Source organism: Streptopelia decaocto (assembly GCF_964273445.1).
Source record: "Streptopelia decaocto genome assembly, chromosome: 3".
In the NCBI taxonomy this organism is placed as follows: Eukaryota; Metazoa; Chordata; class Aves; order Columbiformes; family Columbidae; genus Streptopelia; species Streptopelia decaocto.
In genome coordinates, this window is record NC_138656.1 from 19,646,272 (window position 1) to 19,933,277 (window position 287,006).

At 41.4% G+C, this 287,006-nt stretch overlaps 8 protein-coding genes across 15 annotated transcripts; 4 read left to right on the plus strand and 4 right to left on the minus strand.

The window, feature by feature from the left end:
• The first annotated feature begins 15,101 nt into the window (after nucleotides 1–15,101).
• WDR26 (WD repeat domain 26) lies at nucleotides 15,102–48,656 on the plus strand. 2 transcript variants are annotated; one of them, XM_082047255.1, is made up of 15 exons: nucleotides 15,102–15,965; nucleotides 17,522–17,621; nucleotides 17,750–17,806; nucleotides 24,440–24,576; nucleotides 25,161–25,258; nucleotides 26,060–26,216; nucleotides 27,845–27,901; nucleotides 30,938–31,076; nucleotides 35,400–35,540; nucleotides 36,887–37,006; nucleotides 37,772–37,917; nucleotides 38,436–38,514; nucleotides 39,073–39,202; nucleotides 41,940–42,125; nucleotides 43,669–48,656. In XM_082047255.1, the coding sequence occupies exons 1-15, from the start codon at nucleotides 15,610–15,612 to the stop codon at nucleotides 43,692–43,694; spliced, it is 1,929 nt and encodes a 642-aa protein (XP_081903381.1). In that variant the 5' UTR covers nucleotides 15,102–15,609; the 3' UTR covers nucleotides 43,695–48,656. The 2 variants fall into 2 exon arrangements, with proteins under 2 accessions (XP_081903381.1, XP_081903382.1); XM_082047256.1 differs by lacking the exon at nucleotides 27,845–27,901 and having other exon boundaries at nucleotides 15,104–15,965.
• Nucleotides 48,657–53,292: 4,636 nt separating this feature from the next.
• CNIH4 (cornichon family member 4) lies at nucleotides 53,293–62,266 on the minus strand. Its single transcript, XM_082047947.1, has 5 exons — nucleotides 62,112–62,266; nucleotides 60,619–60,687; nucleotides 59,538–59,650; nucleotides 54,084–54,224; nucleotides 53,293–53,492 (listed from the first exon to the last, which is right to left on the minus strand). The coding sequence occupies exons 1-5, from the start codon at nucleotides 62,178–62,180 to the stop codon at nucleotides 53,465–53,467; spliced, it is 420 nt and encodes a 139-aa protein (XP_081904073.1). The 5' UTR covers nucleotides 62,181–62,266; the 3' UTR covers nucleotides 53,293–53,464.
• Nucleotides 62,267–62,373: 107 nt separating this feature from the next.
• On the plus strand, nucleotides 62,374–108,582 carry NVL (nuclear VCP like). The gene is made up of 23 exons (XM_082047940.1): nucleotides 62,374–62,690; nucleotides 64,270–64,343; nucleotides 65,460–65,512; nucleotides 65,602–65,698; nucleotides 66,613–66,667; nucleotides 67,166–67,432; nucleotides 68,509–68,635; nucleotides 68,930–69,006; nucleotides 69,294–69,428; nucleotides 70,918–71,019; nucleotides 72,816–72,933; nucleotides 73,401–73,545; nucleotides 76,381–76,651; nucleotides 79,166–79,384; nucleotides 79,996–80,100; nucleotides 80,906–80,968; nucleotides 82,415–82,534; nucleotides 84,332–84,431; nucleotides 96,274–96,380; nucleotides 100,448–100,524; nucleotides 101,885–101,973; nucleotides 106,469–106,539; nucleotides 108,327–108,582. Exons 1-23 carry the CDS (start codon nucleotides 62,634–62,636, stop codon nucleotides 108,369–108,371), a joined length of 2,574 nt encoding a protein of 857 aa, XP_081904066.1. The 5' UTR covers nucleotides 62,374–62,633; the 3' UTR covers nucleotides 108,372–108,582.
• A 2,156-nt stretch (nucleotides 108,583–110,738) lies between these two features.
• On the minus strand, nucleotides 110,739–120,095 carry DEGS1 (delta 4-desaturase, sphingolipid 1). Its single transcript, XM_082047946.1, has 3 exons — nucleotides 119,923–120,095; nucleotides 118,235–118,977; nucleotides 110,739–116,016 (listed from the first exon to the last, which is right to left on the minus strand). Exons 1-3 carry the CDS (start codon nucleotides 120,002–120,004, stop codon nucleotides 115,870–115,872), a joined length of 972 nt encoding a protein of 323 aa, XP_081904072.1. The 5' UTR covers nucleotides 120,005–120,095; the 3' UTR covers nucleotides 110,739–115,869.
• A 4,885-nt stretch (nucleotides 120,096–124,980) lies between these two features.
• FBXO28 (F-box protein 28) lies at nucleotides 124,981–138,807 on the minus strand. 3 transcript variants are annotated; one of them, XM_082049455.1, is made up of 6 exons: nucleotides 138,579–138,807; nucleotides 132,356–132,465; nucleotides 131,190–131,328; nucleotides 128,470–128,665; nucleotides 127,187–127,243; nucleotides 124,981–126,712 (listed from the first exon to the last, which is right to left on the minus strand). In XM_082049455.1, the coding sequence occupies exons 1-6, from the start codon at nucleotides 138,789–138,791 to the stop codon at nucleotides 126,318–126,320; spliced, it is 1,110 nt and encodes a 369-aa protein (XP_081905581.1). In that variant the 5' UTR covers nucleotides 138,792–138,807; the 3' UTR covers nucleotides 124,981–126,317. The 3 variants fall into 3 exon arrangements, with proteins under 3 accessions (XP_081905581.1, XP_081905582.1, XP_081905583.1); XM_082049457.1 differs by lacking the exon at nucleotides 124,981–126,712 and adding an exon at nucleotides 126,722–126,989; XM_082049456.1 differs by lacking the exon at nucleotides 127,187–127,243.
• TP53BP2 (tumor protein p53 binding protein 2) lies at nucleotides 126,740–199,238 on the plus strand. 5 transcript variants are annotated; one of them, XM_082049453.1, is made up of 18 exons: nucleotides 126,740–126,757; nucleotides 171,689–171,836; nucleotides 176,212–176,325; nucleotides 178,122–178,201; nucleotides 179,168–179,269; nucleotides 181,981–182,155; nucleotides 183,573–183,754; nucleotides 184,140–184,304; nucleotides 184,772–185,009; nucleotides 186,746–186,874; nucleotides 187,254–187,393; nucleotides 188,191–188,680; nucleotides 189,037–189,818; nucleotides 191,659–191,796; nucleotides 192,372–192,505; nucleotides 193,587–193,753; nucleotides 195,245–195,444; nucleotides 198,194–199,238. In XM_082049453.1, exons 2-18 carry the CDS (start codon nucleotides 171,689–171,691, stop codon nucleotides 198,233–198,235), a joined length of 3,426 nt encoding a protein of 1,141 aa, XP_081905579.1. In that variant the 5' UTR covers nucleotides 126,740–126,757; the 3' UTR covers nucleotides 198,236–199,238. The 5 variants fall into 5 exon arrangements, with proteins under 5 accessions (XP_081905579.1, XP_081905580.1, XP_081905576.1 ...); XM_082049454.1 differs by lacking the exon at nucleotides 126,740–126,757 and adding an exon at nucleotides 149,787–149,804; XM_082049450.1 differs by lacking the exon at nucleotides 126,740–126,757 and adding an exon at nucleotides 151,065–151,290.
• Nucleotides 199,239–199,761: 523 nt separating this feature from the next.
• Nucleotides 199,762–231,017, minus strand: CAPN2 (calpain 2). Its single transcript, XM_082048126.1, has 20 exons — nucleotides 230,658–231,017; nucleotides 229,686–229,755; nucleotides 220,209–220,327; nucleotides 219,692–219,825; nucleotides 218,597–218,765; nucleotides 216,252–216,335; nucleotides 214,642–214,727; nucleotides 213,626–213,700; nucleotides 213,245–213,405; nucleotides 212,741–212,922; nucleotides 209,856–210,067; nucleotides 207,766–207,802; nucleotides 206,922–206,987; nucleotides 205,888–205,945; nucleotides 204,422–204,486; nucleotides 203,368–203,436; nucleotides 202,692–202,770; nucleotides 201,685–201,801; nucleotides 201,137–201,195; nucleotides 199,762–200,471 (listed from the first exon to the last, which is right to left on the minus strand). Exons 1-20 carry the CDS (start codon nucleotides 230,892–230,894, stop codon nucleotides 200,448–200,450), a joined length of 2,103 nt encoding a protein of 700 aa, XP_081904252.1. The 5' UTR covers nucleotides 230,895–231,017; the 3' UTR covers nucleotides 199,762–200,447.
• A 6,388-nt stretch (nucleotides 231,018–237,405) lies between these two features.
• LOC309437477 (calpain-8-like) lies at nucleotides 237,406–268,547 on the plus strand (the record flags this gene model as incomplete). Its single annotated transcript, XM_082047930.1, has 21 exons — nucleotides 237,406–237,642; nucleotides 240,185–240,254; nucleotides 249,300–249,418; nucleotides 250,522–250,655; nucleotides 250,957–251,125; nucleotides 252,010–252,093; nucleotides 252,899–252,984; nucleotides 254,322–254,396; nucleotides 255,398–255,558; nucleotides 256,229–256,404; nucleotides 258,446–258,457; nucleotides 260,186–260,397; nucleotides 261,009–261,045; nucleotides 261,525–261,590; nucleotides 262,525–262,582; nucleotides 263,166–263,230; nucleotides 264,423–264,491; nucleotides 265,791–265,869; nucleotides 266,828–266,944; nucleotides 267,563–267,621; nucleotides 268,524–268,547. 21 exons carry the CDS (start codon nucleotides 237,406–237,408, stop codon nucleotides 268,545–268,547), a joined length of 2,109 nt encoding a protein of 702 aa, XP_081904056.1.
• Between the last annotated feature and the right edge of the window lie 18,459 nt (nucleotides 268,548–287,006).

Here is a 287,006-nt window from a genome sequence, read left to right on the forward strand (position 1 = left end):
GAATTAAAAGCTATTTCATACCTCATAGCGATAAAGTCACTTTCAGCCAGACATCCAGTGTGTTTTATCAGCGTTGTAACCTCAGCTTCATATTTAAAAGCTTTGTACAAGTAAATACAAATATATATATATATTTTTTTAAACATGGTAAAACAGAAACTAAATGGGTTAAAGTCTTACAGCTCCTAAAATAGCTTATTCTTACTGTCTGTACACATTAGCGAGGAAAACAATGCTACTCTTAATAGCACACATTTATCGTCTAAACCCCAGTATTTTGTGTAGCCTTTAGGTTCACTGCAGTCATTCTGTACCACATTTTTATGGTTCTTTAAGTGACCACTGGGTGTCACAGTTACCAACAGTAAACTCTGTGCTTGGAGGACTTTTCCAGCTCTTTTTCAAAAAAGATTCATATAATCAGAGATAATAGGTATATTCTTATACCCATGATATTAATAACTAGCCCCATTCCAAGACAAGTAAATAGTTTTCTGAATGAAAAGAGAAATCAGTCAGAGTTAATACATATTGTGTTCTTCTAGAAACTATAGCAAAATGGATATTTGTCTTTCAAACATAGTCTACAGGTAAGATTCTGTCATACTGCACATCTGTGAAGTATTTCACTGCTGGGGTGTAATGAGGCAATTCTAGACTTCATGGACTTGAGGAATAACTTCTATAGGCTTTCTCTTTCAAAAATTAAGTGGCAAGAGCATAAATTCTTTCCTCTCCATTTTTAATAAATCCATTAACTCAAAAAAAGTCTAAACATTTTGGCAGTACACATAACACTACAGCCTTACACTGCAGGTCCCAGCTCTTGGAACCATGCAACCAGCAAAAGAATGTGACTTTTTATGCTTTTTAATTTAAAAGTAAGTTTGTGGTTTTCATCATAGAAAAGAAAATGTGACCCCAGTACAATTCGTGCCTATTCAAGTTCACAGACAACAGCTTTAAAATATGTGAACTGCTTTGTGTTGTTGCTCAGTTGTCAGCTCCAAACGGACAGAATCACAGAATCACAGAATGGTTGGGGTCGGAAGGCACCTCTGGAGATCATCCAGTCCAACCCACCTGATAAAGCAGGTTCACCCAGAGCAGATCGCACAGGAATGTGTCCAGGAGGGTTTTGAATGTCTCCAGAGAAAGAGACTCCACAACCTCTCTGGGCAGCCTGTTCCAGGGCTCTGGCACCCTCAAAGTAAAGAAGTTTCTCCTCATATTCAGATGGAACCTCCTGTGCTTCAGTCTGTGCCTGTTGCCCTTCCTCCTGCTGCTGTGCACCACTGAAGAGTCCGGTCCCATCCTCTTGACATCCACGAGTGTGAAGCCAGTGTTAACCCTACAGAGGACCTCACAAGATGAGCAGTGTATTTGGTCAGCTGGCTTCACTCACCCACCTGTGTACCTTACACCCGGAGAACTCAGCTGCTCCATGCATCCAAAGTGTAGGCAGCACCAAGCAAATTATTTGCAATTATACAGGCTACCATGCCATATAATTTAAACCACGTAACTATTAATCTTTGGTTTAGAGTCCATACACTGTGAACAAATATTGTCAGGAAGAGCTGGCACGGCTGTGGACACTTGGGAGAGGACAGCCAAAGCGTGTCAGGACAAGCAGGCTGGTGCTCCTAAGTGCCTGGGGCCACCACACTGTCTGCAGGATGCTCAGGAAGCATCTGTGGTTTATGTGAGTTAGGATACCGGTCTGGAACAGGTGCTGAGATCAGTCAAGTACTCACGTTCATGATCATCCTGGACAACAGAGTTTTTGGGATCTTTGCCAGGACCTGTAAGATGTGAAGAAGGAAGAACGACGGTATTTCCTGGCATACACTGGAGTTGGACATTTGAGGGCTGAATGAAGGAGTATGGTTCTAATTCTAACTCTGTCCCCACCAGCTAGGTAACTTTTAGGTGCTGCTACATTTCAAGTTTTCTCATTCCCTACTTTCTCTTACCCCTCTTTGACTTTAGAAAGAGAACTAAAAATGGAAGCACAGAACTAACTTAATCCCGGAAAATCAGGCTCGACAGAAGCACCTACAGTTCCTGGCCAGAGTTCAGGTGACGGGTGAGCGATACAGGCTGAGACATGGGCAGGTGAGACAGAAATGCCAAACAGGCACTGTCATAAGATATGTGCAACACATGGCAGGCACCAGCATCTCTCTTCTGCGCTATGTTTAGAGCCTCAGATCGCCTTAAGCAAACCACTCTGCCCTGCCCAGAGTTTTCCAGCTCCTCCATCTCAGACACTTGCGGCCTGATTGGCTAAAATGACTTTCTCTGGTAGAATTCTATTATTTTTTCCTTTAACCTATGTTCATCCAAATCCAGATATACACAAAAAGGCACACTCAGAAGAATGTAAGCATTATCTAATACATAAAAGATTGATGCAGAGAGGAAGAGAATTAAGCTGTTCTTCATGCCCAGCATGGCACGATAAGAATTAATGGGTGTAAACTGCAGGCGGGAGGTTTAGATTAGACATTAGAAAAGGAATCATATTAGTATACATGTTTGCAGACTGGAGCAAAGAATGGATTATTCAAAGTCCCTTCCAGTCCTATATTCCTGTGATTTTACGATTCAAGGATATCTATTGGCCTATCTTCTGACAGTGAACATCCTAAATCTCACAATCTTAGAACATTGCTGGCAAAAAAAAAAATAGGAAAGATTTTTTTTCTTAATTAATATTATTCTGATTCCCTCTCTCCTTGCTCAAAAAGCCCTCCCACTCTTCAACACATTCAACTGCTAAGCTGAATACAGCCAGTAAAATACTAAAAGCTTTGTACCAGTAGGACTGATAACACTGTGGCAATAATACAGCAAGTGGTTTGAAATCTATATTTCTTTTGACCAATTTCTCACCCCTTAGCCCCTCTCTCCTCCTCCCCACCCCAACACAATACCTAATTTTCTAAATTACTGGCACTATTATGCACACTTTCATTAACATAGCAGGTGCAGTTATTTAGACCATTAATGCCCTAGCAGTAGTGTAAGTTGGGAGTGACCCCACTGCAAATTAACAGTTCAGACACAAGAGGTGAATGGTGCTTTAAAATACAGCTGGAAATCTTCCACTGTACCCAAACAGGACTTGGTCCAGGGTCCTTGTCTGAAAGCTGCTCCCTTAACACAAGTCACTTGAGTTGGAAGACAAAAGCATTACAGATTAATTCTGGTTTGTGGCGAAAAGAGGCTCTTTTCTTCCAGCTGAAGTTAAAAGCTGCCAGCAAGCATCAGCAACCTATTCGAAAATTTTGGACTGACTCCTCATGTGATTTGACCACAGATTTTTTCTCCCCTTGCTATTGTATTATGTCTATGAAGTCAGTTACTGAAAGCTTCTCTGATTGAAATTTATTCTTTCTGCCCTTTCCCTTCATACTACTGAGTCACTATTTATCCTCCCTTTCCCCTTCTCGTTGCTTCTCAATAATAACTGCCTTTCCAATAGTTTGAAAGACTGATGCCAACATTAAGAAAAAAACCTACAGTGGAAGCCTCCATATTCACACTGTTCTGTTCATGTTGCCTTCCCATTTTGTCTCCTCTTTCTAAACTGTAAGCTTACTGGGGCATGGACAGACATTCATTTTATGCTTGTACTAAATACCTACAAAAATGGGGTTCACTTTGCCTGGGCCTATAGGAATTACCGGTATGTGGATGTTAAAAATACTGTGCTTATGTACTGTATGTAATGCAATGTTGGATTGTGGTTACTACCACACACCTTACTAAGACAACAGAAAAAAATAAACTCCAGGAATTCTTCCTGGAATATTACAAAAAAACTATGAAAAAGAGGAGATGCAAAAAGAACAGTATGATACATCATCTAGAGAATGCTCCTGTGGTGCTCACAACCCCACCAATACACAGTACCGACCATGGAGTAGAGACCCACACTCTTTGTTTGGTATTTGCATCACCTGTGCTACATATTCTGAATAACTTTGGTTTAGCTACCTGGCTTATTACTCATATAACCCTATAGTTAAATGTAGGATATGCTCCACAGCTTAGTGCAGCGCTCCTACCAAACTAACTCCAAAACAAGATGCTGTATAGGTGTGTCATCAAGGTGCTCCACCCCGGCTAATTAGTGCAGCAAGCCATTAGGAAGGCAAGCAAAGGCAGGAGACTTGGGGCTTCCACAGCCCAGTGTCCCTGCAGGAACTGGAATGAGGACTAGGCCAAATGTTAGGCCCATCTCACTTCAAAGACTTCAAGAAGTAGCCTTTTGATGTCTACATAGAACGTACGGATGTAAAGATAAGATCTGCTCCTCTTTTAACTGAGAGACCTCTTTAAGTGAGATTCCGGTCCAGCTAGACACAGTGGTCCTTCTTGTTCACAAGTGCCTAAATTGCTCTTCTTCTGCAGAGCTACAAAGGAGGGCAATGTGATCAGAATTTACAAGTTGGATCTTATGTTGTTGTTGATTAATTACCTCATTCAATAAATGACAGTTTGCTTCAATGGACCCTACTCTGAGTTCACACCAATGAGAATTGCAAAAAAACTCCAAGAAGCATTACGAAAAACAATGAAGCCAGTAGAATTACACAAGTGTAAGCCAGTTTTACACAGGAACTCAGAGTTAAACTTATGTAAATCTCATTTAAGTAAACAAATAACAGGCCAAATATACCATCTATCTGAACTTACTAAACCAGAAATCTATACCAAATATTATTGAGGGTAATCACCACGGGTCATAGCCAGTGAACCTCATTCTGATTTTATTTATTCTTCCTCATAGAAAACTTCTGTAGTGTAAAGAAAGCAGGATTAAGCCAAACAATTCCATGAAATCATTAGCTTCCCGCCACAAACACAAATCAGACACACGTAAGAATAAAAAGCCAGTTTGGCAAGATACCATAATGCCAAGTCAGGTCAGTCAGGTTATAATAATATCTAATTAACACTCTTTCAAGCTTCAGTGTTATTTATTTGCATGTCAGTGTCACTCAGAACAATACAATATTATTTCCTGCCTATGAATACCTCTGAAAAAAAAAAAAAAAAAGAAAAACTTGCAGCCTGATCTGTACAAACCGAAACCCAATGTAATGACAAATAAAAATGATGGTTGAACTTGAAAACCCCTGATGAAAACAACTTTACAAATGAGAAGATTGATATTTGTCCACTGATCAAGAAAAAAAAAAAAGCATAAATCAACAGAGGCTGCATACCACTGAAAACATGACTTCTACATCTTATTTTGATTATGTTTATCCAAGCAGCAAAACTTCCTCCATCTCAGAGGATTCACATTGGCCTGCCTGTGAAACTGGTGCCTTTTGAAACATCGAGTAGCACTGTTCCCTAAGGATTACAAAGGCCTAATGTAAAATTTGGCAGGTTGAGCCTGCTAGGAGGCTTCATTAAAAAAATTAAGTATTTTAATTATGTTTGGAAATTGCCTGATAGTGCAACAACTATGCAATATTATTCAATAAGTCTTGTTTCAAAAGAAAAGTCACAGAAACAGTTCTGTTGACAATCTGAATCTACCTCAACTTACTGTATTTAGAATATCTGTAGCTGAAAACATTCAGAACAAATATCCATAGGGTTTGTTAGAGACATTAAATTATTTACAATTTAAATTCATGTTTATAGGTATACATGTTATGTAGGTAAAATGATAATACCCATTAAAAATTCTCATTCATATGACAAACTTTAGAACATAGCCTTGTCTTATTTTTTACAGAATAGTGGGTATTTCTTTTGTTAACATTATTAATTAATATTTTAAAACAATACTGAGAAAAAAATAATAAATTATAAAAGTAAATGGTACAGTAATATATTAGTTCTGTGTAGAAGACAGATTAAAGATGTTTTCACATCAAATATCTCATCAGACTCCAGTGAAGTCATAATGTGTTGATGCAAGACATTTGAAGCTACCTGCATGGTCAAGCTTTTTTAACAATGAAGCAGATGATCCTAAGTCTTCTGAATTCACTGAAGAAGGCATTGCAAGTATCCATTATGGGGCAACCTGAAAAAAAAAATAAAATTAATATGAAAAATAATGGGTTTAAAGAACAAAAGGGCATATTTTAGAGTTTTATTGGAAAAGCTTTATTTCCAAGATGGGATAGCTGACACCTGTAATTTTTCTTGTTTCTACCAAGGAAAAGAGATTGTGGGAATAATGAGAAACTTCTGGCTGTTAAGTATATTCAGAATGCTTACTGCATTTAATCAGTAGAGGTTATTAAGCTGTCATCTTGCATTTTGCTCCTGTGCAGGTATCACAATATTTCTGTAAGAAGTTTAATAATTTGCATATTTTTAAAGCAATAAAACTAATCGAGCAGCTGTGACCACCCTTTACTATCCAATGAACTGCAGAAATGAGACCCCAGCTAGAGTCAAGAGCCACAAGACACATACCCTGAAGAACAAAGAGGATGGCAAGCTCTGGGAGTAGCTTCCAGGTAGAAGGTAGTAGGTCTAGATCGTCAGAGATCCCTAAAGGTCATCCTAGGATCTTTCCTGAGCATCTCCTTAGAGACCTGCTGCTAATTCAGGTGATCTGTCAATATTGGCCTCAGCATCCCTTCCTGGCTAGTATTCTCCCATAGCTGAGTATTAGGAACTATTACGACGCTGAAGACAGATGACAGATCATGAAGAAGTGATGTGACAGTATAGCTCCCACTTCGCTTCTGAGCTTCATGCAGTTCATGTGGCTGGTCTTCCAGTAACCTGGGAGTAGGTGTTCAACTGTCATAACCTACTGTGACAATGGCATATTGGCATATTTCACCCACAATGACACTCTTCACATTTTCCAATCTATCACTACAGTGGTAGAATTTAGGCCAGAATTTACCTCTTTTAACTGTACTCATCTACAAGTTAGTGATGTAGTCTAATGGAGTTGGGCTAGGCTCACCCTAATGTCAATGGAGAAAAACACCAGAAAGTGATTCATCCCATCCTAAAATTAGTATCTGGAATGAATCACCTTTGTAGATGCCTCCGTCTCTCCAGAGGAAGACTAGAAAAAAATAGCTTGGGTTAGGTGCTTAACTTATAGAGGTATAAAGTCAGCCTAGATTAATATCATGAGCAATCTTCTTAAAAACACAGTTCTGTCAAGGTTTTCCTGCTAATGCCATTGCTAGAACAATAACAGCAAAGCAGATTTATCAAGCTACCTACTTTGCATTTGTGTCAGCGCTCCTGGCAAAATGGAATTTGTTCTGTTCTGCTGTGTTTTTGGCAGTATGAATCTTTGGCAGTGGAATTCTAACAACACATGGAGATCCTTTTACCTTCAGGGGCAGGAGCCTTTGTTTTTAGGAGAGAAAGCCTGAGCTCATTTCAGAATGCACTGTGAGGTTTTGAGTGGCCATGGTGATAGAGTTAGCTACTTCAAGGTGACAGATCTTGTTATAATTCATAATATCACATTCCAACTGTGAAAATGTGGCAAATAGTACTATCCATGGAAGTATCTCTACATGTGCACTGAAATATTTAAAAGACCTAGCCTTTGATCCTGATTTTTAAAAACTTGCCTCTCCTTGTTCCAGCTGGAACTGCTTCCCACCATGTCTCCCAGCTCTGTGTGTATCCAGCAGGACACGCTCTTCTCTCAAATGTGGTGTTCTGAAGAAAGACTACTAAATAGGAGATGCTTACAAAGATGTTACTATTTATAGAAAACTAGGAGTTAATTCAAAAATTCTACAGATGTAATTGAATATATTGTTTCATCTTGTGCTGATGAATAAAAATAGGAACGACAATATATAGGGTGTCCCTCCCATTAGTGAAACTCGCAATGAGTAATACTGCAAAATGAATGGCAGTAAAGCCTGCCTACCACACCATGCTTCAGAAACCCTCTCAGCACTCTTTTTTAAGAGAGAAGCCACAAAAGCATAAAGTTTTAATCTGCACGTATTTGAAATTACTATATTATTTGTGAGGCAAATATTCAAATAAGGTATATTAGCTACCCCAAACAAGTGTCAGTAAAAACTATCTCTGTCTATATTCCACAGATTGTACCCCCTTCAAAAAATAAGTATTTTAGAAAATTTGGGGAACATTAAGTTTTCTACTTGAGAAATCACATTGGTTTAATACCAAAGACCCAAATATATTAGTTAAAGATTTAAAAAATAACCTGTAAGATACCAGGAGCCTTTAGAAAAGGATCTGAATAAACTCCTCTAGAAATAATAATGTGACACTTAAAGGCCATCAGATCACATGGGTTTAACACCTTACTGCTTGCTGTTAGCTATAGAAGGAACTTCTGTCTTGCATGGGTGTCCCTCTGAGAGCTCAAGTGCTCAGACTTCAATGCTGTGCAATACTGTTGTTTTCGCCCTCTTGCATCTCAGGCCAGTATGCTTCTGGAACAACACTCTTTTTCAAGCATGCAGAAGTAGTATTTTTGTGCAGAGTTATTGGTGGTGTCTGGCTGTGTCTTGTATTCTTCATTACAGTAGCTATTTGAAACTCTATGAGGTCCTAACTATGAGTAATGCCAGAGCTGATATACTGGAAACCGGTTACAAATTAGATGAAGTGGTGAAGATTTTTCACTCTGTAAGTGTAAAGAGTCACATGAAAGAATCTTTTCTCTAATTTTGTGGCTCTTTATTTCTGATGTAAATACTATGCACCAAGGATGGAGAAGATTGTGCAAAGTTGCATTTTAAGCAAAGATACAGTTGCAACAAAAACTAGTGACTTTGCTTAAAATAAGAGGCACTTAAATAGTAGTGCAGTGACATTCTTGTGACACTAACCTTTGACCTCTTCTCCAAAGCAATTAAGGAGGGTTTGGTGGTTTGCTTGCTTTTTAAAAAAATGGATTCCTGATTAAGAAGGAAAAAACCTACTAGGTAATCCCAGGGGTCCAAGGAGCTACTCAAGAGTCTAACATGAAGATATAATCTGCTGGTGATTACATAGTCATTTCCCCTCTCTGCCCCTTCCAGAGTGGATATGAGGTACTACAGTCTACATGTCTGCTCTTGAACTTCTAGTTCCAGGTGTAAGAGTTTATCGCAATATAACCCTCTAGAGAAAACAGAAAAAGCAGAGAGAGAAGACCAGTGTACATGTCATTCTGGGAGAAGCAGGGCCTAATTCAACAGCTAGGCAATAGCAAGTGGTGTGTTATGCCACTTGGGTTTAGGCTCTAGGAGCAGTGTGGGAGTTGGCAGACACAATTAACAAGCCCAAAACAACAACTGCCTTGAAGACAGCAAGAAGTAAAAGGGAGGGGAGCAGCCTTCCAGTAGGAAAAGTAAAATAACTGCAACAATAGAGGGATAAATCTAATCTCGCACAAAACACCAATAACCCGTCTGAGCCCTGGACATGAACTCGACAAACTAATATTAATGAACACAGACCGAAGGAGACACTAAACGACAGGCTTGGAAAGACCCATAGGACAAAATCAGTGCTAGGCTTTTCAATGGAATACCTGCCAGCTCCTGCTGCACACAATGGTCAGAAGGGATTTAGTGAGTGTTAGAGTGAATATTTATACCTATCAAGATGTGGAGGGGAAAAAAAAAAACCAAACACAAACTCCAAGCATGCTGTTATTCTGTCAGTTCAAGTGTGGAAACAGCTCTTTGAAGCACAGACATGGTGGCCTACCATCTTTGCAAATCCTGGCTACAGGTAATTTCCTAAAATATCTCAAAATGACTGATATACCAGGGTATACACAGACAGATTTTGCAGGCTGATATCTAGGATAGTCCCAGACAGCTAAATCATGCATGTAAAGCAAGTCTGACATGTCAGATTCATAGCATATACAATATTGTCTTGCTGCACACGCTCAGAGAAGTTGCATCATACAAGTCTGGCATCAGACTTCTTGCACTTATGTTTTTTCTACCCATACAGAGAAGTCTGACTTCTCCCCATCCTGCATATCCAGAAAGACACCTATGGCAACAGCAACACAGGGAATGCCATGCCATGTATGCTCTTCCTATGAGAAATTGTATTGACCTCACAACAATACAACATACCCTGTATTAAACAGGACATTCCATACTACATGGGACCCTCAGCACTTTTTGACACTAATTTTTGTTACCATGCCATGCTGTGATTGCCCAGGAGAGTGCAGAGGTCAGCATCAGTGTATGTGTATAACTTTGGTGGAAAAAAGACACAGTGTGATTCCCTAATATTTAATTAAGTTACAACAATAGCACTAATGCCCTTAACTTTGCCATATGAGCTCATTTGCAAGGCAACATGATGTCCCTGCTGAAGCTTTGGGACCTGACAATTATTGAGTCACCAATATTGTTACCCCCATACCAAAGTGATTATTCTAGGAAGTGTGCTTATAATCAAAGTAAAATTAAAGTCAGGTGAGATCCTTTGCAGGATCAAAAGAAGCGTGGTCAGCAGGTCAATGGAAGTGATTCTGTCCTTCTACGCTGCTCTGGTGAGACCCCAGCTGGAGTCCTGCATCCAGCTCTGGAGCCCTCAGCACAGGAGAGACATGGACCTGTTGGCGTGGGGCCAGAGAAGGCCACAATAATGATCAGTGGGCTGGAACAGCTCTGCTGTGAGGACAGGCTGAGAGAGTTGGGGTTGTTCAGCCTGCAGAAGAGAAGGCTCTGGAAAGACCTTATTGCAGCCTTTCAATACTTAAAGGGAGCCTATAAGAAGAATAGGGACAGACTTTTTAAAAGGGCATGTTGTGACAGGGCAAAGGGTGATGGTTTTAAACTAAAGGAGGGGAGATTCAGGCTAGATATGAAGAAGAAATTTTTACAATGAGGGTGGTGAAACACTGGCCCAGGTTGCCCAAAGAGGTGGTAAATGCCTCAGACATTCAAGGCCAGGCTGGATGGGGCTTTGAGCAACCTGATCTCATTGCAGCGGGAGTGGACTAGATGACTTTTAAAGGTCCCTGCCATCCCAAACTATTCTATAATTCTATAATGCATCCCTGGAGGTGTTGAACTCTCATGATGAACTTCTTTTGTCCATCAGGATGGTCAGGCCCTTTTCTGCTGGGCTACTCCCAAGCCAGTTGGCTCTCAACCTTAACATTGTATGAGGATGGCCTGTCCCTCGTGCAGGACTTTGCACTCATCTCTGTTGACCAAAACAAGGTTCTCACTGACATTCCTGCAACTTACCAAGGCTACTCTGAATGTTAGCTGTGGCCTCCAATATGTCAGCTGATCTTCCCAGTTTGGCATGGAGATCAGCTGAAATCTTGCTGAAGGTGCATTCTGTTCCACCCTGTCACTGATGAACATATCAAATAGGACTTGTTCAGGTATCCATCCCTGATCCCACCTAACTGGGCATCAGTCAGACTTCAGACCAGTGAGGCCCTACCCTTCAAACCTGGTGGTACAGCCAGTTTTTCACAAAAATAGTCTGCTCACCCCATCCACATCTCCCCAGTTATAAGGTTACTGAGGGAAACCCTATAAAACCCTGATAAAGTCAAGCTTAAGAAGTCAGTGAGGTTGGGTCAGGCATAACTGAACTTAAAGACACAACATTTACCTTTTTTCCAGTCATTGGCAGTCTTGTCCTAAACACTACAGCCTTTCAAATGTCCTAGGGAGTGAACATGCAGCAACACTGGCCGGGTCCCTCCATGTTCAAATGCACACCAGCCAGTCAGGTGGACTTGAATATGCCCAGTCTGATTCAGTGGACTAACTTGGTCTGCTGTGAGTAGTCTTCCTCTGCCCCCAAAGTCTGCTACTAGCCGTGGAAGCTTGGGAGATGTGGGTTTTTTCCCAATAAAGGCCAAGGTGAAGGAAGCCTTGAGTATTTCAGATTTTCCTTGACCTTTATCACAAGGTTGATTACCCAATTCTGCAGCAGGCCCACATTTTCCCTTGTCTTCCTTTTGCTGCTGATGTGCCCGTAGAAGCCCTTTTTGTTGCCCTTCACATTCTCTTTTCAGCTGCAACTCCAGCCAAACTTTGGCTTTCCAGATTCCACTCCTTTACTAAAATACCGACCGTGCTCTGCATGAAGTGATGGAACTGTAGCCCAGTGTAGTTTGCTTACAAATTCTTTCTCTCTTGAATGCTTTCTAGAAATGCTATTTAAGGAAAGCGGTTGTTTTTCATCCATATCTCATCTTTTGAAAGTTGCAAACATATGCAGGTGCCTGTTCAAGCATTTATTTAGCTGGTACTGCAGAAAATGCCATTGTTCTAAATTATTCTTTCTTCCTTTGTTGTTAGTTGGTTTGTTTCCAGTAACCTCAAACTCAGTGCAGAAGAAAAGTATACACATATATACCTCATAGGAGGGAATAAAATGATTCATTACCTTTATCATGCAAATTTGACTGCTAATCCATCTCTCTAGGATTTTCTCTAATATTTTGTAATATTTCAGTTCTGCCTAAGCAACTTCACATGATTATCACACAAAAAAACCAGCCCCTTAATGAGCTACTTCCTATTATTCAGATCTGGACTTCCTGCCCCACCCTCCTCTAAAGCAAAATTAATTAAAAAAAAAATAAAAAGGAGAAAAATTAGCCAAAGTTTTATTACTTGTAGTCAGCCCATAAATGATAAATTTGAGGGTGTTTACTTTTTTTTTTTTCTGTTTTAACATTCCAAATCTAGAAAAGAGAGGTGGTTCTTGATTTTCAACCATTTGTATTTAGTCCAGAGTGCCCCAAGACAGTTTTCTTACACATAAAGATACCACTTCTTTGACATATTCTACACTTGGTCATTTCATTGATTGTTTTTGATATGGAGAGATCGGTCTCTTCAGTCTTCCAATCTTTTGCAATAACTAACGAGTGTTTCTGAACCATTTTCTATTAAAGATATGGGTCTACACAATAGGAAGCTGTCTGAATAACAGTATAGTCAGAATTGTACATATTCTGCAAAGTCATGTATTCTCTCTGTACTTCAGTAACATGGTTGATATGATGACAGCTGTATTTAAAGTTGCCAAAATTTGTCTTTAAAATTCCTCATCTGGGTGTTTATAAGTTTGTCAATTTTTGTTGCTGAACTGTTGCACTTATTCTTTACTTTTGGGAAACTTTGAAGATGTCCAAATATGACTAATACATACTTCTGTAATTATAATAAAGTCCTCTGTTACAAGTGAGACATGTTTTGTGTTTAACAGTTGATTCATCCATTTGGATCATTAAATCTGCTCTCTCTCATAATGGTGTGGAACAGAATTAGGATCCAAATCAGGGCTCAGGCAATGAAAGACTGCCTAAGCACAGTGCCCCTGCGCCTTTCCTGATTCTCTTTTTCCTTGCTGCAGCACAAGGAAGAAGGTCTGCTGGCCACAGGCCTGGCTCTCAAGGCCCCTCCTCATGACTAGGAAAAGGAAAAGCCTATGACTGAGAAAACTATAGGTGACAAAGGAGGAAAGGAGCAGGAACTGCTTCAGGAACTTTCCATGTCTGGGCTAAGATCTGGCTGAAGCATGCTGTTCACACCTGGGACTCTGAAACATTCCCCTTCTACACCTTCAGGTCAGCTGGGATCCTGAGAAGTTTTCAGGTGGTGTGTCCCAGCTCTCCCTGGCACAGCAGCTGGTGTCTGTACCATCCCAGCAATACCGAGCTTCTTCCTCCAGCTCTTCATGTTTCTGCTGTGGTATTTCCTCCCCCAAGAAGGGAAACGAGGTAGGGGTAGGTAGAACTTTCACTGTGATTAATGCAGCAAGATGTACCTCTTAGAGGTGATCTTTTAGGTTCTTTTCAGCTCCAAACACTACTCTTACTTCAAGAATAATTCATTGAAATGAAAGGGGCATACGGTGACTCTGTGAGACCATTTTCTGTCATGGATGGATATATAGAGCCACTTACCCACATAATATCATCCAGATACGGGACTCCATGTGGTCTCATCTACTTCTCTGGTTTCGGTCTTTTAATAAATTTTTTGTCTCTTCATAGACTTCTCCACTGCTCTTGGGCCCATGGTTTCCCTCAGTCGGACTTCTTAAAGCTGCACTTGAAAGTAAGTGCTACCGTCCAAACTTATAATTTTCATGTAAATCAGTAACATTCAGTGCTCCTAAAACCTCAGCTTCTTAAGGTGAAGATGATGAGATGTTAATCTCAGCTTTCATTAAGAACAAAAAAGTTCTGTTATTTCCCTTTGGGTTTTGGAGAAAAGCTTGATAATATAAAAAAAATGAAAACTCCAGGCTCTAAACCAAGGAACACACAACATATTATTTCAAGACACTATTTTTAAAGACTAAGATTTCACTTGTCTCATGACTTTTGACCAGAGACTTGGCTGAGGATTTGAGTTTCCCCTCCATTGTGCAGGAGAGAACAAGAGGGAGACACCTCAGAGCAGATACTGGGACCCCAAAATGCTCAGTGTCTCCTGACAGCCTGTTGTAACAAATGTCCCCCAAAAATCGAAAACCTATGGCAAAAACACCAGTTTCCCTGACTTCCATGCCAATGCATGTGGCGACTACAAACGACGACACCAGCAGCAAGGTGTGAACCCTTCCACTAACCAACCTGGGCAACAACGGGTGTGACTTCATTGAGCATTTGTGTTTTTTTAAACAAACAAACAAACAAACAAACAAACAAACAGCTTCAGGAAACTACCATAACCTCCCAGTGCCCAGTAACCTCTGCCATCATATGGGGACGGCCAGTCCCAGGGAGACATGTCTGGGCGGTGGGCGCTTGCCACATGTCACACGTGCCGTTGCATGTGTCTGACACCAAGCTCTGGCCCCAGGACTGACAGGTGCAGTACACACCCCGCACCCTCGGGACCCCCGGGACACCCCCGGGCGGGCTGCCTATGGCCCCCATAGGCGTCGGCCGACCCCTGCCCCGAAGGCGAGAGGGCCCGGTGCGGGACGACCGCCGGCAGCCCGGCAGGCCCCGGCGGGGTGTCAGCGGCGACCCCAGCGGCGACGCCAGCGCCGGCCCCGTCGCGCCCCCCCCCGGCACCTATAGGGCCCATACCCCACCCCCAGCCCCGGGCGGCGGAAGTGTGTGTAGGGGGCAGTATAGGAATTTCCTGTGACGTCCCGGCCCGGACTCCATTAGGCTGCAGCTGGGCTGAGAGGAGACAAACCCAGCGGGCAGCGAGCGGAGCGGGCCGGGCGCCTGGGGCTGCCGGGCGGGGGCTCAGGGCAGCGGCGGCCGCCATCGCCAGAGGGAGCCCCGAGCGGGCGGCGGCGCTGCCTCCGGGACCCCCGGGGGGCACAGGGCCCCGCTCCGCCTCCCTTCACCCCCGCCGCCCCCCGCCTCCCCCTTCCTCGCCCCTCCGGCTTCCCACCACGGCCGCTCTCGGCGAGGAAACTCTGGCCTCCGCTTCCTCCTCCTCCGACTCGGACACCGGCGGAGCCTCCCCGCCCCCGCGGAAGAAAGCCCGGGCCTCCCCGGCGGCGGCGGTGGAGGGAGCAGGAGAGCCCGGGGCTTCCGCGGGCAGAGCAGGCCTCACCTCGTCCCACTCCCCCTCGCTCCCCGCCGGGCTCGCCCCCGCCGCCGCCCCGCTCAGAGGCAGCAGCAGCAGCGGCGTCGGCAGCGCCATGCAGGCCAACGGGGCAGGAGGGGGCCAGCAGCAGCAGCAGCCGTCGCAGGGGCCGGCGGGCCCGGAGCTGGGCTGCCTGAGCGCCCAGAACGGCGAGGCCTCGGCGAGCACGGCCGCCGGCGACCAGCTGGCCCACGCCAATGGGCTGCTGCCCTCGGCCAACAGCGGCGGCGGCAGCCCCGGCGGCCTCAGCGTCAACAACGGGGTGCCCGCCGCCGGGGGTCCCGGCCCGGCCGCGGCGGAGCTGGGGGGCGGCGGCGGTGGCAGCGCCCTGAAGAAGAAGAAGCGGCTCTCGCAGTCCGACGAGGACGTGATCCGGCTGATCGGGCAGCACCTCCACGGCCTGGGCCTCAAGTAAGTGGCCGCGGCCGTGGAGGCGGGGGAGGCCGCGGTGGGCGAGGGGGAGAGCGGCCGGGGGGGGCTCCCTCCCGGTGCCGGCCGGGGCGCCCTGACCCAAGGCCCTCGGTAGGGGCCCCGCACACACGTCCCGCTGTCCTTCTCTCCGTTGGCGGGGAGGGGGCGGCAGGGTCCAGCGCGGGGTCGCAGGAGGCCGGTGATCGACGGGGAGGATGAGGAACTGGGGTGGGGGGGAGAGGAAGGGACCTGCGGAGCGGGGTGGGTTGGGGGTTGGTGGCAAAACATGCCCTGTCGCGGCCTGGTAGTCCCCAGCGAGGAGAGGCCAGTGCCTGGGTGCAAACAGCAGTGAGGCAGGCCCGCTCCCAAAAAAATGGAGCCAGGGATGTGTTTTCTAAGCCTGCGCTCGGTGTCTGCGGACGGAGAGGCCGGGAGCTTGCTCTGCCAGGGATGGCAATATGGAAGTCGAGTTGCACACCGATAAGGGCAGATCAATACAAATGTGTTAGTGGGGGAGAAGTTATCTGGTAAACATAATGGAGCCCGCAGCTGGGCGTGGGGGGGGGCGGCTCTTTGCAGATGAGCTCCAAGATTTGGCTTGTCAGCTCGGAGGAAGTGAGCACGAACTAAACTGCCACTTAAATTAGGCTGTTTGGTTTCACTTGGAAAAACCTTAATCTCTGTAAATGATGAAGGTCTCTGCAGATTTCTGCTGGACACGTTTTTGATAATAACCTTATCTGTCGACTAGAATCAAATCTGTTGGCTCTTTCTTAGAACTGGAATAAGAAAAATAATTTCCCAGTGGAGTAGAAGTCTAAAAATTTAATCACAACACTGAGTTTGTGAGTAAAGCTAATGCCAACATGTCATGAATTTGGAAGGAGGTTAGAGAAATCCTGCAAAGTCTTCATGTAGCTACCACAAAAGAAGTCTTCAAAACACCGTGGAATGGGTCAATTAGAAATAACTTGGTACATAAAATGCCTGTGACACAAGAGGCAAGTTTACAGCAGCAGACAACTCGTGACTGTTCATAGACGACACCACAGTAAATAAGCTATTTTTAGTGTAAAGGGGGGAGGGCCACAGGTTCATGAGTTTGTTTATTTTATTTTAAGGAGCCAGGCTTTTAATATGTGATGAAGAAGAAAAAGTTAGGCCTGTTCAAGATGTAGTAGCTCTCCATGTTGTTTTGGGGGGAAGGGAGGGGATAGAGGATCATAGCCAGTACCTAACAGCTTTCTAGTCTATGTCTTCCTTCATGAAGTCTATCTTCTGTGCAGGGATGGCTGTTTGTGGTGGCTGGTAAGTCCCATACTTTATGGTACTTCAGCGAAGCTTTCAGGCTCATTCACAACTTGCTTTAGCTGCAGGTAGCTGTTTATGTACCCCAGGCAACTGAGACAGTATTTTTGGACAGGCATCTGAATATTGTCCTAGTGTTTTTACTTTATCAAGGTTACTTTTAAATATGGTTAACTGTTATCATAGCAGGCGGTATATTTATGAGGGTAAAACTGGTCGGGTTTTTTTACACTGTATCTCTCCTGCAGCCAGACTGTTGATCTTCTCATGCAAGAGTCAGGATGTCGTTTAGAACATCCTTCTGCTACCAAATTCCGCAATCATGTCATGGAAGGAGAATGGGATAAGGTAACGTAGGGCTTATAGGACTGTATTAACCACTGTTTAAATTTATAGTATCTGTGAGAGAATTCAAAATCCACTCTCCTTATATACTTTTTTGTTTGTTTGTTTTTTTCTTATGCTGATTTCTGCAGGCTGAGAACGACCTGAATGAACTTAAGGCCTTAGTGCATTCTCCGCATGCAATTGTGGTAAGAGGCACACTTGAACTCTTTCAGAGCTGTATAGTTGGACTAATTGTAGTGGTGTAATCTTTCTCTATGGAGTTGGTTGTCCATAGTTCTTGTTTTCTTTTTTGTTTACTTTAAGCTGCTTGCATGTTATCTCAAACGTCATACTAATCTGAACTTTTTTATTCTTTTTTAGAATGTGAGATAGGAGGTTCCAAAGTATGGAGGTTAATATTTTGGTATACTGAATGTTCAAAGTTTGTTAAACATACTTAACTGATAAAATATAAATCCTGTAACGGTCTTAAAATAGGTCAGTTTCTGTAGAAACTCTGTATGTTTAATACTAATTTCAAACTTGAAATACTTCTCACAATCTCTGTGTTTATGGGAGTTAAGTCGTCTTGAGGGAAAAGAAGTTTAGAAACAAAATACAGTAATACCGTTGCGGAGTTGGCATTGTAATAGCACATTACAAGAATATGGAGACTGCTATAGACCATGAACAATACTGTTGCTTTTCCAGATGGCTTCTAAAAAGCAAATGTATTTGTATTGCTGTTTGGGATTTTATTTGGAGCTTTTTCTCTTTGGCTGGCTTTTTTTTTAAAGATGAACCTAGAAATAGAGGTTTGTAGGTCCTGTGACTTGGCAATTACAATATATGTTGTTATAATTTCAGTAACTTTGAGGAAAGTGTTTCTTGATTTGATTTTTCTATGTGGAGATAGAAAAACATTAATTAGCTCTTCAAATGGCTTCTTCTGTTTTGTTTAAATGTTGATTTTAATGAAATGAAGTTAGTACTACTATGGTCACTTAAGAAGAAAACACTAGCAAGGCTTTTTGAAGTCTGACTGTAAACAATGAAGAATCAGCTGATGGCTGCTTAGCTCCACTTCTAGCTGATTCATTTGTTGTCAAGACAGTTTCCTGTCTGGTGGGGGAGGGAGGGAAAGAGAGAACAGGAAGTGAAGTAGGAAAAACAGATGTTTAACAAAACATCAGAGGGTACTTGAGAGAAGTTTACATTCTGTTCTATTAATTTGGTCAAAGCTTAGCACCTCTTAATTAGACTAGTAGTTCACTTTCTCTTAAAGACTTGATGTACATAAGATTTACTGTTCAAATAGTTGAGAATGTTGCATGCAGCTTCCAATAGTTTATGGAGACTGAAAGTATGAAACCACTGTATGTGAATATGAATGGTCGTTTGAATCAGATTTTCCCATGTTTTGAACTTCTGGAGTTGTCAAGTTTCTCTGTAGTATTAATATTTTACATGTCCGAGAGTCAAGAGGTTTAACTGAGTATCATCAGTGTACTTTGTGGAGAACTTTATTTGAGGAAAAAGAGGACATTTTCCTTTTGTTTTGGAGGGCTCTGAAAGCATGCTTTTCTTCAATGTTGATCTCTAACTGCTTTAATAAAACCTGGTGCGATAAAAATACTTGGTTTAGACTAAACTTTACCTGAACCAAATATTAACGATTTTATTTTTAAAGTTGTTCTCCTTTATGTAAACTTCATATAATGGAAAACAGAAAGCAGTATTAAATGTCTTGCGTGTGTGCGTTAGTAAGAAAATACTGATTTGCAAGGATAAGTTGAGCTTGTGCGTGCTCCATCGTGTGTACGCTGTCTTCACCTCCCTCCCCACTGGGCTTTTTTGTACACAGTTGAGATTATGTGTGGTTATTAGTGTAGTTGGCACACGGAAAACTAGTGATAGATCATTACAGGTAAGGAGGGATGCTTTGTGCTCTGTAGGTAATCCCAACTGCAACAAAGCCAGAGCTAATGAAGATTATAAATGTCTTGATTAGGGAAAGTCCAAACAAGATGCTGCTGCAGGTAACTCTTTAAAAAGAGAATATTAGATATTGGGTTTCCTGACTTGTGACTCATACTGTATGACTAGGTGTTTCAAAATGTGTACATACAAGAAGACTGGGTACCTAAAAGTTTGGATGACACAGAGTGTTTAACAAAATAGGGTGTGTGTGTTTGGTTTGGTTTTGGTTTGCGTGTTGTGTTGTTTTCATGTGTGGTATGTGTTTGTTTGTTTGCCTTTTTTTTTTTTTTTCCTTATGGTTAATATGACCTGGACAAAATAACGAGGATATATAGCTGCTTTTGAAATGTGTGGTCAGTGAGTAGGATAGGTATTTTGAAAATTGTACTCCTGTTTTATTTCCCTTATTTCTGCAAAGTGCTTTAAGTTCTACAGGTGAAAATACTAAACATGAAATGGCTGATCTCAATTTGTAAATCTTTTATATGTTGGTAGGGGACACGACAGTCTGCTATTTCTATTTGTGTCAACACAACTGAGTGCTGTATAGTGTGTGATTAGTTGTGTTTACTTTTCCAGCATATAAGATACAGCTGTCTTGAGACAAAATGTAGGAAACTTTATGGTTGATTCAAGCATGTTATTCCTCTTTGAGTAACACTTGGAAAAATATCAGCTTCAAGCCAGCCCGAGGTTTTGATTACTTTAGGGCTACTCAGGCATATTATGGCATCTATCTTGGGTAACCTAGGAAGAAATCTGAAGATTATTTCTCTGTAGTCCTCTAGAATATACTTTCAAGTTGTTGTCTTTACTTTTTATTTCCATTTACTTAAATAGGGCTTTCCACCAGTTCTTGAGGTAGGCAGCCTGCAGCAGGCAGCACAACAAAGAGGAGATTTGTCTTGTACTTTGAGCAAAGTGCTCCACCTGCCTGTGTGGTGTCCCTCTTGCTACCAGCATTAAGAGCAGTTCCCTATTGGAATAAATTACTATTTTAAGTGACAAGATTTGGTGTGGTTGAAGCCTTATTAAATTCTATAGGCCAGAATATTTTCTGCCTCTTGCATACCAATCTTGCATTTAAGTTTTGGATGGTTAAGTGCTTTTGTTAGTGATTTACAAGACTATGAAAGTAAAGGCTACAGAGTAATGAAAATTGGAATCTTGGTTCTGCAGGCTCTAAGCAGGTAGCTACTGTGTTGAGTTTGTCCTAAAACATCAGCTGATAATTTCAGGATGTCTTTTAGTTACCTGCTTCATTTCAAAGAAGAGTTGTTTCAGTAGTGTTTACTGTGCTAAGAGTTCAAAATAACAAGCTCCACAACAGTTTTATTACTTATTTAAGATATGCAGGTCAAAAGTAACACCAAAATCTAATCCTAAAATCAGGTTGTTATGCATTTTAGTCTTTAAACTCCTGAAGATTTGCTACTGTAACCAGTTAGTGATCAAAATGGCCCAATTTCTTGACTCTGGTAGGATACTTGTCCTATTATTTTCACAGTTGTGTTGCTGAGGCTTTCACCTTGGGTTACTTAGTACTGGTGGAGCATGGTGCGTGCAGAAATTCCTACAATTTATGATTCTATAAGGGGCTTTCCTACTAACAATTAGGACAATGAAGGACTGAAGTACTAAACATTAATGTTAGTAATCAAAGGCTGTAGTTTGAAGGAAGCAAAATGCTAATATTACATGAAAACAAAAAACCCCTGTAAATGTAGTAACTCTTAGTTTTGGCCCAGGGTGATCAGAGGTTCAACTTACACTTCAATAATAGCTTCTAGAAACAACAAAGTAACACACTTTATCCTCATCCTCTCTACAGAGTTGAAAGACAGGCAGAGGTAGTAATAACTGAACAAAACCAGCCAGGCAGCAGTGCTGAAGTTGTTGTGGGGGGCTCTTCCATGCGTCCTACAGGGTGAAGAATCTTTGCTGTAAGCTGAACGATGGTAGTGTCTGGATTTAAATTGTTCAATGGTAAAGAGCGTAATGATGTCGAATTTCCATTGCAAACACTGAGATGATAACAAGAAATCCCAGGCACTTGTTTTATGTTGTACATGTTATAATTTGGGTTATGATAATCTTTATTTCCCTTCTTTGGAAGGCAGCTAAAGAATATGGAGAATGAGTAAGCAGTTCTTGTGCATTGCATCAGATTAGTTCTATACTCATTTTATTCTATTTAAACGGTGGGGTTTGTGCTTTTACTTTACAGTTGCCAGTGTTATAAACAGTTCTCTTTCCTTCTGGAAGAGGTTGCTTAGGCTGTAGAGGAGATGATGTACTCAAAATGGTCTTGTCTACCATAAGAAGGTGGTATTGAAAGTAGTTAGCAGTACTATTAGTAGAGCATATAAGTAGTTGAGAGAAAATGAAGTAAAAATTCAGTTGTTCAGTGAAATTGGTTTGTCAGCAAAGTCAATAGCTGCACAAAAATAAGTGGCAAGAGGCTGTGAGTGTCCTTTTATAAAAAATGTCTTGAAATATGTCACTGGAGTGTGACTTTTGCCTCAAGGAGGCTGTACTCATGCCATTGTTTGAGTATGCTGTAGGGCAAGTTTTTGAGCAATTATCAGAATAGCTAAGAAAATCAATTTAATTTCCCTATCAACACTTTGCTCTAGTTCTTGCCTTTTGCTATAGATAAGTTACAATTTAAAACTGTTTTTTTTAGTCTAATTCTCCATTATGTTAACAGTAGACTCCTGCATGAAGTATACAGTGCTGTGTTGTTCTGGAAGCTTTTATCTTCCTGATATGCCAGAGTTGCACATGGCACTGATGCCTTTTTTAGGAAATTCTACTTTCTAACCCAAAACTGAAATTATAAGTCTTTGGATAAATTGGCAAGTTATCCACTTGGTAGTGTTCCTTTAATGCTTCCATGTAATTGTTAGAACTGGCATTAGAAAAACTGCTTTTTAGGGTTTTCTGCTCTTTTAACTTATTCCCCTGAAGAAATGGAATGAACATGCCAAGTCCTAAAAGCAGGGAGAGAGAAAGAATGACTAGATCAAGATGGTTATCACATTTAAGGGAAATATGATATAAATGGAATAGATATTATAGGCAATAATTGGAGAAGGAAGAGTTGGAGGTATTAGAGTTTTTATTACAGACTGGAAATATTAGACTATTTTTTAATTTATGGTGATCATCAGTGCAAGGTTACCAAGAGTAGTGAAATATGGTATGTGACTGCTACCTGAGCACCTCCATGCATCCTTGTGAGCACCGGCTGGGAGAGGGAGCTCTTATCCCTCCTGCTGCTCGTGAATAAGCAAACAGCATGAGGTCTGCCGGCCTGCTGTGTGGAAACAACCATGGAGGCTGTAAATCCTTGGCATGTCTTTCTTTTGGTTGTCTGCGTGTCAGAACACCAACAAATGTCTCACCTGGAAGAACTGTACAGTGATGCTCTAACAATTCCAAATCCAAATAAACTAAACAACGGGATAGGGAGTGTGCTATGGGTTTGCCTGTCACCTGCAGGGCAATAGAGCACTACAGACATGTTTGAACATAAATCACTTTTACTATGTAATGTTTTGTGCTTTGTAAAGCTGTGCGGTAAGTTAATAGCACTGTATGTGGAAACTTGATTCTTTTGAAGAACTGAACATCTTTGGAATATAAATTTGCTTTATGGTTTAACTTTGGATTTTACATACAGTAAGCCTTAAACTTTCATGTAAGCTTTAATAGGACAGGAGCATCTTAAACTTCCCAATTATCCCTCTACTTACGGAGGCTAGCAGCATGTTTGAAACTAAGTAAACATTGACCAAATATGAGCATGAAAATAGTGAGGTGCCTGAGGTCTGACAAAGCAAAGGAAGCCAGTGATTGAACTGGTGGTGTGTTTGTTAGAAAAGCATATGTAATTTGCTGCACTTAATCTTCATTCTGTTTCTCACTGATATGTCTAAGAATGTACATTTTCCTTTTTAACCTGGTGAGTCCTGTGGACCAGAAATGTCTTTTCCACCTGATAACTGCTAGCAGTAAAGATGTGCAAACACACAATAGTTGGTTTTATCCAGAAACAACAAAACTGTGTTTCTGATAAATTGGTATTAGAAATTTCTAAGACTTTGGGTTTTGGAGTATAGTAAATGAATACCTAATATTTCTCTTTTTGTGTTGTTTTTTTGGTTTTGTTTTTTTTTTTTTTAATCCACAGACATTTGTTGTTAGAATAGCAGGCTTGATTTTCTTTTTTTATTTTTAAAGAAAACAACCAAAACCTGTACAAGATGAAAGGAACACTGTGAAATAGCAGTGATTACTTCGGAGAAGTGATTCCTAAATATAGGAAAGTATTTTTCTTGTAATCCTGAAAAATGATGCAACATCCAAGGAAAACAACTTAATGTGGAACTACAAAACAAAACCTCAGACAGTTTCAGTTTGTTATTGCTATATGTTATGCAGCTATGCAGACAATCCATATTGGCTCCCATATAAGCAGTATGAGAACTTGTTGAGTTGGCCTGTTGTGTTCTGTGCTGTCTTGCAGTCCTAAATCTGTGATTAGCTGCTTTTGGTCACTTCTCTTGATTTAATGTAAGATTGGGAAGAGAGATGAGACAAGTTGAAGTGAGGATCTGAGAAATGAGGTAGGAAGGTACCTGGAGCCCCATAAGGTGGGAAGGAAATTCATGGATAACTTAATTTCTGCAATGTTGTTGAAAACCCAGCAAAAAGAAATTGAGTAATGAACATTACATATAGCTGTATTTCTGAAGGGCATAGTAGAATGGTTTCTACTGTTCTGTTTAGGCTCAAACGTTTTCTGAAACTTCAGTCAACCTTTTTCCCCTGACTGCTGCTTTCTGTCATGTCAGAGGATGAAGTTTTTGCTGCTGCAGCAGAAGTACCTGGAATACCTGGAGGATGGCAAGGTCCTGGAGGCGCTTCAAGTTCTACGCTGTGAACTGACACCTCTGAAATATAATACAGAACGCATTCATATCCTCAGTGGGTAAGCGTTTGGACGTTGAAAGCTCTTTTGGTGGAATTTTTGAAGGAATTCCATAGCTTTTGATTGCTGACATTGTGAAAACTCAAACTGTATTAAAGCCATTATCCTGTTGATTAATAAACTGTAGTGAGATATGCTAAAATGGTGACTAAAGAAGACTATTCAGTAGAAAATGCCTGGTTTCAGATGCTTGAAGATAACCTCATTGTGATTTAATCTTATAGTACTAGAATCCAAATTAATACATACACTTCTATGGTCATCTGATATTGAATTATTAGCCTGTTATCTCATAGCTGAATAAGTAGATTAATATAGTCTTGTTTGTGCTTGGATGAAAATAAGACATTTCTACTTTCCCAAAATCTGTGTTTTGTTTACTTTTTTCTATTGCAAATTCACAGACCTTTTTTTCTGAAGGAAATGTGTGTTTGTGTGGAATAGCTAACTGCCATTTTTCCTATCAGTCTCAAGTCGCCTATTTCCAGTTCATTGAGAATGTTGTTATATATGTATCATGTTTAAAAGTGGAAAGAATGATTCCAGAAAGATTTAGTCTGGTGTGTGTGCACTTTTTTAAACAGGTATCTGATGTGTAGCCATGCAGAAGATTTGCGTGCAAAAGCAGAGTGGGAAGGGAAAGGAACAGCTTCCAGATCTAAACTTTTGGACAAACTCCAGAGTAAGATGTTCTAGTGTTTAGAATTTATTCCCACCTCTGTAAATCCAGTGTATCTTATATAATGACATGTCCCAGGGAAATGGCTTTAACTGCATTTGCTGGTTGATGTTTTTGTATTTCTTGGTTAATGGGAATGCCTTTACCCTTTGGTCTCCTGTATCTAACCTTTTGCAATGGAAGCTCTTACTTCTTAGCTCTGCTGCATGCAGTGATAGCATAACGTGGTGATTAAATGTGTGGTTTGGAGGGAGAAGGGAGTGTTTTGTAAATGGCAGCTACACTGAGCTACACCTGAAGTGTGGCCTATAACCACTATTGATACCAGGATGGGTTGGTAGTGGTCTCAGACTCTGATGTGAATTATGATTTCTTCTGTTTCTTGTGACTGGTGTGATACTATGTATCAGAGTTGGAAAACCCATGGTATATCTTTATTTTGATTATGTTAATAGAGAATTCTTTAAGTGAACACAACTGATACTGTTGTTTTTTGAGTTAGTTTGTATACATGGTGCTTGTTGGCCAGGACAACATATATTATAACTACAATATATATTACTAGTACATATATAATATGTATACTATAACTACAAATACCTTGCATACAGCTCTGCTTTCCAGAAGTTCATGCTTCAAATTCCAGATGTATAGTTGTAGATTTGGCAAACTGTGTGCGCTATTTTCCTGTAGCTTTTGAGCTTTATTTATTAATATCTCTTCTAAGAATACTCAAAATACCTTCTTACTTGTGACTAGGTTTTGATATATCTTGTTGTGCTTTTTTTCTTAACTCTTTTAAAGCGTACCTACCCCCATCAGTGATGCTTCCTCCAAGGCGTTTACAGAACCTGCTACGTCAGGCTGTGGAACTTCAACGGGACCGGTGCCTATATCATAATACCAAACTAGATAGTAATCTAGATTCTGTGTCGCTGCTAATAGATCATGTTTGTAGTAGGTAAGAAACCTTTGCTACTTTTAATATGGGAAGCAATATAATTTGTCCTTTTAAAATAATCTAATTGTACCTACTCTGAAAAGGAATATGAAGACTATTTTGAGTTTGTTTAACAGGAGTTGACTGGGAAAAGAGTTCTCATTAAATGAGTAGTGGCAGGGAGTAGAAGGTGTGTATAAGAGACTTTGGTAGCTGGATAGTCAAGTGATGGGGTCATATTGAAGATTTATCATTTTGATCAGATAGGTATGAATAAAATATATTACTATGCTAATCCTCCCCACTTGTTTCTTGTAATTTTGGGCAGCCACTTTGTTTATTCATCAACACATGATTGCTGTGCTTTTTTCTCTGGAGAATTGCTATTATGTTTCTTATCTAGGCTCCTGTCTTCAAGGTTACTGGAATGCAGAAAGTCTACTGATGCATACTTCATGAAGTCAGCTTTCAGCTTTTAGTAGTAGACAGTGAGGTGCTTTTAGACACAAATGTTAAAGTAGAGCAGAAATGTGCAGTAGACATTTCTGGTTTACATAATATATAATATGAATGGTATAAAGAACTATTTTCTCAGATTTGTAACGTAGTAAGAATTGAATGTCTCTTATACCTACGTATTAACTCTTAAAACTATTTGCCATACTCTACCAGGCAAGAAGCAGGAAGATGTTTGTTAGTAACAAATGGCTGACTTGAGTTGTTTTTCTCTCATCCAGCAGAACTCTGCCAAGGACCCAAAACTCAGTGTAACTTTTTGGGAAAACTGCTGTGCATGGTGTAATGAGGGCTAGGACACCTAGAAAACAAAGGCTGTGTATGATACTCTTATGTTTGCTCATGTAACAGGCCAACAACGCTTGGGCTTACATGGGAATTTTTTCCTGTTAAGGTTAGCTCATCTGAGGAAGTTAAATATTGATAACTTACTTATAGAAACTTTCTGAACTTGGCTGGTTTGACTTACATTCTTGAGTTACTCGGAGTCTATTTTGAAAGATGCAGACTTCCATAGTACTTCACTCTACCCATCTGAAGGTTTTAATTTAATATCCTTGGAACTTCTTGTATTCAAGTAATATTTTTAGGCTTTGTCTAGCTTGCAATTTTGCTACATCACATTGTTGCCACAGTTTTGTGTGTATATGTGCATGGACATTTGCCCATTTTAAGATGTATTGGAAAAGGTCAGATGCTGGAATTGTGGCTTCCCTGCTTAAGAAGTGAATCTTAAAATCAGACTAACAGATTTAATTTGTCTTTCTACATGTCATAAATAACATTGGGTGTTTTTTAGGGGTTTGTGCTTAATCAAACCCCTAGGAGCGTTCAAGCCAACTGTAAAGAGCATGGTTAACTAAAGTTGGACTAGCTAGAGCCAGATATAAAATACTATATGCATTAAATCTGAATTTGAATTTCACCCATCTGAATCTGTTTGCTGACGTAAGTTTGGCCATAGGTTTTGGGGGTTATTTTCACCTAATGTACTTCTTAAGCTTGTATATTTGGTATGTATGCATACATGCAAACATACATACTCATGACTACTTTAATTCAAAAAAAACCCAATTCAAAATAAAGGCTTCCATTCTGTCCTCAACTCAACCTATTGTACCTACCTGTTGCAGGGGTCTGAGATCAGTTTGTGGTGCGATGTACATGCTGCCATGCTTGGGCATAATGAGGTGAGTTAAAGACAGTGGAAGCCAAATTTTGATTAAACTGACAGAAGTAACAGTAATCTAATAGCTTAGACAATCTAAGTTCTGTACTACTTAAATGATAGAATACTGACAACTTTCCATTTTTTAGTTGGAACTAATCTGTTGTGGACTTCAGGCAATATTTTGATGAAGCATGCTTGAATTGTACTAATAGGTACAATGCTTAACTAAACTTATTCACTTCATGAGAGTGGGAGAAAGAGGAAGAATCTGCTGGGAGTAGAGCTCTGGTTATTTCACCTTAATGTGTCTGAGATTCTGGTAACAGAGAATTGATGCACTTGGGAGTGGTCACTTTTGGTTTTGAGAGCCTTCAGCCTATTGGGTGTTTTGTTTGGTTGTGTTTGTCGTTTGTTTGTTGCGGTTTTTTGTGTGTGTGTTGTTGTGTTTTTGTTTTGGTTTGGTTTTTTTTTCCTGAATTCTTTTGTCTTGCTTTCATGTAAATAAACTTTAGACTAAAGTTTACAAACCGTGGAGCCCAAATGAGAGGTGAATGCTGCTGCTTTCTAGGTACTAGTTTAATATAGCATTTTTGAAAAAGAACCATTGTGGAAGTTGAGAAATATATCTTCTGTTGTATGTACAGGAAATAAAACAAACAGCAATTTTATTTTTTTTTAATTTAGAATTTTGTACTTTTGTAAATACAAAACCAGATAACTTTATTTTACTACTTTATTTCAGTATGTGAACAACGTGAGTAATGTGTGTCATGCTGAACAGAACAATTTGTAAGGAAAAAGAAAAACCTTTGAGCTACAGTAATATCTAGTTAAGAAACCCAGAAACTGTTATGCAACCAGCTTTAGTTTCTTGTTTGGAGACTGCTGCTATTTCCTTCTGCAGAAGAGTTGTTTAATGTGTGCTTTGCTATCTGTGAAGTCCAGCTTGCTGGGCTGTATGTTTCATTAATTAAGTGAACTTTTTGTGAAGGCACACTGATCTGGATTGTGAATAGCATAACTTGCTATTGGGATGTGTCTGCAGCAGCTGGATTTACTGTGCCTGTTACGCTTTTTAGGAACCTAAAGACCACCTTACTATGAAAATAGTGTACTCCAGCATTATACTGCTTGCTTTTCGTGTCTACAAAACTTTGGCTGCTTTTCTCAAGCTTTAAAATACAAGCGCTATTGTTCTATAGAGTATTTTTTAAAAATGAAATATGCTGAAAAGGCTTTCCTGGGACACCGTGTGCCCCTTGTACTTTGTGTGAGTTACAGATAAAGACTCTCTCACCTTCTAGAGCAAACTGCTGCTCTGAGGAAAAACATTAACTCATTACAATATGGCTAAATAATAAGGAAATGCTCTTTCTGTAGGTGCACATATCTGTGTAAGGGCTTGTCTGCCTTCTAGACTTCAAGGAAAAAAAGTCGTCTTTGATGGGTGGGGCTTTTACCTTGGGCTCAGTGTTGTTCCAGTGGCAACTATGCAAACTAGACAGCTCCTGGTCAGCTCAAAGCAGGAGCAGAACAGACTTGTGTTTTTCAGTAGAGGAATAAGTAGACATACCAAAGGAGGCCAACTACAGATACGTATATGTACATTTTGTGTCTCCTCCTCTACTGTAAGTCAGGAAATGAGGGCTGTAGGGTTGTTCAGTGGTGCTTGATAGCCTTTAAGCATGGATTAGGAGGCATCTTCTGGTAAAAGAAAATGGATTGAGAGGATATAGACACTGTGTTAAGCAGAACTTTTTCTAGATTCTGGTAAGAAGTAATTTTTCAGGTGTCTTGTCAGCCTGGCTACCACCAAATTGTATTTTAAAATACAAATTTAAAGGAAGTAGGTGGTAGTTGTTTGTTTTTTTTTGTTGTTGTTGGGTGGGTGTTTATTTGCTGTTTGCTTCGTGGTGGGGTTTTGTGTGTGTTTTTTGTTTTTTAGGCCAGTTTATCTCCAGTGATAAGTACAACTGTGTGTGTTCATGGAGACCGTAATTGTTACATTAGTACCATTGTGTCCCATGAGAGTTGTTGTCCTGTTGCACAGAGCCCTGTGAAAACTCAACATAAAACTAAACCACCTCAGGATCCCTGCAGTTCAAGAAAGCGTCCATGGTTAGAGACTGCTTTTTAGTGCATCTGAACAATGAGCTTTAAATTACTGCAGGTTTACATGTAGAAGCTGTCATCTGATGTAAAAGCCTACATTTATTTTAGCTTAGCCATCAAATTCTTATACAGTGGGCAAGCTGTAAATAAAATAAAACTTATGTGCAGTTCTACCTAGCTTAATATTTTGACTGTTAGCTTTTCCTCAGTGTGTAACTGGAAGATTAAATAGTGGTTCTACAGAAATGTTTGACTCTTCTCCTTTGGTAGTTTATCATATAATTTTTTTTTTTATAAACACTTAATGTTTTACAAAATGTAGTTTTTGTGAGGGAAAACTGTTCACGTTGAAGGCTTATAATGGTATTGTGTTATGCTTAGCTATTGTATGTGGTACTCTGCAAAGAAAGTGAAAAATGGCACAAAAGGAAGGCAAAGAAATACCCTATTGCAAGATCACATTCAAGAAAGAAACAAGACAATTATTTTACTCAGCTTTTATGTAAGAATCACTTCGAAAGATTTTGGCAAGATATAACTGAGTTAAGTACTTACAAAATCTTCACATGTACATGAAACATTGCATGTAGGATTCAAACAGGTTTGGACTGCAGTATTTTCTATACATCGTAGAAGCATGTGCTAATAAATTGTTATGCTCATAAAGAGGTCAGTTTTATTCCAAATTATATGAAAGCATAACAAATTATGTGAATGGAATAATAGTTCTAAGTTCTTACAATTAATTACAGTCACTTGGTGGTGCGAGCTTTTTACCAGAAAAGACACTTCATTCTGTACTTATTTGAAACAGTTGTTAATAGATGAATTTTCAAAGTTGTCCGGTCTTGCATTTAAAAAAGTTTTAGTTTTTATGATCTTGCTTTAAAAAAAAAAAATCTTACTGCTGTTGTAGTAATCTGAAAATACATTCTTTTCCCAGGAAACAGTTCCCATGCTATACACAGCAGATACTAACGGAGCACTGTAATGAAGTGTGGTTCTGTAAATTCTCCAATGACGGCACTAAACTGGCAACGGGATCTAAAGACACAACTGTTATTATATGGCAGGTTGATCCAGTAAGTGTGCAACATGTGTTAAAATGTGTATGACTTGTCTTTCCCTTCCCTCTCTACTTTATCTTGCTAGGATGATTTGATTTTTTTGTAGGACAGGCTAACGTACTGTAGCCCACTGACAAGGGTGTTTCTCTGGGACACAGAAGGACTGAAGATCGTGGTCAGTCTAAGTTAGTGAAGGAGGATGCTTGGAAACCTGGTGCCTGAGCATAAGGCTTGAACTGTTGACTGCTTTGGGGCAGGAACTTTGTGCCTAACCAGTACCATGGGGTAGAGCCTGCTGGTGCCCTTCAAGGGAACTTCTTGGCTTGAAGGCCTTGAGAAGCGTTGGGTGAGAGTGGAAGGAGTGTGACAATGAGGAACCTTTCTTCTAAATCACTCCTACTAAGAGGGCTTCTGATCTGATGCATGTGACTAACCCCTTTCTGTTAGTTGGTTACTTGGACTTTAAATATCCATTTCACCATTTATTACTTTATTTCTGAGCAATAAAATGGTATGTGTTAAACTGAAATTGTATCAGTACACTACTTCATGCTGGTTGCTGTTGTAAGATTTGTCTTGTCTTGAGATGAAGATTTAAACACTTGTCAGAATCCACTGACAAATGGAAGTGTACCCATCCATTTTCTTACAGACTGTGGTTTTAGGTTTTGATACCCATCTGTGCCACTGTTTCTCTTACATGAAATATCCTACAGCTACAAGACTTACCTTTCCTACCCATAGCTATACTTATGTAAATAAAAAGATTGAGTGGTGAATCTAAGACTGTTTTAATTGACTTGTAGAAGTGATATGGAAGTATATATCCATACATTTTATAACAATTGTGAATAAACTTGAAAGTATGCACACAATATTTGTAGGTTTCAATGCCTGTAAAACACTATCAAAAAGAAGATTCCTAGATTTTTTTTTTTTTAACCACACAGCTGCAAACTGGTATGCTAAGTGGAAGATAAAAGGTTTTTGCGGTTCTGTACTGGCTTTTAGTGGGATTTGGGAGCTGAACTTAAACCTTTTCTTCAACTACAGGTTAGAAAGCTGTATAATTCTGAGCAACCTGATCTAGTTGAAGATGTCCCTGCTCATTGTAGGGGGGTTGGACTAGCTGACCTTCGGAGGTCCCTTGCAACCCAAACTATTCTACGATAATTTGAGTTGTGTTTTATATTAAGAAGATGGGAGAACTTAACAATTATGCACGTAGAACAGGGTTTTATGTAGCCCCTGAACTAACAGCAAGTGCTATGGATTTTTCAGGCATAGAACTGGTGTGGTTTGTTTGCAGCTGGAGCTGGTGTGCTCTGGGCCAAGAGATGCATAGCAGCATAAGATGACTTATTTATTTAGGAAATGATCTGTTGGCTTTGTTTTGTTTTAACAAACGAGTAATTTGAAGTAAATTAAGGATCAAATGTTTTTTGCTGTTGAGTTCTCACTTGATTGTAGAGGCACATCTTCCTCTTATGTTGATGGGTTTTAATACTCAACATCTTGATTAGCACATTTTGTAGTGAATTGTTAGCTAATATCTGGTTAATCAAACCAAGTAAATGTTTTTTGGTGTCTTAGACTACCAACCCTTTTGGTCAAGGGATTTCTAAAGGAACAAAATCTCTAATAAACAGTTAGTGGGAAAGTAGTTTTGAACAGTTTTATCTTTGGTATTTGAGTACCAAAAAACCCCCCCAAACTAACAACCTCCCCACCACCAAAAAAAATCCCAAAACCCCCATCTGGGAAAAAACAAACAAACAAAAAAACCAACCAAAACCAAAACAAAACAAAACCCACAAACAGAAAAAAACAAAACCCAACAAAACAACCTGACTTTGAAACCGTCTCAAGGAGGTGGATGCCTGAATAATATTAGGCCACATAACTCAAATGGTTCATTTTCATATTTGGCAAGCTTGCTTCTCACATTTCCTGTAGGAGTTGATAATGTATTTTGCATCAGTTGTTTTTTTTTAATCAGGTTTTCAAGGCTGTAGGTATTTAGAGTTATTCTACCCAGGTATATAAACTACAAGGAAACATCTGTCCAACTCTGCCTGGGAAAGTGATGGGAGATCACTGTTTATTTTAAACAGTATTCTTTTTCCACATGCACTTCATGTGTCTGAGAACCCTTCATTTCTCCCTTTATCTCCCTTCTTGGTGTGTAATGACACTGCTTCTGTAACTTTTTCTTTGTTTCATGCCATGAGTTTCTTATTTTTTTTCTAAGACCCAGCTACATCTCCAAACTGTCTTAACCCATGCTTCTGTTTTCATTGTCATTTGTTCATTTCAAAATTCTTGTGCAGACTCAGCAGCATTAAATAATGTCTTGAGTGAACTAGGTTTGTGTGTGGAATGTATTATTTGACCGTTACTAAGCGTGGCAGAATCTCTAGAACACAAAGGTAAGCATAGTACGTGCATCACCTGGTCTGGCACGCATCTTCTTTGATAGAGCTTTCCCTTCACTTGTTCCTTACAGAAATGTTGTGTTGTTTCCGCCCCCCCCCCCCCCCCCACCCCGTACTTTCTGAAAACTGTTGACAGGTTTTTGGCTTTTCAGCCAAGGAGCTCAACTACATCAGACTTAAGTTGATACCGAAGTAGTTGTTTCTTCTACATAACAAAAATCTGTGAAGCTGTATGTAAGGGATGGAAGTGCTGAGATTGCTTCTGGTGGTGAGTGGGAAGGTGATGAACTAAATTTGGGGATGTTTTCCTGAAATACCATTGACTGCTGTTTTAGAGCAAAACATAGTATAGCTATTTTGCTGTATTTGAAGTATGAAAGCAGTGTGAGAGAGAACAGCCACAGAGACCTGTCATTAGAAGAGGAAGTTCCTATCCATCTTGTTCCTCAGGAGTCATATGTGATGGAGAAGTGACAAGCTGCTTTAATGCTGATGTAAAAAGAAATACATCAGTTGCAGGCAAGCTCCAGAATGTGAGATGATGTCAAACATGAGTTGGTTTCCTTCCAGATCAGCATAGCTACAGACACAGCAGTGTCTAATGCAGACCAGGATCAATTATTAGAATCGAAGAGGGGCCTTGAGGAGGTCCATTTGTTTGCCTGTCTATTTCTGTGCGTTGAAGATTATTCTTTGCCCACTTCCTTTTGAGGAAGTTAGTTTTTCTAGCCAGCAGAACCTTCAAAGCTGCATGCTGGCTGAGAGTCACCAAATCCCTTGCAGCTGATCCCAGGAAACAGTCCTTTGTGTCACTCTGTTCCTCTGTTGACCATGTTCTTTCTCTTTAGAATCAAGAGGTCCTCTGCTGATTAATACTAAAACAAAAGAAAGAGAAGGGACAATTTGAGAAATGAAGCTAGATTTTCAAATTACTCACTCATTTTGAAGAGAAGTAGGAGGTATAAACATCCCCTGTGCAGAAAAAGAAAAAGGGGAGGGTGGGGGGCAGTGAGGGAGGAAAATCTACTTGCCCCTTTCCAAGAGACTTTGCAAAAATTATTGTCAACAGTTGAAAAAGCTCAGTTCTACTTTCTGTATATGCATGTTGTTAAGAGTTGGTGCTGATATTGTATTGAAGCATGCTTCTGTATTTAGGACGCCAGTGTATGGTTTTACCATTATCTATCTGTCCTGTGTATTCTGATAAGCTGCTTGGAAGTTGATTTCCTCTGACAAGGCAGCAGTAGAACAATTGTAGTATAAAGGTGATACAAAATACCCTTAGTGAGCAAAGTATGTTTCACTCAGGGAATCTGGCAGAAAAGGTGCAACAGCTTGCTGTAGGGAACACTTTGGAAGTTAGAACACCTCTCAAGGAAGCTTTTAAAAATACCTTGCTTAAACTTTTTTTCTTGACCAGCATACACAAGATACATTAATGTTTATAAAAACATTGGCACTTGAAGGTTTTGTTTCTCTGTTTAACCATGATAGGCTTCCAGCATGTCTTTACTTTTAAGAAAGTGACTTAATAATGTAAAACATGGATAACAGAACTTTTGTATTCCAGTAGATGTAGAGAGACTTGACACTACAGAAATCTTATATACTAAGCAAGTGTATCTCTGTACACAATGATATCTTGAGAGTTCCACATTCAGAATCACAGAAGATTAAAACAAAAATACCTACAAGTGTTCTTGTTTTGCACATTGAAATTTGGACACTTTTAATGGTCCTACTCTGCAAACTAGCAACTGCTTTTCCACCTATTCATGCATCTTGTAAAATGCAGGTGCCACGTTGCATAAAGCAAACTTGACATGCTGTACTTGGATACACTGCGTGTGTGAAATCTAGTAGGAGTTCATTTGCGTTGCCTCAACAGAATCTCTCGTTTCAGGATACTCACCAGCTAAAACTACTTAAGACGTTAGAAGGTCATGCATATGGCGTCTCTTATATTGCGTGGAGTCCAGATGACAACTATCTTGTTGCCTGTGGCCCAGATGATTGTTCTGAGCTTTGGCTCTGGAATGTACAAGTAAGTGGTGACTAAGAGTCAAAAAAAACCCAAAAAACTTTGTGGTCAGCTGCCTACCTTTGTTTTAATACCTAAATATGTTAAGCATGAAAGAAGTAATTTCTACAGACTTGTGCAAAGATGGGAGTGTAAAGAAGAGACGCTGATCTCTGCGCCTCCCTTCAGTTTTGAGAAAATTACTATGGCAGCCTACAAATTCTGTACTTGGTTTGTGCAGAACTGAAATGAGAGTTCAAGTCTAAGTGTCTGGGACAGTGAAGCAATTCTGGTGTTATCTGGTTACTGATAATTTCTGAGAAGGGATGGCATAAATCCATAAGACCTTAGAGAGCTAGTGAAGAGAAGAACAGTAAATTAATCAAGAGAAAGAGGGCAGAATTATCATCTAAGGGGAACAATTGCTTATTCAAGATTTTTAACAAGTATCAAAAGTAAAAGATGAAAGTTATTTTGACTTTGTGTAACCCTCTTGGTGATTTCAGAACTTCATCTTTCAGTCAGACGCTAGGGCATTCTGCTATTTTCTCCGTTAATTTGAAAATCCTTTTCTACTGTTGATTTTTATGGGCACTTGCGTTGATATAAAAGCTTCTTCCCCTGCTTCAGTTGCAGGCTGTATAGTCTTTATTGCTGCCTTGGACTCTTAAGTAATTTAGTTTCCTAAAACAAAAAGTTTCTTTTTTTCACCCATGAAATACTTTTCTCCTCTTTAATTGACTAAATTGGCTTGGTGAAGAGCATTAGAGCTGGCGCAAGGGAGAAGCCCTTACTATTTTGACAATGGTAAGCCACTCATTGGCAGTCTGTCCTGTGAAACAGAAGTGGTATAAGCCAGGGAGGAAAGCTAAATTTTTGGCGTGGAGAACTCCCAGCTCAGGGAGGAAAATGTTCTAAATACTCTGATACTCTCAACTTTTTAGTGAAATGTATTTTGTCCTTTCTGTTTTGTTGTTGTTGTGTGTGTCTTTTTTGTTTTTAGTCTCCTCCTGTCTCCTTGCATTTCCATGTTTGGGTTTTTTTTGTTTTGTATGGCTTCTCTCTCAAGTACTCTTCCAACTTGTTTGAATTCCTCTCTTTACTCATAATCTTCCAGTTGTCTGACACACTGAGTAGTCCATCTGTCCTGATTTGATGGACAAAATAAATTGTCTTAAATCAAGTCCAGGGTCACTGGAGATGTTGAAGCAGTTCTGCCTTTTTATTGCATTATTCATAGGTTTGTGTTGTTTTTTGATAAATGTGTTGAAATATGCACTTCCAAACATGATGTGTGTCATTAAAGTTATGGATACCTTTTTGTGAAAGGGTTCTGCTATGAGACCTTGTTGCCTTTGTTTATTTTCAAGACTGGGGAGCTGAGGACAAAGATGAGCCAGTCTCATGAAGACAGTTTAACAAGCGTGGCCTGGAATCCCGATGGGAAGCGTTTTGTAACGGGAGGTCAGCGTGGACAGTTCTATCAGTGTGTAAGTTCGCTGCATCCATCCCATTGAAAACCAAGAAAGGAAAGTTTTGTCATAGTCAAACCTGAGGTTTTTGTGATTTTTTTTTTTCGTGTGTGTACACACTACATCTTCAAATCCTTTGTAATTCAAAGAAGCAACACGTTAATGCTAGTATTTTAGCAACACTTTTGTATGTGGCAGTTTGAAGGGTTCAGGCATCTTTTATCTGCCTAAAGGAGGATTTGTGGGCTGAGAATTTTTTTCTTACCTGCTCTATAAAATACACTGTTCAAAAGTAGTGCCTTTGTCCACAAATGTTGTTTATTCCACAGAATTTGGACTTGACTATATCTGTCTTAGTTTTTGCATGCTGTCTTTGCTTTGCGTAAACAGAAATTTGAAACCCTCGTTACTTGACTAGTGTTTATTTTGGGTGGTGGTCCACAGTTTCACCGTACCCTTGATTATTTGTCATGTGAATTGGTGCCCAGAATAATAGTGCAGTATGCAAATCTCAGTCACTGCAAAGGTGACATGACATAAATTGCATGTGTCATGCACAAGGAAATAAGTAATGAGAGGGATTCTCAGCTTTACAGGACAGATACCTGCAAAAGCCTCAGTTAAGACAACCAAGTCCTAATTCGTTAAGTCATCTCTTTCACAGGGTAAGATTGCTTTCTGTAGCAGTTGTCTGAACAGAAGGTTAAAAAGATATTTATCACAACTCCTCAGAAGTCTGAGACTAATGATTCTTTTTTTTTTTTTTTTCTTTTTCCTGGTCAGGATTTAGATGGTAATCTTCTTGACTCCTGGGAAGGGGTGAGAGTACAATGCCTTTGGTGCTTGAGTGATGGGAAAACTGTTCTAGCATCGGACACACACCAGCGAATTCGGGGTTATAACTTTGAGGATCTTACAGACAGGAACATGTAACTACCTCTTTCTTTGGTTTTGAATTCCTGGTTCTTAGAGTCAGAAGAAGATTGAGGAAGGGTTTGTGGGGCATGGTGGAAAACAAGTTATTAAAATGCTTTCAGTATTAAACATGGGAACAACATGGGAAAAGAATGAGTGAGTTCCAGTTGCAGCAAGAATTATTAGGTCAGGTATTAGAAATAACTTCTTAAGCACTGGACTGGGTTTCTTGTGGATGTTTTGACATTTCTGTCATCAAGAGGTGTTGTCTTCTCAATTCCTGGCATATTTTACTAGATTTTTTTTAGGAGCTGCATTTTGAGATCTGAAGTCCCTTTTGGCCTTGGGATTTGTCATAACTATAAGCAAACTATTGCAGACCTGGCCTGTACTGACATAGAGACATACCTAAATTCAAGTTCAGAGCTGTCTTTCCCTGATAATTACAGAGACAGGACATACCTTTTGTTTTGGTGTTGCATCATTGTTTGGTTAAGTGTACTCTTAACACTGATGTGTCTTATCTTTTCAGAGTACAAGAAGATCACCCTATTATGTCGTTTACTATTTCAAAAAATGGCCGTTTAGCTTTGTTAAATGTAGCAACTCAGGTGAGTTGGTGATGATAAATGGAAATACAAATAAATCTGCTTGCAACTGCTACCTGTTTTTAATATTTTGATTTGGAATGTTTATTAACCAGTTGTATATCATGTAATATTAATGCCTTAATATTCATAAATATAGCATGGCATTCTCTGACAAGAAGGCAGTATTTTCCTTGAGACTTTTCTTTTGACTGATCTACTGTCAAGAGTTTCATACTATGAAATATGTACTATTGCATATTAATATCTGGCTATTGCGTTGAGAAGCCAGGTATACCAAGAATTGTGGAAGGTTGACATGTTTGGGCTTGTGAGAATTAGATTTTATTTTAGTTATACTTCTAGAACCTTGAGTAAGAGCTTTCAGAATGGAAAGGACCATAGACTGGAAGAAGTTTAATCTAACAATTTAGTATATCTTTACTCTCTTGATCTAGTAACAGTACTGAAGTTGACAGAAGTTATATACTTTCATAATACTTAGATTTATTTTTTAGTGTGTCAAAAGAATGCGATGAATAATGTTAATGATAAAATAACATTCTTTACACTTATTCCCAGGGAGTTCACTTATGGGATTTACAAGACAGAGTTTTAGTGAGAAAGTATCAAGGTGTTACACAAGGATTTTACACAATTCACTCGTGTTTTGGAGGTCATAATGAAGACTTCATTGCGAGTGGCAGCGAAGGTAACATCATTCCCTTTTGTGCAGAAAGCTGGAACACTGTATCCTTCCTTTACCTTATTTTTATAATGTTGTTGTTAGCATTTGTCATCTATAAAAGCAAGCAACTGGTTCATTAAGTTTAAGGAGCACTGAGATCTTAGCATACTTGGAGAAATAACTGTGTGCTAGCCGAAATAATATTTGGAGAGGATGGTAGTAGTAGAATGCATTAATGAATCTTTTGGGTTGCTCCTCTAAAGCAAAAGCATCTTCATATGTTTACTTAGAAGTGGATGGGGTGTTTTTGAGGCTTTTTTGTTTTGAGGTATGATACTTGGGCTTACGGTTTGAATTAAAAATACTCCTGGGGAGTATCAGCTTCATTTGTGTGTTGAAGAGATAGGTGTGGTAAGGTTATTTTAATTTCAATAGAGTCATCAGCTTAATCATGGAAGGAGTAGTCTCAAATTAAGCAGTTGTTGACATAGTCTGGTAGGGTTTCTTGGTGTTCAAAGGCTTTGTGGTATATTTTTACTCAACTGTTTGTGGCAAGAATAGAAACTAGTTAATGGTTTACATGTTGAATTGGTTCTGTTCTGTCACTGACTTTGTACCATTGCCTCCCAGGGAGGTCACTTAAGATTCAAGCCTGTGCAGGGCTAAGAATTACGCTTGAAATATGTCACTGTTAGCACTATGTAACTTAGAGCTGTTAGAAAATAAGGTTGGCCAGGACATTACTACTATCCTTTTCTGGCAAACACCAAATACGTGTAAAGAGAAGCCAGATTTCACCCTCTGACAATACTCAGTGGAATATAACGACTGAAGGGCAGCACCTCCAATGCAGTCTGATCCTCTTCATTGTTGAGTGAAGTTCTTGGTTTGGGACATGAGTACCCAGAAGTTCAGGATTTGTGTTGAGCCATACTGACGTGCATGGGTAGGTGTAGATACTACACTGAACTGTTTTTTTTTTTTTCCCCTGTTAGTCTTTATTATCCCCATTGTCTAAAAACTACAGAGTAGTACTTGAAACTGAGGTTGTCCTGTTTAGATTTGGACTGTCTGAAATTGTTGCCTCTTTGCACTGAATTGTTGCAGATCTAGCTACTGTGGAAGTCTATGTATCTTAATAAAACAAGCAAAAAAACCCCAAAATAACAGATCACATAGTCATAGTCCTTTAAAAAAAAAAAAAAAAAAAGAAGTGACAGGTTGATTACATTGTCATAAGCTCTTAGACTTAAGGTATGTTGCCAGTGAGGTAGGCTTTTTTTCTAACACTTGAATCAATAGGAAGGAAACTGTTTCTGAGAAGGAAATTGAATGCTGCCTTAATCTAGCGAACTTCTTTTTTTCCAAAATAAAATGCAGGAATTTTCACAAGCACCAAAACACGGGTTTTTTAGGCTTTGATTCTCCTGGACAGCAGAGGCTTGTGTGTCCAGTGTTTAAGCAGAGAGTGAATCATGTTGTTTGATGAATAGCATGGATATGTAGTCTCTTGAAATTGTAAGTGTAATGTAAACACAACCAGAACATTTGCAGCAATACAAGCATGTGTAAAGGTGTTGTACTCAAATGAGTTGATTCAGCAGAAGACAATTGAGTTACCCTGTGGTTCTGTGAAGCTATTCTAGCAGGTAGGTCAGAGAGCAAATTTGTTTTGTAAGGGGTTGGGAGGAGGAATAGAGGAAAATTGGTTTGTTTGCCAAGCCTTCAGAATGACATCCAAGTTAAAACCTTTCAAATAGATGGAAATACTTTCATTTGATATGTTAGACCTAAATACTAGGCTTCTCTGTAATACTAGTAATACATACTTGTTTGGTTTGTATAGCTCTGTTTGGAATATTGCAAAGACATTCCTATTGATGTCAGCCCACAGACGTGTTAAAGGCTGCTAGTATGCAGTTGAGAGAAAAAGCTAAACCTTTAGTCATTTATTCTTAAATATAGTTGGTTATAAAGCAGTAACACATCTTTAAAAATGGCACTGGAGTGTCTGACCAGTTCACTAGTCTATTTCTAGCACATTGCTAGAAGTAATTAGTTTCCTATCACAAAATAAGATCTGTTCATTGTATCTACTTTAATATGTACAGATCTGTGTCTTTACCACACAGGAATTAATTGTTGTCAAAGACAAGAATAGCTCACAATTTTAGACATAAAGCTTTGTTGCTCTCCTCATTTGCTCTGTTTGCACTTTCACTGGAATGTTTTAGGTCTTTAGTATCAAGATGTATTTCATGAACTATAGAATTGTGATCTTACCTAGTACTCATCAACAGGTGATCATTGTAAATATTCTGCCTTAGCAATTCTGACTTTATAATGCCTGTACTAATCTGTAAATACGATTGTTTAAAGAAAAACATAATCTGCAAGACTTTCTTTTGAATAAGATTACAATTCCATAGCTTTAATTTGGCTTTTGTCTTTAGCCATTTATATTTGCATTGTAGTAAAATGTTTTTCTTCAAATGCTAGGGGTAATAGGCTTGCAAGTCTTAAATGGGAATGTGCCTCTCAGTGGAAGAACTTTACCTGTATTCTTTTGATCACTTTTAGAATAAAAATTTTGTTAGTGCTGTTGCACATTGAACAGGTGTGGATTTTAGACATGAGTTTTACAACATAATGGGTTTTTAGTTGCTGAGAGCTTGTATGGAAGTGGTATTTGAGATGACAAATTGGCCTGTGCAGAACAATGTTTCTGATTATGTTTTTTTCAAATGCATATTTTATTTAGATCACAAAGTATATATTTGGCACAAGCGTAGCGAGCTGCCAATTGCGGAGCTGACAGGGCACACACGTACTGTTAACTGTGTGAGCTGGAACCCGCAGATTCCATCCATGATGGCCAGCGCCTCTGATGATGGCACTGTTAGAATATGGGGACCAGCGCCTTTCGTAGACAACCAGGATATTGAAGGTAAAAACCTCTTGTGTTGTATGTGTGTTCTCTAATCACTAAAAGCTGACATCAAAGGCAGCTGCTTCAGTTGATTTTCCTTACCATAAATAAGATAGAATAATGCTTTTAACTCTTGGGTTAGAATCATTACTTTTACTAAAAAAAGTATTGTTATGATTTTTTTGTTTGATTGTTTTGTTTTGTTTTGTTTGTTTTTTAATGTATGGCTGTTGATTTTTATCTGAGTTATTTGTGGAATAAAAAGGAAACAACTGGTATTTCCAGAACAATATTCAAGTTTCTGACGTGGCCCTGTGGAAAACTATGGTGTCAGTAAGACCTCCAGGATTATTTTCATTTATTTATGTAGACATCTTAAAAATCCTGCATCCAGTGATTGAGGTTTAATAACATACAGTGTTATTAAAATTTAAATTATGCATTCTGATGACACTGCAAGTTGAATAATGGTATTACAATGCTTACAAAAGGAATCTCCGGCATCTGGAGAAAGTGGAGTTTCCAACTGTGAAATCTGTACAAAACTTTTTTCCCTAACCATCAGCAACTATCTGTGTCCAGGAGAGCCACTTGTTTCATGATGCAACTTTTTTCACTGCTAAAAAGCCCGCTTGTTACCAGCCCTTCTTACCTCCCCCCCAAATTGGTAATGAGATGAACACTGGTGGGTTATTCTGCAGTTTATAGGCTTCTGTCATTAATTTACAGTAAACATGAAAATGAATTGCAGTATATCACATTGCCACAGGACCTCGTGGGTACCAGGCATGAACATGAGTTCAAAGGGAACCTGGACAAAGTAATCAGAGAAATCCATTGGGTGCTACTGGATAAGTAAATGCCTCTAGTTCAGAATGGCCCTTAGGTGAAAATGGCTGGAAGTTGGAAGGACATTAAGAGGAAGAATGACCTCCTCTCCCTGCTCCTGGGCTTTCTGACACATCTGCTGCTGGTATTGGACTAGGTGGACCAGCCTGGTCAGTCTCCTGTTTTTGTAACACCTTGAACACACCCATAAGGACTCAGAGCCTGTCCTCCAGTTGGTGTTACTCGCCATTGTGTTTTTCTCCCATTAGCTGCTTGCTCACTCTTTCTTAGTTCCTCCAGAAAATAAGCTAGTAAATGCCATCATCAAAACAATAGGAAATTGATTTCTGACAGCGGTACTTCCACACGAGCTGTAGGCGCACAGAATAATATCTAGCAGTTTAAGAATCTTCAATGGATGACAAACAGCTTTGTAATTAGCACACTCGCCTGAAACTTGAATGCAAATGTATGTTACTTCTTTTTGGAAGTTCGTGTATCGGCACCCAACATGCTAAATCAATCTCTAAATTAATAGGAATAATAACATCTAAAATAAGTAATTCTTCATATGGGATTTAGTTACACAATAAAAATAAGATCCATTAACAAATGCATGTTCAGTGAAACTTCTGTAAATACACTGTATTCATGACCTTATGATAGAAATATGAAGTATTGATAAGATCTTCAAGGTGTGATTTCTCTCTCTTATGTTTTTGTTTTTGCTCAGAGGAATGCAGTAGCATGGATAGTTGATGGCGAATTTGGAGCAGACGACTTCAGTTTAACTTAATTAGTCGTATTTTAAATGGCTTGGGATTTGGTGCAAACAAACATGATTGATAGCTGGACAGACATGCTCGTCATGAAAAAGAACCATTTCTGAAGCCCGGTTGGGGCCAAACATTTACCACCTTGCTTCATAGTAACCAGTCGAGATGAAGCACGTCGTTAGAACGTTGTTGGACACCGTGTTGAAATTACCCCCCCCATCGGTTGTGAAGAACTGTGCTACATTCAGGCTAACCATTGAACTCAGTATATATATTTTTCCCCCCCTGCCTTTTTGTCCGGCAGGCTACTGTTCTTGTTGCTCTTCTGTGTAATGAAGTTTAAATGCTTGTTTGGAACACTTTATTTAACAGTTTAGAAGGCTTGATAGAAAGAGTGCTTTAGTCTGAAGAGTATACATTGGATAGGAAAGTATTTCCTTCTCTTGTTTCTCAAGTCTCTCTCCGCCTTACTTAGCTTGAGATCTTTGCAGCTTGGTTCATGGATTCTAGCCTTGCCCGTTGCGCAGTATATATAAATTGAGATGATAAACCAATGAACTATGTCAAAAGCACTCTCAGTATCACATTTGACAAAAAGTTTTGTACTTTTCACATAGCTCGTTGCCCTGCAAAGGGGTTAACAGCACAATTTTTTAAAAATAAATTATTTATAGGATTAAAATGACTTCATTTGTATACATTTGGAATTAAAACGAATCAAGAAGTGTCGTGAAACACAGTATCACTGACGTTTTTCTGGAGTGTCTTGAGACTCAATCAAAAGCAGTGGCTGGAAGGAGCTTTACGTAGGCAGTGAAGCTTGTTTTACAAGGAGAAACTCGCTGTCCATCTTTACAGGTATTTAAAAAAAAAGCATTCAGAGTGCACCACCAGACTAAGAGTTTCAACATGACAAGGCCTTTTTAGTTTTTAATTGCATAAATATATGCAACAATGCTGGTAAAAGGTAGACTACCCCTCGAGGAAAGAACATGTTGAATCCTTTCTTTACAAATTACAATTACTTTGTAAAAGTAATTGACATATGGATCATAATTAAACACTTGCATTACAATGAAAATTTTTCTTTGTTTGTTAAACAAAGGTGTATAGATTTTCTTCTTGAGAATATACTTTTATCTTTGCAGATTTAAATGCCTCTCCCAGACTTTGTTGCAAGCTGGTGCTGTGAACATCGTGACACATCTAGGAATAGTTCCACTAACATCCCAAGTTAAGAAAAGGGAAAGACTTAAAATATTTTTTCTTTTTGACATAAATAGATGGCCTGGCATCTCTGCGCTTCTGTACCACACACAAATACATTATGGGATGGCATTGGATTCCCTTTTGCCACCTTGGGTAGAAAGGTAGTGTTGGTACTGCTGTGAAGTAAAGAGGGAGCAGGGAAAGACGTGCTGCTGAGAATGAGGTGAACAGAAGAGTGGACTTCATCCTTTAATGTGATAATAATCTAGTGTCCTTATTAGTCATGTGTGGAAGAAGGATGGGGGAAGGTTTGCTGGAGTTCCTGGGAAGAAACGTGGAGCCACTTTGATGAATGGGAATGTGGTGCTTAACATCAACAGTACCTTTTTTCTTCCCCAGAAAAACAAAGTGAAGCTTAGTAGGTTAGGTGGGGGCGGGGTTGTTTTGTGGTTTGTTTTTTTTTTAAGGTTTCAGCCATCAGGTGGTAGGCTTTTTTTTTTCCTTGTGTGTAAATTTAAAAATTATTCAAGATTCTGATTCTTTGAGACCAGCCCTGAATTTGACATACTCCTCTCTTAGTACCTCCAAAATGAAATAGGAACTTAATGTTCTTATTTTCAGTCAAGTACATTTGTCTTAAATTAAGGTGAATTTGAGAGCAATTTGTGTTCTGCAGTACTGGGAATACGTGTGTAAACTTCAGACTACTTGGTTCCTTCTTCCATTAGCAAGTTCTGGAGGAAGCTGTTTGTTTCTCTTCCTAGTTCAGACAGTGTAAGTTTTGTCAGTCTTGTTCCTGCAGCATCATTGTTTCAGGGAAACAGACACCTTCCTGAGGGCAACTTTAAGTAAGCTTAAACCTTTGAGTTTTAAATAAAGTTGAATACCTAAATTGTAAACAGTGTTTTATATGTCCAAAACATGGTATAATTCATAACCAATGCTAGCATATGAATCTTTAGAACTTACCCTAGTTAGTATCATCTTACTCTGGAACTTATGTTTTCAAACAAAACGCTGTTTAGGGAGAGTAAAAAGAATAATCCTGGGTTCGATATCTCTTAACAAGGTATTGTACCGTGGTCTGGCACTACTTGCTTACCTCATACTCCCAGGACTAAAGTGGGATTTTTAGGCAGGGGGTGAAGTCTGAATCAAACCTCGAGTTTAGATTTCAAGTCTCATATACACTTCAACAGACTCCTCGCCTGGTACAAGCTGTGTGTGGGTATGTGTGGGCTGATGCCTACTGTCCACTGCAATGCATTATTGCTAGAAAGTTAAACTTGGTACCTTTGCCAAAATACTGCCCCTCTATTCTGGGGTTTCTCCTCTGGACTTGGTTTGTTCCTCTAGAACACACTTTAGGTATTTAGAAGCAGAGCGAGGGGAGAACTAGAGGTTCTGATACCTCCATATGAGTTTCCTGGTATAACTATGCAATGTACAGGAAGGCTCAATGTAGACGGCGCCGCTTCCAGAGCAGCTCAGGAGCAGCGTGTTTTGAAGCTGGCTGCTTCTCATGGGAGATGAAAGGTCAGAGTCATCTGTATTTCGCCACACTACTTGGCCCCACAGTAAACCATTCTAGATGTAGCGGTAATGACTGCCATTCCAACCTGTAGATTAAAGAGGAACCTTAAACTATTTCTAACATGTCGCATATTTATGATACGTGAATTGAAAAGTACCAATACTTTTTGTACACAGACTATAAAATGAGACCATGGGGGGAAAAAAACAAATAAGTTTATTTGCAACACGTTGGTTTCCATGTGCTTAAAAATGTTCATAGGCTGGAGTCTAAGGCTGGAACAAGTACACACCTGCAATAAATTACTGTATTTCTAATCAACAGACCTATGGGCTTATAAAGGAAAATATTGTGTGTACTCCTTTTGTAACTTCCTCTGGTCAGCTGTTGGCTTAAAATATTCACAGGAGCCCCAGTTTATTGTCAAGGCATATACTTAAATTATGCTGAAGCATTTTATTATCTGAATGCTTTTTAGCTGTTCAGGTAAGTAATATTCAAGGCACAATGGAGCACAAAAGGGAAAATGCCAGATCTGTCCTTGTTGTGGAGGGGAGGGGAGCGGGGGGAAAGGACACCTTTGTTTTAAATTCCCTCTGTCTTTTCTGAAGTTCTCCAACTTTGAAGTTAACTTCTTTTTATGATTAGAGCAAAGATCCAAGCTAGAAATCTATCCCGATCTTGCCAGTTACTTCTCAACTTGGCTTCAAACAGGTAATGTGTAATAAAACTCGATACGTTGTTGGGAGTTTGTGTCTAGGTGTATGTGTGCACGCTGCTCAGTGATAACTCCCACCAAAAATCAGTTCTGGAGGCTTCTGTAGCAGGAAACAAGAACTCCTACAGTGAGCCACAGTTTGAGGGGAGACGTTGTAGACTCAAATGGGCAGGGAGGTAGAGAAAGAGGAATGATCACAAAAAGCAGGATTTACTGACCAACAGACGAACTACTGTAACTCAAGGGGGAGGAGGAAAAAAATGCACTTTCAAGAGTTTGTCCATTTTTGTAGCTACAAAATACACTTGTATCTAATTTTTTTTTTTGAGACAACTATTAAGAACACCCAATCCCATAAATGGCTAATGTTCCTTTTGACCTCCTCCTGTCTCTTCCACATTGGCTTAAGTCCATTTTCAGCTGCCATACTTAATTTTTTTTTGAAAACTGCTACTTTTAACTATGTTTAGAAAGAAAAGAAAAATCATTAACTCTGACACTTTTTTTAAACAGGGTGGACTTAATTGAAGTGTGCAGTGTTGAACTACTGCTGCAGTAGCTGCCTCTAGTTGTTGAAATAAACTGTAGACAAGTTTTTTGTGTATTAATCCAGATAATCTGGATTCAATAAAACGTCTGTGAGAGTGTTTCCTCCCACCTGGTGTGAATGTGTGTGTGCGTGTGGCCATGAACAGACAGAGAACCAAATGTTCTAGGTACTTGTCATGTTTTATTGCATACTTAAGTCGTGTGTATGTGAAGTGTCCTTTGACCAGAAGGTTTTGGTTAATATCAGTATATTTTTATAAATTTGAAATTCGTTGTGCCCCATCATTTTTCTTAAAACATTTTTCATTGTTAGGGTATATGTGCTAGATTTGAATCTTTAACATTTTTAGGCACAGATGGAAAAAGTTATTGGCTCCTTGAAAACTTACGGGACAAAATGGATCCTCAAAGCATGTATGTACTTACAAACCAAGCTGTAGAGATCAAGAAAAAGAACTTTATTGTTGATCTCAAGATTTCTAAATTGTCAAGATTTATATGGAGTTGTGGTGGAACTAGTTAACACTTAGAGCTTTTGGTATGTAATGACTATTTGCTATGGACTGATATTAAATGTTTCAAAGGATTGCGTTCTTAAACTTTCTGGATTTTTGTTACTCTCCTCGGATTATATCAAGTAGTTAAAAATTTCTTTGCTATGTTACATTAAAAACATAAGAACTTTGGGTCTCGTATTTATTTTCACTTGTTTTACTAATTATTTACAGAACACCGTTTTAACTTTTTTATTTTATAAATGTGTAGTATTTTAAACATATCTTTAAAAACTGTTCAATTGGAACTACATTAACTTCTGATTTGTTTTTATTAGGATTTTTAAAAAAGAAAATACACTTTTTCCATGTTGGTGCACAGCACTTAACAGAAATGTTTGTATTCCCTTTCAATTCAATAAACAGAATAAATAACTGGAATGAATAGTTCTTAGTTTCCCTAACTTCACTTACATGACTGACTTGGATATTAATTTCTTAAGCGTTAGTTATAGATTTCTTCCATCTTTGTAGGATTCGATTTCCTTGGCTAGGAAAACCCATTTGTGGCAGTTCAGCTGAATTCACTGAATTCACTCTGTGTTGTGCGCAGGCTTTCCAGTTCTGGATGGTTGGCTCTAATCTACCTTGTGCTTGTGTTTTCACTGCACCTGCAGCCGTTCCTGCCTCTGTCCCGTTCTGCGCTTATCTAACTTGTCGAATGTCTGGCTCCTTTGAGGCTCCATGAATGCCTTGATTCTTCAATGTTGGAGTGAGCTTAAATACCAGACATGGGTTGCTTTAGGTGATGGGTGGGTTTTGTGGGGTTTTTTTGGTATTTCATATTAAGAAGGTGCTCCTAAAGTACTTGCATCTCTTGCTTAGACTCCACTTAAACTGGAGATCAGGAACCTCCAGACTTCTATGTGAAGCTGACCTAAGCAGTTTCCATGGCTGACAGCTCTCAAAGACACTTCTCAACTGTTGCCTGTGTTCCCTCCAATTAACTGTGTGTTCTTCTCTGTCTTCCCCGTGCCTTAAAACAGAACCTCATCTTCATCCTGCATTTTAGTCATTTTTATTCGGCTCTAGCTAACGTTCTGTTAAATAAAAAGCTGTGCCTAAATTTGCCCTCCCCTTCCTGTAGCTTCTCCAAATTCAAACCTTTTGCTGAAGTGCATTCAATTTTTTAAATTCTTTGACCTTCTGTATTGATTAGAAAAGGTCTTTGTTCCCTCTAGTACCACCTTCGTATTAACCCTCCCTTACAGTTTAAGCAGAGTATAGATAATCATGGCTTAAATGTGGTTGCTATCAGAATGGGCAAGCCTTAGGCCTTCCTTTGTGCCCCTTCCTTGGGTACTGCTATTTGCAGGAGGGTTGTTAGCAGACCCACTTCAGCCTCAAACCATCCACACAACAGATGAAGGAAGTTTTTTGGCTCTTTTATTACTGTGCTTCAACTTCTGTCCTGTGTCTGCCTTTGAGTGGTGAGAAGAACGCAAGACAAAAAGGTATATGATTTCTACAGAGCGATGAAATGTCAGCATATGTAAGGTTTAAAACTAATTGTAATTTATTTTTAAAAAACCCTTCAGATCATTTAAGAGAAATGACATAAGGAACCTGATAGTAGATGAACATTTCATAATTAGCTGATATCTAAACTCTGCCCTGAGGTAGATTCCTTCTCCAGAGGGACAGTTCCTGTTTTGCTCTGTCACTTTACACCTTGCCCTATGCCTTCTATGCTGCCTGATGTATCCTGTGTGTTGCACATGTGTAGGCTGCCTACTCACTGCAGAAAGGTGGCGCTCCCAGTTGTCTCCTCACTTTAAAAGACCCATAACGCCCTGAAGAGTAACCACTGAAGTTTGTGTGCCTCCATGGTTTCTGCCAAAGGTCATTAATATACTGATAACTACCTGGTAGTCTATATAACCCACATTTTCCTGTTGCTACCTCTAATCTCATCATTACTATATGCTTAGAGGCAAAAAATGGTCTTTTCTGAGCATTTGTACAAAATCCTAGAGAGCTTCTTGTGAGAAAAAGAATTTGAATAAAGCTATGCCAATGCTGAACAGAAAGATTTGCCTTTATGGGTTTCTTCAGGGTTTCAAGTTGACTGTTAACTTGCATGTCTAACTGTTCTTAGGACTACTGGCCATACTATTAATCCCACAGATTTACTATGTTCTGTAATACACAACTATTTTAGAAAAAAAACAGTAATTTACTAGGATGAGGAGATAAGTATATTCTTTAGTAAAACAGGATTAATAACCATCAGTCTGTAACTAATGATTAATTAGGGAAAAACATGCTATCATACTGATTTTAGCTAATCCCCCCGCCTCCCAGGTGCAGTACGATAACAGCTGTCTAACCACTCTGCAAACTGTTGAATGACTAAAGCTGACCAGGCTCCAGACTGTGGGTGAGGAGAAGAGCTTAGTAACCTTGGTTAAAAGTTAGACTCCCTGAGGCTTATTTTTGTGGATTAAGAGCTTTCTATAAATCACTGCTAATCATTTGAAGGCTGAGATAATGTTCCCCTCATGAAGTTATACTTGGGTACCTGAGTTCCAAAGGGATATATAGTCTGGTGTGTGAAGAGGGAATCGGGGTTTTGGTCTCATAATGATTCATAGTGATAAGGTGAATTTTTATTTAAAAATCAATCTAAGGTTTGTAATTTTCTTGAATTCTGTATAGTAAGATTGGATTTAAATTACCCTGTTCTCCCTCAATGGAGATCCAGAATGTAAGGAGTTTTTTGTTTTCACTACTGTCAAACTGTGTATCATCTCCCATGAGACAGATGACTGTAGGATCCCTATTTCCAGCTAATGAGCTACATTTTTAGCAATTACAGATACGTTATTCCTGTTGCTGACACTGAGAAGATCTCTGTGAAGGCAGGAGATGATAACCTTGTATAGTAAGGAAGGCTTCAAAAGTACTGGTGTAATTACTCAGAAGAATTGTGGCCTCTCGAGGCTGCTGCTGTGGTTTTTACAACTATGATAACGAGTTGTTAGTTATAAATGAACAGATAATTTATATAAAAAAGTGAAGTGGGAAGTTTACATTCATATGAAAGAATAGCTTATTTACTATTTGACAACCACCACTTAGAAAACATATTTGTATTTTTTGTTGGTCTGTCATGGTTATTAATTCATTCTTGAGCAAGGGAAGTGAGGAGGAATCCACAAGGACATCCCTTTATGTCAGGGATATAAATTAAGACATGCTGCCCCCTTCTCCCCCCCTTTTTTTTCAGATACGTTGTTCTTTTCCCTTATCCTTCCCTGTTCTGCTTCCATCTCTGAAGAAACACTTCCCTCAGTAGAGGAGAAAAGAAAAGCAGCTTTTCATAGTGATAAACATTACCAATTCCATTAGGGAATGTTCTACCCTATCTAATGTCACCACTGTAATTCTGAGGTGCTAGTAGTTAAAAATCAATGAAGACTATCTTACAAACATTTTCATGAATAATAAAGCTCTTATATCAAAATCATATTTTTAGAAAAAGATATATAAACTGCGAGTTTAAGTGGTGGATTTACAGACTAATGATCATGTTTCTCAGTGTGAAACATCATTAATGAAATTTATCTACTGTTATCACTACAGCAAGGATTTAAGCAGCTTACTAACACTACCCTTTCTTCACATGGATAAACCCCAAAATATATGTAGTATGTTTTAACTTATGTTAACTTATGTTAACTTATGTGCCTACCACATAAGCTGCTACAAAAGTTACTGACTTTCCACTCTCTTAAAGTTTTATTTGCTTTTCTATTTTCCAGACCTATATCCTGTCTGGATTTCAGTTTTATAAGGCAGGACTTTCTGTAGATTGATTTTTGTGGTGTCAAGTAATCAGTGGCATGCAGCTGTGGTAGCTGTTTCCTTAGTTATTTTTAATGAGCGTAATTTTCAGCAGTTTTTCATCCTTGCAACAGCTGGACTCCATCCGTCATAAATTTAAAGCCAAACTTTTCCTAGAACAAATATTGAACACAAGGTATCTAGAGAAATCAAGCTTCAGTGTTGTCTTTTCACTGCTGGCCATGAAAACAATCTGCTATCTACAGCTATACAGCAGAGAACAAGTACTTAAGAAGGAAAGTCTCATACATTTTAGGACTTAATTACAGAGCTGTATTTTTGAAGTGTTTCACTTGACATGTTGGTTTCAAAAAAACCTGTTTCTATGCACATATAAAAAGTTTTAAGACAGTTATTGGACAGTGAGGGTATGAAGTTGGGTTTATATACTCATATAAATGCAAGAGCTGCACAAAAAGAATTCACTTTGCTGGTGTCTTTGAAGAAGAGTCACATCAGAAATGGGACAACTGGCTTATGGGTTACCAGCCCCCCCCCCGCCCCCCCAAAAGCTATACAGACTCTTGATTCACCTCACTGGATACGGACACAGCAGGTTCATGGAACAGTGACCCCAATAGTCTTTTGCTCTGTAACCAACTCCAACCATGGTGCAATGTTGTGTTTACTTTGTATAGAGGTCTATGATGTATTTCAACAACAAAATGGGAATTGAAGGGTAAAAGTATTAATCATGTTTCTTATTTATCTGGTTTTTACTCTTACACACAAGTGTCACTTTCACTAAAGGGACCTTCATCCATTCAACACAAGACTTCATAGAGGCTGTTGGAGGGAGGGGTAGAAATGGAGAAAAGCATAACTTTTATTACATTGCTTTTTAGCTGGAAAAAACACTGATAGAAAGATGCAAGCTGTGCTACTCTTGCACTTTGAAATCTGTGTTCCAAGTGCTGCTTCAAACCAGGCTCTAGTAGGCCGGCTTGACAGCCAGAGGCATATCCTCACACCTTTCAGTAGGAAGGACACGTCAGAGCTGCACTTAAATTTGTTTGGAACTACTGCTATTACCAGCCCATGCTGCTGCAATGAGTTTCTCTTCTCACCATTTAATTCCTGTGAGATCAGTTCTGTAAGCAAGGATTTCATCTTACAGAAGCAGCAGCGTGGGTTGTGAAGGAACAAAAACAACTGCTACACAAATCCAATGTCTTTTGAAAATATTTTATGTTAAAAATACAGAAAAATACTTCTTGTTCAAAGAGGAAAAATATACTGCACGATGACACTGATCTAGGTACGTTCGCAAGGTGTCTGCCGCTCCACAACCAGTCACAGGAGTGATGACCCAATTTGGCAGCTAATAGTTCTTTTTCAACTTCTCAATCATTTATCAAAGCCAGAATCATACTGTGACAAAACAGAAAACATGAGACCAGTGGATTACTGAGGCATGTGCAAGCAGGAACAGCTATTGCTTTCATGAGATAACCGCACTTGATTCTGAAATAGAATGTCAAAGCAACTGCTGTTTGCTTTGCTTCTCAAGACAAGGACTGCAGACGTAACCCTGCAGCAAAAGTACAACAGTTCTTCCATCTCGCAGTAAGTGGCCCCATCACAGAAATCATCCATTTGTAACTTAGCCACATCAACTTTATTTTCTAAAGCAGAACTTTGTAAAATAAACTTGCTCCCTAAGATGATTTCCATTCTAAATAGGCCACTTATTTTAGGTGCTGAAATAATGTAACTCTTTATATTGTACTTAGGGTGGTTTTGAGATTAAGGAGTAGTCTGAGTTTCCGAACTATGTTTGATCAGAAAGAATAAAGTCATATAATGAGCCTGGAGATAGATGTCAAAATATATTAGAGGCTTAGCAGGATGCAAAAAGATAAGACACTTATGAATACCAGCAATTACTTTAGCACAATAGAGGAGATTAAAATAGCTGGCAGACAATTCCTTTGTTCCTTGGGAGCAATTTTTGAAACTAACCTGTAAAGGTACATGAAGAAACAGAGCAGATGAAAGCCGAGTTTGATCATGGCTTCCTTCATGTGCGATTTCAGTTGTCCTCGGTTATGGATCTCTGTGGGATCGAATACCCCCATGTTTCCACTTGGCACCATAATGTACCTGAAAGTTTAAGAGAAAAAAAAAAACAACAAACCACAGAAGTATGGTCATCAAAACATTAGGGAGTGGAAGTGGACAGTTTGCACGGTTTTGTTTGCTTGGGATTTTTTTTTGTGTTTTTGTGTGTTGTTTTTGTAGTGTTTGTTTGTTTTGCGACTCTTCCCTCTAGAGGGTTGCATCACAATTTAGCATCAGGGAGCTCCTTTTTAACTCTATTTCAGTTTCACGATATTGCATATAGGGATTCCAACCTATAGAAAAAGAATAAGAGGACAAGAAGTTCTAAAAGCATCAGCCCAGCTTCTCATGTATAAATGGGAGAGTTTCCAAGTAACAGCTGATTCCAATTCATTTTAGTTGCTGTTCGTGGTTACTTGATGTTATGAAGGAGACGTCCACCCGCAGTGGAAAGATGCATTAGATGAAAGGGACTGGAAAAGAATTAATTTAGCTAAGAATTAGTGGTTAAAAAAAACCCAACACATAATCACTAACTCCAGCAGTCAAAAGGAGATAGCGTAAGACAAGACAAAGGATCTGTGTGTCATTCCCTGTTACAACCATCCCGTGTTACCTCAGCAGAGACACTGAGGTGACGGGATGAGAGACTGGGCAGAACTGAAGAAGTTAAGTACTGCTGTCCAAACCCACATAAGAACAAAAATTGAGTGAAACAAAGTGAAATGTAAGCAAAAAGAAAAATAAAACGAGCAAACCAAATGTTTATGTCCTGTGAAAATTGAACAAGCAGCATGTTCTTTTGTCATAAGCATTTCTCAAGAGAGCAAATGCAAGCACATGAAGTTCTCACTCCAGATGAGCTCAGTGTAAAACACTATTACAATTTCACTTAAATGTCATACAGGTTCTACCTTCCTGACATAATACTCTTTCTACACAGGAATTTAACTTCTGGTTTTGCATCTGAAGCAAAAGCAAAGTCTCAGAACTGAACTCTTTTTTATTTCCTTTATATACTCAAAAGAATGGCACCACTTGTACTCCAAAAGGCATTCCCCCACTTCTTAGAACATTCGCTTCCATAACTGGGCAGGAAGGGAATAAGAAACAAGGATGTTTGCTAGCAGCAGCAAGAAACCAAAAAAAAACAAAAGTATTTGTGTTTATTTCACAGAGGCATTAAAAAGCACTGCAACATATTTGATTAATAACAAAGACAATTACGTCCCATTAAATATAGTTTATGTGACATAATTACAGTTTGAAAGTCTCTCATAAATTGAAGTTAAGCTATTGTTGTATTTTTAGTATTATAACATAAATTATTGTTCAATTACTGGAAATGTAATGCATTTTATTGGAATAAAAGAAAGAACAAGTTTCCTGAACCAATTTATACTAAAAATAAAGCACATCGTTTTCTTATATCTTTAGGATACAAGTGCCATATAGATAATATGTATTAGTTTTGCTTTTTAAGAAGAATGATAACATTTACATGATGCAACTTAATTAAAGCATGTGGAAGTTGAAAGGTAGTTTTGCCAAGAGATCCACAAGCTAGTACAGTTGGTATTATACCTCTAAGGAACTGTAGTCATGGACACAGCATTGCTAGATGCTGACAAACACAATCTAAGCCAGCTGTCATACCCTAAACGGCAAAAAACACCTGCAGCAAACCCACGCAGAATAAGAAAACTATCAGCTTTAGTGAATATACACATTAGAGCCTCTGGTATCTCCATTTGGTGGAAGGAGCTACCACAGCAACAGGGTATTTCCCTCTAGATTATGCAATTTTGTAAGGGATCACAGAATCACAGAATGTCAGGGATTGGAAGGGACCTCGAAAGATCATCCAGTCCAATCCCCCCACTGGAGCAGGAACACCCAGATGAGGTTACACGGGAATGTGTCCAGGTGGGTTTTGAATGTCTCCAGAGAAGGAGACTCCACAACCTCCCTGGGCAGCCTGTTCCAGTGCTCTGCCACCCTCACCGTGAAGAAGTTTCTTCTCAAATTTAAGTGGAACCTTTTGTGTTCCAATTTGAACCCATTACCCCTTGTCCTATCATTGGTTGTCACCGAGAAGAGCCTGGCCCCCTCCTTGTGACACTCACCCTTTATATATCTGTAAACATTAATGAGGTCACCCCTCAGTCTCCTCCAAGCTAAAGAGCCCCAGCTCCCTCAGCCTTTCCTTGTAAGGGAGATGCTCCACTCCCTTCATCATCTTTGTTGCCCTGCGCTGGACTCTCTCCAGCAGTTCCCTGTCCTTCTTGAACCGAGGGGCCCAGAACTGGACACAATGTTCCAGATGTGGTCCTACCAGGGCAGAGTAGAGGGGGAGGAGAACCTCTCTGGACCTACTAACCACTCCAGGATGCCATTGGTCTTCCTGGCCACAAGGTCACTGTGCTGGCTCATGGTCATCCTGCTGTCCACCAGGACCCCCAGGTCCCTTTCTCCTACACTGCTCTCTAATAGGTCATTCCCCAACTTATACTGGAACCTGGGGTTGTTCCTACCCAGATGCAAGACTCTATATTAGTCCTGGTCAGAATTTCCACTGTATTTTAAAGATTTTTTTTAAACTCCTTCAGTTTTAAGAGGGGTATAATCTATTTGAAAACACAACAAGAATCACATTATTTTGACCTATTGTCTCAAGCATGTCTATAAAAGAAGAAAGGGAAGTGTTCAACAAGTTTTTAAAGAGTTGCTTTCTTTTGCCTAGCCACATTCAACATTTTCTTTGAAATTCTTGCTTCTTTTACATAGTAGCAGGTCTAAGAAATATTTAAAAATGAAAAAAAAGTCTATTTTGAAATATGGTTAGATTCCAAATAAGCTGCTTTGATATCTAGTTTTAAAACAAGGAGAATGTAAGACAAAACTATGTCTCACTGGCGACTGTATGAGCCACTACAAAATTCAGCAAAAAATAAACCAAACTAAATGAGCATCTGACTATGTCGAACAAGGCCAGTATGATGTTACAATAAACATGCCATGACTTTAAAAGTCTACCTTGATGCTGGTTTTGTCTGATTTATCTTCCCTGGGATTTGTTTCTTAAGCCAGTACTGCCTGTAACTGCACCATTAACTCACCAAGATTAAGCAGGTTTTGAAGGAAAGAGAATAAAGGGAAGGAATTATTATTCCATCTTTCTCACTGTCATCACTTAGATATACTACAAAGCACAGAGTTCTTCAATCTCAACACTACTATTTTGATTTCTGTACTCATCTTGGAGTGGAATGATAACCTTAAACCTTTCTGAAGCAACGTAGTACAGCAACACTCCAGAAATTGCTTCTTGAAATACTACAGAGTGTTTCAAAAAGATAGACCCAATTTGAAACCCCTATATCTCTGCAACCACGAACTGCCCACAAATGAAACTCTTCCCACTTGAAGGGGTGGGGCATAGAGTTTCAAATTACTACAGCTTGACAACTCATTAAACCACTTGTAAATTTTTATGTAACATGTTGCCATCGTGAAATATACTGCTTTGAAATTGGATCCATCTTTTTGAAACACCCTGTATAAAATATGAAGAAGATGCAAACACATTCAGCTGATGCTGTAAATTTGCAGCTCATGTAGATTCTATCCTAAATAATAAAATTTCCTTTATAATGCTAAACAATACACTTGCTTTTGCAGACCTTTAACTCCTTCCCTATAGATGGGATAGTCCAGGCTATTAATGTGGGTAAAACTCCTCAATCCTCAGAAAGAAGGCAGGATTAGCAACACAGGTTTAATGTTTTGACTCTTTGCTGCGAGACAGGCAAAGTATGATACTGTTATACTAATTTATTGCCTACACTGCACACCTAAAATAGAGGAAACAATACTGGATTTTAGGATATTCAAATGCCTAGCCCTTGTATGACAAATACAAAATGAGAACTGTCAACTGAAAACAGCAGTCGAAGTTTACTGCTTGAATTGTGGAAAGAGAAATAATTGTATCTTTTAAAATTCTCTCTGACCAGGTTTAGAAGGGAAAACAAGTGGCTACTTCAAACATTAACAGAAGTAAGCAGCAAAGGGGTGTAGCAGCAAAGTACAAGTAATCTTCAAAGCTTCGAAGAAACTTCTCTCTCTAGTGTCTCTGTAGAAATAGGCCAGCCTAAATGAAATATCCAACTCCATACTTGCCAGCAGATATCAAGAACAACACTGGTCATTTTGTGTAACAGTGTGTAATCGGGTTGTACATATGAGCAGCCAAACAAAACTATCCCTATGTGTGTGCATTTAGGCAACAGTTTGCTTATTAAGCATACAAGTTACGACTGTCTCATGTTACTCTAGCTTAGAAACATGTTAAGGCTTTGCTAGCAGCTTTGTAGAAAACAAGGGTGATCAATGCATCATTATTTTGCCCAAGAACAACAAGGTTATCAGTAAAGGGCTCCTCAACTTTTTTTAATGAGTGCTATGAAACCTCTTGTTTAATTTTATCAAAAACTCGAGCCAACCATGCAAATAGTTAGCCTTAGCAGGTTCAGGCAAACAAGAATTACAGCCAACTTGTCATACCTCTATCTTAAACTTGTGGCCTTTTGAACTTCCTGTAGTACAGTGATTAGAGATAACTTGTGACAAATCCACACCCAGTTTTCATTAGCATAACACCTGTAAAGTTTCAACTCTCTGCACATCAAATGATACAAAATAAAAAGAACATTTTTGAACCAACAGTAGCAATGTTGCCACACGGAAACCCCTTCCTATAAGTAAACCATTCCAAAGCGGTGGACGGCCCAGCGTACAAAGACCAGTAACACTGACAGTTGTCATAAAACGAAAAGTCTGTAAACCTTCCCAAATACTAAGAGGCAAGATGGGGGACCAAAACCGATGCATATGAGGGAAAGAGACAAGACAGTGATAAAAGAGGGTGCAAGGATAAAACCACAGCCCAATGACTTCAGAGCCACCAGCCATGCTGACCTAACTACTTTTATGCTGATAGCTCTATCAGGCATGTAGGCACAAACATTAAAAACTATGTTGGAAGCACTACATCATATTCCCAATTAACATGCTATTACTTCCTGTGAACTTGGGAATGACTGAAAAAGCATGATTCCTGAGCGCTAGTGACAACACATGGCAAGGCCAAAGGCTTCATCTCCTTTACTCTGTTGGGTTTCTCATAGTTTTAATTGCAAGGAGAGGAGCTTTTATGTTAGTCAGATCCATGAAGACTGTTAGCAGCTCAAGAACACAACCATCTCATAACGATACATCACTTATCTTCATACTACACTTAAAGTAGAAACAGTAGGGGGGAAAAAAAAAGCATACAAACTCCTTTGCACTTACCTATATATATTCCATGTTGCTACGGGCAAATTAAGGAGAAAGATGAACCAGTGCAATGAAATAAGCATTAATACAGTCACAACAGCATGGCCGATCACCTCAGGGACCACCCACTGTAAAAAGGGAAGCAAAGAAAAAAGTTAAATGCACAAATGTAAATTCATTTCTGAAAAAAAAAAAAAAAAACACTACATAGATTTGTCATCTGATTCTATTCAAACTCAGACAGAAAATTCATGGAAGAAGAAAGTTCATGTGATTTCAGCACCATGTGGGGAAACTAAAACCTTCAGACAGATTCCATGTGAATAAGCCAGAAATCAGGCCCTAAGATATTATAAAATACATTCTTCACCTAAGTATTACAAAAAATTCTAGAGAGAAGTTGTGTTTGAACACAACTGTATTACACAAGCATTTAAGAAAATGTGTTCATTTGAAATCACTGTAGAGAACATTGGATTTAGGAATGAGAGAAGCAGATAATTAAAATCTGCACAGACACAGGACATGCAAACACCCTCAGGCATGGAACAGATCAATATGAAAACTGACATAGTTAAACTGGGTCAGCCCCTGGCAATAACACATTTTTGACTTGATATTATCCTATAGCATCCTCTCTTACATTAAGAAACAAAATACCTTTAAATCAAAGTGAACACCCATGCTGGAAGGTCACATTGATTTAATGAAATCATTTTTAAGCAGATTTGGCTAAAATGGTACTTTTCCCTATCATTTTAAACTCTCTGCTGTTCAAGAGAGGTTAGAAACTATACAAAAGCATTGGAGAAAGTTGCTATAAAGATCCCAGAGTTCAGCCACGAGTAGACAGCCTTGGTGTGGCACACCAACAATAATGAAAGCACAGGAAGCACTGAGGGTCAGAAGAACAGGCTTTCATGACTGAATTTGCTGAAAGACAGGCATCCAAAAAAGACAAGCAGATGGAAGTGAAAGATACATGCAAAATCTTGCCAATCAAGTCTCTTTAGATACACATTATACCTCTGTTATTTGTAATGCTAAGATGGACTCTTTTCTTAAACCACATTAAATGCAAAGAAGAACAATTTACTTTATTAAGTTTTGAGCAGCACGATCTAGCGTTAATGTAGTCGCATTCCAAATCTGACAGTGTAATTATCTGAAGTTCAAGATAAGGAAAAATTGTATGGTAACTCAGAATACAGAAAGCTTTATTTTTATCCAATAAATTGGGGGAACACTCCACCCTCAGCATAGACTGTCTTGTTCAATAGCTGACCTGTCAAAGGCACTCAATTAGTTACAACTCTCTCCTACTTTAGGTAGAATGTTAGACCATATTTTATCATCAGGCCAAGTAATTTTATGATGTTTTTCCAATGGCAACTGTTGCACAAGTGCTAAAGTTCAGTTCAACCCTTAAAAAAGACCAGGGAGGCAAAGTCAATATTTTTAGTATCTGAATTATTACTACAACACTTGAAACCAGAACTTACAAGGAAGGAAAAGTTAATGCATCTTTTAAACTCACAATAAAGTCAAACACTATAGTTTTAAGAAGTGGATGTACTTTTTTACATTTACAGAAACACTGGATTAATTCATAGTTTGCTAGGAAATAAACAGGCAACATCATTATCAGATAACTTTCAGCAATCAAAATAAGAAGATTTCAGACAGAAAGGTCCTCTCAAAAAAGGCTTAGCATGCACGTGTGCACATCATCATGCTACATCCTGTAAAGCTCATGCTCTTTTCCTCAAAAAGAAAAAAAGAAAAAACAAAACAAAAGCAAACAAACAAAGCATGAGATTCTTTCTGTTTCCCCCCAAATAGGTAAAGTATTACTATTTTCATTTTCCAACAAATAACCTATCCTTCTAAGATTAATTTATTTCAAGTGCTTCTGCACATTTTTCTGTTGGAAGAGGGTAGATTCTGAAATAGCACCAAGATTTAAAAGAGTAGGAGAGCAAATTCTCTTTTATTCAGGGTAAAAAAAAAAAAGAAGCCAAATCAGTGCCTCGACACTCTAACAATACCAGACAGCAAGAACCGCAGGCAAGTTTGTAACAAACGTGGAAACACTGTCGAGGAACTCAGTTTCCCACCTATAAGCTCACATCTGAAGTAGAGTCGGGTACCCTCACAATTAAGGGACTATCGTCCGGCTGTATTTTCTCAGGCCTGTGTAGTTTCTGGGGGTGTGAAGCTGCTTCGACACCCCTTTCTCCACACCAACGCCGAGCACACAGCACTTGAGCCGCGGCACGGTGTCTGTACCGGGGCAGCCTGCGGCCGCCCGAGCCCCAGCCCGGGAGGGAGGGAACATATTTGGGGCACTGAATCATCCGCCGCTCCCCCACCACCCGCCCGTCGGCTCCCGGGGGTTGCCGCCCCCCGCTAACGGCCGTTACCCAGCACGGGCCCCCAGGCCCCGCCACCCCCAACCCACCGCCCGCCCGGCGGCTGCGGCCCCGCTCGCCCGCCCGCCCTCAGCGGCGCCTCAACGGGCCCAGCCCTCCTCGGTCCCCTCAACCCTGCCCACCCCGGGCGCCCCGCAGCCCCGGAGGAGAAGGATACAAAGTAGACGGAGAGGAAGATGAGGGCGCAGTTGTCAATGAGCGAGAAGATGAAGACCACCGACTCCATCCCGCCGCGGCCGCCGCCCTCCCGGCCGCCGTACGCCGCTCCCCGCGCCGGGCAGCGCCGAGCCCCGCCCCGCCACGCTGCTTGCTGGGAAATGGAGTCCCCGCGGCAGCCCCCGCCTCCTCAGGGGTGGCGGCCGAGTCCCTGCTTTTCGTGAGGGTGCTGCGGTAGCAGTGCCAGGGATCTCACGCGGTCTTTTGAAACCGAATTAGCGGGTCGGAGGCAGGAGCACCCAGAGCAGCGCCCGCCGGCGCCGGGTCGGTTTGCCGGTACAGGCGTGCAGTTGGAAGGGGGCCTACGCCGGCGTGGCTGAGGCGCCTGGGCCCTGCCTGCGCACAATTCCCACCTGGCCGCCGGCTGCGCACAGTTCCCGCCCGGCCGCCCCGCGCAGGCGAAGCTCTCGGCCAGTCCCTGGTCCCGCGGGGAGGCCCTCGGCCCGGGTGGCGGCGGGCGGCGATGCGGAGCCGGCCGGGGCACTTCGTGGACCTGCGGCTGAAGCAGCGTGTGAAGCAGGTACCGCCGGGCGCGCGGCGGCGGTTGCCCGTGGGGGTTCCCGCGTGGCGGCACCGGCACGGGGTGGGGGGGACTCCTCGCGGTTCCCCGTCTCGCTGAGAGCGGCCTTGAGCGGCGGCCAAGGCCCGGCCTTGTCTCTCAGGGCTTTAAACAGGCTCCGAGAAGACCTTTAAAAAGGTCTTTTTTCTTTTTTCTTTCTTCTTTTTTTTTTTTTTTTCTGTTCTGTTTGTGTGTTTTGTTGTTTTCCTCCATCCTTTTCAGCACTTCTGGTCCCGAAGCTGACTGCTCTTCCCAGTGTGAAATGGATAGTGCAAAAAACTACACCCTTGGTAGATATAGGCAAATTTGAAGTGTTTACGTTTGGAAGCGTTTACATTTGGAAATGTATATCTATTATATTAAAGGAGTGAAAAAAGGGAAAAAGTGTGGTTACTTCCGTAATATAAATCCGAAGGGTGGGGGGAGAACAGCGATTCCCTCAGGTGGCACAGTGCTGTGTTACATTTTGTGAATATTTGTGGTGACTTTACAAGATAAACACCATTTTTTTGGTGTGTAAGTGTACTCCACTTCTAATTCCTTAAAACGTGAGTGGCTGCTTGAGGGAGCTTGTCTGTTTTCCTTTACAAGATCACAGTGACTGTGGCTTGGCTATTCTGAAATGGAAGAGCCAGCTGAATTTATGGTAGGCTGGATATTTTGTTCAGGCCAGTGGCTGCCCATAGGTGAAGTGTGAAGTGTAACATCATTTAAAAAATCATTCTGTATTAAATTTTATGCAATTTTAATGTTTTAAATAGATTGATTAATTTCAATGAGATTTTGAAATTTTCCTTGCTGTGACATTTGTGATACCTTATCTTTTAGAGACATTCTTTATCTCCATTTAATTTTTTTAAGAAGGAGTCCACCATTACAGTATTGGAACTCCTTCTTACTCCTAATTTGGAGAGTGGGGGAAGAAAGCAAATGGAGCACAGTTGTACCTGAAATTTAGCACACTTTCTCACACTTCATAATTGTGATTTGCAAAGGGGTTGGATCAGCTGCTGTCAGAAAAAAAAAAAAAAGGCATGATAGAATTAACTTTCATGTATATACTTTTCTACAGTATTCTTTGAAATATCTTGTAAAGGTTAAAGTTCTTCTTGTGACAGTGTCCATACTCATTGATGTAGATTGTTTCATTTTTAGGGTGGGAGATCTAAACCAAAAGGAGATTAATGGAGAGAAACCAAGAACTTTTAAAGGATTGACAATAGGATGGTGTGTGGGTTACAAAGTCATTTTTCTTACTAAATAAAAAATATGGAGTTGCACCAGCAGTCACCCAAGCACCAAAATACAGTATACACCTTTTCCCTGGGAAACGTATCTGGTTAGTTATTTGTGCCTTAATAAGCATTTTCCGTTTCATCGGGCAATCCTCTCTAGTGTGTTCCAAGGCAGTTCGAAGCTGGTTTTGGTTTCCATTTTGACTTCTAAGAAGAGTGGAGTTTAAATAGGCATATTTGATCTAGGTGTTCTGCTGAAGTGATTGACAAAGATCTTATTCGCTGCTTAAAATTCTTCATTTCAGTATCTTGCAAGTAGTAAATGTGGCGAGTATGTCGACATTGGAATTCTAGCATCTGATTTGCAGAAGACCTACAGGTGAGCAAATATTTGTATTCTTACATTCTACATTCAAAATATAGAATATATTTTGTCATTTTCCATTTGCGTCTTTTTAATCAAATGTTTAGTTGTCTTTATGTTAACTTCAGTACCAGTTGTTGAAGGTGATTGAAACAGTAAGATAATTTCCACTCCAGTATTTTCCTCTGCCAATATATCTGGTAACTTATATTTTATTAATGCATTGGCATAGTACGATCTAGTTGTGGTTTGTGGGTTTTTTGTTTGTTTTTAAATTTAACAGCTACAGATCCATTACGGCGTGTTGGTCCTTACCGCAGTGGACTTAAAATATGAGGGAAAATAACACTTCAGTGCAGGCAGATAGGGGAGATGTGGGATTCAGTAAGACACTGAGTCTTGCTCAGTTGCTCAGCAAGACAGTAAGTCGAATTATTTTTAGGCTGTTGTGCTTCTCTGGGTGAGGAGCAAGATTATATTTCAGTAGGTCATTGGTGGGTGTATGGAGAAGTATATTAATTTATGTTTGCAGAGTCTATTTATTTGTGCCTTGTTAGAGAAAGGGAGCCAAAGCCCTTGCTCAGGATGCTTACAGATCTTGGGGTTTTGTTTTGTTTGTTCTCTGTCAGCTGTTGTATAAAAGCAAATAAGTATAACCACAGTAAGTGAAGGCAGAAGGTTGATGACTTTTGTTTGCATTGAAGGATGTTAATTGAATCAGATTTTCTCATATTGACTTTAATATTAATCATCACAGTTATTCTTTGCTGAACTGTCCTTTCTAGACTGTAGTCCTGTGTCCGTATGGTCTTGTCGGAACTGAAATTAAAGAATTGGTAGTGTTGTGAAATAGAATCCAGTGTGCTCATGTGTACATTGCTGCTTCTCTGTATCTACAGTTAGAGGACCTTGATGATTTTTACAAAACATACCTTTGGAGACCAGTGTAGTTTAGTGGGTTTGTTTCATCACAGTGATTGAACTATTCCAGGCTTAAGAAAACAACATTTGTGTTTTCGCCTGGCTGGTTTTTAATAAGAACTTATGTAGAAGCATGAGTATCAACTTACACTGTATTTATTTTGAGGGGGGAGAGCAATTGATATAACCTGTTTATTTTGCTTTTTTCAGTGCAGATTATGGACGAAGAAAAAGAAATGCTTTTAGAATACAAGTTGAAAAAGGTAGTTCTGTTAGTATTATGTCCAAGACGTCAAATTCTTTTATTATGCTTTGGCTATTTTTTTAACATGTTTTAAAATTTTTCTTTCAGTGTTCGGAATAATCAGTAATGAAAAAGAACGTGAAGATTTAGCAGTTTTAGAAGCTGAACATGTGGCAAAAAGAGCAAGACAACATGAGAAAAATGAGTAAGAACAATTTTTACCATTAGATTACTTTACTAATGCCATTAGTATTTAGCATTTATTTGAAGCTTTCCGTATTCATATTATTACATTTTGGTAGTTTCAAGGTTGCAGACAAATCCTTGATTTCCTATTGGCTTCTCTTCATCAGAAACTGCCTGTAGTTAATGGAAGCACTTTTTTCACTGAAGATGAACAGATACTGGAGCCCATTGTGGTTTCTCTGTTATTGGGAACATACAGCCCTGAATTAGTGGATATCTTTGGGGACTTCCTTGATAGTTTTCCACGTAAAGCCCCGTCCTCATGTGATTCACTTCCTTTGTTTTGTTTTGTTCTGTTCTTAATCTTTCTTGAGTGTGAGAGATATTAGCTAAATCTGAGAGACAAGACTACAAGACAGGCTATGCAGAGTAAATCACCACTGGGTAGGAGACTGGAGTTAAGATTTCCTAACTCCTAATCCTATGCATAGTCTCATGGACCGTTGTGGTTTCTCTAACCTGTGATAGATATTAAGGGTCTCATGGGAGATGAGGATGTTGTAGTCAGAAGGACTAGTCTGGTTCAGCAGTGATTTGCTTTAATGCCACTTCCCTTGTGCCAGCATTGGTGACTGTGTCATCTCTAGGTGAACTGAGTCAGATTGGTCCTACCTCAGGTTTTTTTAGGACTGTCTTTCATCAAGGTTGCGAAGTTGATCCAACTCATCATGGACTTAGAAAGGATGATTGTTTTTTTAACTCTTCATAGTAGTAAATTTAGAGCATGCTAGTCAGGAGTCTGTCTCCATTTGGCTACATATCATGGTTGGGGGGAACAACACTGTGAAAATTGCATTTGTTTTGTTTTGTGGGTGTCTCGTTTGCAGTTCTGCTCTGAAACATTAATAGTTTTTGTCTTCCTTCCATGTAAAGGACCGCAGAAAGTGCTACAGATGACTCTGATTATGATGATTATCCAGAAGATCTAGTAAGTTGTATTTTATTATGATTGTTTATATTTGCATAATACACAATTCTGTGTTGTGAGATTGCAATGCACTTGGAGAGTTTGAAAGTGAACGTGAGGATGAGACATAGTCAGAGTTGGCAATTCCAGCTGGGAATCTATAGAGCTAAAAGGGGCCTGTTTTCTGAAGAAAAAGGAGTAACCTGTGTCGAGGAATCACTTTTCAAGAAAGCACAGTGAGGGCCCGAAAGACTTGGCTCTGAAATTGTTGAAGGGACTGATATATCTGGCTATTACTAAAAGAAGTAACTGTCAATTAACGGGGCTCATTTCAGGGTAAATTGTAGTTTTGTGTGCAGTTATTTGATTTTCAGAGGAGCGGGTTGGAAGGTGCGTGACTACTTTTTCCAGCAGGGATAATGCTAAATGGTGTTTATGAAACAGTTTTTATTGGCCTCTTAATATATATAATCCAACTTATAACATGTATATTTTCTTTTAAAATATACGAATCTGCAGTCTGCAAATCATATGAACAGTTCCCTGCTGAGCTTATACAAGAAAGGAAATCTTGATTCTGTTCCAACCACTCCAAAAATTGAGCTGGTGGAAACTCCCCCTCCTGTGAGAACAGCACCTCAAACAAGCACCGTTGCACCAGGAACACGAGTTGAAACGCGCATCTCTGAAGGTGGCTGGTTCATTGATAAAACTCCGTGTGGAAAAGACTTTTTCATTGACCTTTCTGAGGACGGAGAAGGAGATGGAAAGAAACCGATTTCTGAGGTATCGTGTTTTACAAACCCAGTGTGATTTAAGTAGCAATTCTAAATGTAATTTCTGGTGTAATTTGACAGGCCTTTGAAGGGTCATACTGAGACCAAAAGGACTGTTTGTTTTTCTGGATTTGTAGAACGTATTATTTTTATTACAAACATGCATTCTGTGTTTAAAGATAGTGAACATGTTAAACAGAAAGGGAAGACGGGCTTAAGCTCCATAGAGTACTTGTTTTTTAGCTTGGTTTCCAAAGAAGAAAGGGCTTAGCCCATTGCTCTACTGTGCCAGAAGCAATTTTTGAACCTTCTGGCCCATTTCAAGTATGTTTATATGAGAGGCAAGTAGTCACAAAATTATGTATTTCTTCCATATTTTTTGAGGAAAGTGTAGTGCTTGGTATTAGGGAGACCCAGATTAGTGCCCATACTGAGAGAAAGATAAATGGAACTTAGCTGTTATTTATTCTGTTTGCCAGTGAGCAGCCTAACTAGTCAGGAAGCACGTGGCTTGCTGTAGCCATACTGTATTCTAAAAAAAAACCAAACCAAAACAAAAAACATGAACAAAAACAGCTTTAATCATTGAACCTCTTTATTTCTTTTCTCCTGTATTAGTACTTTTCTTACGTGCAGTTAACTTGTCTCAGCACTGAATATCTTCTTACAGCCACTCATGACTTAATAAGAATTGTTTCTGTTGGAGTGCATACGTTGATGCTGTTTCGTTCATACCCAAAGTAGATTGCTTTTTGGTATGCAAATAACTGGTCTCTGATTTTTAGTTAGTGGTTTTGTGATTTTTTTTTTTGGGGGGGGGAGGGGAGTGTTAGGGGTTTTTTTAAGTACATACCCTTAGCAAAAAAGTGGCTAATGTAATCAACCCTTAAAAAAAAAGGCAAATCATATGTGAAAAAAAATGGATTTTTCTACAAAAAGGAGGAGTTAAATTCCTGCCTTGCTGGTCTTTATTCATATAATGTGTATAAGTTAACCACCATAGACACTTACACTTTTTGTTAACTATTTGCAGAAATTCACTGACTTGGAAGATTTTGTATATATAATTCTGGTTTTATGCCCTAGAAATCAACAGATTTTTCTGTCTTGGAGAGTGAAAGGAAGAAGACAAAGGGTAAGAGAACAAAAAGAAAAAAAGAAGAATTTCCAGATGTAGATGGAGAAATTGAGGCTGTCTTACTTAAAGAGAAAGGTGAGAAGTTATTTTTGGCCTGCTGCTCCAAACAAGTGTGTGGTTTTTGACTGTGGAATCCCATTACCAGGAAAGTGTTTTACACTGAGGTGCAGAGAAGTGGCCTTGAGCATTTTGTTAAGAAATTTAGTCTTAATGTTGTACTAATCAATATTCCAGTCCTGTGTCTACTACCAAAAAATAGTACTGCTCCATGTACTTAGATAATTGCTTAGGCTGAGTTCTTTCTTGTTTGGTGTTAGCAACTTACTATCATGCCATGTCTAAATTTGCATGACTTTTCCTCCTTTACAGTTAGAAGTAAGGGACAAGAGCTTTACCAGCCTTCAGTGACATTTGAGGACATAGGAGGCAATGATGAAACTTTACAGGTTAGTGAAATTTTTTATGGTGAGACACAGAATGCTCTGAATAAAATGTCACATGAAACGTGACAAACAAAATCACTCAGAATTAATCTGCATGGCACTGAGAATAGCTGCTTATACCAACAGCAACAAAGTTTTGGGTTTTTTTTCTTTGGCAAATCTATTGGAAAGCGGTCACTGATATTATATTAATAAACAGAACTTACCTTTATTTTGGCCTGTCTATAATAGTAGCAATCTATAATGCTAATTTCTTCAATTTAAATGGAGGTCTCTATTGTCCTTAATAGGAAATATGCAAGATGCTCATTCATGTCCGTCATCCTGAAGTTTATAACCACTTAGGTGTGGTTCCACCTCGCGGTTTTCTTTTACATGGACCTCCAGGATGTGGCAAGACGCTGCTTGCACAGGCAATTGCTGGGGTGAGATAGCTTTACATTTACACTTCCGTTTGTCAGTTCTACTTAGGAAGAAATGAAATAATCCATCTTCATGATAGACTAGATCTTTTTCTCTCTCTTTTTTTTAATCTCTTTCCTTCCTATCTTAGTCTAAAATATATTAATTTTCACTTCCTTTGTTTAAATGCCATCTGAATCTGTATTTGATAGAACCTCATATGAAGATGGGACACAGTGACAGGGTTTTATGTTAGACTTAATTGTTTGGGGCATACCCAGGACAGCAGTATAGGCACGGGTATTGAGAAGGCTATAAATGGGAGATACTTTTGGTTAAATTTACCGTAGTCTTTTAAGTCTGGACTTAACCATGCCTTATTTTATGAGACATTATGTTGATTCTGTTGGGTGGCATCCATTAAACAGTGATTTCTAGATTCTAAAATCGGATGTTGCCTTGCCTATGCCAAACATTATTGACAGCGTGGTGTGTGGTGGGGCTTTTGTGCTGCTCTGTGTCTTTTGGATATAAATCTGGGGGCTACTTAGGGCTGTTCAGTGATAACCATGGACAGTTGTTTGTCTTTAATACAGTTGTTCCTTAAGTGTCACACTATAACCTTAAATTTAGTTATATGTAAATGATGAATTTTTGTAGTACAGCTTTTATCATTTAAAGAAAATACTGATATTGATTACTTAAATGTTGGTTAGACCCTTCTGACACTATATGTCAAATGTTTTAATTCAAAATATATTACTATTTTCTTTTTAATGCCTTACCGTAAAAAGGTACCCGTTGAATGAATCTGTGATTATTAAATACTTTAGTGGGTGTTCATATCCTGGAAGGTTACTAAATGTAGGGGAAGAAATACGACACAAGTGAAAAATGTTCAGAGATTAGATAAATTTAATGACTACTTCTTAAGCTATTTTCTTAAATAAGATATTTTTAATAGTTATTGAAGGTTATTCTCCTCCAAGCCCCAGGTAGAGCCTGTGGTGGCTGTGATTTGTATCAATTAGGATTTTTAAAAATATGTCATTAAAAGAACTTGAAATAGGCTGCAGCTACCTGTAGCACTACTGTGCTACAGTCTATTAAAGTTAAAATTTTATGTATTTTTTTAATAACAGAAGACCTTGAGTGTGAGTTTTACAAGTATCTTATTGTACAATCCTGCTCAGACATTTCTAGAGCAAGACTAAGGGAACCAAACCTGGTGGGGATCTCTTCCACACTACTAAGTAATGGTTTGTTTCAGAAGGAAAGGGATGATTTTCTCAAGAAGGGGGCCCAGGCATGACCTGAAATGTATGTATTTTGAAGGATTGAGTTGGGGACCAAGGTGCAAGGAGACCCATTTTAAATTAGAGGATGCTACTTGTATTTTTTAAGAGCTCTTTAAGATTTAGTCTTGGTTACATCTTTGGGTGTAAAAGATGTCTAGGAGAGCAACGTTTCTAACCTCTTGATGCATCATAAAACATTCTTTGTCTCTTTCAGGAGCTTGAGCTCCCAATGCTGAAAGTGGCAGCAACAGAGATCGTGTCTGGAGTGTCAGGGGAATCCGAGCAGAAACTGAGAGAATTGTTTGAGCAGGCTGTGGTGAGACACCCATGGGAAATAACACTCTGCATTGTTTGTCCTGTTCTTTGTAAAGATTCATACTTCATTGCTGTGATTTGAATTTGAGTGAATATTAGTGAGTGAATCTTTATACTGCTGCACACAAGTCATAGTGTCTCCCCCTCTGTGACCAGAATTCCATTGTACTGTGTCATGCTGTCATAGAGCACAAAGATTACTATTCTGAAATCTGGACAAAAGAGAGATGATCATATCAACGTAAAGGGAGCAACATAAACTATTTACCTACTTGGAGATGCTTAGCTTGATAAATACAATGAAAAAAATATGTAAGAGCAGTTTTTCTGCTGTTTGTTTTTTTTATGGCATGAAATTTGAGTCGATATGAGAGACTTAAGACTTTGGGGTCTTAGGTATAAAGAAATTTGGGACAAATATCATAAGAGCGGGAGTCAAGTTACAGTCGAAGTCTTGCTTTGGTGTGACTTCCAGATTCATGAGGACAATGTTCTGTTCCTGACCTCTGAGAATGTTCCATGTTTCTACTGTTCCCCACAACAGTATATGGATCTTTTGAGTATGTGCCTGTAAAAAAAGAATGCTAAACAGGACAAAAAGATTGATTGTGGAGCTGTTAGATTATTAGTATGTTTCCAGTTCACACTGCATTTTAATTTTCAGAAATCCTTGCTAAGCTGTTGTTTAGAATAAAATTAACTAAGTGATTGCATAGAGTTTTTAGAAGTTACATATCTTATGTATGTATAGTGATTGAGGTGAGGTTGCTATAAAATTTATTTTTGAAGAAATTAAATGTGTGCATAAAATATATTTAAATATAAATATAAATTTAAATATATTGCCTTATAGTCCCTCACATTTACTTATATAGCTTTTCCACTTAGTTTGTGTACTAATTTTTGTGCATGGAAAAAAGACATGGTTCCGCTATAGTTATGGGTGCACTATGGAATCTTTGTAACTTAGTTGCATTTTTTCCTCTCTGACGTAACGGAAAAGTGAATGACAACTAGATGGCGCAGTTGCTACCTGAAAACTCAGACTGCATGGGGTTCAAAAGACTGTTTCTTTAAATGTGCTTCTAGTATTTGTTTGAAGATGGGTCTAGTGTTTTCCTTGAGTATTCCTTTGCACTACTAGTGCTTTTTGAGACTTTTAATAATCATATGTCAATTAAACACTATTCTATTGGTTATAGTAGTTATTTTTTGTATAATAATGTTGGCTTTTTGTAAAGTACATGGAATTTTAAAACACTTGTAGGACTTGCATGTTGCTCTTTTTTACTCTTTGAACACGGTCAGGCTCTGGAGTCATGGTGAAGTTGGCAGATCATTTTTCATGACCACCCACTGCTTCTTTTGTTTCATTATGTGTGTCCTTAGCAGTAGCTCTTGACATTCCACAGCTCTAATGTCACTAACAAAACAAACAAAAAAAACCCAAATCAGACAGGCTTTGTCTGATTTTCTTTTCTGGACTTAAGCAAGTAAGCAGTCAGAATGGAATACTGTGGAAAACATCAACATAGAAGTACGTTTAAATTTTAAACAATATAGAGAGAAATTTTGATCTCATGCCTTAATTATTTCTTAGGCTCAGCTCAGCACAGTTTCATAGTCTGGTGGCTGTCCAGGTATTCAGTAAGATCAACAGAATTGTTCCAGGACATGTCAATTGTGCAGCAGACTTTGAATTTTTCCAGATTTTCTGGTCAATAATTATTACTCTTTCTCTACTGTAATACACTGTGTCAGTGTGGTTTTGTAATTATTGATATTTCTTGCTCCCAGTCTAGTGCACCATGCGTCCTTTTCATCGATGAGATTGATGCAATCACCCCAAAAAGAGAAGTTGCGTCAAAGGACATGGAGCGGAGAATTGTTGCTCAGTTCCTGACTTGTATGGATGGTCAGTTTCAGGAATATCTGTACTAAGATAAACTTTCTGATTATCAGGCTCACTGTCTGCTTTCCTTCAGTAGTGACTTGTCGCTACTTTAGTAGAGATAGTGGTAATAATTTTTCATATTTTGGCACATTTTGCCTGGAGGTGGTGGGAAAATTCTAATAAACTTGAGGGAATGTTTCTACATTATTTTCACTGTGGTCTGTACAGCATTATATAAGCCTGTCTGTTCTATGAACAGAAATAATGGGAAAATGTGTCAAATGTTATTTGAATTGCTTTTTGCTTGATTGTGCAAAAAATACTTTCTAGGTAGTAGAAATAAGGATGAAGAGCAGTTTAGTATGAGTGTTGGCAAGTTTATCTCTGCTGTTCTGAGTGTTATTGTGTGTTGCAGAAACAGTGTCACACAGATACAGGAACAAAGTTGAGAGGGGGAGTATGAATACTAATTTCCTTCCTTCTTTTAGACTTGAATAACGTGGGTGCCACTACTCAGGTCCTTGTTATTGGAGCAACCAACAGACCTGACTCACTGGACCCTGCACTGAGGCGAGCTGGGAGGTTTGATCGAGAAATTTGTTTGGGAATCCCAGATGAAGCAGCAAGAGAAAAGTACGTGTTATCAAGTTTAAGCTTCTTTTTGATTAATTAATAAAGAAATGTGTAAGTTAACATGTAAATTAAGGAAAAGTATCTTGTTTAGTCCTGTTTGTGCCTGTACATGCCTATGGGTCAGCTGAAAAGTTCAGAAGACATTAAGTGCATATCTACTCTTTGTCTTGGTTGCTGTGTCTACATTTGGGGTGGCTTCCTTTCCTGTGTGCACATCTGCTTTTAGCATTATGTTAATGGATTTTCAAGTGCCTTAACAGTATAGACTACAGAATAAAATATATCTCTTCTGTTGTTCAGGAAGTTAATATTCTGTCTTTGGTGCTCCCTATGTAACTATTAAATTAGGAACATAAATTAAGCATAGCCGGTTTGTTACTCCTCTCAAGCACATACCTTAAGCAGCAGGCCTAGATTCTTCCATTCCATTCCTCATGGAAATACACCAGTCACGGCATTAAGCTGAGCTGCAGTCATCCTGTTTTGTATAACTGACTCTTTTTACTCCAAAGATCTGTGACTGTCAGACTAGATTAAAAAAATTAAAAAGGAACTGCTACTCATTTCCACAACAGCAGAAAACACAGGAAGGGAAGTGTGAAAACAGCTGTGGCTTATCTTGTTACAGGAAGGAAAGAAAGGTTAAAAGGATAAGTTCCTTCTAGCTCAACTAATCTAATTTCTAGGCTGAAAAAAGCAAATTATTCTGCCTGTAGCATTGCTCACTTCGTGTTGTTAGCACTACTGGGCATCATTCCAACCTTTTTTCTTTTTTTTTCCCTTTCCTGGCCATGCCTCCACTTTTTTTTTGTTTGTTTCTTCTTCTTCCAGATCCGCAGACCTGTAGTAATTATGTTGCTCTTGGTCGCAGGAAAACATGCGAGTGGTTAGAGGTAGAACTAAAGAGTTGAGCGATGATAGTTCTGATTCTACAATATTTCATAGGTTCATGTTAAAAGTTATTATATTCCTGGAACTAGCACTGTTTTAAAGGAGTTGTGAATGGGAAAGCCATCATAGTGTGTAGAGATTGTTCATGAGTTAGAGCAGGGGTGTCAAACTCATTTTCACCAGGGCCACATCAGTCTCACAGTTGCTTTCAAAGGGCCGAATGTAATTTTAGGACTGTATAAATGTAGGAGTATTTACCCCTGAGTTAGAGTGTAGTCGCATTTGTCCATGTTATTGTTCTGTACAGTTGTTTGTATGTGTTCCTGTGGGTGTAGGTTTACAGCAATTGTCGATTTTATTTTCTCTTTAAATTGGCTTTTTGTTTTGGTTTTTGCATGTTTTTTGTTGGGAGGGTGTTTGTTTTTTTTTTTTTTTATTTTTAATGAAAGGGTCATATAGAGACAGAAGTCCTTATAGTGTGTTGATTTACCACATCATAATTCAGTCTTGTGGAAGGCATGATTTGAACTACTTAGCCGTGGTTCTGCAGCCTTAGGGGCATGGAATAGGATGAGGAGGTACCTGGAGATCTTGCTTTATTTGCAGTGTTTTCTTGTGCATGCATGAAGCAATTGAAGGAAAATAATATATGTAGGACACCAATTTGGAATGAACCATTTACAGTTCTTATCTTTTTACATTTGAGTCACTTGATTAGCTACAGCTCTTGTCAGGATGAAAAACTATTAAGAACCAAGCTAATATCACTAATAAAGATTTAAATGAGAGACAATGGAACTTGTTAGTGGGGGAGGCAAACAGGCGAAATGTATTATAATTTCAGAGATTTGAGTAGTTTAATAACTCGTTCTTTTCATAACTTTTCTGTGGTTACGTTAGTTCATCTGGAAATAATTTAAACTACTTTTCATTGGAACTAGAAAGTATTTTAATGATTTTCACTTCTTTGGTTTGTGCTGCATTTTTAAAATATTTTCCCAGTGAAGTGATGTTTTGCTGTTTTTAAACAAGTTGATTTGATCCCTCTGCTTCAGCACCAGTATTTGTGCAGTGACATTGGCTTTTGCTTTTTTTTTTTTGACTATTCATGTAGTTTTCAGTTGTCCTTGGCTTAGAATAGCTGAAAGTCTTGATGGACCTTGAAGGAGGTTTTTAAAGCTTCAGCCTTGATACAGAGTAAAAAAAATCCCATTTAAAAAAAAAGTGCAGAGCATAGCACTTCACTGTCAGTTACATAGAGCTGGTTTGTATTAGTGATGGAACTGAATATGTAGCTGTATCTTTAGGTTTTGAATGAGGCTGAGGTAGCACACGAGGTGTACACATATGTTCTATATTGCCTATTGGAAATTCTGCTGGGGACACAGGAAATATTTGCAGTTACATTCCACTGAAGATGGCAGAGAAAAGATACTGATGGTTAAAAGACAGAACTCCTCCCACAGTCTGATTCTGAAACTATGCTTAGTTTGTTGTGGATGTTCTTCAATAAATAAATAGAAGTGTGACAGAAAAGACAATGCAGTCTAAGGTTGTTAGGAATACAACTCTAAATATCTCAATAGATAACTTGTGTGTGTGTCTGCAGTGCACTCTGAGATATAGTTTGTCAATTTTTAATCATAAACTAAGGTTTAAAGTATAATATTTAGATGCACCAAAACTAAATTTTACCCTCTGACTGACATTGCTTCGTTGATGCTGTTGGTTTTCGTTTAAGAACTGAAAGGAAATATGTAGTATCATTTTGTGGTTTTCAGTATTGGTTAATTCCTAGTTGAGTGAAAACTGTTACCACTGTACTACTTCAGTTCATATGGACTGGAAAAGACCATAGGTCAATGCTGCTTGTTTTTATATGAAACTAAAAAAAGCCAGAGCTTCATCATTATTTTGTTGTTGTTGTTCTCCCTGCTTGATTAGGATTCTTCGAACTTTGTGTCGAAAACTTAAGCTCCCGGAGTCCTTTGACTTTCATCATTTAGCACGTCTGACTCCGGGTTATGTAGGTGCTGATCTGATGGCGCTTTGTCGTGAGGCAGCCATGTGCACGGTGAACAGAGTCCTGATAAAAGCTGAGAAGGAGAAAGGGAAACAGATACATGCTGGAGGAAACGCAGCGGAAGAAGGCGTGGGAACAGGAACAGACATCCTGGTGGAAGATGATCACAAACAACTAGAACTTCCCCCTAAGGTATTTTTCCCTTGAAGCATATGCTTCTGATGTCTTAAGAACTGAGCCATTTAATAGTTGTGAAAGTCTTTGCTCATAAATCCTTAAAACATTTAGATTTAGAAATATCAGCTCCTAAGCCAGAAGCTTAACTCCTAATGACCCCTAAAATGGGTCTGAACAAGTGGCTCCCCAAACCCACACCTTCTAAAAATCATGTTAATATTTTATACAACTTTGGGTTTTTTGTTGTTGTATTGTTTTGGTTTTTTTTCTAGCAGACCAGAGGTTAGAATAGTGGTTACATCTGTCTTCAAAAGTGTATTGACTGTAAGAGAATATCAGACTTACACTTGAGTTTTTACCAAGCTCTTTGCTGTACCTTCAGTGAAATATCTATTGTGGCACGTGAAACTCTTCCCTGACCTGATACAGTTACAGTTAGCTGAAGTCTAGAGGTATTTATGTGGCCTACAGTTTCCCTCCAGCTGTGTGATCACCTGGGGCAAATTGCATGTGGTGTCTGGTACCTATAGCAAATCTGAGGAAAGAGGTATCTATCTGGTGCAAAAGCTGGGTCAGCAACATCACTTGAACTGCAGAGAAAGTCCCTGTTAATGTGCAGTACAGCTGGAACTCTGGCGCAGAAAATAGCATTTCCAGTGCCAGAATTATTCTGTGGCCCAAATAACAAGCTGTGGCCAGTGAACAAGAACATCTTTATATATAAATTCTTGGCTCTACTCAAAATTTGGAGTGTGTATGTGCCTTCATTTTGTGTAGGCTTACTAAAGATTTGTCTGGAGAAGTAAAACCAAGTGGTGTTAAATCCACACTCATGGATTCATAGAACCATTTTGGTTGGAAGAGACCCTCAAGATGATTAAGTCTAAGTGTTAGCCTTACTCCAGCACTAAACCTTGTCCCTAAGAACCTAATCTGCACGTCTTTTAAAACCTCCAGGGGTGATGACTCCACCACTTTCCCGGGCAGCCTGTTCCAGTGCTTTACAACCCTTTCTGTGAAGAAATTTTTCCTGATATCCAATCAGATTCTGGTTTTAGAAGGACCGTCAAAGATAACTGTTATTGTAATTAACAAAATAAACAGTGTAAAAGCTGTAGTAAGCCTTTGTATTAGAGTCACATAGCCATACTGCATATGTCCCAGTGTTTCCTGGGGCATGATGTGGCCAAAAAAAGGCAGGGAGGGGCAGGTAGTTGCAGATCTTATCAACATCACCATGATCAAAGGAGTTATTGAGGGTGAGGAAGTTTAATCCTAACAGAGACGTATTTTGATAGCTGGCAGCAGGCTGACATAGTCTAATACAGGGTATTGTCATTGAAGCCATTATATTATGTCTGTAATGGAAAAATAAACATACAAAACCTTTAAAAATCATTCACACAATTCAAGTAAATAAACCCAGTTGTCTCTGCTATTTCTGAGGTTCTCTTAATGGTTCTATTAATAAGAGGAGGGAGGGCTTAAAAGGAATATCAGGCACTATAAATACTTTTATTTCTTTGTAATCAGTTGTAGAGCTATCTTAGTTGCAACAAATAGGAAGTGATACTTTTCCCATATACTGCTGTCGGAAAAATGTGGAAAATGAATAGAGTTTTTACAATTTTTTTTTTTTTCTCACTCTATCTTATAATAAAAATTCTGGCATAGTTTTACAGGTGGTGCAGTATCACTTCGCTTTGATACTGCCTTTCCGTATTAGAACTGGGATGCATTTCTGCCATGGAGGTATAAAGTTACTTGATCAAGTATTTTCTCAGATAGTTTCCCCAATAAGGAACCAGTTGGGGAGATTGGAACGTACCTGCCTGGGGCACTGTGGTCTGCACGACACGACAGTGTTGAAAAGCGTCACCCTGTGGCTATATTCTGCTTGCCCCAACTTAACCAGGGCCTGGTTACAAAACCAGGTCTAATCAGCCTGAGGAAATGAGTTGATTACTTGAAATCAGATTATGTTAAATAAAAGTGTATAATCTCAAAGTGTCTGTTAAGGGTTTTAAAGGTTTATATGTAGCTGAATATTCTGCAAATTGTTGAAATTGTGGTGCTCAGCAGAGTTATTCATCTTTTCTTGAGAGCAATTTCTTCTTAAAACCAGAACTAATAAACATAATTAATACGTATTTTGGAAATTCTAGCATGGAAAGAACTGTTTCTTAAACTGTTTCTTAATCAGTGAGGGAGAAGCAGTAGGAAGAATTTGAAGACAAAATACATGTGCTAGCTCTGTTTCTATAGTATTTAAATCAAAATTGCCTGTCAGCTCAGTGCTTTCACAAGTGTTAAATGTACATAGAGCTGTCCTGGAACATTTTTATTATCATTAATGTTAAGTTTTAATGTTATTTTACATATTTTGTGTGTACTGTACATTGTATGTACAATTATAGTAATTATTATTACAGTTTATGAAAGTATTGCTTTGAAAAAGCCCTTTAAAAATGGTTCTAAAAATTCAATCCAGAGCATAATCTTTTTCTCTCCCTTTCCATGCACCCTAAGGATGAATTGCAGAGACTTTTGGATTTGCTGAAGAAGCAAGAGCCCTTGCCCGAAGAGCAGCTGCAGAAGCTGTGCATTGAGATGAATGATTTTATTGTTGCCCTGACATCAGTGCAACCCTCTGCCAAGAGAGAAGGCTTTGTCACAATTCCTGATGTGACATGGGCAGATATCGGAGCCTTGGAGGATGTTCGCGAGGAGCTGACTATGGCAATATTGGTATATCTTAACCTTACTTTCAAAGATTTCTTTGCACTCCCCCATATACAGCAAATAAAGCTATGCTTCTTTGATTTTTAATATTTATTTAAGGTATAATGTGCCGCCCATGAGTTTTAACATGCTACAAAATGGAAATTTTGCAACATCTAAATTTAAAATAGACTTCTATAACTTGCTTTCAGATGTGTTACAAGTCTGGTGCATCTATGTAACCTTTCACTTTTTGTATTAATGCTTTCAGTATGTTAATTTTTGCTGAATCTAAAGTATTCTAAAAGTTTTGTACCAATAACCTTAGTTACACAACTGCCACACAAAGAGTTGGAGTTAGCTGTAAGAATAGCAGTCTCCCTGCCAGTCAGAGGGATTCTTAACTCTTAGACCTGAAGACAAGAAATAAAGTAAATAAAATCTTTGCCTCTGAATAATGATACTTCTCCCATTTTGGGGTACTTATCAGTGCAAGATAATAAGATGCTGATGGACTGTTTATTCTTATAGCCTATAAAAATTGGTATAAAGAACATGCATATGAATGTTTTTTCTTCTAACTGAAACTGAAATGAGAAGTTTCATGTCACAGATAATTATCCCAATTTCTTTTATAGGCACCTGTGCGTAACCCGGAGCAGTTTAAAGCTCTGGGCCTGACTACTCCAGCTGGTGTGCTGCTTGCAGGGCCTCCTGGGTGCGGTAAAACACTGCTAGCTAAGGTAATACATTTTCTAAACATGTTTAAAAATACTGGAGGATCTTCCTGAAGTAGAGTTTTCTGTAGGAATGACTGAATCTAGCTGATACTGCCAGAAGCTTGGCTTTTGCACCACTTCTTGTCATAAAAAGAAATTTGGACCTCTGTGCTAAAGTCATTTGATTTTTCTTGTAATCAAGTTACTATTTTGCTTGAGTTGGGAGGGAATTACTGTAAAATGTGAAGGAATTAAGTTGGTTAAAAATAAAGTAGCAAAGATGGGAAGAAGCTCTATTAGATAACCACTTCTATGGAATATTTCACTGTAACTAAATTATATATTTGGAAGTAGGCTGCACTCTATTTATGTATTTTTATTTGTTACTTTTACTTTACTGAAAATACTTTTGTTTTTCTTCTCCTCAAACTTTTCAGTTCTTATGGCCTCCCCGTGTAAACACGCACAATCTGGAAACTTGCATGATGACTACTCATTTTTGTCTTCAAATACTTTTGTGTAGTTCTGTATCTCCTTACCTCCCACTAATTATTGAGAATTCTTCACCTTCAGCTAATATGGGGGAGAATGGCGGGGTGTGAATCTGGAACACTGCCTCACTGAAGAGAGGGAACACCTGGCTAAATTCCCAACACCTCTCCCACTCTTAATTGCATATAATTATACTTTGTGCTGTTTTCTCTATTTAATGAACAGCTGATAACTGTGTTCCTCCCCTTAAGTTTGTTTATTGCTCCATGGGTAGAAGCAAAGAAAACATGAAAAAATGTGTGTATTATGTATACATGTGTCTTTCCCTTTTTGACAGGCCGTGGCAAATGAGTCTGGACTGAACTTCATATCTGTGAAAGGTCCTGAACTGCTAAATATGGTATGTATTAATCATGGTGCTTTTCTTACTTATGGGATTCTTGTCCAAAGTGTGGGGCAAGCAAAATTCCTGATAATTACACAACCGATAGTGGTGCAACCAAAGTTGCCTCATTTAATCTGTGCTTACAATTTTTAGCAGTGAATTTGTTCATGTGAAAAGGAAAAGTCTCTCTGGGTAGTTCAAGTACATATCTTGGTTTAAATTACCTGGCAGACAGAGCCTTCCTAACTGTAGCAGGATTTCTAATTGACCAACTGCATTTATCATTGTTTTTATGAAAAATGGGGAAAAAAACAAAACAAAACAAAAACAAAAAACAAAAAAACAAAACCAAAACAAACAAACAAACAAACAAAAAAACAACACAACCAAAAAAAAACAAAATTCAAATCTACAGTGAGGACAACTGCTGATCACTAACTGCAAATCAGCAGCTTCCAGTATTTTGCCAGTCATTTTATCTTCTAATGGAAGCTTGAAACCTTGGAAAACAATGTTGTTTTCTACTTGATCAGAATTGTTTTTACAGATTTTAAATGTTAACAGATAAAAGTATTGTGGTCTGAGTTTTTGAAGCACTAGACTTAGAAATGCTGTGCTATAACTTCAGTTCCTTTTACAGTTAAGAGAATGTGTTGAACTGAACAAGACAGCTGCAGCCCACATCTCAGAGCACCATGGCAGTTACCTGTTTATCGATAATGTGAAAGATAAAACCAAAATACTAGACTTGATTATTCCTTTCCCAAACATTCTTTTAATGTGTACTTCAAGTCCTGATACAAGCAGGAAATATAACTCTTAAGTTCATGAGAAGCCCTGCTTCCTTCTGGAGTGAAGAAATGATGTCTGGCTGTGATTCAGACACTGTGTTAAGACATACATTGTATCAAAACATGTTTGTTTGGAAAAAATTAAGTGTTTGCATTTGTGACTTGGCAACGCAGCCCCTGCAATTCTCCATTCAAAGAGAAATTCTGGTTTACTTTTCAGTTCCCTACTGCCAGCCCAACTTGTCTTCAGGCAGTCACTATATGAACTTTAGATGTTCATTGTGTTCAAATTGCTCAATGGTTTTGTTTATGAACAGCTGAAGAACAACAGGGTCCTTAATGAAGATTGTATTTGTTAATTCTCATCAGCAGAACGATTGCAAGTTAGATTTAGTCCCCAGAAAGTCAGGATTCTATTAAACTCTGAATGTACCGCAAACTGTCAGAAGTGAGCTACTGACAAGTAGTTCCTATGTAAATCTTGATCAGTAGGGAAACAGAGATAACAGACCATTATCAGAAGTAAACTGGTTAGCAGGTTGCATTTCTCCTCTGCAGAGAACCCTAAATAGTGTTTAAAACTGTGTTTTTTGTTGTGTATGTCTGTTTTCCCAAGCAAGATCTTCTTCATGTCTTACATTGTTTTGCTGTGATTTGTCATTTGTTTTAGTATGTTGGTGAAAGTGAACGTGCTGTACGTCAAGTATTCCAGCGTGCCAGGAATTCAGCCCCTTGTGTTATATTTTTTGATGAAGTTGATGCATTGTGTCCTCGGAGATCTGACCGTGAAGTGAGTTCATCTTAAAATCTCTCCATAAATAAATCGTCTCAACTGCAGCTTTTGTGATATTGTGCTAGCAACAGAAGTACCTGTAAGGGTATGACATTCAGTAGATCCCAAGAAAAACAGTCCGATGGGCTTTCTCATATTTAGGGAAACATATGTTGGTCAATTTTTTTAAAGGTTAGTACTTTTTTTAGTATCTATGCACATACAGAAAATAATATCCAGAAAATATGTATTTAATCCACCAACTTGGCTGTATAGGAAAAGATGAAGGAGTGCAGTTTAATATTGTGCTTAGTTTGTGGCCAAATTCTGATAGCTCCATGCAGCTATAATGCTCACGTGAAGTATGTCTTGGTTTGAACAACGTGAACTGGGCCATGAGAATATCTGAGGCAGGAGTGTCAGTGAAATGCATTAGACTTCAGAGCTATTCCACTTGTGAAGTTTTCTCTGTCTTGATTTTTTTTCTTTTGGAATAGAAACTACCTACACCTAGGATTAACTTCTGCTTTTGGGGGTGTTCTTTTCTTAGTGCAAACTGTTAGTGTGCTGAAGGGAAAGCTGCTCTGGTTTTTATGCAGAGGAAGTACATCTGTTTTATGATACTGTACTGGTGCATCTACATTGATGGCTGAAAGAAAAGCTGCTGTTTCCAACAGACAAGTCAAGTACTGTTCAGATATTGTCATCAGTTACTTTAACAGAAAGACTGTAGTTTCAGTCTGTAGGCGAAAGTTTCATCAGCTGTTTCTGAATCATACCTTGTCTTCTCAATTTGCTTACGTCAGTTCTTACGAAAGATAGCCAAGCTGAAAAGTTCAGACTTGACTTCTTGCATGTCCTGGGGTGGTGGTTCCCACAGAGCCATAAAAGAAGGTGTCCAGTATTAGGTACCATGGTAGATACAGACGGTACCCAAGGAAGCGGAACAAGTGTGCTTTGGCCTCACTATATTTCACTTCTGTGGTGGCAGCAGCAGGCAGCAACTTGGTGCCTATAAGCCCACCCCTGCTCTTCACAGCCTCCTTTAACCATGTAGAGGTCTGGGCAGGAGATCGGTGACTTTATTACTCAGGCTCTGGGAATTCATAATTGAAATTCAGGGATGTTTGCTCTTTCCATTGGCTTTTTGAGACCTATGCGCCACCACATATTCTAATTATCCATAGGTGGATTCATATTTTTTGTATGTTTAAAATAAAACAGTAACACATAGAACAACATTCTTCAAAATCATCAAGCAGTTTTACTGCATAATTGAACTCTTGTTCTCCAGCTCCTGCACTTTCTTTGTCTCCCCAGCTCTAGAATGACATTCAGATTAAGCTGTTGAGTTTGCTTATAAAATGTCAGTACTATGGAGTTAACATTTAACTCGGAGTACCTCAGCTGCTGAAAGTATTGTTTCAGAAGTTTAAATATTTGGAGAACTTTTAATTTTTTTTCAAAACCTCAATATTGAGAAATTTTGGGTGTTCTTATTGAGATGAATGGGGGAATTAGGAGTATAAATATGTATGTGTACTTCAAGTGAGTCCATCATTTTTAATGGGAAAGAAAGGGTTTACTACATGTTAAAATGTGTGGTGGGTATATAGGTAGCATGAATTTGGGGTGGAAACAAGCTGAGGCTATGATAGTAGAAATCCAGAATGCAGCTACATGAAAACCGTGAAAAAGAAACTTCGATCAGTGTTTCAGGCCAGGGAGCTAGTGGATCTTTTTTTATCACATACTTTGAAATATTCACATTCCCACTGTTTCCTCAGTTTTGTTGATAAGTTTCTCCTTTCAAAGTCAGGAGCCAGTGTCCGAGTAGTTAACCAGTTACTCACAGAGATGGATGGTCTGGAGAATCGTCAGCAGGTTTTCATTATGGCTGCCACAAACAGGCCAGGTAAGGACCCAAAAATTATAAACAAGAGAAATCAGACATCCATGGTTCTCTTCTCATGAAATCATGTAGTCTTGCATATTTGAATTCTTTAATTAACCTTACTCTCTACTTAAAATTACAGTGTCTTCTCAAATCCAAACTTTTTTCTGATCAATTAATCTCTTCCACATTTTTGTGACACTGTGACATGAAGTAAACTCTTTTGAAAGTCTTAATTAGCACCTGATACCGTTGCTGTAAAATACTTTGAAAGACCTTTGATTTAACTAGATTTTGGATTATCATCTTGGACCATAAGAGAACAAGAGAGAACTAAAAGATAAAATATGTATATTTTGCTGCTTGCATTGATTTTCTATCCAAAGCAACCTTATACTTTTCTGCTGGTTTTTTGTTTGTTTGTTTTTTTGCTTTGAGACATCTGTCTCATGTTAAATCATTTTTTCACTTGCTTATCTTTTGCTTCCTGGGCTTTGTGTTACAAACTCTGTTCCCTCAGCCCAAGGTTATTCTGCTGTTCCCTCATGTTCTGTCAAACTTCGATATTGACAGCTGTCTGTGCTGCCTTGCTGGGTCTTCAATTTTTGGTAGTTTTTGCAGTTCTATAAGATAAACACTGATACCTACTTTACAAATATCACGTTTTACTAACAACTTTCTGCCTCTTTTTTTTTTTCTTTCCCTGTGTTTTTTTTTTTTTTATACATAGCCAGAAACTTGTTTCTTCCTGAATTTAAACTCTATCTAGGTGGTGAGAGTTAGAAGTAATTTGTTGTCAGTATAGAAAGAAACATACGCATGAAGATGTTGCACTTCCATGGTTATGCGTATTTTTTTGAATATCGCAACTGAAATTAAATGCAGGGTTACTAGCCTATCGTGGTAAAATCATACTGGTGTAGGTACCAGAATTTGGGAAAGAACCTTTGTGCTTAGAGCATGTATTTGGCAAATTACTGGTAATGGAAAGACACGGTTAGTTGTTTCATACCTACATGTATTAAGTAAGGACAAGATGTAGAATTTTGATGAGAAATGGCTTAACAGGGAAAAATAGCAGCATAGCTACTTTGGATATAAATTGGAAGATGAAAAAGTTAAAATACTTGACAGATTGCTTGGGTCCTATAGACTAAGGAAAATTTCATCTGAAATCACCAAAAACAGGCAACTATGAGGTGTTATTGTTTTTTTCCAATGGGCAAAAAATTCAAAGATTTTGAGGAAATTTTCCTGTCTCTTGAATTCTTTGCACCACGGCAGACTATCAAGCCATCTACACGGTGAAGTATGAAACAGCAGATGTTTAAATCTATATCTACTTGTATAAATCCTTTGATTTAAAATGGTGAATTTTCCTGGCATGAGCTTTGTGATTCTGACCTAGCTAATGCAATGTAGAAAAGACAATAAGGTTATACAATGTAGCACATCTACATATAGGTACAGGTGGGTGTACCAAGGGTGTTGGTTCCAGTGTCCTCTGCTGCCCTTAGGAAAGAGATCTCTCACTAAATGATGAAAGTATTTATATAAAGCAGCCTTATTTATTAGTGTTTCTCAGAGGCTTCATATCTGATTGCAGGCGACAGTAAACTCATTGTTATCTCCTACTGGTAGCTTGGAGTGTGAATTCCAATAGTTGAGGAAACATCCAGTTCGTCATCCTGCGGTACCACCTCAGCTGTGCCACCTGAAGACTTTTTTGAGGCCAGTGTGTGTATGTGACACTGTTCTGAGTTAATGACTCTTAGAGGCAGCCAAGTGCAATTAGTTCAGTAGCTTTACAAGGGCCAGTTTAGAGTAAATGTTGCTCAGATATTGATTCGATGATACAAATACTTGTGTGTGGCAGGTTTGTCCTAATGCACTGTCCAGCTGCAGTGTTAGATGTACTGTTTTACCATATCAGAATAATTAAAATTATAAAACTTTCCTGAGTAATAAAGGTTGAAATGAGGGTAGCTGGGAAATTTCTAAGGCATTAATTCAGCGATGTATTGCTAGCCAGTGACATTGATGAAAAAAGTGAATTTGAGGTAAAAATGCCAAACATAAAGAAAATGCAAAGCTATGGATAACAATATAATTGTCAAGTGGAAGTACCCTTCCACTAAATATATCTGCAAATTCTGTAAATGGAAATTAATTGTATCTTGATAAAGGACTTGTTTTGCCAACACAATAAAATACCTTTAATGCTGAATGGCAAAGCTTGGCACATCCAGTTTTTGCTGGTTTTGATAGGATGGATCCCTTGCTTCGGAAGGATGTCAGCTGTGTGTATGAGTAACACTTGGGATGGGTTTAGACTACAAACTTTTGCTGTGATATCTGCATTTATCAGTGTGAAGAAATAGTTTCCAATTGATGCAGCTTTTATCAGAACAACTTTTACTGAAGTTGTGGTTAAATTGGGGAAACTGATTTTTCTCTTGTGTAGTGTACTCACCATTTGTGGGGGTTAGGAAGAGAGGCAGTGTTCACCAAATTAAATTCTGCTAGTCTGGGCTGGGTTCTTAAGAGAAGCACAGAGACCTGTAGCTTATACTGGCTGGTATATCTAAATTATTCCTGCAAACAATGAAAGGTGTGGTGCCTCAAAAGCTCTTTTGCTTGGAAGTCTGACATTTGTATGAAAGATTCTTCTGTCATAGTTATGTTGAATAGAGGTGCTGGAACTGAGTTGTGTAATATCAATCTAAACAACATGTGTCCCAGCAGAAATCTTCCACTGGGCCAATGTTCTAAGTGTCATCTTTTTTCAATACATGCTAGTATAGTTTAATAGGAGAGAAAATGGCTTTGCAAGATGCTTCTTTTTCAGTGGTTGTATGCGTGGTAGCTTTTATAGTTGTTTGTTGTTACTGCTCATAACTATTAGTGTATGTTGTCAGCATTATAGTCTCAGAGAGTGTGGTGCTAAAAGAAGAGTCTTCTCTCATAAAAATATTATTATTATAAAGAATAACAGTACTAGCTGTAGGGTAGTGGTGGCTCAAGCCATTTTGGCATCAAAGTATATTCCTGGCACAGTTGTTCTAGAGAGGTGTTAGCACCTGTGACGAGGTATTCTTGTGACATGGTGATGGTTTGTGTACCCTAGGGCTGAAGACTGCCAAATTCTTTTTTTTATGATGGCGTTTAAGGACTTGGAACACTCTAATTACCATTTTGCCAAAGGGCAGGCACAATAAATTGATTCCTTTATTTATCATATACAATCTGCAAGTGGTAATTTGTATTCTGTCAGTGCTGAAATAAGCCTTTTATCTGTCCTTAACAGTGGGACATTTTAATGTTTTTTGCATTTACTCAGTGACTTTGAAAGTCCCCTATAGATCTTTCTTGACTGGTGCTAAATTAGCAGGGTGCAGTATTCTAAACTCAATCTCTTCCCACCTAAATGCAGAATCAATGTCAAACTTTGTCTGAAGAAGATTAAACTTTTAAAGCACTTGATGTCATTAAAGAGAGAGGAGAAAAAAAAAATAGATGAGGCAGAAATGTTATGGGTCAGAATAATTATATTCTTTTTCAGTCCTACTTCCTTCCCTGAATCTGAGACTAAATTTGCCAGCATATACCATGGGGATCTAAACAACTGTGTGTAACCTGAGGAAGAAGACAAGAAATCAGTGAAACACTATAAACTGATAGTGATTTAAGCTTGATGTAAATTTTGATAATGTCTTTGCTTTTACTCATGGTTTTTAGCTTTTTAAAGTCAATTACAGCAAAATTCCACTTTTACTGTTATCTCGGAGCATGGTTCCAGTTTCAGTGAGTTCTATTTTTCTTTAGCAAGTTTCTTAGTTTTCTAGAGCTGTTCACCTGAACCATGTGTTTTGAAACACAGTAAAAGAAAAATAATCTTTCCTTCGGTCTCTGACAATAGTTACAGTTTTGGTTTGGATTTTTTTGTTTGTTATGTTTACACCTGTTTATACATGGTGCTGAATTAAAGGCAAGATAAGATCTAAGAAAAACATCTATTATGTGAGGCATGGAACAATTTATTTCATGGTAATTCTAATTCACAGAAATTCTATTTCTGCATTTTGCCAGCCCTTAAATGATATGTATCTTTCACAGTAATTTTAGTGGAGTTTGTTTGTTGTGTGGGAGGAAAGTTGTTTACTGCAATGTTCATCTGGAGTCTCAGAAAACCTTTTAGGTCTTCTGAGCCCACATTCCAGAACATCCTGAATATGAGGGCCTAGATCTTATATACTTCAAATATAATTTTAAAAGCTGCAGGGATTATAGGAGAAGTTTGATGGACTAAGCATAGTTGTTGCTGGTATGCACTGAACTTTTGTAAACATTGACTCTTGTACAGTTGAAATAAGACGTGAATAATCAGCTGGAAACAAGTATGAGACTAATAGATATTATTATAGGACAGTAGAGTGTCACATTATAGGGATGCACACAGAGATCTTTTCAATAGAATTTAATCAGGTGGATAAAATTTTGCAGTAGTTTAGAGAGCAGCTTAGTCAGATTAAACAATACATGTTTTTCTGGAAGCTGGTGCCTGTTTTAACCTTCAAAAACAAAGCAAGAAACGGATGTACTATAAATGTCATCCTATGCAATTTTGCCATTTTTTTTTAAATCCTACTGTCTTCTAAGGACGTAGTCAACACCATTGACTACATGAGAAAACAAAGACAGGAAGTTATTAACTAGACATTTCTCTTAATAGAAGTATATTCTCTCTGTGAGACAACTACTTGGAAAAGAAGTGTTGTATGTTACTACATTTCCGTGTTTCACTTCCAAACTTGAGAGATGATAATAGACTTTAAAAGAGATACCTGTGATTCAGTCAGCTGATTGGAGCCAGAGCCGGCGAGGTTCAGCCGACCACGAGGTTCAGCAGAGATTAGGAAGCTCAGAGGGAAACGTACAGGGACAGCGTGATTCCCGGCGGGTCCCGATCCCCGCAGCCCCGGCAGCCATTGCGAGAGAGCGGCTGACGAGGTGGGGGGCGTTCCCACGGTAATGGTGACCAAACCCCCTCCCCTTGCCTTGAAGAAGCCTTTGGGAGGGCCCACCAGGTGCAGAGAGGAGCAACCAGCTTGTGTAGCGGGTGAGTCCCACCCACACTGTGCTGCAGCAGCGGGTGTGGTAGCTTGTGCAGCAGGGTGCAGAGAGCACTTGTTGCTTGTCAGCCCCCCTAACTTATTGCCAGCATCCCAGACTGCTGACGACCATGGTCGCCTTCAGAAGGACAGCTTGTCTCAAACAGACTGTGGCTACACAGACTGAGGCTCTGTCCAGAACGGTGGCTGTTCAGGTCTCCGTCTGCAGGGAGTGCCAGAGCCTGCTGCTGCCGGGGGAGGGAGGCCAGCACTCCACCTGTGTGAGGTGCGAGCAGGTGCAAGATCTGCTCGACATGGTTGTGAAACTTAAGGAGGAGGTTGAGACGCTGAGGACCATCAGGGAGTGCGAAAGGGAGATCGACTGGTGGAGTAACACCCTGACGTGCCAGTCGGAAAGGCCCCAGGGAGGTACCCCCAAAAAGGAGATGGACCTCCTGCCCTCTCGGACAGCGGTGGAAGTCCTGAGACAGCCCCACCCTTGTCGCTGTCGGGCAGAGGTAGGGGACCTAAAAGACGACAAGGGTTGGAAGCGTATTCCGGTTCGGCGTCGCGGGCAGCCCCCCTCCCTGCCTGCTTTGCCTCCCCAGGTGCCGCTCCGTAATACGTTTGAGGCCCTGGATCTTGAAGAAGAGGTAGGTGAGGAGGTGGTGCCAAGCCTGCCTACAAGATCACGTAGGAAGAGGCGGTTGACTTCACAACTTAAGACTGCCTCTGATAAGAAAGAAAGAAGGGTGATTGTAATAGGAAATTCCCTTCTGAAAGGAACAGAGGGCCCAATATGCAGAGTTGACCCTCATCTTAGGAAAGTTTGTAGTCTACCTGGAGCCCGGATCAAGGACATCACTAGAGAGCTCCCCAAACTGGTGCACCCGACAGACTACTACCCGCTGCTGGTCTTCCAGACAGATGGGGAGGAAGCTGCTTCCCGTAGTCTGAGGGGAATGAAGAACGATTTCAAGGTCTTGGGAAGGATGGTGAAAGACTCAGGGGCTCAAGTGATCTTCTCTTCACTCCTTCCATCTTCAAGTGACAATGTGGGATGGAATAGGAAAATTCACTCTCTAAATGGTTGGCTCCAGGACTGGTGCTACAGGCAGGGCTTTGGATTTTTTGATAATGGCTGGTTTTATAGGACTCCAGTCTGGACAGTGTTACGCGGGAAAGGTTTATCTCATAGGGGCAAAAGGATGCTGGGGCAGGAATTAGCTGGGCTCATTTGGAGAGCTTTAAACTAGGCTCGTACGGGGATGGGGTTGTAGCTGGGCTTGTCCCAGTGGGGCAGCATTCTAAAACTGATGAGGACCGGGTGGCCCCTTATGCCCCTAGGGAGAAATTGGTGTGCTCTGCTCGCTCCCTGAAATGCCTGTACACCAATGCGCGCAGCATGGGGAATAATCAGGAGGAGTTAGAATCCTGTGTTCGGTCGGGAGATTATGATCTGGTGGCAATTACAGAAACATGGTGGGACAGTTCACATGACTGAAATGTGGTCATGGATGGCTACACCCTTTCCAGGAAAGACAGGCCAGCCAGGGGTGGTGGTGGAGTTGCTCTCTATGTGAGAGAGCAACTACAATGTACTAAATTCTGCCCAGGAGCGGATGCGGAGCGAGTTGAGAGTGTATGGGTCAGAATTAAGGGGCAGGCTGGCAGGGGTGACACTGTTGTGGGTGTCTGTTACAGGCCACCAGATCAGGCTGAGGAAGTTGATGAGGCCTTCTATGAGCAGCTGAGAGTGGCCTCACAGTCACAGGCCCTGGTTGTTGTGGGTGATTTTAACTTCCCTGATGTTTGCTGGAAGGACCATTCAGCCAGCCAGCCGCAGTCCAGGAGGTTCCTCCAGTGCATTGATGATAACTTCCTCATGCAGATGGTGGAGGAGCCGACTAGGAGAGGTGCACTGCTGGATCTCATCCTCACTAACAAGGAGGGTCTGGTTGAAGCAGTAAAGGTTGAGGGCTGCCTGGGTTGCAGTGACCACGAGATGGTGGAGTTCAGCATCTTGTGTGACCGGAACAGAATAGCAAGTAGAATTGCAACCCTGGACTTTAGCAGGGCTAGCTTTGGCCTTTTCAAGCAATTGCTGGGGGAAATCCCATGGGCAAGACTGCTTGAAGGAAAAGGGGCCCAAGATAGCTGGATTGCATTAGAGATTGCTTCTTCCACGCTCAGGATCAGAGCATCCCCACACGTAGGAAGTCAAGGAAGGGAGCCAGGAGGCCTGCGTGGTTGAATAGGGATCTGTTGGGTATGCTCAAGCAGAAGAGGAGAGTTTACAGGTCATGGAAGCAGGGGCTGGCCACTTGGGAAGAATATAAGGCTGCTGTTAGAGGATGTAGGAAGGCAGCTGGGATAGCCAAGGCCTCCTTAGAATTACAGCTGGCGAGAGGGGTCAAGGACAGCAAAAAGAACTTTTTCAGATACATAGCAGATAAAACTAATAACAGAGGCAATGTAGGCCCACTGATGAATGGAGTGGGTGCCCTGGTGGCAGAAGATACAGAGAAGGCAGAATTACTGAATGCCTTCTTTGTCTCTGTCTACTCTGCCGGAGGCTGTCCTGGGGAGCCCTGTACCCCTGAGATCCCGGATGAAGCCAGGTCAATGGAGGAGTTTGCTTTAGTCGATGAGGACTGGGTTAGGGAGCAATTAAATAGTCTGGACATCCATAAATCCATGGGTCCAGATGGGATGCATCCGCGGGTGCTGAGGGAGCTGGCTGAAGTCATTGCTGGACCGCTCTCCATCATCTTTGCCAAGTCTTGGGAAACGGGAGAGGTGTCCGAGGATTGGAGGAAAGCAAATGTCACTCCAGCCTTCAAAAAGGGCAAGAAGGAGGACCCGGGTAATTATAGACCGGTCAGCCTCACCTCTGTCCCTGGGAAAGTAATGGAACAGCTTGTCCTTGGTGCCATCTCAAGGCATATCAAGGATAAGAGGGTTATTAGGGGCAGTCAGCATGGCGTTACCAAGGGTAAGTCACGCTTGACCAACCTCATAGCCTTTTATGAGAATGTAACAAGGTGGATGGATGATGGCAGAGCGGTGGATGTGGTCTACCTTGACTTCAGTAAAGCCTTTGACACAGTCTCCCACAGCATCCTCACAGCTAAGTTGAGGAGGTGTGGTCTAGACAATAGAGTAGTGAGGTGGGTTGCAAACTGGCTTAAGGAGAGAAGCCAGAGAGTGGTAGTCAATGGTGCGGAGTCTAGTTGGAGGCCAGTATCTAGTGGAGTGCCTCAGGGGTCAGTACTGGGGTCAATATTATTTAATATATTCATTAACGATTTGGACGAGGGAATTGAGTGTACTATCAGCAAGTTTGCTGATGACACTAAGCTGGGAGGAGTGGCTGACACGCCGGAGGGCTGTGCTGCCATCCAGCGGGACCTGGACAGGCTGGAGAGATGGACGGGGAATAACCTGATGAAATTTAACAAGGGAAAGTGTAGAGACCTGCATCTGGGCAGGAACAACCCCAGGTTCCAGTATAGGTTGGGAGATTACATATTAGAGAGCAGTGTAGGGGAAAGGGACCTGGGGGTCCTGGTGGACAACAGGATGACCATGAGCCAGCACTGTGCCCTTGTGGCCAGGAAGACCAATGGCATCATGGGGTGTATTACAAGGGGGGTGGTTAGTAGATTGAGAGCGGTTCTCCTCCCCTGTACTCCGCCCTGGTGAGACCCCATCTGGAATATTGTGTCCAGTTCTGGGCCCCTCAGTTCAAGAAGGACAGGGAACTGCTGGAGAGGGTCCAGCGTAGGGCAACAAAGATGATGAAGGGAGTGGAGCACCTCCCTTATGAAGAAAGGCTGAGGGAGCTGGGTCTCTTTAGTTTGGAGAAGAGGAGACTGAGGGGTGACCTTACTAATGTTTATAAATATATAAAAGGTGAGTGCCACGAGGATAGAGCCAGGCTCTTCTCGGTGGCAAACAATGATAGGACAAGGGGTAATGGGATCAAGCTGGAACACAAGAGGTTCCACTTAAATTTGAGAAAAAACTTCTTCTCAGTGAGGGTGCCAGAGCACTGGAACAGGCTGCCCAGGGGGGTTGTGGAGTCTCCTTCTCTGGAGACATTCAAAACCTGCCTGGACATGTTCCTGTGTAACCTCATCTGGGTGTTCCTGCTCGAGCAGGGGGATTGGACTGGATGATCTTTTGAGGTCCTTTCCAATCCCAAACATACTGTGTTACTGTGATAACTACCTTAATTTCATAAAGATGTTAAATATGTCTAAAATCAGTTGACTCTCTTCTGTTAAGTTTCAAGATAATAGATATGGAGGCAACACTATGACTTATAGGGATGGAATGCTTTGAAATTCCTAAATGGGGGGCATTATTCAAATCTTTAAACAGATGTGAAGTGCGTCTAATGAATGAGTTTGATGAATGAGGAAATACGAGTTTCTGTGTTATGTGACTTGAATTTTCAAGAACCTGAAGCTCGAGTCTGAACCAGCAGAGTGAAGTGAAGTGAATTGACTCATAAGGAGATGGGGAGTGTAGGTCTGTGATTTAAACTTGCGTATGATCCTCTCATTGTAAACTGCCAGTACTGCAGGATATTGAGTTAGCGTGAGTTGAGGTAAATCTTTGAATATGGGCAATGTAATCCTGTACCTACCAATGGATAAATATATCTTCAGACCAGATCACTAACTTTGTAGTGTCAGACAAATAGCACAGGAAGTGGCATGTTCTCAGCATGCAAAATGGAAACAGTAATTTCTATATAAAGCTTAATATTTTGAAAAAGCTTTTGAAACTTTAGAATGGGGAAGTTATCAAGTGCATGGTGTTGTCATACAGTCCCTATTGCAAGTATTGATGTTTGTAATTGATCTGTTGAGCAAACTTTGTCATCTCAATACTGTGGCAAGACTGCGGATGGAATCTGCAGAGACACAAAACCAGGTCAGTGCATTTGTGCCAAGAGCAAGATAAAGTATCATGTAGCACTATGCACAGACATATAAAAAAATGTATTTTGATCTGGGTCTGCCATAGTAGGGATCCTGTTTAACCCTTGTTTCATCTGGTCTGGATTAAATTAGTACATCAAGTTCTTCCTTTTTTCTTCTCATAATTTCGGTCACATTTGCAATAGCTGTTTTTTGCCTATGTAGGTGCCTGTGGCAATGACTGCTGTATCTTGAGAAGAAAATCGCTTTTGCCCAAGAAATATATGGTAGAACAATTTTTAATGTATGTGTCTCTCATTCTAGTTTTTGTCCTTTAAGCATAAGTAGGAGAGTAACTTGAACGAAGCCATGCACGTCTTTAAAAAGCGAATCAAAACTCCTTTGTGGTAGGATCAGGTAGCTGAAGTCTTGACACAGTTAAGCAAACTTTTTTCATTTGCAAAAAAAGCGGTCGCTGTGGTTCCATGCTATTGTTTTGGTGATTGGGGGGTTGATTTATTTATTTTTTTCTTTTGAACATCCGTACAGTAAGGATTAACAGCCTCACTTTTCCCAGTTCTTCACTCGTAATTTACATGAATGCACGTATTTTGACAGTTCGCTGCGTTTTGTCAAGAGGATGTAATGATTGCAAGGGTGTTGACAGCTTTGTTTGGAGTCCTTAAGTCTTAGTTGGAACTTTCAGCTGTTGCTTTTGATAAGGTTCTTACAATAGCTACCTAAAACATCTACAGAACTCGGAGTTCAAAACAATTTGTTGTATTAAAAGTACAGTTTTCATCATATCCTCTGTGGGTGCTTTTGTGACGTTGCTGTTCACGTTACTGCAGTAATGTGATTATCAGAATGGATCAGATTATCAGAACCCCTTAGTGAAACAGAGCAAGTAAAACCATCGTCGGGTTTGGTAGATGGAGAAATGGGGCACCAAGAAGCATTTAGAAACATCATCCAGGCAGCTCATGCTGAAACAGGGACAGGAATTGAGGTCTTTCCCAGGTTATGTACCCTGTCTCTATCTATCCTTAGTATTTATATCCTGACTTACTGTTTGTGGAAGTTTTGTATTGAAGCCTGTGGTGCTAGAAGGCTGCTGGATTTTTCTGTTACATTTAAGCTTTGAATTGTTTTCTAGAAGCATCTGTGATGATTTTGGTTTCTTATTTCTCCACACATAATGAAGTTTGGAGTCTGTAGTTCTTCCTGGGAAACAAATTCTGTATTTTGGAGCTCTGTTTTGTGTTTTCATGGCTTTCCTATTTTACCATTCAGAAAACTAATATGTAGTAGAAATGCAAATTACTAGTAAAATTAAGTTTACATATAGATGCTTATGACCGACCCTGCGTACTTGTTATTCTTAATTTGTCACTGCTTTTCAAGCAGATTTGCAGGAGTTAATACAAGTGGTGATCCTTCCAATAGAACTGGAAGCATTTTTCCATTGTTATGAACTAATGTAAATTCCTCACTTCACCATGCTGCCTATGACAGTAAAAATGTTCTACTACTGTATTTCCAAAGACAGAGTTATTTTCATTTGTGAAGAGATGAAACTGTTATTTAAGCCACATCTGCTCAAAGATGGCTCATAAGTACTAGGTAATAGAGGCTCCTACTTGACAGAGATGAAACTATTTCAGTTGGCTGTTTAACAATCTGAGCTTCACATCACAGCACAAATGCTTCTTTGAATCTAGGTATGAATCTAGGTATGCACATATTCCTTCTCATGTGAACACTTTAAGGGTGTATCTTATTTCTGGATAATTTAGTCTTTTTTCTTTTCCCCTCCCTAAGATATAATTGACCCAGCTATCCTCCGTCCTGGTAGACTGGATAAAACACTTTATGTGGGTTTGCCACCACCTGAAGATCGACTTGCTATTTTAAAGACCATCACCAAAGTGAGTATTTGGAAATAAATCCTTATCTTGCAGCTTGGTGGAATGATTTAATGCAAATTAAATTTGACAGAATTGCAGGATCCTGTCTTGTGAAACACATGAGGTCATCCAAATAAACTGTCAGCCACATCTGCTGTTAAATTTGCTCTAAGACTACAAGGGGCTGATAAATCTTGTAAAGCAAACCTGCTCAATGTATAAACTGCTGCCTTTATAATCACAGTTTGAACAGATTTAATTAAAAGATTCCTATCTGTGTGAGTAATGGGCCTAGAAGTATATTGTAAGCTTTTTTGGGGGGGTTCCACACGTTCACCAAAATGATTCACTAGCTCCAGCTGTATTTGCTCAACAGTAATTGTGACATTTATTTGCCTTTAGGATCAAAGGAAACTTGTAGTGATAGAGGTTGTATGTCAACATAAATGTGACAACATAAAATACCGGACTTTATGGGTCTTCCCTGTGGTTATTGGCACATTCTGCCTCTTCAGAGATTTGGTTTATAGAATTCTGTTGGAGCATTTCTCTAACTACAGCAGAGAAGTAGTCAAGGCCTTAATATACAAAGCGTTATTAATTACTCAGATATTTCCTGCTTTTTCCAGTAGTTCAGGACTGATTGTTAAGAGCAGATGTCCTATCAGGGTTTTTTATTTTTGAGCTGCAAAGGAGACGAAGTCTTCACTACAGAGAAAAGGTATTGCTGTATTACGAAAAGTGTGGCAAAAATTATTTAGCAAGTTTGTAAAAAAAAAAAAAAAAAAAAAAAAAAAAAAAAAAAGTAATTCAGACTTGCATAACCATAAAGTTGTGTTCTGTTAATCCCGTTCAGGCATGCCTTTGCATGCCAAAATAGGTGTTGAAAAGTGAGACTCTCATTACAAATTCAGGATGTTAGATTTCCCTTCATTTGTTCTATGCATTATTTCATGGAGGAAAAAAAAAAGTTAAGTGTGCTCCCATTTGATGTTAGCAGTAGGTTATTTTATTTAAGTTTTATTAAAATATTTCAGTTAAAACTGTTTAGAATCCTATTCCTGAAGATGGCTGCCTCTTATAAGACCTAGAGAGAATTTAAGTGTAACTTTAGTGAATAATTTTTCAAACATACCGTAAGGAATTACATCTTTTATTTTACCAGTTTATTTTAAAAGATAACTCAAAACGTTCTTTAAAAATTTGGCTTATATTTTCTAACTTAATACAACGAACCTCATTCTTCTGGATGTAGTGGGCAGTAAGTGTCGGTCCCTAGGCCATCTGAACAGAGCATGATTCCAGTGCAGAGTTTGCATCTGCTCTGTTTTTTAACTGAGCTTTTGCTTGCCCTAATTTTTAGTTGGAGAATCTTTGGAGATTTGTAACTGTCTCAGGTGCCCTCACTGCAATTAGTAGTGTAGGAAAATAGTGCAGCAAAGCCTTCCTGGGAGGGGAAAGTGGTATTAAACAAAACAGACTCATCTCACTCTCCCTCTTAATTTCACCTGCTCCCGCTTTCACAGCCACATGTGGTCACCAAGACATGTGCATCCAAATGGTGGGGCCAGGATCACTTGTGTGATAAGGAGCTCTCCGAGTCCTCACTTTCTCTCTTGGCCTCCTCTTGACTGGCGATGGCAAACTGGGGGTTAGAGGTTTTCTAGATACTCTGTAAGAATCAAACCGTTCAGAATGGCGGTTACTTCAGCTGCCGTAAATCTTGGGTGAGGTTGCTGAACAGTGTCTTTGCTCCTTCCTTCTGGGAATCTTTGTGGCGCCAGCCCAACTTCCTGTTGGGATAACACCATGGGGAGTGGCACATGTGATGTGCTTACCTTGTTATTATCCTGTTATCAGAGCGTACTTGTCTTCTGCTGTGGCTGTATCTGATTACGGGCCTTGTGATATAAGCAATGCATTGTGTAGTGTTTACCAGCTCTGTTTCTGTGGATCCTGTCCTTATCAGGGCATGTTATGTTTGGAATGCCAGACACTTCCATGCGTACTTTATGCATGCTAGTCTTAATATTTTGGTTACAACTCTTTGTAGTGAATGAGGTGTTAAGTCTTTAATGAATTCTTCTTTTCAGCTCTTAATTACAGGCCAGCAGAAATGAGATACAAACACTCTCTGAATTAATCTTTCCCTTGCGTGTTTCCGTGTTCATTCCATGAGGAGACAGGTGCTGTTCTCACTTTACTACTTCTGCAGTCACCAGAGTTCTCATAAAGCTAGGCAAAGATTTGTATTTCTAGTGTTAAGAGCAAGAAACAGGTTGTTACTTTCTTTAAAAATGTATAGGAGTTATCTGCAAGAAGAACATGGAAAATATGTTAAATTAATTGAAATATTTTATTTTTTGTCAGACTTCATCATGCATTCTAGGTAAGGAATTCAAAAAAGCCTGTGTACAGAAACACTTGCTTAAATACGCGCTCAGGGCTTGATTAAAACGTTCGGTAAGATGTGAATGGTTTCTGGGTGCTGGTGTGCATTCCCAGCAATCCCTGAGGAATACACGCACAGGGTGTGGAAACTGAGAGTTGTTGCTGAGGGAAAACACGGATGCTTTGCGAAGGCAGCATGAGGGAGTTGGCAGGAGGAACAGGATGTAAGGAAGACAGCCAGCCCAGACGTAGGCTGAAGCTTTGTTGTGAAAGAGTGTTATTTTAGTTAACTTGTACAAATCAGCCAATTTCAAATTGCATGTTAATTATGCAAGACAAACACGTCTTCACATGTTTAAAGTGACGAGCGTACCTGCATTCCTGCAAGCTGTGTCCCCTCCTCCGCGGTACGTACCGCTCAGCTCCTCTTCAGAGCGCGCAGATCGTCCCACTCAAAAAATGCCCAACGTGTGTTGCTACTCAAAGCAATAGGTAAAACATTGCTTGTTAGCCGTGTCTCTCTGGCTTGCAGTCTTCTACAACAATTACTAAAATACCCCATGTGAAATTGTACAAGGCTTCCTTGTTTCCAGTGTAAAGTCTCTCCTCTCAAGATGTTTCAAAATCAGTCTGTTCCTTTGTCTTTTTCTCTCTCCTCACCTCTCTAACTGGTATTCTACCAAACATTCATTCAGGGTTGCTCCCTTACCCTGCCTAGCCCTTGATTATTCTCCTGTCTGTTAAGTACTCCAGGGCTTTAACTGGCCAGTTCCTATACATTTTATTTTTTCCTCTTGAAGATATTGTAGGCGTGTGGTGTATATTAGTTCACCTGAAGAAGCTGGAAAAGAATTACGTAAATTTGTGCATTTCTGTCAAAAGAGTTTGTCAGAAATATATCAGTTGTATCAAAAAGCGTCCTGTCTGAACTCGGGTATTTTTTGATACCGTAGACATGTAGAATCACTGTACTATTGATACTACCTCACTGTTGTCTACAGTCAACATCTCCATGCTTACGGTGTTTGAAATATTTTGTTGGCTAGCCTCAAATATAATTTATAGTGCTGTTCAGTATTTGGTGCAATGGGAGATGCAAAAATAGTAACAGAAGAAGCCGCTTCTGGCATCTTTGTGGGGGAATATGGAAGAGTAGCGTCAAAAAGTCTATAGGAATGTCTACAGTGTAAACTTTTATGAAATCCAGAATGGAAGACTGCTAAGTTTGAAGATATGTGTCTAGAACATAAAAGATACACAATTAATTCAATCTTAAAGGTGACAAGACTAAATCTACGTGCTTATTGCTTAGCTGTTTGATTTCAACACATAGTACAACTCAAGGAAGTTCAGCTGACCAGTGCTGTTCATGTCACCAGCTGGTGAGGGCACGTCCACATATAGAACAGTGGCAGCACTACTGCCCTGTGACAGGCTGGACATCATTTCGTTAGGGAAAATCTGATCTGTTGGTGGGAAGTTAAATTTTAACATTATTATTTCATAATTAAATGGGTTTAAGGCTGGTTGACCTTTTTGTCAGTTTGATTTTAAAACCAGCATTAAGATTTGTGGATATTTCAGGGAATTAGTGAGACCCTGATATGATTCCCGATTGATGAACCTGCATTACTTTGGGGAGGACATGTGTAAAAAATAACATATTCCTCCTGTTTTTATTGTCTCAACTCCTTTAGGATGGCACCCGCCCTCCACTAGATATTGATGTAAGCCTTGAAGAAATTGCGTTCAGTCAACATTGCGATTGTTATACGTGAGTATCTTCTAGTTGTGACTTTATTATTTAATGTGCAGTGCCAACAGTCCTCTGATGCATGATAATGTGGGTTCTGTTATTATTAAGAGGATGTCTTAACTTTCAGGGTTTTTCAGCCTTTTCTGTTATGATGTTTCTCTTGCTTGCGCTTTTTTCCAAGGAATAGTCCTCTTCATGTAGTAATTACAGATCAGTCTTGGGTTTGCATGGGTTTATTTTATAATTCTTGCATGATCACAGGATAAAAGAGCCCTCTTAAATTGTGGATCCATATACAATAATGATGATGAAAGCAAATTGTTGAAAACAACCGTAACCAACTCGTTCTGTCACACAGCTGAAAGCCAGGTGTTTCACAAAGTCATGAGGGCCTGTGGCAACTTGTGCTTGGGATGTGTTTGTTGGGAAAGCTTGACAACCGCATCTGTCAGCGTAATTTGAAATGGCATTCTACAAAATTTCAAAAAGCTTTAATCTACTAAAAGATTTATTAATGAATTTCCTGGCATTCAGAAAGTTTATGACATGCTGCTTGTCACAGTATTACTTTTGAATCTTAGAAATGGAGGCTATCACCTTTTAGTTTGTCATTTTTTGTACTTGGGAAAGATGAGTAGTTTTCTTTCTCTGCCCCCTTCATCACTTTGTGGGGGGCGGAGGTGGAGTGGTTTCGGGGTTTCTTTGTTATGTAATGTTTGGGTCTGAGTCTTCATTTGTTTGGGGGTTTTTGTTTGTTTGTGGGGTGGGGTTTTGGTTGGTTTTGGGTTTTGTTTTTTACATACAGCAGTATTCCCAGTACCCCCAAATGAAGCATGGGGAATTAATTGTCCAATTTTTCTTAAGTTCAATGAATTGCCCCAGTTTGAAGGCTTGTGAAAAGTTCAACAGCTGGCAACTGGAAACAAGTATTTAGAGAGACTGATCTGACCGTATTTTGTGGATACTGTTATTTTAAGAGCATGTTAACTGTTGATCCAGCTTTGAGCAAGGCAATAATGAGTGATTCCATTTGAATCATTCATAAAACTGATACCAACAAATGTATCATGTTCCCACCAGTTGGCACAATATTAATCCTTTGGCATTTTCAAGGATGCTGGGTGGGTTTTTGCCTCTTCCCTTACTGCTCATTATTTGATCCTAATCTGTGGCTAAAATTTGGAGAATGTCACTCTGTAATAAATGTTGCAGCACTGGGTAGTCCTTGGACTTCTTCCAGTGTTCTTGTTAAGACGAACCTTTATGACAGCACAACCAGTCTCTTACCGTCATTTGTAGTGTCTTACCTTTGTATATGCTGTCAGCAAAAGACAAGAGAAATCTATCCTAAAACACCCTATTCTGTGTGTACCTGTAGAGGGGCAGACCTTTCCGCTCTAGTGCGTGAGGCTTCCATTTGCGCCTTGAGACAGGACATGGCCCTGCAGAATACTAAAAGTAAGAAAGGTAAGAAAGCTTTACACAAATCTTAACTGAACAGTGAGAAGATTAATGGAATGTAAAGTATTTATGGTTCGAGACAAGCGTAAAGGTGCGCATGTTCAAAAAAAATGATGGATGACTTCTGAGCCAAACAAAAATGAAGTCAGATTTGTTTCAAGAACACACCAGCATCTTTGAAGTAGATACAGAGGAGAGTACAGAAAAAAATTATTATGCTTGGAGGTTCAGCATAAATTGTTTTTCTAAAAGAACTGAACCTTGTAACCTTAAAGTTTATGTGAAATGGTGGTATAAACTGACGGTTTATATACTAGACTGAAGACATCTTTGCCAAATTTTCACCTAACTATTGAAGACTAATTATACTGGCTTATTTGCAGATTTGAGCAGAGTTGTAACTGCACACATACTGATCCCATACCTTTGGCACACAATTGTATTGTGTAACTGGACACACGCAGCAAGCAGTAGTGGCGCTGCAAAAACCCCAGTGCCATTTTTGTTCTTAGGTGTTTAGCTCACCAGTGGCTGTTGCCAGGACTTCAACAGGGATACATTGTTTCAAGTACAATGGCTGCCCTCTCCATATCTCTGCACTTTTGTTTTAAGCTGTATTTTCCTGTTTTTCAGATTATTTTTTCGGTGCAGATAGGAAAATGTAATTGGGAATTTAATCTCTTTTATATGAAATGTGTATATTATCTAGATTTTTTTCCAAGTAACTTTGTTTTTTATTTTACCCTTGCGTCAGAGTGCAAAGCTAAGAAGGAATTGTGACTTTTCAGACTGTGTTCTTGGAAAATATATTAGGTTTTAATTGCACCTCTGATTTCTAAGAACCACACTGCAATTTTAATGGCGTTGAATCATTCTTTTTGATCTAGTACATATCCAGTCTCATCTGGTTTTTAACAACAGTAGGTAGGGTGTTTGTATTTCTTGTTTTGAGGTAACTAGGACATTCATTTAGAGAGGGGGAAAAATAAATCACAAAAACCTTCACTGTCTCATGACTTGGTTACCCATTTTGCCTGCTCTAGATGCAGAAAGCTCTTGAATTGAGATGGAAGTTTCAGAAATGATCCTGTTTGGTTTTGTAATTATCCATAATACAGCAGGCTTTATTCAAAGATGTTCAGCACTTGAATTCAGCCTTAACTTTAGGATTGCAGCCTGAGCACTTATTGTACACGTGTTGGCAGCCAGCAACTCCCATAATATATACATACATAGAGTGATCTGCATGTTTATAGCAGTGGCTTGTTGGGGATGTCCTTGGGTTTGGATTTCCATGGTGTCAGCCCTGGCCTGGTATCCAAATGCATAAGGGGGTTTCTGAGTTGAGACCTTGTTCATTTACACCTTCGTAAGGGCAGCGTGTGTACGGACGGGGGAATTTCTCCCTTCAGCGTTAGCACAGGACATGCACGACACAACCGACTCCTCTCCCACGTGCTGTACGTGCCTGTCGGTGGTGCTGTGTGTGTCCTCATCAGTCAGTACTTCGACATCACCTGGCTGAGATCAGGGCTGCTCCTTTCTGCCCTGTAATAACTCTGTCGCAAGTTCCTTGTTACACCTCATATTTTTCCTCTGGGATAAATTCAAAGGTTGTGGGGTTTTTTTTAACACTCGAGTGGTTTGTTTGAAGGGACTTTTTTATAGTGAAATGGAAAGGTATCCTTTTTGTGATATTTCTTATAAGAATCCATAAATCCTACTTCCACCTTGAACAGTGCTAGGAGAGCTGATCAGGTTGGTCACTGTGCTCTGGGAGCTGGCAGATATTGCAGTTTGTCTGGGGGAAGAGAGGGGAATCCTAATGAAGATTGGGCAGAAGTGCAGTTCTGAGGTCCCTCTGGAGTTCCTCATCATTGGCCCAGCATTTGACTGCCCAGAAGTGTTCAATATCATTTGCAAACTTGGAGCTTCCACTTCTTGCCCCCTTTTCCAGTCTCCTGATGAAGATGCTGCATAAAACTGATTTCAGCAGCAATGCCCTAGTGGGACCCTTCTGCTGTCTGTTTCATATCCTCATAAGCCTTATGCTGTATTTCATATAATTTCTTCAGCTTTCGGTCCACTGAAGGATCTTCCCTACAATTCTTTGGAGTTCACCAGTCCTCAGGTGGCTGTAACAAGTCTGTACTGTTAACATCCTAACTGACCTGTTTTAGTTTGATACTTGCTGTATGTTTATTTCAAATAGATCTAGTTACAAAGAATGTATAGGGTATGAGAATTTCTTGACACTTTCAGCTGCAAAGACAAATGCAGAGAATGTGTTGACCTTATCCCCAAGCGTGGGGTTTTTTTGTATATTATATTTTTTTTAAAAGATAGCCCATGACCCCACATCACCTGCATGGTCTGTAAAGCTGACCTTCTTAAGCAAAGAGTCTATGAGACTTCTTGTTACAGCAGTTAAGAGTGTGATTTAACAAGTGAGATTAATCAAAACTCTTTCTCTTTGCAGTTGAATTTGTAAAGCCTGATCTGGTCCTTGTTGATATTTTCAAATTAAGAGGAAAGGGAACCAGCTATCCTTCACTCATCTATGTAAATTTAATAGGAAAAAAGAATGGTGTTTTAAGTACTTAGTCCTACTTTTAAAAGGTTATACGTGTTGATATACTTAATTATTTTATCATTCATTTATCAATATAAGTTGTTTTAAATAATAAAGCATCCATATCTACTTATTCAGACTAAATGGTTTTGCCATCCGAAATGAAGGCAAACTGTTAATGCAAGTAGCCAAGGTATAGATTATTGGCAGCTAAATTCTCCACAGTATCAAGCATTGCGCCTGCTTTTATCACACAGTAACCATGAAGTAGCCTAATGTACCTTCAATGAGAGGTAAACTACTTTATCTAGCAGTAGGTAAGAGTATGCTTACACCTAGCCATAGCTAATACTCTTAACGTTAGTGTTAGTTTCACCTTGACTTTTTCTGATAACCACGTCCATAACAATACTGATTAATGCTGTTTTCTCATTTCCCTTTCCTCCCTCGCTAGAGTTGAGGTGATATATTATTTTACAATTTGATTAAAAATTTACAGGCTTAAAAACAAAAGTGAAAGCAAAATCCTCATAGCTTCATTTTATTGTTTTATGGAGTTTTGATGACTCAGTCTTAAAAGTAATCTGGCTTCCGTGAAAGAAGCATGTTAAATTTCTTTTTCTTACTAGAAGTAATGTTTCTTTTGGGAAATAAGTTAAAAGGCTGCTATTTTGAATGTACATCTTCATTTATACTGGTATAATTTTATACGGTAACAGGAATCTTGAATAAGAGCTTCAGAGAACTGACATGAGAAAGAGCAGCAAGGCTGTATATTTAGTTCTGTGAACTTGGACCTTTATCTGTACTTTTAAAGCAAGTACTAATAATTGTTGACTATTTGCTGTTCTGTTTTATACCTTAAATAAGTTCTTTAGTCCCATCCATGTGCTGTGTAGTCTGTTGCTCTACCAGCAGAAGAATTTTGTTAAACTCCAACATCAAATATATTCATGAGGTATCTTAACAGTTTTTTCATGTCGGCACATCCCATTTCACATTACAAATATGTATGCAAAGGTAGCAGCAGTAGCCATCTGTGGAAGCAAGAATTGTCTTAATGAAAAACATAAAAAAAATGCACCAATTTCACTTTAAAGACATTCTTTTTGTACTTCTGTCATATGTGATACCTGTGCATAAAGTTAGCATTGTAGTGAATCTGGATAGGAGTAGTAGCTTGGGATTCTTAAGTCTAGATTAAACAAGGCACTTGCTTGGGAGAACAGAAGCATACCTCAAATATATAATGGATTCCTATGTTTTAGCATACCAAAAAATCTGTTCAAAAGATTATGGTTAGGAAGAATTACTGTGGATAGCTGTATTAAGGTAAAAAAGGCAATTTGCATGAACTTAAACACATGGAGTTGTAGGAGTGAAAGCTTTCGTCACTTCTGGGTAATGCCAGACAAGGCAATTACATCAAGTCAATTATTTAGGAATTGAAGCATCCTGTAGTAGAACTGGAATGATAATAAAATGTTTTCTGGGTACTTACTAAATAGCACTCTGTAGGGGGAGCTTAATATTAGATGTGTACAGAAAATAAAGCACAGAACTGGAAACAGCAGGACTTGAGGCATTCACTTCCAGGAGCGTTAAGGGACTTGAATTCCAACTGGAGTTGTTAACTCAGCATCTTTGAGAATGAAATTCTCAATCTGCAGGTGGAAACACTTAAAATAACTTTCTGAAACATGTAAGTAGTCTTTGGTGCAAGGGATGGAAGGATTAAGAACTTGCCTAAGATCATAGGAGGCTACATAAAATTTAAGAGTTCAGGTGTTCCTAACACTGCTGAATTACATCTTACCCAACTGCACCTGCAGTAAGATTTCATGAATGCTGCCTTGAAATAACATGCAACAATCACTTGATTGCCACTTGCCTGCAATTTTAGTAATTTATTATGCTTTGTTCTTTAAGGAGAAATCAAGATTTCCCGTCAACACTTTGAAGAAGCTTTTAGGAAAGTGAAATCCTCAGTATCAAAAAAGGTGAGATAAGCTTCAAGTATGTAAGATGCATTACTCCCCTGGAGGGGATACTCGTGTGTGCTGGAGACTGGTGGGAATACCTGCATGTATTTCAAACTGACACTACCTGTGTCTGCATTAAACAAACCTGATGTTTTTTATGGGGTCAGAAATTGAAGCCTCCCTTTGCAGCTGCAGATGTTGCATTGCATGGAGATGGATCACCATCAAGGGGATCTTTTAGTACAGCACCTTGGGCTTATCATTGACATTCCCAGATTAGGTATGGACCTGGTCCTAACCTCTTATCTCTGTGCAGTTTTCAGTTAAATGTAAAGGTCTTTAGAGTGCACCACACCTTGCCACCATCTCTTTTCCTCCCTAGATGGATGTGGCACCCAAAGATCCTCAACCATTTCTGCTAATGTGCAAATTACATCATTTTGAGAGACAATGTAAAACACACTGTGTCATCCTTGTAATTTCTTATCACTCTTGTCACTATTTTGCATTTGTCAATGACATTTTTTTAAAGGTTTCCTCACGGTCTATTCTTTTCAATGACTGAAAGGAAAGCTATTCTATCATTTTAATTAATAAAATTGAGAAATTAAGATATATTGGAATTATTATTGCTGCAGAGATTTTGTGTATATGTCTGTATGTGTTGCCAAGAGCATACTGCAGCCCAAATATGTTAATATACTCACTTTGAACACTACCCAGAGAGAAGTTAACTAGTTAACTATTTCCTTTCCCTATTAGTGTATGTTGATGGTCAGTGACCTTTTCTAAAATTGAAAGTGACCTTTGGGTCCAAGACCCTTTAAAGATGTTGTTGGTTGTTGTTTTCTTCCCCGTTGCTGATCACTAAGCAAACAGTTCAGAAGCATCAGCCACAAAAACTTACAGTCTCCTACAACACAGCGATCACTGTTAAGTGTTGGGACACACTCCTGGTTCTTAGAGTTAACCAGAAATATCATTCTGCATCTCAAAGGCAGCCAGAATATCATGTCTCTGAGCCCTATGTTTCAGTTAGGTATTTTGGATGTTTTTGGATTGCAAGATACTACTCTCCCATTTCCAGATGCTCCTTCCAATTTGCTAGACAAATCCAATCTGAAAAAGCTCTCCACACACCTTGCTGAGAATACTGGAAAATACAAAAAGCGGCCTCTCACCAATTTAGTGCTTCTAACTCTTCCCTCTTATATGCATCTCTGAGTCCAGTTAATTTGCTTTTGGTTTAACTGTTTGACTCAAAACAAACCAGAATCAGTTGTTCTTAAAGCTACAGACAGACATCACCTTCTGAAGCCCATTATTTCAGTGGGAGTTAACATTTCTAACATTCTGTTCCTCAAAGTTGTCATTTTGAGTGACTAGTGAAAGAGATTAAGAAACAGTTCCAGTTAAGTAAGTTGGAGCAGCAAAAGATCTTGTGTGCTCATTTTGGCAGGATTAGGTGTGTCAGTTCAGCAGCTCCCCTGGTAAAGCGGCAGTTATCCCCTCAGTAAGGCTGCGATCTGTACCTGGCACGGCAATATGAAGTGTAAGAGTTCTGCCCAAGGCTTCTGTTAATTACATATAATTGGTGACTATCACTGGAGAAACCTCAGTTATGAGCCAGTGTAGTGAGTTTTGCCTTGTTTAGGCTTTTGTTTCTAAATGTGTTAAAAAATAACTAGTGGCTCATATAGCTGGTTTCTTTCACTTCGTTAATACAAGCAAAGTCACTTTTAAACATTGCATGATATTTTTGCTATTGTCTGAATTATTTTTTCCTCTTATTTTGGCACTCTTAGGATCAAATAATGTATGAAGAGCTGCGTCAGTCACTATGCAGGTGATACACTTGGACAATTCCCAGAAGACATTTATTCTGCATTGGTGGAGAGTTTTGTAATACCTGTGCCTGATTTCAAGAGACAAGTTGGAAAGAAGCTGTGCTAAATACCTCTCAACTTTTTAAACTGTACCTGAAGAAAAGTCATCCTAACCTGCTGCTCTAAACCATCCTTAATTTAACTGTTTGCAAAATAAAAGATACAATACACACTTCCTGGTTGTCACCATTTAAGTTTTAAAAATTAATGCTTTTAGTGCTAAAGAACTAATACCATTGATATATTTGGTGTCTTTAATCAGAAATCACTCAGAAAGATGTACCCTTCAAAGTGTTTACAAAGCTGTCGCCAACTGTAAATGAAAATAAATGAAAATAGCTGTGTTTTCGAGGACTCTGGAAGAATCACGGGGAGAACAGAGCTGTGAAAGTGAACTTGAACTGGGGAAGTGCCGCACTCCGTGTTATCACACCAGGACTCGCCTTTCCCAAACACAGCGATGCATTATGATTGTGCTAACACAGGTTCCTGGAACTTCTAACAGCTTCCCTTCACCTTATCAAAAGAAACCATCCACAGATGGCAAGCTGTCTTGAAGGCACCTAGGAGAGAGTAAAGTCTGGAAATCTGACAAGTGCTATGGTATTATGATTTAACAGCCATCTAAGAAACATTTGAAACACAAAGAGATATCCAACGAGCTGGTTCTTAATTTTTTCTATTTTAAAAAGCCAAATCTGCAACAACAAAAAATTTCAAATTCTTAAATCAAAAAAATGTTACTGGTTTAAGAAACAAGCCAAGAGCCTCCAGTTGTTTGTTGTGGGTTTGGTTTTTTGTGTTTGTGCTTTGGAAGTTTTTTGGTTTGCTTTGGTTTTTCTTCCCCCCAGTACAAGAAATTCCAGCTTTGAAAGAGGGTCATAACTTTCAACATCAGCAAACTGGGAAGTATCTGAGTTAAAACAAAATACTGAAATGTGGCAGATACTGAGCAAGTAATCTCTGAAACCTACAAACATTCATGGGATTTTTTTTTTTTCCACTGTTGTCATTCTAAGAAGTTCTTTAATCTCAGTTCCTACCTTTCATGAGTCTTTTTCTTCCTAAAAGCACTGTAACCATCAGTCAAGAATCAGAAAAGGAAATAGTTGTTTTTTTCTGCTGCCCAATTTCACAGCAAGTCTTTTAAGCTGGATAACATCAAACTTTAAGTAATTTTTAAGTAATGAAGTTTCCATGTAAAAAAGTAAAACAGTTTTTGTAAGCAACATTTATTCTTTAAGCATCCCTCCCCTACTTACTTTAACATTTAAGAAAGATGATCATTTAATCTCCTACTCAAATCGTAATTCATTTAAATAAATTGCCATGTGTTAGATGTGACCCTGAACAACCTGATCTAACTTGAAGACTAACCTTGCTGCCTTGAGAGAGAATAGTGCCTTATATCTTACATTCTTCCGAATTGCCATCTGACAAAAGATCTCACACATTTTTCCCAAAAGTAAACGTGGAAGGCTATTACAAATAACTCATCACCACAGAGTTGTGTGTTAAAAATACTGACACCACTGTGATTTTTGCACAAGATGGTATGATAGTCCCTTCCTCTTCCAGCAAAGCCTGAGACTCTGTCATTCAAATTATGGCCCACATGACTAACAACTGAAGTCCCTGTGCATAAAGCAGATGATGACTCATCTGCTTATAATGGTAAATCAGGGTTGGTTGGAGCTTCAGGAATTGCTGTGATTCCCAGAACACCAGGATGAAGGATCATCATTTTTTTATCAGAGTAGTTTCATTGTGCGTGTTCATTACTGTGAGGAAATGCAATTAGTACATATCAGTTAAAAATAGTCCCTTAACTAGATACCATGTACAGAGCTGTAGAAGAACCACCTATGCTACATAAACTTTTTCCCATTTTAGCTCTACATCTACAACTTTACAGGTATTTTGGTGGTTTTTTACCACTTTTCTTAAATAAAAAGGCTTTTGCTTTATAGGAAGCTACAACTGTGTCACAGTAAGCTGTGAACACTTTTAGTGCAATAACACACTCAAGTCACTTCAGTATTTGAGAGTTGACCAATGAAAGAAAGAACCAAGCCCCATGAGAGCAAATGCTGCCTCAAAATACCCATTTTGAAACTGTCAGCCATTTTGCCTTTAGATATGACCATTCTAAAGGCCATCACTGTTTTTACTTGCCTGTCACCTACACTAGTTTCAAAACAAATTATATAGAAAAATGTGATCAGGAATAAAAATAAATGTCTGTGATAGAACTTCAGTGACACAATCTAGAAATATTTGTCATGCTTTCTTGAGAATAAAAATACTTGGGAAACAAGCTACTCTTTACAGTTGAAAATAACCACATGAATGATTTCTCCTTTATTGATATATATAGGAAAATCCTGCTGCCATACTTAAGGATAGCCATAGTTGATGAGCTTACGAACAAGTAAAGTCCTGCAAGCCCTGACATACTCACCTAAGAATTTTCTTTTCCCTCTTACAATAGTATAATTCCTGTGTATATATGAAGCAAGAAAGCAAGGCAGGACTTGCAAGACAAGAGTAAGGAGAAAATACTATTTGAGTAGCTGTAATAACACTACTACTATCTAAGTACTAATAACAATATAGTCTTATCAAGAGTTCTAAAACAAAATAAATGTGTAATATACAAAGTGTCTGATGATCATTCTCCTTAAAACATGATAGTGGAAGAAGAAGTGGGTTGCAAGAGGGTTTGTTTTTATGAGAAAAATCTGAAGTTGAAAGGCAGAAAAAGCCCCATCAGTCAAGTGTCCATATTCTGTTTGCTGACCTTGTCTGGGCTACATGTGCAATGAGAAGCAGACAAGGGTGGGCACCTGAACTCTATTCAACTGGTTGCACAAGAAAGTGCTGCACCCATATTGCAGCTTTTTATTGTAGGAAATTCTGCTTAGGCTATAGTACCACTGAAAAACAACCAACAACTTGATAAGAAATAAAATGCAAGACCCCTGGTACTTGTACACAGCAAATGGGAATTGCTTGACGGAACAAGCGTTTTCACGTGATACAGACCACTACTTCATTCTGCATACACCCCTCCTAGCAGACATGCCTGGGGGAGGTTTTCCCTCTAGTCATCTTATTGCTGTTGTGACAAGTTCAAGAAATTGTTCATCATGCCATTCTTCTCTCTCTCTGCCTGAGGGTAGCTCCTACCTAAATCACAATCATGATTTATCCCACAGCATATTAGATGCTAACTTAAGCACGGATAGGGGGCAGAGGTAGTGCAGGGAAACATCAGCAGGGAAAATAAAAAAAAAAATCTGTCTTGATTTTTGGCTCAATAGGAAAGTTTTTCAAGATTTTTGTCCTCACTAAAGTCTTATAAGCCACTGCAGCCTTGATTGTGAAATAGGGGATTTGACTGATAGAGAATTGTGTACATGGAGTTGCAGGTGGCTATACTGAAGGCGTATCTGCATGATTTAGACACACCTTTTTATCAAGGCTTCTCCTAGGACTTTGCAGAAACAATCTTGGCAGACCCAGAAGTGGCTGCTGTGCTTTAAAACGTGCAAGTTGAAACACCAGAACATGCTTTGCCTTGAGTCTTTTGAGGCTCTTTCAAATGACAGAGGAGCACACTTTCCAAAAGCTGTGTCTTAGACCGTTAATCATGGCAGATCACTACCTGAAAGTGACTTTGCTGCTGCTTGTCCAACCAGATTAGCACAGCAGTCTGCAATCTATAGCACTGACATAACTGGTTGTTTACTCTTTATTTAATGATGAGGTTCAGCTTTAACTTCTCCTGTGGCATGCTATTTCATTTGATACAAGAATAAATGCCAAGGAGGCAGAGCTCATTATCTAACAATGTCCACTTCCCTAGAACAGATCCATTTCTCATCATCCGTGGACCACAAAGGATGCATTAAATGTAGCCAGCAGGTACATAAAGGCTTAACCAGAGGAATGTTAAGACAGAACTAAAAGCCTTAACTACTTTGCAACTGACCTCTGTTTCCACACAGGAAGCCTTGCCCCAGATCAGAAAGAATGTCACTCTGCAGCCAGAAAGAGGCACCCATTGAACAATGTTAATGGGCTACTGCTGTGGAACAGGCAGGTTCAACAGCAAAACAAGCACAGAGGTGTTTTGGAAGAGGAATATACCCACACCTGTCTTGTGAAAAAACTCACACCTGGTGTGATCAGATTGCAGGGTGCATTACTTATTCCACTTAAACAGCTTAAGATAATTAGTGCAGGGGGTGCTGAAAGCCATGTAAGGCAGTTTATTGTGAAAACTGTAAATCATTCTGAAAGCCCCAAAGGGGATTCAGGGCTCTGCACAATAACTGCAGCTAAAATACTCTGATGACATGTTTAACACAGCTGACCCCAAGTCAGCTGTGGTTTCACAGTTAAACTCTGGGCTGGTTTCACATAAAGGGGAAGTTTGCCAAGCTGCCAAGTAATACGCTTTAGCTGAACAGAAAGGAACAAACCCTAACAAGCAGGTAGAAAGGACCAAGTTAACTCATTCCATCCGAATAGACTTTAAAAGTTGACTGTCAGGGTTCTTAATGCTCTTCAGGTTTAATTTGTTCTTCAGTTGTTAGTCAAAGCTCTCTCCCACCTTCAGATAAAATATTTTTAAATTATACTGACCTGTTTCTGCCAGATATATTTTAATAGTATCAATGCAGATTATTTAATTCCTTAAAAACAACTGGATGGTTCATTTTTTTTTAATTGTTTTTATTTCTGTGCTATGCCTTTGGACTAAACACATTATAAATATGACCAGAGAAAACTAGTTATTCATTTAGAATACAAACACAAGTCAAGTAGCCCATCTGGTCTTAATTCCTTTTACCAGTAGTTCAGAAATGCTTCTAACTCTTCTTTGGGGATGAAGCTATCCTGCAGTGTAGGTCAGCTTTCAGATTATTTGCTTCTGGCAAAATCCCTGCTATTGAAGTTAAGATGCCAGGGCCTCTTGTGTATCACAGAAGAATTATATGCCTAAGAATGGTAGTTACCAATGCTTCCAAGTACCAGACCATGGTTCAGATTCAAAGCGAAGTCTCACTGACTCAGATTAAGCTCATCCAGTAAGTGTTCTCCAGTAGGCAGCCAGCAGCAGATGTTTCAGAAAGATTACGGCAAGGCACATTTCCCTCAAAATCCACCCACTACTCTGCAGCTCTTAAAGTGAAAAGTGTATTTATAATCACAGTTGAAAGGAAAGATCACAGAACACCTTAAAGCAACACTTAGAATTTTAACAAGAGAGATGGCAACTTCAGTCCTGTTTAAAAGGAATTCACACTTGTACTACCCATTGGGGGACAGTAAGGGACATTAGTGATTCCACAAAGTAGGTAACTAAGCCCAACTATAAAATTTTGACTCCAAACTCTTGTTATCTTAAGTGTTCATCTATGGTAACTGAATTTCTTAGCTTCAGCTTTTAGCCATAAAACTTTTTGGAGACACTTCCCATCCTTCATCCGCTACAGTAAGCAATCAAAAAAAGATATTCCACATGTTGCTTCTTAAAGAGTCATTCAGAAATGGCTTAAAAAGAAATTGTTTTGCAACTTGAAAAGCCTATTCAAGTCTCTCAAAGTCAGTTTTCTTCTGAGTAGAAAGGAAAGGTAGTGACTCTTTACAGTCCACCTATACCATTGCTCAACAGACCAGGTCTTGCATCTGCTTTAAAAATACCAGATTTCTCTAAAGCTTAGGTCCTTAAGCATAAGAGGACCAGTCAGAAATTCACCCAATATTACTTTAATCTTTGCTTTTTAATTACATGTAAAAATACTGGATAAAGTATATTTTGATATTACACTCTACCCTGAGCAATAAGCTGGCCAGCTAGCATGTTATCGGCATCATCATAAAGTCACTAATAAGTTGTTGGCATACTTCCATACCATTTCTATTGCTTAACCACAGGTGAGGGCCCACACTTAAAGCATATTAAAACTAGGACCACAATCAAGCAAGGGTTAAGAAGTACCAATGCACTGTCAGGCACTCGGCTTCTTAAAAAAAAAAAAAAAAAACAAACAGGAGTTGAAGGCATCTAAAAATTAAGTTACTTACAGCAGACCAATGTGGACAGCAGCTAAGACCTCCACCTTCATCAGGTCCCACTCTCCAGATCAGAACATACCATAGGATCACCATTTGAGATTTAAGAGTGATTCACAGCCATCTTTGACAGCTTAAAGCCATCATGCATTAGAAGACAGAAGGCAAATATACTGATAGCCCTGAGGCATGTAGAGATTCTTCAGTGTTCAGCAAGTCCATCCATTCTCTGTCCCCAATTTAAAAAACTTCTTAGGCAGGAAATTTGGTATCACTGCCTGTGCCCTCACCACATTTTAATATATAAGACAGACAAGTGCTTATGTAGGGTACTGGTGGTTCAGAAAAAAAAATTAGCAACGCTTTTCTGTGTACACAAATGACAAATACACTTAATAGGTAAAGCTGTCAGTGGCTGCAGCCTTGTTTGCCAGAACAGTACCTGCTTCAGTTGATTTAGTTCTCCATACAAGCCAAATTTCAAAATGAGTGTAAATGTTTATAGACCAAGCATTTAAAACCATAGTAACAGCAGAAGCAATTCGGACAAGCCTAATCATTTTTCTTTGTAGATCAGAAAACCAAACTGTAAAGAGATTTTTCCTGTGCAAAAAAACCTAATCCGTTAATTTATTGAGTTACCTACTGGCTTACACAATTACGATTCTAAATGTGAGCTGCTCAAGCTATATGCTAACACAAGCAGCAGTAGGTGGGGACCCACAAAGTTGGCAAACCCTTGAATTCCCCACCTTTTCTACAAGGAAGTCACACCAGCCATCTCAAAGACACCAGTTTCATTCTGACAGATCGCTCCTTTAAGGTACTTTCAGTAGAAAAGATACAACTTTAAAGCAATGCTTCAAATGACATGTTACATATTTAAACAAAAGCAGACTTAACATTTCTGTGCAAATTTCATTCTTCCACCCATACGTTAGGAAATGGGTTCAACAGAAGGTTTAAGTTACAGATCACATTAGTTTAGAATTAACAGTTAAGTACAGCATTTTAACACTACAGTCATCTAAACAGCATGTTGTGGGAAGTACACTGCACATTGAGAACTTTTAAAACATTAAAAGTCAGATATTTTATATAGATTTAACACTTGCCAAAGTAAATTCTGTAACAAAGTGATTTAGCATTATGCATATAACACTGATCCTTAGGCAAACATGTACACATTAAACCAATGAATCTGAGGACTGTGAGGAATGTTATAGCTGGTAGGAGTCTGCTACAAAATCCTTAAGGATGCATTGCTATGATGCAGTAGATCTTATTTCAGGACACTGGGGAAAACATTTAGCAGGAGACCTTATACCAGCCACTTTAAAGCAAGCAGACATTTCAAAGTTTTTTGGTTGCCAGAAGTTTAATCTTGCTTCACTTCACCCTTTAATTGCCTTTTCATGCGTGAATATGGGCTAATTGTGTCATCCATCACGAAGTCATACAGTACTTTTATCCAAGAGTTATATTGTGGCAGGTTGTCATAGTATTCAGCTGCTATTTTCTTCACCTAAAGAGGAGATATGAGGGTTTTTTACTATTTATATTAGCACCAAGCCTCACAACTTTACAATCCTCAACCCGTAACTTAATGCAGAGCACTAAAAGTTTCATTTTTGGATGTTAGATGAAAGGCTACTAGTGCCACAGTGTGAAAGTTTCTTGAAGGAAAAGGCAACTCCCTGGTTAAGTAAACTTCATGTGAAACTTTTACACCGAAGTTCAGCAGAACAAAGTCTGCTAACACTGTCCATTCACTGTGATGTGGCTCACCAAAACAAGCAGTCTGGTTGCTTGTGGAAGAGGGTGACTCAGTTCGGTGCTGACTCATAAGAGTATTGCTAAAAAGAATGTTTTAAGTGCTAGGATGTGATGTTTAACACAGCTATTTTTACATGTAGTTTCAAACCTCAGCACTCAAAAAAAAAAATCTTACTTCTGAGAAACACCTTGTTTCTGAAGACAGACATTAAAGAATTAATATTAACTGCTTCCAAGAACTCCATTCTCAGATGTACATACTGACTAGACCACCATTTTAAAAGAAGAGCTGGAGTTTCGGTTAGATCTCCTTACCAGTATTTTAAGGCAAACCACCTAAAGCCTTAAAAACCTGAACAGAATAAAACTGATTTTTCACAAAACTCTATAGCTTTAGACAGAATATTGATCTGTACAAGCAACAAACAAACCCAAGATATTTGCACGCTTGGTTTAGAGCTAAAGGTCATTTTAATCTGTCATCACACCTCTAGAATAGTGCATCTAGCCAGTATACTTTTACTCAACAGTAATTATTCCCAGCTCACTAGTACCCCAGCTGGAATCAAGTGTTCAGTACTTCAGTGATGTTTTAGCACACAGCATGGAAGAGTCCAGACCAATCAAATTAGCTACACTGTTCTAAAAGAAAGCTTTGTTTTCTTAGCAGAGCCATGCATTAACAGTCCTGTAGCAGAGATGGGTATTTACCTCTGCAATTAGATAGTTGAAAAAATTGTTCCCTATTTATGACTTAAGTACTGCTGCAACAAGAGAAATGCTGGTTTCACAGCACAGACCTAAGTATTGAAGGTGGGTTAAAACAACATCAGCTGTATTTGACAGGTGAAACCTGAGTAAGATAAATATCTGTCTTCTACAACAAAACAAAACAAAAAAACCCAAACACAAAACCACAAAACACACAAAAAATGAAGTCCCAGCAAACCAATTCTAGAATTTAACTGCCCTGCTGAAGAAGTGCTGGAGTAGTGCTTTTATTTACAGTTCCACCACTGACAACAGAAATAACCATCAAGTTTAGACTAGAGCACAAGCTTACAAGGTCTTGCTATCACCAAGCGCAATAAAGCTACAAGACCAACACCAGAGCTGCTGCCAAATTGCAAATTTAGTGCCCAATGAAAACCACCTTTCACTGAAGGCAAGTTAGTTGTAGGCGTAACCCTGGAAGGCTGCGTTCCTACGTTCCAACTAGGAAACACATATATAAAGAGAATTAAGCACCTGCTTAAAATAAACCAGCAAAGATTGAAGTGGGCAGAAGCTAGTTTGAAAATTCACCTCTGCTACTCATACAGATGTGACAGGTCGAAGTCTTAGCTTTGAAGCCTTAATTCTGTCAGTATACAGCTGAAACTTATTTAGGGTTCAAAGGTTTTCTTACCAGAGGAAACTGAGCTGCTCCAAACTACAAAGCTGTTAAATATTTGTCAACAGTACAATAAACATTAGCAGTACCTCAAACTCTCTTTTCCCCACCAGAGAATGTCAATGATAGAACAGACTAAGGGATAAACATGCATTACAATACTGTCCTTAAGATTTCAGAGAGCCAACAAATCTCTGAAGGTATCTGCAACTTCTTAACTAGTTTTCCGCATAAACTGCAGAAACCAAAATGCTGGTTGTAATTACAGAAAATGAAAGTTACTGCAAAGCACAAGACATGTTTCCTCCCCTCTCCTTTCACAGAAGGGGCTTGAGCAGCCAGCTCATTGGAAGCTTGTTCAGGATATCACTAAAACAGTAAGTAATTATTTTTCATTATTCAACTCAGAAATTGTTCTAGAGGGTTTTTTGTTTGTTTTTTTTGGTGGTTTGTTTTTGGTTTTTTTGTTTGTTTTTTAACCTCCCAACTTCCATTCTTCTACCTATCAGTGTTCTACCTGACTTAAGTTAAGGTAGCACTTAAGAAAAAGTAATAACATTGGAAGTAAACTTACCAGTGGAAGGCTCTTGCCAGGAATATTGGGGAAGTCATGATGTTCATTGTGATAACCAACATTAAAAGTGAGCAAATTAAGTGGCCCATAGTAGGAATAAGTTTCATGTCCTTTTAAAAACATGTAATGTTCAGCTATGAAGTGTCCTGATATTGGGTGCAACCCAAGTCCAAGTATGGAACCAGCAAGCATGTAAAAGATGGATTTGACTCCCCATAAATAATATATCACCACATCAAAGGAAAGCTGAGCCAACAAATTGATTATTTCAAGTCGAGTAATGGGTTTGGGATTGATGCAGAGAGGTCTAATCGCATAGAAAAGGGGCTGAAGAACAATCCATATGAACTTCCTAAAACGAGTGCAGAAAAACCAGCCTTCAAAGTTGGTCGGAATGTCCACATCAATTCCATCACCTCCTAAGTAACGATGGTGATCCATGTGGTATCTCTTGAAGGATATGGAGTATGGGAGACCAAGAGGAAGGTTGGCAAATATTCCAAACCACCGATTCCACATGGCTTTGCTGTTGCCAAAGGCACTATTGTGAGAGATCTCGTGAATAGCCAGAGTCATGGAGTGGCTAATACAACTCCCAAAAACATAAGCCCAGAAGATGACCCATTTCCAGTCCAAGTCTTTAACCAGATAGAAGGCAGTCAACTGTGCAAGAACCATCAGCACAACCACCCAGATCAAGTTGTAGTCTGGCTTCATCAAGGCTTTTATCTCTGGATGCTTAGCTAGATGGGAAAGAATTACACCAAAAAGGAATTATTTAGCAGCTCTCCTCACAGCCAACTATCCCAATTACATTACAAAAGCACGTTATCATTTCTTCCTTTCCTCCCAATTAGGATATGTCTACAAAGGCAATGAAAATGCACCGCCTTTCCACTTGTGACATTTGTGGCTATAAATAAACCTTTAGGATTAAATAATGTAGCATTTTTTGTGTTGTTCGGCAACTAGACATGTACATGGCAAGCACCAGAACCACTTCCAGCCTGCCCAGGAAGGAAACGGCTGTAAATTGACAACCCACCAGCAATTCAGAAGCGCTTGAGCAAGCTCCGCTGCGATTCATCTGTCTTACTTAAAAGGGCGCTGATTTACCACCAATGCTGGGTGCCACCATGACCCCTCCGTACGACACACCATCTATTGATAAGGGCCAGCGGACACCTTATCAACGATCCGTCTGCTCTCCGCCCGCACGAAGGGCGCAGCGGCGGCGGGCGGGGAGCGGCCGCAGCCACCGCGGGGAGCGGGAACCGAACCGCCGGCAGCGCCGCCCGCCCCGCGGCTGCTCAGCGCTCGCTTCGGACCTCAACATGGCAGCGCGGGCCGCCCGCTCCATGCCTGGGGGAACGCGGGCTGTGCCCCCGCAGAGGACGAGTCACCACCTCCCCCACATGCTCCTTCCCGTCCCCTCCCCCGCCAGCGCCGCCAAGGCGGCGGCTCCCGCCTCCACGCCCGCGGCCAGCGCCGCTCCCCTCACGCGGGCCGGGCCCGGCGCGGCTTGGCCGCGGTCGCCGTTAACGGCTGGTGGTGAGAGGCGGACCCCCTGCCGCGTCGCCTTCCCCGCGGCGCCCCCCGGCCCGGGCGGCCATTTTGTGGGGTCTGTGTCTCACCCCCCTCCCCAGCACCGCGCAGCTGGCAGCACCGTCACCCCGCCCCCTCCTCACCCAGGATCTCCTTGCGGCGGTCGGCGTGAGGCTGGTCCGTGTAGACCCACTCGAAATCCTCTCTGGCGACGGTGTTACCCATCCCGGCAGCGCGGCGACCCCCAACCACCCAGCCTGCTCGTCACCCTCTTCGCTGCGCTCCGCACCAGCCGACGCACGACACCCTCTGCACCGAACTTTATAGCGACGCGGAGGCGGTCTGGCAAGCGTCCCGCCCACCCCCCGTCCTCTCTGCCCATTGGCTGCTGCCGGACCTGTCAGGACTGACAGGTCCCGCCCCCTCAGCGAGAGCCCGGGCGGGCCGGGGTGAGGCGCCCGGCGAAGCCGCTGCCTGAGGGGCCGCGTGGCGGGCGGGGCCGCGCTGCTGCCCAGGGCTGCGGCGGTGGCGGACAAGTGCGGCGCGGGGGGATCCCGTGTGTCCCCCGCCTCAGGGGACAGCTCCAGCTACTCTGCCCGAGCAGGCTGCGGCTCCCCAACCTTCCCGCTGGAGGCGGCGGCACTGACTCATCCTGCCGCGGCCTGCGGCCGGCGCTCAGCCGCCTTGCGCCTCCTTGGCGGCCGCAGGGGTTCCCCAGGGGCCATGAGGCGCTGCCGCCTCAGCGCAGCGCGGGGGTGAAGGAGCCGCTGAAGCCGGCAGTGCCGCTGCCTGCGCTGGGGGTGCCTTTGGTAACGCCGCATGTACAACTAATACTTAAGGAGAGAGAAAAAACTCTCGGCTGCTAACGCAGGCCCTGCCCCAGGGATCGCCCCCGCGCCACGGGAAGCCGAAGCCCCTTCACCGTGGACAAACTAGCCCCTAAGAAGCTGGGCCGGTGAAACCTCACCGGCTTCGAGTTGCCCCGCCCCGCCTCTCCTGCTGCCTTGAGCGTTGTTTGTGCCGGTGCAGCTGTCTGTGAGGATTCTGCCCGTCTCAGCTGCTGGGCCAACCGCCCAGAAGCCGCCGCGATGGCCGGGCAGTCCTGTCCGACCCGCTTTCTTCAGGCTGGAAAAGGAAACAGCATCTTACAGCACCTCTTTTAAAAATACTTTTTTCTTTCCCAAAGGTAAGAGACAAATGATTGTGAGGACTAGCTCTCATTTGTCCAAAATCTAAATTTCTGTAAGCTGCCTAAAGATATTTAGCTACAACTCGAAATGCCTGTACAAAGGTCTCCGTTTTCTTCATTTTTGTGGGAAGGTATTTTTGAGAAACTCCTCTATAAGAACTAAACTCCGTTTAATCTGTCCCTGCATCAGTTTCTCTCATAGTATTGACTGTGGGCAGTTCAGTTACAAAGCTTACTTTATGTGCAAGTTGAATGACTGCTTGCTTGGAATTTTAGTTGTCCATAAATCCACTCAAATTAGAATAATCTGAATCAATAATAGTGCTAAAAGCAACACAGGAAGTTACCACAATGTAAAAGATACCTTATTAAGCTAATATGAATATCTCAAGGTTTATGATGCATCCCTTAAAGAGTATTAGTAACAATGAATAAAAAAGGATAATACATACCAGCTGCTAAAAGCCCCACATGCAGCTGTGCCTGTGTAGGTGAAATACAATCCCTACTTTAAAATGTCTTTAATCTAAAGTAATGGACAAAGCACAGGATCTATAACATAACAGCTTTGTGAATATTTTTGTTTACATACATTTTTAACCTGTGTGTATTGGGATACAAATTAGAAATGAGAAGGAGAGCAAGCAGAGGAGAGATGGAAAAGTTTATTCACAGCTTTTCCCTCCTTAGTCACATGAGCTGAATTCTGTAGACTTTGTAAGAGCTGGTGCAGCATAAGAGGTAAAACATACGTTTAGATTTCATCAAGGCACTTTGTCCCTGCAAAAGATGTTCAGTTTTACTTCTTGCTCAGTGACCACTTCACAATAAACCAGGAAATGCTTCTGAGTTACCAGTGTAGAAGCTGACTGCAAAACTGCCAGGATCTCAAGTGTTTCGCTCAACTGCACTCTAAACACTGTACATAATGTTTCTGAAAATGTTCCCATCTTCTTGTAGTTCAAATATTAGCACTGCTATCTGACATTGTGTTAGAGACCTTCCCATCTATGGGAACGATCCTGCCAAAAGAACAAATGCATCTGTGGATGCGGAAAATTGCAGCTGTTGTGAGGAGCATCGGAGGAGAGACAAAGTATCAAGAGCTGGGTACACAGAGGCAGGTTTATGGCACCGCAAATGTATGTAAGTTTGTAAATGGTCACAGGTTTCAGTAGAGTAATTAAACAGAAGACCCCAGATTTATAAACTAAACATTCCATAGCAGCCAAACAACTAAAAAAAATATTAAATAGTAAAGTTTTGGAAAAATTAATTGGAGTGCAAGGTGTTTTTCCTATTTAATCACTGTGCTTTTCTTGCTTAAGCAATCCATATAACAAATCCAGATTTATTATGTCTTCAGCAAGCTAACAGGTTTTGTATCTGCTGTTTTCCCTTCTGAAGACAAAGAGATCTGGTACATAGTGTGTCTTCAGCTGGCACAAAGCTAGAACAAAAATCCTTGACGTAAACCAAAGCTGGCAGCACATTCTCGTCCAGACAGGCAGGTGAGATCCAGAAAACACAACTGCAAGAGCGGAAGGCGTGCAGAGAAGTGAGCTCACCCAGTTATGGTGCAAAGTTGCATAGGAATGGAGTTGCAGAGTATCAGAATAGTTCACAACTAGCAGACATATTCCTATTAAATACTTCAAACTGAATTTACTTATGAATGAAATAACAATCTGTACTGTAATTTGCCAGGTCTTAAAACCATCAGGAAAACCAAGAAATAAGGTACTTCTCGCTTATAAGAAAACAACCTACCTCACCCTATTTTCAAGAGGCTCTTGATTAAATTCCTTAGGCAGTCTTAGTGCTTCCCACAATTAACTGCTAAAGATCTCAGTAATAGCAACGAAGTTTCTGTTCAATACAGTGTTATCTTTCAAGAAATTACATGAAGGCATCGTCCTAACATTAATGACCTATTGTCATTAACTTGCTATGCCAAGTGTCAGGACTGGAGATAACATTTGTTTCCTCTCTGTTCTTTAATCTGAGAATTTTATCTTGTTAAGCAAGTAGTCTTTTTTCCTTCAGGGCTTTCACCTATTACATCTATTAGCCCTTCTTTACAAGGCGATTGCATACTGTATTTTTATACAAGTTGTTCATTTTGGGGAGCAAGATGTGGCTGCAAACAGCTTTTCCCTCAAAAAAGTACCATTGTGGTATCTTAGGGTACCATTTTTTCACCGTGTTCACTAGATACACAAATTTGTAAATGAAAACAAAACAAAAAACAAAAACCAAAATGCAGTTTACAGAGCAAGTTGCTTTTTTTAGGAGAAAAAAAAAGCAAGCTTGAAAAGAAGGAAAGCTAGCCTCACTGATTTTAATCTATTTTAAGAAACTAACTATAAAAGACACTTATTATTGCTTTATTGTTCAACCCTGAGATGTCCAGTTTCAGCCTTTTCTACAAGTGCTAACACTTAACACTGGCTGCAAATAAAATTATTTTTCCATGTAACTTTGTAAACTCCATCTTATTCTCACTAGTTTGAGGTTTTTCCTTGAACAGATTATACAGTCACTGATCACTACTAATACTGGAGTTTTTGAGGCTGATGTACCAACTCACACAAGCTTATATAGAAATCTATAGTCAAAAGTGATTTAGTTTTACTTCAGGCTATTTATCAGGTTGTTTATATACTGCAAAATGCATCTTTTTTTTTTTATTTAATGAGAGATAGTATGGTGCCAGAAATTAAAGTTCCAGCTATTTGCTCTATGCGATTAGCTCGTTCTGTTTTCTACATGCCATCTATACCACTGGTGTATATTCCAGGCTCAGAGACATCTGATTCTGGTGTCTCTCTGCCTCCCAAGGAAGTGAAAAGGAAACAGTGGTGAATGTTTGTTGTGACATTTCTCAGAGCTTATTCATAACCACCCCCTCTACCCATTAGGTTTTGTGGGCCTCATTCAATTTTACCGTACTGGGTAGCACACAGGATCAGGATGCACCTGCAAATTTCCAGCATGTGATACTTCCTTGAGCTGAAGGTTCCAAGTTGGCACCGTTCACGGAGAATGTTTCATGTTAACAATAGGCCATTGTTGTTCTTTACAGCTCAGTTTACACACCACTAGAGATTCACTGACATATAAACAAATAGTAATTTCAAATAACCTGAAACTATTCATATATTGTGAAGGTGGGGGAAATTGTTTGCATCTCCTAGAAATGAATAAAGAAATTACAATGAAATATATTAAGGGATGTATGAATAAACTTTAAGTAAATGTAATTCACAGGTTTCTACTTGTGTAAAAGTACTTAACGACAACTATCTGGTAATTAGACCATTACATGTATTTATCATCATGAACGACCATTAAATGAATTTGTATCAAATGATACACAGTAATTATAGTTATCATGCTAACCCTTTGATTCAAAATTATTATTTTTTAAAAGATAAAGTACATGCCAGTAAATTTAAACTGACAGCAGACATCTGCCTAAAGAGATCTTTAACAGTAAAAAATTTCTGAGCCATGAAAAACCAGTAGTAGCAAATGCTCCTTTAACAGTTTGACCTTTTTTCCACATAACCTTTTACCACTTCCTTGATGCTTTTCTTAAGAAACATGCCTTTTTTTAGAAGACACAAACTATCCAACAAGTTTATTTAAAAATTAAATGTCTTCCAAAAATTAGGCATTTGCAGTGCTACCTCTGATGTGAGCTGGTATGTTTTAGAAGTAAAAATGGTAGCTGAAGTTTCAGGAAAAACATCGCTTCCAACAACTATGTAACATTTGACCAGACAATTTCTGATTTGTATGGTGATTTGAATACAACCACCATGCTGAATTGACAGCCATACAAAATGTAAGAATAACTTGTACTTCAACCCATGGTAATAGTATCAAGATTTTGAACAGCTACAAATGCAGCATTTGCATTTTCAGTGCCATACAAAGTTGAATTCAGTACCATCTAAAGCCAAAGTAGCAGCTGATTTAAAAAAAAAAAAAAAATTAAGTCAAATGGTAAAGCTACATAGTTTAGTATATTAAAACAAAACCAAGGACAATGGTATTTGTATAAGGTTCCAAAAATATACAGATGGAGGGAAAAAAAAAAAAAAAAAATCACTGTACACAACTCTGAGGTTGTTAAAGTGACCAGAGAGACTGAACAGTGCAAGACACGCTTTTCCAGTTACAAGCTCAAAACAGAAGTGCAAAAGAAATTAAAGCTTTGTCTGAAGTGATTTACTTTTCAGGAAAGGAAAGCTTTGAATATTGTCAGCAATGTTACAGAGAAATCTCCATCCCACCTACCCCACCCCCACACATACACACAAAATAGTTTTAAGTTTTTTCCATAATACAGCATTTAATTCCCGTGACGTCCCCCTGAGCCTGGTTATCGTAGGGACAATTTGTTTGATGTTTAATTAGATGTTGGCCTGTAAATCAAGGCAGCTTCTCAATTCTCCAGCTTTGGCTAACAGTACCTGCAGTTTATGGGCAGTGACAGTGGCAGAGAGTCTGGGTTCCAGCTCACCTGCAACTGGCTTTGTAAGACCACCTCGTTGTAAGCAAGCAGATGTGTGGAAAGCAGATGCAAAGTCACAGCTGAGGAACAAAGCAATTGCTTTATAAGTCTCTGTGCTCTCTCCTAGAGTTTAGAACAATTTTGGCCAAGTGCTTTTAGCAGGCTAAGCTGTACATGCATCTATCCATGCAAATATAGAATATGGCTCCCAAGACCTCAAACCAGGGTGTGTGCATGTGAAGACTGGATAGAAGGCCCTTCCTTGTAAGTTTACAAAAATATATAGCCAATACTGTAGCTTAAGAAGTCAGTTTTACTCATTACAGAGAACCCCAAAAAGTATTAACTACTTTTCAGACATTCCAGACAAGGTCACTTGTAACAAAAAAGGTCAAGTTCTCTAAAACAAGATTTTAAAAGTGGATCTTTCCTTCAAGTGAACAGGACAGCTGTTTTTAAGCTTAACTTTTTAGTCAGTTAAGACTGAATTTATTTAAGATTTTATGTGAACATATGCATAAACACAAATAAGTTTACTTTAAACACATCTGCACAGAAAAAAAAGATTAACCCATCAAAACATAACAGAGCAGGTCTGGTTAGTATGTAACTATTGCAAATCATAAAGACTCTGTGCATTAGGCCCACCCATACAGAAAGCAGGGGAAAAGTCTCAATGAAATAAAATTACTGTTCAAGTCTAAGTGGTGTTTTGAAGAGCCAGCAGCCTAAAGGACACCATGAAGCTAGTCACAGTATCCACACAAGCAAACCTGCTTGGGCTACTAAAGCAGTGTATCCTCCTGAAGGCGACATTTACTCCCAAGTTATTTTCTGTTTCGAAGGCGTTTAGATTTCCTAGGACAGTCTGTGGATTCAACCGCCTTCCTCCGTTTTCTAGGAGATTGTTCATTTGAGCCAGAACCTGACGAATTTCCTACTGTACTCTCCATCACCTCTCGCAGCTTGCGTTCAAGCTCAGCCAACCGGGCATTCTGTTCACCTATGATTTGGGTTTGCTCTAGCAGTTTCTGGTCTTGATCTTGGAGTTGTTTCTGTTGCTCTTGCACTTTGATGCGAAGCTCTGAAATTTCCCGCTTTAGTGCTGTCAAGCCCGTGCCATTCGCTTTTACTTGCTGCTGGAGTTTGGTGACCTCCTGTCTCGAAGGGTTCTGCTTGGAGAACAGCTGCATTGTTGTCAGTGCTGCAGAAGGCCCTGGAACTTCAGAGAAAACTCTGATTAATCCTCTACGACTTCAAGACAAAGGTAGAAATTGCATCCCGGTTTTCATATTTTGCTTATCCCCACACTCTAAACATGAATCTGAATGCCGCTTTAGAGTTACGTGAACATGTAAACAGATTTACAGTCATTTAAGTGTCTAACAGGAGCATATGGTATCTCATAGCACCATTATTTTAATTAAAATACCTCAATTTTCAGTAGTCTGGAAGACAGCTCGCCATTCATTATCTGTATATAAGCCTCCCTCCTTTTGCTGTATCAAAAATTATGCACAGATATTATGTTGTCATCTAGACTTATTGTCACAGATGTTAAGTCAAAAACCCATAACATGTCTATAAATTACTTATTACAGAATAGCTATATTAAATATATTTTAATAGAGCAGCACTATTCTGCTGTCTTAGTTGTAGACAGTTCTAAAATTTTGTGTTTTGGGGCTTAACTTACTTTTTAGAAGAAACGTAATTCTTTTCCATGCTTCTTTAGAATCACTCTTCCTAAGTACTAAAACCATACTAGAATTAGAGCTTGGGAATGTTGGTTTTAATTAAGGTCTTGCAAATCAAGGAGACTAGCAGCTACTATGTAATGTTTTGCACTTTTTCTGTCATAAAATATATCACTTTTTCTACCATTTTACTCTTCTAGCAATGCTGTGCAATTAAGGTGAAAACTTGTAAGGGCTACAAAGACAGAACAGCCTACAACAGTCCTCCTACTCCTCTTTACAATGCCAGCACAGCTTCACTTTGGTGACACTAAAGGGTTGCCATTACAGAGGTTATGCTCCTCCCTCCATACAGGAGAGGCATTTTTATGCCACATAAAGCCTTGAAAAGCCAATTGACATCAACTATGGTTTGGGCAATGCTTTCTCAACTGAGAGACTCAATGGAATTGATGTATAATTAACGGGATATAATTAAGAGGTGGTATAAACATTTATGGCTAAAAGGATGGACAGGACATACCAGTAACAACAAGCAGCTCCTACAGCTAGGCCTATAATTTTTGCTTAAGATATAATTATTTTTAATTTATAGTAAGTTATCCCTTCGGAGAGTTAATTTCCCAGTTCCTAAGAAGGGTGAAGATGTTCAGCACACTGATAACACCACAGTTCTACTAAGCTTTTGCTTTTGGCCATTATATGAGGCAACCACCTGAGACTTTGGTTCACAAAAGTTCTGGGAAGTCTGACAGATTATATGAAGGACCAGTTTAATTGTTTATTTATAGACTGTTGTTTTAATTGTCTTTTCACTATTACTCATAAGTATTTTGCTTATTAGTGATACACTAGTGCCCCAGGAAAGTAAAAAAAAAAAGGACATATAAGTATGTTCTAGCTCTCTATGCACTACAACAGCTTAGGGTAATTCATTTGCCAATTCTCCTTAAAATAAAAGGCGTCGAGTTGTCATCTCATGTGCCAAATTTCAACCAAGTGCAATGATAAAGTCTCATTCATTGGTGGCACAAAAACATTTGTTTAATGAATACACACTATGCATAATTCTAACGTATTCAAGTGACTGTTCTTTTGGTAGTACAAAGGCTCCTTAAATTTCAAAGCAAATTAATTTCAGTTGGCATTCTTAAGAAACATATGTCATCAATATTTATGTAATAAAGCTCACATTGAAGGGAGGGAGCTTTAAAAAGATAACAGTACTGTGAATTTTTACAGAAAAACTAAATAAAGATTAACTATACATTGGAATTAATACCTGGGGCAGTTCCTATCAGACGTCCGGATACATCTGACCCAGGCATCTTTCTTTTCAGTATTGGAACAATCTTCTCATCAAAATATTCCATAGCCATGGAGGAAATGTCCCTTAGTTCTTGAAGAACTTCATGAGCTCTCTGAGGAGCTCTTGTAGAGTTTACATACCTTAGCACACGATAAATTTCATCTATTACCTAAAACATTTAAGAAGAATTAGGATTTTCCAATAAAGGCAAGATTATTTCAGATCATTCTAGAAGTGCTGGCATATTCAGGGGTTTTTACTATACCACTATTGCATACCATTGTGTGCTTCAGTTTTAGATCAGCTTTTTGAAGTGAAGTGCTCTTTGTGAGGTATCAGAGAAGCTACTCACTTGATAAATCACAACAGCTCTCTTCAAACTCATGAAACAATGCTAATTGTATGAAATTTTGTTTTACTATGTGCATACTCGAGTTCTAAGTTACATAATCTATACTCAGTAGAGCATAATAATTTCTTTTTGGAGAATCTGAAGCAAGATATTTAAGCCATAATGCAGAGCAGTCACTCCCACAGCCAGTAACCAGACATAAAAAACATGTGAATGGAATAGCAAGAATTATCATTATGTCAGTCCGAAGAGCTGTAAATATTTGAGTCCACTTGCATACATCCAAAATACAGCAAATTCAGGTTAAGTCCAAAATACATTAATTTAAAAAACATCAATCCAGTACTGAGAGAGAACATAAGCACTCTCTTAACAGGTTTGACAAACAAGCCCTTTAGTTAGGACAGATACAGAGAGATGGAAGGTGTCCCACTAATCTGTGAATTATCGGAGGCAGGTGCAGATAGGAGTGCTGGGCTCTCATTACCCAAACTACAGACACAGGTATTTTGCACAGGATTAAGAATGGTCGAAGAGTCTCCTGAGGAACACATATCGTAAGGACTTAGAATCATAGCTAAGACAATACAGTTGCACCTTGGGTTTTAATAAAGGAAGCTCAGATAAAATGTTGCATAAGACAGACAAGATCAGTGTCTCATCACACCACAAGCTTACAAAAGACTTCTCTAATTTTACCCACGCTATATCTTGTTAGCAACAATAACCTCAAAGCTTTCTCCTGCCATCCTCAATATAAAATCTCACAGCAGTGCTCTGCTTTCATCAGGAACCCTCACACAGTATGCCGAAACTCAAACCAAGACTCACGTACATTAACAGAAATTCACTTCCTGACAATTTTGTGGCAGTTTAATTCAAACAAAATTTCCTGTGTGGAGCAGGGCAGGTGTGGGGGGAACCACCAACTGTAAGTGAACACTAAGCCTTGAAACTGATTGATAAAAATAAGATTTTATGGTGAATTGGTAACCGTGCTGAGAGCGCAGTGGTGCCAGCAAGCTCATACACTACATAAGTAATTTAAAAAAAACTTCCTAGCTGTTGTATCAGAATACAAACAAAGTCCTTATGACTCAGTGCCCACCAGGAAAATGGCTGGCAAGCTCACTTCCCCAGCTCCTGCAGGCTCCGGGTCTAGACTGAGTATTGCCTTTCCATTTGCTCCTCAAAAAAGTAAGGCAACATTTAAGTATTCCATTTACTATGCAAGTAACAAGGACTGAAGTTTGACTTTATGTTGCATTCAATTTTAAAAAAATATACTATATATAAAATATAAAGTCAAATAAGCATAAATATATTCAACTATAGTGATATAATTTTAAATGAATTAAAGTCAACAAAAGTATACAGAAATCAAGTTACCTCTTTAAGATAAAAAACACATTTCATGCCAACAGCCTGTCCTACCATACTGAATGCAGAAATGCCTACCGTGCTGCACCTGAACCCAACAGCTATCTTTTCCATTCATCCCAGTGAAATCCAGTTATCTGCCCATGAAAAAATAATACCAATGTATCCAAACCTCACACAGAAAGACCAATTAATAGAGCATTAGGCTCACGTTCACAGATCTTGTTTCAACCCTGAGCTGTACCAATCTCCCTCAGATCATGATTTTGTCAATTCACCTGTGCACTTCTGTTTTCACAGCTTGTAAAACAGTGGTACCTCCAATGTACATCTTGCTTACATAATTTATATTTTATGTTGGGAGTAGTATTCTGAAACACCAGAATTGTATAGTAGCATTAATGTTTTTGACACACTTTGTCCACATACAAAACTAATTCCATCTACTGTAATACTGAACAGTGTTTGCACATACTAAATATCTTAATTCAATTAATCTAAAGTACTCAAGGCCCTTAAGAAAAGGGCCAAAAATCTTCCTGATGGACTAAGTGCTTAATGTTAAATTAGTCTAAATTATTACATCTTCTGATGACCTGGCCTCCAGCTGTTCTGTGCAATTAAAATTCAGAATTAAACCCTACATATCATGTGCTTCTTGTAAAAGGTGTTACAGGATGCATATACCACAAGTCAAATGCCAGAATTAGGAGAGAATCTAAGGAAAAAATGGAAATCAAGTTTAAAATAATTAATATTTAGATAAAGTCTGGTTCATTCATTTCAGACTACCTACTACAGCAGAGTATTGACTTGTGTGTTTGAAAGTATCTGAAACAGTTTCAGTATATATATACACATATAAAAAAAAATAAGTTTGTCCCAGCTGTCCCAGGTTAAGTTACATGACTGTATTTTTCAAGCATAGATACACATTCACATAATATAGTCTACATTTTACCTTTCCAGGTATGAAGCAACAGAGATTGGAATCCACATACTTCATGAAAGTCATATTTAACAGAGAGAGTCTCGTTTCCACAGCAGCAAGGATGTCTGCATGACGAGCTAATGAATGGTTTCTTCTTTCTGACTCCCGTCTAAAAGACAGACCATTAAGTGACACTGATTTAACAATGAGTCAACAAAATGAAACGGTAACAATCGCTCAAGTTCATTTCACCCTGAAAACCCTCTGAGGTTTGAAAATGTAACCACTAACATCAGTTCTGTCTTTATGGAAAAAAAAAATGATAGATTGAGAGCCAGCTAGTAACAGCATACTACGCTTTCTTAGACAAAACTAGGTCTCTAAATAATTACTACATCTTATGTGATACATAAATTCTATATGTGATGTAGGACTATTTAAAAGCATAAAACTTTCAGTACTAATTAGCAGTAGACACTGAGGTGGTGTTAACATTTTTATCACCCCCCATTCCTACAGTTAGTATTTCAATGCAGTTGACGAATTTAATATATTATTAGTGCTTGCTACAAAGTTTAGGTTGAGATAAAGCTCTTTTGACAAAGGATCTCCACAGTAAGTAGCAATTAGTTTCTTCACTCTGACTGGGAAATCTGATAGGACACAGTGGCAGCTGCACTTACTCACTGGAAGGAGGATAAAAGACATTGCTTCAGCGATGAACTGGCTGCTGGTAATGCTCGCAACATCAAACCCACCTCCCTTTCCCCTGTTTAATCCTTAGTACTGAACCCTCCCTCCCCCCCACTTTTTTTAAGTAGTCATAGATAAATCATCAGTGAAAGCAGTTGGTCTTGAAAAGGAATGGCATTTATTCATTCCTAGGAGTCCTTGCTTGATTTGCCAGAACAGTTGAGTAATACAGGACCCACTTTTCTTTCCTCTGTTTAAAATACCAGAGACACTTTCCAATAGTCCAGTTTCTAGTACATGACAGCTTACATTCATCTACATTATTATTCTATAATTAGATTTTAGGTTCAAGGTACATATGGAAAAAAGTGAAATAAAACCAAATGTGACTCAAATTTTTGAGATATGTAAGCAGAATTAACAAGCAAGAAATTCCTTTTCAATATTCTGCTTAAAATAATGTAGCACATTTAAGTTTAACTACAGTTTTAACTGGTACATACCTTGGGAGCTGAGCTTTAACTTGCTTTTGACACAAGTTGTGGTATCTTTCCACTTTCAGAAATCCCTGATTTAACATTCGCTGGCAAACCAAGTCCATTCGCTTACAAACCTGTATTAATGTAAAAAGAAAAACTTAAGGCTCAGTTAAGGCCAGAAGTCACTTCTACTATTATCTTATGCATACTGCTGGGTAGTAAAAGATTCTCTTACCAGTTTTTGCTCCATTTCGAGACGCAGAAACTGCAGTTGAGCTTAAGGCATCACCAACTCTAACAACAATGACACTCCAAAAAGGAGTTGCTATGTTCTATGCAGTTCACAAATTTATCTCCTGATATTGCCTAATGAGACAGCAGGCTGAATGCCACCCATATATATGGAGATACAGTTTCCTCTGATCTTAATGGAAGTTGCAAATGCCCATGTCTAGGTTTTAACTTGGGTCTCCAGAGTGATTCTGGCAGATCAAGTTAATATTTTGTAGTCTCAAAAAAGAAGCCTTTAAAAACAAGAAATCATGATGGTTTTCTCTCAGTATTTAAGGCTCATGCTTTTGAAGACAGACACAATTAAATTAAAAAACTTATACACTGCATGTGAAACAAGATTCCTTTTCATATAAAAAAAGGCCTTTTCTTCTTTGTTTAACAGATTCCTTTATTTGCTATGTTGGATGCAAACAGCCTCATTTTTTTCCCACAGATGCAGAGAGAAATGACATTAATAGCTGCAGAAATACAATAAACTGCTAAATTTAAACCTTCACAGAGTAACCAGTTACAAAACAAAGCCAAATCTTACAAAAGTTTAAAGCAATTGCAATTCAGTTCTGAAGATGCAAGGGCTTAGTGAACAACTGTACTTTGAAACTGTTTAGGGTTTTTTTTTTATACTAAACTGCACAACTCCCACTGTGACTCCACTTTCCAATGGATTAGCTTTGCCTTTTTTTTAATTATTTTTAAAATAGCACTCCTCATTTCATAATGTTAAGGTCTACGTAAGTTTAAACCTTGTGGAAGAAGATTCTTGCTTCTCACAGAAAAGCCTGCAATTATTTTCTCTTCATATGGAGGTATTACTTAAAGAAATTCTACTTTCTCTGAGTCTAGTTGAGGTTCTGTGAGAACATACCATTTTCAAACATATCTGTATTAAAAGCCCATTAAGCAATTCTTGTTGATTTGTCTGTGCTCCTTTGTATTAGATCTTCCTTGTTATCAGTCAAAGGAGAGGGCTGAGCCAGGCTGACTCCAGAGATACAGCCTCAGCACCCTCCCAACTCACCGAATCAACTAAAACATGTCCAGCACATAAAAAATAACACTAGCCCTTCAACTACAGGAAGGAGGAAATTGCCACATTTCTTCTAAGATACAAGCTGCATTAGGGCTGCCTAGATCTGAGGCCGTGTTTGAGTACAAGACTTTGCAACGTAATGCTAATGCTACCAAACCCCTGAACTCGGAACCAGTACCTGCACAATGGCTGTGCTAGCAAGGCAATTATTCAAAACAATCCTATATACACTATTGGCTACCAATGCAGAGGAAGCACAGAAAGAGATTTTCACCTTGTGTGCGCTGACACCTGGTGGCAGCAGGGACTTTTCAGGGTGCTAAAGGCCTCCCACATCCCAGAGGTCACAATGCCTAACACTAGATTTCTTGAATACTGGGTTTTTTAATCTTGCCCGTTCGCTTACACTACGCAGCATGAAGAATTACCTGCTCCAATGTCTAGACATGATGCATATTTGTGCAAATAATCAGTCTAGAACACAGACATTGAACAGATAACAGGTACCAGCAGAAACCAAAAGTGGTTTTCTGCAACTTATATTACCAATTACCTCAATTCTCAGCTGGTTCCTGAAGTCACCATTTAAACCACGTGGTGCCTCTATTTATAGGAACAATATACTTCTTTTAGACTGCATAGTTAGCAGTCATATGCTAAGTAGAATTACTACACTTTTAAGTGTTCATATTAGTCCAAACAGTTTGATACTAGCTATTCAACAGACCATAAGAAAGTAAAAAGTTAAACTTGCTCATATTTTTATTTGCAATTTTTGGTGAATATTTACTTATTCTAGCCATTAAGCTGAAAAAGCCCAAGTTTCCTCAAATGTCAAGTCCAACCAGCACTGTGTTCAGCACAGAAAGTTATTCTGAGTCCATGCAAAAAACAGAATGAAAAGGTCGTTGCTTCTTAGTGTACTTACTTATATGCAATAACAGCTTCTATGAAATAACTAATTTTCCATTTCATTTGTAAAAAAACAAACTGACACAATCTACTAGACTACTACCAGCTTCCCTTTCCTCAAGAATGTCTTATTTCTTACATGCTTCACCAACAGATAACCAATATCAAAACAGAGATTAAAATATCCTAAAGTATTTAACATTCAATAGATATTATTTTTCTTAGAGGCTACACAGACATCATGTTTCATAATGTCCTTCTAGGGTAAAGTATAAGTAAGTGACAAAATGTTGATGACTTCAGCAAGAAGCTTTGAAATAGAAATGCCTGTAAACACAGATTTACGGAAACTGTGGGAAGATTAAAGGCATGCTGCCCAAAGGTTATCGGTCTTTATTTGAGCTGTGCAGAAAATAAACACAAGTTTGCTGCTGAATCTAGGACACTTCTGACGTGTCAGAAACCAAGATAACCCTTTTCTCAGAGTGTTCACGGAAGGAGGTTGTGGATTGTTTGTTTTTAATCATGCCTGAATGGAAGTGCATTTCCAAGCTCAGACATGTGAGAGAAAAGAAACTGGAATATAAGAACTTCATTATTATCCCACTCAGCTAAAAAATCCAGAGCTTCTGTAAGTCATAAAAAAAAAAAAAAAAAAAAAAAAAAAAAGAAAAGAAAAGAAAAAAAAAATCACAGTACAACAAGCCTTCAAAAGCTGGAAGATAGCTTAGCTTCTATATCAGCATGCATGCTAGGCTGCAGCTTGTCCGGAACATTATAGCTTCAGATATAATTATCTTTCAGGTTTTCTGTGTTTCTCTTATAATGACATATCAGAGGAAGGAGATGAAGTAAATACTAAAAGGGCTGAAAGCAAAATGCTTTTCACCTCATCACTTTATCCGAACAAAAGCTTAAGAACTTAAGATTTGCGCTAAGGCATAATTTCAGACAAGACTGCATTCTGAATACCTATTGTTTAGTCTCCATTACTTTAAAACTACTTCTCTGGTTAACCAGTAGGTGCTTCACTTATGCTTTTAAATGCAGTAACACCAGGAATAGCAGAAAGCATTATGCTCAGGAAAGCAAGTGCTGCTTTGCACAATGAGGGGCCCGTGGTCTTGCCTTTCCTGATGGCAATCATCATAAGCAGGAAATGTTCTTTACCTCATCCTTTGGTGTGGTGACAGAAAGAGACTTATGGATCTTAGCCTTAGATTATACTCCTCATTATGCTCTATATAAACAATACAGGTTCTTGTCTCTATTTTAATCTGAAAACTTGCTGATGTTCTATGTCTTCCAACCCAGCTAACTCCTTACTCTGTCTCCTGGTATAAAATATAGCGGCAACACCAGTTCAGCTCAAAGATTTTGGGTGAGTTTTTTTTCTTTTGTTTGTTGGGTGGATTTTTGTTTGTTGTTTGGTGGTGGTGTTTTGTTTTTTGTTTTTGGGGGGAGGAGGATCAGTGAGATAAGGTGATCCAGAAGAAAGAGATTACTACATCCATTTCCAATGCAGGGATCCAGAGAATGCATCAAAGTGATCAGTCTAGGGAATCCACACTTTGTGACTACACATTTATGACCAAACTTCATTTAGGTTGATTGATGTCATAGAATTTGGGTTGGAAGGGACCTTTAAAAGGTCATCTAGTCCAACCCCCTGCAATGAGCAGGGACATCTTCAACTAGACTAGGTTGCTCAGAGCCCCATCCAGCCTGGCCCTGGACATTTCCATGGGTGGGTCATGTCCTGGATCATATCCTCCTAGCTTCTCAAGATGCTTTATTCCATGGAATGCCACATTCTAAGGTGTTGATGAGGCTTCTTTTGGGCACAATTTTAATATGCATGAGACATAAGCAATTTAATCGCTTTCATTCAATTAATGTGGTCCTGCAATGTATCTTTAGCAGAATACTACTCATACATCCATTCATCTCTCATAAGAAGCTTGAGTCAGTTCTTCTAGAGAAGCGAGATTCACTGTTTGTGTAAGACAGATCTTAGAGCAGGAATATACAAGTGTTTCCCAAGGCTACTTGTAGCCTTTAAAATCTGGAAGTAATTAAATTTCATTATGGATTTATCCCTGTCATGCAATTCCCTGTTATGCAAAATATCCAGTCTCTTCCTCTCAGTGAACTGCCAAAAGAACATCTGTAGTTTTGAATGGCCATCTGAAGGGCCTCGCTGATCAAGCTGGTGTGGTTATGAGCTACACTTTTGATTATGTCAAACTAGAAAGACTTCAATTCTTTACATTGCTGCTGGTTAACAGAGACCAGCATACTTACTTCTGACAAGAATGCTAGTTATACCTTCTGATGTGCTTTCAGGGAACAGTAAGGAATTTGATGGAGACTAAGTTTCTTAGTTGTCACTGACTCAAAAACAATAAAAATAGGGAAAGACCAGCTCTATAGTTTCCTTCATTTTGCTACTAGTGTTGTTCCATGTGTGTGACAAAGTCCGTATTTATCCAGTCTGGTTCTGCATATTTCTGAAACTTCTGAAAGGGGCAGTCTTCTTCTGGAAAAATGAACTTGCAGGTGCTACACAAGAGAGCATAAAAGTGTTACATTTCACTTCTTAAGTAGCACAGAGAATTAAACAGTTGTTTTAGTCCTTACACCACCATCCTTCCTATTCTTAAAGTCACTGCTAACAAAGTGCTTACAAACATTAACTTCACCCTACAGAAAGAAAAAAACCCTTCTATTGACAACTCCCATGGGCACTACTGTTTATAAAATGCAACAGGACAGCTGCAGCAAAGGGCTGTGAGTAGTGTTGCAATACAGACCGTGAGACACTAAGCATTCCCAAACAGCACACGTACTTCTCTTCCCTCTATCCAAACTCTAAGGACTCAAAAGCAGAGACTGCAATCCAAAAAGGCAGCACTACATCTTTTTCACAGATGCACTACTTACTCTCACGGAAGAAACAGAAGTCTTTAATGGACTGACAGCATGCTAGAAATATTTAGGTACTGGTATTCTCGGTAAAGTATGAATAAAACCAGATTTTTCTGCTTGAAGAACTTTCAGTTTACAGTTACAGTCAGGATGCAGCACTTCAGGTTGCTGATCCAGGGCACATGCCATCTCGTTTTCTACAGAAATATGCTTCTAGTGTTACCCAGTTTAGGCTGAGTTCTTAAAAAATAAACAGTACAGTACATGCAAGTTTACTGAGGGTTACATAAGCTACACATTAAATCCCTCAATATTATTCAATTTACAGCCTCATAAGAAATTCAATAAGAGACAGCAGCTTATCCTATTATGTCATAGTTTACATCAGGCTCCCTATGCAGGCAGTTAAAGACTGATATACGCTGATCTCACTGACAGCTGCTCTTTTTTTGGCATTATAACGTTCAGAGGTAGAGGTAATACTTTTTATTAGATCTACTACTATAACCGGAATAAGCAGGCAGCCTTTCAGGAAGATAAGGGATTTTAAAAATATTTCTTTCTTCCCTCCTCATTTATTTCTAGATAGGGTAGGGCCCTTGGAGTAGCAGCGTCACCATCTCCTACACTTGAAGGCTTAAGCTTTATAAGTAAAAATAAATACATACACGAGACACAAGTCTTAGACTAGTCTAAGTCCCCTGAGAACAGCGGTAACCGGGGAAAACAAGCCTCCAGCAGCCTGGCAATTTCTCACAGAGGACGAGCGAAACGAAATAAGTACGAGATGGTTAAAAGACCTTTAGGAAAGCACGTAGGGCGGCACACACCTCCCTGCCGATGTCCGAGGCTGCGGGCCGGTAGGGGAGAAGGGAGAAAGCCCCATCCCACCGCACCCCGACCCTTTCCCGGCGGGAGCAGCCGCCCGGCGGGGGGCAGCCGGGGCCGCGGACACCCCGCCCCGCCCCAGCGCTTCTCCAGCCCCAGGGCCGACGAGGCGAGCTTCGCCCGGTGGGCCCGGGCCCCGGCCGCAGCGGGACCCCTCGCCCGCCCGCCCCGCCGCCTGCCCTCCCCGGGCCCTACCAGGCGGAGCTGGCTCGTCTCATCGTAGGACAGGAAGCTGAGGATGCTCTCAATCGCCACGATGGGCAGCCCCATGAGCGTGTTGCTCTGAGGCGGCGGCTCCAAGGGCGCCAGAGCCTCGGGAGGCTCCGAGACCGGGGGCGGGGAGAGCCGCGCCGAGCCCAGGGCGCCGCCTTCCCCGTCCGACAGGAGCCGCTCCTCCGGCGCCGCCATCTTGCCGCCCGTCCTTCCTCTGCTGAGGGAGGAGAATGAGCCTTCTCATGACGACACTTCCGCCCCCGGGTGTACCGGACGGAACGCCCCGCCCCGCGCGGCCTTGGCCACTTGGGGGCGTCGGAGCGCGTGGGACAGGGCGGCCGTTTGTGGGCGGCGCCCCCTGCAGGCCCGCCGCGGGCTGCCCCCGGGGAGCGCGGCCGCGGGAGGGGCGGCCGCCGCAGGGCTGAGCGCCGGGATGTCCTCCTGCCCAACGAGGGAGGGCCCCGAGCCGTGCTGGGAGCCCCACCAAGGGCAGATTTAAAACAAACGGCTGGAAAGAAATCTGTGGTACCGCGTGTAGCGAAAGCCTGAGGCTTTGCTGTCGGCAAACGTGGCAGGGGGTGAAAGCACAAGCGGGGCTTGGTCAGGGCGTCAGGAACTACCTATTAGAGAGCAGCGCAGGGGAAAGGGACCTGGGGGTGCTGGTGGACAGCTGGGTGACCATGAGCCAGCACTGTGCCCTTGTGGCCAGGAAGGCCAATGGCATCCTGGGGTGTATTAGAAGGGGGTTGGTCAGTAGATCAAGAGAGGTTCTCCTTCCCCTCTACTCTGCCCTGGTGAGACCACATCTGGAATATTGTGTCCAGTTCTGGGCCCCTCAGTTCCAGAAGGCCAGGGAACTGCTGGACAGAGTCCAGCGCAGGGCAACAAAGATGATGAAGGGAGTGGAGCATCTCCCTTATGAGGAAAGGCTGAGGGAGCTGGGGCTCTTCAGGTAGGAGGAGAGAAGACTGAGAGGTGACCTCATTAATGTTTACAGATATATAAAAGGTGAGTGTCACGAGGATGGAGCCAGGCTCTTCTTGGTGACAACCAATGATATGACAAGGGGTAATGGGTATAAACTGGAACACAAGAGGTTCCACTTAAATTTGAGAATAAACTTCTTTTCGGTGAGGGTTACAGAGCACTGGAACAGGCTGCCCAGGGAGGTTGTGGAGTCTCCTTCTCTGGAGAGAATGACCTTTAAAGGTCATCTAGTCTTAACATGGGTTGTTGCAAAACTACAGGGCTTTTTTCTTCCTGCTCTGTGGAAGAAGAGACAGCAGAGTAGGGGGGTGGAGGAGGCTGCAGAAGCTCAGAGACACAGGCTGTCCTGAGCTGCAGGGGATCGGCTGGGCCTGTTCCTCATCCCACGCAGGGCAACCTAAAAGCTAAATCGTATATATCTATATATCTCCAAAGGCTTCTTGAACACCGACTGGCTTGAGGCTGTGACTCCTTCCCTGGGGAGCCAGTTCCTGTGCCCAAGCACCCTCTGTGAGGAGCTTTTCCCTAATATCCAACCTGAGCTTCCCCTGAGGCAGCTTCATGCCATCCCCACCAGCCCGTGGCAGAGGAGAGATCAGCGCCTCCCTCTCCATGCCTAGTTCTGAGGAAACCATGTGAGAAGAACCTCCAAAAGCTTCACAGCTGCAGCTGCCCAGGTGCGCAGAGGTGCTCCCCCTACACTGCAGGAGCAGTGCTGGCTGCACCAGCACAGCCGCTCCCCAGGAAAATATGGCTGAATTACAGTGGGGCAGCTACAGGACAGAAAAACACCTTTGTAGCTTGTGAAGCACAACTATGTAGTTCTTATAAGTTTAATCCTGGTCTTTCTATTCTATTCTATTCTATTCTATTCTATTCTATTCTATTCTATTCTATTCTATTCTATTCTATTCTATTCTATTCTATTCTATTCTATTCTATTCTATTCTATTCTATTCTATTCTATTCTATTCTATTCTATTCTATTCTATTCTATTCTATTCTATTCTATTCTATTCTATGTATAGATAGATGAGCGCCCCCACTTTGTGTCCAGCCTGGGCCCACCCGCCTTGGCCAGGATGAACAGTGGGAGCCAGGGTGAGCAGTGGGTCTGCAGATATTGAGGCAGTGAAACAATTAAACTCTACTCTTTTATTTGCCTTTAATCCAGTTATATTAGGGTGGTTTCTTGGAGATAATATCTGGAGCAGCAAAGGGATGGGACCAAGGGCTGTTTCTAGAACATCCTCTGGTGCTTCTTAGCATGTTCACGGACACACCACAGTTTCACAACCATTTTAGCCTGACAGACCTTGACACAGCCATTGAAAAGTATGGTGCCAGTCTCCTCTCTGCCTTCAGCTGCTGCTTTTCCACGTCAGTAGCGCTGAGCATGCATGTTTGACTGGGGAACTGGTGCTGCCAAAGACCTACTTGTCAAAGAAAATCAATAGGTATGTGCCAGAAGTGATGGTAGCAAAGTGTATGGGAAAAAGCCATACAATGTTTGGACACAATGAGACTAGTCACTGCAGTACCTGCACTGAGGTACTACAACTTAAAATATGATAGGACTAAAGCATTAGCTGTCTGCAGCAACGCTGGTCATTATTTTCAGCCATGCTTCTTCTCTTTGAAGGTTTATCTCAGTGCATTTCTTTCACATGCAACTTCCCCCTTTCCTTTGAAACCCACCTGGAACCTCTTCCTTAAAAGAAAAAAATTGCAGATAGAAAATAATTAACTTGGGAGCAGGGCAAACGCAAGGGTAAGCCTTTATGTGTGTCATCCTAATGGCACTCCAAAAATGTTCACTGAAATTAATATTTCCTTTTTGGGAGCAGAACACTGTGTGCCTTGTACGGATGTGGAAGTGTTTTGCCTCCCCCTGCCCCTCAACTCATCAGTGTTGCTGTAAAATGATCTGGCTGTCTTGCAACAAGGGTTTTATTCTTGTGCATGATTTTAGGACCTGATCTCCTTTCAAATGCACACTCAGCAGTTTCAAACACACGCAGGAGAATTCTTTATAAACTTGTGACTTGGCACATGAAGTTTGGGCTGGCAGTCCATTAATGTTTTAAACGAAGTGATTTTTTTCATCTTACCTAAGCATATATAATTTAAGATAGTTTCAAGAACACTTTTTGTTTTGTCTTATAATTAGAACAATTTTAGTTTTTAAGATACAGCTTTATGATTAATAAATATAAGCTCAATGTTCTGTATGTGTATTATATTACTAAGTACAATATATTAATAAGGTGCACAATATATATTTTATATTATTAACTACAACAATATAAGTAGCTTTATAGTTAATAAGTCTGCTTCAATAAGTAGGCTAATTCTGCTGCCTTCCAGGTTCTGATCCACGTGCTTCCCCAGAGCATCTTGTGTCATTTTTCTGAGCATGCATTAAATTGCAAAAACATAAACCAAACACACACAAAATCCCCATCACAGACTATTTAGTGGCTTAACTTTTCAGTTACTGTGGGATAGGGTGAAGGCAGACAACTTGATAATACTTCCTGGAAGGGATGAAACAAAGTTATGTAGAGTCTGTTGAATGTCAAGTAACATGCAAACATTTTGTCGATATTTGACAACTCCGGCAGCAGACATACCTCATTTGCCTCATTTGGGTTCCACTTCTTTAGATTTCTGCAATGCTTGTAAGATTTAAAAAGCCTTGAAATAGCCTTAGTTTTGATTATACCATGTTAGAAGGATAAGTATAGTTGGACTGAATTTTTTTGGAAACATTGCAATGACTCACAAGAAGGATGTTAGCGGAAATATATTGGTTTTCCCCTTTTAAGTAAAAATTCTTATAATACTTTTTTTTTTTTTTTTTAGGGATGAAATTTCTATGTCTCTTTACTTTGCCTTAGGAATATGAGGTTTAAAAAGAAGGCTGCTTGGGCCAAAATTATATGGTTTGCTTTCTTTGTGATAATCTGGAAACAATTTTTATGCCATAAGTCTTTGTAAAATCTCACTACTTGTCTTAAAATTTGTCAAATTACTGGTTGTATCTATACTGAACAGATTAAGCCTCTCAGCTTACTAGAAGCTCATAGAGAGTACATATATTGTGCTTCCAACTGATTCAAGTGGGGTCTATTAAGGACAGCAGGGACTGTGAAATTTTACCAAAAGTACGTGGGTTTGTTTGAGTTTTGTGTGGAAGCACGCAATGGCAAGAGCCGTTGTGAAAAGGAGGAGCCTGACTCAAATACAAGGAAAGTTGTAACTATCAAATGTGAGAAAGGAGAAGAAATTCAAGGAAGGGGAGAGAGTGAGAAGCAGGAGCTAACAAGCGGGTGTCTGGGAAGACAGGGATGGGGGAAGGAGGTAAGGGAATGTGTGTAACTAGGTCAAAAACTGCTGTGTTAGTGAGGAATATAGGAGGAAAGAGGAGTAATGTGCTCAAAAAACTGAGGATAAGAGCAGAAGTTGGGTGGGAGGAGAACAGATTTGTTTTATTAAGTTAGTGTAGTCAATAGAAAAATAGAAAATGCCTTCCCACATGGCACGTTTGCTTCTCTGGGGCAGTTTGCTCACTTTATGAATATTAGGGGATTTTTTAGGAGGTGCTAAATCTGTAAGATGTCTGGCATATTTGAACAGTCATATTTTCATTTGGGCCACTGGACACTGAGGCAGAGTAAAGTCTAAGGCTAGAACTAATACAGAGGCTTGGTGCAAGGCCATATCTGACCAAAACATAGGGCCTGGTTTTGCTTATACAGGAGAGCAGCTACATATGGGCACATCCAGGGACCCATGACTTCTGAGCCAGAAGAGGAGAGACCTATTAGCAAGCTGGGGGAGATCCACAGAGAATCACCTCCAGCTTGTTTAAACGTCTTGTTTAGAGAGGCATTACAAAAGAACTGGGTGGGGGAGGCGGGGAAAGCCATATTAAAATTTCCTTTTAAAATGTATTTAACAAAGGTAGACAGGAGTGTGAATTCACACAGATTTGTGGTTTGCGACTGAGACTTTTGATCCAATAGTAGGTAACTTGATATTTATTTTCCCCTAGAGTTATAGCTTCAGATATGAATGTTAATCCCAGTTTAATTAAATCAATATAAATATTTAAATGGATCCTTTGTAGTGTAATCTGATTTGAGCCCAGTAGTGCTACATGTTGCATAAAAAGCTTGTTGAGAAACCGCCTCTAAAATCAACATCTACCTTGTAATTTATTTGTAATGCTGTACATTATATATCTGATAGCAGTCATAAGCTGAAGTTGAGAGGCAGAAGGATGAGATGCTCCCTGAGAAATGAGAGGTAGAAGCAAAAGGAAAACAGGTGGAAGACAGGATGAAAGAAAATACCATCTCTGTAGATTTTTCTCAGCTGAAAGCATGGGGACCAAACTAATCTTGAGCAGTTTTTGTAGGCTAAGCATGTTGTCCAGTCAAGTTTTCATTCAATATGGTTTTCTGTTCTAAATTTCAAGAAAAGGTTTAACTGAAAGTATTTTTAAATCCACAAGAAAGCTTGGGTTTGTAGACATGTAATATGTTAATTAGGTAAACTGATGTACCTGGAGGATAAAAAGGACAAGGATTCAGGCAAATAACCTTTCTGTTTTCTTGGTGTCACAATACCATCCCTGAAAGCAGACTGCAGAATCAGGTGCTGGATAGCATGTTATTGTGGTCAGGTTACATATCCTCACACAGCTGTACACAGAGGCAAGCTCTGTGAAAAAGCTTAAATAAACAAAAAGGTTTTAATTAGATTACATTACTATCACTAATTCTCTGTGTTGTCTTCTTGTAAGATATTCACAAGCCCTGGGCTGGGGAATCAGTTCCCACATATAGGAGGGGCTCAGTTTTGATGTAAGTTCCAAGAAATTCCTTTGATTTTAGTGTATCACCACATATTTACACTATGATAAAATTAATTCAGTGAAGACATCAGTAATGTCTCTCTGTCTCTCATCAGTTCAGTTCAGTGAAACATCACTGACATGACAAACTGCACCAATAATGTTGATGAATAAGAAAAAGACAGCTCCCAAAGTGTCTGTTGTTGCTTATAGACCATGTACCTGTGTCTGCCAGGGTTATCTAAAGCAGAATTAGATTTTCTGAGGCATGGGACTATAGCTCTGTGTGAGAATGTGCAAAGAAAATACCTAACTTGACCAGGAAAATATATCATCAAAGATGTAGTCTTCCCATTCTGCAGTCACTTTACGAAAAATAAACTGTGCGGAGCCTGATCTAGAAATAAGTTTGTATTTTCTGAAATCCAGCCGGTTTCATTCTCTCTTGACTCCAGAGGGACTGCTAGCGTGAGCTAAGGCTGGCTGCTTGGTGGCTGAGAAGTAGGGATGAGGCAGCAGTAAAATGGCAGTGATAAATTAACTCTCCACGTTCTCTAACCATCCAGCTGGGATGAAGGTTCAGCATCACTGCATGGCTGATCAGTGTCTTAAGGTTTCTGGTAAGGAACGGGATTTTGGTCACAGAATTCCTGTTTGCAAGAGCTAAATATATATGTGCTTAATAAGCATGTGTTTTAGTTCCTTCCCTGTTCTTCCTCACTGACCAGCTCCCTTATGGGGCTGGCTGGGTGGCTGCAGGCAGACATGGCTTTCTTGCATTGCTGTAATTGCCTTAAACAGACATTTTGTGACAGAGGATTTTCTGTCAGGATCCGTGCTGAGATAAATGGACAGGGATCCAGCGTGAGCCTAGTGAATATAATTTAGTTATTGAGAAGAATGGCAGCTGTGTATGATGCATACAAAACACTAATTTGTGCCAGCCCACATCTTTTTCACAGATCCTGGGGACTAACAGAAAAGGAAGTTTATTTCTCTTTGAGACACAGGGCAGACTTGCTTAAGATGGCTGGTTGTATTTCTGCTGAATTACATGTGGGAAAAAACCTGAATTTAAGCTACGGGAAAATAATTTTGAGTGAAGAAATTAGAATTTTATTCTAGCAAATAACTTGAGAAGTTGGAGGAGTTTAGTTTACTGAAGTTAAAGCATTCTTGGTTGATCTGGAAGAAACAGAAGACTTCTGTTTACTGTGAGTGATGCTTGCACACAGCGGTATTAATGTCACTTTCTGCTTTTATAGAATCACCATTTGAAACTAGGGTTGAATTATCAGCTTAAGAGCTGAACAGGTTGCAGCAAAATTGATGCACATTTCTAAAGTAGTTTCTGAGCATTGCTGGTTCCTGGGTGTTGCTGGCTCTGTATAATTATTAGCTTACTGAGTAACATGATTATGTACTTTGTGCAGTGGGTGCATGTGTGACTCTCACAACTTAGATAAAGGGATTAGTTTCCAGAGAGGATCCAAGTTAAGCAAGGAATATTTCTAATTTGCTTTTTTTTTAAGGTTACAGAGCCTAGACCTGAACCTCTGTTGTGTCATGTAGTTGCTTACAGGCATTACCAGTTCATATATACAATGACTAATGAAGTTTGTGTTCACTTAGTGCAGAAGTCAGTGCTTTTACAAGGCAAGAGGCTGGCTCTCACACCTCTGAGTAAGGTAAATGTAACTCAGCTGCTCCTCGTGCCAGGCAAATTGAGTTTTTTGTTTGAGCTATTGCACAGGAATGTCACAGGATACATTTTCATGTTCAGATTTTAAATTAGCATCACCTTTGTGTGAATAAGGATGTGTATGTCACAACCAAAACGGACTTGATCTGACAACAAAACACAAACCATTCAAGCAGGGACACGATGATGTTGTTCATTAAGCATGCAGTGATGTGATAAAACTCCCTGTAGGGGATTACAGCTGAGGAGAGTCATTTCAGTTGCCAGACTCAGGCGTTTCTGAGAGAAGTAGCTTATCACCAGGAGAAAGGTATGTCTACTATATCACTCCTCAATGCCTAAGAAAACCTTTACACTTAAAAAATTGGGCTTGATAGAAGCTGTAGCAAGCTACCATGTCTTAATTTAAAATTTACACCTGCTAAATGCTTCTTAATGTAGTCTTTTGAATGTGGCAGAGAAAAGGCTGTTGCTTTGGAAGCAGCCCCCGGGATAATACAGGATGTTCTAGCTGGTGTGGTTAGTAGATTCCTTTTAGGATTTCATGAACATCAGTTGCAGACTTGGGTACTAATAAACTTTTTTTCTTTTCATTTGGGCAGTAGACTCTGTTGTTGTTGTTGTATATTTTCCCCAAAACCATTTCCACTGTGAGGTCTGTAATCTGATATTTTTAAAACAAATTAAATAGTAAAAATGCAACATTAAATAGTGCCAATTAATTTAACAACTGTCAGAAGACAGCTGGTGAATTAGCAGAAATGTATGAAGGTGCTGAAGGTGTAAAACCATCAATTTTCTATAGCTATTCTTTTTTTCTATAGCTGCTTTTTTTCTTTCTGAGGTAATTTGACACCCCTGATTAGTTGAAGCCTTTGCTTTGAATCACTGTCAGGAAAAGCCTTGAGCTGGAGACTAGCTGTATGAATTAGCAACCATAAGTTCAACATCGCTTGAAAGAATCCAAACTTGTGGAGCTGCTATGCTGTGCCCCAGCCTGTTTAGCTGAACAATTTTCTTGTCACTTTCCCTTTTTTATTTTGTTTTTATTTTTTTTTTATTACTGTCCAGCAATGTCAATTCCAAAGCTTTCCCTTCTTTCTGCGCTCTTAAGCCATATCCCCTCAGAAACTAGAGCTCAGAAGTTTGACTTGGTGGAGTTTTACAGTAGGTGGCAGTGGACAGCAAACGTAAACCAGCTGGCCTGCTCATCCTAAACTGATGCTGTTGTGTTGATTTCTGGCAAACTTTCTCTGAAATGACTGTCTTAGAAACAGTCTAAGAATTAGGTTCATCATCTTTTTGCGGAAGTATTAAAGGGGTTATTAAAATATAAAATGACTGGCAGGTACAGCTTTTTAAAAAATTATTACAAGGTGTTGCGAAAGAGATGTTGCCTGATATCTGTTGCCTGGTACTCCTGTGTTAGGACTGTAAAAAGAAGACTTGATTGGTCTGGAGGCAGTTCTAGGCAGGCGGGTAGAGAAGAGGATGAGAATTTACTGTTAAAATTGTTAAGATATGGCACTGAAGGAATTAACTGAAGTTTTGAAGTCCTAAGTAGTGTGCTGAAGGCATGAAATAACAGCAGTGTCTTCCCAGCTACCCTTCCCCCATGCCATCATATGACAAGACTAATGGCAAGAAAAGATTATACTATTGATTTCCACTGATTATAATTTCCACTACTGTCTGTAATGTCTTCCTGCTGCTGCTAGTTTCTGCGGTTAAGATCAGGTAGACCTCTCATGGAGAGAAGAATTGCTCTGCTACATTTGTTCGGTGTGGAGTTTTTTCTTTACCCTTTTCTTGGACACTTTTCAAGCAATTCCATGAGTATTAACTTCCTCTGGACCCTTGCTGTGACTGCTTCTAGGGAACTGCATGTGGTCTTGGTCAACCGCCACATGCTCTGGCCAAGCTGCCAAGAGTAGTGGGAACGAGGGAAGAGGTGCAGAGCTTCAGCTGCCTGTGTCATTGGCTCCAGATCCTGCAGATCTCATCTTGCCTTCCTTTCTGAGATAGCTCTGTACATGCAGGACTGAGAACTGTTGCCCCTTGCCAGTTCTGTGCATAACCTCCAGTTACCTCCAACTGTTGACACTCTGGAGATCAAACTTGTGGTCAGAAACCCCCCACGTGTTTCTTCCCGCTGTGGGGGGGGAGCCATCTACTCCCTGCTCATCAAACCAAAAATCTTTCCTGTAATTTATAACCTGTCGTAGGAAACTCCTGTCATGCTTATCTAGTGAAATCATGTCTGAATTGTGATAAGAGGCAGAAATGTGGCATGTCGTGGGGAAGGTAAGAAATGCTGCTGAGATATGCACAGGTGTGAGTGGGTTTGACCCTGCTTCACCTGCCAACCTGGCAAGTGTCGTCCCCTCTGCTGTCATCTAAGGTGCGTGGCCAGATGGCACCGAAAGCCTCCACCACAGAGCATGAGTCACAGAGCCCAGACAAAAACTGGAAAAAATAGATGCCCCCCTTGAACCTTCATTTCCTTAGCAGGGATAGGGTTGTAGTTCTGTGCAGAAGATGTAAAAATTGGAAGTTGTGCCAACAGAGACTTCTGTGGGTTGACCCGTGAGAAGCATTCACTAGCAATATATAGGTGCCATGCACATAAGCATATCCAAAACCTCTTTTCTAGTTTGTTTATTTTTTTTTAATTAAACTTTTATTTTACAGGCTTAGATTCAGTTTTATTTTACAGGCTTTGAAATAATTTGTGTCTGTATTTGGGGCATACATCAAATGATCATACGCCTTATTTTATCCCTTACTAGCTAGATGCTCCTGAAAATTGAGTTTTATAGAGGAACTTTGGTTCTCCATTGGCATGTGCTTTGGCCTGTAACATTTTAATTTTGTAGAATAAATGGAAAGTTTGAGTTGAAAAAATACCAAATGAAAACTGGGGTTATAAACCTTCTGTGGGGAGGTTGAGCAATATGACCGAGCAGTGGAGAAGGGAGCCACACGTGAATCGGGGCCATGAGAAGGAGTTGTTATTTAGTGTATATTCCACTAGTGACGTACAGGCGGTGTTCAGGAGCACGCCGGCGGGAGCAGCGACGCTGCGCTTTGCTCACGGTTGAGGGTGGGTGTTTCCAGTCCTCAAGCCACACACCCACGCAGAGACAAACCGGCGGCGGCTGCCGCTGCTCGGACGTGCGGGTTTGGCCCAGGAGAGCCGCTGCCCCCGGGACTACAGTGCCGGGAGGCGGCCGGGGGCAGCGGCGGCTCAGCCGGCGCGAAGGGTCACGGGGCGGGGCCGTGACGCCACGGTGTTGCCGGGAGACGGCGCGCTGTTTTCGTGAGGTACCCAATAGGTGTCGAGGAAGGTGATGTCATGCCGCCGCCGGCGCCTTCTCATTGGCCGGCCCTGGCGGCAGGGCGGGTACCGACGGGCGGGGCGAGGTCCGCGGGAGCGGCGCCCGGCGGCGTGGGGGTCCCGCAGCGCGGGAGGGCGGCTGCGGACTGCGCCGGGGGTCACGCCGCCGGAGCCGCCCAAGTCGCCCACTTGATTGGAAGAAAAACGTACCGAGCGGAGCTAAAGCCGGTCACGGCCGCGGGGACGTGGCTGGGCTGCCCCCCCGGCTCGGTCTCCGCCGCCTCTGCAGGTGGTTCTTCCGAAAGCGAAGCGCTCCCGGAGGTGTGAGCCGGGGGCGGGGAGACTTTGTACAGCAGGTTTAAGACAGATGCGTGGCACTTCTGGGACACGTTTTAAATATTGCTGCATTTCAAAGCACTGTAGGAAAAAAAAAAGTGTCTTTTGTTCTTCATTGCTGTAATCAGACAACTACAGAAATATCTTTTGGCTCTTTTCTTAGCTTCCCCCACAGCTGCAAGACTGTTGTATTAAACAATACGTGATTATGGCATAGGAGTTCCTGGGGTTTTGTTTTTTATTTTTTTTTACTGCTATAGTGAGATGTATATATACAAATTAGATCTGTGTTTTGTTCTGCCTTCATCTGGGAACTTCTAATCCTCTTCCCCTTTATCCTTTTTAATTGCTGGGAAGACTTTAAGACGAATAGAGAAAACAGATGGAGATGGTTTTCCTGCAGGGAGAGCCCTGTAACGGTGCTGATTTAGCATACTTCTCTTCTAAACCTTCCTTGAGCTTTTCAAGTGCTGCTGGCAAAGTACCTGGGTTTGAAATGTGTATCCTGCACTCTGGTTCAGGGAAAGGAAAACTTTTTTTTCCCTCCTCTTCAGTGGGTCTAAAAGATTTGTGGGGTAGTTTTTCGGAGAGACAAACTTTAATACGGGTCTCTAAGACTTTGTTCTGGTATCTCAGCATTGTTCTGCGAGGTTTGACTTGGCCGCTGTAGCTCGACTGCCAGGTCCAACTAAAAATAGCAAAAAAAAAAAAAAAAAGTAAAACGTATCTTGAGCAGGGATGCAAAATCGGTCGCGTACACGGCGAACTAAAAGGACGTTATCGTTAGGACCATCGGGTTGAGGCGGTGGGGAAGGCAGGGGGCAGATCAGGCCGGGGGCGACTCCAGTGTTGAAGCCTGACCTTGGCCGGGCGCCTTCCGCCCGCGATTCCCCGCTGCCGATCCAGGGAAGCTCCCGGAGGGAGGGACCGGGGCTGTGTGTGCCCTTGCCCTCCCTGGGCCCTCTGTGTTTCGGAGGGATGTGCGTGGGGAGGTGCCCCGTGGGGACCCACAGGTGTCTCGTATTACCACAGCCCCCCGCTGAGTCCCGGACCTGGCCCGGGCCCCGCGGTGGGAGAGCTGACTCCCGCCACCCCAGCCGTGGAAGTTGAGCCCCTGGTCAGCCGGGACCAGGCGCGAAGTAGCGACTCCCCCGGCCGGGGGTAGGAGGCGGGCCGGCCCCTCCCGGGGGTGGGCGGCAGGCGGGGCCCGGCGGCTCCTCCTCGCCGCGCCGGGGTTAGTTTCGGAGCGGAGCCGGGGGCGACGGCAGCGGCGGGGGAGCGGTGCCCGGTGGGAACAAAGCGTAGAGCGGGCGGTTAGGCCGGGCTGAGCCGGGCGACTCCCGCAACAGGTCTGCCCGCGCGTCCCAGGGGCAGCGCAGGGCTTCCGCCTCCCGGGTCGCCGGTTCTCCCGCTCCGGGCGGTGGGGCCGGTACCGGCCGCCCCCATGCGGTTCGGCTCCAAGATGATGCCGGTGAGTCCTGGGGCGGGCAGGACCTCGGGTCTCGGCTCAGAGCGGAGCAGCGCGGCGGGCGGCGCTCGGGGGCCGCCCCCGGGGCGCGGAAAGTTGAAGCGGGGCAGTGGGAGGGAAAATGGATCCTGCGGACGTGGAGGGGGCCGAGAGGGCGACCCTCTTCCCCCTATCTGCCCTGTGCGGGCTCCGCGGCCGCGCCGGGGCTTCCCCTCCCCCTCCCTTTTTTTTTTTTTTTTTTTTTCTCCCTTAGCTTTTCCTTTTCTTTCTCTTCTGCGCCGGGATCAACTTGTTAGACGGGCCCGCTGGAGCAGAGCCAGCGCAGGGGGAAGGAGGCCCGCGGGGCACCGCGGTGGGGCCGGGGGGAGGCGGTGGAGAGGGGCCCACAGCGCCCGGGACCTTCCCGCTTCGCCCCGCTCCTGGGGGGGATCTAAGGCTGCCCCGCTGGGCTTGCTCGGTCCGCTGCCCGCGGGGTAAACAGGCACCTCCTCTCAATCCTGCATTTTTATTTTTAATGTTATGGAGTTCTTAAAGTTGCCTTGAAACGAGACGCCTCGGCTGCTTCTGGGGGGTGGTGATGGTTGTGTTTTCGATTGCCTGGACTCCAGGAGCAAGATGGTGTCCATGTTGTTTGCGGTTCAAAGTGATGAGGAGCTCTCGGGGGTAGGTGTTCCCATCCTGGCCTGGGAGAATTTCAGGAGTTGTTCGGGGCTCTGTGTGTGTTAAACTTGCCCTGCTCTGGGAGGTGTTTCTGTTTTAACACTTCAGAAGGAACAGGGAAGTTGTTTCAAAAGGGACGGGGAGGACCACCTCCCGCTGGAGTTTTACCATTAATTTTAAAACTACACTTTTTCTGTTAGCTGAAGTTGAATGAAATATGCTTTCATTTCACAGCAGCTTTGCTTGGTTTTCAGCACAAAATACATAAAGGTGATGACGTAAAATAACTCTGGTTTACTTAAAAAGTATGACTGACTCTGAATACCTGGTTTTACCAGCAGAGATGCCTCAGGAAATGCATCATCTATTGTTCTGAGAGACTCGAATATGTACAGAAAATCCCAGCAAGCTTAATACCTGCTTACTCCGAGCTGAGGGTGCTTTAAAATGTTCTCTCCCCCATCCTCCCCCGGGCTATACGGCCTGCTTGCCGTGCTTCATACTGAGGAGCTTTACACGCATAGGTAGCCCTTTCAACAGCGCTCTTCTAGTAAAGATTATTTGCAGTTTAACTCTTCCAGGAGCTGACTGGCGCAAGTGAGGAAGGAGCTGTACTGGGAGGTGAAACTGAATCCGTTCTGGAAGTATATAGGTGTTTCAGGGATGCTTGTTTTGCTTTCTGTGCGAGGTTCTTCCTCTGCAATGAGGAGGGAACGATGAGTGATAATTTGATCTTGCAGAGCACTAGAGAGGGCTGGGTGACTATTGCTGTAACTAATGAGGGAGGAACAGGGACAGAATATGAATCGAACTACGGATTAAATAGCCAATGTGTTGTGAAACTGTGGTGTTGTCTACCTATGAAAACTTAGAAAAACAAGCAGTAAATATAATGAGGTGTTCAACCCATGTCAAAGCCAAGCTAGGTAAGCACCCTCATATAACAGCAAAATCTCCAGTGGATGTTATTGCTGGGCAGTTCCTTGTCACTGAGTTCAAATAAAGGAGAAAACAAGCAGGAGCAGTCTTATCCCATCAGCGTTTGCAGGTGACAAGTTCCGGAGTATGCATTGCCCTGGTGGCTCAGACTTTTCTTTGGCTGATGATTCAACTCATTAGTGATTCTGGTTTTTAACCCATAAATAAAGGGATGGACACAGCCTTTTCACATTGTGTTTACTGTGAATAATGAATTATTCGTGAGGGTTGGATGTGGCTAAAGGAATTAAAAATACTATGAGTATTAGAATTTTAATTCACCTTAAAAAAACCCCAACAAAAACAGAATCCTGAGTTTTAATATAATCTTCAGAGGGAGATGTCCAACAGTTATATTAAACAGTGGAAAAGGGTGCTAAAAAAAGTGCTGTGGTCCATTTGCTGTAGGGCAAATAAACAGCCACTTTGAAAACATTTTATAGTAAATACACTTATGTGGATGTGAATATGAAAGCATGGAAAATGCAGTGCCAAAAGTAATTCTTACTGTTTCTCTTTCTATAAGTATTTCTACAGATTTCCTCGTTTATTTCTTCCTTTCTCCTACTTGCCCCCGCCCCAAATTATCATTTCTCTTTATAAAAAGAGGTTGAAAGAGTTTGGGGTGGGGAAGAGAATGAAGGCTTGAAGAAAGTCAGGAGGGAGCAGGTCATCCAAGTGATCTTTTATTTATTATGCACTAATGAGGCGTTCATGGACTTGAGTATCTTCATCTGCATTGTTTGAATGAGAAGAAGTAGGCTGGCCATAAAGTACCTGCAAAATTTATTTCTTACATTGTTTCTTTCCCACCCTCCAAATAAAATTGACTGTATAAGACTTCTAGGTCTCTGCTTCAGGTCCATCTCTGCTCCAGAAGGTAGCATGGACATGGGATTAAACAACACCGGAGGATGTCTTGGGACCCTGAGTTGGGAGCACAGACAGTGTGAGCCCAGCCGGGAATTCACCCCTGAGGACCTGCCAGTGAAAAGCCTGGAAACCGCTGTAGCAGCAAAACTACTCCTGCTCTTGAGAGACTATCCTGAAATGGGAATGTTTTCCTTGCGGTGATGACAGATAGGAGCTAAACTGCTGCTGTAACCATATGTCAGGACAGTGTGATTAAAAGTCTGCATAAGGGTGTAATATGAAGTAATTTGTGTGTAGCTGTGTTGATGAAGGTAATAACAGGGTTAATGCTGGCGAGCTGTGTGAAGTTGTCTCACCTTTCATCTGTGGAGGCTTGTGGGAGTGTGACTGGTACTGTTAAGTAGTGAAAAGGAGCTGGAAACACTTACAAAAATAGCATATCTTTCTGCAGCATAATTGGGCTCTCTCTCTTATTTTACATCATTACCCTAAAGATCAGCATGTGTTGAGAAATAATTTGCATCATTATGCATACCAGATAAATGGCTTTATGAACATAGTAGGTGGTAACACAGATTCAGCTACCCTGTAATGCCCAGTGAAGTTTTTGGATCAAAATGCCTTGATGGTCTAGGGTCCATTTTGTCTTATGTACAATAGTTATTGGGAGCCTCCTTGAAACCAAGGTTGATCCAGATAGGCAGTTATACTGTTGGGGTTAGGGACTAACTTGGAAAACTAGTGAGTGCTTAAATTTCTAAATAGGTTTTGCCTTCTATCATCAGAAATGGCTTAAATTTCTGAAACTGAAGTTTCCTGATAACTGTGTGTTCTTTTCTAACTCTAAGTATAGCGCTGCAACTTTGATAGTATATGGAGTAGTGCTTTCCTTCTAAAGTCTGAATGCCTTCTTCCAAGTGGTCTTCTCTGAGCTCTTAAGTCTAGTGAGCACTGGGCTTGAAGTACATCATTTCATTGTAGAATACTCACTACTTTGTGGATGCTTGTTTTTTTGTTTTTTTGTTTTTTGTTTTTTTTTTTTTTTTTTAAGATGTGTTTTTTAACCTTTAAAAAAACCCTCTACAATTGAAGTTGTTTTGCTTGTTCCATTAGGCAGTTAATTGAAATTGCCACGTGGATTCTGAAATAATGTCGTAGTATCCCATCTTGGGCAGTTTTCTTGTGGAACACTTTTGCTGCTTAATTGAAGAAATTGTAACAGAAATGAATCACTTGCGCTTTGTAAGACCAGCTATAAGTTTATAAACAGACACCCTTCCCCCCTATAGTTGAAGAACTTATGATGCCAGTAAGTGATCTGTAGGATCTCAGCCCCTGTTCCCTGTAGTTTTTTAATTATTTACGCTCTGATCTGGTTTATCAAGTCATTAACACTGTTATTCTTGTCTGCCTCCATGGATTTCAGTGCATGAATGGGACTTCAGACTGTGAGCTCTTCTGAGCACGTGCTTCATGTCTTCATCTGTTTGAAATATTTAGCATCTGCTGTGTGTTCTTTTAACTAAATTTCCATCTAATGTTACCTGAAAGTTTGAATATTGTGATTGTATTCAAACGTTTTAATGTGGAATTCAATTTGTCTAGACCGCTGAATTCAGCTTAGGTGATTATTTTGCTGAGCTTTCTTACCTCTAGACTTCTAGCTCTTACACTTCTCTTCTAGACTGTGACCAGTCATTATATTCAATAGGAAATACTACCTTGAGGTTCCCAGAGTACCTTTATTTCCCCCTCTTTCAATTTGTTACAACAAGGTCTTTTTGCTGTCCCATGAATAATTGTTCCAGGGTTAGTTTTAGATGCATTTAGTTTCTCAGATGACCTTTTTTAATACCTTAGCCCCCCATCTGCAATTTGCGTTATATTACGCTGCAGTATGTTAAATAACTTTGTTTCTTTGTGTGGCTTTTATCAGACGTGGGGGAAGGGCAATATTACAAATTCATACCAGATCAAGCTGTAGAGGCCATGGGAATAGCTAATTATGCTGCTTCAGATCTATTCAACAGCTCAGTGTTTGCCTTGTGGGGCCCTTGCGTTTACTGTTTCAAGGGCTAGTATGCAGTGATGAAATTTAGGATGAGTGGATAATTCACAGGATTTCTTTAGTTTTTCTTCCTGGTGTTGCCAGATGGGATCTCCACTTTATTAGTGAGTGGGGTCTGCTTTGTGAGATTAATTTACATGCAAGTCAGTTGGACTTGAAAAGAGGCAGGTATAAAGGTTATTTCAGCAGAATCAACTAGCAGGATGGCAATGTGCCTAGTGTTCCTTTCAAATTATTGATTAAGAAACCGTCTTAAAAATGCTCGGTTTGTCTAGCCGCTGCCCTTGTTAGCAGTCTGCCTCGGGGACTCTCCTTTCTTTCCCACTGTGCGTGTTATTGAGCTTGTTTAATTCCGGGCAGAGTTGTGTCTTGCTGCCAAACAGTTTCTCTGAAGAGGGAGCTGGATGACCCCGAGGAGGCTGACTTCAGCTGCTTCCCATGGCTTGGTGGCACAGCTGGAGGAGGACTTCTCCATTCCTTCCGTGGGGGCCCACTGATAACAAAGGAACCCCCGGATCCTGTTAGTCACTGGGCTTTTGACTTCCCGTGAAGTGTAAATACTTATTTAATTCTCTGGAAACTGGAAGGTGCTCCTATTCAAAAGGTAACAAGCAGATAAAACTCTTCTCATTGCTCTCAGTTTTAGTATCTTTAGGCCTGGTTTCTCTCAGCTTAGTCACTTGTGAGTCAAACGAAGTCTTTTTGATCTTCAGTTCTCAAACACTTGGATGGTAATTCTGTATAAAGGTCACTAGAAATCCTGGACATCATGTGAAGTATACTTAATTATCTTAGTCACTGTTGCTTAACTGTTGTAGAGGTTTCAGGCTTTTCTGTGGAAGATGAAAGACTTGAAACATTGTTTAATACAGTGTTAGACAACTATTGCTGCTGTTTGGGATAAATGTTCATGGAGAGGGAACTGCAAGTGAATTGGGAAAAGAACCACAATCATGATACTTATGATGCTGGACATGTTAAAAGGCAGAAACCAGTCTTATGCTTGCTTTTGCTATTTGCATTTTGTTAATCATTAATATTCTGGATCTTTCTGTTGGTGTTTCGAGTTAGTTGTGCGTGTGTCCTCACCAGCTGTTTCGCCATAGCAATGGCATTACATGGATGTTGAACCTGGTTGTGTATAAAGGATGAGCCCTTTGGGTTTTGTTGCTGTTGTGTTAATACCAATAATTTTATTACTGAAATGGTAACGTTGTTTCTGTACCAATTTGTTCTATGCTTCAGTCATGATTCCAGGTCTTAATTGATATGATCCTTTGATAGATGGCTGTGTGTAGTGCCCTAGATTTTATTGGCACCTATTTTATTAGGGGAACACTTCTTGCCTTTTTGAATTCTTAAAAATCCTACGCTTGCATCCTTATTTCATCCTTTTGTGAAGTAAAGCATATACGTTTTAAAACCAAACATGCTCTGTATGGTTCTCTTGATTCAGGAAAACCTTTATCTGCAATGTACCTGGCTTATAGTAATGGTACCCAAACTCTGAAGTAAAAACATGGACACTTTCACATTGCTGGCTTGAAAGCTTCTGATGTTATTATTTTGAATTGTTTGATGTCAAACATCTCTTCTATAAAATACTAACTGCTATGGGTCAGAGCATTTAATGAAGGGAGTGGAAGCTGCAGGGAGGTTAAGCCACTTGTTGAAGGTCATGCAGCGAGTTGAGCCTGGGATTTGGGAGACCTGTAGAGTCAAACTGACTGGTACATTGTAGTGCAGCTGGAACAAGCCTGCCATATCCAAACACAAGTATCAAATGATCTTGCTTAAAGCACTTAGATTGCCTGCACCCCTACTTCTGTAGGGTTAATAATGAATGGGGAGAGAACCTTGATGGTAGTTCATTCTGTTTTGTGCTTGAGAACAGTCCCCAAAAGAAGTACTTGTTCATAAATCCTTTACATGTGTGTAAAGTCGATGTTCCTGTTTCACTGTTTAAGGCATATCTTGGATATAAGAAGCAGCACATGGTGGTTTTTGTTATGGGTTGTTTTTTTTTCCTCTCAAATAAGAGATCTTGCTTGTCATGATACCTTTATTTTGTGGGGCTTAAGTGCTTAAGGAGCAATTTAGAGCTAAGCTTAGCTTATTAGTTTTCTCTGTTGCAATAGTGTTAAATCCTTTTGTTTCCTTAGATTGAAAGCTAAGCAAGAGTCTCTGGAATTGTGTACTTTTCTTACTGACAGTTTCCTTCTGTTATTTAGAAGAGAAAAATCCATATTTTCTTAGATCTTCTTCAGTGGCTTCTTTTTTAATACTGATATTGTTACCCTGTTTGAGCTCTACGCTGCACCTAACCGCCCGTGTGCTCTGGTATCCAGTGGAGCAGAAGCCTGCGGGTCTGTGAACACGCTGCGGCCTTGCAGTGTGCTGGTAAGGAGCTGGAAGACCACGTGTAAGTGCTGCTGTGGAGCATCCCCTTGCAGTCTCAAGGTGTGCAGGCTCGGCCTTTTGCAGGATGACTGTCCCCTTCTTGGGTTTCAGTAGCCACGAGCCTCTTCAGCAAGCCACACAGGGATCTCACCTCCCTAACCCTTAGTTTTGCCGGACAATGTTGAAGTTGTGCGAATTGGATGGGCTAGCAAATCACACAGAAATGTGCAGGAAGGCTCTTATTCCCTGTAGCCAGGGTTCTTATTCAGCTGTTTCTGTCATACCTGTGCACAGTTATAACTTCGTGGCAATTTCCTTGCTGCTTGGGAGCGGTGGCTTGTTTGGTGTACTTTTTTTTAAAGTGTGTGCAAGCACCTTTTTTCATCCTACACAAGTGATATGTTGCCCTGAATGCAGAACCTCACCCAGATCAATATCTCAGCCATGCAGAGCAGTGATTGATGGCTCCTGCCCTGGTTTCTCCGGGAAAGTGAAACCCATTCCTGCCGTCTTTGGGAATCCCAGGGCCGGCAAGACCCTTTAAAGTATGAGATTCCCAGAATTTCTTCTAGGTTCTCTGATCTCAACTGTGGTAAGACTCTGTGTGTTTGAACATAATGAAGTGCTCACGAAAAGCTGACATGGCAGGGAATGTGACTGATTTCTGCCTGTGAAAGAGGGAGGAAGGTGTCACGGAGTCGTGAAAGGCAGGGTGTGTGGGGGCCATGCAAAATACTCCAGACCTCCATGGAGAACGCCATGAAGCTCTCTGGTGAAATACCAAAAATGACAAAGTGACTCTGCCATGGGTCGTGTATAAGCCATGTTTCTGAAGAGCATTGCATACTTATCGTGCTGCCCCAAAGCCATGCTGTGCCTTCCAGCCTTTTGAGAACAAGTTTTACTACAGGGAAGGGTTTGTGTGGGAAAGCTATGGAAACAACACTGGATGCTGCTTTTCTCTGCATCGTTATTCCTGTGCTGTTGTACACAGTTCTTGCCCAGGAGGCCTTTCTGCAGTGTGGTTTCCCAGTGTTGCACAAAAACATTGTTATTTAGGGTGCTTCTCTTGTGAATAGCAGTTAGTGGGGTTGGGTTAGAGAAAAAGTTTTCTACCTCCAGGGTAGCAGAATGAGTGATGAAATAGTAATAGGCTGAGAGGAAAAATTTCTGGAGTTCTTGGGGTGAAAGAAATCTGTTGAGGAGCCCAGCATAACATAAATGTTCATTTGATTTAGCTCTGTTTAGTTCATTTAAAATAGCTGTGACATTGCCTCAGTGACCACCATTTCACATGAGGCAATCTGTGAAGATCACTGTTGTGACTTTGGTGACAGTGTGGAGAGCCACCCAGCACACCTGCTGCCTTGCTCTTGTGAACAGCTCTCCCTTCCTTGCCTTCTCGACTGGTGTGTCTGCACAGAGCCTGGTATTGTCTAGAGAGCTCTAGGGAGTGAGCGGCGCTTAAATAAAACCTGTCAGACAGCGATAACTGTACAATCTGCCACCCTTCTGCAGCTTCTGTTCTAGTAGCTGAATGTTTGCTGATGAAAGTTAAAGCATGTAGAGCTCAATGTTAGAGGAGCAAAGGTTCAATCAGGCAGGGTGCTTGGTGGGCTAGCAGGATGACTGGCAGGGCAAGATTTCTGTCCAGTTCTGCTGTCCTTGGTAAGTTGTACCATCCCATTATAACGTGGTTGACTTGGACCATCTGAACATCCATTGCTTCCAGTGTTGGAATAGCGTTGCTGGTTACTGGTTACTTTTAACTTGCAAAATAACAAAAAAGATCCATCTCTTTTGGTGCGGAAGCGCAATGTGTGCTCTGTGCCAGTTGGAGGTAGTATAATATTCTTGGGTATCTGCACAGTTACTAATGACTTCCTGAGTGTTTGCAGCCCAGAGTGGTAGGACAAAAACCCTTTATGCCTTTACCTAATAACTTCAGCTGTTGTCAAATAGACATGATCACCAAGCATAGGAATTTTGTGCCGGTTGTCTTTGGCATTGCTGGTGGATGTGTTGCTTGCCTGCGCTGCTGTGCACAGTCTGCCTGTTCTTGGTGTACTGACAGTCACCTGGGTCTGACAAGCACTTGGTGGCAGTCATCTGGGTCCACTGACAGCCCAGAAGGCCAATCATATTTTGGGCTGCATCAAAAGCAGTGTGGCTGGCAGGTCAAGGGAGGTGATTCTGCCTCTCTGCTAACATGAGTCTCCACCTGGAGTTCTGTATCCAGCTCTGGAGCCCTTGGTACATGAAAGACATGGACCTGTTGGAGAGGGGCCAGAGGAGGCCACAGAAATTATCAGAGGGCTGGAACAGCTCTGCTGTGAGGACAGGCTGAAAGAGTTGGGGTTGTTCAGCCTGGAGAAGAGAAGGCTCTGGGGAGACCTTATTGCCATCTTTCAGTACTTGAAAGGGACCTGTAAGAAAGATGGGGACAGACTTTTTAGCAGGGCCTGTTGTGATAGGACAAGGGGTGATGGTTTTACACTAAAAGATGGGAGATTCAGGCTAGATATAAGGCAGAAATTCTTTGCAATGAGGGTGGTGAAACTCTGGCCCAGGTTGCCCAGAGAGGTGGCAAATGCCTCATCCCTGGAGACATTCCAGGCCAGGCTGGACAGGGCTCTGAGCAACCTGATCTGGGTGAAGATGTCGCTGCTCATTGCAGGGACTTTGGACCAGATGACCTTTCCAACCCACACTATTCCATGTATCTATAATGAGGGTTGTTCTTCAGGGTACACTTCCCTTGCAGCAGGGGTGCGTTCACACCCAGAACCAGTGGTGAATCGGGAAGGGCTACCCTACTGCAAAGGTATGGTGTGACATGATGCCTAATTAATTTAATAGTAGGATGCTACTCAAATGGATGGTTTTGTTCCTTTGGTTTCCATCCCCACCCAAAGCCATGTGTGTTTTGTAGCTTCCCTGTGCATTTAGTAAGGAGTTTGGTGATGGTTGGGAGGAAATGCTACCTACACTAAAGGCAAAAAAACAACTAAAAGGCTTATGTGGTTAAAGGGATATGCCATGTGGCTGCATAATCAGACATAAGGGGGGGTGGGATTTGAGAAGAGCATGACTTGTCTGTGTCAGCTCACCATTTAGGTCAGCTAAGCTGTAGCAGTCAGATCCTACCTTATGCTCTCCTTAACCTTCATGTTGTCTTGAGAGATGGTAATAGAGGGGAATTTCTGCACTGTATTTGGGTATTCTCATTCATTGCGAGGATTAAGTTGAACAGAAACACATATTTATCCTGGTGAGACTGAGAAGGTCATGTAGCAGGAAGCCTTTGCTTCTTGGAGGCAAGTACATAGGAAGCTCGAGCTGACCTTGAAAGCAGTGAGGCATGCAGACTGTTGTGCTGTGTGGTCTGAAATTCCTGTTTGGTGTTTCTTTCTTCTTTGGTTGTCCTGAAGGTACATGGCTGAACAGCATGTTCTGGGAGTGCAGTGTAAAGGAGATGTCAGCCTGTGGTGTGCTAAATTGTCCCTGAATTTTACATTGTTGTAACGTGCTTTAGGATACCAGACTGATGGTGCTGTATCACAGAACAGCCCAAACAGTGTAACCTGTGACTTTGCCCACACTGGAATTACCCATGTGGTTAAACGTGTCGTTTCAGGTGCCAGAAATGGTGTGTCCTCTGACCTACCTGAGTATTTTGGTTTGTCATAGATCTGCTTCATGGCGGTAGAACACAGATTTTGGCAGCTGTTTTCCTGCAGGAGTGACTAATGTGATGGAAGGAGTAGTGTTTTCAAAAGTGTTTGGCACTGAGCTCTATGAAGTTGCTGGAATTGGAGGAAACCAGTGTTCTACTCTTCTTTTTTTCTGACTTGCTACGTGATTGGTTTATGTTGCTATTAAATCACAAAGCTGCTGCTCTCTTCTTATTCTTGACTAGACATTGACTCAGGAAAAAACAATCCTCTTTTCTACTTCAATACTCTGCCTCCCGCATGGGAGCTCCCAGGGGCACAGCCCCCTGTTGCCAGTAAGTAGAAGGTAACACATTTGCTTGATGCATGAGTCAGGCACTTGTTGCATGATAAATGTGGATTTAACTTTCACGTTCTGGTGGGCTGAGGTCGAGTGTTTCCTGGTGTGAATGTTGATGGTCTTTTTATTGGCGACATTATTATATGTTGGCTGGAAAAGCAGAAAATGAGTATTTTCAAACCCAGTAAAGAGTTGGTATCTTAGGCAGTGGGTGGTGTGATGTGGGTGGTGTAGGTGCCAATTTACCGTGATAGCCTGTTTTGTTTAGGTGTGGGTTGTGTTAAATACGCTTTCATCCCTGGTGCAGGTGTAATGTTGCTTTTCTCTGTGAAGGGACCTGGCTTGTACAAAATCTTTTTTGATTACCAGGAAAAATACTGGCCTTTCTTTTCATTGTAAGAATATACATGTATCTTAAGGGACTATTTTGAGAGGTGTAATTCTCGAGTGTCCTGACAGGCAGCACTTGGTGTGGCTTTTTATTGGCCTCTAGCTGTCTAGGAAGCTGAGAGAACAGTAACACTTATTCCCAGTGTGGGGATGCAAAGCTCTGGAGCAGCAAGAGCAGTTTAGTTTCTTTTTTATTTTCCTTTAGGTTTTTTGTTTTGTTTTTTTTAGTACAGACACTACCTCTGGGTTTGATGCAAATACAGAAAATTGAGATGATTCTGGTTTAAGGTTGAATTCATAACCTCACTCATTCTGCTTGGATGTTGCCTTGACTTTAGGCTCTGGTTAGGTGCAGTGTGTACTGAAGAATGGGAGGAGGAGCAACTGTAAACCCCTGTGGATGTGTTACCTATTGTAAGAAATTTGTATCTGCCTGGAAGGAATACGAAATGCTTTCTCCTTGTGTACCAAGTGTTTATAACCCTGTGCTGAAGGCAGAAGATGAGGGAGTATCTGCCTAAAGGGGCAAGCCTCCCAAGACCCCATTTTCCTTTGCTGACTCCAGGAGGAGGAGGAGCAAGCTTCAAGTAGGACACCAACAGTGCAAGTCCAAACACCATTACTTTTCTGCCAGTCAACTTGCAGCAGGTTTTGGTGAAAGTGTCCAACAGTGGAGAAGCAGTGGCTCTAAGGATCCACAAGGAAGGATTTGGGGAAAAGGGGGAAGAGTACTTGGGGGGGCGGTAACGTGTGAAGGAGATGAACTTCACAGATGGCAGTGGGAGGCGATCTATGAACATGCTGCTATGTGGTAGTCAGGGTTTGTTTACCCTTAATTCTTGCAGTTGTTTAACTACATTGGTGCAAGTCCAAGTGTGGATTTCAGGTCTGAGCAGAATGAGCTGTACATGTGTTGGCAAATGTGGGTGCTCAGTAAAAGGCTGTGGTTTCCTATATACGTTACTGAAACACATTTAGTTTATATATCTTAAAAACCAAACAAGCTGGCCTGTATATTTTAGAACATTGGGGGATGAACTAGGTGACCTTTGAAGGTCTCTTCCAAGCCAAACTATTCTGTGATTCTACTTAATGCTGATGTTACAATAGGTACCCACAGTGCAAAAGTACAAGTGGCTTCAAAAGCCACATTTGATTTGAGATGTTCTTGCCTTCAGTGGTATGTGGGAGCTCAACCAAGGAGCGTGTAGTGTTTTGCTCCTGTGTTTAGTGTTCATCCAAAATAGTGAGCTTCATTTGCATGTATGTACCTGTCTGATGTCTGACTTATGGGAGAACTTTTGCTCTCTTCCTGTGTATGAGAATGACTGAAGAAAAACATCAAGTCAGAAAATATAACTTGGGTTCAAAGTAAAAGTCTTTTGTTTGGAAAGCTCTCTTCTCAATGTCTTTGTGTGTAATACTCTACTGAAAGCAGGGGGGATGTAGGTTAGGAATCCTGTATTTGCCAGTTCTGAGCTATGCCTGACAGATCTCACAAAATCAAGCTGGCTAAACTAAGGTGATGATTTTCTATAAGGTTTGGCAGGAGGACTGTAATCGCATCTTCCACGTTTTTAAGTCTGAAGTGAAGCACTGAGTTCTGTCTTTGAGGCTGCAGTCTCTGAAGCAAGAGGGTTGCAAACCTTCATCCGTGAATTTTGGATGGTAACAATGCTTTGGCCAGAACTTGGACTGTTTTCCTCGCAGCTCTTGGGATTCCGCTAATGATGGATGATTCAGATGCGTGCCTGATAATGAGACATAATGTGGCGTTTGGGGCTGTAGTGTTTGCCCAGTTTAACTAGTATATACCAAAAGCAGATGGCTTTCATTCTGTTCTCTCTACATTAAGGATTACGGGGAGGAAAAAAGGAAGGGAAGGGGAAAGTTTCCTCACTGCTGTTTCCAGCTTTTTTTCCCCATCTATCTAGAAGTGCACATAGATGTATGTTGTATTTTAAGTCCTAGAAAAAACTGACATTTTTACCAAAGATAAAGCACAAATGTATAATAAATTTATCTTTAAAATAATCTATACAAGCAGAAACTAACATGCCTTTGAGAGTAAAGACTCGGTCTTGTTTTCTCCTGTGATACAATTGAAAGGGAAAAGGGCTGTGCTTTATATAGACTGGGAATAATCTGAACAATCCCACGGTGCTTCCTACTGTACTCCACCTACCTTGCATCATAACTTCCTTTCTCATATTTATGGCCAAAAGCCAGTACAATAGAAACTGAGCAGTGTGTGTGTGGCGGGTGAGACAGCCAGAACTGAACTTCGTGCATTTGGGTGTGGCTATAGGCAAATACTAAACTTTACTCTGCGTTTCTGTTGAGCCTGGCTTCATTGAACAGCTGAATATAAAAAGGATCAGGGATAGCAATCATCCTGTGGGCATATCTTCTAGTAAGTCTGTTATAATCTTTTGCTTACCTTAATCTTTTGCTTACCTTAATCCTCAGTCATCTACAGTAAGCAAGGATGTTGCCTACTGAAGGACTATTTTCAGGTTCTGAGAAACCTGATGTTAAAGAATCACTGAATTACTTTATTATTGTGGTATACTTTGCATTAAACGAAGAGCTGTAACTGGGCACCAGTTCAGAATGCTGCTTAACAGAACAGGAAAATGTGCTGTTGTGCAGGCTGTCTTCTGTTATTTAGAAAGTTGCATCAAGTCAGCAAAAATATCTATTTTAGCAGCTGATTTCTTCATGACTATCTGGGAAGGTGCAGCATCAGTGTTCCCACTAGGTAAGATGCAAAATGTCCATTTAAAACTCATTGTTTGAAGAGGTTTTAGATTTATCAGGGAAGACTCATTTGTGGTTAAAACTGTGGGTATTGGGTCTGTGGGTGGAAGCAGTTATTTCTCATTTCTGTCACCTCTACTTGAAATCTGATAGTTACTCTGTTCTAAAAATTCTAGTTGCTAGTTTTTCAGCTAACTAAAATTAACTTCTAAAAAGATATTATAGTTCAGGATGTAAATTATATTGTTGTAGTTATTTTCCATCCCACACAGTGTTTAAAAAAAGCTATTTGGCATATTTGTGAAATCTGTATTGATGTGTATTGCTGCTGTGTAACCCCACTGTGTAGAAAAGACATTGTAGTGCATGTTACGAGCTCCTTTTTGGAGCACATCAGGTGTAGATGCTCTCCATGTTGTAGGAGGATACATTGCCTATATTGAACAATTTGCAGGGTAATATTATAGGTATAACTCAGATAACAATAGAGATACTACTGCACAGCATTGCCTTGTCCACCTTAAGAGTGACTTTTAATGCCTCCTTAAAAATGAGGGCTAAGAAAATTTGTAATGCAAGCTAAGACCATTACCTGTCTTATGGAAATGTAAAAACCCCCAACAGTTGTATTGTGTGGTTCAAGGGTATTAGGTTTCGGTCTAAAATGCAGAGAATATGGAATGTGGTACAGAATGATATTATTAGCTCTAATGCAAGGTAATGGAATGAATCACAATTTCCAGAGGCAGTGTTCTTATTTGGCTGCCGAATAATGTTCTTGTCTATGTCGTTGCTTTCTTGTGTGCCTCAGTTTCCCTGCTTGTAAAGTATGAAACTGCTTGCTTGTGTCATGACTTCCTGGTCATATGGTGCTTTGAAAATGAAAAATACTAATTGAATCAGTGCTGCAGTTTGTGTTGTATGTTACGTGCTGTGCAGGAAGACTACATAAAGTTAAGAATTCAGCAACTGGTGCAAACCAGGGTTAAGGTGTATTTGTTGTTGTGTTTGTGTGGTTTTGTGTGTGTGTGTTTATTTATTTATTTTAAATAGGTACTTGGTTATAATCATCTTATAAGGGGCTGAGTTTTGCCCCAGAAGATTGTTGTCTGTTGTGGAAATTTTATTATCTAGATCAGTTATTTCACTAGAAACTGTAAGGGAGGGAAAAAGTATATTCATCTGTTAAACTCGGGTAGTTTCAGTAATTAATGAAGTCCTTGTATTTTAATTTGCATCATGCACCATAATAGTTTTTCCTTGAATACTCGCATCCTGAATAATTGAATATTATTATATTTTAATTTGAAAATGTCAAATTTAACAGCCTTTTAATACCTGAGATGTGTGATACCAGTTCTATAATAAGTAAGGCGTAAGAGAAGTCTGAGCCCTATGGAAAACATCATCAAAACCAAAAATTCAATTGCATTTCCATTTTTTTCCCCTTTTATTCAATAATTGACATCATCTGGTCTAAGGAGAAGATTGATATGAGGTCTTTGATATGAAACTATACCTCATTGGAAGTATGTGAATTGTAAGGCATGTGTTTATTCGGGTTTGTATTCCGAACAGATTTGAGAGCTATTTGTGTTTGTTGTGTGGTTTGGGGGTTTTGTTTGTTTGTTTGTTTGTAGTTGTTTGTTCATTTTGTTTTAAAAAAATGACAAATCAGGACCCAAAATGTAGTGTGGTCATAGCCTAGCCCTTTTGTAGAGCTAGCCATTCTTAAATGTTTTACTTTCAGTCAAAAATGTCTTTGCAGCTGTTGAGATGTGTTATTATGAGACCATTATTATAATATGTTGTATTTAATATTGATGTAATTATATGAAGTGACCCTGTTGATGAGCTTAGCAACAAGTGGGTCAGATTTGCAGGAAAATGTAAGGCTATTTGGGATTGACGTGCAGAAGAGAGATGGAGGATGATAGAGTGGCGTGTGACTTGCTTTAATTGATGCCTTATTGTGTCCTGTTTGGTTGCTTTTCTTGCTACGTTCTGTTCCTGGGCGTGTTACCATCCAGGCTTAGTGGCTGGAGTTGGAGGTGATGCATAAGTAATATGGGTTGGAACAAAATGCTATATTTCATGCTGAGAGGACTCAAAGCTGGAATTCCTGCCAAGTTGGATTTTCTTAGATTTGTGTCTTAAGTGGCAGGCTTTTTTGAGACATGAAGTCCTTCTTTAGGTTCTATACTCTGCCATTGAGTTGTTTGTAAGTCATAGGTCGCAGTCATTCTTTGCAAAAACTATCTCTTGCTTTAGCTCATGTGTCCTTGGTCATCCCTTCGTGTCCTTGGTGCATCCGATCGAACTGCCTCATTTGTGGTGGCTCCGTAACTGCAAACTTTTCTTTCTGAAGATGTAGCAGAGTCAGCTGAAATCTGTGAGGTGATTTTTTTAAAAGCAACTCTTTCAGAAGGTACATAGTGCATCCCTGGTTTCTTGCAAGTGTGCCACAGTACTGGAATGCTTTTATATTTTAAAGCCTCTGGTACTTATAAACAGTGAGTACATCTTGGGGGTGAGGTGGGGAATGTGGGGGAAATCTTTAGTTTAGAACTTAGGGACTGAGTTTAAAAGTGCTCAGCCTGTATGCTGGGCATTCCTAAAACTCAATCTTTAAATCTCTAGGAGAGGAAAAAAACCCTGGTCAAAGGCTATGTGGAATTGTCGGATATTTCAGTATTTGCCTGGATGCTGTATTTAAAAGAAGCGTTACATCTGACTGAGATTTGTCGTCTTCTTTTTTATCAAGTCTTTCATTATTATACTTGAAGCTGAATTTTTTGCATGTTGTTTTTTCTTTTTTCCTTCTATCTCAATTCATGGATGCCAATATACAGGGTGTTTCAAGAAGATGGACTCAATTTGAAATCGCCGTATCTCTGCAACCACTAACAAAACTCTCACCACTTTAAAGGACGGGGCATTAGGGTTACTAAAAGATTACTAAAACTTGACAACTCATTAAACCACTTGTAAATTTTTGTGTAATTGTAATATGTTGCCATTGTGAAATATACTGCTTTGAAATTGGGTACATCTTTTTGAAACACCCTGTATACCTCTCTTAACTTCAGCTTCAGGGAGGAGCAAAAGACTGCTTTGTGCTCAGGCTTGATGCAATCTACAGGATTCAAACTTCTGAACAAGATGCCACAAGAGTATTCTGGTTTCCTTTGTTTCTTGCTGCTGCATAGTGATCAAACAGCAATATAAACTGGCTGGTAAGGTGGTTAATAAATGTTGCATTTGAAACGCTCCCAGGGGAAGGATGATTTCTTGGCATCCCAGTGTGAGGTGGTGGAAGCCACAGCAGCCACCAAGCGTTATGAGCAGCGCCAAGAAGCCGTAGTAGGCTTTTGGTTCACATCGGCTTTACCTTTTGCAGCCCTTTCCTGGGAGAGAGACATTTCTGTGATGGATGCCCTCTGGCTAGTGCTTGCCCTGGGCTTTCCCAGGAGACCTCACAGATGTGCAGGCAGATGTGCAGGCAGGGCTGGCTCCTTACCTCTGCCCTGCAAGGTGATAAAAGTGACTGCAGTTTGGGTGGGAGAGGAGGGACACAAATGCTTAGAGGACTTCTGAATCATCCCTGGAGCTAAAGGGAAGTGGGATGAGGTATCTGTGAAGGTCATGTCAACTTCATAGCCTTTTAGTTGCTTTAGACTTTTTGAGGTATGCCTTGGGGGAATTTGCAGAGTGTGGTTGCCTTTTTTTATTCTTCCCCAGTTCCTAGAATACCTAGGATAGAGGTAATGCAGACACTGCAAAGTCTCAGAAATGACCCCCACACATCAGGTTTGAGTGCTCTTGGCTTAATGTATTAGTAATTATCCTGAGCATTGTGGATGGAAATGGCAACTCGTGATCCCGTCTGTGTAGTTGTCTGTATTGGTAAATCCTAAGGATTAACAACTGGATATAAACAGGCATGCAGAAGAGTGAACAGCCCTGCTAGGGTCAAATTAGGTCTGCTTTGTGTATAATGCTATGTTTTTTATAATTTTATCTTAATTCCCATCTGCGAGCTCATTTTAAAACTAACAAATGTTACTGCAGATACACAGCCTGTGTGATGTGGTGGTGTTCTGAATATGAGGTTGTACATCATTAAATGTGAAGTGTTTATGTTTTATGTAGCTGTATAACCCTGCTGTAAAGCTATTTGGGATCTTCTTATTTTACACTTTTCTGTCCCAATTCTTGTGATTAAGTGGTATTCTCACCTGGTTGCACGTGGCATCCCTTACTGTTGACCTCCTCTAGAAAGCACCACATCTAAAAGACAGCACATTCAATGGCAAAAGATTAAAGCTGAGTATCAGAGTTCCTGCTTGGAAAGCTTTGTCTCTTAATTTAGGTCAGTACTTCAGTGCGCTGTGCTGTAAACTGTGACAAGAAATGGTTGGGGGATCTGAACATTTTCGTAAGGATTACAGGCAGCCTTGAGCTCTCTTTCAGCAGACTTTTTTCCACTCTAGGAATGTTTGTAGAAGGTCTCTAGGAACGTATCAGAAACTGTCATCTTGAGGAGCTGAGTAAAACCAGAGATCAGAAACTCTACATGCTCTTGGTGCTGAATCTAGTGCAGTTCCAGGGCCCAAAATACTATTTGTAAGTATTTATACTGCCACAAGTGGGATGAATACTTATACTCTGTATAATATGACATGCTGAGTGTGGAGTGTTTTAATAGAAGTTTTTTAAAGAATAAAGGCAACTACTCTTATAGTGGGTAGAGGGGACCTCAGCACTCAAAAAACCCTGCAGAGGGATGTGCCTGTGTGTGGTTGTTTTCCGGGAGGATCCCCAAGTAGCCGTTCCTAAAACTATGAAGAAGATGGAGCTAAATTTCACTGCAGTGGCATCAAAAACACTCATTCCGGAGTATTCACACAGACCTACAGAAGTAATGTTTGCGGTAATGTGTTGGTGTGTGGTTTGGGCTTTTTTGTTGAGATTTTTTTTGTCTGGTTGGTTGTTTTTTTTTCCCCTCCTTTCTTTAAATTTAGAAGGATATTTATACCTCTCTCAGCTTGTTTGTTTTGGACTCTTTTTGGACCTTTGAAGTGTTGTTCTTAAGGATGTGTACCCCTTTTACCCTCTAAAAATGAGGACAGGCAAGGTTTTGTGTCTTTTCCTACAAAACAGCTTTTCCATTGGTATGAAAAAGACTGAATTGTGCAGCCTGTTGATAAGATTTCTACTGCTTGAAATGCTTAGTGGAGTAATTACTTTCTGGAGACATTTGACTGATTTTTGTGTTGCTGGAAGTCATGCGACTAGCAGCCAGTTGATACTGAAGTTGAGAATAGGTCTTAGGAGAGAATTGACATTAATTTTTGGCTAGCAGCTAAACTTTGATAGCAGTTTAATATTAATAGCATACAGAGAGGTGATATTCAGAGGCAGTAGTCATCAATATTTTTTTTTTAATGAAATGTCAAATAAGGCAGCTAATTTTTAAAATGCTCATTTTCTAGTTGTGGCAGGAAAGGCATGAGCAAGAATAACATCTAGCTGTGTGGTGTGTTAGTACAGAATAATAGCCAAAGATGAAAGATCCCTCTAGAGCTGTGAAGAGGAAGCCAAGTAAAATATCCTTACTTTCCTGTGAATGGTGTTTGGGGGGGACCCTGTATTCCAACTGAGATTAAGGACATTGTAAGTCGACTTGCGTTTCTAAGAAACCTTCTGATGAAATGCGTTGGCGTTGTGGGAATGCAGTTTGGTTTCCACTTCACTGCCTATGTAGTAAGCTTTGAGTAAGCTCTGGTGGTGGGGTGTTTTGTTTGTGGGTGTTCGGGTTTTTTTGTTTGTTTTTTTTGGGGGGGTGTCTTGTTTTTTTTCAGATGTAATTGCAATTGTTTTTCACTATTAAAAGTGTTTGTGAACTGTAGATGACTGTTTCTCCTGCTGCATCAAATGGGTGCAGCATATATGTATAGTAAACTGGGAGGAGCCCAGACATGTCACCTTGAGAGAAGGAAGGAGGTCCAGATTTTAAACGAAACAATACTCCAGCAATGAAATGTAGTTGGGCACATAACTACTTCTGTAGTGTCTCTAGAAGTGGCACTTGTGTTGTAAAAAGTATTTGGGTTTGTTTTGAGATTTGTATGCACAGTAGTTAATGAATTATACTCTTATGTTGAAAATAACACATTTAATGAGATTGTGACTCCTACATGCAGTCTGGCTTTGTGTTAGAAAGTAACTGCATGCTGTTGCCTTTGTCTTTTCCAGATGTTTCTGACGGTGTACCTCAGTAACAACGAGCAGCACTTCACGGAGGTGCCAGTGACCCCCGAAACAACCTGCAGAGATGTGGTGGAGCTGTGCAAGGAGCCTGGCGAGACAGAGTGCCACCTGGCTGAAGTGTGGTGTGGCTCAGGTGGGTTAGGTAGCTCTGCACTTGGTGAATTACTTTGGCATTCACTGCTTCTAATAAAGTGGCACACTGAGACCTGACAACCGTGGTCCTGTCCCAGAAGGTTTCTGCCTTACCATTCTGTTAATCTCTTCATCAGACCTGCTGTGTGGTAATGCATCTACAGAAAGGCTCACACTTGCAAAAAGGAGTTAAAAGCAAAAGAAGGGGAATTGAGCACATTGTTCTTGTTGTGTATGCAGCTCTTTTCTGACTCAAATGGGTCTCTGAAGGGTGGGGGTGAGTTTTTCTCTTCCTCCTTCTCCCCATGGTGGGATCCCAGTGGCCTGTGGGAGGTTTTGAAGTAGTAAATATCAGTAGTTCTATGGCCCAGTCAGATTTTTTTTTTTTTAAACCCTCATTGTTGTTTTCATGTGTAGTGGCAAAGGAAAACTTCCTTTTTTTCTGATGACACCTTCATTGTTCTCGATTGTGTTAATTGAGTTTGGAAGGGAAGGAGTGCTACTAAAAGTAGTAGGAATTACCCAATGTGATGTGCTCTAAACATGTGTGGTGGGTGTGAAGGAGGATGTAGAAACTTTTGACTCTTCCCTGTCCTTTTAAACCCATGAAAGGTGGTTTTACGTCTGTTGTTGCTGGTGGCTTTTTTCCTCTTCTTTTATCTTCTTGCTGAATTTGTTTTTGTCTTGGAAGCTCAAATCTCCCTGGCTTACAATGCTCCACTAGAACTGGAGAACAAGTCAACAAACAAATCAAAAGCTAAAGTATGGGTAGCTTTTCATGGCTTCAGTGGAAAAGGACTCTTGACTATCTCCTGTCTCCATGGTACTCATTAGATACTGGTAGCCATCCAGGGGTGTAAAACAGATAAATCATGGATAGAATTTTAAGTCATGAAAAAGAATGATATTTGATCCAACTTCTTTTGCGATGCTTCAACAAAATTATAAAATAATCAGATAACAAGGGCTTATGTTCCTGTTGTCCTCTGCTGTTGGTTCAGGCTCAGACCTGTTCTAAGAAGTCTTTGGTTGGCTGGATATTTGTTTAATAGCAAACAATGTCTGAGTTGTCTCTTGATTTTTAGCCTCTTCTGACAGAGATGCAGTGTTTCTGATATTTTAAGTTTGAAAAAATGAAAAGCGAACTTCTGGGTGAGTGAGACTGCATAATACATGGAGGTTTATTTGTAGAATCAACTTGTCATCCTCTCTGGTGCTCAAGGAGATGTGAGAAAATAATCTGCATACAGAAACAAAGTGAAGCAGATAATCTTTTGGGAGATTAGTCTTTGCAAACACGTCATGTGATACCATGAGAAGATATCTAAATTTTTCTTGCACAACTATTGTCATAAAGCTGAAAAAGTATCATCATTTATACAGTGAAAACCTTGATAATTGTTTTAGAAACCAAATTATTCTCGTTCCCTTCAGTGATCCAGTTGTATTTACTAATTATTTACTGCTGTATGCAAACACTGGTGTGTGTGTATATGTGAAACTGTGCACAGTTTTAAATTGTACTGGGTAGCAAAAAAAATGCAGTAGTCTCAAATCACGTAGCATTAAAAGACTTGAGTGCTGGATGAAGTATGTGTTGTTTCGGGTAAAACATACCCTTTCTCAAGCATCTGTATAACATCCAGTAGCAAACATTTGCAAGATAAGTTTTCATGGGTATCTTGGATATTTTTTGTGCAGGGCAGGCAGCAGCAGGAGAGGGAAATACTTGTAGCTTTTACATAGCCTTATTTTAGATGTCAGTAAAGTTTGCTATCTTGTTTTGCCGAGATGTGCCATGGCTTCTGTTTTGTTTGCATTTTACACTGAACAAATTAAGTTTAATTTTAAAACAAACATGGCGCAGGGCAGCTAACCTTCTGCCGTAGAAACAAAAGATTTATGTTGGAGAATGACTTCTCAGACTTCAGTTAGTGAGATCCTTCTTAGATCCCTTGTCTCTTTCTGACGCTTGCTCAGGAATTTTAGCTTCTATTGTCAGACCTTTTTAAGTGTACTTTGAAGGATTGCTGCAAATGTGCTTGAGGCACTCTGCTCCCTGAAGGGGGCAAGTTTACTGTTCTCCCTGTCCTCCCAGTTTTCCTTGAAATGTGATGAGTATCAGGGCAAACTTTCTTGATCTTCCTGTTACCAGAATTCAGTGAGGTGACTACCTTGGCCACTGTGGAAAGCAGACAAAAGGTGTGTGCATGTATATATATATTTTTTTTTCTTTTGCGTGAGGCAGGGAATTAAAAAAAAAAAGTCTGATTGTTCTTTCTTCTTTCTTTCTTTCTTTCATCTTGAGCTTTCCTAATGTAGTTTTGTTTGGTATTTGAAAATCTTTTCGACCTTCCTTTGAAGTCACTGAGTGATATTGACAGAATCCTTGTGTAAAGGGCATCTCCCTTGATTATAGAGTTTCAGTTGAAGTATTGCCGAGCTGCTAGAAATCTGTCTTGTAAGCCTGCTGTATATTCTTTAAGATGGAAAACTGACAGGGGCAGTGTTAGCGTTTTTTGTTTGTTTTTGCCTTTTTTTTTGTTGTTGTTGAATTAAGGTTTAGCAGATGAAGAGCTTTTTTAGCTGTCTAGACAAGTAACCGCCAAGAGACTGCTTTTTCTGTAACAGTGACCTACTTGCTTATTCTGTAAAGCTAATCTCTTTTGACAGTGACTCCAGAAATTTTCCTTCCTAGATTGCTTGAGCACAGCTGCAGCTTTTTCATTTAAAGAAACACTTATGTTGAAAAGAGCTTTTCACATGCTGAAAACATATGTTAGAATCTCCTCTACTTATGAAGCTGAAGACATTTATACTTAGCACCAACTTTGACTTTGAAAGACTCTGCATTGAATATGAATGAACTGCTCTATGATTTATTTTTTTTTCTCTTCCCGCTCCCCTTGCTTAGATAATGAAAGGAAACATTCAACAAAAGTAATGTCAGGAAAAACAACAGTGGTGCAAAAGTGGAGGTATTTAATTTCAGTCTTTTTCTGCTTCTCTTATTTCTCAGGCCAGGAACAATATATTCTGTTTGTCTGGCACCCAGCAGAAATGGATCTAACCTCATCATGGGTCCTGGATGTTGTCATAAGATACTATGACAATATCCTGACTACACAAAGTTGACTGCTATGATATGTTGACCACATCTTTGCCATCCCTTTTAAAATAGACGTAAAAATGTATGGTAAAATGTCTAGAATAACGAAAGCAATTGCTTTTATGTAAGGCCAAGGAGTAAATCTAACTGTATCTTCTCTGTGAATGCTCAGCTATGAAGTGTGTAAAATTTGGAAGAACAGTAATAGAGAAAGGGAGGAGTACTGGTAAATGAAGGCAGTAAATATAGACTCCCAGTGGATTTTTATAATATCAAAATGCAACGAGTGAGGCTTAAAAATTAGAGATGTGACTGAATTCTGAACTTAGGAACAAGAGCAGGAAAAGAAGCTAAGTGGACATTGTGCATGTGACTTAAGAAACTTTGTCCTAAGTGTCTGAAAAGACTAGTGAGTTCTGATTGAAATCACCTTTCACTGTCTCGTCTTCCTTTCCTTTGAGCCATGAATCCAAAATAGTTTGGCTTTTCCAGGTTTATCAGAAGTGTGGCTTTTGAAACGCTTGTCATCTGCACTTTATCAAATGAGCTGTCTGAGAGAGTGAGCTGGATGTATGGCTGACAGGAGCTGTAGGAGAACAGGAGCTGTGGTGGCTCACTGAGGGTCAGACCTGTTGGGTGCTGCCTGGGAGCCTCTTTGGGGTATTGAGAGCTTCTGCCTGACCTTGAACACAGGGGCTGCAGTCCCAGTCCTAGGGAAGCGTTATGAGAAGAATTCCTCTTTGTGAACTTATCTTTGCGTCTTAATTCTCATTAGAATAGGAAGTAAATGAGTACCTGTAGGAATCGGGGCAGAGGAACCCTTGAGGAAGGGGTGGGAATGACTGAGAGAAGTTCGAGGTACCACAGGAGCGGAGCAGAAGGTGCAGCAGCAGTTTCCTGTGGTGGTGAGTTGGTTAAGATCATTTGCAAACACAAAGCAAAGGCACTAGAGCCAAAAGCTCTAAATTGGCTGTTTGATTCCCCTTGGGCTGTGACGGTGCCTCAGCTTCTCCCTTTGGGGACAGATTTTGAAAGAGCTGTATCTGGTTTTCAGAGGTGTTGGTTTAATTTCAGAGGCAAGGAGTGGTGCAGTGCTTTCCAAAGGGAAAAGTAGAAATGCCTTGAGTGAGGGCAAGGGTTAGGTGCACATGCTGCACCTGCGTTAGAACACATGTTCAAAGATGTTGGACAGATATTTTTGTTTTGTTTTGGTATGTGCCCAAGCTACATAGAGATGTAATGGACAACTGGCTTTTTATCTTTTCAGAACGTCCCATAGCTGATAATGAACGGATGCTGGATATTTTGCAGCGCTTTGGGATGCAGAGAAGCGAGGTTCGTTTCTTTCTTCGGCATGAACGCTCTCCCTGCCGGGAAGCAGGTAGGTGTTGATCTCAGCTGGTTCATTTGTCTAAGTTTCATTTCCTTCCTCCAGGTTAACAGCTTCCGTATGTTATTTATTAATGTTGGTAGTCAGTATGGTGTTGCAGCCCGTTTTGGTCTGACTGTTCTTCTCTTATGAATAGAGAATGCTAGTAACAGAAAACTTGTTCATTTTAGTAAGTACTTCATCTTCCCTTTTCAGATCTGGGGATGTTAAAACCAAATTAAAACTTTTGCAGGTTTTCTAGAGCTGGTCATCACCAAAGCATCCAAGTGCATCCTGGGTTATATATATTAGCCACAGCTAAATATCTAGAGATCTATGATAATATCTTCTTTTAAATCTAGTAACTGAACTGTTTTTCAGTATTGTAATGTATTATTTGGGCTTAGGATGTTTCACCTGGATAATACTTTACCAGGGCGGTAAACTTGGCATATGTGGTAAAAGAGTTCGTCGATGATTCTCCACAGTTTACACATATGTATTAGTTTCAGTGATAGCATTAAATGAACTGCCTGGTCAAGTTCTCTGAGAACGTGGTATCTGTGCATTCTACATCTAAATGTGAAACCTATGAAGAAAACTACATTTCTGCTTTTCAAGGTTTTTTTTTTTTTTGTACATCCCATTTTAATCTCTTTAGAATCCTCTAGACTTCTGCTTTTAAATAATTTACTGGATTCTTCTTCGTCCCTCATTTCTGTTTTTGTGTTTGGTAATCTTCCTTAGTGGTTGCTGCATTTGTGTTAAGTGGCATTGTATCCAGTATATTTTAAAATGGCTAAATACACCTCTGTTTTAAATGTGTAACAATGATAGAACAAGTACATGAACAGTTAAAGCTGTGTCAACTGTATCTACTAAGGATCTTTCAGAGTAGTTTAATTGTCAGGATGTAATTTTTCAAATCTGGGGTGCTTGTAGTATAAGAATTATTGTTGTTTTTTTGGCCACAGCATTGCTAATCAATATGTTTAAGGAAGACCAAATGGATGGTTAGGAGCTGTGCAGTTAGTCTTGCAGGAATATGCTCTTGAAATAGGTATCGAATGGGTGAGAAGATAAGACATAGCTTTACCCTGTAGTACATTTATGTCCTGGGTATGCTTGGTATTTGGCATCTGAACACTGTTTGTATGTAATTTGATGGAAACCTCAAAGTAGGATTCTACTTAAGTAACATCTTTATCATCACAATGACTGCCAGGAAGAAGAAAAAAATGTGGTTTTAAACTCTTATGTGCAAATAATCAGCTGTAGATTAAATAGTGCTTCTTTCATGCTCTGTGACTAACCTAACCTTTAACTATTGTTCCATGAGAGGCAGTTGACAAAGGCACACCAGAACATCTAAATGCTGGTTTAAAGACATCAGTCCAAATGACTTTTTGTGAATTAAAGAGTTATTTGTGTCATTTGCATATGGCAACACATTTTTGTGACTATGCATCTGTAATGCAGACTTACTAGGGGCCAACCACTTGTGGACCATGGGAGAAGAAATATTGGAATAGCATACTATTGGTTAAGCTTTTTTGCTTAGTCTGGTTTTAAACAGTCCTATTTTTTAAAAAATAAATGTTGACATTCAACAGTGACCTCTTCATAAAATGTCTTGTGTCATCAGCTAAGTTTATCTTAGCGGTAAGCACATGGGAAGAACAGGTGTGCAAATTCTAAACCCTAATGATTGTACTCTTTCTCCTTTTGTATTGAATGCTGTGTCTGAAGGGAGAAGAAGAATCCTGAAATACCTTACCATCTTTGATTATTCCTGTATTTCTATCTAGGGACTGGACAAAGGTCTCAAGATCCAGCCTTAAAAAGAAATGGTGTGAAAGTGCCTGGTGATCGAAGAATAGAGAACGGAGTAAGTGCTTGATGTGATGGCCAGTATAGTGAAAATGGAGGCTGCCCTTCCTTTGAGATACTGGTGCACATCCTGTCCTGTAAACAGAGAGTCTATTTTGGAGAGATTGCTAATGACTGCTTTAAAATAGATGCAAGGCCTCTAACAGTTATCACCCTTGCTTTCAGTTTTTAAGATCTCTCTGAGATACATTGGCTGCCATATCTGTGTTTGTATTGGTGATCTCAGAGCAGTAAATTCAGCATACTTTCCCTTCTCTACTCTCACCGAAAAGTGATGCTCATTTTTCTTCCTTCAGTTCACTGATTATTTTCACATTCAGTTTTGTGTCAGAGATCCTTTAGTTCCAGATTTCAAGTTGAGACCAGTTAGCATTTTGGCATTGAATCCATTGTCTGTCATTTAGTCGTGCTCCAGAAGATATAATTGCAGATATAAGATTGAATCTAGATTCAAGAAAAGTGTGAATAGATAACTAACGTAATAATAGTCCTATCTTGGAAGGTGGTGGGGATTTTTTCCACCACTATATTTAAACTTTCCATTTTCTTCAACTTACGTTGAAGTGCTTTGAATTGCAGCGATACACCTACAACCACAGATCCATCCTGCCATGTGCTGAACCTTCTAGGCTCAGTCAGTCAAAGCTGATTCATGCTGAGCTTAATTATAAAGGGCTCAGGAACACCTCTTTTAAAATGCTTCTGGGATTTTGCTAGAAATATTAATTTTTCAAGAGATGTCAGCTTATGTGTGTTGCTGGATTGAGCTACACATGTGTGACCTTACAGCTATTTATACTTTTACCATTGAAATATGCTATTTCTTTCTAATTTATTGGATACTCAGTTGTGTTGTTATATTTTTAAGTAACTTTGTAATACTTTTCTGCAGCAGCTCTATTGAGTTGCATGCTAGCCAAATTAAAAATTCTGGACTTAGCATGCTCTGGATTTTCTTAAACAGGTCACTGCTCCGAGGATGGATATGACACTGGCTGAACTTCAGGAGATGGCATCACGCCAGCAACAACAAATTGAGGCTCAACAGCAAATGCTGGCTAATAAGGTGAGTTTGGAATGAGGTTGTTTACAACCAGGATCAAAGGTAGTAAGAGTCACATGAGGTGGAGGGAGGGCTGGGGATTTGGAGGTTTTTCATCTCTTATAAACAGAGAGCACCCTTTCTTTGGCTCCCTCTTTTTAACATTGAAAGTCAACTTATACAAATATCCAGTAGTAAAATATTAAAATAATGCCAGTGATGGAAGTGAATGTATAGCTAATTAAAAGGATAGAGCATATAAAATGAATATGTTATCATTTATCCTGGTGGCTCTGCCAGTCCTATTTGTGTTCTATGCGGTGACCAGCCATTCACAGGTTTCATCACTGAAAAACACTTTTGTCTCTGGATATAATGCTGTCCTGTAATGATATCTTGCATTCTCCTGATAGAGTTCAATGTGCGTGGTTTGCTGGGGCAGCTGTCTGGAGAAGATAACATGTATGTGATAAAAGTAACTAGGAGAGTGAATTATGAAATGCTTGCTGAATGATAATTGAAAAGCTAATGAAAGTACAAAAGGTGCTCCTGAGTAGTTTAGGGGAAAAAGTACTCTGAATGCATCTGCAGAATGGTGGTATGGATTTCATATTTGACTTAGGTGTTGTTGGTACACGCTGGATCTGAAAATATAACAGAAAATGCTGCTTTTGACACAGAATTGTTAAATGTGAGCCTGTCCTGAAGAACACGTGGATGTCTGGATGGATGAGTTTCCATGCTTTTCAGATGCACACTACAGGGGAAGAAGGCTGCTCTGGGGCTCTTGTCCTGCTCCTCTTCCTCTATCAGAAGCCATCTCGCTCTCCTTTCAAGATAGCTGAGCTCTGTGCCCCCCATGTTTAGCATCTTGTTTGGTTCCCTTGGCTTTCACTAAGTGTATCTTGGGACTGTTTCAAACTATGGCTTTCTGATGGTTCTGAAGCATCTGCAAAAGTGGCCTGTCAAAATAGCCAATAAAACTTCATTTCTGTTTTATGGTAAGAAGTGGTATGAAGAATATGCAAATATAAACGTAGGAAATCAGGCAAGTGAGCAGAGTTTTCACTTGAACTTGAGCAGCAGAATCAATACCTGTTCTGCCCAGATTAATTTGCTGTGGTAGAATGTAGCCCTCTTCTTGGTTCCAACAGAGATCAGTGTTTCACGCAGAAGAGAGTAGCCTTAACTTTCATAACCTTTGGCTGTTTCACTCACAGGTCACAGTAATAGATCTTGGTCTCCTAAACAGAAATAATGCTATAGTCATTATAGATATGAAAACAGAAACTTTATATATATATTCTCTATAAAAGGAATCATACAAGATTAAAAAAAGAATTTGTTTAAGTCTGGATACTACCCATCAGGTAGGTGTTGTCTGCCTGTGGTTTGCAGAAGAATAGTCATGTAGGTGTCAGCCAGAGAGAATTTTTGATTTAATATTGCCTGTCTGAAAGGACATCCAGGAAAGCAGGTTCATTCCAAAGAGAAGCTTTCCATCGTCTCTTTCCTGCCTTCTGAAATCAGATGCAATATTAAAAATAGACTCTGAGGGGGAAATACACACTTTCTTTTTAGACATGAGCTGTAATATCTATTTTTTGACTTTTTCCTATGTGGGATTGACTCTTAAACTAGTGCATACACTGCAGGTGCTGCCTGGCTTTCTCCAGGAGGCAAGCTCAGACTTTTGCTCCTCTTTTTTTGATTCAAAGTGCATGAGAGTCCCTGTTTCTAAAAATGACTTGTGGCTTGCTTTTTTTTTTTTTTGTTTTGTTTTTAAGAAGTGTTGAGTTCTAATGTTAGGAAGCAATGATAGTCTTGGCTGTTAGTGGGTGCTTGGGAAAGTCTCAGTAGTTCTCCTGCCACTAGAATAACCTACCATCTCCAGAACTGGAAGCCAGTGACTTAAAGGAAGTCTTTGTGGATGATCTAGTGGTTTCTTTTAGCTCTAACCTATAGAAATCTGTATACAGAAACTGATAGCACGTTATTTTACCCTTATACTCTTGGAGAGGCAGAAGGATCCACTCCACTGAGATGTTGTCTGTTAAATAAATGGGGGCCAGGTCACTGGGAAAGTTTTCTCATGTCTTGAATTCTCCTGTCTTGTGATAAGGGTGATTTTTACCAGGAAGTGGTAAAATTCCAGAGCTTTGGTGTACAGTGATTCCCATCTTGAGGCTCTAGCAGAGCTAGTGAAAGTACAAATAGTGAAAATGATCAAATAGTTCATGGAATACCTTCTGTATAAGAGTATTTAATATTGTCCAGCACGACTTATAGCTGTTTGAAGTGTGATGCATGGCAGAGATCTGTACAGTACAAGCAGCATGGAGAAGGTAGAAAGGAAATTATAATTAGCCAAATAGTGATTAAATGAGATTGACAAATGTCATGGAACATGAATGCTAAAATTTTTCGTAGCCTTCAAAGGGATTTGAGCAATTTCATGGATGAAGAATTTACTGAGGGCTCTAAGACATGGGTACCACGTCTGTTTCAGTCGCTTCTTGTACTACAGAATGGTTATACCTAGAGGATTGTATTGGGACAGTATCATTACGTGCTTGCTCTGTTCTCTCAGACTTCCCTTCACACTCAGGGATGTCAGGATACTGGACTAAAGCCGATTGGAGCCGCTGTGCTGATTGTTTTCCAGTTTTGAGACCGTTTCTGTCAGTAGCTTATAAGTTTATTAAAAAAAAAATCTACCCTTGTGTTGACTGCAGGAGCAGCGTCTGAAGTTCCTGAAACAGCAAGACCAGCGACAGCAACAGCAAGCTGCCGAACAGGAGAAACTTAAGCGATTAAAAGAAATTGCTGAGAATCAGGAAGCCAAGCTCAAGAAAGTGAGAGCACTGAAAGGCCATGTGGAGCAAAAAAGACTCAGTAATGGGAAATTAGGTGAGTTGGTGATTTGAGGAAAACAGCCTTTGATTTTTTTTTTTTTTTTTTTTATTCATGAAAGGTGGTTCTTGGAACTCTAAAATTTCTGATGATTTCAGTGATTCAGAGGAGGTAGTTACAGTGTTCCAGGAAATGTTAATCTTGACAATTTCACATCTTGTATTTACCAAGAAAATTCCCGAATGACCTAGAACAAAATTTATTTTTCTTAGTATATTTTAAAATATCCTGTAAGGGCAACTTGTGTTTGAGCCTGCTATATCTGCTCTTTAATTACAGTGTATATTTTTTTTCTTACTTGAATACCTTTGTGTACCATAGTAACTTTTTCCATCGTTGATGTTAATACCTCACATTTAGTGTTAGTTTCTTCTTGACCTGTAACAAAGCTTGGTGTGATACCCACGTTGCCTCTTATGCAAGAGGTAACTTAACAGCCAAACTGGCTGAGTATTTTCTTTTTAATTACGGAAATCCAACTACTGCCTGCTTGCTGCAGTACTAGTTGGGTGCTTGCAGTTCAGCATGTTGATGTAACATAATTTATTTCAGATCTCATATCAACACACATTCTCCTGCCTACCTTTTCTTCCTCTATACATATTGCACAGAACTTGTCACTTCCAGCTGGACTCAAATGAAAACATGTTGGTTTATTAAAGCAAAATGTATTGTTTTATTAGGAAGCATGGTGCTTTACAGATCAAGCAAAAGTGTTTTTCTGTGGGGAGAATGTGTTTTCTGTTTGGGTTCTGTTGCTCAAAATAAACATAGGTTTGAAGGAATACAAGGATGGTAGAGTAATACGAGATCTTGAAGCATGTGTGCCTGCTTCCCTGTACCCTCCCCAGCAGGTCTGGTCTCAGTACTTGGTTAAATTCTTACTGATTCCTTAAACTTTGTTCTATAATGCAGCAGTTTTGGCACCGGGAGCAGCTGATGACAGCTGTTTCTAAGACCCTAAAAAGCCCTCTCAGTCTTTGTTTAATATAACAGCTCAAGTGTTTTGTCATTGAGTTCCTGTGACCTAAATTCAGAGTTTTAAGTATCATAAATATGCCTTGTGGTTGAGTGAGTGTCTTCTTGTGGAATTCAGCATGAAGTGAGTTTAGGTTCCTACAGATGAAATTCAGCCCTGTAACGTGGCTTGCTTTCTTTCCATACTTCGGAAAGTAAAGTATGTTCTTTTTTCGTTCCCCATTAGTGCTCTAAGTAGACCCCATTTACATAATCTCGCCTGCGCGTTTGCTTTTACAGATGCTTGAAGGAAGAGCTGGTTTGACAGGGAGGGTGAGTTTGCGGCCGCCTCTGTGCAGCCGGCGCTGCTCCCCGGCCCCTTCGCCGCCTCCTGGGCTGCAGCCCACGCCGGGCTGTTTCTCAGGGCAGCTATTGTGTGCTCTCTCGTCCTCTGCAGTGGAGGAGATTGAACAGATGAACAGCCTGTTCCAGCAGAAGCAGCGCGAGCTGGTGCTGGCGGTGTCAAAGGTAGAGGAACTCACCAGGCAACTGGAGATGCTGAAGAACGGCCGGATTGACGGTTACCACGACAACCAGTCCGCTGTAGCTGAGCTCGACCGCCTCTACAAGGAGCTGCAGGTAACGATGCAGATCCGGCTTGTGAGCCAGGGCTAAAAGTTAGTTGGTTCATTTCTTGCCTTGTTGGAATGAAATCCCGTTGCTCCTGTTCCCAACAGAGCTGTGTGGCTGCCTGCGTGCTGAGTGGAGGGGGTCAGCTATACGGGGTTCTAGGTAAACAGGCGAAGGAGCACGCAGTGTTTATACCTTTCCTTTCTGCAAAATTTGGAGACTAACCAACATATTCTCCTGAGAAAATAATCTGAGTTTGCCAGGATGACTTGACTTTTTAGAAGGCTTTTTTCTTTGTAACTGTTTCCTGTCCCCCATCCTGAAAGTTAATTTGTTTTGATTTTTGTTGTTTTCTCTTTCTCCCCACCCCCCCCCACTTTGTGAATTTATTCAGTTGAGGAACAAACTGAACCAGGAGCAGAATGCCAAGCTGCAGCAACAGAGGGAGTGTTTGAACAAGCGCAACTCGGAGGTGGCAGTCATGGACAAGCGTGTTAATGAGCTGCGAGAACGCCTGTGGAAGAAAAAGGCAGCTCTGCAACAGAAAGAGAACTTACCGGTAAGTGCGGAATATTTAATAACAATTAATTTCATTTGTGGCTTGCACAGTCTGAAGTAAAAATGTGCTTGTAGGGTGGGCTGCTTGGATGCTAGACTTGTATTTATCCATACATGGTGATAGTCTTGTATTATTCAAGTATTTTTCATGGTACGCTGGTGTTAACCTACTTATTCTTTATGGACAAGAATTCTTCTTGCTGTCTTGTATGCTGTCATGGATTTTTTTTTTTTAAGTTTGTGGCGTGTTGGTTTTTTTTTGCTATTGTTACCTCTTGTTAATAGCTCTTAAAGTGTGTTTATGTGTATATATATATACATATATATATATTTTAAGCATTTTTAATACCAGTGTGTCTTTTTCTACTTGTTTTATCCTTCTTGATTTCTATTTCAAACTCTGATAGATGGATACTGCACCATAACCTTATTTAAATTGTCTTTCTTTTTTTTTCCCCCACTCCAAAGGTTTCTTCAGATGGAAATTTATCCCAGCCAGTGGCTTCTGCTCCAAGTCGAGTGGCAGCAGTAGGTCCTTATATCCAGTCCTCTACTATGCCACGTATTGCTTCCAGACCTGAACTTTTGGTGAAACCAGCATTTTCAGATGGGACACAAGCTTTGCAGGTACCTGATGGTCCACTGAAAACACAAACTCTGCCCAACATGAGAGGTGGGAGCAGTTCACAAGCTAAGGTTCCTGCAGGTAATAGCTTACAATTAATATTTCTTATCCAGAAACGTTGTGTTTTCTTTTCTACTAGCTCTGTCTTTTTTTTTCTTTTTTTTTTTTTTTTTTTAAAGAAAAGTATTATTTGAGATGTCAGTCTTACTGCTTGCAATTTTCCTGCCCCAGTGAATATATATTATAAGCACTGAAGTTATATGATTCCATGTGTTAGGAATCTTTAGTTAGGCTCTTTAGTGAGCAATTTGAGTTGTTTTACAGCCTAGAACGTAGGAAGATTTTTCTGTGAACTAGCAATATAATTTAAACTCTTCTATACAACAGCGTGTGTTTGAATTTCTAGAGGCATTTTTAGGGCATATATGGTAACAACCTGGTGCCTGGACTTAAAAACTAGCAAAGCCAAATTTTCTTATCATGCATTTTGGAAATGACACATGGAAAGGGTTAACCAGCATTACAAGAAATATTATAAAAGAGGCAGTTGACTGGAGCACAGAAATAGCAACAAAATTGCTGGCCTGTTGATGGTGTTAGAATATGGAGAGGAAGTCCAACACCTGACACAAAGCATGGACTGTTAATGAAGATTTTTCTGGCTTCTCTCTGGCTTTCTCCTATGAGATTGAGTTCAGCTCTATGACAGAAGTCAGGAGAAACTAGAGAGTTGCAAATGTGTCTTCTGTCCTATCTTGAGGAAAGAAGACTCACTTTTTAGCTGGAAGAGAAACTCTGATCCTTCCAAAAGGAAAAAAAAAATGGAGGCTGAGCTTGTAGAAATTCTGTTGTGGGGTTTTTTTGGTTTCGTTTTCTGTGTGTGAGTTTTTTAATTTCTCTTTCTCCATCTCCAGTTCTGGCAGATATTAATAAGTAGCCATGGCACAAAACCAGTCCAAGTGTCTCTTGCTTTACTGGAGAATGAGGAGCTGTTGCATTTTGTCAGATTTGCAGATCCTAAAACTACTCAAGCGGAGTTTTAGCTCTTGTCCATACAAAATTTTAATGTTTGCTACAGAGATGTGTGGTGGTGTGCCATGTGGATTAAAACTTCACTTATTTTTTAGCATTTCGGCAAAACAACTGCTTTCCTAGAGAGATAGTATCTCATACTTTACCAGACTGAAACTTTTTGCCTGCTGCTTATCACTACTATTTGAATGTAATATTACTTATTTTAATAGATGACTTAGAATTTAATAGAATTTAGTGAATATTGAAACTAACAGCAAGTTTCAAGTGTTGTCGTAGCTATTTTTGAATCAGGCTGGATGTCTACTCCAGCAAATGTAAAGATCTGCTTTAATGCACTGCCTGTATGCACACCGAACATACAAATGATTTTTCTAATATTTTGGATATCACAGCAGGATCTATTTCTGCTTTAATGCATCCCTTCTTACCATCCTGTCACTTTTAATTTACTGTAAATATCCAAGGGAAGTTTCTCGCTAACTGGAAAGAAGCCAGTCTAGAAGCTTTTTTGTCTGAATGGTGGTAAGTGCAAATGTGCAAGGACAAATAGTTTTGCTTCTCCTTTGATAGTTGTTTCTGAGGTTGGTTTTGCATTCTCTTTATAAAATGGTATGAACAAATAAAACAGATGAACAAAAACCTAAAGTGATAAAATTTGTAGCAGTTAACCTGGATATGATACTTGTGCACTGTTTAGACCTGACTCTTACTGAAAAACCTACCTGTAATAAGACCACAGAAACATTATTTTAGCTTAATCTGTTCCACTTGTTCTTTCCTAGGTTCTGTAGTTCCCAGCGCAAAACCTCCCCCATCTGCCACTGACTGGAGTAGTTCAAATGCCGACAATCATATTGGTCAGGGTTCAGCCTTGACTCCAGGAAAAGGAATTGTGACTAGTGAAGGACAAGGTATGTTCTTATGTGCTTGGCTAATCTTAAAATATGGAGAATCTAGTTAATGGTACCTGCCTCTAAACACTTCAGTAGATATGTAGAATTCATTTGAGAGCACACACACAAAAAAATCAAAGTATTGCCATATAAGCTTTAGTATGGTGTTGCAGAGATTTTTTTTCATTTCAGGTGGTGAAGTAGATACTAATGCCTTAATACATGCTCCTGTTCAATTTGCAAGAGATGACATTTGGCAGGCCCTTGAGCCCTTAGCACAGGGGAAGGATAGATATAAAAAACATCCCAAGTCTTGAGTATTGCACAGAACAGGACTCTTATTCCTACAGTTGTGTTGTTCCTTTTTAAAGTCTTCCCCTCTCTCTCTCTGCAACAGCAGCTGAAGGAGAAAATTTTTTACGAGACAAAGAGAAGAAAGTGCGTCCATTCTCAATGTTTGATTCTGTGGACCAGTCTGCTGGGCTCGGCACGCTGAGAAAGAACCAGAGCAGCGAAGATCTCCTGCGAGAAGCACAGGTATGCAGGAAACTCGAGTTACTGCATTCCATCTGACAGGGATTACTACACAGCTCTTCAAATGTTGCTGTCGGGAAACTTTGAGAAGTACCTAGGTCTTCTTTTAAAAGACTACTTATAGGGGAAAAAAGTATTCTAGGCTTTTAATGCCGGTTGGTAACTCAGTCATTCCCTACAGTCACTGTGGTGAAAATCTACATTTTGACTGAATACAAAGAAATAGCTGTGTTATTTGTACTAGTGCGTATGCATACATTTTTTCCCCCCCACATGCCCCCCATCAATTATATGTACAGAGGCATTTGCATGGGTTTTTAAAAATAATTTATATGCTCATTTCACTGTTCAATGCAACAACATCCTTCAGACATTAGGCTGCAGCAAGCTGCCCACCTAAACCTTGGCATGAGGGCATGGTTAAGCAGGTAGGGGATGAAGTAATGTAGAAGAACTGGGGCTAAGTGCTCCGTTGGAAAAGAAGCTTCTTGCTTCCATATGCTGCTAAGTGCCTCTGCCATCTCTAGAGAAATTACTGTGCACTGCCATTGCTTGATGTTTTAAACAGAACTGCTATAGAAAGAATTGAAGAGAATGGGTTCAAAGTATAAACAACTGTGGTGATAAAATGTTTCAAAAAGTCTCTTCATGTTTCCAATGATGATGTAAACAGTATTGCAGCAGCAGTAGAAATGCAGGATACTGTACCTTTCTTTGAGGATCTGGGGTCCTTCATAGCAGAACTCCTAGAACATATTTTGCTGTTTAATATTAATTAACTCTTTTTTTGTGTCTTTCAGGCAGCCAATAAAAATGTAACAAAGGTACCACCACCTGTCCCCACTAAACCAAAACAGATAAACTTGCCTTACTTTGGTCAAGCCAGTCATCTGCAACCTTCTGATACAAAGCTGGATGGAAACCTGCAGAAGCTGCCTTTGGCAGTTGTAACTATGGGGAACAAACAAAAACCAGTGGCACAGCAGCCTTCCCATCCTCCTCAGCAGATCCAGCAAAGAATTTCTGTACCTCCTGCAGGTCCTTCCTCTGGCCAGGATCAAATTCTTCCCTCCTCCAAACAGGAGAGTCCCCCAGCAGCTGCTGTGAGACCTTTTACCCCTCAGCCGTCCAAAGAGGCCTCGCTTCCACCATTTCGGAAGCCTCAAACTGTGGCTGCAAGTTCAATTTACAGCATGTACACACAACAGCAGACTCCTGGGAAGAACTTCCAGCAGGCAGTGCAGAGTGCTTTGACAAGGGCGCAGACCAGAGCACCGCACTTCCCAAGCGGTAAGCATGTGGCTCTCTACCTCTCTTCTGTCTTTATAAACCTCAGATACATCACAGATCTACTTTCCACCTTATCTGTGGGTATAAAGCTGTTCCTCAAGGGAATTAAGCAGGTTAGTGCAGCAGTAAGAATCTTAGGTAGATTTTACATGCTGTATATCAGTGTTAATAAAAAGTGCAAATATTTGTCTTGGTTTTCCAAGATAACTAACAGTGAACTTCGTTACCAGATTAGTTCTGTTCAGTTGTCATATTATTATGCTCCTTTGCCCTATGTAGGTGAATTGGGTTGTATGCTCTTTTTAGGTTTGTTGATCAAATATTCACACTTGCTTTTTTCCCACCCCTCTCTGCAGTGTATGGCAAGCCCGTGATGGCAGGAGCTGGTGTACAGAATCAGCTGCCACAGACGGAGAACGTCTACTCAAACCTCCAAGGCAAGCCAGGCAGTCCAGAGCCTGAGATGGAAACAACAGCTTCTGCTCATGAGAATCACGAAACAGAGCGAATACCCCGTCCTCTTAGCCCAACCAAATTGCTGCCGTTCTTGTCCAACCCATACCGCAACCAGAGCGATGCTGATCTGGAAGCACTACGGAAAAAGCTGTCCAATGCGCCCAGACCACTGAAGAAACGTAGCTCCATTACTGAGCCAGAAGGACCTAATGGGCCTAATATTCAGAAGCTGTTGTATCAGAGGACCACTCTGGCTGCAATGGAGACTATCTCAGCTCCATCACATCCCTCCAAGCAGACGGCATCAGCTGCCAGTCCTGAAAGCCCAGTGGAGATCCCAAATCCTTATCTAAGTGCAGAATCAGAAAAAGAAACAGCTGCTTCTATGCCAGAACCGGCCATCGCTGAGGAACCAGAGAACACACCAGCAGATCAGAGCGAAGCTGTTCTTCCCTCTGTAGTGTTGGACACTGTACCTGAGGGAGTATCAGATGGTGATGAACTCACACAGCTGAAAATGGAAGAACCAAGCCTAGAAGCTTCACTGCCACTGGAGGTATACATGGAAGAATATCCTCCATACCCACCACCCCCTTATCCATCAGGGGAACCAGAGAGTTTGGGAGAGGACTCATTCAATATGAGGCCTCCTGAAGTTACTGGACAGTTTTCCTTGCCTCCTGTAAGTATGAGTTAGCCTATAACTTGGGTGCCCTGTTAATAAGACATCTGAAGCTCTGCCATAAATACTGTGTGTTATATTGTAGAGCTTTAGCAGATGCAGGAGAACAGTCACACAAATAGGCTGGAAGTCTCTCTGTGGGTATCTGTTCTATTTGTGTGATGCTCTTGTCTTGGGACAGAGTCCCAAGTGACTCTTGTCACTCAGAGTGAATGACAGTAATGAAAAGTCTCTGTCTCTAGAATGAATGACATGATAAGTTTTAAATGGAATTGGATACGTAAATAGTAAAATTCTTTTGGGCTGTAAAGAACATTCCTTATAGAAGTCTGCCTACTACACACAAACTATACTTCCTTCTTAAAAGAAATAAGAAGTTTTTTTGAGGCACAGATTAAGATTTCACAAGCATTTCCCACTGTTGCTGATATGAGTTGGAAACGAATTATCTTAATCCTGGATTGCGTTTGTTTATCTGAAAGTGCCTTGCTTGAAAAATATGGAGAAACAGACTTCTTTATTTTCTGCTTTAAAAACTCATTTATAGACATCAACTGCACGTACTTCTTTTACTGAAATGTTTACTGAATGTCTCTTTGGAACCTGATTTGACATCAGTCAGTTCTCAAGTTGCATCAAAATGGAGTCTCTTTGGGCTAAGGGCAGGCAGCGTTTTACCATCTTGTTTGTTTTGAAACTTAGTTTGTGTGCAGGGTACGGTGGTATCTCACTGTTGTAGAACAGAAATGCTGACTGCTTTCAGTTCCTCAAAGAGTTTCTTTTAAAACCTATCATGAATTTTAGTAACTTGATACATGAAAGTGTTTTTTCTTCCGTCACTTCGGTGCATAGGAATTAAAAGCTTTAAATGTGCTTTTTAACATTGTAATTTTTACATGAAGTAGTAATTGCATGATTTCATGCTTTGTCCTTGCTCCCTTTTACAAGGAAACTTGAGCAGTAGGATTTCCTAAATTGTAAGAACCCATTTCTTGTTGGTTTTGTAATAATTCTGTGATTGAAGAGAAGAAACCAGCCCAATTTCTTTATTTCATATTTAAATACTTGCATTGTGCTGATGGGCTCTTTAGAAAGCCTGTACTTTTGATATTATAGATAAATCAACAGGCAAAAGAGTATTTTTGGGGAATCTCCTCTTGTATCTTCACATTTGCTCTTTCAAAACATGAGTCATTTCTATTCATCTTTGCTTGGACATCTGTCAGAAATCTCCATTCCCTTGTGAATAGTGTTTGTTGGTGCTGTGCAGCCAGCTGGGGAGAGCGCTGAGCTAATACACGCATGTTCTCTACAGGAAAGGGTACAAACTCAGCTATAGAAATACTTGGTTTCCAGTATCTCTGGGAGCATCTAAAGCATTTCTGCACTTGGTTCTACATTCTTTCCAAAACTGTTTTCCATAACTGTTTATGTTCCTGCTAAATTCTGCTAAATATCCTATTTCATGGAGTATACTACTTGGTTTGTGTAACAGCTTTGAGAGTTAATGCTGAAGTGGTCTGAATAAAAAAAGGCTCTTTTTTTTTTTTTTCCTGATCTTGAGGAATTAGGGAGTTTGTTTTGCTGATGTGTTTGATCAAGGTGACTTTTGTATTTCAGTTGATTAGTGACCTTGTTTTGATATAAAGGCAGAGATCTGTCATAATGTGTGTAACCTACTATATTTGTAATGTGACAGGGCATTGGTAGAAAATAGTCTAAATTTCATATTAAACACTGCCTTAATTGGTCATTTCTGCTGTCATTCCCAAATATGCAATTTTATATTCTTGTTCTTCCTAGGAAGAAAATGGCTGTAACTTGTGTTACCTTTTCACAGGGGAAGAGGACAAACTTGCGTAAAACTGGCTCTGAGAGAATTGGGCATGGAATGAGAGTGAAATTCAATCCCCTTGCGTTGCTTCTGGATTCATCTTTGGAAGGGGAGTTTGACCTCGTGCAGAGAATAATTTATGAGGTATGAACGCAAACTTGTAAGAGAAGGAATAGCTATCCTGGTTCAACCTGGGAAGTTGAAGCTTTTCTGGGCTGAGGAAGCTAAAAATAATAGTGCACAGCTATATCTGTGCTTGAGGAGAAGTCCTGACTGGACATGGCCACTTGGATGCTGATTTTAAGTGTGTTAAATCCATGCTAGGTATTTAGCATCAAGGCTACAAATTTGCAGGACTTTTTCCTAATTTCTTATGTAGTGTTTCATCCCCTATCTGGCATATTATCAGGTAATTTGATAGGTAAAATCCATGCCAGTTTTGCTTATAAATAGGCTTTGTTATACATGCCTTTAAGTTATCAAGATACTATTTCTCTGAACCATTTTAGGTTCTCACTATTAAAAGGAGGCTGCAAGCTTGTTCTGAGTTTTCTCGCAAGAGTTGTAACTGCTGTAGTTTTCTGCCTGTTGCTCGTGTCCTTAGAAATATGGCTGAGAATCATTATTCCAGAATAAAAAACCTAATTTTTATGTGCAAAGAGATATTTATTGTCAGGAGTTTCACCACAATGTGCATGGCTTCTTTTCTGGCTGAACAGGTTGAAGACCCTAGCATGCCCAACGATGAAGGGATTACTGCGCTGCACAACGCTGTGTGTGCTGGGCACACGGAAATCGTGAAGTTCCTGGTGCAATTTGGTGTGAATGTGAACGCTGCAGATAGTGATGGATGGTAAGGCTTTCATTAAATGGTACCTTACAGGTGTTCTTCACAAGAGACCTATGATTGATGGCTCCTACAGGTCCCTCAGAAGGTCCCTCACTTTGCTCCTATAGAGCTGGCAGTGACTTTTCCACAGCAGAGCAACAGCTCTCTGGGGGGGATCATATAGGAACATGCAGAGGAGAAAATAAGCAAATTATACTAATGTTCCGTGTATGAAAAAAGTGTGTGTGAGTGTGGGTACAGTTGTTGGGAAATTGCTCTGTTTCTTTGAGATATTGAAGACAGTTTATGCATAATGGGCCATTTGCTGAAATTCTTCTCTGTGAGACAGCCAATAGTTTACATGTGCTCTAGGCAGTATGTAGCCCTGCAAAATTCTCCTCAGTTCTTTGTCCAATGGTCAGACAACTTAAGGGAAAAAACAACAACAACCCCCCCAAAAACAACAACAAAGCCCCCAACAAAACAAATCACCAAAACCAAAATAAAGCACAAAAACACAACCTACAAACTAGTCTTGCAACTGATAATGCGTTACAAATCCTCCTTACAGATAGCTGCGGAACTTATTTGGAAAAGGCTGGCATAGGGGTCAGTGATTTTACTATTATTTCTGCCTGTAACAGAAGTGTCTAAGGCCTCAGCCTGAATAAAGATGCTTGTGGTCCCTAAGCTCAGTAGTTATCCCAATTACCTGCACTTGTCACCAAGTCAGGTCTTGAAGTGATTGTCTGGATGGTAAGAGACGTGATGTGAGGAGGATTTCTGAGTGTGTTTTTAATATTGATTTATTTTTAAATTTTTATTGTCTTAATGTTCTTAAAATGTTAATGGATTATAAAGAGGTAGCGTAACTAGAGATCCATGTGGAAACCTAGACTTAGGGTTCAAGCAGCTCTTGGTAATGCCTGTTACTGAGTAAAGCAATTGTTATTGACATCCTGGGTTAAGTGCTTCTGGTGGTACCCTTTGTGATGTAGTGTGAGTTGCTGGAGGTCACACACAAAAGTGGTTTGCTCCCAGGAGTCAGTAAGTGCTGCTACAAGCAGTATAAGTAACGTGTCATCTTTTTCTTCTTGGCTTGCAGGACCCCGTTACACTGTGCAGCATCATGCAATAACGTGCAGGTGTGCAAGTTCCTGGTGGAGTCAGGCGCAGCTGTGTTTGCCATGACCTACAGTGACATGCAGACAGCTGCAGACAAGTGTGAGGAAATGGAGGAAGGCTACACCCAGTGCTCCCAGTTCTTATACGGTAGGTGATGACAGCTGAGTTCTGGAGCGTGCTAGGGACTCAGCGGGCACTTCTCATATGTTTTTGTATGAGGAGTGGTGAGTTGCATGCTTAAGTTGTGTGCCTGTGCCTCGGGTGCCTCTTGGAAAGAGAGAGGTTTTATTCAGCTTCTTGTCACAGAATGAGGTCCAGCAAGAATAACTTAATAATATTCAACCTATAGAGAAGATCTGAGGAACAAAAGGTTTCCCTACATTAAAAACCTTTAAATGAGTTAGGTTTGTGCATTGAAAAATACATTAGTGTGAGGTGAGGATTAGGTGAATCTTACCAAAAGTTGTATGGGTATCTCAGTAGACAGTTCATATCTGTTACCTGGTGTCTTTAAATGAAGAATATTTTCTAATGTGCACTTCAGAACCAAGAAAGGTATTGCCAAGTTTCTGTCTTAATGGAGCTTAGTAAGCACTGAATTTGACTTTATCTTTCTGGCATTTTTCTCATCTTGCATTTAAAAAGAAAACCCATATTAAATTTAGATTTGATTCAAATAGTAAGGCTACAGGGAAGCTGTCTTTTAATGGAAAGAATGAATTCCCCCTGGGGAGCAATGACTATTAGTCTATGAGGTTTTAAAGTAGTTGACTGCATGTTTTGTACGTAGTTCTTGTCCCTTAGGCACCTACTAGCTGGAGTGTCATCTATCCGCAGGAGGCTAGAGTAATAGCAGTGTAAAAACCTATAATAGTGCTTTTCTCTTTTTGTGGAACATGCAAGATCTGAGTTTCTAACAGCTGCTCAGCCAGCATATTTCAAAATAATCTGTCCTCACTGAGCTTGAAAACTGCATCTCTTGGTGCCAAGTGTATAGTTTTCTCTATGAAGGGAGAAAGCCTGTTTAACTAGCATCAAAATCTGTGGACTAAGCAAAATTGCATTTAGTTTTCTATCCAGTAGGATTCAGTATTTTAAAATGGAATAATTCACTAGGAGAAAGTTTGTGTTGATTAAGGTACCTTTTCCAGTTTGCTGCTTAGAAACTGAGGAATGTGTATAGAAAGAATAGTATTTCATATTTGGCTACAGCTGTAAAATGTTCTAAACATCTGCAAGGTGTAGGCATGTACTCCAAAACACCTTGATCCAGATGCAGTCTAACAGTACTGTGTTTCTGAAGTCAGTGTTTAAAAATTAGAGTACAGCAGTCTTTCCAACTTTTCACCCTGTTTTCCCTCCTGGCTGTTCCTTGCCACGTCGTCTTTCCGTCGTCTTTCCGTCGTCTTTCCGTCGTCTTTCCGTCGTCTTTCCGTCGTCTTTCCGTCGTCTTTCCGTCGTCTTTCCGTCGTCTTTCCGTCGTCTTTCCGTCGTCTTTCCGTCGTCTTTCCGTCGTCTTTCCGTCGTCTTTCCGTCGTCTTTCCGTCGTCTTTCCGTCGTCTTTCCGTCGTCTTTCCGTCGTCTTTCCGTCGTCTTTCCGTCGTCGTATTGAGCTGCTCTGTGCTTTTAACATTGCAGGAGTCCAGGAGAAAATGGGGATCATGAACAAAGGAGTGATTTATGGACTCTGGGATTATGAGGCTCAAAATGACGATGAGCTTTCAATGAAAGAGGGAGACTGCATGACAATCCTGCGCCGGGAAGATGAAGATGAAATTGAGTGGTGGTGGGCACGGCTGAATGACAAGGAAGGCTACGTTCCCCGCAACCTCCTAGGGGTGAGTCCTTAATATTTCCAGAGTCAAAAAAACCCACCCTGATATGTGGAGTATATGCAGCTTTATTCTTGTGCATCTTGGCTGGGTGCATTTTCAAAAGTCAAGAGGAAGGAGTTGATGTTCTCCATTTATTCATTTGGGGAGTTGAACACCTTGGCAGAGTGGGTTAATGCTGTCTGGATACCTAACATAGATGATATAGACGGGTGCATAAAAGAGCAACATGTATCACTACCCTGCTATCCATAACAGGTTCTAATAGAACCTTATTTCACCGTCTTAGGAAAAAAAACAAACCAAACCCACCCAAAACTTTTATCTGAACGTGATGTGTGCGTAAGGCTTTGCTGAGCATGTGAACAGAACAAGGTTTCCCTTCTTTAGGAATATGATACACTGGCACAAAGGGCCTTAAACTAAACCTGTATGAAGAATGAGTCATGAGTCCTTCCCTGTCCTGGTGTACACAGTGCACCTTGTGACCTGAGATGGTTTCACAGAGTTTAAAGACAAACACTGCAAAATTCTATGGTTATCTTTTTTCTAGTATTGCAAAAGAGATCATGTTGGCAAATAAAGGCAGATCTTTTTCTCCTATGCTCTTTAAGTAATATTTAACAATATATAAAAGGCCTTTAATTGATGACTGGTCCTTTCCTTATCATGTTCTGTACTACCTCTTTTATTAAAATCAACTGTGTACAAATAATATATATTTTTGATTATGTCCCCATGCTTCTCCTCATGGCTGAGTTGCTAGAAAACTATAGCAGATGGACATGTATAAAAAAATTCCATTAAGCTTTTTCGTATATATCCAGTTGCCCTGCTGCTGGAGATAAGAGGTTCTGCCAATGCTAAAGATTAACTGCTGTGAATTTTAGCTGATTGATGTATGATGCTTGAAAGAGGCTGAACCTCCTTCCTCATGCAGATAATCCTTACTCTTAAACTGGTTAGGTGTTGCAGAGCAACTCTATCTAATGCAAAATCAGTTTTAATTTCTGTATGACTTTTAGGTCAGGCCTGCCCACAATGTACTGTCAAATTCTCCCTAACATAGTATTTCTGCTCAGTTTTTTCCTTTCCAATCGTAAACATTTCTAAATTGAGAGCAGCCTTCAGCCCTGCACTACACAGTCAGAAATGGCAGCTTGTGGGTTGTTTGAGTTTTGCTTTTTTTTCCTGCCCTAGGGTGAATTGTGCACGTGCTACTGCTTCATTTGCTTGTGCACTCAGCCTGAGCACAGGTGTGTAAGAACACAAGGAGCATCTGTGCTTCTGTAACAAAAATCATAAGGCAACACAGCTTAGAATGGGGGTCCTGACTCATGCTTCTAAGCACAGCATAATCCAAACAAGCTTTGAGGAAAAATACCCAAGCCCAATATTAACTGTTACTCTCTTGTATCTGTTCTGTTGTGCTACTTAGGGCTACCAAAGTATTTTGTGGTTATTCTCAGAAGCAATTACTGGACTCCTAATATAGCAGCTCAAAATCTAGGCTAAGATATTCAGCACAGAGGAAGATATCTGGTAGTTTGGTATATTCTTAAGTCATATTTTTATCACAGCAGCTTTATCTTTTTGCAGTTAGGTGTGCTGAATAAAAACCAGGATGACATTATCTGCATCCATACTCTGCCCTTCTTAGTGACTCACTAGCTCCCTAAGTTGTGTGAGCACTCTAAAACTGAATGCAAAGAAGATGATACTGTCAAAATACTGACTTTTAATACCAGATGAAATAATTTGAACACTATCAGGTGGTGTGCTATTTTAACTGGCTGACTTCATCTCTGCTAGTCATAGCAGGCTGAGACAAACCTTGTGGGTGAAGTTGTTGGTCTTCCCTTAATCATTAGCTGACCATGAAAAAAAAAGAAAGCCAGAGTCTGGCTGAAGAGAGAAGAGGGCATCTTTAAAGAGAACTTTAGCTGAAACAACCCACAATGTAATGCAGATGCCATTTAGAGCATGGAGGATTCATCTTTCCTAATTGTACGAAGTGGATCTTTCTATTGTTATATGCCAGAAGCCATGCTGTGCAGGACCGTGGTTGTTCCAAAGCCCTTTGCAAGTGGGAGCCAAGGAGCCAAGCATCCCAGCACGGCTGTGTTGAACTGTGTCCCATCCATCGTCACCCTGCAGCTGAGGTCGTCTCTGGACCTCTGTGTGCAGACAGAATGTGTGAGCAGCACAGAGCTGGGGGGCCAGAAAGTGGCAGCTACTGATTTACTGCTGGGCAGTCAGATGAATTTATTTGGCTGCCCACTATCCACAGCTCCTACAGTTCCAGGGTCTTTATGCACCCAGATGTTTCCAGCTTGCCCAGCGCTCTAGATCTGTCAAGGCTGATAGGCATTAAGAGAAAGCAAACCAGAGTATTACCTCTCTATTTCCTTTATAAATCAGGGAAAAAATCCCCTAGTTTATTGATCACAAAAGTCTCTTGACTTACAAAGCCCCATGCTTTCCCTAGCCCACCCAGCTGAGTAGAGCTGAAGGTAGTGACTTACATGCTTTTCAGTGCCAGCCTTTTGCACTGACATGGTTAGTATTTTTTAAGCTTGCCTAAGAATGCTAAATTTATATTTGTTAGTGCTCTGGGTGTTTTTTATAGCCATATTTTGGTACTAGAGATTATATTAGAATTGTATTGCCAAAGAGTGGGCTTTCTTTTTTCTTTTTTAAAAAGTAACCTTTTAAAGCACTAAAATTTAAAATCTCATTTCTGTTTTACCCTCAGCTGTATCCAAGGATTAAACCTAGACAAAGAAGCTTGGCTTGAAGTAGTACAGAAGCCAGATTCTTGAAGTACTAATCATGGAAGACTTACAAAAAAAAAATCATTTTGTGTTGGTTCCAGTATCATGAGACTGATTTCAATGACAATGTAATTTGAAAGCTATGAAGAATGTGCTTTGAAAACAAATGAAGGATTGATGCATTAGCAAATGGATGAGGGCATTGTACAAGATGAAATAATGCTTAGGAGCAAATGAAATTCTGCTGCCGTTGGTCTAAGCAAGCCATTATGTTCAAGTACCCACTGTGATTTCTTCAAAAGCAGCAGAAAAGAATTTCACATTTTTCTGCATTAAATAGAAGGACTTTTTCAATTTACCACTGAAGGAATCATCGTGAAACAGACAACTTGGCTTTGTCCAAATTTATCCTGAGGTTTTTTCCAGATGGGAGAAATTAAAGTATGTGCACAGCACCCAAATGCTTATTGCTGGAAGCAGAATGTTTGTTGAAGAAGCATCTGAACAGTGACAGCCACGTGACCAATCCATTAAGCAATAACTTTAAAAAAATGCTGTAGCATCTTAGGAATCACATATATTCAAAATATTATGTGCTGTAACAGACAATGTAGTTTTAGATTCCTCTTTTTACAAAGGGTCTCATGTATTTATTGTATTTTGTACTTTGAAAACTAAATGTAGAAACTTTCTGTAGTCCTTGACAACTTACTTGTTTCTACTCAACTGTGATACCATTAAACTTTTGTCTCCTCTTAAGCTTTAACTCTGAGTATTTTAGTGTCAATTTTTTATTAAACCATCTGAAAATCTCAACAGTAAGACATGCTGCTTTCCTACATCATGCTGACATTCACCTGCTTTTTGTATTAAATTGAACCCTTCCTCCCCTGTTTGTTACAAGACCATCTGCATTTAAAATTGAGCCAAATCTCTTAGTTGCTTATAGCCTTTGTGAACCTGAAAAGCTAAGGAACATACTTAAGAAAAAAACTTGGTACAAGTATATTCCTAATAAAGTCTTTCCCATGGAACTATCCTTTATATATCTGTCTGTTTGGAAATAATCATTTGATAATGTACAATATTTAATGGAGAGGAAGTGAAGTGTCTCACTGCCTCACCCTTCAGCCTCATGTTTTCCTGCTTTTTGGAAAGGTGCCTATAAATACACAAGAAATTGTTGGTAGGAAGGAGGACACAATTCCTTAGGTAAGTAAACTTAAGTAGTGAAAACTCTTGGAAGCAGCAATCTGCTCATGTTCATAGCCTCATTATTTTAATATATAGTATCAACTACCTGCCTTGGAAACCTTTATTGTTTTAAGCATTAATCTTCTACAGTATCAGATAAAGTATCAGACTATTTAGCATTTCATCAACTGACATACAGCCAGAGCATCTGTCAATGCCTGGTCAGCTCCAGAATGCTGGTTTTCCCCTTTAAAAGACAACATATTCTGTTCCTGACAAGAAAAACTCTGTATATGCTCAGTGAGAATCTAAGAAAAATGTGCTTAGTTGTAAAAGCAATAACAGTCTTGCAAACTTAAGTTCCACTATTATCTTTTTATTTAAATACTTTCTTGTCTTTCAAAAGGAAGATAAATAAGATACAAGAAATCAAGATTGCACCTGAGAACAGGGCTTTTCTCTTGGAAGATTCTGGTGCCAACAGCATCCTGCTCCAGGCTCTTCAATGGTCAAGAGACAAAGAATTGTCGTTGGTTTGGTCAAACATACTTGCTACTCAAATTCTTCACTGGATTTTTAACCAGAATAATTCTGCGGCTTGACAGAAAGCGTACAAGGGGCCTGCATCTTACCTAAACACCATCCCTTTGCTAGTTTCACATACACAGATGGAGTGGAGCTGTTACTCAAAAAGCATTTGCTAAACCACACTGTCAGGCTATAATGTGCTTTCTTCCAGAAGTCATGGAAAACACCTTAAATACAAAGATATTAGCAAAGCAGTATTTTCAAAATTTGACCTGAGGATTTATACTAAATTAAAGCTTTTGTAGAGAGGATATAGAGTAGCATATAAAAGACTGTCAGACCCATGACAGATTCTTCTGTTGTCAAAGTAGAACACTTTTCCTTTGTAAAACCGTGTGCAAAATTTGCCATGTGTAAGTTAAGGCACATTAATTTTGGAATATTACTTGTATGTTCGCTTCATTGTCACCTGATCTTGGTCTTTCTGTGGTCTCTTGAGCCGATGGCAGTGGCTCAAATGACAGTAAAGCACAGCCACTGTAACGAGAGAGGAAAATGGCCCAAGGTTAACTTTACTAGAAATACCTGTAGGAAGTTATTTCTAGCATAAGGAAGAAAGTCTGTTGTTACAGAAGCAATTTTAGGGTCTTTCCTGAAGGATTTATATATAACTCATTTAAGTCAGAAGAGTTTTGGGATGATTTTGCACATTGCTCATTTAGGTCTGGAAATGTTATGTTTGGGTAATAAGTTGAATGTGTGTAGGAGGGTAGTTTTCTCCTAACTTGGTGCTTTCTACAGGGCACGCATGGTGCAGAAGGAAGCAGACATGGTCAACACCATGAGTCACTACTGCACCTACATTTCATCCTGTTGGCAACAAAAAAGGCAGGAAAGAAGCCTGCACACGTATCAGCCGCAGTTACTGCCAGTAAGTGATAAGTCACATCAGGTTAAAGTAATCTTGTCTGTCTGCTAAGAGAATACACTGTGATGGAGGTAGATCTTTAAAAGGGTAACCTGTCTTAAGACTGCTTATAAATACATAAGCTCTATGAATCCAGCATATATGTGAGTACATAGACAGAATGGAGCAAGATAGTTTTTACTGTTAAACCCTTTCTCCCCTCAGAAAAAAAACAAAGAACAAAAACCAACCAAACAAACCCAACAACAAGCATTATATTGCTAAATGAACTTACATTAACGAGGTTCAATTCTATTGTTCCAGTTTTTTCAGTATCCAGTTTTCTAAACATTTCTGTGGTAGGAGAGAGATGACAGACAAGGATGAATATAGGAACTAATTGGAAAGCTTTCCCCTTCCTTATGCTCCAGGATCAAAAAGGAATTCAGCCCCAGAGTCTAAAATTTGGCAACAGTCTACACGACAAAACAGATAGGGCCACTCTGACGTTACTGCCTGCTTGTGTGCAAGACTAAGACTGGACATTTTTAATGGCTCAGTCTGTAACATTAACAGTATTTGTCAATCTAGAGGTGTTTGGTTTTTTTTTTTTTTTTAATGAGCATTCAGTTATTTGCATGGAAGACTGGTCCTGGTTCAGCAGTTTGGCCTAAAAGGCTGGTTCCTAGATCAAGGAGGAGTGTGCAGACTGGGTTGCCAGATTTATTCCATAGCTCAGCTTTGTAGACACCTCAGTTCTAGTACAAACTTTTCTGAATAACTTGTTCTGGACTTGAAATCAGAAAGCAAGAGAGTCTGTCTAGTTATCAAGCGTGTACTCACTGAACAGGGTTTCCAGCCGAATCAAACACCGGACAAAGTTATCGAAGTCAATTATGAGGTCTTCATCAGCAAAGCGAGCCACAATGACTTGATGTAACTTGCAGTTCAACTTGAACCCTAAAAGTACAACATCAAGCCTTTAAAAAAGGAAGAAAAAAAAAAGCAAAAATCTCCAACAAAAAACCCCCAACCTTCTGCACTGCCAGAAATCCAATTAGCTACTTAAATTCTCAAATTTTAAGATTATTTATCCATTTGGGAAACTCCCAACAACCCCTTCTGTACATGGAAAGATGAAGAGCTGTGACTAGGTCACATGTGCGCTCCCACACCTGTACTTCTGTTTCCTAGGGGACACGGCCACCTGCTTCAGTTTGTGGTCCTTCCCCAGGTGGCCAGACTGGGCCCACGGAGACCCGAGATGAAGCAGTGGTGACAGGAGGGGGAAGCTCTAGCGAGCCCAAATGTGGACATTAAATTTGCTCCAGAAGGTAAGCTAATTTGGGATAATACAGCTTTGAGATACCCCCCTCACTTAACATCAAAACTCAGATTTGCTTTTCAGTGGTTGCAGGAGCAACTGATTCTACTTCTAATGCTCTTGTGGGCATCACCCCTTGCTTAAGCCACTTCCATTCCCCGGATCACAGTATCCCAGTTTCACCAGCTTACGCCAATCCCATATACACCAGAGAGACTCACTGAAAGACAACAATATGCTAGTATGCTACCAGGTTGTTGCAGTTATTTGTGCTTCTCCAGAAGCTGGTCACCAAAGAAAATAACTGCAAACCTGGTATTCACTTGAGCTGCTTCTAGTGCCTTCATGGCAAGGCACTGCTACACAAAGACAAGAGCCCAGGCTGAGCATCTAAATTAAACCAAGGCCTTTCAGGTCTGAGAATACAGGATTTTTTCAGCTTGTAAGTGATACACAGGCAACTAGTAAGCATCTGTCAACCTAGTCTGAAACTGCTATAATCCTAAAGAGAGATGGAAATAAATACCTGCTGCTTCCAGCGCTCTCCTCATCTCATACGAATTCATGGTACCAGATCGATCCACATCAATTTCCCTGTAAACTTTCTACAGGACACAAAGCTCAAAGTCAAAATGTGCCAATATTTCAGAACATGCTTTGGCTTTCATTGGAAGTTTTGCATTTTGCAATGCAGCCTGCACATTGCTTAGGAGCGTTTCCAAGCGTTAGTCTGAAGGACCAGGTACTTCTCTCCAAGTTTGTCTAAAAGCAGCTTTGGAAAGTCTTTTTAATGCAGTATCCAGAGCAGATACAGACTCCAGAGAATTCCCTGAATGCCCGTGCAAAATGGCACTATCGCTCTCAAAGCAAGCAGCAAGACTGACATTAAACTTGCACTGTTAACTGGGAAGGCTAAACATATTTGGACGCGAGTTAAAGCAAAAACCCCTCTGAGAGAAAGGCAGGAGGGTGGCAACCTCTTCTTCATCCCTTCGTCTGAGCGCCTGAAGGACCAGCAGTCACACTCCTGGACTCCACGGGACAAAATCTGGGGGACTAAGGCCACAAATAAATCATGAGCTGAAGCGAGAGTGCCTGCTTTTGGAAGTGTGATTGTATAAGTTGGCCGAAACAAATGTGTCTACCATCGCTCCATCACCTCTACGTTCGACTGCATATTCTGACAAAAGGTTGAGTCTTACCTGGTATTTCTGAATCTTTGTCCAGAGGGTGTGGAATTCCTTCAGTCCCAGTTTACCACTCCCATCATTCTTCTTTAGTTAAGGCAAGCTCTTGGGAAGGAACAAAAAACATTTCCCCTCCCTGTGCTGGGTTTACTTACATGAGCAGTTGTGACTTAATACTTAAAAAAACATTCACTCCTCTCTGAAGGACTCAACCTGTTGAATACACAGCTGTTGTCCAAGAATATTGTCTTTCTAAATCAATAAGGTGATTTATTCATTTAAACCGTGATCATTTCACCAGCTCTTTCTGCTCCTTCTGGCTTTTCAACAGGTGTATACAATGGCCAAGATGATGTCATTTTGTGCTGCATCGTTTGTTCAACACCTACAGTTATAGCAGCATGAGTCCTAAGTCTGGATTATAAATAGGAAAAGCCACAACCAAGCCTATTATTTGGAGAACTTAAGTATTTGCACATACAGCTAACAAAAGAACCTGGTCATTGCATCACTCCCAAAAAAACAGTAAGGAGTCCCTACAGAATGTCATTTTTTACACCAAATTATAGCAGAGCTTCACTCCGTTTTGGTAATTTTCCCTTTTTCTGCCTATGTAATTCAACTCCCACAGCAAAGAAACTGAACACAACTATTCTTAGCCTTGAATTCTTCATCCTAAACCTTTGCCCTTATTTTCTTAGGAGGGCAAAAGTGCAGGATGAAGGATTCAAGGCTAAGGACAATCCATACTGAGAGCCAGGTGCCTTTTCCCAGAACATACTCCACTTTGTCCCCAGTTACACCAGATCATGCAAGAGTTGTGGAGACTTCAAAGCAGGTCTTACGGTCTGAAAATGGATTCTCCCGGCTGCCTGGGAGACTGCATAAGCCACAGTCAGCAGCAACAGCAAGGACTACCATTTTTATTCAGGGTACCCACAGTAAAAACAGCTTTTCCCCCTCAGGAGTCACTTGTACCTCAGTATGGACCTGCCACTGCAAAGGCAGCAGATCACCTACACCAGCACTGGCAGAAGAATGTAGTCAAAGGAACAGCCTTAAAGGATACATCTAACAGGTCAACCATTATTTTGCATGTCTCAATACTAAAGCCATCAGATTTAATATCTTGGCCTGCAAAGCAAGAGCAAAAGACAGGATTATCATTGCATGCTGTACCACGGCACCTTCCTAAATTGCTCGTGAGCTTTGTAACCAGTGTGTACACCTTAGCCCCTATTTGCTTCTGTGTCATTGGTGGCTTCTTTTGCAACTGGCAAGATGGCTTTTTCATTTTGGTGTGGGTTTTTTTTTTCTTCTATGTGACGTGTACTTTAGTGTTGTACCTTGTTTGTGATCTACACCTGCTGGTTACTCAATGGCAATTCACTGCCTGCTTAAATCCTGCCCTGGGAAGGGGAGTCCAGCTGCATCGCTGCCACAGCCTGGGCCAGGTGAGTGCAGCGAGTAGCAGGGGATGCTGCCTCCTGCTCTGGGATTTATTCATGTCATCCAAAGCCTTTGGGATCCGGCAAGTACCTAGTGCAAGGCTTACTGCGGAGGATGTGGTGCCTGTAGAGCTGTGGTCAAGATAACTGCGTGAAGATATTCCTACAATTCCCTCAAATGCTGGATGGGAAATGTTTGCCTGATGTTGCTAAGGTACCCCCCACCCTGAGGTAAACTATGGCTTCCGCCATCTCCTTTGCATCCAGCAGAGTGGGAGGCAACGCTCACTTAGAGGTGTGGGCAGTGGGGAAGAGCTTCAGGTGGGAGGACACACAGGCAAGAATGACAAATCTCTTGGGAAATGTTCAGAGGATGGTCCTTGTTTTGCATGAGGGGGACGCAGCAGTGAAGCAGGCAAATGGATGCTAATAAACATCCCTCTTTGATTTCCTGATAAAGAGACTTGGGGCGAAAGTTAGCTGTGATGTTTCCTCAAGCAAACAGCCCAGCTGGTCTAGTTTGTAGGTGTGCTACAGAAGCAAGGAACAGAGGTAAAGCTTTCCTGCCCTTGTCTGTCTGCAAAGACAAGGGTGGACTTTTGTGGACAACATGGACTTCAGTGGTAGGTAGCTTCATGCAAGGGAAGAACATCAAATCAAGCTGGGTAACCAGCAATACACCACTGCTAACTGGACACTCCAGACCATTAGCTGGGCTGCTGTTTGAATCCTGAGTGGTTCAATATTAAAGTAACAGCAATACCTTCTCTTGATTATTATCAAGCATTAATCAAATCCATCCCTCTTCCTGGCAGCCAATTCCCAGTAGCAGCCACTGGTATAAAAGGCACCCACGTGCACCCTGCCAAAGCACACGTCCTGTGAAACACACCTTCAGCGCAGGCACAGCCTCCCAAAAGAGCAGAGACAGCATGTGGCCTTGGCAGTGTGGAGAGCCAAGCCGAGGTCTGGGACAGAGCCCAGAGGTTTGACTCTGCCCAGGTCAGCGCTGCAGTCTGTGCTCTCATGGCTGTGCTGGAAACCTGCTTGTGGCCACACAAAGGCACAGCTGGAGGAAGGTACTTACGTTTAGCCATGACTTTATTCAAGATGTTGCGCAGTTCGAAGGCAGAGATCTCTGCATCCTGTGGAAAAGAGGAGAACAACTGAAATATTCTATTCTTCATATTCCCATTGCATTCGCATTCTATTCTATTCTATTCTATTCTATTCTATTCTATTCTATTCTATTCTATTCTATTCTATTCTATTCTATTCTATTCTATTCTATTCTATTCTATTCTATTCTATTCTATTCTATTCTATTCTATTCTATTCTATTCTATTCTATTCTATTCCACGCCATTCCATTCTACTCCATTCCACCCCTAATTTAGTCTATTCCTATTCTATTCTGTTCCATTCCATTCTGTTCCATTTCTATTCCAATTCTATTTCTATCCTATCCTATCCTATCCTATCCTATCCTATCCTATCCTATCCTATCCTATCCTATCCTATCCTATCCTATCCTATCCATCACTATTCTATTCCTTTCCATCCCTCTCTCTGGGAGCCTCAGACACCATCTCAAAAACAGCCTCTGACTCCTTTGGGTCAGTTGGCCCAACTCAAGCATCCCCTGGAGCTCTAGTTTCTCTTGGATAGAAACACGAGTGGTAAGCTCTCCCCACAGCCATTCCCAGTAGCACCAGCGGTTTCCAGTAGCACAGCCCTGCTGTGCATTGGCAGGCCGGGCTGTGGGTCTGTCTGAGCCCTGGGGCAGGGCAGAGCAGCCTGGGGAGAAGGCCCAGCCCAGCCCTCACTGTCTCCCAGAGAGACCCATGTGCACAGACACCAAATCCTCCGCCTGAAGGACAGAATTAGGGACCTGCAGAGATAAAAGTCAATCGAACAGAACAGGAGCACTTAGAAATCTGTTGTGTGAGCAGATGGGTAACTACACAGATTTTTGCACACACAGTTAGGCACATGCTCGAGATTTGACTCAGCACAGGAATTAAACTCCTTGCTGGGGGAAGAAGCATCTCTCTTACCCACTCACACACGCTACCAGTAAGTCCTTAAAGAAACCAAACAAACAAAAGCCCAAAAACTTACACTTCCTGCTAGCTGTGCAAAAAGCTTTTTAAAGTTGGGTTCAATGTCGTCTTCACTGATGTCAGTCTAGAAGAGAGAAACAGAGAACATGGAAAGGAGGAACTTTTCTGCCCGAGAAGGACTTGATACATTTCCTTGCCCCTAGTGAAACACAATTTAAGTGGCAAAGTTGAAGGCACTAAGTGCTTCCACTTTGATTTTAATCAGTTTTATTTTCAGGGGTGCCTCAAAATGCTGGTGTTGCAAATACTGCAGGAACTGAACATTTCTGCAATGGCTTTAATCTTTTTTTTTTAATTATTGTATTAAAAAAAGATCACAACCAAATTCAGAACTTCTTTCTACTTTCTCTCTACCATTAGACTAGCTGTCTTCATTCAAATAAATCAAAAAGTTCTCATCTTGGCAAAAAAAAAGAAAACATAATAGGGTGATAGTTGCATTAGTAGGCAAAACATCTGCAGCAAGACTAAACATATGTTGAGCCACTACTTATAGAAACAATATCACGTGCAAAAATACCCCTGTAGCTAAAGGGCTGCACTCCCAGATTCCTGGAAAACAAAGGGAATTTTCCATTGTCACCTCTGCAGAGAGCACATGATCTCCTCTACCTGAGAAGCCCAAGCTCACCACTCTGGATAAAGGATAACATGTGTTTCCATGATTGCTTATGATGTTTGTGTTTGCTGGACATTCAACTATAGACATTGAAAGATCTGTTCCCAAAGTGCGGTGACAGTTCTTGCTAATGCCTATAGAAAAATGCTGCCCTGCACAGGGAACAGGCACTCCAACTCCACTTATGACAAAATGATCTCAATTTAAAATATTTAAGATATACCTCTTCAAAGTCGGCCTCAATTTCATCATCTATAACCCTAGAAAGATAAAGAAATTGAAATTAAAACCAAAACAAGTCACTTTTCTGATGCCCTTGCTTCAAGTCTCAGTTAAAGAGAGATCCTTTAAATGATGAAAATAACGATGTGTTCAACAGTTATGGGATTAATCAAACACACACTGCGTACCCACCAGCGAGAACAGTATTTTGCCAGCTACAGCAACAAGAGTTTCAAAACACATTATAAACTGTGCAATGTTCTGCAGATCCACAGATAGGATTCTGGGTCAGATATGACCCTTTGAGTCACTCAGTGCTACTGCCTACAGACCCCAGCCCAAGACCAGGCTCTCAGGTGCAAATCAAGCTTTATCTAGTAATTTTAATTATTTTTTTTTCCTTTAAAACTGCAAAAAGTGGGAGCCTTGAAGTCATTTGGATGTGCCAGAGTGCATGAAGTATTTCACACTGTCCCCCAGCTGCTGTGGGAGCATCCCACCTACGGAGGGTGCATAAGCACAAAGGGCCCATCAAAAGCTGAATGTGCTGTCACACAACCGACGTCCCAGTTTTCTGGCTGCTACAGAAACATGCAACAAACGATCACAGATCAGTAGAAAGGTTTTTCCTTGCTTTGAATGAGGGAGCTCAATACAGAAGATCCCACACCACTTCGCAAGGCCTTAGCCCAGCTGCCCTTTAAGCTGCGACATGTCTAAATTTTTTCGCAGTTAAAAGTGTGGTTTGAGCCAGTTCCATTAAAACCCACTTTAATTTCATCAAAGGTATTGTTTGGTTGAGCAAGCATTTAGAATTTTTTTCCAGCCTAATCTAAAAGGTGTGAGGATCAATCCTTGCGATCAGTGTGTTCCCAGACAGCCAAAAGCACGTGCCGTTCTGTGTCCCACGTGGGGAGCCCAGCCTGCTGCTTGCTGGGGCTTGCTTCTCTCCACAGACCAACCCAGCTGCCTACAGCCCAATAACTGAACATGTCTGCCCAGGTAGGGCTGGCAATAACAACAATAACAGTTCACTACATTAGTATTATAGTAATATATATTAATATAGCATATTATATTAATATCAACTATACAAATAATTTCATTATGTGTCCTGGTTTTGTTAAAAACAAGTTTCTCTTTCAGTGAATTTGCCTGTCAGCTAAAGCCTTCATATTAACTGCATTTTCCTGGAGAACCAGACACATGTTTTGGTAAACCTAGCAATGGAATGCAAACTTACTGATAAGCATGGATGGACATCTCGCGAGAGGGGCAACGAGAAACAAGTGACCAAGAAACTGACCAACTGTGTATAACATTCCATTCACGTGAATACTTCATATAAAAGTGGGAGATCACGAGGATCTCGTCCCTTTTTTGCCTTTGCTTTTTCCCTTCTGCTTATGGCCGACATTAGGAGAGGACCTTGCTAGTCGTCCCTGTGAACTGAGGCCTAGTGAGAGACTGAATCCAGCTCCGGTTGGCTGCAGAGTCCAATCCAGGACTTTGGTTGCCGGCTCTGCAGTTGCTGAGACTTTCAACATTGGTTTTGTATATTTTTGTATTATTTTCTCTGTTCTTATTAGTAGCATTAGTAAAACATTGTTAATTTTTCCAACTCTCTTCTCTCTGTCCTTCTTTCCCTCCCGATCGCCTGTCCTGAGTGGGAAGGGGGGAGAGGGAGGGGCAAAAGGGGGGAAGTAGGGGGGGAGAGGGGGTTAACAATACATCTGCCAGGGTTTTATTGTCACCCCGCAATCTTAACCCTTGACATTATGTTAACATAAAATTATTATATCAATAAACAGCATTAATACGTAATGCTATTATTATTATTATTATTGTCATTGTCATTGTTACTGTTATTCTACCATTCCTTCCTGCTAAGTTTACTCAAACTTTCCTCAGTTGCACATGGGGAACCCAGGGACAAACAAGACCCGCCGGTACCCCATCCACGAGGGTGGTTGCTCATTCCTCCTTCCTGCAGGAGCCCTGTGCTGCTCCATCCTTCCACACCCATGAGAAGGACCAGAGGGTGCCCACATGCCCATAGCGCTCTTACAGAGTTACGAAAAAACTACATACGTGGAGTTTGCATTTTTTTCAGAGAAGACTCTCAGACAGAAATCCCCATTCTTGTTGGGTTCGAAGGTCGAGGGTACAATTATATATTCTCCTGCAGGGAGCTTGAATCGGTTCAGCACTTCTCGGAGGTTGATGAAGGTGTTCGATCTTTCTCTCGCTTTGTTGGTCAGGAAAAAGTTTTTGCTCAGATGAATATTCGTCTGGCCAGAAAACTTATGAGAAACAAAGAAAGAAGGAAAAAACCCCACAGTGTGCATGCAATGGCATTCACAAATTAAAAATATAATAGAAATGACAACTAGCTCTGTATGGAAAAGAAGTCCGTTCAACAGAAGCAAAAGAGAAAAGAGAAGGGAGGTGGGTGCATCCCACCACAGTATTCCTGAGCTGTGGGTGCAAACGTGTTTTACAGATCACCTCAATAAATTATTTGGGTCATGCTTATATGTTGCAGATGATGGGCAGTTTGTGAAGACATCATCTGGCAAATTCTTCCACCAACTATTTTTCTTCTAAGCACAGATGGCTAAGGACAGATGTCCCTCTGGTCCCCAGAGCCGGTGCCACCAGGGGACCGCAGCCCTGCTCTGTTTTTGAAGCCAAGCTGCTCTAAGGCAGAGAGGCCTCTTATGGAGGGCTCCAAGAAGGAAATAAATGTTACAACTTCCAAAAGCATATTTGGAGTGTAACATCTTTCACAACAAACTTTTCTGTGCAGGTTTTGCAGGTGGGCTAGCTTGGGTCTAGAAGCAAACATCAGGAACATGCACAGTTCAAAAATATCTCCCTTCCCATCCTCCCGGATTTTTAAGAATGCAAAACCTGTCAGACCTGCTGCCATGGGGGAGATAAAATTCCATCTTTTGGGGAAAAGGAGGACTGTGGTTAGAGTCTCTTTTTATGAAAATCAGGTTTTTGGACTGCTAGGGTGAGAGCTAAGTGGCTGACAGAGTACTGGTAAGGCACTCAAAAGGTACATAAAAAATGCAATTAACAAGTAGCACCATTGCCTCTCCTGATGAAACCCCATTTTGTGTGGCAGCAGCTGGTTTGAGCATGGCCTGGGGAGCTGTGAGGGGGCTCAGCTGCTCTGCAGGCACCCCCACAGGTACTGTATGCCCTGTAATGGGTTTACCCCAGAATTTTGCTCAATCTCACTTGTTCCTCTCAGAAATCATAAAATCATTTTGGTTGGAAGAGACCCTCAGGATCATTGAGTCCAACCATAATGAGGAGCAACAGCTCAGAGGTGTCTGCAGCCATCTTGTATCGTACAAGCATCGCTGCATTGCACACCCCTCTCTGGTCCCCAGGGCATCCTGTTAGCTACCTGCAGGCAGAAATGGAGAGAAAACGATGAAGGCTGTGCTTAGGGAAATGAAAATCAACACCTCCTTGGAATATCAGTTGTGTGTCAAACATGAACTCTGTGCAAACCTCAGAAAAGCAGCTGTGCTCTGGGGAAGCAGGTGTGGGGCTGGGCTGGGAGAAGACCCGTGTAAGAGCAGCTTTGATGGGTTTCTGCAGTACAAGGGGCTCTCATCCCAATGCAAGACACCTTGAAAACGCAACATGGGCTCAAAGCCTCTTCCATAACAAATGACCTCTAACTTTGGACTCTGTACAGTCAATAGTGTCCTGCAGCAAAGGAGGATCCTCTGAACCATTTCTTCCCACAAGCCATTCAGGCACAACTCTGCACGTTGAGCACCAATGCATGGTACATACCTCTGGGGGCACCTGCAAGGAGAAAAGGAGACAGTTATTGGCTTGCTGATTGGCAGCTCCAGGGCTACTTTTCACTGTTGGTTAGCAGGTACATCCATACTCTTGAAAAATAAACACCCAGCTCAAGGGGGAAGGTGAACGCTGAGCCCATGTCACCCAACCACTGGCTCTGCTCCCAGCTCCATCCCAGAGGCTGGTGGGGCTCACCTGGGCCAGCACAGACACAGCCAGGCTGGTTGTGGTTTCCTGCTGACTCTACCCTGTGCCCTATCATGTTTTTTCTAGACTCAGTTTCTCCACTATTTCTTCCCATCTTCTCTTTCACCATCCTGAACCTCTGACCTCTCCACCATCAGGAGAGGAGGCAAGGGCTGAGCAAGACAATAATGTAGTTCTCTGTTTACTTATGGGTTCTGGGGACCTAACTTTGCTTTAAATCTTATTTGACTACAGGGACCAGGCTCTTGGATGAGCTTTTCCAAAGCTGGGATATTGAGAAGGCAAGCAGTTGCACATCTTGCTTACGGATACAGAGCAATCAGCAGCCAAGACCATTATTCTTATTTTCACTGCCAGTTAAGAATCGCTGCTTTGCAGCTCAGAACAAAATGTCCTGCCTAAGGAGTTACCATAGACACATCTTTGACCCTTTATTCAGTAGAACAAGTTTTACAGGTGTTTTGGATGGTTCTGCTCCCCAAGTTAGCTCCCTACCATGGCTGCTCTCATTCTGCTGCTTTTCACCTCAGCCTGACAAGCAAAGGTCAGACTGGAGTTCTGCACGTTTATTTTTAAATACTTTTTCTGCTCATCAATTAGAAGCACAGAATATTGTAGGTGGGAAGGGACCTCTGTAGGTCATTTGGTCCAACGCCCTACTCAGAACAAGGCCAATATCAAAATTAATGACATTGCTCAAGACTTCGTCCGGCCTAGGTTTGGATATCTCCAGGAATGCAGATTCCATGCATCTCTCCAAGCACCTGTCTCTGTATTTGACCACTGTTTTTGTGAAGGGTAATTTTCTAAATATCTAAGTGGAATTTCCTGGCTGCAGCTGGTGTCTGACTCAACCTGGTTGAGTTTTGATAAAAAGCCGAGTCTGAGAACTGCACTACCCCACTTACAGGGTGAGTTTTCCTCCCGTGCACCTGTACTGCCTTACTTGCCTCATAAATCGCAAAGCCGATGGTGTGCATGTCCTCTCCCATCTTCCTCTGCTTCCGCCGGTGCTTCTGAATCAGGCCAATGATGAAAGTGCAGCCCCTCTCAGGATCATCAGGATCCTCATCTTCTTCCTCCAGCTTGATTAAATACTGTGGATTTGTCCAGAAAGTGTCTGGGAAGCAGATTTGTGCAAACTGTTCAGAGACTGAAAGCAGCCGTGTTGGTATATACATGTCAGCTAGGACAGATGCTGCTCTGATTTCCAAAATCAGCTGTGAGAAGGAAACCTAATACTCCCCTCCCTGCCTTTACACCCACAACTAGACCCTCATCGGGAAGCCACATTTCCCAAAAACCTGCAGTTTTTGGATGTCAGTCCCAGATAACCCAGGTACATCCTCCTCCATAGGTCACCCTGAACCAGTTCCCAGAGAAAGTCCAAGCAGACATGTATAAAGGGTTTCTCCATCCCAGTGGTGACCATGTGCTCTTACTTGGGTAATTCCTGCACCCCCCTGCAGTGGCTCCACGTCTCCAGTTCCCATCCAGCTTCATCAGGCTCCACTTCTTGTACCTGTCGCTTGCCAGGGTGTCTGGTGTCAGGTTGCAGATCTCCAGGCGGGAGTAATGTCTCAAGAAGTCATTGTACGCCATCCTGTGGGAAGCAATGCCACAGGCAACGTTTCCTGAGAATGGACAGGCTTTCAATGCAATCACCTCGCCTAGCCTCCCTCTCTCCCACTGCCATTTAGCACTAGGATTTGGGGTGAATTTGCTCACTCATCATGGAGTGTGTACTGGGAGAGGTTACTTTGTATGAAAAAAAGCAGAGAAGACATTCCCTTCAGGCTGAATGGAAGCCCAGCACTACTTACCAAAATTCCCCATCTTCATGTCTCCTAGTCAGCTGCTCCCGCACCTCAGGGTCAACACCACTCCAGTTTGGGCAGCTGAAAAACAATCCCACATCAACTACAGAGTACAGTAAAGGTTAAACCCTAATGTAGCTGTTCTGGCATAATGATTTCACTTTCTTACAGTTCCATGCAACTCCACAATATCTAGCTGATACTCGATGGAATGGCAGGAAGATGTACCAGGGGAAGTTTAGGTTGGACATCAGGAAAAGGTTCTTCACCCAGAGGGTGCTGGAGCACTGGAACAGGCTCCCCAGGGAGGTGTCACGGCCCCAAGCCTGACAGTGTTCAAGAAGAGACTGGACAACACCCCCAGACACATGGTGTGGACTGTGGGGTTGTCCTGTGCAGGGACAGGAGTTGGACTCGATGATCCTTGTGGGTCCCTTCCAACTCAGGACATTCTATGATTCTGTGACAGCAGCTCCAGGGCTCTCAAATCATAGCAGAATTAAAATTCATGGACCTGGGATATCCAATACCTCACTTCTTAAATATCCAAGGTAAGGATCAGAAACAGAGGTTTCATTTGCAGAAAAGTGCTAATGACTTGACTGAAATGGAGCTTTATTTTAGAAAAAGCAAGACTCAGGATAAATACTGCCCAGACACAGAAGTGAGTTAAATCCAGTTTTCTTTGCTAACAAGAGAAATGGATTTTTAAAGCCTTATTAGAAAATAAGTTTTCAGAAGCTCACCACTGAATCCAGGCTGTTAAATAAGCAGAAACTACAGAGGGGCTTCTAGTAATCACCAGCCAAATCACTGCATCTTACACAAAGGCATGTGTTTGCATGAAGCGATGCCCACATGGGAGATGACAGTGATGGGATGCTTCTTTGAAAGAGAGCAAACATCACATCCAGATGTGACTTACATAGGAATTTGAGGTAGGCAGAAGACAGATGACAGTGGAAATATGACTGAACCCCTCCAGTGAAAGCCTATATGCAACACACAAGCCATCAACTCACCTGTCATTCCATTTCCCAGTCCACTCCACTTCCCCCCAGGGATTTCGGATTCTGATCAGCTTCTGCACTGTTCCTCGGAAGTTCACCTGATGGGATCAGAAGTGTATGAAGAGTTACCCAGCGACTCAGCACTGCTCTCCCTTCCACCTTTCCTATGGGAATTAAAGAATATGAAAGAGCAAGTATCTTGGTGCTATGCAGGACAACGTATACACACAAACATGTACTCACCTGGTCCAAAATATTTTGAAAGAGTTCCATGTACCCAAGGTTGTCCAGAGAAGGTTTATAGCATGCACAAATCAAACCTCATGATAAGCAAAATGTCTAGTTTGTGCTGCTAAGAAAAATACCTGTGACAGAATTTCAAGCAAATGGAATGTAAAGCTGCTACAGGCCTGCCAAAAAGCAGGTATTACACAAAGGGATATTTCTCTAAAGTTGTCATCTATATATAAACTGCCTTTTCACGTTCAAATGCCTTTTTTCACTTTACCTGCATATAAGATGAGCCTGTTACGAGAGATGGGACACTCAGTCTGGCCACAAGCCCTTTGACCACGTGAATGCCCCGCAGTGCAGCAGCATCAGCCCCTCTTCATGCTGTGCTGAGGCTCTGGCTTGTTATCTGCTGATCTCTGTGCACACAGAGGCCAAGCAAAATTGTACAAGTTTCAGTGGGAACGCCCAGTATTTATGGGGAACACATGGCACTAATTTGATGAAGGAGCTGGTGCACTGCTAGAGCCCAAAGGCAAGAAAGCTGCAGAGAGCAGCAGCAGTGCAGAGTCCAGAGGTGATGCTCCAGTGCCTGAAATAAACTATCCTTACAAAGGCTGCACAGATTTCCAAAGGAAAAGCTTAGCTAAGTCATGCCTGTTTGTGCATTATGGTTAAACTCCCCCTTTGCTGCTTTTTGCTGCAAGAGGACAACCAAATGCACGCACGTAAATCTGCCTGATAGCAGCCTCCACCTCAGCATAGCACATCAGCAGCTCTCTACGCCTCACTCTAAAGTTTCAGAAATTATTTCAGAAACAATTATTGGTGAAGTGATTGAAAGTCCATTACACACCTGGAAGGACACCATGATCTGCTTCTTCTGTTTTCACTTGCCTTACCTTCGCCAGTCACCTGCTCTTGGACAGGCACCTTACATTCCAGCACTGTGCCCTGCTAAAAGGTGCTGTTCTGCATTTAAGGGACAATAACTTTGTTTTTTTTGCTTGGCCCATGTCTCTCACACATCTTGCTGTGCATTTCAGGTACAGTGCTGCCTGCTACACAGAAATGTTTTCAGGCACCTGTTCACCAGGAGGGTAGTGTGCCATCTGCACAGAGCTTCCCACCGCCCTGCTCAGTGGGAAATAGCAATACTCATGGAAAAAACAGGGGTTTTTTTGGTCAAACCCCCAAGAAGTCAAGTTTGTGTTTACCCAAAGCACACCAATTCAGTATTTCTTCAGAAAGAAGTGACTCAAAACCTGATTTAACAAAATGGATGAGACCGAAGAATTTGTCAATTTGAAGCTGACTTTGTGGTTGCCGCGCTTGGGAAGGGCTACATGCAAATCTCACTGCATTTCAGCCCTTTGGGAAAGTTCACCTACCTCCTCTGCCCCGGTGACAGAATACGCGTGTCCCTTCACCAGCTTTTGGGAAGTGACTGCCTCCGTCTCCGCTGCACTGGTGATCTGGAGGAGCAGAGAAAATCGATGAGCATGGCCACCCCCATGGAAGGGGATCCAAAAGAGCAAAGCTTCCCCCTCCAACGGAGCTTTAATCTTGTTGGGAGGCTGCAGGGGTGGTTTAGCTGCTGCACAGAGAGTGATCTGTGTGGCAGAGCAGAGAGAGGGGATGCAGCATGTGTAGCAGTGCTAGAGCCCCCTAGGGCCCACGTTTGTGGCATGGGATGCATGCCAGAAGCCCTGCACTGCAGCAAAGCTCCCTCCTGGCTCCAAAACACTCCGTGTGGTGCATCCCCTCTTGTGCGCCTCCAAACACTATACAAAGGGAACATACAATGAGCTCCTTGTTCTCAAGGTACCAGGAGGAACACAAGGGATCACTGGCCTGAGGCTGCCCAGGTATCACCGGGGAGGGACACGAAAACAATCGGAGGGCTGGAACAGCTCTGCTGTGAGGACAGGCTGAGAGAGTTGGGGTTGTTGAGCCTGGAGAAGGAAGGCTTCAGGGAGACTTTATTGCAGCCTTTCAGTACTCAAAATGAGTGTATACAAAAGATAGGGACAGACTTTTTAGCAGGGCCTGTTGCAACAGGACAAGGGGTAATGGTTTTAAACTAAAGCAGGGGGAGACTCAGGTTAGACGTGAGCAAGAAATGTTTTGCAATGAGGGTGGTGAAACACTCGCCCACGTTGCCCAGAGAAGTGGCAGATGCCCCATCCCTGAAGACATTCAAGGCCAGGCTGGACGGGGCTCTGAGCAACCTGATCTGGTTGAAGATGTCCCTGCTCATTGCAGGGGGGTTGGACTGGATGAGATTTGAAGGTCCCTTCCAACCCAAACTGTTCTATGATTCTATGACCTGAAGGCCTATCACCCTCTCACTGCTTCAGGGCCACTTGAGCAGTCTGGCCTATCAATACTGCAGAGAAAAAACAGTTCTTGCTAGAAAGTGACTGCTCGACATCTTGCTCTAAAGACACTTAAGCCTTTATGAAACATATGTTTACCGTTGCCTTCCTCCCATTTCAGAAAGTGCACGATCTTTAAACAAGCATATCTGAAGCTTAAAAGACAGGCAGGGTGGGATCAAGCAGGATTCCTGCTGTCAGTTCATGCCCTCTTACTGCCCACAGTGCACTCTCCATGTAATGCGTAACTTCTGTGTTACTATTTCTCTGATGGAAGAGAAGATTTTACAGGATTTTTTCAAAGGCTAAACTCACTAATAATTAGCTTATAATATAGAAAGTGTCAGCACTTACCAACAAAAGAATATATTTACTTTTCCCCACTCCTCAATGAGATTTGTACCATTCTGGGGCAAAAATCCAGATGTCAGATTCTTATCTAAATGCAAACTAGTAAAACAGTCCTTGAAAGAGCTGCAAAGTTGCACAGTGATGTTAACCAAGTACTTTTCCTGCTGCGAAGCTTTCCTCTCCTGTGACTCTGATTTAACTTAAAAAATGAGAGGAAACATTTCAGTTTATATTATGGACACGGTCCTTGTAAACAGTTTACCTCCCCTTTAGACATAACTAAGATGTAATCTCCTTTGGGAGTAGGGTGATTATCACAATAACAGCACTTAGACTCATTTCAGTGAAACTAAAGCAATGCTGAATCCTTGCAGAAAAGAGGACCAAAACTCCTCTTTTCCTTCTGGTGGAGGTTCAGCTTTTCGCAACATGTTTTCCCATAAAACCTTTTAAAGGTCTAGCGACAGTCCGAGCTTCCCTGCTTCAAGAACAAAGCCCATATTTTTGGGGAACATTTTGGCTCAATTGTTGTGACAAACAGGCTATGGCAAGGATGGAGTTTGCCACCTCTGAGCATCTGAAACCAAAGCCATTAGCAGCAACTTCCTGTCCAAACCTGCTCAGCCTCTACCAACCTGCTGCTAAGCTACAGGCTTTCTTAAGAACAAAGGTATATATCAGGACCCTTAATGAGTTCCCTGTGTGGTTTGTTGCCATGAACCTATGGAACAGCAAAATCTTTAAGTCTCAAGGAAGAAAAACACGAGAGACATCAAGCTTTTATGCATGAAGTTAACCTATTTTGATTTCAACCTATTTTGAGACATAATGCCCCAGAAGAGAACATGCCTATCTCACACTCTGGGGTCAAAAGGAGAGCAGAAAAGCGGGGGCAGAGGGGACCAGCATCCTTTGTGCACCTCCTGTGCATGGAGCACAGGTACATCCCCCAGCTGCCTGTGTGCACAGCAAGAGCCGAGTGTCCAGAAACAGGCCCGCTAACTCACGTCAATGGAGCAGCCAAGGAGAGAGCCTTTCTGAAGTGCCTTCTGTATTATTTTGAAGAGGTTGGGTGGTGCCTTCTGCAGCTCATACCATTCTGCAATTCCACCAGTGAAGTCCTCGAAGCCTTCAGTGGTGGTGCCACCAGAGAGAGACTCGTACGAGCCATTCAGCCTGCATGAAAGGGGACAAACACACACAACCATCAGTCTCCATATTTTCCTCTTGTCACACACACAACCATCAGGTTCCCTATTGTCTCCTTCTCTTGGAGAGAAGGATTCAGTTCCCCAACTGCCACAGCATTTCTGCTTTCAACAGCACCACAGCAGCTATGAATGCACCACCTCCCATTCAGCTTTGCTTCTTAGACCTCTGTACTGGCAAAGTCCCAGCATAAAATATTATAGATCAAGTATACAGATTGCAGGTTCTGTCGTATCAATGACAAAAATCATGGACGCTATTTGAAGAAAAAATAATATTAAAAAAATCAAGGCCCAACAATTTGCCTCTCTATTTCCACCCAGTCTTTTAACTCCTTTAACAATTATGGGTCTAATTTTCAGCTGATCCAAATCAGCTCAGTTTCTTAAGACAATCAAAAACAGTAATGTTAGATGGCAGAATTCCTCCCTGACCAAAACCGGAAATTCAAATTTGACCATCTTCACCTTGAACAGAGACCTGGGCACGTGGACTGGCATGCTTTGCATGCTGAAGCACTGCTGCTGCAAGCCCTCACCGGTGCGTAGGACACATGAAATGGAGCTTCCCAAGCCCAGGTGACAGAAGACAGTACTCCAGGAACAGCTTTGCCTTGAGATACAAGAACTATTTTTCCTGGCTAGCAGCAAAGCCAGTACTTTTGGCTACTGGTCTTAAGCACCTGACAGCAAAGCTTTACTAAAGCAGCCATAGAAGCAGTCAAGCAGCAGCAATACCCTAGAAGTTTCAAATGGTAATAATTAGGCTGACATTTTATAGGTGCAGTGTCAGCACAGCTGAGGATGCTGCAAGGAAGCAGAGGCATGAGGAGATTTCAGGGGGGTGAAAGCAGTCTCCCTTGCCCTAGCAGGGCCACCCTGGCCTCAACTCACTTGGCATAGGCCTTCTCCAGCAGCGCGCTCCAAAACTCACTGCCCTCCGCCGAGTGCACGAAGAGCAGCTCCCCATTCTTGGTGGGCAGCCTGTCATCCACCACGACGTCCACCCACTCCCCGTACTGCCAGAACTGGAAAGAGAGAACAAACTCCCTGTCACCACCCCATGATGTGCACTCACGTCACCAAGACACTGATCTGTTAACACCAATTTCCTGGAGGAAGAGCAATCCCCCTTGCAGTCAGCTTCATCCATCCTGTTGAGGGATGCATGTCCTCAGATGGATCTGCCAGTGGAGGAAGGACCACAAAGACAGCCCCTACTCCCAGCTCTTTAGCTAGTGGTTCTCATCCTTCACCACTATCACCCTTCTTGGATTTCTCCATTTTTCTGTCTGGCTCTTTGATGCCACTCTGAGTGTTCCAAGAAACACCCCACACACAGACATGGCCAGCCACACCAGCTCCTGGCCAACAGCACTGGGGGAAAGACAAGGGCCAGTTTTTCACCTACCTGGAAGTGGAAAATTCCTGCATATTTATCCTGGAAGCTCTGGTCTTTGGGAACGACACGGGCCAGAATTTCTTCATTCAGGGTTAGAGAGGCAATAGCAGCCAAGAGCCAACAGTCCCCTGTAAAGGAAAAAAAATAGTTACTTATTCAAGCTTTATTCTTCAGGGTTCGTACTGCATAGGGATTGTGCATTATAACTAATAATGATAACTAATAGAGCTGCGATGAGATGGTCCCTCCCGTTACTTTACCTCCAAGGGAAGCCAAATGCATGCACACAAAGACATCCCACTTCCAGGCAAGTTTTGTGTTTCCTCAAGACCAAAGTAACAAAAAAAAGTAAAAGCAGGCTTTCTGTGATCTACCAGCACAGTTATCACCCATGCTGGGACTATGTGGAAGAAAACTTAATATTCAATTGAGCATTTACAGGTTAGGAAGCAGCATGGGGAAAAGGCAAACAGCCAGGCCTATGGGCATACATAGGTATTCAGGGGTACAGGTTTTTCTCAGAAGATCAGTGTTTTCTCAAGCATAGCCTGTTTTCCTTTCTCTCCTCCATGCTTAATAAATGCCTGTTGACTTGTCAACCAGAGATCTACCCAATGGACAAACTTCTTTTAAGGTCTCTTGCCAGACTCCTACCAAATAGGAGCTCCTTTCACCTTATATACCTCTGGAGGCTCCTGCTAGAGGCCTCTCTGTTTAGTCCCATATCCCATCTCTGGTGCTGGTCATCAGAGAGCCAGGAGAGGTCTGAAGGCAGGCACTGTTCCCCAGCCCCACACACCTCTTCGCCCTTCCTGGGATGGAGCCAACATACACCAAGCCTGCACGCCAGAGCTCCAGGACACAGGCTGTCTGGATAGTATTTTTCCACACCTTCTCCTACGAAGCAGAGGGAGGAGGAGACCACAACTATATAAACATTACTTCTATTTTCTGTAATTATTTTCAGAAACCAGTGTTACTTTAAGAGAGTGGTTACCTTTCTGCTCAGCCATGGGTCTTCTGCAGCCTTCTACAAGTTGATTATGGATTTAAAGACCCAGGTGATCCCCTGACTCCCACTACTCAACATGTTACTCCTTGTTAGCATTACCAGATCTGTTGTTGCCTTGCTTTGTGAACACAGGAAAATTGGTATTACACATTAAATCCCACAGTCATCCTGCAGCGTATGTAGGGCTGTAGGTTCAAGAAACATGAGCCACCCACAGCAAGTCAGAAGCCAGCACAGCAGCTGCCTCTATACAGGCAGCTCTCTCCTATAGGAAAAGGGTCAAAAGCTGACAGGTGAGAATCTGGGGTCTGAATGGGCAACTGGGAGAAAATCTCAGGGAGAAGCAGCACCTCATCACTCTCAGGCTCAGACCCAGCACTGCTCAGCTAACACTAGGAGGAACACAAGGAACATGCACCTCCCTTCAGCCTGCTCATCACTTTTCATAGCTGAGACCCAGCAGCAGCTCTATGAATGACATTTGTCCCATGGCCCTTTTCGCATCTCATGAAAGGTGGAAGACATGAAATGGCAGAATAATTTCAAAACCTGAGATGATTTTACTATTTCGTGACCTAGAGGGGAATAACCGAACATAAAACTTTCCCTTCAGCCCTGCCTCTGGCTGCTTGTACTGCAATGGAGAAACCGTCATGTCAGAGAAGTTTTTCAAACAGGAAAGTCATCTTGCCATTCCCCTGTGACAGATTACGAAGCAATGAGGATGTTCCCCTCCCTCCTCTGTGGCAGCACATCCATCTCACCCTGCAAAACATTCCTCTTACAGCCTCCTTCGTGGCATCGAGACCATCCTCCCTGGGAGCTGCACACCCACTGGGGCCCTGGTGCACTCAGGCACTGCCAAGCACAGCAGTTGTGCTTGCTGGGAAAGAGATTGGGGTCAGAAGATACTAAGAGACATTCTTAGATGGGCTAATCTACAATTAACAGCATGATCCTCTGCCCCCAGCTGAGTGAGGACTTTAGCAGTTACCCTTCATAGAAGTTCTCCTTACAGAGGAGGACATTAAAGAGCTCTGCAAATAAATCCTTCTGTCAAAAGGCAACAACAGGGCTTCAGCTTAGATCTGTGCTCTCCCATACACAGCTTGCCTGCACAAAGTGGTTTTTGTTTGGGGTTTTTTTGTTGTTTGTTTGTTTGGTGACCAAAGAAGTCTTCAAACAAACCCAATAGCATGGTAATCACCTGGGAGAGACTGCCCAGAGATTCCTTCTGTACTGAGGATTCTGTTTTTATTAAGTCTCACAAACAGGTAGTTTCTGGACAAGAGTTTGGCTTCCTAAAGTCCAAGATGTAACTGCCTGCTAGAAAACAGCCCTGGCACTTTGATTGGGGCTTTTGTGGGTCAGGCTGAATTAATACCATACTGGTATTATATATATACACCTCTGAATTAATATTATATCGCATCCACTCCTTCCTCCTTAACTTGTTTTTCTCCCACTGGCACTCATCGCACAGCAAGTCAATTCATTAACCCAGACAAAACAGTCTTTCTGTCGCCTTACTGAGTTAAAGGAGGTCACAGCTTGTGACAGGCCTCTTCTGGGTCCAGAAAGTGGTGGGTTGCTCTGTATTTTGGCAGTAGAAGTATCATATGTCAGAGGCAGTGTGGGAGAAGGAGATGGATGTAAATGTATGTGTGCACTGGACCAGCACACACTGCAGGAGACCTGAGCACTCTCCATCCACACCCCAGCACTGCACAGGGGTGGACAATACCCTTGGCTTTCCCTCCAGTCATTCCTCTTCTAGCACCCAGGAGCCACAGGCTCCTTAGTGTTTACAAAACCAACAAAATCCTAAAAGAAGGAAAAGAGAGGGGATCTTTGTTCTCCCTACTGTGCTGCTGTCCCTCTAACAAAACAATAATTCACACCCGGGAAAAATTAGCAAGCCTTGGTGAGACTTGTAACAAAGAGCAACCTCAAAGCATCTTGAATACTGGGAACAGGCATGAGACAAGTCACCGATATATAAATTATCAGGTTAACTGGTCTCAGCACATAGGTCACATAATTGATAACCTGCAGATGGGTGCCTGTCAGAGCAGCACAACAACCCCAGCGCACATCCCAGGCTCTGCAAGGCTTTTACAGACTGACACGCACAACTCAGAGGCGGAGTGAGTCCCTGGCGTCTCAGACCTACACTAGCTAGGCTAAAACCAGTACTGGTACGCTTACCTGGACTTCTAGGATGCCTTGCCATGGCTAGGCAGATCCATGCCCTCATTCAGACTATATTAGATAAACCCAGAAAGAGAGCAACCCAGCCTGGTCAGCGCAGCTCTGCTGGTCCTAAGGCACAGCTGGATAAAGCCATAGAGCTCCTGGCCTCTACGACAAAGCTGCAGGCAGAGCTGAAGGCACTTTGTGCATGCTCTGTCAGGTGGGTGGAAACAGCTGGAGGCATGTCCTATGCCCCTTGTTTGCAGTCAGCTGTGGAGGTGTTTTTCCTCTCAATTGCTCAATCTGCAGAATAAAGCAGAGTTCACATTGCACAGCCTTACACAACCAGGCAAACCTGACCGTCCCAAGAAATTCCCAGAGTATTTGACATTGGCATTACTACCCTCAGAAAAACTGTGCTGATTTCAATCAGTAGCAAGTTTGACTCAGAGAGCAGCTGTCCCACCACTCTTCCAAAGAAATATTAGTATTTCTATTCCATAAACAAGGCAGATGCTGGGCAGGCAGAGAGTAGCACTGAAAGAATAAGTGAACAATTCCACACAACCACAATAACTGAGGAAGTCTTGGTCACAAAGTTGCTTAGGGATCTGGATTAAGAGAATACACCCTTTAATGCCATAATACATCTTTGAGTGAGATTTCCCCTGTAGATAAGAAGCACCAAAGTTTAAGGAAGAGTTCTGGGTGCCTCAGTTCAAGAAGGACAAGGAACTGCTTGAGAGAGTCCAGCGCAGAGACACCAAGATGATGGAGTGGAGCATCTCCCGTATGAGGAAAGGCTGAGGGAGCCGAGTCTAGTTTGGAGAAGAGGAGACTGAGGGGTGACCTCAGTAATGTTTATAAATATGTAAAGGGTGAGTGTCTCGAGGATGGAGCCAGGCTCTTCTCGGTGAGAACCAATGATAAGACAAGGGGTAACGGGTACAAACTGGAACACAAGAGGTTACACTTAAACATGAGAAGAAACTTCTCAGTGAGGGTGACAGGACACTGCAAAAGGCTGCCCAGGGGGGTTGTGGAGTCTCCTTCTCTGGAGACATTCAAAACCCACCTGGACATGTTCCTGTGTAACCTCATCTGGGTGTTCCTGCTCTGGCCGGGGGATTGGACTGGATGATCTTCTGAGGTCCCTTCCAATCCCTGACATTCTGTGATTCTGCGAAACTCCCCCCAGAGGATTTCTAACCCCATAAGCAGAGTTTATAAATAATTTCCTTTACTTTCTAGCTGTCCCATCAAGGCAGACATGAAGACAAAGAAACAGCAACTTCATTGTAGAAATCTTTCTGTTGAACTTTATGCTGTTTTCTAAGGAGAATTTGGAGCCAGACTGTCATGGTTTAATCCCAGCTGGCAAATAGGACCATGCAGCCACTTGCTCATCCCCTCCCCACAAGTGGGATCAGGTAGAGAATCAGAAAGCGAAAAAAACCCTTGTGGTTTGAGATAAGAACAGTTTAATAGGATAACAGAGGAAGAGAAAATAATCATAATGATAGTAGAATGTACAAAACAAGTGATGCACAATGCAATTGCTCACCACCCGCAGCCCCAATAACCTGTTCATTCCCAAGCAGTGGTATTTGTGCCCTAGGACCAACTCCAGCTTATACACTGAGCAGAAGGAGGAAGTGTGGTAAGGAACACCCCTCTGGCCAGCTTGGGTCAGCCGTCCAGGCTGCGCTCCCTCCCAGCTTCTTGTGCACCTGGTAGAGCACGGGAAGCCGAAAAATTTCTTCACTACCCAGCAACAACCAAAACATCAGTGCATTATAAATATTATTCTCAAACTAAATCCAAAACACAGCTACTAGAAAGAAAATTAACTCTGCCCCAGCCAAAACCAGGACACAGACGCACATAGATCTTAACGCGGACAACTCTGGGCAAGATCTTCTTGAGGTTAAAAGGCAGACACAGCATATATCAGAGACACACCACCCTTTGGTTTCAACATTTTAAAGCACTCCACAGTCAAGATATCATCTCTCCCTTTCTGAACAGTCATCACTAAAAGTGGACCTGACAATTCAAAGTCTGGATGAGAACAGATCTTGTAATAATACCTGGAGTTTTAGCCTGTGCTAAGTAAGCCTGAGCAGGGTCTTTAACAGCCTTAATTATAAAAACCGGCACTTTTGTAAGGCTCTTTACAGTGACTTTCCTTTGATAGAGAAGGCAAGTCCAACAGGAGGCTAACAGACAGGTTACTTATATTAAGAATTTTAAAGGAGTTATCCAGGCTGGGTTAATCACGGAGAATTTTTGTAAATGTACAATACAGTAGGCAGAATAAGGTTACCAGAAAAAGGAATATTATACAGATGCGAGTTTATTTATATCTACAAGAAGTACTATCTTTCCTGTCATGCTTCCTTTATGCTGCTATCATCGTTTTACTTCTTATTTCGATACATCCAACTCTGCCTTTACCTCATCTCCAGCTATAAATAAGAATGTTGCAAAAAAATTTAATTGGAAGGCAAGCATAAACAGCCATAAGGGCTTAAAACTGGCTATTCTGAAGAGCAGAGACAAGCAAACCACCCCCATGGAGCACCTGGAGGGCTGCAAGTGGAAGGTCACTTACGTTCCTCTGGTCACTGCACAGCTCATGTAAGAGTATGGAGTCAAAGGAAAAATGTACATTTGGCCAATCTCAGACACGTCATTATTTTAAAACACTCATAGGCTAAGAGTAACAGCTACTAAATGTATTTATTTTAACACCATGGGCCTCCAGGAGGTTTTCTGGTTAGAAACATGAGGCTGTGACAACCCATGTACAGTAGAGTGGATGCCAGCATGGGAAAACCATGCATCTGATTTTCTAAATTAATCCTATTCAATTCATTATTTTTCCACACATTTTTACGCAAGGAGGAGACACCTGATTCCAAACAGCAGATGAGAGATACTGTGCTGTGTATGGCCCGGTGTTGTGATACCATGGTGACATCCCCTCCAGAGAAGGTGGTTACGGATGAATAAACTTCCTCTCCGCAGTGGCTCTGGTTCCTCCCCTCCGCTGTAATGAGTCACCACATCCCATGTGTTGCTATTCTTTGCCAAATACCATCACTGACTTCAGCTCTGATACTCTAAAACTAACTCCAAATACTTTGCTGTAGAAGTTTCCCCTAAAAAGTAATAAAACCAGAATAATCTAAAGCCCAAGGGACAGAACTTTGGTGTCTGGAGAACCTAACAAACTGCAACCTCGTAGCAGGGACAACCTTTTCTGTGCTCACAACCAGCTATGCCTTTTATGCACTGCGGAGTTGTATAGTCCAGGCCAAAAATAATTAAACACATTTGTAGACTGCATCTGGGCCACAGACCGAAGAGTCCTGGGCTAAAAGGAACATCTGTACCACTGCTCATCAGCCGAGCTGCTCGGTTACACATCCCCTGCCAAGCAGCCTGCTGCAGCAGCTATGGGTGCGTGTGCTTCGGATGCCTCATGTGTCCCTGTGGTACTCCAAGATGTTCTGAAAGGCTTGGCAATAGTGATGAAATTCCACATGGGCACAGGTCTGTTGCTCTGTGAATAAGCCTTTTGGGTGATAAATAGACTACAAAAGCTTCCTGTGGAAAAAAGCAACATAAAAAGCACAAGTTTCCAAGACCACCTGATGTTTTCCAGTGCAATCTTTGTGATATCCTAAAATCACAAAATCATAGAATAGGATCATTTTGGTTGGAAGAGACCCTCAAGATCATCGAGCCCAACCATTAACCTAGCACCGGCACTAAACCATGTTCCTAAGAACCTCATCTACATGTGAGAGGACATCAGTATCAGCACACAAAGTTCAAGTAAATGGAAGCTTAAATAAACGGATCGATACAAATGCTGGTGTCAGATCACACAGTGGCAAAAAAAATGTATTTGTACAGCACATCTGCTAGCCTCACTGTGTGAAAAAGCAGAGATTCAATACAGGCTCTTAGTAACTCAATGGCTATATAGAAAAAAGATCAATAGCACATAATTTTTTATCAACTACTAAACTGTCAAGCAATAGCAAAATCCTGGCCATATTCATAAGAAGACAGTGGGTTGAGTCACAGCAGTAATTAGTCATAGTGAAAACAGTAATATAAACAAGAACATTAACAACCTCCTATTCAAATATTGTTTCAGGAGATGAAAGAATATAAGCTATGAATCAGTTCGTCTCCTTTGGTAGTACTATATAGCCTCATGAGAACATGTAGCTGGTCCAAAGACCATTAAGACAAATGCTTTCATCAATTTAAAATAAGGTTTGTCATTACCAACAGCAACTCCACAACCTGAAAACTAAGTTACAAATCTTTCTTTACAGTGCTCTTGCTGCCACAACATCTGGATAGAAGAGCTGGAAGCCCGCAGAAGGCAGAAAGTAACTAAGTGCCTTGAGAAATTAGCATCTAAACAAAATGCCAGTTGTTGAAATGGCATTACAATAAACTGTCATTTCACACTGAGCTGCTCCTTAGCTGAGAAATTTCATTGTTTAGAAAAAAAAAAAAAAAAAGAGGACAGATGTCTAGCACATGTGTTAAGCACTGGGACCTCCTTTATGCCAAAAAAGTTGTGGTGGGGCAGACTTGGGCAGAGAACACAGAAAGGAAGCTGGTGACAGGCTAAGGACTTCACCAATGACACAACAGAGCCTAATCCATGCCACAGGTGATATTTGGGTATGAGAAGAACTAAATTCACAATCTAAGTATTTTTTTCTGTCAGGGCTTTTTACACAAATTGTATCTAGTTGTTAAAGCACCAACTTGAATAACTTCTGAAAGAAAACATAAGCACAAAACGTGAAATAAGCTTCCCTATCCGTTATATTTTTGGACATGAAAACACAAATAACAGCAGCAGAATTAGAGAATAAGAAGCCACTATGTGGCTAATATTATGCTGATGAAAAGCAAACAGAACTTCATTCCTTTGCCAATCCAAAAGTACAACACACAGAACATATGAGTCATGTCTCTCTACACCAAGAGCTTTCCCGCAACCACTCTATCAGTCTAACCTAAAACCCTCTCCCTACAGCTGCGGAATAACTGGGAGTCTCACTGCTTCAACTTCAGCTTATTTCCTCTTGCATCCCTGCAGCTGCCCATCTCACCAGCCTCCATGCTGCCTTCTGGGAGGACAGGCATGGAGGCACTCGCCTAAAACCCCATCTGACAGGCAGGAGGCTTTGAGACATGGATGGTCATGCACGTGCAGCCCAGTTAAGCCAATCCCTTCCCACTGTCCTCTAGAGCCTCCAACAGGCTGGCCCATCCCTCCTGAAATACCCCAGGTTTGTTTTCCTTGAGAGCTGGCAAGCAGCTGGGAATCCCTCCATATAACTTATTTACTCTCTACTGCATATTTCCAGGTTTCAAGGGGTGCCTCCTTCTCGGAAGCACTCTGTCCCACTGGGGAAGGAAACAACCCACTATACACGCAACTGTCCTTCTAAGCAGATTGCTAAAGGCAGAAATTGGTCAGGCTGCTGTCAGGCATACAGATGCAGACATGAAAGGAGCTGGTGCCAATCAGAAAAGCCATCAGGAAACCAGTCTGTGTCATCCCTGCTCAGTGCACACAGCAAGGCTGTGCTCGGTGGGCAAACACACATGGTCCCTTATGGGAACGGCAGGACGGGCGGTTCCAGCTAAATAGCCCTGGACAGGTTATACGGAAGTATGTTTTTTTATGAGTGTAAGGAGCGATAACCCAGGCCAGTGAGAATGATATCTCAGGTTGGAAAACCACCCCCGTATGTATGATGTGTGAATGTTGGGCCTGGGTGTGTGAATGAGTGGGTCAGAAAGCAGCCCACAAAATATGCATGGCAACATGACTGAAAACAGACACGAGGGTGGTGTGTTTGGAATAACAGTTATTGAAAAAACATCCTGTTTAACCTCTTAGTCCAGACCCATATATGTAAAACCTATAAATTGTCAATGGCTAATAAAGAGGGCCTCAGCCTGGCTCAGCTCTCTGCTCTGCCCGGCTCTGCGCTCCTTCCTGAACACGATCTCTGCCTCTGTGTGCATCTTTGTCTGCGTCCCAGCGCGCATCGCTCCTCATCGCTGCAGTCCCTACTGGCAGCCGAGGAAAGGCAAGAAAGATTTGATTTCATATGAAGAGAGGTGGTAGGATGCAAAAGGATGTATTACAGAGTGAGTTGCAGCCTAGTATAAACTGTGGTGTCCTGGGGCAGCATCTGCACGGAAAACACAGCTTTCTGCTTCCCCCTTACCTAAGGCCCCTTGGCAGATGTCTGTGCGAGTGGCTCCACCGGCTATGAACTGTGGGCTGGAACACAGCTCCTGGGAAGGAAACAAGCCTTGCATTACATATATCCACAGGGACGGAAGGGAACAAGGCCCCACCTGCAGCAAACTTAAGCAATTGACAACAGCAGGACAAGCCCACAGAGATGGAGCAGGTCAGGGGTGAGCACAGGATACCATGCTAAGCGTGGTGAGAACGGGAGCTGCTGACCAAAGTTTGTGGGCAGCCATATCACTTCACAGTATGTGCCACAAGGTCCACTGCATTTTTAAACACGTGCACACACCATTCCACTATTACCTCCCCACCACTGACTACACCAGGGTCTTCCAGAGATGCCCAGGCACTCCAGAGTCCATCTGACCCATGGCTCTTGTGGCCAGATGGGGCTGCTTCGTTAGCCACGGGTGCAGGCTGAGCGAGGGCTCATGAAGAAAACCTCCGCATTGTGGTCAGCTCATCTCTGCTAAGAGAAAGAGTTATCCGAAGCGACAGCTCCGAGTGCTACTCAAAGTAAGCAGTTTGACCCCACGGAGAACTCGGGCCGGAGATGTGAACAGCTTTTGTGCTGTTAGTTGTCCAGACAGAGCACCGGACCCCAGGTGACGGGACGTCCCCAGAGCTCTGGGCGGCCGCAGCCTCACAAAACGGGCGAACCGGGATTTTGCAGCCGCCTGGGGTGCTGCCCGGGGAGGCTGCGCCCGCGGGTCTGAGCCCGGGGCGCCTGCGCCCCGACCCGGTGCCGGGCGGCGGCCAGAGAAACGCCCCTCCGGGTGGGCCGAGAAGGGAGAGCGCAAACATCACACGCACACCCCCGCAGAATTAAATCAACCCCAATTTATGGGGCGGGGGGGGAAGAAAAGCCGAGTGAAAAAGCGCAGTGGTGCCGCGGAACGATGCAACCGGGACCCGCGCCCCACCGCCGCTGCCGCCCTACCGTGGGTCTGCGCCAGACGACGCCCTGCGTCTTGTAGGAGCTGGGCCCCAGCTCTCGGTAGCCAAGGGCGGTGGGGCCGGCGGGGAACGAGGGGTCCTGGAAGAGCCGCCCCTCCTGCAGGCACTCCTGCCGCAGCGCCCCGAAGTCCTGGCCCAGGTACGGGACGGCGTGTTCGTGCCGACCGGCGCCCAGCGCCGCCGCCCGCTCCTTCGCCACCGCCGCCGCCATCCCCGCCATCGCCCCGCTGCTGCCGCCGCCCCGCCCCGGCCCCGCCCGACATCCTCCCCCCGCGGTGTCACGGATGCAGCCAGTGCTCAGCCCGGCGACAGCCCCCGGTTTGCTCCAGTCCCTCTGCACCGCGAGTCACCCGCACCCTCTCCGCGTCACGGATGAAGATTCCCCCTCCCCCGAAGTGTCCACCTCTGTTCGCCGTGGACCCACAGGGAAGCACGTCTCCCTCGCAGCTGGGCACCTTATGGGCTCTGCATCTGTGCCAGTCCTAGCTCCCATATTGCCACATGTATTCATCAATTAAAAAAAAAAAATCAGTATTTCCTGCCTAAACACCAGAATTCATGGAACAGAATCGTAGAATCCTTTTGGTTGGAAGAGACTCTCGAAATCACCGAGTCCAACCATAACCTAACTCTACCACTAAACCCCGTGCCTAAGACCCTCCATGTCCAAATCTGTAAACTTAGAAAAAAAGTCCAAGGGAAAATACTATTAAGGCTCGAAGATGAATATTTACCCTGTATTGTCATCCCGTTACAATTTTGAATGTTGCATGCAACGAAAATAATTTACAGCTTGATTTGCTCGTGGTAACCAAAGCACATGTTGCTGTCACCGCTGGTGTGAATTCATCCACAACCCCCTTGTGCAGCTCAAACCGCACACAACAAGTTTCCCCCCAAACGTGCACCCCCACCATGCGGTGCAGGAAAGGAGTGTCTCTGTTTTGGCAGTGTGCTGCTGCTGAGGATGGCTGAAACACTGCTGCTGGCATCCGCCTAGTACGGCATCCCTCCAAGGGAGAATTCAAACCATTTGTTTCATATTTTAGGTCTGACTCAGGACGTGCTGGGCGCCAGGCAGCATTCCCGGGGCGGTGGTGCAGAGACCGATAGCCCATAGTGCTGCACCCGCCGCCTGCGCTGGCTGTCCCACTGCCTCGGGAGGAGAGGCACCTCCTTTTGTGGGTCATAAATCAAGCCCTGAATGCGCTAAACAGTTGTTTGGAGCCATCCTATCCAACTACAATGAACATTACTGTTTGAAAAATGTCTAAAGAACCAGACGATACACAACTGTGCTGTTTGCTGAGATGTTGTGGGACGTTTTCCTTGAAAATTACAAATCAGAGGTTTTTCTTCATTGCTGCTATATGGTGCCTCAGTGTGCCAGGAAACACTGTCCATTAGTTTAGTGATTTTGGACTTAAATCACTTATGATTCTTCTGCTTATACTCAACACAGGTCCTACGTACACAACTATGTGGGAAACAAGGTAAGCACTGCCCATTCAATTCACAGTATAGAAAAGGAGGCCCCCAAAATCTTCTTGAAGTTAGATATGAGGTTGTTATGAGCCACATCAGCCAGCCATATCTGCGTAGATCATGGCCATGCAAGGGAGCAGTCCTGATGCTGCCTGTGAGGTTGTCCAAACCTGATCAGGTACAGACCAACCTCACTCTGCTTTGAAGGTGTTGGTTCTTCCTTGCAGGTCAGAGGGCATTATTCTCTTAGTGAAGAGAATAATGGTATTTTTAGCTGAATATTCAGGCACGTGGGAAATCAGTCACACATGGAGAACTGGAAGCGGATCAAGTAATGTTCCGTGCCATAAGTGCTCTCTGAACAGAACCGGTACATGCTGTGTGCACTCAATTACTGGTAAGCCATTAGCAAAGGTCTCCAGCAAGGCTGTCCTGAAACTCCAGCAGGACACAGTGTGACACCGGAGGATGATTTTTCTTGGCTGTTTCAATTAATTAAGAACTGCTCGATTATTTCACACGCAAGAAGGCCATTGGCTGAAACAGGAGACTAAGAGACAACAGCACCTCACCACCTGGGATGGTAACTCTCAGTGAACCATGTTGCGTCCTAACATGACAGATCCAGGAACTCTAGAACTGCTCAAAAGGCGTTTGTTTGGCTCCACACAGTGGTTCAAATCTGTACAGCTGCCACAGATCAGACTTCTTTGATTTTTCAATAGTCCTGGTAAAAGGAAAGCAGTGTGAGTTTAAAGCAGTGGTTTTCACTGGCCCACAAAGCCAGTTTTGCTTCGTGAACTCCTCTAGCCACTTTCCAGCAGGTGCAGAAATTCTAAGCTGGGTTGAAGCTTGTCATATAATCACTTTGCTTTTCTTAGTCATCTCCCCTGTGTCCCATAGACGATATTCACAGACCACTCCAGGGTCTGCTGGCGGTGCGCCAACAGCCTCTGCTTGGACAACAATCAAGAAGATCGAGTGTGTACAAGCACGTTATACGGCTGTGCTGTGTAGTCAGTCTCACCAGAGTTTTCTTAGAGTCTTTGCGGTGGGATGGGGATTGAGATAGAACCAAAGCGGAAGAGCAAGAACGGAGCAAAGCCAAAAGGAAATTGAGCCAGCAAGGATTCAGGTAGGTGGTGTAAGAGGTACCTTGGGCAATGCAGAGAACAGGTATATTTGCCACCATGGCTTGTTAGACTGGTCCCAAACATGTAGGGGCTGTACTGTCTCAGGTGGTTTGATGATAGACAAGGACATGTTGGTGTAATACAGAATTTCTCCTAATATATGGGAAGTTGGTTGTACCAGCAGCCATCTGAACAGCCTACCCACAAAGACCTCTGCGGCCAGGTAAACTGACAAGTCAGCCACTTCTAGCCCAGCAGCAGGTGTGGATACGAGTCAAGAGTTAGAGGGAAGGAATTTATTTAGACCACTACATGAGCATATCCCTTGATCTTTTACATACTCCCACAATATGCCCATTTTCTTTAAAGAAAGGGGTGATGTCCATTTGACTGTGAGACCAGTGTAATGCTCCTAGGTAAAACAGCAGCCCCAAGAACAGTTACCCACTTGTCTCCCCCTAAAACTAGGCAACTTAACAAATAAATTCAACATTTTCATAAGCTCTCTGCACACTTGTAGGTCTTCAAAAAAGTCACTAACTCTCACATTTTGCAAGTAAAGTGGTTTCAGCTGTTGCTGCAGCAGCTCATGCTGGTTGCTGATAAGGAGCATCCAGCTGCCAGTCACAGCCTGGAGTCCCAGGCAGGATGGGCTTCTTCCCCGTGCCCACACTCAGCAGCTGTGAGTGGCTCAGTGATGCTCTATCTCATCACATCCCTCCCCTCCCTTGCTCATCTGCCCTCCACTATACACAGATATTGGGGGAACTGTGGGGAGCAAATGGCCAGCCACTCAGGAAGGGGGAGATGGGTCAACACACCTGCTGGGCTCCTGCTCTCATCCCCAGGAGCTGCCCTGTCCCCACCAGTATGAAGATGGCTTCCCAGAGGAGGAGGCTTGCAGCAGCAGTGATGTTTCACAAGGAAGGGAATTGCTTTCCCCTCTGGAGCTGGGATTTGGAGAGGGACTGAGCTTTCCCCATCAGCGCAAGACTGGCTGCAGCCCCAGCCAACATGGTGAGAGGTGGCAGCAAGACCTGGGTCATCTTGCGAAATGTACCCATTCCAGCCCCTCCCGGTGCTGAAGCGTCACCTTGTATCGGCCTGGATGTGTCGCAGGGCTTCACACCTGGGGTGCAGGCATTACCACTGCAGCACCCCATCTTCTTCCTCCTCAAGTGCCAACAATTTTCTGGCTTTTACAGAAAAATGAACAGGATCATGGCTAATTTCAGATGCATTTCCCTATAGGGAACCCACTAGGCTGCAGCTTGTAGAAAATACTCAGATAAAATATCACAACCTCTAAAAGAATAATCTGTAGACAAACACTTAGGACCTTTCATAGCCTGCACTAGTCTGCCTATTAATAGTTGCTCCATTTTCACAGTAACAGAGTGGGTAGGAGCTCATACATCTTGAACAGGAGAAGGCAAGCTCTCTAAATCAAGCTAATCCCTTTTCACGCTGTAGGGCCTACAATACAACTAAGCAGCTTTAATTCTCATTAGCAAAGCGCTGCAGTACAGGAGAGCCATTTCATTTCCTTCTAATGCACTACAGCAAAAATGTGTCTAGCACTGTTAGATAATTGGCAGTTATTTTCTTCTTAAGATTTCCACAGATACAGAACAGTTTTGATTTTATGGAATTTGCAGATTCTTCTTTGAAACCAAGATGATGCTTTTTCCCGGTTTATCCTGTTTTTTCTGCTGGCTTCTCTCACCCTCTCGCTATCAAGAAGAAAGGGGAAGAGGTGAAGTAAAGCAGGGAGAAAGCAGGGAGAGCCACACAAAAATAACTGTTGTTGCTGTAGACATTTATACAGTTATCATATTTTCCTTTTATATATATCCTCTAGATGGTGCTTGTGTAGTGCTTTCTACACAAAATAAATAATTCTGCCCCTACTCAAGCTTGGAAATGGATTTGAAGTGCTGTTCCACAGGTCACTAGGAGCAGACGTTTGTGGTGGACACACTGGGTAGTTACCTGGTCTAAGCCTCCATCAGAGAAAGTGGTTGTGCTCAGCCTCTTCCCAAATGTGAGATACAGGACAGAAAAAATCATATAGCACATTTTACTGGAATAATAATACAATAATCGCATGCTGGTGCTGCACAAGGGTTCACCCCTTCTGCGCACACTCATGGCCAGTGGTAAATGGAGTTACAGAGCGCAGAGCATATTAAGTATATGTTCAAAAAAGTACATGTGAAACAAAAGACTCCTGATGAAAATGGTATTTCCAAAATGTTGGAGCACCGTGACTTTCCATAAACAAGTTTGCCAAAGCTTACAGCAAGCAAGCAAAATGGGTGTGCCTCTGGGCCATGGGGACAGAGGAAACTTCAGTGTAAGAGGCTGGTGCAGAGAGCAAAAGAAACCAGTATTCTGTCTCACAAGCAGAGAAAGTGGGTAACTCTGAATGAGCCTATTTGTCAGGAAAAAAAATCCACCCCGGAAAGAGAAAACTCTCCCCTCAACCCTTTATCTTTACACTCTCTGTTCTGCTTAAGTACACAGATGCACCTAGAAGTGCTGAAATGTAAGAGAGACAAAATTTTGGCCATCCTTGTCCTTTACTCAATTTTAACAGTAGTAATTTAATTTTTAGATAACCATTATAGCAATTTCCACAGCCCAGCCTTCTCTACCTGTGTTCACCTGGAACCAAGCAACTCAATTTGTTTCCTCTTTTGCATTCACGCTCTTCAAATATTTGCAGACAAGCAACCTGGCTAGTCTCTGTTTGGACTCCTTATCTCAACAGGTTTCAGTCCTTAAAAATTCTCTCTTCCCCACACCTTCTGTCTAAACCTACCAAGGGGTAGTCACCAAACATACTCTCTGGCAAACAAAGTTATTATTTACCCAGCTCTTAGCTGGACACGCAGTGGGCTTTCCTGGGAAAACCTGGCCATTAAATAGGAAGACAGCAGAGAGCAGCTGTGCTCCATGGAAAATTACTCCTACTTCAGTACTTGAACCTACAGAAGTTTGCAGCCACCTTGCCAAGGAGTTGTATAACCCTGTGTCAGTACAAAAGGGGGTTGCCAGGGTAGAAACTTGGAACTTTTCTACTACAAGAAGAGGAACCACTATTTTTAAGGTCCAAAAAGCCTTCTGCGCCCAAGCCTTGCTCTGGGTTGTTTTGTTTTTTTTTGCTTGTAAACATTTTATATGCAGGAAGCACCACCAAAAGATGGTAAATATGATGGCTAGCTTCTCACTAGGTAAGATCCTGTTTTTATAGATCAGGAAGGTACAGTGACTTTTGCCCAAGGTCACACTGGAGACGGGAAGCAGGGGTTACCAGCTTGCCTCCTATCTGGCGTCATCATTTTCAATTTTTGGCCCAGGTCATGCTCTTCAGTTGTAGCCTTGCCCTCTGAGGTCATGTGGCCCAGTAGCCATCTCTCGATCTGTCAGATTCATGCCTCTTATTGCTAATAAATTAACTCATAAAATAAATCATACTGCTTTGAGAGTACCAAAGAGGTTTTGTTTTGTATTTTAAGAAGATCACTTAAGCCAGAAGCAGGTTCAACTTCTCAGCTTTTCCTGACTTTAAAACTCAATGACACCTCCATAGCCATGTAAGCTGTAGCAACAGATATCCAGCTCCTGTTTTTGTGGCTGGGCAACCCTCTAACAGTATAAAGCCCTGTCTCAGAAGGAAAGAAAGGAGTTTTAAACTATCTTCTGGGTTTTTTTAAGCGATGGTCCTCAAGCCTGACTTTCAGCACACTGAACACACACAATTACTTTCCATGTGTAAACAGGCGTGTCTGCAAAAACACTGGCTCCCCTTGGTTCTCATTAAAAGTGTATTTTAAAAAGAGGCAGCAAAATAGCAAATAACGTGTGAGTAGGAAGAGGCAGTGCCCACAGTCCCAGCCCGACCGGCTGTGGCCCCCACCAGCTCCCTGCCCCCTCTCTTGGGTGCATCTTGGGTATATATTTGCACTTGTGGTGCCTCCTCCCTCCAGGGCTGTTGGAGCCCTTAGGGCAACCCTGGCTCCACCTGAACCTCCTACCTGCCCGTGTTCACCTCCTCTTGCCCAGGAGGCACAGACAGAGCCTTGTGGCACGCTGGGAGGGTGGGCAGGCATGTCCAGGGCTGCGGCGAGGCTGTGCCAAGAGCGAGCGGCCGCGGATGGGCTTGGATCCAACAGAAATGCCATCAAGTATTTGAAGCAGGACTATGAAACCCTGAAGCAGCAGTGCCTGCGGGCTGGTGCCCTCTTCAAGGATGAGGAGTTCCCAGCCTGTCCTTCTGCCCTGGGCTACCAGGACCTGGGACCATACTCCTTCAAAACCCAGGGGGTAGTCTGGAAGCGCCCCACGGTAAGAGTACCTTTAACTATCTGTTTTACTGGGTCCAGATCTAATCAAAGCCCATCTGCACATCTGTGCTAAAGCAGTGGTGAGCCTGAATATCCACTATTACTGTATGTTTTGTATTTTTCTTTAGTCTCGCTTTACCTCCATGGTTAGCAGAAGTAAGGTTGAAAGGGAGGTGGGGAAAAAAAATCAACACCTTCTAACCTTCTAATCCCTTACAAAGCAAGGAATCCTATAACTGCTTCATGGGAACCTGCTTCCTCCTTCTCTGTCCCACCTCCGTGGAGTTGTAAGTCCAGGGTACAATCCAGAGATGGATGCAAAAGCCATGCATGTATCCAGACAGACTGTAGGGCACCCCAGGAGTGATCAACCACCAGTCGTAATGGTGCCCACACCAGGGTCTTGCCACTGTACACTCTAAGAAATCAGGCAAATACCTAAATAAAATCCTCTGCCTCACTTCAAGCTACATATACCAGTTAAAGAGCAACTACCTGGGACCGTTATTACCTGAAAGCATGTATCCTATAAATGGCCTTTCATTTTAAAAAAGTAATTTTCATCAGGAAAGATTAGGTGCCTATTTTTTTAAGCCACAAAATCAGGGCTTCAGTGATTTTTCTGCACTTTAATTTCTCAGTCATTTGTTTCTGTCCCTGCTTTGCTCCTCCTTTGTCATTTTGCCCCTCCTTGCAACATCAAGAAAAACTGAAAAATGGAAAGAAGGAAAAACTTCTGAATGACTTACCTTCCTCTGATGGGGGCAAGGAGAACAAGAGAAAATTTCAAGGCTCTGATTTTTATTATTCTTTTTCACTTGAAAAGTGGGAAGAAACTTGCAGGTTTAATAGCTTCAAGTTTCTACCCTGGCAACCCCATTTGTCCACCAGCACCTCTCTCTGTCACCTGGATGTTTCAGCAAGAAGTGCTGTGGATGCATCCCTCGGCTTTGCCTACCCTGGGAGAAGATCAGCCTTTAAAAACTCATTAAATTAGACTTGGGCTCCTTGTGCAAGAGCAACATGGTACCAGGACCCACTGGCTTGTCCCTGTGCATGGGGCAGAGCCCAACCCCTGCTGCAAGGTGACACAAACCCTCTGTTTTGCTCTCCTGTGGAGGGACCTGGATCTGACCTATTTTTCTGCATCACAGATGACTCCTGTCAGAGGTTACAGCCCTGCTCATTTCTTGGACTTTTTGAGTTGGTCAGCAGGTTTCCATCTGCAAACTGTGTCCATGATTGCAAGCTGATGGGGTCACTGTTCACTGTTCTGCCTGCAGCCAATACAGACAGCAGGACCCAGTGGGAAACCTAGAGGAGACCTGCGGGAGAAGTACCCCCTGCAAAATAAATATCCACTGCTAAGGTCATCCCCCCCAGGCCGTGACTGCTGGTTTGCAGACAGTGGGTGTTAGACATTCTGCCATCACGGAATTATCTTCCAATTTGAACAGTGGGTTTATAGAAAGAAAGAAGGTGGAAATGCAGTTATGCGAAAGGGCGAAAGATGTATGTGGCACTTGGCAGTGGCTCAGAAAGGACAGATGTCTTGGTGAGTAATGAGTCATACGCAGCTGACTGACACCAGGTGCACCCTTTCGGAGAGAGGAGAGAAAAACCAACACAAAACCTCTTCTGTGTAGGTAGGTAACCTACTCCTGACTCCTACCCGCTGAGGCAGCTGTGAAGCTGGATAACCACAGAAACAAAAAGGATGTAGCTGAGATCACACCTGTTGCGAGAGGAGGTTCACAAACTGGTTCATCATCACACACACAGGAAGTCCTGGGTTGTCCCTGTCTCCATGGGATGCTCCAAGCTGACAACTGCTGCTCTCTGGGAGAGCTAGTAACTGCTCAAGGCTTCCTCAACCATGCTTGCCAAGTCAGGCTTCCTATAAACTGCCTCTTACTGCCACCCAAAAGCTCATGGAAAATGCTTGGGAGAAAAGGATGGCTTTTGTCTCTAGAGAGACTATTAACTTCCCAATATAGGGCATGAATTGTTGGAAGGCTCGGAGCTGGGATAGGAGGGACAGTCATTGCCATAACCTACTTGGCTGGCCCCAAAGGCCCAGGAAGAAAGTTGAGAGTCACTAGTAAAAGCATTTGTACCAATGGCCTCCCAGGAAGTGGAGTCGAGGTGGGGGAACATCCTCCACACCAGTGGCAGTGGAAACTCAGTACAGCTCCAGTGCCAGAGCCAGCATGGTGATGGTCACAAACTCATTTGCACTGCTTGAGCCAAAACCACAGCAAGATAACATAAAATGTAAATGCTGAGGTTGAATTTTCACCTCTTTCACCACAGTAGCAAAAATTCTGACTGAGGGCTTTAGGATTTGCCTCAAAAACCCCTACAGACTCATCAATTGGATGAGGCAACATTTTTCTAACACCATGTTAATCAGAGAGAAGACAAAGGATATAATTTTTTTTTAAATGTTGAAAGTGTTTAATATTTTTTGAGCACTGAAACAAGAAATGGGAACTTTTCAGAACAGAAATGGTAATGCATACTTTGAAAATGTGTCTTTTCAGGAGTTATGTGCCAACCCTCAGTTTATAATTGGAGGAGCTACTCGAACAGATGTCTGCCAAGGAGAGCTGGGTATGTACAGTGCTTCTGAATTTTGTTTTAGAAGAAAAAAAAATGAAGCTTCATTTAAGGATTCCTCATACACAGATGATTTTATTGGCTGTCTCCCAGACATAGTAGGAGAGAGGCAGATGATACCCAAGAAGGGGACTCATGGACCAGCATTGCTGCCTGAGACAGGGCATACAAGGGCTTGTAACAGCTATGTCAAACCAAACTGCCTCCTAGAGGTAGGAAGCTAATTATCCCTTTTGTGGAGCAGAAGGCTGACTTGCTTTTCACTGCTTGAAACGAGAGCTGGACACCAACCTAATAATGAAAGCACTTGCTCTGATGCAAGGGAGTGGGCTTCACAACCATCCCAGCAAGAGCAGCTCCAAAGACTCAGGGGACAGCAGGGAGGTTTCATCTTGTAGCCTGGTCATTAAGGATTTTTATTTGGGAGGTAGAGCAAGTTCCAGCCTCAGTTTCACACCAAACAAATACATGACAACCAAGGAGCAGAGGAGGAACTGGTTCAGTACAGGGCTGGGGCTGTGAAATGCCATATCATGCCAATCAGGATGTCCCATGCAGGCATGAGTCAGAAATAAAGACATCGTAAAAAACTAACAAAGCATGTAAACTTCATAATACCACCCACAACAAGCAAATTGTCCTGAGCCCTTCATGCTTCTCCTGCTTGCACAGCATTTGGTGTAGAGCTGTGAGCAGGGAAAAGAGTGCCCAGGCACCAGCAACGTGCTGCAAACACAGCCAAAAAATGCAGAGCTGCTCAGCCCCTCGAACTGGGGCCTGATGCTGATGAGATGTATCTCAGACAGCACTCATCCTCTCCTGGACATCCATAGAAAAATTTCCTTGCCCATTTTTCTCCAATATTTGCTGCTGTCTAAGCCGAGCTCCTATGTGAGTGGACAGAAGGGAGCTGCAAGGGGCCTTTATTCCCTCTTCGAATAGCTGCTGCAGGAGATGCCTTCCCTGCCTGCCTTGTGGATAAGATCCAGCTCCAGAAGACAGCAGCAGCAACCTCTCCTGACTACACATAGCCGTGAGAAGGTTGAAACTCTAGTAATGAGAATTTGATAGATTAGACACAGAGAAATCAGCCTTTCTCCCTCCTGCGCTGCCTTACTGCAGTACTCCTGACCTTCCTGGTCTTCTAGACCATCCATTGCGCAAATGAGATTCAAACAATTTCTGAAAGTCATTGGCAATAAATAATACCAATGCTGGTCCTGTAAACACAGCACCATTAAAGCAATTGCTAAAAAATTCCCTGGTGTTTGGGCCTGTGCTCCAAATGCTAAAAATAAGATGCCCAATCATATACTTGCTCCAGGATATTTATCCAGTGAATGCTGGAACAGAGTATGGGGAAATCACTTACTGTATTTTAGGAGAATGTTTCAGATAAGCAATAAAAGCAACATTTCTTGTCACCTCCAATTTGGGAAGTTTCTATAGCAGCATAAAAAAAAATAAAGATTGTACGCCTGAAGTGAAACCTCATTTTCCTTGACAGTTTACAAGCTAAAGAACTGAAGATTATTACCTGCTCTTAAACTAGAAGAGGCCAATGCATTATTTGTGTTAAGTCTAGAAACTGAATGCAAATACCCTGAGCCCTTCTTTATTTCTGTCACCTCCTGAGTGTCTCTGGGGACTCCCAGTCTTTTGTGCTAAATGGGCTTTCACTAGGGAGGGTTGCCAAAATCCATCAAATAGTGGTAGCAACAGAACTGGACCCAAAAACCTCCTGTGTATCTGAGGATGGTGCCTGGCTCTGGGCTTTCCCAAGCCAGCCTTTGGTGGGCAGTGCCCCAAGTGCTAGTCCTGAAAGCTACGCCTCAACCTAGAAAAAAAGGCCCAAAATCTGATTCTGCTTTTGTTAGAAGCTTCATTTTCTCTCTGCCTAAAATAGAAATCAATTAAAAAAAAAAAAAAAAGGAAGAGAAAAAATAATCAAAGAGAATCAAATTTGTTCCTGCAAGGCTGCTTACAATCTCTTCTACACACACTGACCCTTCACGAAAACAAATGAGAATACAGACAGGGGACTTCCCTTCTATCATTCAGGTATTTATTTTACATCTCTGAGGCATACTATACTTCTTCGGTATTTGATCCAATACCTTGAATATCAAAGGCCTTGTTACTAAAGCCCTCATGTAAAACACTTCTACTGAAACAGATCCTGAGTACATATTTACATAAGCCACGTATGTGACCTGTTAACAAGTCCTTTAGGGAAATAGAGCCTATTTTTAATAATCTGCTCTGACATGTTTCTTTTCTTTTAAAAGTAACACTGCAGGTCTGGGTTTATATGAACAAAAGGAACAAGAAAACCCAGAGTTAGTCTCACTCCATTTAACTTATTTCTTTGACAACAGCATAAGCTAGATGAATATCAGCTTGGGAAGTTTGATGGGAACTTGAAAGACTTGAAATATTTTAAATGTTCTTTGAACCATATCTTTTTGATAGCCTAGTAACAACTTGAAATGCAGTCACACAGCCTTAGCTATTAAAGGTGACTTTAATGAAGTTTTCTTGCAGCTATCTGAATGTTAAACGCAGAATTGTTTGCAGAAGCTCTTAAGCAGCAAGTGGCATAAATTTAATTTAAATAATATGAAACATACTCAAACCCTCTCAGTTTAATATTAGCTTTCCAGAGCCACACCATCTATATTCATGGGGCACTTTTTGTTCTGAAGGCTCAGAGGGAGCTCCAGGCACTGCAGCTCCCTTGGCCTGGGCTGTCAGCTGGAGAAGTCCCCTGAAGCCAGCGCAGATGCACCAGTCCATACCAGCTGAAGAGTCCACCCCATGTGGACTTTGTACGTGTCTTGTCTTTTGGGCAGCTTTGCAGAAGTTATGGGCAGGTTGGAGAACAAACCAAAGCCTGACAGCTCTGAGATGGATCTGATACCTGTTGAAGGAACCTTTGGAGCTTCTGTAGGCAGAAGAGTACTTAATACTATTAACTTATATTGCTATAGATATTAATACATGTTTTTTCTGATGTTCAGTCCCATGGGGTGTTTGAGATCCTTGTTCTAAAAGATAGATCTCCTAGATCTCAAAAACAATACATTAGCTGACAACTCTGAGATTCCAAAGAGAAGAAAGCTTGTTCCTTTGGTGAGTGCTCCTCTGAGTTTCTGTACAGAGCTGCAGAGCTTAATTCATTTCCACAGAAAACTTTAGGAAGCCTTCTTTAGAAATCTCAAAGCAGGAACAGTCTGCACTGCCAGAAATTATGAAGCTAGCAGGTCAATGCTTCCTTGATGTCTAGTAGAATGCCCCAGGTCCTATGAGCTCTGAAAAAGGCTTCCAGCAGAGACTAAAGCTGAAAGACAAATCTGCTTGACAAACCAGGAGACAAGAGCCAGAGCATTGTCTTGAGATCCCTTCTGAACACCAGGCATTGCTGGAATAGCAACAAGCCAAAGTACAGTCAGCACAGAAATACCTCTGAACTGTCCAGACAGATCTTGGAACTGGACACTTGGATTTTTGGCTTGAAGTCACCATCAGCAGGTCAATGAAGAGTTTGGGTGCTTTGTGTCTAGACACTTTGATGGTAGCTAAACAGAAACTGAGCACTGCTCTGTAACAACTGAAACTAATCAAATTTCTCGTTTATTTTATGGCCTCGGCAAGTGCAGCACACTTGGGTAAACATCATCAGTACAGAGGAGTCACCCAGCTCCCAGGTCACCAAAGATTCAGTATTCTCTGCCACAGTTCGATTATCTCCATAAACCAGGAGGCGCCTGCATGGCACTAAGAGCATGAGCCATCTCAGTACATCTGTGAGCAGCAAGTGATTTTATTTCAAGCACAGTAACAGTCAAAGTAATTCTCCAAGATCATGTATAGATAAATATATACATACAGACACACACACAGCTAGGCACAGCTAGGTTTCATGCTTACCATTTCTACCACAAACTCAGGGTCAGAATTGTTTATTTCAAATTAAAAAACAAACACACAAAAAACACTCAAACCAAACAAACCCCAAGACCACGACTGAAAAGTAATTGGACTTTACCAACATTACAAATTACTTCAGATCCAGGAATCATGCTGGCTTCTTTTTAGCACATTCAGCAGCAGCGGTAAACACTGTATTTGGCGCTTGTCTGAAACTTTTGTTCATGAAATATGAAGCTGAGCAGAAAGCAGTCTATGTGCCCGTAGGTGATTTAGCCTTGCAGGGCCAATGCTGAGAAGCCTATTTATTTATTTTTATAAGTCAAAAGGCTGCAACTTCAAATACACATAGTGAGCAGAAAACTTGTTTTTGTTTTTTTTCGTCATTTTTCTGACTATTATTGTGTTGGGAATGCATTCTTATTAAATATTTAATTAATTGGCCAATCAGCCTCATTTTCTCTAAGAACTCATTTTTAGGAAGAGAATTGAATCGTTTCCTCACAATTTGAAAGATGACATGTAACCTGCAGCTGAATGAAGACAAGTTTTAGTGGTCCTATACAAGATACATTTCTAGGGAGCTTGTGCTGTCACACTGCATTGTAGGCACAACCACTAACAAAACTCTGAAATTTGATGCCGGGAAAATGATGTTGGACTATGAAAAAAGGAACATGTACTATCAACTTGTACTTTTTTAGAATTAGTAATATATTATTCAGTAGGGCTCAGAAACCTTATTAATAGGCCAGGATCCCATTGAGGTGTACAAGAAGATAAGGGGCAACCTGTGCTCTGTCCTGGAAGCTTCTTGGTATGGACAGATTCCTACATCCTCTATAACTTGTCTTAGAATCACAGAATGCCCTGAGTTGGAAGTGACCCACAAGGATCATCATGTCCCACTCCTTTCCCTGCATATGACAACCCCACAGTTCACACCATATATCTGAGGGTGTTGTCCAGTCTCTTCTTGAACACTGTCAGGCCTGGGGCCATGTCACCTCCCTGGGGAGCCTGTTCCAGTGCTCCAGCACCCTCTGGGTGAAGAACCTTTTCCTAATGTCCAACCTAAACCTCCTGCCATTCCCTCAGGTCCCATCAGACCCAGAGAGAAGAGCTCAGTGCCTGCCCCTCCTCCTCCCCTTGTGAGGAAGCTGAAGCTGCCATGAGGTCCCCCCTCAGTCTCCTCCAGGCTGAACTGCTCCTCATACGGCTTCCCCTACAAAACCCTCACCAGCTTCGTGGCCTTCTGCTGAGAGGTCTTAAAACCATTATCACAGGAGCCGGAATGTAACTTGTTGCTTTTATACAAAGATGACCCCAAACCTTCTGCATCTAGGCACCTCACATTAACCTTCCTTTTTATCAAGTTACTGCACAGCAGCCAATTCTCAGCTGCTTCCTTTCGGAGGGCACATTTAATATTTGTTCAGCAACAAGCTTAGACAAAGATATTAGGCTCCCAAGTAAGGTCTAGAGACAGGACTCTGTATTGCCTAAGGCAGGCATAGCTACTTTTAAGGCCAAGTTCACCACTGTGATTCTCCAATACAATTCTTTCCAGACATGCTTTAAGCAGAGTTGCCCCTGATGCTTCCCCGAGAGGTTAGATTGCACAGTGTGCTTGCAAGAGGCAGACATGCCACTCACTCTCCCAGATGCCAAGAAGTTAATTCATACTATAAGATAACTGTAAAGGATTTCACGCTGCATTTGGCATCTCAAGGGGATGAGATTCTGAAATTGTTTAGTTCTGAGTCAGAGAAGTAAATAACGTTTTTAAGGCAACCCCTCTTATTTCACTGATTCTTCTGCCTAATTGTGCATCAGACATACACCATCCTCAGCAAAACCCAGAGTAGCTTCCCCTCCACCGGCTGTAAAATCTGGCCTGGACCCAGAAGGGGAGATCATTCCAAATGTTGCACATTGGGAGAGCACCAACTCCACAATGCTACAGACCTTCCTTGGTTTCACCAGGGGCAGAGGGATACACCAGGAACACCAGGACCCCCACCTTTTCAGAAATAGTCTTCTGTGCTTCACGGCATGCCAGGAACAGCCAGGGAAGCAACAAAATCTGGGGTAGTTGAAAAAAAAAATAAGGGCTTCAGTTCCAACTTCACAAGGCTTTTCATCTTCCTCCTCTGAAGAGCTTATCACCATGATTTCTATCTCTCCAAGCAAAAGCAGAAGTTGTAACATCATAAGGCATACACCTGTACCAAGGAAAGCCTCAAAAAATAGATACAAAGCAGGTCTGAGTGATCTTATTTTTTCCTGCGTCTACATTTTCTTGGAACACAGGGTTCTTAAAGCCTTTTTTCCCCTGCCTTGTGCACTCCCAATTTTGCTTATTTTATACATAGGTACCTAGGGCTGGGAGGAACTTTCTAGGCTAGTGAGTTGCGCCCTCTCCCATAGAATGCAAAATAATTTGTAAGAGAGCTAAGTTGAACACAAGCTTGAGAAGGTTTTTGCTCACAGTTGTTCTGGACACTAAGGCTTTTGGACTCTACTTTCTATATGCACAGCAGCAACATTTTCCTATTTCCAGTTCGAGCATCTCACAACCCTTTTATTTTAATTTACCTTCTCTTCTGTGAGGGAAATCTTACTTTTCAAGTAAGGACTCTTGGCTCAAACAGCTTTTCTGCAAAGTAGCATTTAACCTGCCTTACACTTCCTCTTCAAATTTCACTTGTGTAGGATGAGCAGGACAAGCTTTTTTAAACATCTTCTCATAAGAAATGCAGGTAAATCACAGAATGTCAGCGATTTGAAGTGACCTCGAAAGATCACCCAGTCCAATCCCCCTGCTGGAGCAGGAACACCCAGATGAGGTTACACAGGAAGGCATCCAGGGAGGTTTTGAATGTCTCCAGAGTAGGAGACTCCACAACCTCCCTGGGCAGCCTGTTCCAGTGCTCTGGCACCCCCACTGAGAATAAGTTTCTTCTCATATTTAAGTGGAACCTCTTGTGTTCCAGTTTGTACCCATTGCCCCTTGTCCTATCATTGGTTGTCAACGAGAAGAACCTGGCTCCATTGTTCTGACACTCTCCCTTTATACATTTATAAACATTAATAAGGTCAATAACTCTGCCTTTTCTGTATCTTCTGTCACCAGGGCACCCACATCATTCATCAGCAGGCCTACATTACCTCTGGTGTTAGTTTTATCTGCCATGTATTTGAAGAAGCTCTTTCTGTTGTCCTTGACCCCTTTTGCCAGGTTTAATTCTAAGGAGGCCTTAGCTTTCCTAGTTGCCTCCCTACACCCTCTGACAACAGCCTTATATTCTTCCCAAGTGGCCAGCCCCTCCTTCCATGATCTGTAAACTCTCCTCTTCCACTTGAGCTTACCCAGCAGCTCCCTGTTTAACCACGCGGGTCTCCTGGCTCTCTTCCTTGACTTCCTATGTGTTGGGATGCTCTGATCTTAGAAGAAGCAGTTCTTGAATACTAACCAGGTGGGGAGAAGCAGATAATCCAGCTGTTTTCGACTCCCTTCCAGCTTGAATGCTTTTTCCTGAACACAGCAGTCAGAGTGACATAACACAATCCTGAAGGAAGGCTTAAGCAGCACCTCACATACTATTATAATATGAAGTTTTCCCTCCTCATTAGAAACATCTGAGTTGGCACACTGGGTGGATCACACTTTTGCAGCCATATCAGATCAGCCAGCTCAGGTAGTTACAGATCATCACACCAGGGCCACTTCTTTATAGGTGTTTCTCAAATTACTGTTTGACAAACTGGGAACAGCTGTTTCTTGCTCTGCTCATAGGAGGCACCTGGGTACCTCCCAGTGGGCTACAGGCAGAAGAGAACACATAGCACCAAGCAAGTCCCAGTATCTCACCTTTATAATTATATTAATTGTGGCATTAAAACAGAAAGCCCAAATCAATATAAAGGGTTAAATGCTACTCTAAGATATTGAATTATTCTACAGATTAAACTTTTTCCTCAGTTTCTCGGTTAGCTTATTTCCACTGAACCAAGAGCTGTTTTGCCGGTTTCTTCTGCAGAATATGCACCTGCACAAAGAAACACGTCTTGGCACAGGTAAACCACAGGAAACCAGGAAAATGTTACCACCTTCAGAGCAGCTTTGTCTTCCTTGAGTTTCTGCACACCTCAGAAATAACACATAACCACAGAAGTTCTTCTTACTGTTTGTAGTATGCAAATACTGTAAGAAACCCATGAGTCACTGTGTTTCCCAGGGGCAGCACCTTTAGTGTAATAGAGGCTTTTACTTATCCAGCCTCCAATCCACAACAAGCAGGTAACCAACCCAGCAGACAGCTAGAGCTGTGATACACCCAGCCTCCAGCAAGGACTGGGCATGCCTGTACTTTCCAGGATAAGGAGTGTGCCAGAGAAAGGACTCACCTGCTTGCAGAGTTCCCAGGAGGCTTCAGCTTCCATTAGACTCATGGGCAAATCTGTAGGAATAGCCCTAAGTGCTGGCTCAAATTCAGACCTTCAAAGAAAGGTCTAAGAAGGAATAGCCACTCAGATGTTCCTGCTATCAATCAAATCTTCTCCAAAAGATAGGGATGGAAGTCCCAATGCCCTTCTATCAACTCAGAGGTTTTTCTCTCTTCTGGGCATCTTATAAGCCCTTGCTTCTCCTGGGAGTGGTGGATTTGGTCTAGTTGAAGTACCACAGGTCATTAACTCTGCACTGCCCAACCAGGCTTTGCAACCCACATGGACCAAATGCCTTCTCTCTCTGGCTATGTTCTTGGTCTCCTGAGGGTATTAACAAGCTTGGATAAAGCAGCCTGGTTTCACAGCATTCAAAAATCCAAATTGCAAAGTCCAAACTAGACCATTGAAATCACCACCATGATCAGCCTCAGATTCCAAGATACCTGTGTGGTCTGGCTGGGTGGAAAATGAGCACAGAGATAAATAACAAAACAAGAATGAATTGCTGAACCAATACTGAGGCTAGCAGGACCTTGCAAAGCACTTAATGCTTGTATTTATTATAGGTGAGAGCATGACATAGTGGTGTAAGGATTAGCTGGGCAAAACACTATTTGTTAATGTACTTTTCTGCCTTGTAACACATGTTTTTTTTAGGTGATTGCTGGCTCCTAGCTGCCATTGCATCTCTCACTTTGAATCCAGATATTCTGCACCGTGTTGTTCCTGAGGCTCAGAGTTTCCAGAAGGACTATGCTGGGATCTTTCATTTCCAGGTACCTATATGATCAGGATGTTGAGAATGAAAGAGGAAAATTGTAGTGTTTAGCTAAAAGCAGCTTTTTTTGTGTGTATCTTTGGCACAGGGTAAATATTCAAGAATTACACTGTGTAAGTGAAATTGGTGGAGGAAAAGAGAGGAAGAAAAGAAGAACAGAGTTAAATAATATTAAATGACACCTGTTCACTGGCTAGGTTCTGCTGTCTTACAGCTGGTAGGGTTCTAGAGAATTATACAGGCTTTGTAAACTGAGCCAGACCATCACACTGCATGAGTCAAGAGAAGCTCTGTTGCTGCTGAATGTGAAAAGTGAATTCAGGCTGAGGTGGTTCTTCCTGCTTCCCTTCCCTTCCCTCTCCGTGTCTTTGCCTGGATTTCCATGCCTGCAGACCCAGCGCACTGGGACTGCTTTCACTAGAGCTTTGGCTCAGGTTTGAGCAAGGTGGATTGATCCTGCAAAGCTAAAGGAGGTGTTTTGGTGAGGAGGGATATTATAGAGCACATACTTATCCCTTGCACCAGCTCATCTCAGCAGAGGGTGTATTGCGTAAATTATCTTCGTTCCTTTCAGGACTGCATCAAATTCTAGATGAAATGTTTCAAGTGCTCAGGCAAAAAATAGTATTAGTAACATTTCACACATTTTCTAGTGTTTTCAGAAGGGATTAACACTATTGAGTGCTTCCCCTTTGGATGACCTCTCCTTGCAGCATTTTTATAGGGTCTTTTTAAAAATTTATTTATTTATTTATTTTCCCCAAAGGATTTGGCCTTAAAAGAGTAGACAAGAAAAAATTTAAGCGTGTTCTGCCTACTCACTATCTTTCTGGACTCTCCACCATGTAAACTCTTCATGGAGAACAGACAGCATTCCACAGGTTATGTGCAAGAAGTTGCTTTTAATATTACTTATTAGCCAAACTTTATTATGGCATTAAGAAGCCTGGTCAGTGCTTCGCAGAGATGAGGAGTCCAACATGGGAGTGAAACCTTACAGTGTCTTATCCAGGGAGAACTGATGACAGGCAAAGGGGTAGGAAGATGGTGGTGTAGAGCTATTATGTGCACACCAGCTCTCTTCTTTTCTTTCTTCTTCAGTTCTGGCAGTACGGGGAGTGGGTGGACGTCGTGGTGGATGACAGGCTGCCCACCAAGAACGGGAAGCTGCTCTTCGTGCACTCGGAGGAAGGCGATGAATTCTGGAGCGCGCTGCTGGAAAAGGCCTATGCCAAGTACGGTGGCTAAGCAGGATGAAGTGCTCCTGGGTGTGCAGAAGCTGCCTGCTGAGCGGGTGTCGTTAGACACAACGCACATCACTCAAATGCAGCCTCTATTCCACCCATTATTTGGTTTCCCATAGGTCCATGAAGGGTGTTGCCAACTGTCTGTTTCAAGGGGCTTTACTTCTGGTGTCCCAGATCACACTTGATGATCACATGGACTGACAGATACTAAATTATAAACCCTTCTTTCTGCAGTGCCATTGCTTACAGGTGAAGATGGCCCCTTATATAACCCTCATGTCTCCCACAGGTTGAATGGCTCTTATGAAGCTCTCACAGGAGGGTCCACTATGGAGGGCTTTGAGGATTTTACTGGAGGCATCTCTGAATCTTATGAGCTGCGGAGGGCTCCTTCAAACCTGTACCAAACCATCCAGAAGGCTTTGAGAGCTGGGTCACTTCTTGGCTGTTCCATTGATGTAAGAGGCTGTTGCTGCTTTATACTCCTCATTCCTGCTCTCAGGGCTTCAGGCCATATTGTAACAAAAGTTCGTACCAGTGTTAGACATAGGTAGGAAGGTCTGAATTAAAAGCATAGTACAATTAATGTGAGACTTTTATTGATTTCAGTTGTAAAAACCCTTGGATGAGGTTCTAAATAACCAACTCCTGTGACGCCTCCATTTTTACAAGACAGCCTGTGATAATACTTCAAGCCATGAGCTGGAGACTGGTCTTCCTGAACTCCATTTTCATTTTCTGAGTATTTTTTCTCATTCAAATTCTGTGTCATTTCAGGTCCAGAGATGCAACTGCCAGAGGCAAACTCTTTGACATGATACTTTGTTGTAGCCTGTAGCCTGCCTCTGGCTTTTGGTTTTCAATCCTAAAGATTATTTACACCAGTACTACAAATTCTTCCAAGTTACAGATTATATTTGTACATGTTTTGGAAACTCCATGCGTTATCTTGTTTGAAATCCTGGTTCATGGCATGTAGGATTACCAGAGTTGAAATTTTGATATGCTGGATCTCAGCCACGGCAGGGTAGAGTTGAGTTCACATGAACACAACTTTTCAGGTGGCCAGATCTGCTACCTGAGCTGGGAATTGGGTTTTGATTTAGATCTCATTGTGCATTCTTAAATCTCTGCTGTGCTAAGACTGCATATTTTGGGGCATGAAACTATGGAGATGGACTTTTGCCATGCCTGTCATCTCTATTTAATATACTTTGCATCAGGAATATTGATATTCATTGTGCATACCACTTTGGATATCTTCCCCCATATTGATTAGCTCATCAAAGCTGTGTTCATACACAATATATAGTCCTAAATGTGTATACTTTTGTTGCCTCAGACAACTAGTGCAGCTGACATAGAAGCAATCACAAGTTTGAAGCTGGTAAAGGGACACGCTTACTCTATCACTGGAGCAGAAGAGGTAAGCCAGCCTCTCCAAGCCCATCACACAAAACAGCTCGGGGCTGCAATACTGCAGTGCCTTTAACTTTTTGATATCTCTCTGTGATTGACCAGGTAAAAATGTTGCTGCCTTATGTACCCTTTTACAGAAAAAAAAAAGTGTCTGTAGTACTTAGCCAGGTCAGAAGCTCTGTACTGGTAGTTACATAGAGCGTACTGTGCAGTCTGCAACTGGTGTTGTACCAACAGACTGGAATACAAAATGTGAAGGTGGACCAAACTGTTACTGAAATGGAGGATGTGGAAAGGAGAAACAGGAGAGGAGGCAGCCCCATGTATTTGTACTGCATGAGGCAGGAACATCTGCTTTGCCATCAGCACTAATGGGAAAGGAGTAAAAGGCTCTTTCATGAACTCCTGCATTAGTTTTACTTTCACAGTGAGCCCTAGATACTCCTGCTTCTCTGAAACGGGAGTCATTACAGAGGTGTCCGTGCCGAATAACCTCTTTCCAACCTTGCTGTGTTGTGCAACGTCTCCTGCTTTTGAGGATGTAGATATTCTGCTATTTTGTAGCTGATGTTTTACCTTGCAGGTTGCTGTCATTACATGAAATGGTAAGTGCTGCACTAATGGCTCGCTTGGTGGCAGAAGAAAATGTAAAATAAGGGTGGAAGGCATCTAGGTGTCTTTTAACTATCGCAAATTGTAATGGACCGCATCTCTCAAATACAAATCATGTTTTATCCTGTATGAAAAGCAATTGCCCCATGATGATTTGGATAATGGCAGTGCTCAGGCTCTGTTTGTTGTGGATCTTTTAGGTATATTACCGAGGACGGCCAGAGAAACTAGTGAGGCTTAGAAATCCCTGGGGTGAAGTGGAATGGACTGGAGCTTGGAGTGATAAGTAGGTTTTTATATGCTGCTTCTTCTCTCTCTTCAGTGTATTTGGGTGTCTTTTAAAAACCAAATGGGGACTGTGCAAGTTAATCCAATCACAAAGCACATTTAGGAGAAGTACTAAATCAGTTGGAATAAAACACTATTAATTTATTAGCAAGGTTAGATATTGATCCACTCTGCCCAGCGGACATTCTTCCCAGCCTCAGGCAGAGCTTTCTAATGAGAGAGAACAGCACACGTTTTAATTGTGAGCAGCCCAAAACAAGTCATATCCACAGTATTTTGCCAGGCAACTTTTCTCAGATTGATCCTACTGATGATGCCAGGACCTTAGTAGGTTATGCATACCAATCCCATTCCTGGGAAATACAGCAGGGCTAAAACGTTTTGCCGCTGCTTCAATTATAAGGTTGCTGTGCTTTAAATCAGAGTGGTATTTGGTTTCTACTGCAGAATCTTGAAAAAAATGGGGATATTGACTAAGCTAGGGGCCCAGAAGTTTGAATATCTATCAGAAATCATCTGGGCTTCAACTGTCTTGGAATCTCATGAGAATGGCAGTGACAACACCTCTTTTATTTTTATATTTAGAATGGCATAAATTTTACTTTCACATTTGGGCCATGATGTTTTTTCACACAATACTTTGAGATTTCAGTTTCCTGTCCTCATTGACTGGAATACCAATGCTGATGTTGTATAAGACTTAATGACAGAAAGTAAACATTAGAATTATTATTACCTTTATCAGAGCTGCTTTGCTCAGCCCTGAGATAAGGTGCCTCAGGCACACACACATGCCATCTGATTTTCTTGCACCTGTTACACCATGGGATAGATGCAGAGCTACACCATCACATGAGAGCAGACCAGAGCACAATCCAGCTTGCTGCACATTAACATAGAATAGGAAAGGAGAAATGCTGTTTTCTGCAGTACATTTTCTATTTGCACCATTTTGCTTTCTTGTTCTTCCCTGACTCTAACAGTGGAGCTTATATCATTTCCCTAAGGACACTATCAGGCATCCCAATAGATGTTAAAATGGAGAAGCTCTGCCTCACTTTCAGGCTGCATGTTGCCTAATCCAGCCAGTCTGCAGTATTTGGACATTCTGGCACCTTGCAGCGATGATCCAGTTTAGGGCTTATTTGTTGCAAATATGGTTGCTGTCTAATTCCAGCCCCGTATAGTCAGGTGTACTGCCATTGGGAGGTCTAGTTCTTAGAGAAATACATAACTCCTTTATCAGCTGTAACTGAAGAGAGAGCCCAACTCTCTAATCTCATTGTAGAATAAAATACAACAACTGAACAGCTTGCATTTGTGCTTTGTCTGCAGTGCTCCTGAATGGAATTATGTGGATCCCAAACAAAAACAGGCTCTGGATAAGCAAGTAGATGATGGAGAGTTTTGGTGAGAATTGTTCATTTAACTTAACCTTTTGGAGATTTTCTGTGCATGTTTTGTCTTTAAGCAGTCCTTTCAGCTGGATGGAGAGAAACTGCCAGCAACAAGAGGGTTAATAATGACATGCATGCATTGTTAGCCTCTTGTTTATCTCCCATTCAAATATTACCTTTTATTAGAGCTTGCATGACTCAGTGCTTATCCAAAATATAGAGACCAGATGGTAATAAAATTAATGAGGTAGCAAGAATGAACCTCAGCTGCTCTACATTTTGAGGTTTGTTTTTTTGCTTAAATGCTACATACTAATGAAAAAGTTTAGATTACCAGCTTGGGAAGCAACTGTTTACCCAGACCTAATGGAAAGCCCATCCCAGTTAGCTGATTATATGGATCAGTACTGAACCCATGTCACTCTGTCCTGGACTGGAAAGATAAACGACCACCATCTTCCAGTGCAATCAGCTATGAGGGCCATAAGGCACTGAGAAATGAGAACAGACCTCTGCTTGCAGCGTGAAGTGATCAAGGCCTATCAGTCATGCAAACCTACTAGGAATGGTAAAAACAAACATCAAGGACAGAATTAAAGCAAAGCACCAAGCAGAGACTGTTTTTCTACAGAGTAATGCTTTCATAAGGGCCAGCTCTTCCTCCTATTGAATGGTATCTCCTTGCACACTTTGTTCCATCAGTTTTAGCGAATTTACTTATAGATCATAATCCATGAGGGATTGCCCACAGCTGGGGATGACAGAAAATGGTATATCTGAGCCCATAATGTGTAACAGCCATTGAGAATAACCATTGCCAGGAGAGACAGCTTGTTCAGGGAGTTGGAAATTTTCTTTCCCAAAACTCAGTTCCAAGTTTCAGAGTTCAATAAAATGGGGCTTTGGGCAGCTCTTTAGAACCGTCGTTTGCTGCCCTGTTGGAAGAGACATCCATTTGCAGTTGCCTCAACTGTTGCAGGCTGATGGACTAACCCTGGTCTTTTTGTATGCCAGGATGGCATTTTCAGATTTTCAAAGGCAGTTCACCCGCCTTGAGATCTGCAACTTGACTCCCGACACACTGACAAGCAACGAGGTCAATAAATGGGATCTGACCCTATTTAATGGACAGTGGAGACGGGGTTCAACTGCTGGGGGCTGCCAGAACTACCAAGGTGAAGACTCAGCCAAGTGGGCATTTTGTGAAATACCAAACAAAACAATTTAAAAAAAAAATGCTTGTGAACTGGAGGAGGCTTTGGTGGGAAGGGCTTGGAGGTGCAGCTCTTTCCGTGAGGTTTAAACAGTAAGCAAAAGCTTGGCAGTCTAAACAAAGATCTAATTCACAGTTATTTCCTTGTCAGGGATTACCAGCCCACTAAGCAGTTAATTCATGGCTGTATTCTTAGTTGTTTTTTTTTTTTCTCTGTCTGCTTTTCTTGCCTACACAGCTTTTGCTACTGACTGGAGTAATCCTCCAAAGGGTTGGGTAGGCCAGGAAAGTGTCACAGTTCGGTGGCAGTGTTGTTTCCCATTCATTTTCAGGTCAGACCTCTGGAGAGGCTGTCTGGCATTTGGTCCTCTTGCAATGATTGCAGCCTCAGCCAAGGACATTTCCTGGAGATTAATGACTGACTGGAATTAACAGTATCAGCTCCCCCCTGTTGGTCATTACTCCCCAGGAGCTACCTTGGTGCTTTGATTTGCCATGGCTCCAACTGATATTCAGCATAGCTGTGAAAACATCCTTCCGAAGAGGTGCTCTCTGTAATTCTAATGACAGCCATCTTGGCTACAATGACAGTAAAATCTCCTCCTTTTTTGTCTCATCTTGGGAATTCTTAGCAACATACTGGACCAATCCCCAGTTTAAAATCCGTTTGGACGAACCTGATGATGACCATGAAGGCAGTTTGAATGAGCCATGCTGTACTATAGTGGTGGGCTTGATGCAGAAGAACCGCAGGAGACAGAAGAAAATGGGGGAAGCTCTGCTTAGTATTGGTTATTCACTCTACCAGGTACAGTTTGTTCCTGAGTAAAAGGCTTTATTCCCTGTTCTTCAATGCTGGAAAAAATTAGTGATAGGCTACATCTTGACATTCATCACTACACTTCAGTAAGGTTTGGATTTTGCAAGATGATTCGAATACTTCTCTTATTTCTTCCTGACCCACATAATATGGGAAGATTCATATAAATTTAGGCCCAGTTTTTGTCCCACTTTAATGGGAAAGCAGTGTAAAACTGGAGGCAATAATTTAGCAGCAGTCTCATTGAGAGCCTTCTCTTACAAATTGTGAATGGGGGCAGGCTCAGGGTGCCTGGCAATTCCAGATAAGTGTTTCTGATTACAGCCTATCATGAGTGCTCAGTACTCACTTTTTTTTTTACTATTTTTCCATTGCATATGAAAATTGTTTTGATTCATTATCTACCATGCTATCGTTCTGGTTCAAAAATTTTTTTAAATTTTATTGTTTTGTTTTGTTTTGTTTTTTTCCTGATTCTTCCAGTGTTGCTTCTGTCTTTAAAAATGTAATGTAGGAAAAAACCTACAGTGTCATCTCTAATTTCTGTGATGTGAGGGGAAAAAAACAAATATAAAAATTTCCAACCAGTATTATAAGTCCCAACATCTTACCTGGAGAAAAGCAATTAAATGTTGTATGGATTCCACTGGATGAAGATCATTAACCACCACAGGCTGGAGCAGATGGGAATAGCTGACTTTTGCTAATATATCTTGTGCAGGATGGTTCAAAACTAGAAAGGTTTTCCCTAGTGCCTAAGTGTCTGCATACACAAATGGTTCTCCCTGAGCACATTTCTGAGTTGCCATCTGTGTGGTGCCAAGCACCCTGGCTTATTGGAGTCCTGAATTCACACATTAAGGATGTTTGTCTGCTCATAGCACTGAGTACAACCCTGGAGAAGTTAGCAGAGCTTTTGTGCTTTACATCTATTTCAGCCTGTCTGTCCTCCACCATGATCTTTTCCACAGTAGGGTAGACTGGGTGACTCTTAACAAGATAAAGACTTTCTTTTGAAAGATGTGGTTGTTAAGTTATCATCTTAGGTAGACATCCAGGTACGATCCAAGTTACTTGGGTTGTGTGCTTTTGCAGATTTACATCATTGCAGCTGATGCTGTGGCTGAGGAGGTCCAGTTAGGACAGCATGGATGGTGACCTAGAGCAGATCTCTCTGCAGGAGAAGGCAAAAAGGTGTATGCTCAAGTCTACCTGTCCTGTAGAGCTATTTTAAGTCATGCAGCTCAAACTGCCTACTGATAATAGCTCTAAGTGTGCCCATCACCAAGCTCCTGGCCCTTCTAGTATGCTGGTTATAAGGAACAAGGCCTGAGGTCTCAAGGGGTCATCTCAGGCCCGAGAATCATTATATGGACAATATTTTCAAAAGCTCTTTTGGGACTTGAGAGGACACTCTCTGTGACTCTCACTGGAATCTGTGCTCTCGAGACAACTAAATGCTTTTGGAAAAGCTACCTTATATTTGGAGATAGAAATTAACATAGCAATTCAGTTAATTTAGAAAGGCCCAAATCTTGAAATTTGTTTCTTGTTATAATTGCCTTACAACAATCATCTCATGACCCTCAGACTGATTGCTAGTGATGATAACCTTATGTTTGCATCAAATGCCAGTTGCAGTAGACCACTAGATTTTAGGTCTGCTGTAATAAATTTTAAGTTTGGTTTGGTTAGCAAAGTGGAGCTTACTTATTGTCTTTCTGGACTGAACATTTAAAGGCTCACCCAAATATTTACAACCAATAGTATTGTTCACGACACCATATCAGGAGAAAAGCAATTAAATGTTGTATAGATTCCTCTGGATGAAGATACTGTTTTTCCTTCGCAACAGCTCTCGCACAAGCTAGAACTTCATGTATAGCTGATACTACAATATATGGTTGTAAATGAAAATTAAAATAGCATCTGAAGGAGGCTTTACTTGATTGTTCTTTTTTTTTTTTTTCTGATGATGGATGTCGTTATGTAGCAGCCCTTTAACATCGGTTTGTTCTCTTCCTTTCAGATTCCTCCGGAGGTATGTAATCTTTGCTGAAGATTTCTGGCCTCCAGATGAGCACCTCCTGTTGCACAGGAGAACTTAGCTACCAGGAAGACCTATTCCTTACTAATGACAGGTCTTCTGGAGAGCTTTGTTCTTGGATCACCAGACCAAAATCTGAAGTTCTGAATAACCAGTTGCAAGTGACTGAGGCACAAGACTTTATTACAAACATCTGAGTCCCAATCTTGACTTCATTTATATTTGTTGAAGTTTGGCTTCCACTAAGTTTGCATAACAGAGGTCAGAATTACTCTATTTAGTAGAAGTGAAAGCAGAACAAAGTGTCTGCAGTCTCAAATAGAGAAAATGTAGCTAATGTTGTTTAGAAGTAATGCCAAACACTGTGGATCCATTCATTTTATAGCTCTGAGCTGGGGCTCCTGTTAATGAACAAACCCTGTTCAACCTTCACTAATCCTCCCAGATGTCAATACTGAGGTAAAGAGACTTTTCATTCGTGAAGAAAGAGACCTCAGGGACCTCTGGCAGTAGGAACAGCCTATACTCATTACTGAGGTCTAGCAGCCTGCATTGCCAATTTTGTCTCAGCTTTTCAGCCTTTTTCTTCTCTCTCAGTAAATGAATGTGTGGTCATGTAGCAATTAACTGTGTTCTTTTAACAGCCTTGCAGATGCAAAGGGAAAATGAACTTTAGATATTGAAAAAGATATGGATCTGGCTTCTTAATCTTTGCAGTCCCACTTAGTTTAAGACTGCGTGAGAAAGAGGGTTGGGGCTGTTGAATAAATACCAAATCCAATCTTATCTTAACAACAAAAGGGAAAAAAAAAAAAAACATGTTCTTCTAGAGTTTACAACAGAAAAATTGAATTATTATAAAATGTTTGGTAACATCTTTGTATGCTCTAATCTTAGCCAGAAACCTTATCTGTATGCAATGTTCCCTGCCCTGTGTCAACCACACAGCACTTTTTGTGGATCATTGAATCACACTTTTTGAAAGACATCCCTGTGGAGCAAAAGTCATGACTAGATGGTTTATAGCAGAGATGTTATTCTTGCACTACTGTTTCTTCTTACATCAGTGTGTTGGTTTATGAGCTATGCAATGTTTCACTTACTTAAGAGTATATTGGTATTAAGGAAAAGTTAAGTACTATTTTCCACATAATCCAGAGGAATACCCTTAGTATTACTAATATAAGTTAGGTAAATCATCTAACATGCCCCCAAAAATCTTACTGTTGTGACTACTGCTCTGTCCTGTTTACTGTTCTCTTCTGTCTGTTTAAAGAAATAAGGGAGTACAGTTCCTATGCAATTAGGAGATTTATCCCATACCATAAATTGCTCAAAAATATTCTGAAATTGAAATTTGTCCTCAAGCAGAATGTGAAAGCAAAAATTGCTCAATAGATGGACAACTTAAGAACAACTTAAGTTGTACTAGATTGGCCAGATATGAGTACACGTTAAGATATTTTTATTTCTTTTATATCACAGATTGTAAAGAGGCATGTGAAAAGATAATATTTATAAAGATCCTTGCCCCTTATAATTATCTGCCTGACAGTTTCCCATGCCAGAACCCGGGTTGCTATCTTTTATGCCATCACATTCGGATCTGTTCTTTATGTTAAGAAAATCTTGAGATGGTTTTAAAGCACTGCAATTGAAATAGGGTGTCTGGCTTACCAGTGAATTGTCCAATGGTGGCTAATAAAAACACATTTCCCACAGCTGGAAAATAACACAGATATTCATGCGAACCGTGCTTTCTTCGCGAGGAACCGACCAGCAGCCCGGACTGATCCTTACGTCAACCTGCGTGAAGTCTCCAGCCGCATGAAGTTGCCCCGGGGAGAGTATCTCATTGTGCCGTCCACTTTTGAGCCTTACAAAAACGGAGAGTTCTGCCTGCGAGTCTTTTCTGAGAAACAGGCTAAAACACAGTGCGTATCTTCTCTATAAAATCTCCTCTCCTGCTGGCGAGGCACATAAAGGCAAAGGTCAGGTGTTGCACCCACATCCTGTGCTTTGTCTTTTCCCTTAACCAGCAAAATAGGCCCATTTCTAGGACCTGTTTTCTTATGTAGTCTACTATATGTGGCACACACACCATGGCAGAGAGTCGTGGCTCTTCAGATGGCCTCCACCAAGCACTCAAGCAGTAACTGTATTCTTCAGGTCTGTGAAGTAAAAGTTCCCATAATTAGAGAACATAGGATTTGGGAGTATGATGATGATGAGACAGTTTTAAAAAGGGTTGCATTAGTGGCAGTCATTGAATGAAAAAACAGGAGTCTGGATATAAGGCAAGAACAACAAAGCTGGGTTTCCTAAGGAAAATATGTTCAAAGAGATGCAACAGACGGAGATGGGATAGGGAGCATGGGAAACAGGAAACCTGCGGGCTTGTTCTATGCATTTACTAACACCTTATATTAAAACAACTTGTTTTGCTAAATATTTTAAAGGCAAATGGTAAACTCATAATTTCTGTGTTGTTGGTATTTTGTTTTTTGTTTTGGTTTTGTTTGTTTGTTTGTTTGTTTTTCCTTAGGATGATTGGTGATGTGGTGTCTGCAAAACCATATGAGGTAAATGTCTAGTCCTAGCAGACTTTTCGTTCAAAATGTGGGGGCAAAACTGGGGTAGGATTTTCATTTCTCCCCTGAGCTGGGGTCACAGTGTAAGTTTGTGCTTAGGAGAAATGTTTTTTAGTTGTGGGCAGATTGTCTTCCTGCAGCCTGAGAGCAATTGCAAAAGCTGACTTCCAAGGAACTGCTGAATTGCTCTGGCCAGGTGCAACAACATTTTCTCTGCAGCTATTTCATGAAACTGCCTTGGTAGCAGAAGAAAACTTTTTCATCAATCTTAGAAAATATTTACTCCCAAATGATGCCAGGCCCTGGCTGGTCGTGATTTAAGTGGTGCCTCTGTTTTGCCGTTGCCGCAGATCAAGTGCTCATTTTCCATTGCTGTAAATAGTCCCCTGTAAAGCTGCTTTATGATATCCACAGCTCGCCTTTTTTGAACCACCTTGTAAACCACACTCTTGGTCATCTCTTTCCTCTAGCCTCGTGTCGATAACAAAGATATAGATGATGAGTTTAAGACTCTATTTCAAAAGCTCTCTGGAGAGGTAAGTGGATTAAAGTGAAAGAAAGAGACTGGGAGGACCTCTCTGTTATGATTATGCAAATATTTGACTTGCCGATTCTTTTTACTGTCTTCAAAAAACCAAGAAGTTCTCACATTTTATTAACTCACAGCTTCAGTTCAATTTATTTTACAACAGAGCAGTTTTACTACATTGTTCCACTTATTGGTGCAAAACGCGATTTGTTCCCTTGGTAATACAGGGCATGGAATAACTTTGAAAATAGGGGTAATGGGAGCGAAAACTGTGAAAATATTATCCCACAGTGAAATAAATTACCTGTGGAGTTAGTGTATAATTCTGACAATTGCCTAGTTGGCCAATTCTTTCCTTTTTGTTTAGAAGCCCCAGGAATCGGAAAACTGTTGACTGAACTTTCTCTCTGTTTATTGTATTTGACAAACCTCAGTACCTAGAAAGCCCTGCTGTGCTAGCCTGTGGCTGTCACATCGGATTTTCTCTTAATGAACAGGTGGCCACTGGCACTGAAGAGGGAAAACATTTTGTTAGTTAGGAAGACCTTTTTGAGTTTTGAGAGGGCAATTTTAGTATTGTTTGGTTATAGTTTCTATAAGCTTGGAAAATCTCAAATGCTCTCCTGAACCTCTTTAGCTGAGAAAGAAAGCAGTCACCCAATTCGGTCAAACCTGTTAAAAAGCTGATGTTTATTGCATTGTGTCACTATGGCACCTAACAAACCACTTATTTCTCATTTGAAAGGCTAGGAAATATTCATGGTTTCTGAGGATCTCCTCTGTGTGATGTCTGATGGTAAATGCAAAGTTTTAGAAAAAAGATAAAAGTTTACATGCCTTAGATATGAAAGGAAAATAGTGTCTGGATGTCTGACAGCAAATGAATATGGTTTGTTTCAAATGAGTTTTGTGTTAACATCTGAAGTATATTTTCTGTCCAGGACTGTGAAGTGACTGCAACTGAACTTCAAACTATTCTAAACCGGGTTTTAGCGAAGAGTAAGTAATGTTATGTAGTTCCCATTGAATGGCGCCAAAAGGCACATGCTGAGATGTAGAGACAGAAAGTTGCTCTCTGGGCAGAGTGAGCATCTGTGCCATCAGCACACAGATGGGGTCTGTACTCGCAAAACAGAGCTCTTTCAGCTAAGGGTGATGAAAAGTCAAGGTTTGTCTGTCCCCAGATGAATTTCTCCTGGCTTGTTGACCCTCTAATATGAGGAGGGGAGTGGGAAATACCACCTGGTGCTCCCCTCCCAAGTGCTGCCAGCCAATGCCCTGCAGAGGCACTATATTCCCTGCACCTTCTTGGGAGGACCACCATGAGAAGATATTATTATGCTGCTGCATAACTTCTGTGGACACAGAGAGGCTTACCAGCCCCAAAACTGATGGCATCCCCTGCCCCTGTGCGAAAAAAGCCATGTTTATCAGCTGAAGGGGAACAGTGGAAGAAATGGCAGAGCGTTTACTTTGCTAACAAGTTTTTAAGGTGGCTGATACCTCCAAGGTTGTCTGCAGAAAAAAATTATTTGCCTAGAAGTATTTCTGACTTGGATTTTTTTTTTTTTTTTTTGTGCAGGAAAGGATATTAAAAGTGATGGATTCAACATTAACACCTGCAGGGAGATGATCAGCCTTTTAGATGTATCCTTTGAATGTCATTTCATCACCTTTAAAATTTCTGGATCTCTTTTGCAAAGCTTCCTGACAAAATAAGGTGAAGTTTACTCTTCAGTTGTCCAGGCACATGGCTTAAGGCAGAAAATTCAGCCAAGCAGCCCTATCAGCTCAGGGTGGCAGAAACCTGAACCATTTAATCATCAGCTGCTTCTCTCCCCTGCTCTGCATCTCTCATTGCTTAAATTTGTCCCTAAAAATAGCAGGGAGGAGAAGCAGGGACCTTCTGCCCTTATGCACCTGTGCAGTTTTGGATGCATACACAGCATGCTTGGCAGGAGACGGGTTTTAAGCGCAACCTCAACTTCCATCTTAAGTCAGGTACTGCTTACAGAGGGACAGCAGAGACAGGCTTTTCAGAGTGGGAAAGCTACAAGTGCATGCTGTGCTTCCCTCCCTTATGCATAGCTTGTAGGACACATGGGGCCAAGGCAGTAGGAGAGGTCAGCACATCTGCCCAGTACCCCATTGACATGCTGGGAAGGTAACCAGTGCAGTGGGACAGTCAAGAGCCATGCTGCTAGTATTACACTCCTGGTGGTCTCATGATATGGTCATGTTGAGCTCAGCAGGGATTAGCCGTGGATCCTGTGGCCACTGGCTGTTAGGACAAGTGATGTCTTTGCCCTACACTCCACAGCCTCCCAAGCCCAACAGGGGAACTCCATACGTACAGCATAATGGGGGCCAGCTCCCTGTTTCTGCATAGTTTTCCGTAGGAAGAGACATTCAAGGCCCTGAAGGACATGGGGGAAGACTGTGTAGCCTACTATTGATTCTCTCCATTCACTCGCAGTTCCTGTCTCTGCTTTCAAACTCTTGTCCACTGGGAGGCCAGTCCTTTGTTTCCCTAAGGGCTTTAATCTACTGTTACCTGTACAAAATGCGAGTGGATCTAATTGTGCTTATACATTTAGCAATCCCATCTATCATTCCCTGAGAGCACAGATAGCCTAGAAATTCTTGGCATGCCTTTAGCTAAGCAAATGTAAAGCTGTGTGCATGTCTATGTGAAGTGGAGATATATTACCAACGAGAATGAATATGGCATTGAGATGACACTGTGATGAGTGATTTGTTTTTATCAGAACTGGTAGCTCTCCAGCTTTGCTAAAGATAGAGAAATCTTGATTTTTGAACTATGCCTTAACATGCCCAGACTAATGGGACCAGCACCTTGGGACTGATAGAATTCAAGACACTTTGGATGAAGATTCAAAATTATTTGGTAACATAATATTTCTGACTGTCTTGCCTCTCAGCTCTGAAGTACAGATCCAGGACTGAGATAGGGTTAAGTCACCACAGGCAGATATACTTGGAAGCCTTCCTTCTCATGGCTGGAGGTTGTTCCAGGGCTCAGAAACACTACTGATTTAAAAGGACACAGGCAGATCCTCTTTCACCTTGGTCCCACCACTCTCCATAATTTGTGATACCTTATGGAAAGCCAGATTAACCCTCTTTCATTGCTGGCAAAGACAGCTCTCTGCTGCCTGCTGTATTAATGCTCATATGAACATTGTTGTGCTCATATGAACTGCTGTTGTGTTACATTGCTAGCTGAGCACCAGCAATCACAAGAAGCACATAGCTTTAGGATCTACAAAACCCCAGCTTGTATTTTTTAAATCTTGTGGAAGTGCTGAATTATTTTTCTGACAAAGGATTTAGTATCCCAAGACGTGTACTCAGAATCTAGCAGTCTAAAGGAAGGTCAAACTTGGGCCTGCTTTTTTTGACGATATCCCTTTCAAGAAAGTCTGCTGCTACCGTGCTTGATGCTGGTCAGCATGAAACATCTGTCCTGGAGGTTCATAAGATGTTTAGCTCTGCTTCAGCTGGAGGCACCGGCTCTGTCCTGAGGCTGGTGTTGGCAGAGCAAGCCCTGAGAGCCAGTTCCAGTCTGAGCCACAGGTCTGGGTGGCTTCTAATTCTGGAAAATAAACCTGTTTGCAGTAGGAAGCATCTGTCATCTCAACTCAGATATTAAGCAAAATGGACTTAGTCTCTTGCAGTGTTTGCCAAATGATAGGATATGTTCCTCAATGGCCTGTCGGCTGCTGTATAACATGAAGGCAGGCAGGCTGCCAGCCCATGGGAATGTGTTACCCAATCTGCCTTGCTTGCCAGTAGCTACTTGAAACATTTCCCTTGCTCATGAACATTTCAAAGAGCAGGAGCTTAGGCTTGTAGGGGCAGCCCCTGCCTCAGCCATCAGAAACCCCAGGCCGTGTCTGCACAGCAGAGTGATGGTGTGGGTGCAGCAGAGGTGGGCACGAATGTCCTGGCTTTGATCTAGCTGCAGGAGCAGGTAGGATGGTAGGGCATGGGCTGCAGAGTAGGCTAGAAAACCAAGGTTAAATCCGAGAGGATCTGTGACTATTTCATTTGGGCGAGCCTTGTGTTACCATGTCTTCACTACTGTTGTTACCCAGCCATGAAAGCCAAAGCCTGCCTGTCCTTGCACCATCACATTGCTGCATGGGCACGCGTTGAAAGGCCATTTTCACATTCACATTCATAGGCGATCTATAAGAAAGTGGACAGCGACTACTCTGGTACCATTGACTCCCATGAGATGCGAAACGCCCTCAAAGAGGCAGGTGAGTACACTGCTCAGGGACACCATCAGTTCACTGCAGTCCCCCCACTGAACATCAGAAGAAGAGTGGAGCCTTTAATGTCTTCGCTTCCCTCCTGTCTCCCAGATCACAGCACTGCTGGTGTCATTCTTCGTCACTGACAGTCACATACCGCTACGTCCTTTGGCTGTTACAGACATCAAAAATCATCCTCTGTTCTGCATTCTGAACCACTGATATTTTTGTCCATGCTGTGACCACTGCTTATCCATCTGATTATTACTTGCTCTATTTTTGACCTCATTATTTCCTAATCTAACTGTCCTCTTTCAGAGCTATGTCCAAATCCGCTTTTTCCTTTGTTTCCTCACTCCACCTTTCTCTACACTAGAGAAGGTGAAAAAAGCCTGATCAAGGCATGCCCCAACAATATCCTCTCTGATGTGTGCTATTCACTTTTTGGAGCAGTGCTTGCCAGCTCAGGACCATCTAGGGAAGCACTTTTTTTTTTTTCATCTCTCTTGTGCTCGGTGGAGTTTATGTGAATGATCCAGAGACAGAAATAGCACTCATATGGGCCTGAATAGAGCCCAATGTGTTATGTGAGCGATTGGCTCAACTACAATCACTGCTATTCAGCTGCAGCACCAAGACTCACTAATTAGGGGTTTATCTGGGGAACATAGGACTGGTTATGCTGTGAAACAATGTGAAATATGCAGTCTGACAAAATGCTGTGGGAGAACTTTATGCCTCTCTTCACCCAGCACAATGGACTTTGGAAAGGACCCACAGCAGAGGTAGAACAGACCTTCTTGGAGGAATAGTTCTCAATCCTTCATCCAGGTCTGCCTGCAGCTGCAGCAGTCCATGGATAAGCCATGTCAAAGACAGCATATTAACCTGCTGGTTAAACCGCTGGTATTAAACTGCATATTAAACTCCTGGTCAGTGGTTCATGTGCTTCCCGTGCCTTCAGGTTTCACACTCAACGACCAGGTGCAGCAGAGCATTGTCCTCCGCTACGCATGCAGCAAGCTGACCATTGATTTCGATGGCTTTGTGGCCTGTATGATCCGCCTGGAGACCCTGTTCAGTAAGTGCCTCTGTTCATCAGCCAAGATGAGTTCCTGAAAACTTTGTGGTTTTGTTAAGTATTTGGTGTCTTTTAACTGTGAATGTAGAAAATTGTGTGGAAATGTGAGGGTGCCAGCAAAATTCTGTCTCCTGGAGAAAGCAGCAGAGAAATAGCAAAAGCCTTTCTGAATGCATGACCATGGATTGTGGGGGACATGTTTTCATAACCTACCATGCTCTACTGCTTTACAGTCATCTACACTGTATGGTCAGTGCTCTGGTCCCCAAGTTGTCCCATCTCCTGTAGATGATATCAGTTATCATTTACAGTCCTTACTCAGACCTGATTTTCAGGTTTGTCCCTGGATCATACCAGGTGCTACTGCATCAGATTTTATAGTTGTCCTGCTGCCAAATCTCAGTTTGCTGCTGTAGATCTGACTATTCTGCCCCATCAAGTGGCTTAGAAATGACTTGTAAAAGGGAAGAACAGCTGTAATATTCTCTTACAGAACCCATCCAGATTTCCAGCAGATCATGGCAAAAAGCCAGACTTCTACATTTTGTCAGACTAATTCTCTACATGTCAAACTCTGTGGTTTACATCCAATATTTTTCCCCCTCTTCTACTTTTCAGAAGTGTTTAATCTCCTGGACAAAGACAAGAGTGGAGTAATCCAGCTCTCTCTGGCTGAGGTGAGGCTGGTCACACTGAAGTAACAACTGGTTAATCTACAGCAATGGACTGCACTGAAATACATTTATTTAAAATCGTTATTATATGTGGTAAACTCAATAGTGATTCAAAGGGCAAGTTTGTTTATGTGAAAAGGCTCTTCAGCTTGGAAGGCTTGTCTAAATTAGTAGAATAAACATTTACCTTATATAAGCAAAAATGTAAAAGTATGTTCAAAACCCCTAAGGTTGCTCAAGAAGATGCTTACATGGTGTGTTTTACTGTCTGCTTTCAGAGGGCAGTGGTCAATTCACTATAAAACACGCAGCAGGGAATTGTTCTTGTCTGGCAGAGAATGTACTGATCAACCTGCCAGAATTAGAAGAAACCTTTTAAGATGCCATGTTGGTTTTTTTTTTCCCCACATTGTTTTTAATGCAAATTTTTTCCTGTTGAAGCTGTAATAAAGAAATCAGCTTGAGTCTTCCCTTTGCAGAATACAAATATATCTCAGGAAACAGCTGGAAGGGGCCCCAAGAGGTCCATCCAATTAGTCCTTTCAGCTGATGACTGGCTTAAAGAGAGGAGGATGGCTGGGAAGCCCAGTGACCCTCAGTCACAGTTAGTTAAATCTAGCTGAAATTGTACATTGTGTACTCCAACCCTAGGATTTTTCAAAGTCACGCAGGTTACCCTGGATAACTGGTCTTCCTTTGGAAGAGACCCCACTTGCAATATCTGAGGCAGGACCTGGCAATAAATTTCCCTGAAGTTCCAGAGCAGATGTAACCTACACATACAATAGATTAAAAGTCAGCTCCAACCTTTTCCAGCTTGTTCTCCCTGAGCTGTGGCAGAGTGCCCCAGTGGCATCCTGTGAACCTTCCAGATGGTTTGACTCTTTCTTCTGTTTCTCCCTCAGTGGCTGTGCTGCACGCTGGTTTGAACCATGGTCGAGGAATTCAGCAGAGACTCCTGAGGCTCTTCTGAACATGGAAACACTCACTTGGATTCTTCTTGTTATGGAAGGCTGAGAGAGCAACTTGGTTTTATTACTAGGAAGTTATTTTAAGCCCACTAAAAATGAAGTGATGCCTTGTCAGAAAATAAAATCACTCTTGAAGCAAAAAAGATAAACAAGAAAATAAAACAAACAAACCCAAACTGCACCTCCTTTACTTTTCCTGCCCAGAGTATTTTTGTGTGTTGTGCTGACATGTCACAAATTTTGACTTGACTTGATAAATTTTGACAGATGGTCCCAGGTGTCTTTGGTTTGACTTCTGACTGTGCATCAAAGTTCAGCAGTGTTCAAAATCCTTGAAGGGATCTCCATTGTCTGCCATGTCCAGCATATGTTTCACAGAGAGAAACGCATGCTCAGATCCTGGGCAAAATTTGTGTTGCTGCCTTAGCTCCCTTCCTTCCCAGCCAATTGCCCACTTTGGCTGTGCCAAACTCCCCCAGAAGCTGGGGGTGAGGAGCTCAGAGGCAGATGATGAGCTGCTGAGAGCACAGGGGCATCAAGCATGGACACAGCCCCAAGGATGAACTGGGAATTAGGCAGATATGATGGTACTCCTCCATGAGTCTTGGCTCAGTCTTCCAGGATAAGGAGCAAGGATGGAAGGCCATAGGCAAGTTGCTGCAGTGATTTCAGCTGAGATTTTTTTCCTGTGAATGTTTGTCCGTATGTGTACTTCGGTGCCCAAAGGTGGGATTTGGAGTTTTAAGAGGTGAGTGGTTGGAACCCAGAAACTCATGAAGGCAAGTGTGAGGAGAAGAACATACAATGCATGTGTAGGGGATCCAGGAGCTTGAGTGTGAGAGGGATGTGCTGATGTGGACTGTGATTTAAAGAAGAAACTGAAGCTAACAGTCACTGGCTAACAGTGTTATGCTTTCTTAAGATCTTGTGAAACCTTTGTCCTTTTAAAAAAAATCTCCCTGCGTTTAATTTCAAAATATTATAAAGAATAATATCACAGCAATACAAGCAAGATAATCTGAGAGTCTTTTTAGCAATTGGAAAACATTTCTGTAACTCGCAGTAATGATCTGACAAGGTAACAAGTCTTTGACACTTCTTCCTGGAAGCAGAATGAGTGCAGGCAGAGATCTGTGTCCCCAAGGCTCCATCCCCCTCTCTCTTCAGTGCTGTGTTTGAGAGGGGCCTTTCTCCACACCTGCTAGTTTCTAAGTTCTTTCTTTAAGCAGGAAGAAAGCTGTTGTTCAGTGCCTGTCTCTGAACACAGAATGCCTTGTGACAAACCCCAAGCCTCGCTTGACATCTCCCAGCATTTCTGCTTGGTGCTTGCTACAGAGGTCTGACTAAATGGGATGTATGATCTGTCTCAGTGCATGGCTCTGCCTTTCTAAAAGGGGTCCTCTCCCAGTAAAAGAGAAATAAATACTTCTCGGTTCAGGTTGCAGGATAGAAACAGCCAGCGAGGGAACCAATGGCTTTCCCCTGCGGTCCCTGTGCACGTATCACTGACACGCAGGCAGCTGTACCAGGTTGCCACCAGTGTCTCATGGTAGATATTTGCCTGCCGACCAACAATAGACATCTACATACCTCCACCTGCCTCAAAGACAGACCCATCTGGGGCAAATGGAGGTTTCCAAAACCTTGAGAATTTTCCAGTGAATGCTCTGCCTGTTCAGTAGGATGAACTTGTCCTTCCCTGCCCTATATCTTGAGTATGCAACACATCTCCTTACTAACCATGCAGCAGGGCGAGCTAACTGCTTGCAGCTTCGGATTTGCTTTCTGCTCACATACACTGTTCATGAGTTCATTCCAATTATGATCAGAGAGAGGCCTCTCTCCACAGGGCTGGGAAAACTCAAATATACACAGAAATCCATTGCATGCTCCCAGTTCTTCTCCCTTTACATTAAGCAAAATGCCCCCATCACAGTAATTCTCATAGTTATCTCAATGGCTCTCACCCGCCTGTACAGGATGGGCAGAGTGCTGCTCTTCATCTTCCTTTATCTTTGGGATGCAGGCAGCTCCAGAGGAGCCACCTCCTTTTTCATTTTTTCTTTGAGCGCAGCACTTGCCTATCAGGTCTCAGAGAACAACTGCTCCGAATAAGCCTTTTCATGGGATTGAATGCATTTCTCCTTTTTACTTGACACATCTGCAAAAAAGATTATTAACGTCCACTTTATTTTCCTTCCTTGTGCTCCATGCTGAACAAATGTTGGCACCCATCAGTTCTCTGAATTAGTCCTTTTGACTAAAATGCCTGCAGCAGGTCCTGTGGAAGCAGTGGGGCATGGTGAGCTGAGCCAGGGCTTGGGCATCTGGACTCTGCACTCTTACACCCTGCATATTTGCCATGTTTCATTTTTGGAGCTGTGAAGCGCTGCAGCTCCCAGTAGATTTGAGTAGCTCAGTCACGGAGAACTATAATGCAGGCAAGTCACTAAGGTTCATGAATTTGTGATATGTTCCCTGTCACTATGAAAACTGTGCTCTTCAGAGCTTTCCCTTCTCTCTTCACTTTCCCACAGAAATGTTTTCATTTGCACTACAGCCTCATGAACTGAAAACCTGAGCTCTCTACATTGCTCCTGTAAAATGTGATTCACATTAGACCACATTGGGAGTTCTGAACTCCTTGTGCACTAATTGTCTTGTGGTTGCCTGTAGAGGAACTTGCCATGGGTATAAATCCTACCACATCAGCATCTGACACCAGCTTTGCACCAGAGTAAATGTCTGCATGAGGTGCAAGACAATCACGGGGATTTGGGATTCTGCAAGAGCTAGGAGGATAAAAAGAATCAACTTCGTACATGCAATTATCTGTCACCTACTCATCCTCCCAGAATGTGAGATTTTCAGAGGCATCTTTCCTTTCTGTCACTGCAGGCTAATGATCAGATCCATGGCTTACGAGTCAGCACAGAAGGAGCAGTCCTTTTCAAACTCCTTTTCGTTCTTTACTTCAGACAATCCCGCTGAACCTGACTCAATGGTATGTTTTAGTTCTTAATTTCCATACAGTTCAGACAACCTGGCAGGCCTGGAAGAGCTGAGATACTGTGGGCACGTGTCTTCTTTCCATCTTATTCAAGATGCATCCAAAATCCCAGCCTGCTGTTGTTGTCATCCCAGCCTAAGCTTATAGACAGGAGATTCAAATAAAGTCCATAAAAGCAAGTGAGACTCTGGGCGTGAAAGGAACCCAAATTCCAGAGTTTTTGAAGTTTCTCCACCACTAATGATGTCCCCGGTGATTGTTAATCTTAAAGTAGTGCCCTGCTACTGCCTGACAAGCTTGTTGCCATGGTGTCTGTCTCTCTCTGTATAACTGGCACGTACAGCACAAAATCCTCTCTTTTTTTTTAATAGAGCAAATTACTTCACTTGTTACTGTTGGCCACTCATTAACTCCTTCCTCTGTCTTTGAAATCTTTGATGCAGCTCTCACCTGAAGCACAGACCCCCATTAGCACAGCATCACCTGCCTGCATGGGCGGGAAGGCTTGGCTAGTGTGGTTCTTGGGGAGGGTTGTGTTGGAAGAGAAAGAGCAAGAAGCAGAAAATAATTGGTAGGAACAGATCCGTGAGATGTACTAAAGAGTCACCTGAAAAATGCTGGGATAGCAGCCAGGAAGAAGCTGAACAAACCAGCCTTTTGTCCATGCAGGAGCTGAACAACGTCAGGAGCTGGAGAAAATGGTTTCTTCTTTGACTCTTGCTGCTTTCAGGGAAGAAGGTGTGTGCACTCTCTTCATAATACGCAGGGCTCATTCAGAGAAAAAAAAGCTCTTCTCCTATTTAGTAAACTCTACAAAACAGTGCTGGTTTTGTCTATTCATGTATTCCATTCATGTATTTCTTCTAACCCACTTCCTATTCATTAAAATCAAAAAGAAAAAAGCCCCACCACCAAAACAAACAACATCAAACCAATAAAACCAAAACCAATGATGCTTTCTTTAAGTTCAAGCTAGCTGGTCTGCTCCCTCACCAAATTAGGTTTGCCTAGGCTAGTTTAAATGGAGTAACCTGATCTAGCTCTTATACAGAAAATAACAGTGTCCACATCCTTTTTGATATTCTTTCTCTTATTCTCCTAACTGCACAGATGGTCACATTTTTATCTCTGCTGCATGCCTCTTGTCAGCTGATATGGTAAAATGCTTTAGTGTTCCTCTGCTATATGTAAAAAAACACTGAAGCAGAATTTCCCTTGTCCTCCTCAGTTGTCCACTCCCTGCTAGCTAAGATTCAAGCCGTACACAGATAACAGGGTCTATACTGGTGCTCCAGACCTCGTCCATCACCACCAGTTTTTGAGGTGGAGCAGCAGGAATAGCTGCAATCACTGCCAAGGGGAACATCATCCCAGTGCTCTGCTGAGGCCATGAACCACTTTGAAGGTACATGGGACACAGGGTCTGTAGGAAAACTGCTAGGCTATCTGTGTAGAAAACACCACAAATCATTGCATCACAAACACTTGAGTACTTTAAGCACATTTCAATGTAGGTGGGTGTTTTCTCTGTGTCTTTACTCAACACTATAGCTCCATGGGGACACTACTGAACTTCCCACCATGAATGCTACTGGCCTGGCAGTGAAATCAGAGACCACGAAGTGGCTGAACTCCTTGCCATTGGGGGTCCGAATTGAGAAACAAAAGCAAACAAACTGATCTATTACTAGGTACCCATAGCTCTTGCTGCCTTTCACATGTTTGAAAGAAGTCAGGCTACTTCTTTCTCTGCTGAAGCTTTTTAAGGAAAAAGAGAGTAGACCGGGACAGTGTGGCATTGCTTCAATTATAAAATCATCAGTGCTCTCTTTAATAATCAATTAAATCCTTTTGCCACAGTTTAGCTACAGACAGCACAGAATCTGGGATTTCCAGAGAATTTTCATTTCTGTGTCTTATTTTCTCTGCACACCTTAACTGCCTAATTAGCCAGCACTCCTAAGCCAGTTCTTGGGCATGTCTCTCTATACTTGGACTTCAATGTTATCCATGTAGGCTTGGCTGGAATAGCAAATATTGCATTTTATTTAAAGATATTTATTTGGTAATTGATACCAGTAGGATATCTGGCATGGTCACTAAGCTAGCTAGCTTAAAACTGTATGCATTTGTAAAACTGTGTGTGTTTTCCCAAGCTGTAATCACGCTCTTAGACTGCTGTGTAAATTTACCCAGCACACATGCCAAAGCAGGTATGATCTCTTGGGAGTTTAAAGGGGCTTTATGACCAACACCATTTATGTCAAATTGTGTTTTGCTACATTTTAAAAGCTCATCATATTTGCTCATTAAATTGCAGGGAGCTGGAGCTCAGGAAACATGGTGCTCATCAAACAGAGCGTTGATTATTGGTGGTCTCCAGCGTTTTGGCAGGTAGCAGGGCATCCTGCGGGGTCTCTGTGCTCCTGGGGCAGCAGCATCCTTGGGGGCTGTGCAGGGATGTGGGTTTTGTTACACGAAGGACTCTCTCCTCTGCCTTGGGTGGCATCTTCTGCTGTGGAAGCCTCGCCTGCGAGATGGTAACCGTGAATAAAGAAAACTGGGAGAATATTTGCAGTTTCAGAAAGAATCAGCATGGAATTAATTAAACAGAAGAAAGTAGATTTAAAAAAAAAAAAAAAAAAGAAAGAGAGAAAATGATAAAGTACCAACCTGACCTCTAATTTGTAAAGCACCTTTAGTCAAAATCCTGAGAGAAGGAGCTATCTGAAGCGGCAGTTGTGAACTTAATAATAATGAAGTCAATTCCAGGAAAGAGTGCCAGCCATCTACATTCTAATTTAATTTGAACTTGTCTCAGTTTTGGGTTACGATTTTTGTGTGTGCTTTTATACATGCTGATAACGTTTGAATTTCAGACATGCTGGTCTGGTGCATGAAAGCTTGAATGAGAAATTATCTAACCAAATTTTAGTGTCCAAGCTAACTAGAGCACAAACAATGAGGAAGCTTTATGAAGAGAGAAAGTAAAATGAATTTCACAGTTCATGCCCTGCATTGTATGGTGATACCAGTAACATGAGCAACAAGAAAAAATAATGACTTCAAAAATGATGTGGGTCACACCAGGGATTTCCTGTATGTTCTAACAAGTGAGTAGAAAGGTGAAGTGCAGCCTTCTGAATTAGGAGCCTGAGATTCAGTTCTCTCCACTAGTGACTTCCAGTGTATCATTGGGGCACTCACTTAAACTGGCCCCTACCTCCAACCAACCCCAACTCCAAAGCTGCACCGCTCAGGCTTGCCTGTGTTCAGCTGCTGCCTGCCCGTGGAGATACCTCCACTCAGAGGTGTTGCAGATCTTGTGCTGAAGCTGCTGAGGTCCCTGAAAGTTATGTTTCTCTAAAGGTGCAGAAATATTTAAGTTTTGACAGTTTTCAGGTTTTGGCACCTGTCTCAGACTCAAAGCTAACCATGTTCCAAGTACTAGATGTTTCTCTAGGAAAGAGTCCCCTGAGACAGTCCAGGAGACATTTCTGAGGATGCCTAAAGCATCTCAGGAGGATCCAGTTCTTCTTGAAACACAGTGATAGCACTGCTTTCATCTGAAAAATGTCTGTGGAGGAGTTGTTTTCCTGCACCTTTTACTCTCCTCCCATAGATGGTGGTGTAGTGGTTTAAGCACTTAACTAGAATGGATGTGAGCAGCTCTCCTTCAAGCCCTTTCTCTTTAGATGATGCAAGTCAGACTCTGCATCCCCAGGAGGGGCCCTAGCCGAGGTGGTGGCATTGGAGTGGAGGTGTCTCTCCATTCCTCCTCTGGAAGTTATACCACTCTACAAAATAAATTCTACTGTTTACATGCCAGGAATACAGAAAGTCGGGGTGAGACAGCACTCTGATCTCCTCCATGGAGCAGTGTGGCTTGAGGTCTGAGCCCAAAAAAAAATGCTGCTCATGGGGGGGAGCTCAACACAGATGAGTCATTGGCAAAGGTCTATGACTTCTGCATCTCAGGGGGTCCCAGTCATCCTGGCACTGACAGACTTAATTTTGCCTGTCCTCATGAGAATCCTTGAGCCAGCTCTGCCCATAGGACTGCCAATAATATTCTAGTTTGAAGGTTATCTCTCTTCAGTACCTCGTGCCCTATCACCATTCTGTGATGTAATAGAGCTATGTAATGGTGATGTCCTATTGTCAATAGGGATATATGTTCTTTTTTTATTTTTTTTAAGACAAGGTGCATTTTCGGAACAGCATATATATGAGCATGTCTTGAAAAATCAAGGTATTTGTCAAACCAAGATGTAGCTTCTCTGAACTCCTACACATAGTGGACACATAGTAGAGATTAAATTTCCTCAAACACCAGGAATATGATTTTCTTTTGTTTCAGCTTTTTTTTAGTACTCTGAATGAACACTTATGGTTTGGGATTCCTGGGGGCGGGGTGGGGGGGGAAATATAGAGTAAAATACTCTTGGCCACATCTCCTTTATTTCATTTAAAAGTAGTTGGCAACAGAGTGATAATAAGCTTGAGGATACTTGGTGAGGAAATGTTTCCATCCCTAAATTCAAGATCATTGCATGGATGGATGGAGACAGCTAAATCAGAACCTAGCTAGAAGATTAATGAACCTGGCTGGACCACAGAGGTACAACTGCATTGAGCAACAAGTGAACAGCATATTTTGCTATTGGTTTTGGTAGGCTGAAGTATTCTGACATATGTAGTAAATTATGCTTCATGCCACTGGAGTGGTCAAGAGAGAAGTCTGGGAATACAACTCATTCAGCGGCACTGTAAAAACAATTCTACCACCACCAGATCTTAAAAGAGCTAGACAAGACTGTGCTGCAACATGTCTTCAACCTACACTCCCTAAACTTTTAGTTCTAATTAATTTTCTTAATTGCATAGCAGTGCGCTTCCTAATTACACTGGGGAACCACTCTTGGATTGTTAGAGGGTCTTTATCTACTGCTCACATTATTCTGGCTGTTGCTCTGTCAGCATACTCCCTGGCCTAATTTTGCACTAGCCCGTATGTCTACGAGCACAGACTGCTTGGGGAATGCTTGACAGATCCTTCAGCTGATGCAGCTACATCTCCAAGGACCAGATGGATACCCTTATTCACACAGAGTTACTACTTGAGTAGTGCCATTGAAATCAGTGGGACTACTTTGGAGACACTTACTTCTTGATGTAAGGGTTTTGTTCAGAGCTCCTAAAACCAACAGCCAGAGGCAACCATTTGCAGTGCACATCCACAGTTTTATTGGTCCTACAATACCCAGGAGCTAGACTACGTGTTCTTGAGTGCCATCTAATTTGGGGAGTAACTAATTATTTATCAGCAGATGGCATACTCCAGAAACAGGGAGCACAATCAGCCCCCAGATTAGCCATTTTCACATGATGCTGACAGAAATGAGGAACCCATACCCTTGGCTGCCTTTATTTATCCCATCATTGTAACTGACATACAGAATGGTATGGGCAGGTATGTAATAAAACCATGCCAGAGTAATTACGATCAAGCAGTAAAAAGATAGGCAAACCAAAATCCCAGTGTGAGGAGTCTGGTTTTGAAGGAACACACATCCCAGTACTGTCAAATACATCTGCCAGGCAGCAGTACGCTTTTTGTTTCACTCAGCTACACACAGGACTGAGGTTAAATACCTGAAGTGTATTCCACATTTTTCAGTGGCACAGATGTGCTTTAACACAGCGTTAGTTCCTCTCGGTTTCCACCACCACTGGGAAGTAGCTGGGGTCTGGATCTTTTTTGCCCTATCCTCATCTTTTGCTGAAACCAACCAAAAATTTCATAATAATGCTTGCTAGATTTTGTATCTCCTTTCCTCCTTTGTTTTCAAATTTTGTAAAACCAGACTCCTTAGCCAACAGTTTTACCAGGACCTCTCCCCACAAAAATCTGCTTAACGTCAGGAGAAGAAAATGTTAAATACAATATCGAAGTAATACATTTAAAAACGATCAAAGGAAATATATTTTTTTAAATGCTGATTAAAATGCAGAGCTTATTGCCACTTGATGGTGTTGATATTCCTTCATTATCCCTTAAAATATCCCTTCCTCTGTGTGGCTATTCCAAAACACTTGATCTTGGACACTTTGAGACACGATTGTCCACTGGATGAAACACAGATCACTTCCAGGATACCAGTGTTTGTTTCACATTTTATCAAACAGACTTATGCTCATTTGCTGTGCAGTTACCACTGGCTCTTTGTACTTCACTCTCTGTGCTGCCAGGAGCCCAATGTCAGCTTCTGCTCTGCTGAGCAGAGAGGAGTTGACGTGTCGCAGAGCAGAAGGAACTTGTGCCCTTCCCAGGATGATTTCACTTTTCCTCCTCCTTCCTTTGCTGCTTTTACAGCATCCTAAGTAAATGCAACTGAGTGGTAAGTTATATGTTTAATCTTTATTTATAGACTTATAAGGCAATGGTGACTGTGAAAAGTATTTGCAAAGCACAGTTCTGGCCAGTTATTGAATTGGCTGAAATATGTTTGACCAATAACAATTACTCTAAAGCAAAGGGCAACCTATAAAGTTGTAATTGTCTTTTTCTATAAAAATAACTTACAATGTGTGGGCTTGAGGTCACTAAGGCATGTATTGAAAATATTTCACATAACTCTGCTCTCTGACAATTGTGAAAAACCTCTCTGGGTCCCTACGGCTACCCCAAGAAGTACAGCATAGGGACAACCCATACCTGATGATAATGCTGACTGTAGTCCACAGATCACCTGAAAACATCCCTTCATAATTCCTGTTTTCTAACAGCCCTAGAAAATTACTTGCAGGATTGAATAAAAACCCACTAGAATTTTAAATAGCTGTGCTGACAGAGATCAGTCCCCAAAGGGGAAGTGCCTGGGTACCCAAAGGGACAAATATTTCTATTTGCGAACATGCTTCTTAGTGATGATGGTATACAAACTCTAATGCCTCCTTTTCATCTAGCCCTTTTAACGCAATCACAGCAACACAAGGCATCAGCCTGAGAGTCTCCCTGTCATCCATTGCAGCGACCAAGATCTGTGAGACAGATCTGCTTTCAAATTGGATAAGACGTGTACCAGGTGCCGCATTCATGAGCACTGCACAAACAATGAAATCCAAAAATTGCCTTTCAGCACAGCCTGATTAGAACCAGTATAAAACAGAGGCAAGGGCTATCTGAGCCTCAGGATCCATCTCACCACTTGCCCTCTGCAATGTACCTCAGACTGTGCTGCCAGTGACTTTCCTACCATCGTGCTTCCTAAGGCTGTGAATGGAGGATGACAGAGGATTCCCATGGAGGTGCTGTTAGACTGGGACTTGGGAGACTTGGGTTGGACTCTCAGTTGTGTCACAAATGACATCATGTTGGGATCTCTGTGTGTGACGGTCTGCCATACTGGAAAGGCAACACCAGGCCAACCCTGCAAGTCCTCTTTTAAACACGAAAAGTTCCTCCGCATGCAGAGTGACAGACCCCTGTATCTTCTGTCACCCACGACATCCATACAAAATTACTTTCCAAACAAAAGAGTTGTTAACTTTCTCAATGACACCCATCAACCTGAGCAGGTGTCCCAGACCATCATGATGAATACAGGTTCCACCAAACACAATAGGCCCTGGTATTTTTTTTCAGCCTAGACCCTGAGAGGCACCTTTGCGTCAAGTGAATTTGCAACATATAAATGTTTGGGAACTCAGTACATGATTCCCCTGGTGATATTAGAAAGGAAATAAAATCTGGACCGCACTTTTCAGGGTTTATAGGAACAAGAGGAATAAAAGGCAATAAAAAATGAGTTATTACTGAAGTCACAGGTTTGACTCTAATACAAGCAAAGGTTAGATCAGCTAATAAAACAGTTCATTCTTTCCAGTTCAGATTAGGAGGGTGTTTTAATCCTCAAAACATCCTTGTTGGATATACTCACATATGCCAGTGCCCGTGGCTAGCTCTAAAAATAATAAGCATGATTCATTTCAGTTTTGGACATGAGTTGAACTATGAGGATCATGACTCACTACATGGGGAAGGGTCAAGGGGTTATCAGCAGTTCATACTCAGATGAAAGAGTTAGTATCACTTGTTTTCAAAAGCAATTTCACGGCTGGAAATGTTTAACTGCAGAGATACTGTGAGTATTGTGCATGGTAGGACTACTGAAAATGATAACGTGCCAGCTCCTTTTGGCAGAGCTTTTCTTTCCAGCTCAGTTGCTCACAAGCAGAGGAAAACTTCATCTCCTCTCGGACTCTGCCATAAAGTGCTGCTAGGTGCTCCTAGCTGGTTGGTGCCTGGTGGCACTGGGGAGATATGGGCTGTCTTGGAGTTCAGAAGAAGCTGTATTAGAGGAGAATCAAGGTGAAAGACCCTTACAGGCATGTCCACCCCATTTTTAAAGGTCTCAGCTGAGAAACCTATTTAAGAAACATGGCCAGAATGAGCCAAAGATGTATGAGTGATGGAGAGGTGTTGTAAGTATCTTCTCTCCCAGAGAGACTTCTGAGAGACAGTCTGATCTATCCTTGCTGAAATGGTCTTGTTTTCGCTGTTGAAACACCAATTATCTCTATTTTTTTTTACACGTGGAGTTTATTATGTCCATTTATATCCTGAATGCAGTATTTTCAGTCTCTAAAGAGACATGGACAGACTGCAAAAGCTACTAGGTATTGATTTTGTTGACATCGAACTTTAAATTTGAGCAAATTTCTGAGAACATGCAAAAAAAGTTGTGAATTTATTTTAAAAAATAACTCCATTAAAACACAGTAAAATTGATAGGTACCGTTTCAAATAAAAACATAAACCTTATGATAACTGAATTTGAATACTATAGAGATGCGTATCTTTTTCTCTTTAGGAAAAAAAAATAAAATGACAGGGGGAATAATTTGGAATAAAGCATTGCCTCTCGTTTTCCAGGTGGTTGTATCCTTTACTTCCAGCTAGAAAGGGGTGCTCCTAACTTTGTGTTCATTACAGTTGTGCTGCCAGTGATTCCCACCGATGCCCGCCTGCTGGAGCTGCCTTACAGAGACACCTCAGTGCAGAGGAAGCAAGGACTGAGCCTGCATGTTCAGAGATTTGGGGTAAGGGAGTACCAAGGAGTATCATTAGACTAACTCTTAGGATTCTAGTGTTGTTTTTTATAAGCAGCTGAATGTCAATCTGAAAAATGTTTACATTTAGAAGAATAAACAGAATCTTTTTTATTGCTGATTTGAATCCCTCTCTGTGCCTTTGCTGTGCCCCAAGGCTGACATTTCATGTCCTTATTATATTCATTTCTTAGTCGTTTTTATTTGGGGTTGGCTTGGGGCTGTTTTTGCTTATTTGATAAACATTTTGTGTACGTGATCTGAACACTGCAAGATAAAGTTCAGCTGGGTAATTTTAATGAAATCGGTGAGGCTAGGATAGAAAATGAGGAGGTGTTTGAAGAAAGTGCTTGTATCTCACACCGTGTTGTAGCAGCTGAAATTAAATTCTGATTAATTTTGTTCACAACTGATAGCGACCGTACTGACCCTTGATTGTCAGTAGTTTTTTAATATATGCCAGAGGTCAAACAAGCCAAAAACCAAGGAGGTATGGCCAGGGGGCATGATGGGGAGAAAACAGGGAGGGGGTGTTAATGTGTTAAATGTGACATGTACATGCCTTCTATGTAATTACAGTTGGTTCCTACTTCATACCCTCAGGCAGCCTGAAGCTAATAACCCTGTCATCTGGAGAGATAACACTGATCATCACAGTTTCACTAAATGAGTAATTTTAAATTAATTATATTGCATCCTAATAAGACCAGCTCTAGTTGACTCCTCTCTTATCTCAGATTGCTATATCAGGACTGAATATATTCATTTCACAAATAAAGCTCTGTGTGCTTGCACACCAGCTGATGCCGAGTGTCTCTCTGTGTCACCTACTATCTGCAACTCTCTGACCTCCTGAAATCCTGATGAACAAGACCCACTGGGCAGGGAAAGCCAGAGCATTTTTCCCTTCTCATTTCATACTGCAAGATGCCATCCTGCAGCTGTGCACACCTCCCATTGAGGTTGTTCTTACAGTCACCTCAGCCATGCCAGTTTATCTTAAGGCATAATCCAAATGCATGCCTGGAGCTTGCAGCTTGGCTCTCCTACACGTAACTATGCTCCAAGGCAGCTCCCTCAATCACTTAGATAAGCCCGGAGTCTGCCTGTTGAAAAAGAAGCCCCTTTATTTTGATATCCCAATGACATGAATGGCACTGACAAGCTGCTTAGAAGAGGGTTGGAGTAATGGGCAGGTAGCAGAGTGGGCAAAGGGAGATGTTGGAAAGCTCTCAGCCTGCCTCTGTAACAGCGACTTAAGAAACATTTATTCAAAATGCTCTTTTTGTTAGAAAGTGCCTCTGTGTTGAAACAAATCACATACTGCATTTTCAGTCTCAGAGTGGAGCTGAAGCAGGATGGGAATATCAATGAATTGATTCATTGTTTTTTTTCCTCAAAATTTTAATTTACAGAAAAAATGTTTGAAATCAAAATGTTGACATGATTGTAATACCATCTTCAAGCAAAAAAGCCCCTCATGGTTTCAGCTTTTAAACCTTAATTTAGAATAAAGGAAGAATGACGGTGTTAAAAGTAATGGCAATTCTCTTGGGGCAGCAAAAACTTCCCCACTGATTATGGCCTGGCACACTACAAACTCGACACAAATTTCAAGTCTGGAAGTAGTTTCAATAGTCTAGTTGAATATACACCTTAGAGATCCTCCTAATTCTTCTGAGCCAAAGGCATGTGACTTGCTCCAGTCTTGTTCATCTCCTTGTTCATCTCCACTCTGTTATATTCAATATATTACCAGTATATCAGTATATTACCAGTACTATTCCATACATTAATCAATGACTTGGATGAGGGAATAGAGTGCACTGTCAGCAAGTTTGCTGATGACACCAAGCTGGGAGGAGCGGCTGACACACCAGAAGGCTGTGCTGCCGTTCAGTGAGACCTGGACAGGCTGGAGAGTTGGGCAGGGAAAAATTTAATGAAATTTAACAAGGGCAAGTGTAGAGTCCTGCATCTGGGCAGGAACAACCCCAGGTTCCAGTATAGGTTGGGAGATTACATACTAGAGAGCAGTGTAGGGGAAAGGGACAACAGGATGACCATGAGCCAGCACTGTGCCCTTGTGGCCAGGAAGGCCAATGGCATCCTGGGGTGTATTAGAAGGGGGGTGGTTAGTAGATCGAGAGAGGTCCTCCTTCCCCTCTACTCCACCCTGGTGAGACCACATCTGGAATATTGTGTCCAGTTCTGGGCCCCTCAGTTCAAGAAGGACAGGGAACTGCTGGAGAGGGTCCAGCGCAGGGCAACAAACATGATGGAGTGGAGCATCTCCCTTATGAGGAAAGGCTGAGGGAGCTGGGGCTCTTTAGTTTGGAGAAGAGGAGACTAAGGGGGGACCTTATTAATGTTTATAAATATATAAAGGGTGAGTGCCATGAGGATGGAGCCAGGCTCTTCTCGGTGGCAAACAATGATAGGACAAGGGGTAATGGGATCAAGCTGGAACACAAGAGGTTCCACTTAAATTTGAGAAGAAACTTCTTCTCAGTAAGGGTGACAGAGCACTGGAACAGGCTGCCCAGGGAAGTGGTGGAGTCTCCTTCTCTGGAGACATTCAAAACCCGCCTGGACATGTTCCTGTGCGACCTCACCTAGGTGTTCCTGCTCCAGCAGGGGGATTGGACTAGATGATCTTCCGAGGTCCCTTCCAATCCCAAACATACTGTGATACTGTGATACTGTGACTGCATCTGGAATATTGTGTCCAGTTCTGGGCCCCTCAGTTCAAGAAGGACAGGGAACTGCTGGAGAGAGTCCAGCACGGAGCCACCTAGATAATTAAGGGAGTGGAGCATCTCCCTTATGAGGAAAGGCTGAGGGAGCTGGGGCTCTTTAGCTTGGAGGAGACTGAGGGGTGACCTCATGAATCTTTACAAATACATAAAGGGTGAGTGTCATGAGGATGGAGCCAGGCTCTTCTCGGTGACAACCAATGATAGGACAAGAGGCAATGGGTATACACTGGAACACAGGAGGTTCCATGTAAAATTGAGAAGAAACTTCTTCACGGTGAGGGTGCCAGAGCACTGGAACAGGCTGCCCAGGGAGGTTGTGGAGCCTCCTTCTCTGGAGACATTCAAAACCTGCCTGGACACCTTCCTGTGTAACCTCATCTGGGTGTTCCTGCGCTGGCAGAGGGATTGGACTAGATGATCTTTTGAGGTCCCCTCCAATCCCTGATGTTCTGTGATTCTGTTTACTAGGTTGAAGCACGACAAACTACGTGCCCAGGGTGAGAGAAAGGAAGAGAGAACAGAGATGCCAGGTGTTACTGCATTCCCAGTACATCTGTGCAATTTTCTTTTTCATGTCATAATGCACTGGTGAGTGATAACAAATGGTAGCTCCTAAATAGCAAGATTTGCTAAGGGGGAGAATAGCAATGAAATCAAGTCCTGCTTTTGTTGAAAACATCGGCCAAAACTTCAAAGAAAATGTGCTCAGGGACTTGCATGGCAAATCAGGATGCCACCTGTGAAGGAGTAGTTTAGGAAGACCTGGGTAGAGTGATACTTAGAGGGGGAATCTGGGATTACTAAGTGTGCTGCAAATTTCACTCTACTTTTTTAGTTCATCTGTGTTTGGGAAGGTGAAAGGCAGGCAAATGAGAAGCTGGGTTCTTGAGAAGGAAAAAGACAAACCCATGAAGTCAAGCACAAGAAAGAAAAAGCTCGGTGAAGAATCCACTGCTACTACATAGGAGCTGAGGAACGTGCGTAACAGCACGTCATACTCCAACAAGTGGCCTAACCAGGCTGCCACTGCTCAGCCTCCCACACTGGACAAGCATTTGCCTTCTCTGGGGGAGTTATAGGTTGCCACTCACCAACAGACACAATATGCAGGATTTTCTCCCCCAGGATGTTCTCTAAGGCAGTGTGTCCTGCATGCAGTCAAGAAGAAAAGGCAATCCCTAAATGCTCTTTGGGGTGCTAAACTATGCTATCATGAAAAAAAAAAAAAAAATGACCAGTCTTAAGCTAGTGTTGAAACTATACAAATAGGAGAAAGTAGATGCCATCACAAACCATGTATGAGACACTAAATGACAGCAATCCTTCAGGTCATTCTTTGGGCCCATGCTAAGACATGCTAAGATTTTCTCTGGTTTTCAGAACGTTAATCATGCTTGCTGATGGGCTATAAGGGAAACACAAGTTTAACTAATATTGCCTCCTTTTGCGTCTGTTTTTCTTTGAGGAGAGGGTGTCAAAGCTCTAGAGGCACAGCAGTTAAGAAGATCCACAGGAATCACACCCCAGTTCCTCAAGATTTGTAGCCTCCCAGCAGTCATATTTTCGCCCTAGGAAAATGAAGCATTGCTCAATTAGCAATATTTTATCACTTGTAGTATAAGAGATCTCCTCTCTTAACAGCTGTTTACGTTATAGTTTTCCCAGTAACATTTGCATCTATTTAAGATAACTGAGCCTAATGATTTAGTTGGCAACTGCTATTAGATGTTGTCAAAAAGTTTGATATGAATTCAAGGTTGTTAGTAGCAGGAGTGAATGACAGATCCAAGTCTCCAGTCAAAGGAAATAGGTTTCAGGAATTTGGTTGTGATTAATGTGAACCAGGCTGTGTAACAGTTGATGAGAGCAAAGACTGCTTACAGGAGGAAAAATGGTTATTTACAGTATCACAGTATCACAGTATGTTTGGGATTGGAAGGGACCTCAAACCAGAATTATTTACCACCAGAATTAAATTGCTGACTTTATTTCCTAGACCAAATATGAAAACTCTGTGTCTAACTCAGACATAACAGAGAGATATATGCTGTCGCATGACAACGGAGTTTGGGTAAAAGGAAGTACTTGCTTTTGGGTTTCTTTTTAGTAAGACTGACCTTCTCCAGGCAAGGTCACTTTACACTTACTCCACCTCTGTGTATTGCCTTAGTTAAGAACACATCCAGAGAGGCACTGCACAGTTGGCTAAGCCTACACTGTAATAAAGACTACTTTTACTTCAAGCCTGGGGAAAGATTTTCAAGATAACATGCTTTTACCAAAGCCCCTGAAGTTACACAAATCAACAAACTCTCACCACATATCACATTGATTTTTGAGTTCATGGAAGGCCTGAACAGTCCAAACTGGTAACTGAAAAGGTGCTAGGAGCTACTCTGACTTGTGTTCTAGCTCATGTAATCCCACAGGCTCTCTGCATCAGGAAAAGAACTGAAACAGAGAGATGCTGTGACTCTCTGACTTCTCTCTACCTGCTAACATATGTTTGGGATATTTGCCAAATGGCTCTTTTACAGAATGTGCTGAGGACCTACAGGGTCAAGGCTAAAGATTTGTGTCCTGTGCAGCAAGACTGGACAAGAACCATACATTTACCAAGGGACCTATTTAAAATGTACGTTTTTTAGCAGCTGCTCCACACAGTACAGTGGTCTTGTCTGTAGCATTACCGAAGGCCTTTCTCATTCTTCTTCTCCCTGGGCCACCTAGTTTTCATGAGCTTTTATCTTTTTTCATCTGGGATTTTTTCCATATCATCCATGGCTTAGAGAGATCTACCCGAGAAAACAGAGACAGTTTCAGTCTTGAGGTTCAGATCAGGAGTCTGTATTCAAATCTCCAGGATCTTACAAAGGGTCTGAGGGTAAGACCCGCACCACTGTTCGTTCTGTATTGTCACCAGTGGCATGATGTAGTGCCTCACAGGGTAACTCAAAGCACCTCACAGTTGATGACTGTATCTCTGGTTTTATTCAACAAAGTGGGTTTTCTTTCATAGAATCATTTTGGTTGGAAAAGACCCTCAAGATCATTGCTCCCAACCATAACCTAACTCTGACACTAAACCATATCCCTAAGAACCTTGTCTACATGTCTTTTAAACACCTTCAAGGATGGTGACTCCACCACTTCCCTGGGCAGCCTGTTCCAATGCCTGACAACCATTTCTGTGAAGAATTTTTTCCTAATATCCAATCTAAACCTCCCCTGGCACAACTTGAGGCCATTATCTCTTGGGAAAAGAGACCAACACCCTCCATGCTACAGCCTCCTTTCAGGAGCGATAAGGTCTCCCCTCAGCCTCCTTTTCTCCAGGCTGAACAGCCCCAGTTCCCTCAGCCGCTCCTCATCACACTTGTGCTCCAGACCCCTCACCAGCCTCATCATCCTCCTCTGAACTCTCTCCAGCACCTCAATGTGTTTCTTGTACTGAGGGGCCCAAAACTGACAACAGGATTCAAGGCGGGGCCACTGTGTACCGGACTGTTACATGCAACAGCACTAGCTAGACCC

What these genes read in the sequence shown, in the direction of transcription:
- WDR26 (XM_082047255.1), top strand. Translation starts at nt 15,610, where the DNA reads ATGCAGGCCAACGGGGCAGGAGGGGGCCAGCAGCAGCAGCAGCCGTCG. An exon ending in TGGAAGGAGAATGGGATAAG is followed by an intron (nt 17,622 to 17,749) that starts GTAACGTAGGGC and finishes TGATTTCTGCAG; the next exon opens with GCTGAGAACGACCTGAATGA. An exon ending in CGCATTCATATCCTCAGTGG is followed by an intron (nt 24,577 to 25,160) that starts GTAAGCGTTTGG and finishes TTTTTTAAACAG; the next exon opens with GTATCTGATGTGTAGCCATG.
- FBXO28 (XM_082049455.1), bottom strand. Translation starts at nt 138,791, where the DNA reads ATGGCGGCGCCGGAGGAGCGGCTCCTGTCGGACGGGGAAGGCGGCGCC. An exon ending in AGACGAGCCAGCTCCGCCTG is followed by an intron (nt 132,466 to 138,578) that starts GTAGGGCCCGGG and finishes ACATTAATACAG; the next exon opens with GTTTGTAAGCGAATGGACTT. An exon ending in GTTGCTTCATACCTGGAAAG is followed by an intron (nt 128,666 to 131,189) that starts GTAAAATGTAGA and finishes TAAATGTTTTAG; the next exon opens with GTAATAGATGAAATTTATCG.
- NVL (XM_082047940.1), top strand. Translation starts at nt 62,634, where the DNA reads ATGCGGAGCCGGCCGGGGCACTTCGTGGACCTGCGGCTGAAGCAGCGT. An exon ending in CTCGGAGATCTGACCGTGAA is followed by an intron (nt 82,535 to 84,331) that starts GTGAGTTCATCT and finishes CTCCTTTCAAAG; the next exon opens with TCAGGAGCCAGTGTCCGAGT. An exon ending in GGCTGCCACAAACAGGCCAG is followed by an intron (nt 84,432 to 96,273) that starts GTAAGGACCCAA and finishes CCCCTCCCTAAG; the next exon opens with ATATAATTGACCCAGCTATC.
- CAPN2 (XM_082048126.1), bottom strand. Translation starts at nt 230,894, where the DNA reads ATGGCGGGGATGGCGGCGGCGGTGGCGAAGGAGCGGGCGGCGGCGCTG. An exon ending in TCGTCTGGCGCAGACCCACG is followed by an intron (nt 229,756 to 230,657) that starts GTAGGGCGGCAG and finishes TTTCCTTCCCAG; the next exon opens with GAGCTGTGTTCCAGCCCACA. An exon ending in TAATGGTTGACCTGTTAGAT is followed by an intron (nt 203,437 to 204,421) that starts GTATCCTTTAAG and finishes TAACTAAAGAAG; the next exon opens with AATGATGGGAGTGGTAAACT.
- CNIH4 (XM_082047947.1), bottom strand. Translation starts at nt 62,180, where the DNA reads ATGGAGTCGGTGGTCTTCATCTTCTCGCTCATTGACAACTGCGCCCTC. An exon ending in GCTGCTCAAAACTTAATAAA is followed by an intron (nt 59,651 to 60,618) that starts GTAAATTGTTCT and finishes CCCTTTTTACAG; the next exon opens with TGGGTGGTCCCTGAGGTGAT. An exon ending in GCAACATGGAATATATATAG is followed by an intron (nt 54,225 to 59,537) that starts GTAAGTGCAAAG and finishes TTAAACTTTCAG; the next exon opens with GTACATTATGGTGCCAAGTG.
- TP53BP2 (XM_082049450.1), top strand. Translation starts at nt 151,264, where the DNA reads ATGCGGTTCGGCTCCAAGATGATGCCG. An exon ending in ACTCAGTAATGGGAAATTAG is followed by an intron (nt 182,156 to 183,572) that starts GTGAGTTGGTGA and finishes CGTCCTCTGCAG; the next exon opens with TGGAGGAGATTGAACAGATG. An exon ending in TTCCCCGCAACCTCCTAGGG is followed by an intron (nt 195,445 to 198,193) that starts GTGAGTCCTTAA and finishes TTTTACCCTCAG; the next exon opens with CTGTATCCAAGGATTAAACC.
- DEGS1 (XM_082047946.1), bottom strand. Translation starts at nt 120,004, where the DNA reads ATGGGTAACACCGTCGCCAGAGAGGATTTCGAGTGGGTCTACACGGAC. An exon ending in CCGCCGCAAGGAGATCCTGG is followed by an intron (nt 118,978 to 119,922) that starts GTGAGGAGGGGG and finishes TTTCCCATCTAG; the next exon opens with CTAAGCATCCAGAGATAAAA. An exon ending in CTGGCAAGAGCCTTCCACTG is followed by an intron (nt 116,017 to 118,234) that starts GTAAGTTTACTT and finishes TCTCCTCTTTAG; the next exon opens with GTGAAGAAAATAGCAGCTGA.